Below are 210,767 nucleotides of genomic sequence, written 5' to 3'. Positions count from 1 at the left end.
AGTAAAAGTTAAGTCTTAATTAATCCAGATCACTGTTCACTACTTCTTATGACTCATGCGAGTGATCATTTATGAACATCATTTTTTCTGATTTGCTATAGTAATTTATGGTATGGCTGGTTTCTTGACATGTGGTTTCAATACTGACTCTTGGTTGGATGAGGCAAAAGAGGTTTTCTCAGAGAAAGTATATGTCCAAAAACAATTTACTCCTTCGTTTAAGACAGCGTTCAAAGAGTTAAACAAACTATACAAAGACCACATCTCGAGCTGGTGGGAAGTCCAGAGCTTGGAAAATTATATAAAGCATGGTATAGTTCCACGTGGTCTGAGAATTGCCTTAGTCCCGGTCCCTAAGCAGAGAAGTACGGGATTTAACTCCCGGTGGGAACAGCTTGCCACCTCTAGCTCGCTACAATTTATGAAATTACTGTTGGAGGAAGAAAAAACCTCCCTAGCGGGCTTAGGTGACAAGCTAAAAAACCAGATCGAAGTCACGAAGTCCTTCTCTTCAGACCCAGACTTTGTAAACAAAGAGAAATTACTTCAGACCACTGTGGAAAAATATCAATACTATTTACGTGAAAGAAAGCACCGGCTATTTAATCGAGATTTGGCTGAGTTCAAAGAGAACAAAGCATATTGTGTTCTTACAGAGAGGACAGCTAATAAGGACACCATTTCTGAGTTGTCAACTTCAGAGACTGACATCTCAGACAGTGACTGTGAACAGACCAACAGACCAAATTGCGGTAAATTTAAAAACACTCAGAGGAGAGGGAGAGGACGTGGGGGCAGAGGTAGAGGCTACCCCACAGGACACTTGTCTGATTTTTTAGAACAGACCAACCCATACCCATTGAGAAATCGACCCAACTCTCAGGGAGGAGTGGCCCAGAGGTAATCAATCTGTTACATCGTCGCCTCACAATAACGGAAATGACAGTCCTTAGCAAGGGACTTACCTTCGTCCCGACACATCGCTTTGATATTTTTGGATGGGTCAAAGACCTCCACCTCTTTATCCGCAAACTGAGGTGGCACAAATTCCACATCAATATAGATAAGCAAAGGTGTCGGGACCTGGGGATCCCCCTTGATCTGTTAGATGATGTGAAACTATTTCACGGTCTGTCTGATGTTCCGGACAAAAACGAAGGGGAAGGCCCCTTCACCTTCCTGAGAAACAGCAGCAAGAAAATGCCACCGGCAGCTGAAGTCTCCTGCCTGGACGTTTTCTTGCAGTTGGTCTGCAGGGACCTTGCAGATATTCGACCTTCCTCTCCTAGCCGTAACTATTCGGCTGAGGAGTGGAATGCAATACAGTCCCTGAAGAGAGATCCCAGTATTACTATTAAACCCTCCGACAAGGGTGGTAATACCGTGATATTAAATACCACGGACTATGTAAATATATGTCAACAACTACTCAATGATAGAAACAACTATACGGTGCTTTCACATAATCCCACTGTGGCTTTTTTGGGAGAACTAAAGGGGATCTTGAATGAGGCGAAAGGAGGAAAGATCATCTCGGAGGAAGAATTCAAATTCCTCTACCCAAAGAATCCGACCATGACGACATTTTATAGTCTCCCAAAGATCCACAAAGGGACTAGCCCTGTTAAAGGGCACCCAATAGTTTCTGGGATTAACAGCTTTTGTCAGAGTGCAGGCATATACATAGATCGCATCCTTATGCCCTTTGTGGTATGCCTGCCATCCTACATTCGCGATAGTATGGACCTTTTGTTACCATTGAGGATAGTAGTATCTTGGGCAGCATAGATGTTGAGGACCTATACTCCTCCATCCCCCATGAGGCAGGACTCAGGGCAGTCGAGTATTATCTCAACATGAGGGGAACCCAATATAGAGCACATAATCAATTTGTGCTGAAGCTATTAAGATTCCTCTTAACACACTATTTTTTCCTTTTCAATACTAGGAGCTACCACCAGCTCAGGGGCACGGCAATGGGATGTTCTTGTGCGCCGTCCTATGCCAACCTGCTCCTGGGCTGGTGGGAGGCAACAAAGGTCTTTGGTGACACGATGTCGTCATGTACCGGGCCCATACTCATGTGGGCACGGTACATAGACGACATCTTTGTCATATGGAATGGCACGATGGAGTCCTTCTTAGAGTTTGTATTCAAACATAACTCCAATGAAGTAGGATTACGCTTCACATCAGAAGCAAACAGGGACAATCTGGCGTTTCTGGACATTAAAATATCCAGAGGTGCCTTAAATGAGCTTGACACTACAATCTACAGGAAGCCCACGTCGACGAACTCTGTACTACACTGGGACAGTGGCCATCCCTTTTCTCAGAAAAGAGGCATACCAAAAAGTCAATATTTGCGCCTCAGACACAACTGTTCCAGCAAGTCAGAGTTCGTCGACCAAGCAAAGGTCTTACAAAACCGGTTCCTTGATAGAGGATACCCCAATGATGTCCTAAAACCAGCATATCGGACCGCATTATCAGCAAAGCGGTCTGATCTTCTGGTGCCCAAGGTCAAAGAGGAGTCGGAGAAGAAGATCCACCTCATCGCAACGTTCGACGAGGCATCAGGACAGATCAGGGATATCCTTCGCAAGCACTGGCCCGTCCTATTGATGGACCCCGAAATTAGGGAGACCGTCTTTAGTTATCCGCAGATCTCTTCTAGGACAAACAGTAGCCTCAAAGACTTGCTTGTCCATAGCCACTACACCCCAGCCACCCAAGGGACGACATGGTTGGACCGCAAGATCAATGGCTGTTACAGGTGCAGTGGCTGTGTGGCCTGCAAGATATTACAAAGCAGTAAAACTTTCTTTAGTTCAAACCTACAGAAGTCCTTTACCATCAAAGATTTTATTAATTGCCGCACACTGGGTATGATCTATAAGATCACATGCGTGTGCGGACTTGAATATATAGGAAAGACCAAAAGAGAGTTGCGCAGACGTCTCGGGGAGCACTTGGGTGACATCACGAATGAGCGTGATACACCAGTGGCCCGGCACGTGAATGACAACCACGGCGGGGACCCCAGCTGTATTAGAGCCATAGGCATCGACAAAATCCCACCACCTACATGGGGCAGGGATTGGGACCGTTTCCTACTACAGCGGGAAGCACGCTGGTCATTTCAACTCAATACAGTATCCCCTAGAGGTTTGAATGGACAGCTTCATTTCGGCTGCTTCCTGTAGTGTCTGTCCTAATGATGAATCCCTCTCCATATTTTGGTAGAATGGATTCTACCTTTCATGGTGCCCACCATCCCCCTTTTGGGTCTTTCTTCTAGCCACTGTTAGGAAATTAAAATATTAAACCACCACAAATACCATTCTCCATTTATTGTATACCCATATCAGGGTTGTTGGGGTGTACACTGTATGGACATATATCCCGATGCCCATCGATGTACACCTATACGGTGCTCACATATCAATGCCCGTATGCACGGACTACATATGCATCTATATTGTGTCCGTTTTATGCTTAATATGGATCCACAGTATGCATCTGGTGGAAAGTGCCCCCATGCTTATATTTTTATTACAATTATTGGTACCCTGTACATGTAGAGGCACTTGTTTGCATGTATTTACATTTAGTCAGAGACTATTGATTGCCTGCTCTTGACATGTACATTTTTGATTTGCTAACAGTTATTTTCTAATTATAAAATTTAGCTTTTATTAGTCATTAAATTAATATATAAAGTGAGCACTTATATCTAACCTACTGATTAAAACTCTCTACTGCAGACCCTTTGTGTGCAACATTGTGATGGGTTTGCTTCTAGTGCAGGCTAGTATAACTGTGTCAACGTGTTATAGACTTAATGTCTTCTCTGCTGAGTGCCTATATGCCTATAGGCACTCAGCAGAGAAGACATTAAGTCTATAACACGTTGACACAGTTATACTAGCCTGCACTAGAAGCAAACCCATCACAATGTTGCACACAAAGGGTCTGCAGTAGAGAGTTTTAATCAGTAGGTTAGATATAAGTGCTCACTTTATATATTAATTTAATGACTAATAAAAGCTAAATTTTATAATTAGAAAATAACTGTTAGCAAATCAAAAATGTACATGTCAAGAGCAGGCAATCAATAGTCTCTGACTAAATGTAAATACACCCATGCTTATATTTCTCACACTGTGGAACCCTCCCTCATGTTATCGATACTAACATGAGAACTGTTATGCCCGGCGATAATAGCAGTGTATCCTCAAGTTGTGGCATATATATCGGGAGCGACGCACCTGCGCGGTGTCCTACAATGGGCATGCTATGCAGTGGGTCAGTATATATGTGTATAAGTTTGTGATGCCAGTTGCAGCTTGCGCAGGTACTGTAGCAGGGCCCTTTAAGATGTTATGAGCTCACGTACTAGGTAAAGAATGCCAAAGGGGGATAATGTCTCTGTATAGCAGATTTGGTAGTGTCAACGGTGTCTCCTACCTTGGTTCGGCTGGACTTCTGTATCCTGGCTCACATGCAACAAAATTGAGTGCTGTTAATAGGAGTAACTGAGGAATGATGGAAATCCACACAGATAATAGGGTCCAACTTGTCTTTACTTGGTGATATGATATGCAGCTTTGATCTATACAAGTATACAGCAATAGTCTAGGGTCCCAGCAGGTTTTGGCAATATGTGGCAGGAATTTATATGTATTCTGCTACTGACCATACGCCTATTAGAATCTGGCAGGTATCTATCTTCTGCTCTGTCTGTGGTCTGCTTGGTTTGGGTCTGACTAGCTGAAGAGGTACTTATCTTCTCTTTATCTTAGGATCTTTACTTACAGGACTGCTCGCAGGGTATGATGGTGGCTTCCTGGAGATCTAATAGTTCTGTAGATGGCTGCCTTCTCTGTCCACCAGCTGAGGTAAGGGACTCAGGCTGGGAAGGTTGATCTGGGGCCTCAGCAGAGGCTTGAATCCTTGGTTGGGTTCCCTGTTTCTGGGAGCTCCTACTAACACAGCCTACCCCAGCAGGGGGGCGGCTCACACTGCCTAGAACTTTCTTTCCTCCCCCTGAAGTAGGATGTGGGAACATTCCACTCCTCCTCAGATAGGGGGAAGCTAGCCTGGAATGGACTATTACAGTCTAGATCTATTAACTAGCTATGGTCTACTTACATATTGCTGCCACCTGCTGGTGTACATTGAGAATTACAGCAAATTACATGAAACAGTCACAGTAAATCCATATAATACAAATGTAATGTCAGATTACACAGGATGTTAACACATTTACACTTTAACATCATATGGCAGGGTGACAGAGTTTTAGTGACATACTCTGGGATGTTACATACCTGCTTACTTTAAGTGAAGCCGTCCTCGGCGCATGATAGACGGTGAGGAATAAGCTCTGGGTACCCAATAAAATACAAAGTGCTGCGTGAATATACATATAATGACGTACAAAGACAAAACACATTACGGTTTCCTCGAGGTTCCTGCCCGCTAGCATAAGGTGTCCAACACACAGTTTCCTTAACTTGGTATAACCAGGTAACCTATAACTGCACAAAGCATGCATCGCTGACTGACTTAGTATGTTCTGGCCCTGAACATCAAAGAAAGCATGGGGGTGTCTTTACTCCGTAATCCCACCATTATGCAATGCAAAGCCCGCAAATGAAAGGGTGGCTTTATCCTGTATTCCCTTCCCTGCATCATAGCCTGAAGAAATTTGGCTTATAGCACGATCACTATGATGTCTATGAGGAAGCTAGAATATATGGCTCTAAGGCTTGAGGCGCCTTACCTTAGGCAAATGCTCAGAAGGGGAGGAATTTATCATCTCCATGTCTTCTGGCAAGTCACAGGAGGAGGGCAGTACGTTCCCATGGATCTCCTGGAAATGAGACACCTCCGGATGGGAACAATCCGGAACATTTAACAAGCGGGAAGGAGCAGCCTAGGGCTTCTAACAATTCCCGAAGCAGCAGGGGTACCTGTGAAGTAACTAGACCTGTCAGGACTTACCATTTGGTCCTACCCTGGGTACCTATGGGTATATATCACCGGGTGTAGTCCATTAGTATTCAATGTCCCTCTGATGACAGTCCGTATAAGGGGGGAAGAACAAGAGCTGTGAAAAGGCACACTTTAAGTAAGTTGCTAAATTTTTGTTAAGTGCAATGGTTAAGTGCAATCATTTCAAACAGTGCATAAATTCACATTGCGGCACCTGGAAGGATAATACACACAATGGGCAGGATATCTTGAACGCAGCATAACACTTGTAAACTGGTTACAATGACATAAATTATTAAATATCATGACAATTGAGTGCAAGCTTTTATGTTGCAAACATTTGATAAAAAAAATAGTGCAAATTTTATAAGTGCAAGAATAGGCTCAACAATAACTCAAGTCCTTATTCCTGCAAGTGCTTGAAGTTTGTAGAATCCTCTGGAAATTGATAAAAGTTCTTTGCAATCCACAGGGCAAAAAAGAGTTAATTGTAATCCAAAAGGTTTAAATATTTAATGGTAACAACAGGCTATCAAGTAACCTGAGAAAGGGGATAAAACTTTCAACTTGGACGTAAGGGGTTAAGTGCTGATGGGGGGAGTCCTAACTGACATGACCATCTGGATGAGGACAACAACGGCAACCTGGAACAAAAAGGTTAAAAGCACATAACATGCCAAACAGGTCCTCACCCGTCAGGTAGCAGTCCACGGAGTGGCTCCCAAAACAATGTCACTGTAGATTTTTTCTTGTAGTGGGGACACCTTACAAGTAGGTGTCCAGCTCCTCATCGCTGCTGGAGCTGCTAAACCTCATCAGAGGATGTTCTAGCCTCTGCTGGTAGCTCAAAGTAGTGTTGGTGGTGGTGCGCCACTGCCCTCTACCGGTTGCTGTAGGGGCTGGCTGTGCAGACAGCCTGGTGAATGCTGCAGTTGCTTGCCGCAGACCGGAATCCACAGCCGTTGCAGGTAGTGGCAGAATCTCTGGCTGCAAAGGTTCAGGAAGGCCTGGAGCAGTTTGTGAAGACTGCTTCCTGGGCAGCACGTAAGGTGGCATAAAACATGGCTGTACTTTAGGGTTAAACGTGAGCACACTGTTATTTATCTGTCCCACCCTCAGGGTTGGTGATGGTGACAGGTCCGGTATTAGTGGTACCGGTGCAGGTTGTGCCTTTTCTTTGAATAACAAGCGGCCATCAGGGGTTTCTTGGAGGCACCTGGTCCTGCCCGCAGAGCCTGGATCCTCCTGCCAGGTCTCTGGGGTGACGGCAGGGGACAGTGGTTTCTGTAACAGGGTAACTCCCGCAGCAAAGAGTCCCTGCATGGAACGCATGGGGGTGTACTCCACTTGGTCCCCAATATACAGATTGTGCCTTTCTTGGGGCAGATAATGTCTTTTCACCCAGCGGCGGCCTACAAACACCTCAGTCCCAGAATAATTGTCCTGGAGGAACCCTACACCTCTCTCCACAGAAAACCTTAAAACCATGCCAGTTCCCCTGGTCAACTTGGGGTCTCCTGACTAGGGGGTTACAAGGACTTGTTTAACCCATTCTTCACCCGCCGACTTGTATTCCCAAGCGGTCTGGGCAAAGGCCGTGATCTCATGAGGGACCTCCGGATTAAGGCTCCTCAACTTCTCATAGCTGGGCGGCGGAGTGGAATCACCAGCCGCCTCCGCTGCACCAGGAGGTGGTAGTGGCTTTGTGGGCCTAAGGTTGATGGCGGGTGCTGGAGTTTCTGGACGTGGCGGCGGGACGGACACGGACCGGGCCTGGGCCTCAGGGAGCGGGGTTGTTCCTACCTGATGACGCGGCCGGGCACGGTTCTGCAACTCCATCTTCGACTGCGTCACAGGCTGGATGCTGGCTTCAGCAGCGACGGCCCCTGCGGTGGATGGCTCGACGTCCACTTCCATCTGTATGGTTGCGTCGCCTTCCGCGGGGGTCCTTGCGTCAGCGGAGGGATCCACGGCCTCCGAGAACTTAATCAGGTCCTGGCTCTCCACATCAGGGATCGGGGCTTCAGCGGCGGCCTTCTCCGACTCCTCTGGGATGCTGGACAGGACAGGGGATGTCGAGTCTTTGGGCACTGAGGGATCCACGGCCTCCGGCCTGGAACCAAAGGTCGACGGTCCACGCTTCTGCATAAGCTGGGAGACCTGAATCTCCAGCGGCTGTTCTGGGTACACGTCCTCTCCGCCCATGGGCATTTCGTTCCACCTGGGACGCGGGCAGGCCATGCTTGCTGCTCTCCTGCACACACTGATCGCCAGAACTAAGGGAGGGGCGCAGAGGATGGAGTCTTTATTACCTCAGGCCAGGTCAATAACAAGTTCATGGAGGGCGTTCTCTATTTTTCCCGATCCTGAAGGGGCATATTCGACATCTTCGCGCCTTTCTTGAGGGGGTGTCGCTAGATTTTTCCGCTTCTGGGGGGCGTAGACAGTATTTTCGCGCTCCTGGGAGGGCGTTTCTTTGTTCTTTGGCATGAAGATGAAGCGCCATTTTAAAACGAATATGGTGAATCTCCACAATGTCGAATTAACTCCTTGTGCTGTAGCGCACGTGCAGCGTTTTCTTGGCACAGCAATACAAGTAAGAAAGTCAATTTTTTAGCGATCTCTGCACAATCTTCAGCCCTTATTATACTGTGAAACATGCGGTTTTAAGTCCGTTTTTTGCGTACAATTGAATGCAGTTCTGTTGTTAGGGATGGACACACAATTCAATCCGATCCTGTTCGTGACGCCACTTGATGCAATGAGCAGGACACTGGGTCAATGGGCATGCTATGCAGTGGGTCAGTATATATGTGTATAAGTTCGTGATGCCAGTTGCAGCTTGCGCAGGTACTGTAGCAGGGCCCTTTAAGATGTTATGAGCTCACGTACTAGGTAAAGAATGCCAGAGGGGGATAATGACCTCTGTATAGCAGATTTGGTAGTGTCAATGGTGTCTCCTACCTTGGTTCGGCTGGACTTCTGTATCCTGGCTCACATGCAACAAAATTGAGTGCTGTTAATAGGAGTAACTGAGGAATGATGGAAATCCACACAGATAATAGGGTCCAACTCGTCTTTACTTGGTGATATGATAAGCAGCTTTGATCCATACAAGTATACAGCAATAGTCTAGGGTCCCAGCAGGTTTTGGCAATATGTGGCAGGAATTTATATGTATTCTGCATCTGATCATACGCCTATTAGAATCTGGCAGGTATCTATCTTCTGCTCTGTCTGTGGTCTGCTTGGTTTGGGTCTGACTAGCTGAAGAGGTACTTATCTTCTCTTTATCTTGGGATCTTTACTTACAGGACTGCTCGCAGGGTATGATGGTGGCTTCCTGGAGATCTGATAGTTCTGTAGATGGCTGCCTTCTCTGTCCACCAGCTGAGGTAAGGGACTCAGGCTGGGAAGGTTGATCTAGGGCCTCAGCAGAGGCTTGAATCCTTGGTTGGGGTCCCTGTTTCTGGGAGCTCCTACTAACACATCCTACCCCAGCAGGGGGGCGGCTCACACTGCCTAGAACTTTCTTTCCTCCCCCTGAAGTAGGATGTGGGAACATTTCACTTCTCCTCAGATAGGAGGAAGCTAGCCTGGAATGGACTATTACAGTCTAGATCTATTAACTAGCTATGGTCTACTTACATATTGCTGCCACCTGCTGGTGTACATTGAGAATTACAGCAAATTACATGAAACAGTCACAGTAAATCCATATAATACAAATGTAATGTCAGATTACACAGGATGTTAACACATTTACACTTTAACATCATATGGCAGGGTGACAGAGTTTTAGTGACATACTCTGGGATGTTACATACCTGCTTACTTTAAGTGAAGCCGTCCTCGGCGCATGATAGACGGTGAGGAATAAGCTCTGGGTACCCAATAAAATACAAAGTGCTGCGTGAATATACATATAATGACGTACAAAGACAAAACACATTACGGTTTCCTCGAGGTTCCTGCCCGCTAGCATAAGGTGTCCAACACACAGTTTCCTTAACTTGGTATAACCAGGTAACCTATAACTGCACAAAGCATGCATCGCTGACTGACTTAGTATGTTCTGGCCCTGAACATCAAAGAAAGCATGGGGGTGTCTTTACTCCGTAATCCCACCATTATGCAATGCAAAGCCCGCAAATGAAAGGGTGGCTTTATCCTGTATTCCCTTCCCTGCATCATAGCCTGAAGAAATTTGGCTTATAGCACGATTACTATGATGTCTATGAGGAAGCTAGAATATATGGCTCTAAGGCTTGAGGCGCCTTACCTTAGGCAAATGCTCAGAAGGGGAGGTATTTATCGTCTCCATGTCTTCTGGCAAGTCACAGGAGGAGGGCAGTACGTTCCCATGGATCTCCTGGAAATGAGACACCTCCAGATGGGAACAATCCGGAACATTTAACAAGCGGGAAGGAGCAGCCTAGGGCTTCTAACGATTCCCGAAGCAGCAGGGGTACCTGTGAAGTAACTAGACCTGTCAGGACTTACCATTTGGTCCTACCCTGGGTACCTATGGGTATATATAACCGGGTGTAATCCATTAGTATTCAATGTCCCTCTGATGACAGTCCATATAAGGGGGGAAGAACAAGAGCTGTGAAAAGGCACACTTTAAGTAAGTTGCTACATTTTTGTTAAGTGCAATGGTTAAGTTTAATAATTTCAAACAGTGCATAAATTCACATTGCGGCACCTGGAAGGATAATACACACAATGGGCAGGATATCTTGAACGTTGCATAACACTTGTAAACTGGTTACAATGACATAAATTATTAAATATCATGACAATTGAGTGCAAGCTTTTATGTTGCAAACATTTGATAAAAAATAGTGCAAATTTTATAAGTGCAAGGATAGGCTCAACAATAACTCGAGTCCTTATTCCTGCAAGTGCTTGAAGTTTGTAGAATCCTCTGGAAATTGATAAAAGTTCTTTGCAATCCACAGGGCAAAAGAGTTAATTGTAATCCAAAGGTTTAAATATTTAATGGTAACAACAGGCTATCAAGTAACCTGAGAAAGGGGATAAAACTTTCAACTTGGACGTAAGGGGTTAAGTGCTGATGGGGGGAGTCCTAACTGACATGACCATCTGGATGAGGACAACAACGGCAACCTGGAACAAAAAGGTTAAAAGCACACAACATGCCAAACAGGTCCTCACCCGTCAGGTAGCAGTCCACGGAGTGGCTCCCAAAACAATGTCACTGTAGATTTTTTCTTGTAGTGGGGACACCTTACAAGTAGGTGTCCAGCTCCTCATCGCTGCTGGAGCTGCTAAACCTCATCAGAGGATGTTCTAGCCTCTGCTGGTAGCTCAAAGTAGTGTTGGTGGTGGTGCGCCACTGCCCTCTACCGGTTGCTGTAGGGGTTGGCTGTGCAGACAGCCTGGTGAATGCTGCAGTTGCTTGCCGCAGACCGGAATCCACAGCCGGTGCAGGTAGTGGCAGAATCTCTGGCTGCAAAGGTTCAGGAAGGCCTGGAGCAGTTTGTGAAGACTGCTTCCTGGGCAGCACGTAAGGTGGCATAAAACATGGCTGTACTTTAGGGTTAAACGTGAGCACACTGTTATTTATCTGTCCCACCCTCAGGGTTGGTGGTGGTGACAGGTCCGGTATTAGTGGTAACGGTGCAGGTTGTGCCTTTTCTTTGAATAAAAAGCGGCCATCAGGGGTTTCTTGGAGGCACCTGGTCCTGCCCGCAGAGCCTGGATCCTCCTGCCAGGTCTCTGGGGTGACGGCAGGGGAGAGTGGTTTCTGTAACAGGGTAACTCCCGCAGCAAAGAGTCCCTGCATGGAACGCATGGGGGTGTACTCCACTTGGTCCCCAATATACAGATTGTGCCTTTCTTGGGGCAGATAATGTTGTTTCACCGAGCGGCGGCCTACAAACACCTAAGTCCCAGAATAATTGTCCTGGAGGAACCCTACACCTCTCTCCACAGAAAACCATAAAACCGTGCCGGTTCTCCTGGTCAACTTGGGGTCTCCTGACTGGGGGGTATCAAGGACTTGTTTAACCCATTCTTCAACCGCCGACTTGTATTCCCAAGCGGTCTGGGCAAAGACCGTGATCTCATGAGGGACCTCCGGATTAAGGCTCCTCAATTTCTCATAGCTGGGCGGCGGAGTGGAATCACCAGCCGCCTCCGCCGCACCAGGAGGTGGTAGTGGCTTTGTGGGCCTAAGGTTGATGGCGGGTGCTGGAGTTTCTGGACGTGGCGGCGGGACGGACACGGACCGGGCCTGGGCCTCAGGGAGCGGGGTTGCTCCTACCTGATGACGCGGCCGGGCACGGTTCTGCAACTCCATCTTCGACTGCGTCACAGGCTGGATGCTGGCTTCAGCAGCGACGGCCCCTGCGGTGGATGGCTCGACGTCCACTTCCATCTGTATGGTTGCGTCGCCTTCCGCGGGGGTCCTTGCGTCAGCGGAGGGATCCACGGCCTCCGAGAACTTAATCAGGTCCTGGCTCTCCACATCAGGGATCGGGGCTTCAGCGGCGGCCTTCTCCGACTCCTCTGGGATGCTGGACAGGACAGGGGATGTCGAGTCTTTGGGCACTGAGGGATCCACGGCCTCCGGCCTGGAACCAAAGGTCGACGGTCCACGCTTCTGCATAAGCTGGGAGACCTGAATCTCCAGCGGCTGTTCTGGGTACACGTCCTCTCCGCCGATGGACATTTCGTTCCACCTGGGACGCGGGCAGGCCATGCTTGCTGCTCTCCTGCACACACTGATCGCCAGAACTAATGGAGGGGCGCAGAGGGTGGAGTCTTTATTACCTCGGGCCAGGTCAATAACAAGTTCATGGAGGGCGTTCTCTATTTTTCCCGCTCCTGAAGGGGCATATTCGACATCTTCGCGCCTTTCTTGAGGGGGTGTCGCTAGATTTTTCCGCTTCTGGGGGGCGTAGACAGTATTTTCGCGCTCCTGGGAGGGCGTTTCTTTGTTCTTTGGCATGAAGATGAAGCGCCATTTTAAAACGAATATGGTGAATCTCCACAATGTCGAATTAACTCCTTGTGCTGTAGCGCACGTGCAGCGTTTTCTTGGCACAGCAATACAAGTAAGAAAGTCAATTTTTTAGCGATCTCTGCACAATCTTCAGCCCTTATTATACTGTGAAACATGCGGTTTTAAGTCCGTTTTTTGCGTACAATTGAATGCAGTTCTGTTGTTAGGGATGGACACACAATTCAATCCGATCCTGTTCGTGACGCCACTTGATGCAATGAGCAGGGTCAATGGGCATGCTATGCAGTGGGTCAGTATATATGTGTATAAGTTCGTGATGCCAGTTGCAGCTTGCGCAGGTACTGTAGCAGGGCCCTTTAAGATGTTATGAGCTCACATACTAGGTAAAGAATGCCAGAGGGGGATAATGACCTCTGTATAGCAGATTTGGTAGTGTCAATGGTGTCTCCTACCTTGGTTCGGCTGGACTTCTGTATCCTGGCTCACATGCAACAAAATTGAGTGCTGTTAATAGGAGTAACTGAGGAATGATGGAAATCCACACAGATAATAGGGTCCAACTTGTCTTTACTTGGTGATATGATATGCAGCTTAGATCCTTAAAAGTATACAGCAATAGTCTAGGGTCCCAGCAGGTTTTGGCAATATGTGGCAGGAATTTATATGTATTCTGCATCTGATCATACGCCTATTAGAATCTGGCAGGTATCTATCTTCTGCTCTGTCTGTGGTCTGCTTGGTTTGGGTCTGACTAGCTGAAGAGGTACTTATCTTCTCTTTATCTTGGGATCTTTACTTACAGGACTGCTCGCAGGGTATGATGGTGGCTTCCTGGAGATCTGATAGCTCTGTAGATGGCTGCCTTCTCTGTCCACCAGCTGAGGTAAGGGACTCAGGCTGGGAAGGTTGATCTGGGGCCTCAGCAGAGGCTTGAATCCTTGGTTGGGGTCCCTGTTTCTGGGAGCTCCTACTAACACAGCCTACCCCAGCAGGGGGGCGGCTCACACTGCCTAGAACTTTCTTTCCTCCCCCTGAAGTAGGATGTGGGAACATTCCACTCCTCCTCATATAGGGGGAACCTAGCCTGGAATGGACTATTCCAGTCTAGATCTATTAACTAGCTATTGTCTACTTACATATTGCTGCCACCTGCTGGTGTACATTGAGAATTACAGCAAATTACATGAAACAGTCACAGTAAATCCATATAATACAAATGTAATGTCAGATTACACAGGATGTTAACACATTTACACTTTAACATCATATGGCAGGGTGACAGAAGTGGCCCAAATCATTAAAAATAAAAAGCTAGCATTTTGTAATTATAAAAAAAAACCAGAGCAATGAAGATAAGGAAATCTACAAGATTAGGCAGAGAGAGGCCAAGCAAGTTATAAGAACTTCTAAAGCGCAGGCAGAAGAAAAACTAGCTCAGTTTATGAAAAAAGGGGATAAGACATTCTTCAGATATATAAATGAAAAAAGGAAATTAAAACAAGGAATAACTAAATTAAAAACAAAGGACGGAAGGTATGTAGAAGAGAATAAAGGGCTAGCCGACTGCCTTAATGAATACTTCTGTTCAGTTTTTACAAAAGAAAAAGGAGAAGGACCTCCACTAGAAAGAATGACTAATAAATCGTTTGATGCATGTATCTTTACAGAGGAAGATGTTCTAAGTTTGCTGTCTAAGGTGAAGACAAATAAGTCACAGGGGCCTGATGAGATACACCCAAAATTATTAAAAGAGCTTAGTGGTGAGCTGGCAAAACCGTTAACAGATTTATTTAACCAATCATTAGTAACAGGAGTCGTCCCGGAAGATTGGAAATTGGCTAATGTCGTGCCCATTCACAAGAAAGGTAGTAGGGAGGAATCGAGCAACTATAGACCAGTGAGTCTGACATCAATAGTAGGCAAATTAATGGAAACCCTATTAAAGGATAGGATTGTGGAACATCTAAAATCCCATGGATTGCAAGATGAAAAACAACATGGGTTTACTTCAGGGAGATCATGTCAAACAAATCTTATAGATTTTTTTGACTGGGTGAATAAAATAATAGACGGTGGAGGTGCAGTAGACATCGCATATCTAGATTTTAGTAAGGCTTTTGACACTGTCCCACATAGAAGACTTATCAATAAACTGCAGTCATTGAGCATGGACTCCCATATTGTTGAGTGGATTAGGCAGTGGCTGAGTGACAGACAACAGAGGGTGGTAGTCAATGGAGAACATGTTACCAGTGGGGTTCCACAGGGATCTGTACTGGGACCGATTTTGTTTAATATCTTCATAAGTGATATTGCAAAAAGCCTCGCTGGTAAGGTTTGTCTTTTTGTTGATGATACAGAGATAGGTAACAGGGTTGATGTTCCTGGAGGGAAACGCCAAATGGAAAAGGATTTAGGAAAACTAGAAGAATGGTCAGAACTCTGGAAACTGAAATTTAATGTGGATAAGTGCAAGATAATGCACCTGGGGCGTAAAAACCCAAGGGCAGAATATAGAATATTTGACACAGTCCTGACCTCAGTATCTGAGGAAAGGGATTTAGGAGTATGTATTTCAGAAGACTTAAAGGTGGGAAGACAATGTAATAGAGCAGCACGAAATGCCAGCAGAATGCTTGGATGTATAGGGAGAGGTATAAGCAGTAGAAAGAGTGAAGTGCTTATGCCGCTGTACAGAACACTGGTGAGACCTCACTTGGAGTACTGTGCGCAGTACTGGAGGCCATATCTCGAGAAGGATATAGATACTCTAGAGAGAGTTCAGAGAAGAGCTACTAAACTAGTACATGGATTGCAGGATAAAACTTACCAGGAAAGGTTAAAGGACCTTAATATGTATAGCTTGGAAGAAAGAAGAGACAGAGGGGATATGATAGAAACTTTTAAATACATAAAGGGAATCAACTCGGTAAAGGAAGAGAGCATATTTAAAAGAAGAAAAACTACCACAAGAGGACACAGTTTTAAATTAGAGGGGCAAAGGTTTAAAAGTAATATAAGGAAGTATTACTTTACTGAGAGAGTAGTGGATGCATGGAATAGCCTTCCTGCAGAAGTGGTAGCTGCAAATACAGTGGAGGAGTTTAAGCATGCATGGGATAGGCATAAGGCCATCCTTCATATAAGATAGGGCCGGGGGCTATCCATAGTATTCAGTATATTGGGCAGACTAGATGGGCCAAATGGTTCTTATCTGCCGACACATTCTATGTGACAGAGTTTTAGTGACATACTCTGGGATGTTACACTTCCACCACTGGCCACTGGCGCAGACGCACTTAGCACCGTTCCATGTACGCTACACTTAGGGTCCTGGTAGACTGTTCTAAGCATGCGCCGCTTTCACATCTCGCGATGACTGACGTCACTGCATTGGGACGGTTGACGTCATCATAGTGCGTGTCGCGTGCATATGCCGATGCAATGCTTTAAAAGAAAGGCGGGCTCCTGCAGAAAAAACAGGTAACATCAATGCCTGCGGCCTCAACCTGTGTACCGCAACGAAGGGAGGGGGTGTTTCATCTGTCCCCCTTTTTTTCCCCTGTATGTTGTGCACCTATCTGTGCACTCTACTCCATTTAGGAGCCATTGCTCCTAGTGGCTTTTGTACTTGCTGGCGATTATTACTCCCAGCATTTGCTTGGCGGTGAACATCGTCTCCGGCTAGCGAATCATACTTTTTGGCCCATTTTATATATTTTCCTGATGAGAGGACTGTTTCTGCCTCAGAAACGTGCATGTTGGGATCTTTTCAGGGCTAAATAGGGAATGCAATTCCAGGGTTAGGTTCCGTACGGGGGCCCAATTAGTGGGACACCCCGTTGCTAGACCAACAGGACTATTGTAGGGTCCCGAGGGTCGTCTAGGGATAGAAAGGAACATCTTCCTGTGATCCCTCCACATCGTACTGACTCTCTGCTGTCAAAGTGGACCACCCTAACCAGAAACATCGGAACTGAGGTGTCTGGTGAACCCACCATCTGTAGGGTAGGACACTGGGTTTCAATGGTGCCGCCGTGCACCTTATGATCTGGGTGTAATTGTGCATGTTTGTTGCACGGTTTCTTCTAACACCTAATCATTGTATGTTTTCTGTTGTATGTCGTTGTGCATTATGTATACACTGCTAAATGCTCTTGTCTGCATTATTGCCTGAATTGTGCACATAAGGTGTCAGTATACATTGATTGCTGCTGCCTTGATCTTGTGCACCTTAGGTACTAGTGCATATCAGCTCTTGTTACCTTCGAGTGTACGATACTGAATGTGTAAGTGTGGACACAGCTGTTACTGTTTCCAAAAGAGTCCCTTTGATTGTGGGGCAGTGGAAAACTGTATTGTGTATTCAGCTTTTAGTTATTTTGAGGGATATATCTCATATATTTTATATTATATCTAAAGTAAAAGTTAAGTCTTAAATAATCCAGATCACTGTTCACTACTTCATATGACTCATGCGATCATTTAAACATCGAACCGGGCACATATCGCAACCGTCAATCTGAAAAAGCACCACCTTCCGACCCTTCCCCATCGTATCCGTTTTTGACCGCCGGATGACAAACTCCACTCTGTCCGCAAACAACTCCACATCCCCTCTTAACAAACCTCCCGCTCGACTCACCGAAGGACAGACTAACTCCCCCACCCGCATCGCCCCAAAGAACGCCAGCGAGAAAGCCAACCGAAACAACCGCGCTTCCCCCTCTGACCGACAAACACCCCTCAACTGACCCCCCAACTGAACCAACAACCCAAACGAAACCGGCCTTCTCCCGTCCACCCCCGCACCCATTCTCCGCCACCCTTTCAGCGCCTGCACCACGAGAAACGCTTTTGTGACATCCACCATCTTCCGTGCCTTAAAACCGAAAGCCAACCCCGCCATGTAACCATTAACCTTGCTGACCGACCAACCCTGCTCCCTACCATGCCCCAAAAACATTAACAACGCCAACTCCGGCTCCTCAGATCCCTCTCCCAACACCGAACACCAATCCTCCCAGGCCCTCCAAGCCCTCATATACAGATCCCACGTACCCGGAGCTAAGGACGCCCTAACAAGCCCCATTAACGTTCCTCCAACAGCTCCCACAGGCAATCCGGGCACTCCAGACCAACCGCGTCCGCCTCCGGAACCAACTGCCGAAACCGAGTCCACTGCGAACGAGAAAGGGCGTCAGCGATACAATTCTCCACCCCAGGCACATGCACCGCTACAACCCAGGCATTAAGCGACAAACACTCCAACACGAAACGCTGCAGCAGCCGTACCACCAAGGGCGACGATGCCGACAGGCCATTAATCGCCTGAACCACCCCCATGTTGTCACAGTGGAAACGCACCTTCCGGTCCCGAAAACGGTCCCCCCACAACAAAAACCGCCAACACAATGGGGAACAATTCTAACAGAGCCAAATTCCGCACCCAACCCCGTTCAACCCAAGCCGCCGGCCAAACTCCAGCACACCACTGACCGCCACAAAAAGCCCCAAAACCTGATCCCCCTGCCGCATCAGTAAATAACTCAAAATCAAAAGCCTCCACCACTCCACCCATAAACAGCGAGCGACCGTTGTACTGGTCCAGAAAAGAATTCCAAACCCGTAAGTCCGCCCGCTGCTCCCTTCCTAACCGGATAAAATGATGCGGAACTCCCACCCCCGCAGTTGCCTGCGCCAACCGCCTACAGAACACACGACCCATGGGCATTATCCGACAAGCGAAATTAAGCTTCCCTAAAAGCGATTGAATCTCCCTTAACTGCAACTTCTTCACCCGAATCGCCCTTGCCACCAAACTTTTCAGATCCTCCAGCTTATCCCCCGGCAACCGACACTCCATCCTCACCGAATCAATTACAATGCCCAGGAAACTCAATTCCGTCACCGGCCCCACCGTCTTACCTTCTGCCAACGGAACCCCAAACCTCTTAAAAACAGAGCCCAACGTTTCCAACAACAAAGCGCAAACCCGCGAACCAGGGGGGCCAATACACAAAAAATCGTCCAGGTAATGAATCAGCGAATCACAACCTGACGAGTCCATAACCGCCCACTCCAGAAACGAACTGAACGTTTCGAAGTAAGCGCATGACAGCGAACACCCCATGGGTAAACAACGATCCACAAAAAACCCCCCATCCCAAAAACACCCCAACAAATGCTGACACTCCGGATAAACCGGTAACAACCGAAACGCCGCCTCAATGTCCGTCTTCGCCATCAACGCCCCTGCCCCAAAACGCCTCACCCAACCCACTGCCGCATCAAATGACGTGTATACTACTGAACAAACTGCCGGGTCAATGCCATCGTTAACCGAGGAGCCCCTCGGAAACGACAGATGATGAATAAGGCGAAATTTATTCGCCTCCTTCTTGGGCACGACCCCCAACGGCGACACCCTCAAATTGTTAACAGGCGGTGCCACAAAGGGACCCGCCATCCGCCCGAGCAGCACCTCTTTCCCTAACTTTTCCCCCACTACCTCATGATGCTCCCTGGCCGACCGTAAATTTTTCTTAAGCAAAACCGCCTCCCCTGGCACAAACGGAATCCTAAAACCTTCCGCAAAACCCAAACCCAACAATCTCGCAGCCTCTCTATTGGGGTACCTATCTAAGTGCGGCTGCATCTTTACCAGCTGCACTGGCGTCACCCCCTTTACCAGCACTATCTCCCCCTCTCCCACCGGCTCCAGCCTGTCTGCCCCCCCTAAAACACCGCACAGCCCCATGAGCCCCCCCGCAACCGGAACATTCGTGCTTAAATTTACATTTAGCGCCGAACCTACAATTTCCCTCATTGAAGGCAAAACACAGTCCCCTCGCCGAGGCAACCGCTGTACCGCCTGTCCCCCCACTATTTCCGTCCCCCCGAAAGGGCTGCACCGCGCGCACCGGGGCCGTAACCTTCAACCACAAGGCGATGTCCTTATGGTCCCATCGCATCTCAGGGCGCACTGCTTTCCGCTGCCGGAATTGCTCGTCATAGCGCAACCATGCAACTCCCCCGTACACCCTATACGCCTCACCGATTGCGTCCAAATAGCAAAACAACCCTGAACACGCCTCCGGCGCCTTTTCCCCAATCACACTTGCTAATATCGCAAACGCCTGCAGCCAATTTGCAAACGTCCGCGGTATCAGCCTATAACGGCGCTTTTCCTCTTCCTCCCTCTTACCGTCCTCCTTCCGCACCCTATCCAAATTAAAGCGCTCCAACGGAAGCAGGGAGAAAATCTCCACGTACTCCCCCTTCCAAATCCTCTCCCTCACTTCAGATTTCAAATGCGCCCCCAACGGGCCCTCAAAACAAACATAAACCTCCCCTTTCGCTTTATCATCCACCCGAACCGCCTCCTCCTCCCCGTCCGTCCCCGCCTGAGTTTGCACCGACACCCCCACGCCCGGCAACCCCCGCTGCTCCCCCGACGACCCCGCGCCCGCAGACCCACCGTGCACCCCCCAGGCCTGTAACGGAGTCCCCCCACTCAAACCCCAACTCGCCACCAATCCCGCCAAACCCCCCAACAACTGACCCAAACCCCTACTCAAGTCTAACTGGGAGCCACCCCCCACCCCGGCCCCCACACCCTGCACTACCTGCGCAAGCGGTCCCCACGACATCTCACCTGGCTGCCTGGGTGCTGTGTTCCCATCAGCCGCAAGTCCGGACTCCAGACGATCACTCCTCCGCGACGAACCGTCCCCATCTCGCTGTCCCCTGATCCCGCTAGGACCAGGGACGTCTTCTTCCGGATAAACCAAGACGCCGTACCGTTCCTCTTCACCCTGCCTCCCGGCAGGGCAGGGATGCACCCCGCAGCAGGACCCCTCAGAACAGCTCCTGGGACTGGCTGTTACCTGTCCCCTGGCCCGGCACGGACCAGGGACGCCGGGGTTAACTTCATGGCTGGACGTGCTCCTGGGGGCGGAGCCTCTTTCACTGCCGGCATCCTGAGGCCTGCTGCCACCGCCGGACCTTCCTGCAGCAGCCCTGCGCTGACCACCGGACCTCCCACGCCGAGGGGCCGCCTCCGTGCCTGGAGTTATGGAGGCGCCCGCAGTGCCAGGTCCCGCTCCCACGCCGACCTCAAGCGATGGCGCAGCTGGCCGCGACCGGCCACCCGCAAGGCTCCGCCTACCGAGAGGATTCCTCCCACGTCGGGGCCTGGAAGAAGCTGGCGTCATAGGCGCCCGACGTGGAGGGTCCCGAGAGGGGCTCCTAATGCGGCGCTGAGCCCGAGGGGGGGAAGCCGATGGCGACAGGCGCGCCGGCGGCCTGGCCCGCCGCGGCCGTAACGCCGGATGTGGAGGCATAACAGGCGCCTCCACCGACCCCCTCAGCAGCGTCCGGATCTGCTCCTGAGCCCACGCTGGGCCCCTCACCTCCGCTGCCGCCCGCAGCTCTGTCAGCATGGCTTCCAGCTGCTCCATCCCTGCAGGTAATCTACTTCTAGCTTTTTCTCTCAACCTAAAATGGCACCCCGTCTTCCTCCTCCTACCCTATTTAACCCCTTAACTCCACCTCCCCAGCTCAAACTACCTATCCTAACCTCCATCCCTACCTATCGCCCTCCCACCACCCTATTCTGACCCCACCCTCACCTCCAGCTCACTAAAACCAAACCCTAGTCATGTAGGCCTCCCCTAAAGGCGGCTCCGCCCCCCCTCAGTCCGGCCATTGCTGCTTTTAGTTATTTTGAGGGATATATCTCATATATTTTATATTATATCTAAAGTAAAAGTTAAGTCTTAAATAATCCAGATCACTGTTCACTACTTCATATGACTCATGCGATCATTTATGAACATAATTTTTTCTGATGAACATGGAAGTTACAGCAATATACATTTAAAAAGGTTTACAATGCACAGTTGTGAGGATATAATGTAAAATTACATCAGATGACAACGTTAATGCTCTTAGGAGATTGTAGCAAGGTAAAAGAGTTTAGTAACACAACTCTGGGGTGTTACACATATGTCGCGCGACATTGATGTTGCACCAATGTCGCGCAACAATTTTTATAATGATAGTCTATGGTGTTGCACTGCGACATGTGACATGCTGCGGCTGCGACGCGACAGTCGCAGAAAAATCCATCTTGGATGGATTTTTTGCAACTGTCGTGTCGCAGTTCCAGTATGTCACATGTCGCAGTGCAACACCATAGACTATCATTATAAAAATTGTTAAGACAAAATGTTGCGCGGCACATGTCGTCGTGTAGCCCTAGCATTAAAGGGGCAGGGCGCTGTGGAGGTCACTGTTAAAGGGGCGGGCACTGTGGAAGTCACTGATAAAGGGGTGAGCGCTGTGGAGGTCACTGTTAAAGGGGAAGGGCGCTGTGGAGGTCACTGTTAAAAAAGGCGGGCACTGCGGAGGTCACTGTTAAAGGGGCGGGCACTGTAGAGGTCACTGTTAAAGAGGCGTTCACTGTGGATGTGGATGTCCGCCTCAATGCCTTACAATCAGCTGGTCTCAATAAAGCTAACTGTTGGCAATAATTTTACAATTAAGTTGATCATGATTGTAATGCAATTATGAATTGAATGATGCTGATATTTTAACCTTACGTGTCTTTTCTCTTTGTTTTATAGGGCCTTTGTCGTCCGATAGCGAGTGGTGACACTCGTGAAGCACGTTCCATGGGCCTCACTTCTACTGTACTTGAGATAATATAAGCACCCCCCGACTTTTTTGGTTCTTTATACTGATTGGGTTAATTATCAGGTTGCCAGTGGTTATCGGCTTTGCAGTTTGTGACATATACGTATATAAGATACCATGCATATCATTTGAATACTATGTAGTGACATCTACATCTTGGTGTCCCACTTTCTCCCTGTTGTACTGCCATATCAGTATGTGACATTTTCTGCCACTTCTGTTATGACATACTAATAGCCTTTTATACTGACAAGCGCTTTATGTCAGCATTAGTTTCTGTCTTACTCCTAAAATAGTTATTTTGTTCTCAGCACTCTTTGTGCCTGCACGATAGCGCTCTGCATGTTTATGTCAAAATTGGCTCCTGCCCTTATCCAAGATGGTGATTGCATCCCCAGCCCCTAATACGCATACGCGGTCACACTCCTAAGCCCCGCCATCATTCCAGAGCCAGATTCAATGTGTTTTTGCTTTGATGCCCGCCCCTGATCTGCTCCGCCCATCAGGACTATTTAAGATGGCGCTGGCCATCCTTTCATCCCAGCGTCGGCGTCCACATGATTGTGCCTACACACAAGGGTAAGCTTAACAAACTTATTTTTCCAGACTTATTTCACTTGTTACCATAGGTTGCCCCCTTTTCTTTACTGCTTGCTTCGTCTCTTATACCCCCCCCCCCCCCAAGGACTCACTTATTCACTGTATCACTACCACTTATATTCATCATCTATTGCTATTTATCTATTCAGCCTGCTTTTCAGTTTTTTTTGTTATATGTGTGGTTCTATTACATGGGGTACCTTAATCCTCATACACCTCACATTGCCTAATATGTTGCACAGTTGCATGAACTGTATTTGCCATATGTGAAATATTTTTGGATAATGTAAAAACATTTTCTGGATCATGTACTGTAAAATTATATACCTCCATCATGTAATTGAATTTTCTGCAAGAATATGGATCATATATAATCATGTATACGTGCATTTGACATAACTATGCATTTTATCAAAATCATGCATTTAGTTAATTGTAATTTCCTGTTATTTCTTTGTTTATTAGCCTGATGAAGGGAATTTACTATATACCATTATTTCCGGCTGAATAAAAAACACTGACTATTTCACCTTTAATTTTGGAATGCTGTCTAATTTTATACCTATATTGGAGTTTTAAGGGCACACTAAAGTTATACTGCTATACAAGCTGTATACTGATTACTTTACATTGTATCAAAGTGTCATATCTTCAGTGTTGTCCCATGGAAAGATATAATAAAATATTTTAAAAAAATGTGAGGGGTGTACTCACTTTTGTATGTGTGTATGTACAGTACAGACCAAAAGTTTGGACACAGCTTCTCATTCAAAGAGTTTTCTTTATTTTCATGACTATGAAGGCATCAAAACTATGAATTAACACATGTGGAATTATATACATAACAAACAAGTGTGAAACAACTGAAAATATGTCATATTCTAGGTTCTTCAAAGTAGCCACCTTTTGCTTTGATTACTGCTTTGCACACTCTTGGCATTCTCTTGATGAGCTTCAAGAGGTAGTCCCCTGAAATGGTCTTCCAACAGTCTTGAAGGAGTTCCCAGAGATGCTTAGCACTTGTTGGCCCTTTTGCCTTCACTCTGCGGTCCAGCTCACCCCAAACCATCTCGATTGGATTCAGGTCCGGTGACTGTGGAGGCCAGGTCATCTGGCGCAGCACCCCATCACTCTCCTTCATGGTCAAATAGCCCTTACTTTCAAAGTTTTCCCAATTTTTCGGCTGACTGACTGACCTTCATTTCTTAAAGTATCGATGGCCACTCGTTTTTCTTTACTTAGCTGCTTTTTTCTTGCCATAATACAAATTCTAACAGTCTATTCAGTAGGACTATCAGCTGTGTATTCACCTGACTTCTCCTCAACGCAACTGATGGTCCCAACCCCATTTATAAGGCAAGAAATCCTACTTATTAAACCTGACAGGGCACACCTGTGAAGTGAAAACCATTTCAGGGTACTACCTCTTGAAGCTCATCAAGAGAATGCCAAGAGTGTGCAAAGCAGTAATCAAAGCAAAAGGTGGCTACTTTGAAGAACCTAGAATATTACATCTTTTCAGTTGTTTCACACTTGTTTGTTATGTATATAATTCGACGTGTGTTAATTCATAGTTTTGATGCCTTCATAGTCATGAAAATAAAGAAAACTTTTTGAAAGACAAGGTGTGTCCAAACTTTTGGTCTGTACTGTATGTATGTTCCGCGATCACTCAAAAATGCAACCATCGATTTCAACTAAACTTGGTATACACATCCCTTGCTACCTGGAAAGAAATCTTGTGGGGGTCACAGCTCTCTAGGACCGGCTGAATAAAAAACACTGACTATTTCACCTTCAATTTTGGAATGCTGTCTAATTTTATACCTATATTGGAGTTTTAAGGGCACACTAAAGTTATACTGCTATACAAGCTGTATACTGATTACTTTACATTGTATCAAAGTGTCATATCTTCAGTGTTGTGAATATCCTGAGATATTCTCAAAAAATGACCTGCATTAGCCAATACAAGCCTGCAAGTCTTTCTCTTCATATCCCAACTGCCATACACACGGTCACATGTCCCTCAGGGGCGTAGCTATAGGGGAAGCAGGGGAAGTGGCTGCTTTGGGGCCCTGACCCAGAAGGGGCCCATCCAGGAGGAGGAGGACTAAAAGATTTTGTCAGGGCCCCCTCAACAGTATTACACAATGAAATTATATACAGTGACAGTATAGACAGTGTAGAAAACGGATGGAACAGCTGCCGAGAGAGCGATCTTTACTAGCCACAGGAATGAGGGTGGCATGAAAGTGTGAGATTGTTCATAAACTCTGCCTGTAAATGTTTATGTTTAAATTGTATTGGAGCGGTCATTCGGCATTCCGGGCACTAGAGGCCACTGTTTTGCAGCACAGTCAGCACACTCTGGGATCTGCATATGCAAAGCAGATGATGACTCATGCTAGCTGCTTCTGAAAACCAGGAAGTGCTGATCTGACATGGTGGAAGCGATGTTCTTTGAGAGACTGAATCCGATTCCATCCTGGCTTGCGGATGTCCGGGAATGAATGGACATGCAGAGGAAGGAGATTAGCTGTTGTCCCCTTACTGGATCCGGCTCTTTGAAAGAGAGATTGCTCCAGGAAAACAGTGTACAGCGTGTGGGCAGAAGTCTTATTATCAAGGAAGGCTGCACGGTTGCTGAGAGGTTGGTGGCCATCCCGGGTAAGCGGCATCCTCGGGCCCAGAACGGACGCAGGTCAGTACATCTGGTTACTGATTGTATTCTACTGTGTGGCGCCTGAAGTAACAGAGACTAGCCTAGGCCTTATAGTAGTTAGATAGATAGGGTTATATGTTTTGCTAGGCCTTACTGTACTGGACTGCGGCGCAGTATTTGACTTGCAGGCTCTGCTGCGTCCGCCACCGGCTAGGTGTGTCCTCTTTAGCGGCACGGCACGACTTGCAGGCTCTGCTGTGTGCGCCATCGGGCTAGGCCTGTCCCTCGGACAGGGACGGTGACTGTGGGCCTGGGGTATAACTTAGTCTGTGTATATTTATATTGTTGTGTTTTCACTATTGTTAAAGTAAAGTTTCTGTTCCTGCATATAAAGCTGGTGTCAGTGTCGCTTTTTTTGTCTGTGACTTCGCTGTATCCTGGGGAGCCCACCCCGGTACACAGCTTACAAAAGGAAGGGGTTGCGAAAAAATTACTGGGGGAGGGTGGCCCCATTCAAAAATTTGCTGTGGGGCCCAGTCTTTTATAGCTACGCCACTGATGTCCCTTATCAGCCAATAGAAGCTCGCAGGCCCTTAGTCTCCACATACAAACAGTTTTACTCCAGGTTTCCATAACAACCCAGCCATTTTTTTTCACTGCTGTAGGTCAGCTTTAGGCTAGGACTACACGACAATAAGTCGCACGACACATATGGCACAACTACACTGCTACATGTGTCGTGCGACATTGATGTCGCACCAATGTTGTGCAACAATTTTTATAATGATAGTCTATGGTGATGCACCGACATGTGACATGCTGTGACTGCGACGCGACAGTCGCATAAAAATCCATCTTCTGTGACACCATAGTCTATCATTATAAAAATTGTTAAGACAAAATGTTGCGTGACACATGTCGTCGTGTAGCCCTAGCATTAAAGGGGCAGGGTGCTGTGGAGGTCACTGTTAAAGAGGCGGGCACTGTGGAGCTCACTGCTAAAGAGGCATTCACTGTGGATGCTACTGTTAATGGGGCAGGCCTCTGTGGAGGTCATTGTTAAGGGGGCAGGGGCCATTATTAAAGGGGCAACTGCTGTGGAGGTCACTGTTAAGGCAGCAGGGTACTGTGAAGTTACTGTTAAGGCAGCGGGGTACTGTGGAGGTCACTGTTAGGGTCCATTCACGCGTCCGTAAGTGTTTTGCGGATCCGCAAAACACGGGACACCTGGAATGTGTGATCCGCAATTTGTGGACTGCACATCACAGACACTATAATAGAAAATGCCTTTTCTGGTCCGCAATTGCGGACAAGAATAGGACATGTTCTATTTTTTTCAGGAACGGAATTGCGGATCACGAAAAAACGGATGCAGATCCCGGAAATGTGGATGCGGATGCCGGAAATGCGTATTTGCATCCGTTCCAGCCCCATTTAAAGTGAATGAATGCAGACCCAAATTACGGACGTGTAAATGGACCCTTAAGGGGGCGGGCCCCTGAGGACGTCACTGTCAAGGGAGTGGGGTGCTGTGAAACTCACTGTTAGGCCTCCTGAACACGACCGTATTTTTTTGCGGTCCGCAAAAACGTGTCCCGTTTTTCCGTGATCCGTGGCCGTTTTTTCGTCCGTGGGTCTTCCTTGATTTTTGGAGGATCCACGGACATGAAAAAAAAGTCGTTTTGGTGTCCGCCTGGCCGTGCGGAGCCAAACGGATCCGTCCTGAATTACAATCAAGTCAATGGGGACGGATCCGTTTGACGTTGACACAATATGGTGCAATTTCAAACGGATCTGTCCCCCATTGACTTTCAATGTAAAGTCAGGAGTTAATATACCATAGGATCTGAGTTTTCTCCAATCCGATGGTATATTTTAACTTGAAGCGTCCCCATCACCATGGGAACGCCTCTATGTTAGAATATACCGTCGGATTTGAGTTACATCGTGAAACTCAAATCCGACAGTATATTCTAACACAGAGGCGTTCCCATGGTGATGCTTCAGGTTAGAATATACTAAAATAACTCTATACATGACTGCCCCCTGCTGCCTGGCTGGTGCTGCCAGGCAGCAGGGGGCAGCCCCCCCCCCCCTGTAGTTAACACATTGGTGGCCAATGCGGCCGCCCCCCCCCCTCCCCTGTAGTTAACTCATTGGTGGCCAGTGGGACCCCCCTCCCTCCCCTGTAGTTAACTCGTTGGTGGCCAGTGGGCCCCCCCCTCCCTCCCCTGTAATTAACTCGTTGGTGGCCAGTGGGCCCCCCTCCCTCCCCTGTAGTTAACTCGTTGGTGGCCAGTGGGCCCCCCCCCCTCCCTCCCCTGTAGTCAACTCGTTGGTGGCCAGTGGGCCCCCCCCTCCCTCCCCTGTAGTTAACTCGTTAGTGGCCAGTGGGCCCCTCTCCCTCCCCTGTAGTTAACTCGTTGGTGGCCAGTGGGCCCTCTCCCCTCCCTCCCCCTCCCTATTAAAATCTCCCCCCCTATCATTGGTGGCAGCGGAGAGTACCGATCGGAGTCCCAGTTTAATCGCTGGGGCTCCGATCGGTAACCATGGCAACCAGGACGCTACTGCTGTCCCGGTTGCCATGGTTACTTAGCAATTTGTAGAACCATTATACTTACCTGCGAGCTGCGATCTCTGCGTCCGGCCGGGAGCTCCTCCTACTGGTAAGTGACATGACCTGTCACTTACCAGTAGGAGGAGCTCCCGGCCGGACGCAGAGATCGCAGCTCACAGGTAAGTATAATGGTTCTACAAATTGCTAAGTAACCATGGCAACCGGGACAGCAGTAGCGTCCTGGTTGCCATGGTTACCGATCGGAGCCCCAGCGATTAAACTGGGACTCCGATCGGTACTCTCCGCTGCCACCAATGATAGGGGGGGAGATTTTAATTAGGAGGGGGAGGGAGGGGAGAGGGAGGGGAGAGGGCCCACTGGCCACCAACGAGTTAACTACAGGGGAGGGAGGGGGGCCGGCCGCACTGGCCACCAACGAGTTAACTACAGGGGAGGGAGGGGGGGGGGCGGCCGCACTGGCCACCAATGTGTTAACTACAGGGGGGGCCCACTGGCCACCAATGTGTTAACTACAGGGGGGGGGGCTGCCCCCTGCTGCCTGGCAGCACCTGCCAGGCAGCAGGGGGCAGTCATGTACACAGTTCTTTTAGTATATTCTAACCTGAAGCGTCCCCATCACCATGGGGACGCCTCTGTGTTAGAATATACTGTCGGTTCTGAGTTTTCACGAAGTGAAAACTCAGCTATGAAAAAGCTTTTATGCAGACGGATCTTCGGATCCGTCTGTATAAAAAGTAACCTACGGCCACGGATCACGGACACGGATGCCAATCTTGTGTGCATCCGTATTCTTTCACGGACCCATTGACTTGAATGGGTCCGTGAACCGTTGGCCGTGAAAAAAATAGGACAGGTCATATTTTTTTCACGGCCAGGAAACACGGATCACGGATGCGGCTGCAAAACGGTGCATTTTCCGATTTTTCCACAGACCCATTGAAAGTCAATGGGTCTGCGAAAAAAAACGGAAAACGGCTCAACGGCCACGGGTGCACACAACGGTCGTGTGCAGGAGGCCTTTGGGTCCATTCACACGTCCGTTTTTTCTTTCCTGATCTGTTCCATTTTTTGCGGAACAGATCTGGACCAGATCTGGACCCATTCATTTTCATGGGGTCCTGGAAAAAAACGGACAGCACAATGTGTGCTGTCCGTTTCGTTTGTTCCGTTCCGCATGCCCGTTTAAATATAAAACATGTCCTATTCTTTTCCGCAAAATTCGGATCCTGGTACAATACAAAGTCAATGGATCCGCAAAAAACGGAAGACATTCGGATGTCATTACGTATGTCATCCGTTTTATGCGGATTCCGTTCCTGGAAATTACATTTTAATTTTATTTTTTATTTTTTTTTCAAAGAAATCCAAACAACTTTATTTGCTTATTAAAAATTTATACATGTTTCCGTTTTTTGCGGATCCGCAAAAAACGGATGACATACGGAAACATTTTCAGGGACAACGGTTCCGCAAAAAACGGACCGAAAATCGGGATATAGAAAAATACTGACGTGTGAATGTAGCCTTAAAGGGGTGGGCTGCTATGAAGGTCAAAGTTAAGGGGATGAGGTGCTGTGGAGGTCACATTTTAAAGTAGCGGGGCACTGTGGGGATTAGGGTCCATTCACATGTCCGTAATTTGGGTCCGCATTCGTTCCGCAATTTGCGGACCCATTCACTTTCAATGGGGCTGGAACAGATGCGAAACCGCATTTCCTGGATCCGCATCCGCATTTTTGGGATCAGCATCCGTTTTTTCGGGATCAGTTTTTTCGGGATTCGGAATTCCATTCCTGAAAAAAATAGAACATGTCCTATTCTTGTCCGCAATTGCGGACCAGAAAAGGCATTTTCTATCATAGTGTCTGTGATGTGCGGTCCGCAAATTGCGGATTGCATATTGCAGGTGTCCGTGTTTTGCGGATCTGCAAAACACTTACGGATGTGTGAATGGACCCTTAAGGGGTGGGGGACTGTGGAGTTCACTGTTAGGGTCCATTCACACATCCGTATGTGTTTTGCGGATCCGCAAAACACGGACACCTGCAATGTGCGATCCGCAATTTGCGGACCGCACATCACAGACACTATAATAGAAAATGCCTTTTCTGGTCCGCAATTGCGGACAAGAATAGGACATGTTCTATTTTTTTCAGGAACGGAATTGCGGATCCCGAAAAAACGGATGTGGATCCCGAAAATGCAGATGCGAATCCCGTCAAAGCGGATTCGCATCCATTCCAGCCCCATTGAAAGTGAATGGGTCCGCAAATTGCGGAACGAATGCGGACCCAAATTACGGACGGATGTGAATGAACCCTTAAAGGGGCGGGGTGCTGTAGATGTCACTGTTATGGGGGATACTGTCGATATCTTTTAACGACACACACAAACATTAAATTAAATAGATGAAATATACCCGTGCAAAGCTCGGTCCTTCTGCTTGTCATATCATAATCAGTGATGCTAGTAACAGGGGGCTGGTCTCTGACAACCTCACAAAAAGTAAGGGCACAAAAAATGTTAATGAGGGACTCCTGGCCATGCTGAGAGGCAGGCAGCTGTCCACTGTTTCAGTGATATACTATACACCTCTGTTTGATCTTTAGTCACTTGACTTGTACACATGAAACACATTAAAACCGTGTGCTTTACCTGTTTGATGTGGTTTCGACTGCAGGGTCAAAAATGTCTCCATGCAGAGTTACTGCAAACATATGACCATGATCACAGTCCGAAGAATCCATTTCCTGCATAAGATCATGTTCAGGCGAAGGATTTTGGGCGTATGTAGGAGAGCGGATTCGGTGGTGAAAACTGGGTCGATTCTGCACCGAATCCCATTGTTTCAATGGGACGCCACACCGCAGTTCATGCGGCCGAGGGTTTTGCTGCTTGTTTTCAAGACTGCGACAAGAACGTACAGGTCCATTCTTGTGCGGTTACCATGCAAACCCCTCGCAAAGCGACAGCAGGCGCCTGCTCACCATTTACTGGAGCTAAACCTAGAACATGGGCCCTGTACCCCCTGCAGCTGTCCTGAAATGACCGGAGGGGCTGGTCGTACGTGTGCACGGCCATTCCATTCATTTCTATGGGAGTTCCGGAAATAGCTGAGAAGGCATACGCCAGTCATTTCAGGGGAGCTGCAGGGGGTAGGGGGCCCCTGTTCTTGCGATCGGTGGTGGTCCCAGTGGTAGGACCTCACCAATCTAATAGTTATCCCCTCTCCTGTGGATAGAGGATAACTTGAACTAATCGGAATACCCCTTTAATGTCCACCTGGGGGTTCTTAGGCGCATTCCTTCTTTCTTAAGGGCACAGTACACCTGTGCTCTATTCTCTCCATTTGTTTTAGGGCTCATGCACGAAAATAATTTCTTTCCGTCCGTTCCGTTTTTTTTGCGGACCGTATGCGGAACAATTCACTTCAATGGGTCCGCAAAAAAAACGGAAGTTACTCCGTGTGCATTCCGTTTCCGTATGCCCGTATTTCCTTCCCGCAAAAAAATAGAACATGTCCTATTATTATCCGCATTACGGACAAGTATAGGACTGTTCTATTAGGGGCCAGATGTTCCGTTCCGCAAAATACAGAATGCACACGGATGTCATCCGTATTTTTTGCGGATCCGTTTTTTGCGGACCGCAAAATACATACGGTCGTGTGCATGGGCCCTTACAGGTGAATAGGAGAAAATAATCTATTATCCCCTGTTATCAGCAGTTTCAGGGTATGACCACATGGCGCGGTCATGTCACGGTTGTATCAATAGCCTTCAATCCCGCACAGTTTTTCAGCCGTGCAGTACTCAACCGGAGTGTGGCCACAACTGCACCATGTGGTCGTACCCAGGGGAGGATTGGGAACTTAAAGTGGCCCCAATGTTGTAGGTGGGTCCAAACTGACAGACGGCGGGGCAATATAAGTAGATGGGGCCAATACCATAGTGCAGCACAGAATACCATCCCACAGAACAAAATGCCACCCCTCTGTGGTGGGCGTCAATAGCTGTTATGTTCTGTCCTCCCGTAATGGAGCAGGGGGCTTAGATACAGCCCTACATTCAGCATGCTGCCTGGACTTCTTCTAGTAATCACCCCTATAGTGCCCCCAGTAGTATGTACCCATCCAGCGGCAGTGAGGAGGGCTCTGGTGGCCCTATGGGCATTAGCCCAAGAGGAAAATTCTCTATAGAGTCTATGGCCAGTCCACCCCTGGTTTTACCCGTAGGGCTCATCCAAACGGCCGTAAGTGTTTTGTAGTCCACGAATCACGGATTCGCAAAACACAGATTCTGCCTAAGTGCATGCCGCCATTTTTTATTTATTTAAGTCCTGCAGAAATAACCTATCCTTGTCCGCAAAACAGACAATAATAGGACATGCTTTGTTTATTTTTCGGGGCTGTGGAAAGGACCTAATGCGGACAGCACACCGCCCCATTGAGATAAATAGGTCCACATCCAATCCGCAAAAAACGTGGATTGGATGCGAACCAAAACTATGGCCGTGTGCAGGAGCCCTTAGATTGGGGAGAAGTTGGCTGCTGGAAAATATATCTATATACACTGGCAGGATGATGGTTACTGATGATATTGTCCTCCACCCCACCCAGTGCTTGGGCAGCAGGAGCCGCTTAGCACAGGAACCGGTAAGCATGGACCTCCTTGTCCTTGCTAGCGCTGTCCAATAACCTTTGCAGTGGAGTAGTTTTTGTTTTTCACCCCAGGCACACGACTGCCGGAGATGTGTCTAATTAATGACGACTGTTCTTTGTAAATGACTCCCTATGGGTCTGTGAAAACCACGGACAAAACATGGACGCAATCTTTGTTTGGTCCACAGTTTTCCCGGACCTAGGATATGTTCTGGAAATTAATTATCAGCCTAGCAGTGTCCGTGAAATACGGAAGACGCGTATATAGGCAATAAATTGACACACTGACCATGCATGGATCCTTCACGAATGCACCACTGACCATCTTCTCACCGATGTCACCACAGACGTGTGAAAGAAATAGTGCTAAGGAAGGTGACAAGAGTTGTTGCTCTCATTTATCAGAGATCCTTTTGAATGTTAAATCCGAAACCTGATTGGCTAGGGTCACCATTTTTTTTTTTCCCCTTCAGTTACATGTAGTAAATTTCCCCAAAAATGTCAAGATATCTTTTGTATGAATTAAAGTAAAAAGAAAATAAAAAAAAAGTTGCTGATGTCTGAAGCTTCCTGGCCCTCTGATATAATGTTGCTGCAGTTCTGCCTAGTGTCCACAAAGGGGCAGTGTCTGAGCAGTTCTCCTGATGGGGGAGGGATACATCAGGAGCACATAAGTTGCTGAGTGGAGCAGACACCTGCTTTATATTATGCAGATGGTGGGAGTTTGATTCCCTTCACAGGGGAAACAACTGAACCTCCAGATCTAGTAAAGAGTTCCAGAAAAAAACATCACTGATTGCAGGTCTGTTCAATTACATGTGCATTCTTCTGGACTGTGTGTATAACATCATAGTGCTCAGATATAATGGAATAAGTGTCTTAGAACAACTCAAATCTCTATATTGGTTTATGATCTGTTTAGTATTTTTAAGGCCTCATTCACACAGTGTTCTGGTCAGTGATTTCCATCAGTCATTGTGAGCCAAAACCAGGAGTGGATCCTCCACGGAGATCAGGTATGCTGTGAAAACTGCAGTATTTTATGTTTTTTGTTTAAAAGGGTATTTCAATAGGTACAAGTGTGGACAGGGGATAACTATAAGATCTGTGGGGGTCCCACGAATCACAAGAACAGGGCCCTGTACCCCCCTGCACACCCCTTGCTGATCCTCTAAATGTGTGCAGCCGCTCCATTCATTTCTATGGGTGTTCTGGAGATCGCTGAGTACAGTGTTCCAGTCCTTTTTTGGTTATGGGGTTATGGGGCCCCTGTTCTTGTGATCATGGGGGTCATGTAGGTAGGACCCCCACCGATCTGATAGTTATTCCCTATCATGTGGGTCACACATAACATGGAAAATGAAAAATAACCTCATCAAAAATGTTTTAGGAATGTAAAAAATAAAAATGTGATTTAAACAATAGGTCATTTTCTGATGACTAGTGTTGAGTGAACTTGTGGTGGTATCTAAGAATTCCGTTATGGATTCTGCTAATACGGACCATAACTTCACTGGTTGAATCTCACAAGGTTGTATAGGATTTGAGCTTCAGCTATAACAAGATGTAATGTTGCTATGCTGTATCCTGTGTCGCCATCTTCCCTAGAATAGACGTAAAATTGTATGGTTTCATGTACATAAGCAAAATGGTGTAGAGTTCTCGTTTTGAAGCAGTGCAGATGTCCCTGAATGTCTACATCCCTCTTAGTGATCATACAATTTGGTCGTTATAAATCCTCAGTGTCAGTCCCCCGAGTACTGCCCAGAGCCCAAAAATGTAATTCTGCTTCATCGTTCTGTCTGGTGCTTGGAAGACTGGATGACGCATAATTAGGCGGACTTGCCATTTAGGACTGAAACCGTCAATTATTAAGTGGCATACATTGTCATCACAGTAGATTAAGGCTACTTTCACACCTGCGTTCTGTGCGGATCCGTCTTGTATCTGCACAGACTGATCCGCACCAATAATGCAAACGTTTGTATCCGTTCAGAACGGATCCGTTTGCATTACTCTAAAAAAAAAATTAATAAAAGTCCGTCCCCATTGACTTACATTGTAAGTCAGGACGGATCCGTTTGGCTCTGCATTGCCAGGCGGACACCAAAACGCTGCAAGCAGCATTTTGGTGTCCACCTCCAGAGCGAAGCGGAGGCTGAACAGAGCCAGACTGATGCATCCTGAACGGATCCTTATCTATTCAGAATGCATTGGGGCTGAACTGATCCGTTTTGGGCCGCTTGTGAGAGCCCTGAACAGATCTCACAAACGGAAAGCCAAAACGCCAGTGTGAAAGTAGCCTAAGATGGCTGTAGAACGTCCTATCAAGGCTGCGCCCAGTGGTGTAATGGCAACTATTAAATGGCTCTGTGAAAGTGTTATTCGGTGGCTTAAAGATATTAGACCTGGCCCGAGTTGGGCAGAATCTAGGGGAGAAGTTATTAGACGTGCCACCTGGTGTTGCATTTTAAGGCTCTGTCCTGGTTTTTTCTTTTAACTGTAGGAAATTCATAGTAAAGATGTCTGAGTCTGGCTCGGCCACCAAGCGCCATAACCCGGTGGACAGCATCCGCCGGAAAATCAAAACCATCGAAATGCGAGATCAGGAGTCCAATCCATCTTTACAGATCCCCAAGTTCCAGTCCCGGAACTTTGACAGCCCGCAGTCCAACACGAAGAAAAACTTGGAGGAGGTTTTGAAGAATCGGGCCATGAGGAACACCAGCAAGGATCTGGTCAGCTTCTCCAGTCCTGGGAATGGCACTTTGTTCTCCCCAGCTGTGCAGTCTCCAAGTCTGCAGCAAGTGACAGACTGTGCCAGCCTGGTATCCAAGGATCAGAACAAGAAGGTGCGGTCAACCTGCGGGTCACAGAGCTGCTCAACCCCCCTCGTGGGACCTCGTGACACTCACTTTAAGTTTCAGTCAGTCCTCCCCAGCTCGGAGTATAAAAGCATCATACTGGAAGATCGACTCCTCCCATCTGTCCCCAGCTTTTACTTTGACCGTAAATCTGATCACTTTACATTGAAATCTCCTGTCGTGAAGAGGCTGTCGATGAGTGAGAGCGCAGGTAATGGGAGAAAAAAATCTGGCCCACAAAAGTAGCTGAAGGTTAAAGAGGACTTGTTGGGTTATAAAAAAGCAAAATAAGTCCATGTGCTCAGTCACTTGTTCCCTGAATATAGCACCTTTTTGTTATTTTTTTCTCTTCATTGTCCATAACATCTCAGAGATCTGCCCCCCCCCCCCCATAGTATTTGGCATGCTGTATGCTAATAGTGTGGTCTGCCATGGGGCAGCAACCACATAACTAAGTGATGTCTACAGCATCAGTGGTCAGCCTTAGAAGAATGCAGAAGCCTAGTGAGATCCTTCTCAAGAGACCAAGCTGGGTGAAGATCTCCTTCTGGGACAGAGTGGCATTGCAAGCAGATGGAATCTTCAGCAGAGACCAGCAGCTTCAGGAGACCAGTCATAGTAACATAGTTTATAAGGCTGAAAAAGACATTTGTCCATCCACTTCGGCCTGTTATCCTGCAAGTTGATCACGTCACACCTACACCCGGCGCAGGCGCACTAAGGAAGGAGCGGCCGAGCGAGCGTCCTCCCCTTCAGTGCGCCTGCACCGACTGAAGACAGGTACGGCGCAGCCGCCAGATTTTGAATGCAGACAGGGCCAGCCAGAGAACGAGCGCGTTCGCTGGCCCTGTCAATCAACAAGGAGGATGCGGCTGCTACCAGCAAGTAGCCGTCCTACTTGCTGGTAGACAGGTAATTTGCATATGATAAAAGTCTGTTTTTTTTTATTAACTACTGAACCAAAATGATTAATAACATTATGTATTGATATATCGCAGTATAGGGATTATAAGTAGCCAAAAAAAAAAAAAAAAAGACTTTAGTGGTGTGACGGAAGCCCTTTAAGGGGAAAAAAATTCCTTCCCGACTCCAATCGGGCAATTAGAATAACTCCCTGGATCAACGACCCCTCTCTAGTAGCTATAGCCTGTAATATTATTACACTCCAGAAATACATCCAAGCCCCTCTTGAACTCTTTTAGTGAACTTACCATCACCACCTCCTCAGGCAGAGAGTTCCATAGTCTCGCTGCTCTTACCGTAAAGCATCCTCTTCTATGTTTGTGTACAAACCTTCTTTCCTCCAGACGCAGAGGATGTCCCCTCGTCAGTCGAGGGGGATAAATAGATAATGAGAGAGATCTCTGTACTGACCCCTGATATATTTATACATAGTTATTAGATCTCCCCTCAGTCGTCTTTTTTCTAAAGTGAATAACCCTAATTTTGATAATGTTTCTGGGTACTGTAGTTGCCCCATTCCAGTTATTACTTTAGTTGACCTCCTCTGAACCCTCTCCAGCTCTGCTGTCTGCCTTGTTCACAGGAGCCCAAAACTGTACACAGTACTCCATGTGTGGTCTGACTAGTGATTTGTAAAGTGGCAGAACTGTTCTCATCTATGCCCCTTTTGATACAACCCATTATCTTATTGGCCTTGGCAGCAGCTGCCTGACAATGTTTTCTACAGCTTAGGTCCTTTTCCATGTCAGGCTGGGTTCACACCTGAGCGTTTTACAGCGTGTTCCTACGCTCTGTAAATGCTCAACAGGCAAAAACCAATGATTCCCTATGGGCATGGTTCTCACCTGAGCGTTTTACTAATCGTATCTAACTGCAGGCAATGTTTAACTATACAATATCTTCAATCCAGCAGTCTGTACTTATGTCCTTAGGAGGCAGGAGACTGGGTGGGTGGCAGGCACTGGCAGCGTAACTCACTAGTCACGTGCCCGCGCCGCCTGCTTCATTCATAAAGTGGGCGGAGCAGGCGCGTGACGTAGTGAGTTGCGCTGCCAGTGCCCGCCCGCCCACCCAGCCTCCTGCCTGCTACGGACGTAAGTAAAGGCTGCCGGAATATAGATATTCTATTGTTAAACATTGCCTGCAGTTAGATACGATTAGTACAGTGAGCGGGGCCCGGTGCAATAGAATACCATGAATGCACCGGGCCCCGCTGCCATTACAAAACTAGATGCCGGCCCCCAGCCCCTCCTTGCTGATACACCTCCGACCGCTCTGTGCAGCATGCGGTCGGCGGTGTATCAGTGTAAACGCCAGCATTCGCCCCATAAGACGCATTGCCATTCCCCCCCCCCCCACACACACACACACACACACACACTTGTGGGGGGGGGGGGTGCATCTTAAAGGGGGAAAAATACGGCATATTGAGGAGAATAGGGCCCAATACTGACCCCTGAGGTACCCCACTAGTGACAGTGACCCAATCTAAGTGTGTACCATTAATAACCACCCTCTGTTTTCTATCACTGAGCCAGTTGAGCAGACTAGATGGGCCAAATGGTTCTTATCTGCTGACACATTCTATGTTTCTATGTTTCCGTTACTTACCCACATACAGACTTTTTCTCCCAGTCCAAGCATTCTCATTTTATATACTAAACTTTCATGCGGTACAGTATCAAATGCTTTGGAGAAGTCCAGATATACGACATCCATTGATTTCGCCGCTGTCAAGTCTAGAACTTACCTCCTCATAGAAACTGATTGATTAGTTTGACATGACCAATCCCTCATGAAGCCATGCTGGCTCATGGCGTTATTTGCTTATTTTCATTGAGGCACTCCAAGATAGCATGTCTTAGAAAACCTTCAAACAGTTTACCCACGACAGATGTTAAACTTACCAGCCTATAGTTTCCGGGCGCTGTTTTTGGACCCTTTTTGAATATTGGCACCACATTTGCTATGCGCCAATCCAGTGGAACACTCCCTGTCGTTAGAGTCCTTAAATATAAGAAATAAGGGTCTGGCTATGACATTACTTAATTCTCTTAGAATACAGGGGTGTATGCCACCTGGTCCTGGCAATTTTGTCTATTTTTAATCTTTTTAAGACACCGCTGTACTTCTTCCTGGCTTAGACCTCCCATCCCACTGATTGCTCTTCTGAAGCTGCTGTTGAGCTTGTTTGTCACTTTGAGGCTATCTGCTGGGAATGGACAGCATCAGAGTGGTGCTGTATGTAGACATCACCCAAGGAATGAAGATGTGGTTGCCGCCCTGATGGAGGACCACACTCTATAAAACATGCCGATTACTATGGGGGTCAGATATCAGGAACAGGTTCTGACCAGAAAATAATAAAAGCGCTTCACTCAGGGAGCATAGAACAGTAAGTACATGTATTTACTTTGCACTTTTTACTCCCATGACAGATCCTCTTTCACATCCGGTTTTACGGTTTTAATTCCGTCAGGTTGTTTCAGCAGAGAAGGATCCGTTACTAAATAGATTGAAAGTCAATGGGTGACCCAATTTTTTTAATTTATTTTTTTAAACTGATCAGTCACCATTGACTTCTATTGATTTCAGTGCCGGATTGTTTTTTTTTCCGTTTTTATGTCTTGCAGTGGTTTTGTGTCCGGTCAGAAAACGGAATGCTGATGGAACTAAAGACATCCTGATGCATCCTGAACGGATCTCTTTCCATTCAGAATGCATGAGGACTAAACGGAAACGTTTTTGTTTTTTTTCAGTTATTGAGCTCCTCTGCCGGATCTCAATACCAGAAGACAACATAAGTGTGAAAGTAGCCCAAGTGGGTTTTTTTTTAACTGCTTTGATCACCCAGCTTTGTCTGTAATGTTGCTGGTAGGATCGTTTTATAGCAACGATCTCATGGACAACTGATTATCTGCATTGTGGCCGATCAAAATCCTTTTGTTTATGGGTAGCTTTACTAGAGACACGTAGTAGGGCTCTGACAACTTTTCAGACATAATTATAAAAAAGAAACTGGCTACACACCATTATACATTCAAACAATAGAGCTAAGAAATGGGGATTCTAAATAAAAGTGGTACAATACCTACTATAAATGAGTCAATGGAAGTTCTTAGCGCACATATTTGATCAAACGTGTGTTGGGCCCATCTACCAGGCATCAAGGTAGCTTCCGCAGATGGGTCCCTAACACTAAATATACTGCCTCTCTTGGACTTGCCTAAGCCTACAATATTCAGAGCAGTGTAGGAACCAGCTACAAACGTACTCTGCTCAGAAGCCCCAGGTAGATGATGGTAGCACTGAACTCGCCCAATTAATACTACAAGAAAATTTAGACTAGAACCTTCAGAATCACAGGTGCATATCCATGAAGCAAACATGATTATAAAAAAGAAAATGGCTGCACAACATTATACCTTTCAGACATGCTATAGAGGCTGGTTGTCAGCAGTAATACAGTTGCAAGAAAAAGTATGTGAACCCTTTGGAATGATATGGATTTCTGCACAAATTGGTCATAAAATGTGATTTGATCTTCATCTAAGTCACAACAATAGACGATCACAGTCTGCTTAAACTAATTACACACAAAGAATTAAATGTTACCATGTTTTTATTGAACTTACCATGTCTTTATTGAACACACCATGTAAACATTCACAGTGCAGGTGGAAAAAGTATGTGAACCCTTAGATTTAATAACTGGTTGAACCTACTTTGGCAGCAATAACTTCAACCAAACGTTTCCTGTAGTTGCAGATCAGACGTGCACAACGGTCAGGAGTAATTCTTGACCATTCCTCTTTACAGAACTGTTTCAGTTCAGCAATATTCTTAGGATTTCTGGTGTGAATCGCTTTCTTGAGGTCATGCCACAGTATCTCAATCGGGTTGAGGTCAGGACTCTGACTGGGCCACTCCAGAAGGCGTATTTTCTTCTGTTTAAGCCATTCTGTTGTTGATTTGCTTCTATGCTTTGGGTCGTTGTCCTGTTGCAACACCCATCTTCTGGGGGACAGATGGCTTTAAAGGGGTATTCTCATCTTTAAGATCATATCTCATATGATCTAACTGATGCCCTCCGTCATTTTTCTAATTTAATGTTATAAAAAAAAAACTCACCCATGTTCTAATTATTCTGTTTATGTAGTGCCACAGTTGCATCCTGTATCCAAAGTATACGGCCCGCTCCTCTGCCACATCTCTGAGCCGCGACTGCGCAGAGAGGACCTTTGTTTCACCCAGGCAGCCGGTCTGTTGCTCAGGAGCGCGCACGCCGGCACCCACGCATGTGCATTAGAACATTCATGCCGCATCAGATAGGGAGAGGATCGGAGCTGCTGCTCGGTGGGGGGTGGGGAGGCTTGTTGCGGGGGCGGGCGGGGGTATTGAAGGTGTATTGAAGGCACTGGGGGTGGCTGATGAAGGCATATTGGGGGCTGCACTTGTCTAGGGCACTTCCTTCATGGTGCATTAGCATTGCTCTGAGAGTGAGGATTGAACAGCAGAAGCTGCTTCACATAGACGGCAGGCTGCCAGAGTGATGAGTCATACATTCCTCATGAACAGCACGCAAGGACTGAGCTCTGAGTGATGTCATAAGGAGGCGTGGCTGGCCTTCACTTAGGCTGGGCGGGCTTAGGCAGTTTGAGAAGCTTGGAAAGCAGGAAGTGAAATGCAGAGCTGCTGCAGGGGAAGCTCAAATAGCGAGATGAGAATACCCCTTTAAGTTCTCCTGCAAAATGTCTTGATAAACTTGTGAATTCATTTTTCCTTCGATGATGGCAATCCGTCCAGGCCCTGACACTGCAAAGCAGCCCCAATCCATGATGCCCCCACCACCATACTTCACAGTTGGGATGAGGTTTTGATGTTGGTGTGCTGTGCCTCTTTTTCTCCACACATAGTGTTGTGTGTTTCTTCCAAACAACTCCACTTTAGTTTCATCTTTCCACAGAATATTTTGCCAGTACTGCTGTGGAACATCCAGGTGCTCTTGTGCAAACTAAACGTGCAGCAATGTTGTTTTTGGACAGCAGTGGCTTCCTCTGTGGTATCCTCCGATGAAATCCATTCTTGTTTAGTGTTTTTATTTATCGTAGATTCGCTAACAGGGATGTTAGCAAATGTCAGAGACTTTTGTAAGTCTTTAGCTGACACTCTAGGATTCTTCACCTCATTGAGCAGTCTGCGCTGTGCTCTTGCAGTCCTCTTTACAGGATGGCCCCTCCTAGGGAGAGTAGCAGCAGTGCTGAACTTTCTCCATTTATAGACAATTTGTCATACCATGGACTGATGAACAGCAAGGCTTTTGGAGATACTTTTATAACCCTTTCCAGCTTTATGCAAGTCAACAATTCTTAATCCTAGGTCTTCTGAAAGCTCTTTTGTGTGAGGCATCATTCACATCAGGCAATGCTTCTTGTGAAAAGCAAACCCAGAACTGGTGTATGTGTTTTTTTTTTTTTTTTTTTTTTATAGGGCAGCTGTAATAAACCCCTCCAATCTCATCTCATTGATTGGACATCAATTGGCTGACACCTCACTCCAATTAGCTCTTGGAGATGTCATTAGTCTAGGGGTTCACATACTTTTTCCACCTGCACTGTGAATGTTTACATGGTGTGTTCAATAAAAACATGGTAACATTTAATTCTTTGTGTGTTATTAGTTTAAGCAGACTGTGATTGTCTATTGTTGTGACTTAGATGAAGATCAGATCACATTTTATAACCAATTTGTGAAGAAATCCATATCATTCCAAAGGGTTCACATACTTTTTCTTGCAACTGTAGATGGAATAGCTGTTACTGTTGTATAAGGTATGTGGATCTCATGTCTGATCACCTCGGATCGCAATGTAATTATATTACGATTATATTCAGTGATGTCAGTAACAGGAGGCGGGGCTGTGACAACCTCTCAGACATGATATAGAGGCTGGTTGTCAGCAGTAATAGATGGAATAGCTGTTACTGTAGTATAAGGTGTGTGGATCTCATGTCTGATTACAATGTAATTATATTATATATTATATTCAGTGATGTGAGTAATGGGAGCTGTGACAAACTCATGGAATAAATTCATACTTCCATATAATCCGATTGTAGGTCTCAGGCTTATGATGGAGAACAAGCCGGAGCCCGCTGCTGAGGTCAGCCTGATCTGTGAGGAAGACTTATTGGACAGTATCTTCTACGCATGTGATACAGAGCACAGAGGTGGGGAGTTGAGGGTTATTGAAATTATGGACTGACGAATTTGTTGCTTGTGCCAATTTTGCTCATTTTCTACGACAGGTAAAGTGGCAGTGTCCAAGATTGTGGATTACTTGCGGCACACAACTAGTCGTGGCTCTGAAGATAGCGGCCTAAGTGAGCTGTGTAACATGTTGGACCCTGAAAAGAGGGACATCTCCATGGACCTTGACACCTATCACGCCATCATGAGGGAATGGGTGGATGACTGCAGAAACAATGGGTGAGCAACTTGAAGGGGGTATGCTTGATTGCTCTTTCTTCTTACCTCATGGGGTTACTCTGTTATACTAGAAACAGACTAGAAGTCAGAGGTTATTGGGCGAGCTAAGCACCAATTCCCCTATATATATATATATATATATATATATATATATATATATATATATATATAATATAATTATTTTTTTTAGTTCATATAGGACAGAAAACAAAACCAAAGAGTCCATCCTGGCTGCAGAAGATTCTTTGATAAAACTACGAGAGGGTCTTATTGCAGGTAAGAAACTATTGTTCCAAGAGAATCATCATTTTTACATACATAGTGGCCATTGTGTATTGAGGAACAAATAAAACCACTTACATACCCTGCTTATTACATGGTGGATCCCATCTTTATGATGGATTCAAAACTCAATGGAGGAGGCCCCAGGAAAATTGCCCCTTCTGTCCTGTAAACATCTAGTTCTGATTGCACCTGTATGGTCTCATCCTTCTCTAGAATAAGCTCCACTGCTCTCAATCACCACACCTGGTCGTACCTGGTACTGCACTACCCTACATCACACACCTGGTCATACACTGTAGTGCACTGTACTACCCTACATCGCCACACCTGGTCATACCTGGTACTGCACTACCCTACATCACCAGCCACTGATCTCTAGAACAGGGGGATATCGCGCTCTCTCTCCTCACTGCCTCATAGGAAGTAAGACCAACTCAATAGAAACTCTAGGGGCCCATCTTGCTCCCATTTCATGTAGCGAGAGGAGCGGGCGTGATATGCGTGTGCTTCTCTCCCCTCGTTGTAGAGATCAGTGGGGGTCTAAGTTGATAAGTCCCTACAACTTATAAAGTGATTGATAGCATTCTCTTTGTAAGGGTCCATTCACACGTCCGTAGAATGGGTCCGCATCCGTCCCGCAATTCTGCGGAACGGGTGCGGACCCATTTATTCTCAATGGGGATGGAAAAGATGCGGACAGCACACATTGTGCTGTCCGCATCTGCATTTCCGGTCTGCGGCTCCCGAAAAAAAAAAATGTAACCGGTCCTATTCTTGTCCACAATGGATCCGCAATACGCTACGGACGTGTGAATAGACCCTAAGAGTGTATACACAGGTAGCTGTCGGTCACTGATAACATGACCCCCGTGTACAACTGAGCTCAGAGAGAGCAGAGATATTAATGTATAAAATGCAGGTTTTACTGAATCTTTTCCTGCAAAATTATATATCAATCTTCCCAGCTCCTCCTGCTCTATAACCTGGTGACTGCCAATTGCACTACATTTCATGGTGACCGGTTATAAATATTAAACCCTATCAGCAAATCTGTCCCGTTGTGCTTTCCTTGTGTTTAGTGCGAAGAATTTCTGGCACCACTATGAATGTAACCTGTGGAAGTCTGGAGGCTTTCGGAGGCGATGTATCCAGAGGAGATCTGTGAGTGGCAGTAATATCTCTTATATCGGTGCAGTATATATCATAGAACAGGATTTACTGCCCTTGCAGGCACCACATAAGGGATCACACTATCAAATATGTGGAAGGAACACCCTGCACCCCTGCCGATCAGGTGTAGCCCTGGCACCGTAAATCAGCGTAAAGACTACACAGCTCTGCCAACCTTGTAGTGGAAGGTGCTTGTTACTAATGCGCTGCTCCTATTGGAGTCAATGAGAGCAATGCTGTAGTAATGAGCTCCCTCCACTATAAGGTTGACAGGATGATGAACAGCTGATCGGCAGGGATGCAGGTTGTCAGACCCCCAACATCAACTAGTGATGGCCAATCCTGGGGACAGGCCATCTCTTGGTAACGGCTGGAAAACCCCTGTAAATTCTGTTGCCAACATTTCACAGTTGCGTTTTAGCAGGGATCAGCAAAAAACGCATCCATTTCTGATATTACAAATATCGGCGTCAGTTATGAACGGATCTGATTGTATTATCTTTGAAAATAGCCATGATGGATCCGGCAGTAAAACCGTTGTAAGTCAATGGGGAACAGATCCGTTTGATATTGTGTCCAAGAAAATGGATCCGACACCATTGTGTGTCCGTTTTGCTCAGCATCCCATGCCGGACAGAAAACCACATCCGTTCTGTTCAGTTTTGTTCCGATTGATAGTGAATTCGGACAAAACTGAAGCGTTTTTCTCTGGTATTTAGATCCTCTACTGGAAAATTTACACAAGTGTGAAAGTAGCCTAACACTATAAGAATATAGAGTGATTGTAACTTGTCCTGCTCGTACAGAGGAGTTTGTTACAATTTATCATGTATGTAACCGCTATAAGGCCTCTTGCATACGGCGGTTCTGCAATACACAGGGCACCAGCCATGTGCATTTCGCATCACGGATGCGGACCCATTTACTTGAATGGGTCCGCAAATCCGGAGATGCGGTACGGAACGGAAGCACTACGGAGTGCTTCCGTGGTGTTCCGTTCCGTGTTTCCGTTGCGCAAAAATATAGAACATGTTCTATTTTTTTGTGGAACGGACGGACTGCATTCAAGTGAATGGGTCCGCGATCCGCATGCGGCTGGCCCACGGTCGGTGCCCGTGCACAGCACGGGCCCGGCCAGCACACGCCGTGCGCAAGAGACCTAAGCCTGGAGTCAATGGCTGGAGTGATCTTGCAGTACACAGTCTGTCCAGCAGGGGGCTCGGCACACTTCAGAATAGTAATGTGCATAGCCCTGACAGCGGGTATAACCTTTTATATAAGGCTTCTAATAGTATTGGTGAAGACAGTGCAGCTTGCAAAGTTCCCCTTCCTGACTACACCCTTCGTATATATGTTATCAATGGAACGTACTGATCCACAGTAGATCATCTCTCTAATCAGATATTCTACACATTATCTATTCCTTCCCTATTTGAGGTTTTCAGCTGAACTATGTAAAATGCTCCTGCAGCTCTTTCTCCTGTGTAGCAGTCTATTGGTATCTATCTGTTAGTACATTTATAGATTGTTTCCACTTACCTGCTCAGTGTCTGCACAGATCTTGCTTTGATGACTTGCATTCTGAAAGTGTCATTTTTACATGTATTTTACACAGTTGTCTGATCTAGGAAACAGGGTACAGCAACATAGTCAGTCAGGTTTCTGCATGCAGCTCTGAAAGCTAAAATTAGGAGTGGATTCTAAAAGGAGAAAAAGTATAAAGGAGAGATTTTTATTTTTTATTTTAACTCCTGGCTTTGGCTTCCAAAATTGCATCCAGAAACTTGGTCGTACCCTAATTGCCCCTGCATTATTGAACCAATATCCACCAGCAGAATAGTGAGAAGCTCTGGAGTATAATGCAGGCCATGTCTAATACGGAGTTACTGAGCTGTGTATAAAGAGGGGTGATCTCCTGCTTTGGGACATGACTCATGACCCTATTTTCCCACAGCGACACCTCTGACCTAATCACCTGCATTGCTGATCTTCAATATAACAACCAGAAGCTAAAGGAGCAGCATGGCAAACTGAAGGCGGCCATCGAAGCGCAGGAAGAGTCCAACCATAGGCTCCTGGAGGAAAATGAAACGTTACGCAACCATTGGAAGAGGTAACATCCCATATGCCAGTTTTGACTTTTTCCCCCTAATCCTCACTATGCCATCATTGGTTTAACTTCTTGCAGCCTCCTTGTCCCTAGTGTAATTCTCAGGCCATGGCAATGCAGGTTACTGAACCACTTGCCTTCCTTTCGGTAATGGCTGGAATTTGGGGCAGAGCCTTTAGGGGAGGCCCACATGACGGGGGTTTGGTTCAGAGAGACCCCGGGGGCTAGGGATAGGTCAGTGTGGTTAGAGGAGTTGGGTTAGGGAGAGCCCGAGGGGTAGGGATTGGCCAGTTTGAGTTTAGGGATGGGGAGGTGTGGGAGCGGGACCAGGCACGGCGGGCACCTTCTCATATCCAGGGGAGGAAGGTGCCCCCCAGCATGACCAAGATATCAGGAGGCACAGGGCTGCTGCGAGGTCTACGGAAGCGTGCAAGCAGCCTGCTTTCACCAAGGCAGCAGCAGAGGGGAAGCTCTGCCCCTTTTCAGCTTTTCATGGAGAACAGCTCGATCGTTCCTGGCTTGAGCCCAGCCGGGGGACAGTTTGGAATCCATTTCTACAGGATCCGGAAGGTCATCGCAGAGGAGTGGACAACTGGAATCAGGATCTGCGGCTGATGGGGTCACAGCAGCCAGGTGAGATACCGTGGGGACCTTTAGCACAGTTAGTGGCTGGTATGGGTAATGGGGGTGGCAGGGGGCCCCAGATGGATTTAGGTAGGGGCTTGGGGCAGTTAATGGGGGGGGGGGGGGGGGGGTTGGCAGGCTTATTAGCAGGGTGAGGTATGGGGGGGCATCCCCATTGCTGTCATGGGGTCTGGCGGGGGCCCCTGAAGTGTCCGAAGTTGTGGGGGGAGGTTGGTTAGGGATAACGGGTAATGTGGCGTTGGTACAAAGGTGGGCGGCACGGCAGAGGAAAAAACGGTGAGGTTGGATGATAAAGCAAGAGGGGAGGTATATGTTTGTTTTGAGGGCCCGTTGGGGGCTCATTTAAAGCAGGAGGTAAGGGAGCGAATTTGGAAAGTGGAATATGTGGAGATTTTTTCTTTGCTCCCGTTGGAGAAGTTTAACCTGGAAAGGGCAAGGAGAGAAGATGGCAAGAAAGAGGATGAGGAAAAGTAGAGATATTGGTTACAGGCGTTTGCCATATTAGCTAGTCTGATGAGGGAAAAGGCGCCTGAGTGTTCGGCGCTGTTTTGCTATTTGGACACGATTGGTGAAGCGTATCAGGTATTCAGGGGGATAGATAGCATGGCTGTATCTTTGTGGTTGAAGGTAACTGCGCCAGTTAGATCGGGTCAGCCATTTCGATGGGAATCCGGAGGTGGGGGTCAATCCAACATTGCGGCAGCGTACGCAAGGGGATTGTGTTTCTCGTATAACGAAAGGGGCTGTAAATTCAGAACAAAATGCAAATTTAAGCATGAATGCTCCATATGTGGGGGATCCCACGGTGCGGCGCGATGCTTTAAGGCAAAGGGGTGGCGACATCAATAGCAAAAGGGGAGACGCCGGTCCGTCTAGAAAGGATGGAGCCGTTCCTTGATACCCGTAGATACCCGAATAAAGGGGCTGCGGCGTTGCTACGGTAGGGGTTCTCATGGGGTTAAAATACAGTTTGTTCCAGGGGATGCAGTGCTGTTAAAAAGGAATTTGAGGTCAGCTATGGAACATCCGGAGGTAGTGGCAAAAAAACGAAACAGAGTTCATGCTAGGTAGGATGGCGGGCCCGTTTTCTGAACCGCCGCTAGCAAATTTGCAGGTATCGCCACTGGGGGTGGTCCCAAAAAAGGAGGTGAATAGGTTTCAACTTCATCACCTGTCTTTTCCAAAGGGCTTGTCGGTCAATGACTGTATTGACCCTGCCTTGTGTTCAGTGGTTTATACCTCATTTGAGCAAAGGCTGATATTGAGGCGGCATTTCGGTTATTGCCAGTGCATCTGGATTGTTTGCATTTGTTGGGGTGTTTGGAACAGGGGATTTTTTGTAGATCGTTGTTTGTCGATGGGTTGTTCCTTGTCGTTCGCCTATTTCGAGACGTTTAGCTCGTTTTAAGAATGGGCGGTGGCGAATATGTCAGGTTGTGAATCCATCATTCACTACTTGGACAATTTTCTTTGTATTGGGCCCCCAGATTCGAGCATTTCTGCATTGTTATTGCACACTTTGAGTACGTTGTTTGGGGTTCCATTGGCAACGGAAAAGACAATGGGGCCAGTCACAGAATTGAGTTTTTTGGGGATAGTGATTGATACGATTAGGATAGAATATAGACTGCCTATAGATAAGTTGGAAGACTTGAAGTGGGAAGTAGCGAGGATTATGCCCATGGGTAGGGTTTTTAGAAGAAGGTTAGCGAGGGCGACGGCAGGGGTAGTTGCACCACACCATTACATTCGTTTGGGTAAGGAATTACGGGCGGACTTGCTAGTTTGGAGCTCCTTTCTGGAGAGTTATAACGGTTGCTCGCTATTCATGGGGGAGGTGGTGGACTCGTTTTTGATTTCCAGCTGTTTTCGGATGGGGCGGTTGCGGTTTTGGTGTTTATTGTGGGGGTCAGTGGTGTGCTGGTGGATGGCCAGTTAGTTGGGTTGAAAAGGGCTGGGTGAAGAAATTAGCGTTGTTGGAACTTTTTCCTATAGTGGTGGCGGTTATGTTGTGGGGGGAGGTTTTTCGGGATAGGAAGGTTCGTTTCCACGGTGATAATTTGGGAGTGGTTCAGGCAATAAACGGATTGTCGGCCTCATCACCTTTAGTAGTACGGCTGCTACAGCGGCTGGTATTAGTGTCTGTCACTCAATACCTGGGTGGTGGTGATGCATGTGCCGGGGGTCGATAACTGTGTTGCTGATGCTCTCACTCGTTCACAGTGGGAGCGTTACCGGCAGCTGGCCCCGGAGGCGGAGGAATTTGAGCTGCAGTGCCCGACTTGTCTGGGATCTACTGGAGAGACTGTAGCAGGGCTCATTTAGGCATCACTGGTGCCTGGTACGTGGGCAACCTATTTAAAAGCGTGGCAGTATTGGGAGGATTGGTGCATTAGGTTGGATGTTGGGAGCGAGGATTTGGAAGTTCCTTTGTTGTTCGTAGGTCATTGTAGGTAGGAGGGTTGGTCGGTGAAAAAGTAATTTCTGGTCATTCGGGCATTAAAAGGGTGGGGGAGGATAGTAGGAGGCCGGTGTCTTTTGCAATGCTTTTGGAGTTAGCGGAACAATTGAAAGGGGTTTGTAGTTCAGCCTGGGAGGTTTGTTTTATTTAGGCTAGCTTTTTCTTTGGCATTTTTTGGGCCTTACACTTGGGGAGTTGGTTGTCCGTCAGGTGGGAGGGTTGCTTAGGGATGATATGGATTTGTTCCACGATTGGGTGGAATTCATAATACGCTGTTCCAAGACGGATGTAGAAGGAAGAGGGCGTAGAGTAGTGTTGTTCGGTGTTCCGGACTGCAATGTGCCCTGTGCAATTTATGGGGCAGAGGTAAAGGTTGGGGTTTTGCTGCTGTTAGTGCATGCTGATGGATCCTTTTTGTCCTGATTTCAGTTTACAGCGTTTTTTTTATGAAGAGTTTAGATCGGTTAGGGTTGGGGCAAGCGGGGTATTCAAGCCATTCGTTCAGGATTGAGGCAGCGACTGAGGCGGCTCGGTGGGGGTTGGGAGATGAGATTATAAAACGTGTTGGAAATCCTTTCGTTTTGGATCTTATATCCACTTGAATTGAATGTAGTTTGAGGGAGTTGGGGAGGGGGGGGGACATTAGAGGGGTTGCGGGTGTTGGCAGCACTGAGTGTTGTTCTTTGCTTCGGTTTTTTCATTACAGGTGCAGTACCCATCCTAGAGTGGCTCTTGGGACATTCATATGTCTCTTAGGGGGCTGTCCGGGCAGCCGTTCGGCCGGACGGTCAGTAACTAGGTTTAGATCGGCGGCGTTGGTAAGGTGGTTGGGTCATAGGGGCATGGTATGGAGTGACGTACTTTGTTTTGTTAGGCAGGATAGGGCGCCTGATGTGTTAGTGGTGCATGTGGGGGGGGGGGGTAATGATTAGGCGGCGCGGCCATTTCAGGAACTCGTAAGGGACATTAAGTTCGACATGTTAAGTTTGTGGGCTTTGTTCCCAAAATTGATGGTATGGTCGGACATAGTTCCGAGGAAGGTTTGGAGGGGTGCCAGATCGGTGGAGGCTGTGAATAGGGCCAGAGTTAAAGTTAACTGGGCGATGGGTGGCTTTATGGCCAAGAATGTGGCGGTAAGGCATATGGAGCTTGAGAAGGGTGTTAGGGTTTTTTGGAGATCCGATGGAGTGCATTTAAATGCAGTAGGCCTGGATATGTGGAGTTTGGCCATACAAGAGGGGATAGAGAATCTTTGGGAATGTGGAGGGACACACAGAATTAAGGGGTCAAGTCTGTGCGTTTGTGGCGGTGGAAGGTCCTTGAAGTTGGTTATATTCGCAGGTGAGGATGATGGGAGGGCTCCACGGTTAGGGCTGGACTCCCATGGTGGGTGATCAATTGTGGTGCAATTAAAGGGGGCCATTCAGTGGTGTTTCTGAGCTGGTGGGCAAGTTATTTAGGGCTTCAAGGACCTCCCCCGGAAGTATTTGTCATTGCTATGATTATGTTGATGTTTTGCTAACAGGTTTATGGATATACAATTTATGCTAATAAACGGCTGCTGTGGCCAATTTAATCCAGCCAGGTGTCCGAGTTTTATTAAGGTTTGATGGGGTATACAACATTGGGTTGGAGATTTATTGGTGGGAGGGGGTTAGATAAAGGGCAGGTAAGTATGAAGGGGTGACCGAAAAGTAACCAATACCACCGTCATGTGTGGCCATTATTCTAATACATGTAGCTACATATACACAGTAAGTACTGTCTGCTGTACAGTAGACCACCTCGCCATGCTGCACAGTCTAGTTATAGGACCCCCGACTATAGGATTCGGTGAGTCACTGGTTTTAGTATTTTTTTTTTTATGGTCCTCCTCAACCTGAAGTGTAGTTATAAGGGATCTTATCCCAGACACATAGGAGAAGATGGTAGATGTGGGGAGGGGGCTGTTACGGATTTTTCACTGAGGACCAACTGCTTTAGCTCACCCCTCTGTCCTTACCCAAGTTTCTCTTCAGTAATTTTTTTCCATCTTCCTGTGTCTTATAGTGCTCAGCAGTCCATCACCAGAGTGCGGACCCTTAAAGGTGAAATAGAGGAGTTAAAATTAAATATGACAGCACTGGAGGAGTCCAAGTCCCAGCTGGTCGCACAGAACAAACAGATGGTAATCAGGTTTGATTTTGCCCGTTAAAATGTAATAAATTTTTATTTATTTTTTTAAATTTTTTGCTTTGTTTTTAGGAAAAAGAGAATTTGTCACTAATCCACAAGATCAGCTCTCTACAGGACGAGGTGGGTGCAAGACTTGCTTGGCAGTTAGGCCTCTTTCACACAAGCGTGACGGATTGGCTCCGGATGCGTTTAGGGTGCATTCAGTGAAACTGGCACCATTTTGCAAGAAAGTTCAGTCAGTTTTGTCTGCAATTGCGTTCAGTTCATTTTTTTTCCCGTGTGGATGCAATGCGTTTTTCACTGAAGCCCCATTCACTTCTATGGGGCCAGGACTGCATGAAAAACGCTCATGTACACAGACCCATTGAAATGAATGGGTCAGGATTCAGTGCGGGTGCTATGCGTTCACGTCACGCATTACACCCGTGTGAAAAACTCGCTCGTGTGAAAGGGGCCTTACTGAGAACTGGATTCTGTTGGGCGGACCCCTGCATTAAGTTTTAAGGGGAGCACTGCCAGTCATAGACTAGACATAGGAAACAGTGACACATGCTGGTTATATTAGATGTTTTCAATCCAAACTAAACACAGTGAAGGGTTTGAGTGTTTTAATACTGATGAGCTATCCTGAGGATAGGTCATCAGTATCTGATCAGTGGGGGTCCAACTCCCAGCACCTCACCGATTTTTATCTGTTTAGAAGCAGTGAGCGCCACAACCGATTTTGTATTTTTATTCAAATGTAACAGTACAAATTTGTTACACAGTGTACAAGGTGAAATGAGCAAGGCAATACGTACAAAGCATTTGGCAGGTGAAACTAAAATGAAGTATCTAATGAGGAGGAGTGAGGAGGCTGTGGCGCTCAACGTAGCTCCGCGGCCTCTTCAAACGGATGATTTATGGGGCTGCTGGGAATTGGACCCCTACCAACAAGATACTGACTACCTATCCTGAGGATAAATCGTCCGTATTAAACACTCGGAAAAAGTTGTTAAAGCCGCGGTTAATATGATGGGTGGGCAATTTAAAGGGATTGTCTTTGTTTTATATTGATGACCTATCCTCAGGATAGGTAATCAATATCAGATCCGCAAGGGTGCCTGGTTTCAGATCCCTGCCGATCAGCTGCTTGAAGAGAAAGCAGCGCTTGTACAAGCGCTGCCTTCTCTTCATTGTTTATCCAGCTTGCTGCTGCAACTGCAGTGGTGAGCAGTGTAATTACAATTATGGCGTCGCCATTCACTTGAATGGGATGGCTCCGTTCTCTTTCAAGTGAATAGGATGCGGCTGTTCCATAGAGTGAATGGGGGACCCCTTAAAATATTAACATGACTACATATAGAGGATGGAGACCAGTGCATTGACTACATATGCATCACCACACACATACAAGTGACAGTTCTTCCTGGATCTTGATGTCTTGTTTCATTCACAGAATTTGCGCGGCGCCCTGGAAGTTGAGGAGATCAGAAATACTTTGTCTCAAGTCACTGATAAAGTTGCTGAGCTCCAGGTAATATCCGGACTCTGTGTCCACTGGGAGTCTCCATCTCCAATAAAACCCTATACAATGGGGGGGAAGGAGGGTGATAATAGTTTGGAATCCTCCCCTGTTCATTATTTTCTTTGATCTTTTCCCTCCAGTTACAATTGACTGATTTGGAGAGCGCGCTGCAGAAGAAGGATGCAGGATTGTTGGTGGTCAGTGGAGTATTATAGCCCCTTTATCACGGCAGTCTCTGAAGTTCTACAAATTCCTAATATTGTGTTTTTTAATTACCATTTATAAAATCTTTGCTTGCTGCCAATGAATGTTGACATTTATTATTTACATTCAGTGGCCGAAAACACATTATGACCTAATACACTGCAACAACTTCAAAGTATCAGCCAAGGCAATCCTCTGTTTAACCAGTTGCTCCCTTTAGGGGCAGATAAAGTACACCATAGACCTTGGGATGTTCCCCAAACCTTGGGGAACGTCATATGTACAGTCAACCCCCATAAATAAATTCAAAGCCCTAATATGGACCCTAGACAAGAAAAACGATATATTTAGTTCGAGGCCAGACAACTTGCCCTCTTCTCTCTGACATGTTTCAAGTCTAGGCCTATATAATATCATGATCTGAGGAATCATGCTAAAAAAAAAGAGCTGCGGAGGGGTACATGCCCACAGTGGCTGTGCTGCAGTTATTGCTGCGCAGCAGAAAATGCACATGGTTTACTGCCACTTGGCTTTTAAGTGCTTCACTTGGATTTAAGTGCTTCACCCAGCACTTGAGGTTTTTGCCACCTGGTTCTGAGTCACTTGGAAAATAACTGTACTACAAATGCATTGTGTGAACATACCCTTAACAAACTTTAGCTTTGCTATACATTAAGATAATTATACTAACCTGAGGGTCATTTCTGAGACTCTCAACTTGCCATTACAGAGGTAGCTGCCATCTGGGTTTTTGCTCTTCCAGCTTCTGCCCCCATGCTGCCTTGTATGTAGTGCATTTATCATATATGAAAAAATTAGTCCTTATAGTTCCAAATTAAAAGCATTGTTTTATTAAATGTATTTAAAAACAACTGATAAGGCAGTAAAAATATTAATGTATCACCTCCATGTATGACAACGTATTAACACTCTACGTTATCTCTGTAAAATGAAGGCCAGTTTGACTGACCATGGACCTCCTAGGTGCCCCGGGCAGCCACCTGAACCACCACTATTATAATCCGCCGCTCCTCTTCTTCTTTATTGCAGAAAGATCTTTATGTCGAAGAGATGAAGTCCTCACTAATGGAGTATAGCTCGGTCATCGAGGTAACAACGTCCTCTTTATCTACCCACACAATGGAAGGAAATATTTTTTGTGATAGTGCTTCTTTAAAGGAGTCCTGAACCCCAGGCCTGGTTCACCTTGTATGACACTTTTTTCCAAGATAATGTAGGTGTTCTCTGATTTCTTTAGATGCTACACTCTTCCTGCTTCTTAGAAGTTAGGCCATGTCTTCTTTGCCATCACTTCTGATTAGCTAATGGCTCACAGAGGGAAAGGATTTTGTGTAACAAGCCATTTTCTAGGGGAGAGTCATTCAGTAGGCACAATTGCAAACGGCAAGCTTTAAGCTTATTAGAGCATCCGTAATGGGGTATAATATTGAAGGAGGCCTCATCTGGTGCCTTTTAAACCTAACTTTCTTCATTAAAGGGGGAAAATAGCCCTTGGACAACTTGTAGTGATAGTCAGGTCAGACGTTCATGTGAGTATGGGTTGACCTTGTCAGCCTTTATTAGGCCTAAGATTGCTCCCACATAATAGATGCGCCTGAAGACTCAGTTGGTGGAACGCCCTCTTTAATTCTCCTTTCTTCTAATGTCCTTCCCAGAACTTGAGAAACGAGAAGAGCAAAATGGAGAGTAATCTGCAACGAATGGAGCAGGAGCTTCTCTCGTGAGTCCCACAAGCAGATACCTTAGATTTGTGACCTTAAATCATGATCCTTTATCTTATGACTGGATTAATTCTGCATCCATTCCAGGAATGGAATAAACTCTCCAATTACCTGCCAACTTAATCGTGTCATTAACGGAGGCCCGAACTCGCTGCACACAGAGCTGGAATATGCGCAGCATTCATTAGAGGTGACCGCCATGTGAATTTACTATGTAACTCCAGATGCATTTTATTTTTTTACTTTGCTCAAGTCACCTGCATAGACATGGTTACATAATGATATTGTCTGTCTGCAGCCACCACTAGAGGGAGCTCACTGCATATACAGTGCCTATTGAACTCCATAATATATGCGTCTTTACTAATATCCCTCTAGTGGTGGCTGCAGGCATTCAGAATATTATGCAATTCTTCTGTGCAGGAAATTTGGAGCTATGTATCTGAAACCGAAGTTCTGACTCCTGTCAAGATTAATTAAGATTAAACTGCTTTTAATATTTTTTTATATTTTTTTTTACCTAACTGAAAAAAAAAATTGTGGTGAATGGAAGACATTTATGCTTCCTAAAGGTCTCTATCTTTGCCCACTGAGCCTCATCTTCTGTGCCCAGGTGTCTACAACTGACTGGATGTTCTCTGCCGGACGAACATCTTCTCTTGACGTCACGTTGGATCGGGAGGTTTTGTTGTTGCTTCAAGGACCTGGCCACGAACAAGTAGCTGCAGATTTCAAAGCTGTTTTGCAGACACTGGTGAGGATGGTGGTTGGTTGTTTTAGTCCTTGTGTAAAAACCTGGACCGCAGGGGAGAGACCTCGAAGAGGATGGGAGTGGTGGTAGTTACTCATGGTGACCTGTCCTTCAGTTCTCCCTGGGCCAAGTGTTCAGTATATGGCGGGGTGCAACCCTTCTTTCCTTGATGCTGGATATGTGGATAGCTGGGTGCAAGGCAGGAGGACAGGTGCAACTGCACAGCGGGTGGATGGTGGTGGAGGAAAGTACCAGGACAGTTTTGGTTATAATAAACAGTCTCTCTTTACTGAACAGATGAATTGCAGCACATACAGCTTAAATCGGCACAGGTCTGAGGTATAGTGGAGAGTAAGCTTTTCCCAATAGTTGTTTATAAGCAGCAGCAATGCTTGTAGTAATCCTCCCTGAGTCTCGCCCCAAGTACACTTTGCAATCTTCCCAAATAACCACAGGCATGCAATTCCATTCTCATTGAACCTTTCTGCAGTTCCCAGTATGCGGGGTGCAGAAACTAGATCTAGGTGACCAGTCCATCTCAAACCGTGGTGTGCGCAAAAAGAATATATCTTTTCCACAAACAGTAAAGTCTTTTGCCATAAACTAACTAGCTTGATGGTTCTGTACCTTCCAGAAGTCTGTTCTGTTTCTGTCAGGGGTAGTCTTTTGGTTTAGTTGATGAAGGTTCCCTGGACCAGGCTTCCATCTGGTTTCTACAGCTATCTCAGGGTGTTGTCAAAGGGGAGGATAGAGCTCCCTCAGCCACTAGAGACAAAGGGCAACTGCTACATCTGCACCCTGTATAGGTACACCTTTTATCCTATGAACCCACAGAAGACTATGAGGTCTGGTTGGCTGATGAGGCTGTTTTTGTTTTTGTTTTGTTTTTCTCTCCAGCAAGAAGACACCAGCACAATATTCGACCAACTGTTGGTCCCCCTCCAACATCTGATTGGGTCAGATATTGATGTGAAGGTTCTCTCTGGGAAGATGCTGGAGGTAAACATGTCCCTAGAGTGTGTGTTATGGTTAAACAGAAAATGCTGCAAAAAATACATAGGAGGAGTTTTTCTTTACCCTATAATCTTCATGTCCTTTGTGTGGTGTTTCTTCATTCCACTTCATTTGCCATTCTGTAATCTCAGAAAGCGGTAAGAGTCCCTATTTGCATCCATATTGGTTGTCATCCAACTTTACCAGTAGCAGAAGAAGAAAAACATTGCTATTATCCTGTCTGAACAGACACCAGATTTTACTGGGGCTTTTATTCTATAGGGTCGTATTTTGGGTCATTTCCGCTTGAACCTTATGCTTCTCCATAGATATTACAAAAGGATTTGCGGGAAAGGAGGAAAATCTGGGAGCAAAGCCTGAAGCAGCTTGGGAAGCATAAGGATTCTCTGGACAAGGAGTTTGCACAGTTATCTGGAAATCTGCGGAGGATGAAAACTGAGCAGCTCCACCTGAAAAAGGAACTGACTGCCAGGTGTGTAATGGGGAGGGGAAAGGTCATCTGCTCCATGTGGTGACAGAATTATATGACCAAATTATCTATACTTAATATGTGGATCCTGCAAAAAATGGAAAATTGCACATGCGAGTTGGCTTATTGACTATAATGGGTAAGTGTTGTCCATTTTATGCTTAAACAGCATACAGACATTAACGTCAGTAGTCTGAATGGGCACAATCCTGACATCTCATAGGAAGTAATGTTTAAATAATCTACCCAGTCAAATCTATGCACTCCATAGGGAGCAGTATTATAGTAGCTATACCCCTGTACATAGGGGCAAGAGTTATAGTATATCCTTGCACATATAGAGCAATATTATAGTAGCATTTCTCTTGAACATAGAGACAGCATATTTGTAGTCTTCAGACCCTTTCACTTATTTTTTTTTTATTTAATTTAATTTTTTTTTTTTTACATTTTAAGTTGTGACCTTGTGCTACAATTAAAAAAAATCCAAAAAAATCCAAGCTTTCCCCAGTCAATCTGCACATGACAAAGCATATCGGAACAAAAACCAAGCCATGAGGACAAAAGAACTGCCTGTAGAGCCTAGACACAGCATTGTGAGGAGGTACACATCTGGAGTAGGGTACAAGAAATGTGCTGAAAATTCCCAAGAGCACAATGGCCTCCTTAATTCTTACACCACACCAAACTAAGTAATGAGGGGAAAAGTAAGAGATGACCAAGAACCCAATGGTAATTTGATTGACCTCCAAATATCCTGTGGTGATGCTGCCTTATTAGTTTTGTGTGTGTCACAGTGTTCCTACCTGGATACAGTCACTCCCCAGGGTTAGGTTCTGAAGCAATAAAGGGGAGAGTGATGGTTGGTGGAGTAAGGGTCTAGTCTTAGTAACAGTTTAACATCTTTAGGCCTCATGCACATGAACGTATTTTAATTCAGTGTCCGTTCCGTGTTTTTTGCGGACCCATTCATTTCAACGGGTCTGCAAAAAAAAAACGGAAGGTACTCCTTGGGCATTCCGTTTACGTATGTCCGTGTTTCTGTTTCGCCAAAAAAAATAGAACATGTCCTATTATTGTCCGCATTACGGACAAGGATAGTACTGTTCTATTTAGGGCCAGCTGTTCCATTCCAAAATTCTGTGTTCCAAAATACGGAATGCACACGAATGTAATCCGTATTTTTTGCGGATCCGTTTTTTGCGGACCGCAAAATACATAGTCGTGTGCAAGAGGCCTTACTTGAATGAACTTCCATCCAGACAATATTGGATCTTTCTCTTGGCTCCAGCAGGTTTTGGGGTAAACTGGCAGGCAAACTTGGATACCTTGCTTTCTCGTACTCTGGCTTTGGTCTGGTAGCTGGACTTTTTGACAGTTCTGGTATCTTTTGAACATTGTGCCTTTGACTGTTGACCCCATCATAATACTCGGTCTGTAAACTGTAAGGAGTTATGGTGCTCTATGAGCTGCTTCCCTTCAGAGACTCCTGCTGTAGGAGGCGGGCCATTTCCCTCCCGCACCATGGATCTTCTCTCTCCTTCCAACTCTAAACTATCCCTAGCTTCCTGTGACCCTTCTCTTGGTAGGAAGCAGGACTAGCCCACTCTAGCCGAACAGGGGGGAGAATGAAATGGTGAGTTCCATTCTATCTAGAGATCTTTCTCTGTCAGATACATTGCCATCTGCAAGTGAACCAGGCATAGTACATGAACATAACTGTTTCACAGCAATACTATTAAGGCACAGTGTAAAAGGACCTGGAATAAATACACAGATTACATTATTGGTTAGCCATTAGAGATGGTAGCAGGGTATAGGAATGGTAGTGCACACTCTGGGGTACTACCCTTTGTACACATGGCAGAAATTACAAAAAGGGTCAACCATCACTGCAGCACACCACCAATCCAGGCTTTATGGCAGAGTTGACAGAATGAGTCTCTTCCCCCAATAAAAAGACACATGAAAGTTTTCAAAAATAAAAAAAAGCACCTAAAGGAATCCTACTGTGAGAAAACAAGAATTTTTGGTCTAATGAAACCAAAATTGAACTTTTTGGCTTAAATTCTAAGCATCATGTCTGGAGGAAACCAGAAACTGCTTATCTTCCCAATACCATCCCTACAGTGAAGCATGGTGGTGGTAGCATCATGCTGTGGGGGTGTTTTTCAGCGACTGGAACAGGAATACTGGTTGTTTGAGGGAAAATTGAATGGAGCAAAGAGAAATTAAGGAAAAACTGATCCGGAGTTATCTGGGTCTTAGACTGGGCTGAAGGTTCACCTACCAACAAGACAATGGACCTAAGCACATAGCCGAGACAACACAGGAGTGGCTTTGGGACAACAACATTGTGAATGTCTGAGTGGCCCAGCCAGAGCCCTGACTTAAACCCAATCAAACATCTCTGGAGAGACCGGAAAATTGCTGATTGGAGCATCCACATCCAAGCTGACAGTTTGAGGATCTGCAGAGAAGAATGGCAGAAAATCCCCAAATCTAGGTGTAAAAACCTTGTGGCATCATACCCAAGAAGACTGGAGGTGTAATCACTGCCAAAGGTTCTTCAACCAAGTCCTTAGTAAAGGGCCTGAATACTTACTGTATGTCTGCAAGATTCTAAGCGTTACTTTTAAAGTAAATTGGCAAAGATTTCTAACATTGTTTTCACTCTCTCATTATGGGATATCCCAGTCAGATTGAAGGGGCGTAGGGGGGGGGGGGGGGGGGGGGGGGGATTGAACTTTTTTTTATTTTAGCATAAGGCCACAATATAACAATGTATAAAAACTGAAAGGTTCTGAGAGTTTTTTTTTTTCTAAATGCACTGTAGGACAGTATTATACTTATAGGGGCAGTATTATAGTTACATTCTTGTACCGTACATAGTGGAACAGCCTGATATGGCTGATAACAGGGAGAATTACTGTATATGGTATTCAGCTGCACAGGAAACAGAGGAGCCAGACTACAAAAGTAGTACCCTTTTAAAATTCCTTGACCCACATGAGGGGGTTAATGAGCTGTACTTGACATTTTGGGGTTGTAGAGATTTGGCAGTGTGGAGCAGGAGATTTTGTCCTTGATGGCGCCTGTGTACTGTATTCATGATGTGTATGTAAACATTACTTAATCGTTCGGCGAAGCGTCATGTAGGGAGACAGATCTCTCTCCCGCCACTGTACTGAAATCACGTCATGCAAGCATTTACTGCTCAGCACCTCCCCTGACCTTTGCTAGGTTTACTGCTGGCGCTTAAGAGTCTGTTAGGGTTTTAAGCTAGACATGTCAGGATGATGTGACTGTTTTTTTTTTTTGTTTTTTTTTTTGTTTTTTTTTAACAATTAAGTTGTTTTGCTTTACACTTAAGGCCTCATGCACACAGCCGTTGTGTGTTTTGCGGTCCACAAAACACGGATTTATTTCTTTTCGGACCACTGAACGGAGCAACAGATGCGGACAGCACATGAAGTGCTGTCTGCACCTTTTGCGGCCCCATTGAAGTGAATGGGTCCGCAACCAAGCCGCAAAAACTGCGGCTCGGATGCGGACCAAAACAACGGTCGTGTGCATGAGGCCTAATACTGAGAGAGCAGCTAGAACCAGCCCTGTACCTCACATGGAACCAGAGATCTCCCCATTCATTGCTCTGCTAGAGTTAGTCAGGTCCATAAATATTGGGACATCGACACAATTCTAACATTTTTGGCTCTATACACCACCACAATGGATATAAAATGAAACTAACAAAATGTGCTTTAACTGCAGACTGTTAGCTTTAATTTGAGGGTATTTACATCCAAATCAGGTGAACAGTGTAGGAATTACAACAGTTTGCATATGTGCCTCCCACTTGTTAAGGAACCAAAAGTAATGGGACATAATAATCATAAATCAAACTTTCACTTTTTAATATTTGGTTGCAAATCCTTTGCAGTCAATTACAGCCTGAAGTCTGGAACTCAGACATCACCAGACGCTGGGTTTCATCCCTGGTGATGCTCTGCCAGGCCTCTACTGCAACTGTCTTCAGTTCCTGCTTGTTCTTGGGGCATTTTCCCTTCAGTTTTGTCTTCAGCAAGTGAAATGCATGCTCAATCGGATTCAGGTCCGGTGATTGACTTGGCCATTGCATAACATTCCACTTCTTTCTCTTAAACTCTTTGGTTGCTTTTGCAGTATGCTTTGGGTCATTGTCCATCTGCACTGTGAAGCGCTGTCCAATGAGTTCTGAAGCATTTGGCTGAATAGGAGCAGATAATATTGCCAGAAACACTTCAGAATTCACCCTGCTGTTTTTGTCAGCAGTCACATCATCAATAAATACAAGAGAACCAGTTCCATTGGCAGCCATACATGCCCATGCCATGACACTACCACCACCATGCTTCACTGATGAGGTGGTATGCTTAGGATCATGAACCGTTCCTTTCCTTCTCCATACTCTTCTCTTCCCATCCCTCTGGTACAAGTTGATCTTGGACTCATCTGTCCATAGGATGTTGTTCCAGAACTGAGGAGGCTTTTTTAGATGTCGTTTGACAAACTTGAATCTGGCCTTCCTGTTTTTGAGGCTCACCAATGGTTTATATCTTGTGGTGAACCCTCTGTATTCGCTCTGGTGAAATCTTCTCTTGATTGTTGACTTTGACACACATACACCTACCTCCTGGAGAGTGTTTTTGACCTAGCACACTTTTGTGAAGGGTGTTTTCTTCACCAGGGAAAGAATTCTTTGGTCATCCACCACAATTGTTTTCTCTGGTCTTCCGGGTCTTTTGGTGTTGCTGAGCTCACCGGTGCGTTCCTTCTTTTTAAGAATGTTCCAAACAGTTGTTTTGGCCACGCCTAATGTTTTTGCTATCTCTCTGATGGGTTTGTTTGTGTTTTTTCAGCCTAATGATGGCTTGCTTCACTGATGGTGACAGCTCTTTTGGATCTCATCTTGAGAGTTGACAGCAACAGATTCCAAATGCAAATGGAACACTGGAAATTAACTCTGGACCTTTTATCTGCTCATTGTAATTGGGATAATGAGTGAATAACACACACCTGGCCATGGAACAGCTGAGAAGCCAATTGTCCCATTACTTTTGGTTCCTTAACAAGTGGGAGGCACATATGCAAACTGTTGTAATTCCTACACCGTTCACCTGATTTGGATGTAAATGCCCTCAAATTAAAGCTGACAGTCTGTAGTTAAAGCACATCTTGTTTGTTTCATTTCAAATCCATTGTGGTGGTGTATAGAGCCAAAAATGTTAAAATTGTGTTTGATGTCCCAATATTTATGGACCTGACTGTATATCAAGCTGACCGCTCAAGGGGAGTGGCTTATCTCCTGGAGCTCTCTCCCTATTACAGCTCAGGGGGTGTGTCCATGCTCTCCCTATCACGACTCAGGAGCCAGTTGAAGGATGAAACTGAGCATGTGCGGCAAAAAGACAAACAGTAGGTGGCGGTATACAGATACATTTTATTAACTAACCCAGTGTCTATGCAAAATTTTTAATTACATGCAATTATAAAATAATTCAGAGCCTGGTGCAGGTTTAAAAACTGTAGATTATTTTTTGCTGAACAACCCCTTTAATGTCTCCAAACTGTAAAGATGCCCCTTAGTGCCTGCCCACACAATATTGTGCCTCCAAAATTCAAATGCACCTAGCCCATGTTCCCATGATGAATTGAGCAGATCTCTCACTGCATTTCTGGTCCAGTCAATCCTGTCTGGGGCTCGGCACAGCAGGTGCGATGACGTAAGTGAATCATGCCCGCCTGCACCAATGGCATGTTACAGGGTGAATTAGGAAGAAGGGAGCAGACTGCTCCTTGCTTCACCATTTTATTCAACTGTATCTGCGTCCAGAAGAATCTGATACAGTGGCAATTGGGACACATGGCCGAATTCCATAACTGGATCCAAGATGAGTGGGAGGCATGCCTTCTCATAGTTCATTTTCTTTTCCCACCTTTGTGGTTTTACACTTCCTCCCTCTCCAATCCCCATTATCATGTAGTTTCTGCCCTTCAGTCTCCTTTTCCATTAATTGCAGTTTTCTTTACTCTTTATCTCCTGTGCCTTTCATTGTCAATTCTTCTTTTACGGATCTCAGGGGCAATATGTGAGTGTAATGGTGATGATGTGCCGAGTGAGGGTAGTAGTACTCACAGTTCAGTTGTCCCCTGGGCTGGCCTGCAGTGCAGGGGAAGACGGCACTAAATCCTCGGGGGCACTCTCTATTGCAGGGAACACCAGCCAGATAGAAGTTGAGGTGCCCTTGATGGTAATGGGTATGCTTGGAGTGCTTTGGTGGCTGGGCCCCTGTGTTGTTTGTGACGCCAGCACCATAAGGTGCAATTAGGAGATAGAGTTGAATGATGAGGGGCAGTAGTTGAACTAAACAGGAACTTTACTTGTCTTGCAAGAAGTATAGCAGCACTTTGTCATAAATACAGATGGTAAAACTGTAAATCTCAATAACAGGCTCAGTGAGGTGGTGGATATAGGTTCCAGCTCAACTGTATAGGAATGATGATCTTACTTGTACTTGGTTCCTGATCTTGCTCTGGTTACTCAGCCTTTCAATAGCAGTTTGGATCCTATGTAAGTTCTATTCTGCACTTAGCAATTCAGCAATATTCAGTGCTTCAGCAATTCAGCAACCCAAGGGCGGTCTCCCTCATGGCAGGCAAACTCTCTGCTCCATTCTTTGCTGTATTTTGTGCAACTTTTCACAATTATTGATCCTTTACTGTAATACCCCTTCCACGGATTAAGAGCATAAGTCCTAGTCTTGGACTACAAAGGTTGAAGTAGCTTCACTCCCTGGGCTAGGCCCAGGACGACAGAGATTAGTCTGTCTCCTCTCCTCCTGACTTCTCACTCCTAATCTCCTCTCTAACTTCCTGTGTCTGACCTATATAAATGGTGTTAAAGTGACACCTAGAGGTGGACATGTGTAATGCATTGAACCAGCCTGAAATGGGAATTTAACAGCATTGACAAAGGAAAATACAAGAAATGACATAGGATGGCACAAACAATTTTGGAGTGTTCCCATCCACCTGGAGTGGGACACTACAGATATCCAATATGGCCCCCGTCAATTCCCAGACACCACAATATGCTTACCTGTGTAGATGGCATAGCAGGATTAGAAGTACTCACTCCCAGCAGCCAGACACAGGATTTGCCTACTATATACGTCTGTGAAATCAACTTTGAGGTTCACCTAAGGCTGAGGACTTCAGTAAGCTAGGATCGAAGGTCAATGTGAAAGGGTTACGAATGATTAACGCCCATAGTTGCATAGATTGAAAAAAGGTTTAGGTTCAGTCTTTCTCTGATCAATTATACGACTTTATTTGTGAGATTCATTATAACAATCAGTGCCTTTTGCTATTAGATAAGCATCTAGCTCTTTTTTAAATGATTACATAGTATCTGCAGTTTCTACTGTACCTCTTGGGGGTGTGACATTCCATAGTTTGACTACTCTAACCAGTGTCGGACTGGGGTGCCTAGGGCCCACCAGTAAAATTTATTTTGGGTGCCCACTGTACAGATGGATTCAAATATTACCTGCTCACACAGCATGATGCTACCAGATGATTGAATATGAGGGTCCCTGCAGCAACTTTGAGAAGGTAGGTCCTGGGGAGAAGAGGACACCGGCAGCTTTCCTCTCTACCTAGAATTCATCTCAGCCCTGATTGTGTCTATAATAATAAACTGGGGAGTTTCTTTAACCACTTAAGGACCACAGGTTTATACCCCCCTAAAGACCAGGCCCTATTTTACAAATCGGCACTCCACAACTTTAGCGGTTTATTGCTCGGTCATGCAACTTACCACCCAAATGAATTTTACCTCCTTTTCTTCTCACTAATAGAGCTTTCATTTGGTGGTATTTCATTGCGGCTGACATTTTTACTTTTTTTGTTATTAATCGAAATTTAATGATTTTTTTTTGCAAAAAAATGACATTTTTCACTTTCAGTTGTAAAATTTTGCAAAAAAAACGACATCCATATATGGTTTGGGTAAAAGTTATAGCGTTTACAAACTATGGTACAAAAATGTGAATTTCCGCTTTTTGAAGCAGCTCTGACTTTCTGAGCACCTGTCATGTTTCCTGAGGTTCTACAATGCCCAGACAGTACAAACACCCCACAAATGACTCCATTTCGGAAAGTAGACACCCTAAGGTATTCGCTGATGGGCATAGTGAGTTCATAGAACTTTTTACTTTTTGTCACAAGTTAGCGGAAAATAATGATTTTTTTTTTTTCCTTACAAAGTCTCATATTCCACTAACTTGTGACAAAAAATAAAAGCTTCCATGAACTCACTATGCCCATCAGCGAATACCTTGGGATGTCTTCTTTCCAAAATGGGGTCACTTGTGGGGTAGTTATACTGCCCTAGCATTCTAGGGGCCCAAATGTGTGGTAAGGAGTTTGAAATCAAATTCTGTAAAAAATGGCCAGTGAAATCCGAAAGGTGCTCTTTGGAATATGGGCCCCTTTGCCCACCTAGGCTGCAAAAAAGTGTCACACATGTGGTATCGCCGTATTCAGGAGAAGTTGGGGAATGTGTTTTGGGGTGTCATTTTACATATACCCATGCTGGGTGAGAGAAATATCTTAGTCAAATGCCAACTTTGTATAAAAAAATGGGAAAAGTTGTCTTTTGCCAAGATATTTCTCTCACCCAGCATGGGTATATGTAAAATGACACCCCAAAACACATTCCCCAACTTCTCCTGAATACGGAGATACCAGATGTGTGACACTTTTTTGCAGCCTAGGTGGGCAAAGGGGCCCATATTCCAAAGAGCACCTTTCGGATTTCACTGGCCATTTTTTACAGAATTTGATTTCAAACTCCTTACCACACATTTGGGCCCCTAGAATGCCAGGGCAGTATAACTACCCCACAAGTGACCCCATTTTGGAAAGAAGACATCCCAAGGTATTCGCTGATGGGCATAGTGAGTTCATGGAAGCTTTTATTTTTTGTCACAAATTAGTGGAATATGAGACTTTGTAAGAAAAAAAAAAAAAAAATTTCCACTAACTTGTGACAAAAAATATAAAATTCTAGGAACTCGCCATGCCCCTCATGGAATACCTTGGGGTGTCTCCTTTCCAAAATGGGGTCACTTGTGGGGTAGTTATACTGCCCTGGCATTTTCCAGGGGCCCTAATGTGTGGTAAGTAGGTAAATGACCTGTGAAATCCGAAAGGTGCTCTTTGGAATATGGGCCCCTTTGCCCACCTAGGCTGCAAAAAAGTGTCACACATCTGGTATCTCCGTACTCAGGAGAAGTTAGGGAATGTGTTTCGGGGTGTCATTTTACATATACCCATGCTGGGTGAGAGAAATATCTTGGCAAAAGACAACTTTTCCCATTTTTTTTTTTATACAAAGTTTGCATTTGACCAAGATATTTATCTCACCCAGCATGGGTATATGTAAAATGACACCCCAAAACACATTCCCCAACTTCTCCTGAGTACGGCGATACCAGATGTGTGACACTTTTTTTGCAGCCTAGATGCGCAAACATGCCCAAATTCCTTTTTTAGGAGGGCATTTTTAGACTTTTGGATACCAGACTTCTTCTCACGCTTTGGGGCCCCTAGAATGCCAGGGCAGTATAAATACCCCACATGTGACCCCATTTTGGAAAGAAGACACCCCAAGGTATTCAATGAGGGGCATGGCGAGTTCATAGAATTATTTTTTTTTTGGCACAAGTTAGCGGAAATTGATATTTTTTATTTTTTTCTCACAAAGTCTCCCTTTCCGCTAACTTGGGACAAAAATTTCAATCTTTCATGGACTCAATATGCCCCTCACGGAATACCTGGGGGTGTCTTCTTTCCGAAATGGGGTCACATGTGGGGTATTTATACTGCCCTGGCATTCTAGGGGACCTAAAGCGTGAGAAGAAGTCTGGAATATAGATGTCTAAAAAATTTTACGCATTTGGATTCCGTGAGGGGTATGGTGAGTTCATGTGAGATTTAATTTTTTGACACAAGTTAGTGGAATATGAGACTTTGTAAGAAAAAAATAATAATTTCCGCTAACTTGGGCCAAAACAATGTCTGAATGGAGCCTTACAGGGGGGGTGATCAATGACGGGGGGGGGTGATCAATGACGGGGGGGGGGGGGGGGGGTGATCAATGACGGGGGGGGGGGTCAATGACGGGGGGGGGGGGGGGGGGGGGGGGGGGGGGGGGGGGGGGGGGGGTGATCAATGACGGGGGGGGGTGATCAATGACGGGGGGGGTGATCAATGACAGGGGGGTGATCAGGGAGTCTATATGGGGTGATCACCCCCCTGTCATTGATCACCCCCCTATAAGGCTCCATTCAGATGTCCGTATGTGTTTTGCGGATCCGATCCATGTATCCGTGGATCCGTAAAAATCATACGGACATCTGAATGCAGCCTGACGGGGGGGGGGTGATCAATGACAGGGGGGTGATCAGGGAGTCTATATGGGGTGATCACCCCCCCTGGAAGGCTCCAGGGAGACGCCTGTATGTGTTTTGCGGATCCGATCCATCTATCAGTGGATCCGTAAAAATCATGCGGACGTCTGAATGGAGCTTTACAGGGGGGTGATCAATGACAGGGGGGTAATCAATGACAGGGGGGTGATCAGGGAGTCTATATGGGGTGATCAGGGGCTAATAAGGGGTTAATAAGTGACGGGGGGGGTGTAGTGTAATGTAGTGGTGCTTGGTGCTACTTTACTGAGCTACCTGTGTCCTCTGGTGGTCGATCCAAACAAAGGGGACCACCAGAGGACCAGGTAGCAGGTATATTAGACGCTGTAATCATAACAGCGTCTAATATACCTGTTAGGGGTTAAAAAAATCACATCTCCAGCCTGCCAGCGAACGATCGCCGCTGGCAGGCTGGAGATCAACTCTCTACCTTCCGTTCCTGTGAGCGCGCGCGCCTGTGTGCGCGCGTTCACAGGAAATCTCGGCTCACGCGAGATGACGCCAATCGGCGTTAGTGTGACCTGGGAGCGCCGCAGAGATGACGCCTTTCGGCGTTAGATTATTAACCACTTACCGTCACACTATCAGGTTTTAATAAGAACATAGGCTGTTGGCGGTGCTGTACATTGAATATATGTATGTAGTGCAGTAAGTCTGTGTTATGTGCCACTTGTGCAGGGGGTGGGAGACTAGGGGCCCACCTTGCTCAGGGGCCCACTGGGGGATTCACCTGTACCCCTGTGGGCCAGTCCAAGCCTGTCTCTAACTGTAAAGAATCCTTTCCTGTACTGATGTCTAAATCGCCTTTTCTCCACACAGAAGGAATGTCCCCTGGTCCTTTGTAAAGTTCTTGGAATATGTAAATCACGTGGCCATTCTTTTTATTGACCACACGTTATTTGAGACCTTCTATCCCGTTTAATAGTCTGGTGGCCAAGATTTTCTACATTCGGCTATCTCTGGAATTCCCATAGAAGTGAATAGAGCAGCCGAACACATTCCCCACTGGCCGCTCCTTTCATTTCAGGGGGGGCTGCAGGGGGTACAGGGCCCCTTTCTCGTGATCGGTGGGGAGCCCCCCCCCCCCCCCGATCGAATAGTTATCCCCCTATCCTATCTAACTGGAATACCCCTTTACTCCAGCCTAGGTAGAGCTTAAGCCTTTGATTCCATATGTATTTGATGTCTAAGGCTATTAAAAAACGCAATCGCCATAGAGCAGATAACCACTGTTGTAGAAATATTAATAGTTGTAATCCGCTCTAATCAAAGTTTGTGTAAGGAAAGGCAAATCCCTCAACCGCAGTCAGACAAAGGTGTTACCATCTTGAGTTCTTGCTGAGCACTCCTCCTCCTCCTCCTCCTCCTCCTCCTCCTCCACAGTCTGCTCACCTTTTATTTAGTCACAGTAACAATAGAAAGGGGCTGGCCAGTCACCCGACCACTTACTTCATGTAACAAGGATACAGGAAGTGATGACACAGGAAGATGAGACTTGTCAAAGGACAGGGGAGGGCATCAACATGGCCGAACAGTGCAATGCACACACCCCATCCCTGTATAAGGAAGGATGAGTCATGTCCATTGTCTGATCAGCCAGGTGGCCGCCCATCCCCCATCACTGTCAGCATGGATCCCATTCAATACTACTCAAAGTGACCAGTATCTAGTGAAGATCATTCTACTGGTTCTTATAGGTTTGAGACTATCTGCGAGACATTGCTACGGCTATTGTCCGTATACGGTACGAGTATACCGACAAGGCAGATATGCATGTCTTAAAAGCAGATATGTATCCAGAAAGGGATAGCGAAGCCGCAGCAGAGGTATAATATGTATCTCTCGTTATGCAGACTTCACTTCTCTAATGTGTATAGACATTTGAAGGGAAGAAGCCCAGTGCATTGCACTTAGTGCTCACAAACCGGCAAACGCCCCCCTACACACTGAGAACACGTCTCCAAGCCCATGAGTAGGTTTTCATACTGACGGTTTTACCACTGGTCCCAATTCAACCCATGTACCCTCTGATAGAGCGTTCTTCGGACAGATGACAATCTATAAAAAAAACACACACACATCCTAAGATAAAATGTCCGCATAATGAAATTTCCACAACACCACCCAATATATTCTATTGACTGACCGGGTCGATCAGGTTTCCTGTACGAACTCCGGCATTGTGCCAGACAAACCACTGCATGCATTAATATTGTGATAGAGATATAGATATTATATATACTGTATATCTCTATCTCTATCTATCACAATATCTATGCATGCAGTGGTGGTTTGTCTGGCACAATGCCGGAGTTCGTACAGGAAACCTGATCGACCCTGTTAGTCAATAGAATATATTGGGTGGTTATCTGCTCTATGGCGATTTGCGTTTTTTCTTTGTTTTTTTTTAATAGCCTTAGACATCAAATACATATGGAATCAAAGGCTTAAGCTCTACCTAGGCTGGATTAAAGGGGTATTCCAGTTAGATAGGATAGGGGATAACTATTCGATCGGTGGGATTTATATATTCATGGAATAAACTATGGAAGCTCCTGCCAGAACCTCCACTACAGATGTAAACCTAGTCTTAGCTGTCATCTGAGGAAGATCCTTTTGGAGCCATATTGAATAGTTACCCAACTTTTTACAGGAGCTGAAACAACCCAAAGACGCAAACTTCTTATGTTTATTCCTTTGATGTGGTGAGCTGCACTTCGTTACAGTCTCGCCTTATTAAAAATCCTGCTCTGCTTTATATCTGATCTTACCAAGCAGTCAGCTCATGGCCCTTTATAACCTCAGATCTACGTTCTCTATAGATACAGCTTTAGTTGCTGCTTCATTATCTCTTTTATAAATGTATTAAAGGGGATGTCTCACTTCAGTAAGTGGCATTCATCATGTAGAGAAAATTAATACAAGCCAGTTACTAATGTATTGTGATTCTGCATATTGCTTCCTTTGCTGGCTGGATTAATTTTTCCATCCCATTATATACTGCTCATTTCCATGGTTACAGACCACCCTGCATTCTATTAGTGGTGGTCGTGCTTGCACACTATGGGGAAAAAGCGTCAGCCTTTCTGGTGGCCGGGACAGTGGCACTGCACATAAGCTGGAGCTTTTTCCTATATTGTGCAAGCACGACCACCACTAATGGAATGCAGGGTGGTCTGTAATCCTGGAAACGAGCTGTGTATAAGGTGATGGAAAAATGAATCTAGCCAAAAAAGGAAGAAATATGGATAATAACAATACATTAGTAAGTGGCTCAAGTTGCTGAACGTCTCTGCTATCTAGGCATTTCAGAGAAGTTCATCAGGGTGACCTGACAAGCCTAAGTGTCATGGGTATAGAAAGGGTATTTAACTCCTTAAGGACACAGCCTTATTTCACCTTAAGGACCAGGCCATTTTTTTAAAATTTGACCAGTGTCACTTTAAGTGGTGATAACTTTAAAACTCTTTGACTTATCCAGGCCATTCTGAGATTGTTTTTTCGTCACATATTGTACTTCATGACACTGGTAAAATAAAGTCAAAAAATTTTATTTTTATTTATAAAAAAAAATACCAAATTTACCCAAAATTTGTAAAAAAAATTGCTAATTTCCAAGTTTCAATTTCACTACTTCTATAATACATAGTAATACCTACAAAAATAGTTATTACTTTACATTTCCCATATGTCTACTTCATGTTTGGATCATTTTGGGAATATTTTATATTTTGGGGATGTTACAAGGCGTATGTTTGGAAGCAAATCTTGAAATTTTTCAGACCTTTTTAAAAAACCCAATTTTTAGGGACCAGTTCAAGTCTGAAGTCACTTTGTGAGGCTTATATAATAGAAACCACCCAAAAATGACCCCATTATAGAAACTACACCCCTCAAGGTATTCAAAACTGATTTTACAAACTTTGTTAACCCTTCAGGTGTTGCACAAGAGTTATTGGCAAATGGGGATGAAATGAGAATTCCATTTTTTATTTTTTTTGCCAAATTTTTAATTTTAACCTATTTTTTCCACTAACAAAGCAAGGGTTAACAGCCAAACAAGACTGTATCTTTATTGCCCTGACTCTGCTGTTTACAGAAACACCCCGTATGTGGCCGTAAACTACTGTACGGGCACACAGTAGGGCGTAGAGGGAAAGGTGTGCCATATGGTTTATTTACACCATGTCCCATTTGAAGCCCCCCTGATGCACCCCTAGAGTAGAAACTCCCTAAAAGTGACCCCATTTTGGAAACTACGGGATAAGGTGGCGGTTTTGTTGGGACTATTTTTAGGGTACATATGACTTTTGGTTGCTCTATATTACATTTTTGTGAGGTAAGGTTATTAAAAATTTAAACTCTGAAATTTCATCTCCATTTGCCATTAACTGTTGAACACCTAAAGGGTTAATAAAGTTAGTAAAATCAGTTTTGAATACATTGAGGGGTGTAGTTTCTTAGATGGGGTCACTTTTAGGGAGTTTCTACTCTAGGGGTGCATCAGGAGGGCTTCAAAAGGGACATGGTGTCAATAAAAAAGGCCATTAAAATCGGTCTTCCAGAAACCATGTCGGTCCTTTCCTTTTGCGCCCTGCCTTTTACTGATACAGCAGTTTACGACCACAAATGTGGCGTTTCTGTAAACTGCAGTATCAGGGTAATAAATATTAAGTTTTGGTTGTTAACCCTTGCTTTTGTTACCGGAAAAAACGGATTGAAATGGAAAAGTGCCAAAAATAGCTGTTTTTGCACCGTTTTTTATATATATATTTTTTTTTGGACAGTGTTAATCTGGGGGGGTTAGGTCATGGGGTATTTTTATAGAGGAGATTCTTAGACGCAGCGATACCTAAGAATGTTTTGTTTGTTTTTTTAGCCGATTATCTTATGTAGGGGCTCATTTTTTGAGGGATGAGAGGACGGTTTTATTGGCACTATTTTGGGGGCTATATGACTTTGATCGCTTGCTATTAAAACTTTTGTTAAGTAAGAAAAAAACTTTTGTTAAGTAAGGTGACAAAAGTTCTTTTTTTTTTTTGGACCATGTTAATCTGGGGGGTTAGGTCATGGGGTATTTTTATAGAGGAGATTATTCACTCTTGTAAGAGTCCTTTGCAGCCCTATGTCGCATCACCCCTGCAATTTAGAGCGAAGATTTCTGATGTATACTTAAACTTATTAGACCAAGATAGTGGGAAACAATCTTTTATGTTAAGATGGGAACAAGAGCTGGGTGCAGAGTTTTCCATGAGCCAGTGGAGGGAAGCAATGTCATGGTCCTTCAGTTGCACTAAATGTCTAAATCATATAGAGCGGGCCAGGAAAATACAACTCAGGTGGTACTTGACCCCAAATAGACTAGCCCACTGTTCACCTGGCTACTCCCCATTATGTTGGAGGAAGTGTGGGTCAGTTGGTACTCCCTTACATATGTGGTGGGAATGCCCTTACACCCGAAAATTCTGGCACGCGATGGAAGCTTTAGTCCGGCAGGTCACGGATTCAACAATCAATTTGACCCCTGCTCTTTCCATTCTGGGAATAGGCTTAGAAGTCATTCCTTTCAAGATGAGATGGGTAACGGCCCATTTGATAAGCGCAGCACGGAATGTAATAGCGCGGAGGTGGAAATTACCTTGTACTCCGACAACATCGGAAGTGGTTGAGTCCGTTAATCATCACATGCATTGCGAACTAATGTTTGCTTCCTCTTCCGTACGCATACGATGTCTTAATAACTGGATGCTGTGGTTATCTAGTCCCTATTATGCCGTGATGGGCATGCATGTACTGTATTATGCAAAGTACTCAATAAAAAATTATTGAAGTCTGTAGAGGAGATTATTACCGACGCGGTGATACCTAATTTGTATACTTTTTTTTTTTTTTTTTTAAATATTTTTTTTATTTTTATTTTAGTTGAAAAATTTTTTTTTTTGGTGTCCAGTCTGAGAACCAGTTTTTTTTTATCCGATAGTCAGTGGCTAAATTGGGATATAAATTTAGTACTCCATGGAAGTGTGGTACTCCCTGAAGCAACAGTCAATGCAGAGGCCTGGATGATCGGGGCACATGTCGCACTGAGTAGTGGTGTCCTTCCGTATCCCCCTCCTGCGACACACTCTGCACTTTTTTTGGGGTTCGTCCCTTCTTTCCAGTATGGGGGACCACACATGGAAAGTGTTGGCCAGGGACGATCCGGGCGCCTCCAGTTCCCGAGGTACTCCGGCCTGCTCTTTCCCGATCCAAAAAGATCAGGGCCTTGAGGACTGCCTCATAGAACTGAAGGAATGTCCCTGTGTTGCCAGCGCTCCGGGACAGCACAAAAGAGTTGTACTAGGCAACCTGCACCAAGTAGACCGCAACTTTTTTGTACCATGCCCGGGTTTTGCACATGGCGTTATATGGCTTGAGGACTCGATCAGAGAGATCAACTCCTTCCATATACCGATTGTAGTCAACGATACAATCGGGCTTGAGGACCGTTACCGCAGTACCTCGCACAGGGACAGGGGTGATGCCGATTCCATGAATTGTGGACAGTAAAAGGACATCCCTCTTGTCCTTATATCTGACCAGCAACAGGTTTTCACTGGTAAGGGCACGGGTCTCACCCCTGGGGATAGGTACCTGGAGGGGGTGGGCAGGGAGGCTGCGTTTATTTTTCCGCACGGTCCCACAAGCGGACGTGGATCTGGCGGCGAGGGACTAGAACAAGGGGATACTAGTATAAAAGTAATCCACGTACAGGTGATAACCTTTTATCTAGCAGTGGGTGCATAAGGTCCCGCACAAGTTTCCCGCTAACACCCAGAGTGGGGGGACATTCTGGGGGTTGAATACGGGAATCTCGCCCCTCGTACACACAAAACTTGTAAGTGTACCCTGAGGTACTCTCACAAAGTTTGTACAGCTTCACGCCATACCTCGCCCGCTTTGAGGGAACATACTGGCGGAAAATTAGTCTCCCCTTGAACGCAATGAGAGACTCATCAACCGTGACCTACCTTCCAGGTACATAGGCCTGTACGAATTTGGCCCCAAAGTGATCGATGACCGGCTGTATCTTATACAGATGTTCATAGGCAGGAACACCTTGGGGGGGGACCTGCTGCATTATCTGAATAATGCAAGCATTTCCGGATGGCCTCAAACTGGGTACGTGTCATGGCCGTACTGTAAAGTGGGGTCTGGTAGAGGACGTCCCCACTCCAGTAATGCCTGACACTAGGTTTCTTGACTAGGCCCATGTGCAGCACGAGGCCCCAAAATGTCCTCATCTCGGCTGCACTGACCGGGGTCCAGCCACCGGGCCTAGCCAAAAAGGAGCCCGGGTGTTGAGCAACGAACTGTTGGGCGTACAGGTTCGTCTGCTCCACCATTAGATTTACCAGTTGGTGTCTGAAAAAAAGACTAAAGTCATTCAGTGAAGCCCTGAAATCTGGATTCCTGATTGGCCTACAAACTCAGGAATCATGGGCTCAAATCGCTCTGGGGTACACCAGACAAGTTCACTGGCAGGGGGCTCCGGTGGATTTAACTGGTGGGCCGGAAAACTAGTACGAGCCCCAAAGCTGCTCGTACTAGGGTGGGCCACAGGGTCCCTAGCATGGCGGTCCCCTTGCTCTGCCGCCTTGGGGGCTCATCATCGCTAGATGATGAGGAGGACGCGGATGACGACAGGAAAGTGGGGTCATCCTCGTCCTCACTAGGAGGCAAGCTGGGCGTATGCCTCCTCTGCCGAGAACATCCGGCGGGCCATAGGGGAGTGTGTGTCTGCGTGTGCATGTAAATCTTTATTCAGTGTGTGTGGGGGCACGTGTGTTCGCGTACTTATCCCTAAAACTAACAGGAAAAAAAAAGGGGTAAAATGTGAAAAAATAATTAATAAAAAAATTCAAAACCGCTGATCAACAGTCCGAAGTTGATCAGCGGTGGGGTGTGCGATGCACTAACAGTGGCCGGACGCTAAGAGTGCCGGCCACAGTCAGCGTACACACAAAAAAGAAAAATGCCTGTGCCCCAAAAAAGTTGTGGAGGGGGGCAAGCGGCAGCACCCCTGGGGGGGGTCTAGGGTCACACAGCTGTGCTGTGGACCCTAGACACCCTACTTAGGGTGATGCAAGAAAACTTTTTTTTACCACTAACTTTCCCTTTTATGTTCCCTGCCTAGCCCAACCTTTCCCTAATTACCTGCAGATAAGATGGGGGGGGGGGGGGGTGCTGGGGCACAGATGGGGTGATGCTCCACTCCTCGGGCTCCGGACACAAAAGGAGGAGGAGAGGAGCGCTGCTATCATTTGAATCTCCCGCTGGCCCGCCCTCCTACCAATCAGAAGCGATTCAGTGCGGTGATGTCACCATCACCACTCAGGATCTAAGGATAGTGATTGGTGGGGTAAAACACACCACCGATCACCATCCTGTTCCGGGTTATCGGGTCCTCAGAGACCCGAATAACCGGAAGCGCAGCAAACCGCAGGTCTGAATTGACCTGCGGTTTGCTGCAATCGCCTACACGGGGGTTCACAGGACCCTCCGGCGCATTTTCCCCAGGTGCCTGCTCAATGATTTGAGCAGGCACCGGGTTCCGATCACCGCCCGCTGATGTCCTTATATACCAGGACATAAGGGCGTACCTGTACGCCCTGTGTCCGGAAGAGGTTAAAGAGGACCTTTCACTACAATAAAAAATGAAAACTAAGTATGCTGACATGGAGAGCGGCGCCCAGGGATCTCCCTGCACTATTATCCCTGGGCGCCGCTCCATTCTCCCGGTATAGACTCCGGTATCTTCATATGTTCGGCTCAACTGGGTGGAGCCTGCCGGCGTCTCCTTCTCCCAGGCTGTATCGCTGGCCAATCGCAGTGCTCAGCTCATAGCCTGAGTTTTTTTTTTCTTCTCTCAGGCTATGAGCTGAGCGCTGCGATTGGCCAGCACTCCAGCCTGGGGGAAGGAGACGCCGGAAGGCTCCACCCAGTTGAGCCGAACATATGAAGATACCGGAGCCTATACCGGGAGAACGGAGCGGCGCCCAGGGATAATAGTAAGTGCAGGGAGATCCCTGGGCGCCGCTCTCCATGTCTGTACTTAGTTTAGATTTTTTTATTGTAGTGAAAGGTCCTCTTTAAATCCACACAAGGAGGAGACCTGAATAGATGATTGCTGAATAGTACTCAAAATCCAGAAGGATTCTCTGAGTCACTCCCTTTTTGTTTTTTTGGTGTGTTATAATTGAGTAGCATTTTGCATGCATTTTGAGAAAGCCATTGGAAGCAGCACTAGAGCTGATTACTATTCGGCACCTGGCTGGGGGCGTGCCTTATGGAAAGAGAGGATTTTTAAACCAGAGTATGTGACAACACAATGTGGTCATGATTTAAGACGTACAGTCAAAACGTGTAGACCTTGCCTGTCTGGTCAGCCTATGGATTTTATAATGAAAAAATAAAGAAATTGGATTTTATCCTGCTGCTGGATTTTTTTCTTTTTTTTTTTTTTTTTTTTTTTTTTTTTCTTTCTACTGTTCTGATGGATTTCTGGTCCAGGATCCATGCACGGCGAAGGAAGACTGTGGGTGAGCTGAAATCTTTTTTTTTTTTTTTTTTTTTTCATATATTAGTAAGTGCCTTGTATTAATTTTCTCTACATAATAAATGCCACTTACTGAAGTGAGACAACCCCTTTAAGGCTACATTCACACGTCAGTATTTTTCTATATCCCGGTCCGTTTTTTGCGGATCCGTTGTTCCTGAAAATGTTTCCGTATGTCATCCGTTTTTTGCGGATCCGCAAAAAACGGAAACATGTATACATTTCAATAAGCAAATAAAGTTGTTTGGATTTCTTTTAAAAAAAAAAATAATAATTATTTAAATGTAATTTCCAGGAACGGAATCCGCATAAAACGGATGACATACGTAATGACATCCGAATGTCTTCCGTTTTTTGCGGATCCATTGACTTTGTATTGCACCAGGATCCGAATTTTGCGGAAAAGAATAGGACGTGTTTTATATTTAAACGGACATGCGGAACGGAACAACGGAAACGGACAGCACACATTGTGCTGTCCGTTTTTTTCCAGGACCCATTGAAAATGAATGGGTCCAGATCTGTTCCGCAAAAAACGGAACAGATCAGGAAAGAAAAAACGGACGTGTGAATGGACCCTAAGTCTGAGGTGCGCAATATCTGTTCAGATGCAAATCTCTGCTGAATTCTTATTCTGCGACCTTGGAAGGAAAAGCTACAGTAGTATGACTTTATCCGTAAGTGGCGTTATTACAATAGTAATATTCTTGTACATGGGTATTATAATAACTATATTCTTGTATTTAAAAGACAGTATTATAGTAAATATATTTTTCTACCTAGAAGACCGTATTATACTAGTTATATTCTTGTACATAGGCAGTATTATAGTAATGTTTTTGTACATAGGAGGAAGTATTATAGTAGTTTATAATCTTATATATAGGTATAGTATTATAGTAGTTACAGATTTGTACATAGGAGTCAGAATTTTCAAGATTTCTTTATATATTTGACCTAAAACTCCAGTAGTCCTAAAAGTAGATAAAGGCAAACAAATCAAACGAGTCAAAATATTATACTTGGGTGATTTTATTTATTTATTTATTTATTTAGGAAAATTATCCCATATCACTTGTCTGTGAGTGGCAAAAGTATGTGAACCCTTTCTTTCAGCATCTGGTGTGACCCCCTTGTGCAGCATTAACTGCAACAAAATGTTTCTGGTAATTGTCCTGCACATTAGCTTGGAGAAATTTTAATCCATTCCTCAAACGGCATCAAGTCTGTTATGTTGGTGGTTTCCTCCCATGAATTGCTCTCTTCAGGTCCTTCAACATAATTTCTATTAGATTAACCACCTCCCGTCCACACGTTGACTATAAACGTCCGGGAGTTGGTTCTCGATCCATCTCTAAATGGACGTTTCTGAACGTCCATTCAGAGATCACAGCTGCACGCTAATCGTGCAGCTGCAAATCGGGTTGTCCGCTGTCAGTGACAGCAGGGCAACCCTTAGAGAAGGCAGGGACAGTTCCCAGGTGTCCCTGCCTGCTAGATCGCTGTATACAGAGCAGGAAGTGCTATACGCTGGGAGAGTGCAGGAGCTGTCGGGTCTTCTACAGACCTCGATCAGCCCTGCACTGAGGCTGTACAGTGCAGTATACCGCTGTACAGCCTCTTTGGGGGGGTGTATTTCCACTGTAACTGGGGCTACTATGTCAGCCCCAGTTACAGGAGAAATCAATAGTGAAAAAAAAATGAAGTTAAATGTCCCCCAGAGGTCTTGTATGACCTTATGGGGGACAAAGTGTGTTAAAATAAAAAAATGAAAAGGTTTCACATGTAAAAAAAAATACAAAAATAAGGAAAAGTAAGGAATACATTTTTTTTTAAAAGTATAATAAAATAAAATAGACCTATTTGGTATTGCCGCGTCCGTGACGGTCGGTTCTATAAATATCACATGATCCACCCAGTCCTATAAAAAAAAAATTTAACTGTCAAAAAAAGCTATTTTTGTCACCTTACATCACAAAAAGTGCAACACCAAGTGACATCACATGACCTAACCTTTTAGATGAACGCTGTAAAAATAAATAAAAACTGTGCTAAAACCACCAATTTTTGGTCACCTTGCCACAGTGTTATGAATGATCAAAAAATCATATGTACCCAAAAATAGTACCAATAAAACTGGCACCTTATCCCCTAAAATGGGGTCACTTTTTGGAAGTTTCTACTGTAAGGGTGCATCAGGGGGCTTCAAATGGGACATGGCATCTAAAAACCAGTTCAGCAAAATCTGCCTTCCAAAAACCATGTGGCGCTCCTTTTCTTCTGTGCCCTGCCGTGTGCCCATACAGTAGTTTATGACCACATGTGGGGTGTTTCTGTAAACTGCAGTATCTGGGTAATAAATATAAAATTTTGTTAACCCTCAATGTGTTAAAGAGAAAAATTGGATTAAAATGAAAAATCTGCCAAAAAGTCAAATTTAAAAATTTGATCTCCATATTCCTTTAATTCTTGTGAAACGTCTAAAGGGTTAACAAAGTTTGTAAAATCAGTTTTAAGTAACTTGAGGGGTGTAGTTTCTACAATGGGGTCATTTTATGGGGTGTCCACTATGTAAGCCCCACAAAGTGACTTCAGACCTGAACTGGTCCTTTTAAAAAAAGTGGGTTTTGGCAATTTTCTAAGAAGTTTAGAAACAATTATTAAAATTTTTAAGCCTTCTAACGTCCTAAAAACATAAAATGACATTTCATAAATGATGCCAACATAAAGTATACATATGGGGAATGTTAAGTAATATTTTATGAAATATCCCTTTCTGTTTTAAATGCCGAGAAATTGAAATATTGAAAATTGCGCATTTTTTAAATTTTTTGGTAAATTTGGGATTTTTTCATAAAGGTGAAATATATAGACTCATATTTATGACTATCATGAAGTACAATGTGTCACGAGAAAACAATCTCTGAATGGCTTGGATAAGTAAAAGCGTTTCAAAGTTATTACCACATAAAGTGAAATATGTCAGATTTGCAAAATTAGGCCTGGTCAGGAAGGGGGCAAATGGCCCGGATGTGAAGTGGTTAAGGTCAGGACTTTGACAGTACAAAACATAAACTTTTAATCTTCTTTAGCCATTATCTGGTAGAATGACTTGAGTGCTTATGGTCAGTCTTGCTGGATGGATGGTTCTAACACTCCCTGGGCTTGTGCAGTGATGGGAAGGCACACTGGTTCTCCCCTTTAGGGCACACTCTGGTTTTGGGGTTCTCCTGCCTGATGATGATTGAAGTGCCCTTGGTGTTGGTTTTTGAGGTGCAAAGCAGGGTCCCAGTTCATGACTCCAACATTTGCAGTGCATGAAGCAATGATGAAGCAGTTGTGCAGCAGAATAGTTCTTTACTGAAGATTCAAATGCAAACAGATCTGTTCTTTAACATGCAAGGGACTGGTAGATGTTCACAAATGCATTTTCCACAGACTACAGGTTTCATGGCCGCACAGGTAGTTAATAAGCCAAAGTGACTCTCTTTAAAGTAGTCCACTTGCTCTGCGACACATTAAAGCCTCATGCAGACGTCCGTGGAACATGGTCCGTGAGATACCGGACTGGCATTGCAGGAGCGCATGGAGTCATTGGCTGCTATGACGCAGTGTGCTTCGTGCCGCCGCTGCGGTACAGTAATACACTCGTATAGATCATAGGAGTGTATTACTGTACTGCGGCGGCACAAAGCGCACAGCGTCATAGCAGCCAATGACGCCGTGCGCACCTGCAATGCCAGTTCGGTATCTCACGGACAGTGTTCCACGGATGTCTACATGAGGCTTAACACATCATACATGCATGCATGGGAGGTACACTTTACTTTAGGAAATGCAATTCAACCAACTGGGTTTCCCCTAACAGCAAAACTCTCTGCTCCTTTTTTGAACAAGTTGCTGTACTCCCAGTACACTTCACAGAATCCACCTTGAAATGTGGGGGTATCGCTCACTGTTATTTGATATGCTCAGGCACTGGAAGCAACTCCTGAACATGGATGCCGTATTGTCAATAAGTCCGCGTAGACAAGTTATTGGATTGGATTAGACTCCTTCGAATGTTTTTTCCCTCTGTGTATATAGTGGGTGACACTAGCTCCATCTAGTGGTGGCTAAAGATATGGTCTATTAATGCTGTGTGCATGCAAACTCATTTTAAAATTTCTTTTTGCACTTTTTAGTTTACCACTACTCTGGAGTTGGACCCTGCACATTGCCAACATTCTCTTTAGACCTAAAATGGTACAGTGCCTTAAGGCTCATGCCCACGACCATATGTATTTTGCAGTTTGCCAAAAAAACTGATCCACAAAAAACACGGATGACGTCCGTGTGCATTCTGTATTTTGCGGAACGGAACAGCTGTCCCCTAATGGAACAGTCCTATCCTTGTATGTAATGCGGACAATAATAGGCCATGTTCTATTTTTTTGCGAAACGTACATACTGAGACGGAATGCACACGGAGTAACTTCAGTTTTTTTATGGACCCATTGAAATGAATGGTTCCGCATATGGTTCGCAAAAAAATGGAATGGACACGGAAAGAAAATGTTTGTGTGCATGAGCCCTAAATGGAACTTTTATGCTGCCGTAAGTCCTTAGGGTACTTTCATACTTTCATCGTCGCCGGAACTGTCTGCCAGATCCGGCAATACCGACACAAACCGATGGCATTTGTCAGACTGATTGGGATCCTGATCCGTATGACAAATGCGTTGAAATGCTGGATTCGTCTCTCCGGTATCATCCGGAAAAATGGATCTGGCACTTATATTTTTCAAATTTTTCTGGTCTGAGCATGCGCAGACCGCAATGCCGGATCCGTTTTGTCGGCACGTGTTCTGGGAATTTTGGACTAAGATAAAACCGCAGCATGCTGCGGTATTATCTCAGTCCTGAAAAGTCAAAGACTGAACTGAAGACATCCTGATGCATCCTGAACGGATTACTCTCCATTCAGGATGCATTAGGATAAAACTGGACTCATCGGCATACTCTGGAGCTGTAAGGCCTTAGGGAAGTGTAAAATTGGTGACAGATTCTCTTTAAGCACTCTACTATTGTATATGAAATTTTAATTAAGATTGTCCTTGCCACTCTGATGTACCCACAATCTGGTAGAGAAAAAGTATTAGAGAGCTCTATTAAGCTTTTGAATGCTAGTGTGCTAGAGGTTAACCTGTTTGATGCTAGAGAGCAAAGTGTGTCATTATGTGCTTATGCATTAAAGTGTTGGCATCTCATTGGCAGTAAGGGCCCTTCCACATTTTTTGCACAATCAGCCTCCTATTCATTTAAATGGGAACAGGACTTGCTTTTTTTCCCCCGTGGAAAAAAAAGCAAAAAAGTAGAATCCAAGCTGAATCTTCTATTTGAAATTAATAAGAATCGAGAAACTGCACCGTATGGTTTAGCCTCAAAATAAGTGTTTGAGAGAGGGAATGTGGAAAGATTAACACCTTTTAGTTGCATTCAAGTCATGTGCAGTGAATCATGCGTCTGTTATATACTTGTACATGGGGCAGTATTATAGTAGTTATATTCTTGTACATTGGAGGCGGCATTATAGTAGTTATATTCTTGTATATAAGGGGCAGTAGCATAGTAGTTATATTCTTGTACATAGGAGGCAGTATTATAGTAGTTATATTCTTATACATAGGAGGCAGTATTATAGTAGTTCTATTCTTGTACATAGGAGTAGTATTCTGGTAGTTATATTCTTGTATATAAGGGGCAGTATCATAGTAGTTCTATTCTTGTACATAGGAGGTAGTATTATAGTAGTTATATTCTTGTACATAGGAGGCAGTATTATAGTAGTTATATTCTTGTATATAAGGGGCAGTATCATAGTAGTGATATTCTTTTATATAAGGGGCAGTATCATAGTAGTTATATTCTTGTATATAAGGGGCAGTATCATAGTAGTTATATTCTTGTATATAAGGGGCAGTATCATAGTAGTTATATTCTTGTATATAAGGGGCAGTATCATAGTACTTATATTCTTGTACATAGGAGCAGTGTTATACTATTATTCTTGTACCTAGAAGGCAGTATTATAGTAGTTATAATCTTATACTTATATTCTTGTACATGGGAGGCAGTATTATAATAGGTGTGTTCTTATACATAGGGGGCAGTATTGGGTAGCTTGTGGCTTGGGATTTGGCACAGGAGATGATCAGCTCAGTATTGTGAGTTGTCGTGAGATTTTTTTCCTATGAAGTATCTCCCTGTCTCGTCCTCTGGAGCTTGGCGTGAGGCAGAATGCTCTGCAATCATTGTGAATTATTATTTTTTCCATGTGACATCATTCAGTGGTTTATAAGGAACAAAGAACCTTCCAAACAGGTGCCCTTTCTCTGTGTTGTGTGTTTTTGTTTTTTGTTTTTTTTAAATATAATGCAGTTTGTCATTCTCTTGTGGTTTCCACTCATTGAACAGACTTCACGATCTGGAGGCTACCCGACATCAGCAGGAGAAAGCTGAGGGGAAGGAGGCTACCATTCTCTCCCAACTACAAGCCTCTGCATTAAAACAAGAGGACTTGACCAAGCAGGTAATGTTCTTTCCCAGTATACCCTGTGGCACTGCCCTGATCTGTGGGTGAATTTGACACTCGCCGTCCTTCGTGGTTGCTTAACTTTGGCCAACGTTGGGGGATGGTTATGGGGAAGTTGTCATTACCCAATCTGCTGCTCTTCCTGTGGAATTGTTATGAAGCTTGTTCATGCTCTATACTCTGGTGTCTGCTAAAGCTCTGATAACCATGACTGGCACAGTCACAGCCGTCAGTTTTGCGTATGGTGGCACTGATATTCTGTATCTGAGGGTGTGGGTGTAATATGAACATCCAACAGCCTGAGGATTTGCTAATAATGATGCCCTTCAGCCTCTTAGACTAGGTCGAGCCCAGCTTGGGTAGCCTAGTGGAGCCTCTTCCTGTGAGTGCAGCACCTGCTGCTTCTCATGGGTAAAATATTTGCATCTTTTTTTTTTTTTTTTCTGACATTTCTGCACAACCCTTAAGCCTGATTGGCTGGAGGTTCAGAAGTGGACTTAACACTTACCTTACTACAAAAATGTGAACTGTTTTCAGCACTGGCTTCTCGCTATGTAGTTTCCTGATTGTTAATGATATCTCACGCCTGCAGATCGAGGAGTTGGAAATCTGTCTCCACACTGTGCGGTCAGAGGCAGACGAGCTGCAGAGAGACTTAAAGGAAGCCCAGAGGCAGCAGCAGGAGCTCCAGTCAGCAGTAGAGGTGTTAACTAGTGACTGTCGAAGCAGAGAGCAGAAGACCACTGAGCAGGAGGGTGAGTGACCAGAATCTATTTGACAATGTGTCGTCTATACCAGCTGGAAAATCGCGAGTTAACTTTACAGTTACGGAATTGAATTGTACGAATATACTCAACTCAGGTCTGCACTCAACATCTGCAAAATTAAGACTTGATAGATCTAGGTTAATACTTTTTTCTTAAATTTTTTGAATCTTTTTCCCTTATAGTTTCTGAGCACAAAACGTTAACTGTTTCGGTGTATTTGCATCTAGTTTTTCAGCATTTTGGGTTTTGTTATATTTGTACATCTCTAAAATATACTATAGAAGCATTTAAAATATTATTCATTTATAAATTGAGATTTTTATTTTCAGTATTACATTGTTTCCGTTATGTTCACATCAGTTTCTGCTTCGTTTGATGTAAATTTATGTGACTGGAAAAGGATCTAAATTTGAAGATTGAAATGCCTTAAATTTTACATTTTATTCTTCCAGAGATTATTAAATTGCTGCAGGACCAATTACTGGATTACCAGGTAAAGACCATCATTATATAATTTGTAAAACTTTTAGGGACTTTTGTTTTTAAATTCTGCAATCCCTTGGGTCTTTCTTCTCCCAAACTTAGTGGCACTGTGCTTTCAATCAACTTATGATGTGTCTCTATAACATAGCGCTAGGACCCCCACCAATCTAAACTTTTGATGAGACCTCCACTGATCCCTCCCCTTGTTCTAGAGAAGCATACAAGGGGGCAAGACAGACTCAACAAAGTCTGTGGACCCGTCTCTCTCCAGTTTAGTGCAGTGAAAGGGAGAGCACCTAATAAGCGCACACTTTTTTCCCTCTCATAGAGATCAATGGGGGTGTCAATGCTCAGACCCCCACCAATCTAAACTTTTGATACGTCCCTATAAGCTATCAAAAATTGTTAATGCCACTTTCATTACCAAGAGTTTTTGCGTAACAACCAACATGAATATCTTTACACAGTGGCGTAGAAATGACTGGGCCCCACAGCAAATTTTTGAATGGGGCTCCCCTCCCCCAGTAATTTTTTTGCAACCCCTTCCTTTCATGCCGCCCCATTCCTGTGGCTAGTACAGATCGCTCTCTGACCAGGCCCGGCAGCTGTTCCATCCGTTTTTTACACTGTTTATACTGCCACTGTGTATAATTTCATTGTGTAATACTGTTGAGGGCGCCCTGACAAAGTCTTTTAGTTCTCCTCCTCCTGGATGGGCCCCTTCTGGGTCAGGGCCCCAAAGCAGTCGCTTACCCTGTCTTTACAGCTTCCTTGGGGTTGACCCAGCTTTCCAAGAGTCCTAAATGGCTTATCTGCCTGTTTTTAATACACTGATGTGACCATAGGTAAAATTACTGTTCGGGATTCCAGAAAAGCGGGGTGTCAGCCCCTGTGTGAGCTATCGTGTTGTCTATATGGGTTGTCACCCAGCTTTCCCTGAAACCGATATAACTAGAGAACCTCTGAACAACTTGAGAATGACACAAGGACCATGGAAGTTCTGATTGTAATGTCTGAATCTGCTCTTTCTCTGATTAGAGTCGGGCAGAGGGGTCGGGCGGTGAAGCTGAAGTGAAGCCCCCAGTACATGGAGTAGAGGTGGGTGTGAAGGTGTGGGGTCCTCTCCTCAGTCTGTGCCATCTCACCATAAACATACTGTGCTCCCAGTAAACCAGTCTGTGTAGGATTTATCTGAGGAAGTTTTCTTCGGCAGACGCTCCCCATGGACTGGTAACTTGTACAGCCTGGAACAGCTGTGATAAAATCCTCGAAGAAGGAGCCGAGGGTGTGGGTTGCCTCCCTCCTAGACTTTATAATATGGGGGAGTCATCAGCATAAATATTTGCTCTTAATATACAAACTTGCTCTCTACTCTTCCAGACAAGTTGCATTTGTGAAGAGTTTGGTGTCCAAGAATCCAGCTGCTTCTCTGGACGTCTCCAACCCACACCACGGGAGGAGGCTCGGATCAGATACACACCGTTATTAGGTAACCTCTTTTGCTGAGATGCATCTGGGTTCCATTTTACTTTATTCTGTGCCCCCCTTCTACCACCTCTGCTAGGTGTCGGCTCCAAATGTCCATTACTACTTGAGTACAATTGTCCAGGATAGTTTGGTGTAAGAGATAGATTTAGGAAGTTTTAGTATGCAATTTTGCATAATGTTTGCACAGATTCACAAAAAATATGGATGTGTGTATGGCCCCATTGTCTGTGAAAAAGGCAGACTGCACATGAATGAAAAATACGGTTGCATGCACGAGGTCTGAAACACCCCCAGATCTGCCCCTTCCCCAGCCGCAGAGATGATGTGTAAATAAATTAATCTAAATTTCAGACGCGCTGTCTCTGGAGGGGGGGAAGCAAGCACCAAGTTATCACCCAGCAACGGCAAATCGCTGGAAACCTGACCCTGGACCTCAGGACAAAAAACCGAGAGGATCTGCCTCATCACAAGAAGCTTCACTGATCCCACAGCGGTGAGTGGCCTTGTACCACAGGATTAGGGGGCGGTTAAAGGGGCAGAGAAGAAAAGCTGCTGCTGTTACACCCGTGTACTGAACAGCTGCAAAAACGTACACCCTCTCATACACCCCCCAACCCCTCAGTTACTGACTTCTGGGACAAGTGACTGGTGATGCCATCAGAGCAAACACTGAAAGAGGGTCTTCAATAGCAATGCACCATCTAGTTTAGGACTTTACGAAAGCCTGGTGGCAACCCCCTGCCAAAGCTGAGATGGTGACCATATTATCACCCAGCTTTTCCAGAAATGGAAATATTGCTATATAATAATATATATATTTTTTTACTCTAGTCTTATTGACATCAGCAAATGGCCTTAAAATTCCTGTCTCAGTTGTCTCTGTGCTAAACACAGCCGTGGAGCAGATCCAAGTAGTAAGAGAGAGTGGGGTTCAACGGGTACCATATATTGGTATCTATGATGGGAGCTTCTGCGCAAATATAACTTCAGTACTAACATAGATCATGATCACAAAATTATGTAAATAAGAGGGAGGAACCAGACTCTCCAGAAGGTCGAACACTGTAAGGCTATGCTCATATTTCGCTATTAGGAGCCTCCATTGGAAATTCTATAATGTTTGACTGAAAAACTAGCGCAGCGTGCGGCACTTGTCGTACTGAAAGACACTATGATGGTGTCTCTGTCAGGCACCATTGGTGCATCATGGGTCGGATCCAGGGCCCCATTATTTTAATTAATCTGCTCCTGTGAGGGAGCTGAAAAACACTGTTTAGTGAAAAGAACCCAAGAAAGATGAGGGCTCATGATGATTTATGTAAGAGAGTTGGAGGTGAGTGGAGATTATCTACCGTGTAGGCCCATTCTGTACAGATAAAGTGGCTTCTTATGACCAGGTATTTTTGATTCAGTCTCGTCATCAATAACATTTTGGTTCCTGTAGTGATGGGGATGGTGACAGGGTTTGGGAGGGGGGGAGGAGATTTGAATACCTTCTTGTGGGTTCATTACACTGAACACATGCAAAGCTCGGCAGACAATACATATGTGTGGAAAGAATGAGGAGATAAACAAATCAGGGTGTAAACTTTCCCTTCTGGGCAAAGCGTTCTAATAGAAGCTGCCAAGTGTGCTGGTGTGACCATCTATAGAGCAGAGCGGCCCGATCATTTTAGAGGTAAGAAGGTACATGCCTGAGGGGGAGGGATTGGTCATTAAAATCATCTTTCTTGCCATGAGTTGTCCCCCCCCCCCCCCTTCCAATCCCTTTAGGGTGGGGGGAGGACACAGGTGGACAAAGGTGTAACGTTCTATGATTCGCATTGGGCAACAAGATTGGTGATTACAGTAGTCCTTTGACAGGTAACATGTTAGTGGTTATAGTCTTTCATTGAGGGCACAGGCTGGGTTGTAGGCAGTCGGTTAATTAGGTAAACAGGCAAATAAAACACACTTCCTTTAAAAGGCAACAACTATCTCCCCCTGCCTTAGGTTGCACCTTCCTACCTGGGCATAAACATTCTAGCCTTCGTCTCCTCAGTGAGCATCAATGAAGATGGTTCTACCACCATGGCTTTCTCTCCACATGACGCAGTAACACACAATGTGCACAGTCCCAATCAGTCATGCTGTGCCTTTCCTCGAGACAGTCTTTCATACAGGATTGCTTACAGGCAGCAGGCTAGATGGTCTTGGTTACAAGCCAGACTATTATACAGGCATTGACTGCTTCTAGGTTGCACAGATGAGGTGGCTTGTTTCTTCCTCTCTGCTCTGGCCTCAACTCCTTTACAATGCTCAGCTGCTCTGTGGCCCTATCTATAATCTGAGGTCTGTGTGCTTCTTGTCTAGTACCAATCACCTCAACTTGTTAGCTAGCTTCAAGCAGTTATATTGCTGGCATTATTTCCTTTGAGATTCCCAGCTCACTTCAATCTGCCTGCCTGTTACTGTCTGCTGTTTATCATCTTTCAGATGTGCCATCATTATTGCTTAAGGACCTGAATACAATGTCATATGGCCAAGATGTCCTTGTGCATTAACAGCATATTATTCAAAGACAATAATAATACATGGCTAGCATATGACGGCATTCCACCATCAGTGCAGTTCTCAACACACATTTACAGTACAGTGACATATACTTATGTCACAGTGCACTATATCCACAGGACATTTGCCACTATCCCCAGTGCAGCTCACCTGCAATGTCCATGAGCATCCTATATAAGGCGATACGACTGCCACAGGCTGCAGGACAACATCAGTATGCAGCTATGTCCTGGTCTTGTGCACATGGCACTCTTTACCCACCCTAGTGCTATACCTTCTTTTGTGGTACTCCTTCTAGCATGTCCACAGCAGTGTAAGACCCGCATAGCACATGTGTGACATTTCACATTTACATATCCGTCATGTCATATCCTATATTTTGGTAAGACTGTGGGCACTTTCCAGTGTGGACAGATGTATGAAGCATAATGTAACACATTGGCATTATATTATACCAACACTTCAAGTTGGAGTAACCACTGTTAACAGGGTCAAACTGTAACCCAATGTGCAGTATTGCGATGTGAGGTCACGGTTACTTAGGCAAACGAGGGTTACTCAAAGCTTGTAGGGGGACCCTGGGCAGGCGTACAGCAGTGATGGAGAGGCTGGCACAGGGGTCCTCTGGGGCACTCTCTGTATATAGGGACCAGGCCTGATGGTGGATGAGGTGCCCTGGATGTTGCAGATGTTTAATGTGCCGGGGGAAAGGTCCCTTTTAAGGTTTGTGACGCCAGTGCCTGTAACGGTGGCACACCGATTTATAGTGGTAATAAGTGAGGAACACGTTGTTGTGGTGAACCAAACTTTCTTTACTGGAAAACCGGTTAACTTTATACAGTCTTTTGTAAGTTCCAAGTAATGCAGCAGTAATAAGCAGGCTTTCACATCAATGGCAGGTACAATGTTCTTTGCAAGATACTCAGAGGGTAAAAACAACCCTTACAGACCAGGCTGCACTCTTCCTCAGAAATCCTGTGCACTATTCCTCAGAACTCCTGGCTGTCTTTATCCCAAGGCCCGTATGCCCTAATGCTGGCTTTATCCTTGGTAGAAAACTTCCTCAGGTATATATCCTTGCTTTAGGTAAAATCCTTCTGCCCTTCAGCTTACTTGTCTAGCTGGAATCCTGGCTCTGCTCTGCTTATGGGAACTTGGTTTCTCAGGAGGCGACTCTTCCCCTGGTGACAAATCTTCTGAGCCAACTCTGGCTCAATATCCTCAGGCAGGCTGATCTTCACACTCACTAGCCTCCTGGTGTCAACTAGAAACCTGGGCTGTCTAGTTGCATGTCAGAGCCTGCACCTCAGCCCCACTCTGGCTAAAGTGTCTTCTGGCCTCTGACTCTACACTCACTCACACTACAGACTGACAGACTCCTTCCTCCCTGTCTGGGTCTAAATATATATACTCTAGTGCCTAGGATGATTAACTACACCCTCAAAGGCCTGCTACACATATCACAGGAAAATGCACATAAACGCATATTAAAAATGCATTAAAATGTACTGTGAAATACACTGCCACTGTCCCCACAGGAGGTGGAGAACAACGTGGCCCAATTGACCCTTGTGTAGTGCCCACATTTACCTAGTGGGACACTACATATGCAACAGTTAGGCCTCATGCACACAACAGTGTGCCTGCTGGGCACATGCTGCGGACCGCAATTTGCAGTCCACAATGCACGGGCACCAACCGTAGGGACTCCGCAATCGGACGCGGACCCATTCACTTAAATGGGGTCCGCAATCCGCATCCGACTGTCCGCTCAGCAAAAAAGTAGTGCAGAGGCATGGAGAGAAACCCCACGGAAGCACTCCGTAGTGCTTCTGTAGGGTTCCGTGCCTCCATTCTGCACTGACCTTCCGGATTGCGGACCCATTTAAGTGAATGGGCACGTATCCGTAATGCGGGGTGCACACGGCCGGTGCCCGTGTATTACGGACCTGTTGTTTGTTAGCCGCAATACGGCAACGGCCATGTGCATGAGCCCTTAATGGAGTAAATTAATCAAAAATCTGTTGCAATGCAACTTTTATGATACATGTGTGGCAAAGGAGACTGGCCCTGTCCACCCTTTTGAAAAATGATGTGAGTGGTGGGAATCTCCTAAAATTGTATGTTGCACAAAAAATTCAACTTTTGTGCACTCGTGTACAACTTAGATAATCCCCCCCCCCCCCCCTTTCCTTATGTGTTTAATGTGCTTGCCATTTTCAAGATCTCTACTTGCTGTTAGTGAATGGGAACATTGACAGTTAACATTCTGACCTAATATTTCTCAAATCTGAATGTCTTTTTTTTACAATTCTACCCAATGTAGACAGTCCTCTGTGAGTGAAGTAGCATGGATTCCAGACAGATTTACCTGTGCTAATACATTGTTACAAATTGTCAGGACAAGAAAGATTGGTGCTACTAAAGGGTTTAGTTCAGAGGATTTTGTAGACTGGAAATATTGTGACAAACCCTCATTTGCGAGTAGTTTTTGGTCAGGGGTGGTTTACGTGTAAATGAGAATTGTCCCATTCACTGCCAGGAAGCAGGTCTCTTGAGAATGGTGAGTAATTAAAACACAAAGTTAGAGACTCTACACCGGAGTCTGTTTTCGGGTTTGCCTCCTATCTTTAGACGTCCACATCCTGATATTTGCTGTATTTTTTTGTAATTTGCAGTTTCCAGTTCTCCATTTTTGCACCTGTTTTAGTTGCACTTTTTTGTCATAAGAACCAAAAGCCAATATAAAGTCTACACTGAAACCCCCCAGGTGTGGCAGAAAGCAGGCATTTTGTTAAATCTGCATTTAAAGGACTGGTAACCACAATATCCAGCTTTTAACTGTGCAGGAGTGTTATAAGAGGAGCGGCTGATGTATCACACACATGAATGTAAATGTCCCTGAGGTTCTCAGCACTGGACATATGTGGCAAAGAAGTAGTCATGGGGGACAGGGGGACCGCTACACTTCCTGTCACCCATCCCTCTGAAAAATACTGCTTTCTCTCACCAACCTGAAATTGCTGGTAACTGCGCAATAGATTATATTCATCAGCGTTGGTAGTCTTCTCTTCTGCTTGAATTGGCTGATAACAGAGAGCAAAAGATATTTGCCTTCTGTCAAGAACAGCAACTGCTGCTGTGAAGATGGGAAAACTGGATCTTTTTATGCTCTCTCTTGTCATGTGCACTTTTGAGGAATGAGGTTAAGACTCTACTCTGTCTAGAAAATATTATTTTGAAAATGTCACTATCTGAAAATTTCCTGACTTAACCGTAAGTTGAACAAAAAGTGAAACTGGAGGAAATAACCAGCAAAGAAAAGGAGAAGTCAGACACAACAGGAAAATATATTGGTGTATAGTATAATTATATTTCTTTATCTCTATTAGGCCAGAATTTGCAGCTGTTGGGGTCCAGACGGATGAGGAGATTTTTAGTTGCTCTGAGATGGAAAAATCTTTCTCCAAGGTAAGAACCTGACAATTACTAATACTGCCTCCTATGTACAAGTATATAACTACTATAATACTGCCTCCTATGTACAAGGATATAACTACTATAATACTGCCTCCTATGTACAAGGATATAACTACTATAATACTGCCTCCTATGTACAAGGATATAACTACTATAATACTGCCTCCTATGTACAAGGATATAACTACTATAATACTGCCTCCTATGTACAAGAATATACCTACTATAATATTGCCTCCTATGTACCAGGATATAACTACTATAATACTGCCCCCTATGTACAAGGATATAACTACTATAATACTGCCCCCCATGTACAATATAAACATTATAATACTGCCTATGGAGGGGTACAGGTAGCTGACCACTTACTCAGTGATTAGTTGTTCTCTGAGGGATGATGTTTGTGGGATCTATTTCCATCTTGTTTTAGGATTGCCACTGTGGCTGCTGTTGACTGCAGACTCTTCTGGGTTCATACATCTACTAGATTATATTCAACTGCCTCCATTTCTATCCAAGATTTTTATTTTATTTTTTTTGCTTTGTGGCAATTGATCCCTAGAAGCTGCTGACCTGTTGTTTGCTGATTTATGGGACACTCTGGATGGGATTCGAGCCAGAGGCTCAGAATGAGTAATCTCCAGTTGTCAGGGTCCGTATGGGTTTTTTGTGGTTGCACAGTATTTGTCTGTAATTCGAGAGGATTGAGTTTTTCTTGAAATTCGTGGTCCGATTCTAACAAATCTGTCAAACAATTTGATTAGTCAGAATTGATTCTACCCAAATGAAATGTATATGATATGAGAGAGCTATGAATTTAATTTGTATATTAATGCAGCAGTATAATGCGTTGAACTAGTATATTGGCACAGTAGTACAATGCATGGAACTGCGCAATTTTAAATGGTAGCAAATTTGGAGATGGATTTTAGAAAGAAAAGGCACGATTGTGTAGCATAGCAATATAAATGCATACTGGGGTGCTGGGATTAACTGGGAATATGCAAATAAAACACATTTTAGAAGCTTTTAAAACATGGCTGGCTGATGATGAAATGATGTTTCTGCAGAATTTTGGTTATTGTAATAATTTTGCACTTGCCAGCAGCTGAACCACAAAACTCTGACTGGCCCTATGCTCCCAGGTAAAACTTTTCTACCTATTGATTCAATGTACCGAACTAAAAAGTCCTGCCCCCTGATTGGCTCACAGGTTGTCGAAGACTAAGCACCATAGTCTTAGACCTCATGGACATGGCTCCAGACGTGGCTATAGAGCCCTTAACATACTAGTCCTAGTCTTCCATATGGGGCCCCAGAAGCGACCATATCCTCTGGGGCTTTTTTTTTTTTTTTTTTTAAGGTCTGTAAAAATGTAAGACGTTCTTCCCTGTTGTCATCCCTTTCAGACTGAGAAGATGTTGGTTGCAGAATACTGCTGAGGTTGGCTCTTATCAGCGCGGATGGGTGTTTTGTGGGTCAAATGACCTCAGATGCCAGTCCCTTCAGGGGTGAAGCTAGGATTAATAGTTTGTGAAGATGTGCCTTGGGCTAACAATCCACTTTTTACCCGGGGTATCAAGGGGTTGGGGCCAAAAACTGAGTTTTTACACCAGATAAAGGTCAGGTAAAGCCTCTGCCGCTCTTGATCCCACCTCATACATTTACTTGTAATAGGTCCATGTGTTGCCGCCGGGTAAGCTTTGTTAGGCGCCACTGGCGGTGAAGGGGTTAATTTGCGTCTTGGGTGATGATCGCTGTTTAGTATAATAATCTGAAGTGTTTCTGTAAGACTCTGCTCAGGGCAAACATGGCTCTAAGTAGCTGAAGAAGAAGCAGCGGCTCTTATGTCAGGAGCGTAAATCTTCCTGTCAACTCCGGCTGTAAGGCAGTCATAAAAAGATGGAAAAATTCCTGCAGTGCATGGGGGGGAAGAGGGGGACACAATGGTGAGATGCGATTAACGCTTTGTGGGAAAGCTGACCATACTGTAGATATAGAGCCCTGTCCCCCAAGATGGCAACTTCTGTAAGGTAATTCAGGTTTATATGTTGTATCTGTTAGGGAAAGCTGGGTGACAACAACCAAGAAGGTCAGCTGTGCAGCTGAACTCCCATGGGGATTGCCACCCAGCTTTCCCAGACTCCTCAATGGCAACTATTCCTCCTGGCACACACTCCTGAACGGCATGCTTGTCTAGTTTTAAAGCAACACAGAAGTCTTAGAAAAGTTGAGTGACCTCCATTGTGGACCCTATGTCTCTTATATTGGTTGTCATTCAGCTTCCAGAAACAGATCTATGAAAAAACACTGCTTGGAAAGTATTGGAAATTGTCCGCAGTAAGAAACTCCACAGACAAATTCTTCTTGGGAAAATTCTTACATGTTTGTTAGACTCAGAGCAGCAAGATGGGCAACAATCTAGGCGGAAGGCATTGAATCAGTAGAGTAAGGTTGATGGTAGTGACGTCAATGCTCTACACCAGGGATGGCCAACCTGAGGCTCTCCAGCTGTTGCAAAACTACAACTCCCACCATGCCCTGCTGTAGGTTGATAGCTGTAGGCAGACTGGGCATGCTGGGAGTTGTAGTTTTGCAACAGCTGGAGAGCCTCAGGTTGGCCATCCCTGCTCTACACGATCGTCTCGTTCCGCGCCAACTTTTATACCCCAGAGAACAAAGGAAGATCATTAGTATAATTCAAGATTGCCACCGTCCATAAGCATCAATCTTTCTTCTTACATCATTAATATCTTAATATTCATTTGTATGAAATATTGCACCAATTCTTGACTGGTTAAAAGTTCTTGCTATGTGACAACCTCCTAACTTCAATATGCACAAGGAAGACTTACTCCTCCTTATACTTTATCATGAGAGTTAATTGGCCAAAGGTTTTCTAGCACGTGTGAAAATGAATATCTAATGCACCTTTGATCCATCGTCCCCTGATCTCATGGTCCATAAAGGGGTTGTCAGTGTTCACAGCTGAACCCGGACATACCTCCATTTTCACCCCGGCAGCCCCCCCTAACATGAGCATCGGAGCAGTTCATGCTCCGATGCTCTCCTTTGCCCTGCGCTAAATCGCGCCGGGCAAAGGCATTTTTTGGACATACCGGGGCTCTCTATGGGGCTGCCGGGAACCCTGGTGACGTCCCAGGCACTGATGGGCGGGATTTAGTGCTGCCCTAGCCAGTAAAACTGCTAGGGCAGCGCTAAAGCCCGCCCATCAGAGCTGGAGACGTCACCGAACACACTGCCGGGCGGAAGTTTCCGCCCAGCAGTGTGTTATTGAAAACAAAATAGACCTTGCACTGCGCGATCTAGCGCAGGGCAAGGGTGCGCATCGGAGCATGAGATGCTCCGATGCTAGCCTTAGGGGGGCTGCCTGGGTGAAAATAAGGGTATGTCCGGGTTTAGCTCTGAACCCGGGCAACCCCTTTAAGTGTTTGCCATAAACTAAAGAAGCTGACAAGTGTCCAATATTCAGGTATCTAGAAGAACCACTACATGGCATAAATGTCACGAAGACTCCATAATCTCATGGCTAGCTAGTGCTAATCAGAGAACATCTCCTGGGGACCTCTATTTTCTTAAAAAAATAAAATAAAAAATAATACATCAGACTTATTCAGTAACCAAGATATTTCTTCACGTTAACTCTTTGCTAAACTTTGAGGTTCAAATAGAAGAAAGAAATGCAAGATGTCTAACCAAGACAACACTGGGGACCCACAGGTAGTATCCTACAGAAAGCTGGGTCCATAGTCCTCATTTTGTGGCCAAGAATAGGACATGTTCTACGATTTTGCAAAACTGATACACGGATGTGGACAGCGCACAGATGACATCCATGTGCAGTCCCATAGAAATGAATGGGTCCGTGTGCAATCCACAGAAAATGCAGATTGGACACTGCTATGAGGCCTTATGAAAACCATTTTTAGGACATTGGACAATTCAAGGATTCTTAACCATTTTCTAGGTTGCTGTCAGTGAATACAAACATTTATTTACACTCAATCTTTTGTTACAATTGTATCCAGTCTAGAAAGATCCTGATGGGTACACTGCCTGGCCTCCGGACTGATACATTGTAACAAACTACCAGGATAGCAGAGAGACTTGTGTTTTAGCCTAGAAGAGCACAGTGAGCTGTTGCCATCTGCATGCAGTGCGGTTAAAGGGGCAGACAGTAAGATCTCCAGAATCGCCGGTCATGGTTTGTTAATGACCTCCTCTGCTGCGACAGATCCTGCTGAATATTCTCACTTTCTGCAAAGATTCAAATCAGATGGCAAAAAATAGCCAGGATTTGCATGACGTGAATGATGAGAGCTGCCCTCGGTCGACAGCATATCCCCGCTTCCTCTTTCAGAAGCCTTGGCTCCTAAGCGGATGTCTCTTCTAACCAGTTTTAAAGCTCCACAGTCTGCAGTCTATAATTGTGCAGGAGCATTATAAGACTGGCTGCTGATACCAGTCACAAATATGGATGTAAATGCCTGGAGGTTAATCATTCTGTCCTTGCTGTCACAGAAATAATTTTACATACTCACTTCCTGCTGAGAATGTGCTTATATACAGTAGTCTGGACAAGCGTAGCTTCAGTGTAAAGTAGGGAGATGGACTTTAGACTAACATGGCTTTCTGTTGGAGTCGCTGATCATAGCTGTGTCCAGTGTAATGCATAAAAACAGGAGTCCTGAGTGTCAAACTACTACAGACACCCATAGACATCTCATCTAGAGTCACTAAACTTGACACATGGTAAACTACATCCCCGCCACCATTGATAGCACAAGCTATGACTCCCTCCTGGCTCCTGTGTCACTTTATATCTAGGCTGACTCTAGGAAAGCGAGTGACCAGCATCAATAGTGGCAATATTGGTGTCGCCCAACTTTTCCAGGACCCAATCTATTTCTATTGGTGATCTTCAAGGTCTTGGTGAGACCCCTCTTATGAGGAGGTGTTCAATTTTTTTTTTTTCTTCTCGTGGTTGGTTTTGGCTTCTCGTCTGGTGCTTCCTGACTGATTTTGAGAAGAGTTCTCTTTATAAATATGTGCTTCATTTCCACAGTTTACATGATGTGGTTTCTGTAAATACTGAGGAGGTGGTGGGTTCCATAGAGCACAAGCCTCTCCAGCTGTAGCTCACCTCTCCCCCCCCCCCCCCCTCCCCAAGAGCGTTCCACCCTTGACCATGACCAGAAAACAAAAATTTGGTCAGCCACTCTCCGCTACGATGTAATCCTGTCTGTATATCTTCAGTATAGATCTGGCATTCTATTCACGAACCAGGAGGCTCAGAATGAAAAGACCTTTTTTATGTGTGTTTTCACAAATGTGATCCTTCTACGTTGGTCTATATACAGCAGAATCATGGTTTGATATTTCTAGTGTGACCTAAATCTGAAATACACCCACATAACTTCAGTATTTACTGCCATTAACTGTTTCTGGGAAAGCTAGATGAGACCTTCTGGCCACCATTATAGTCTCCCAGCGGTGACATGAGCTCCTTAAAACAAGGGCTATTGAAAGGTCCCATATTCTCAGAAAAAAAATGTAAGTCGCCAAGGGGCATGGCCTTGGTGGAGTAAAGGCCCCTAGATAGGTGGCCACTAAGTTAGGCTGGTGGACACCAATATAGTTAGAATAGCTGGTACCAGCTAGTCCGTGGCGGACTCTTACTGGGAACAGGCAGTGTGCTGGGTGGGTGCCTGTTCCCCATGCTCCAGTCCGGGATTTAGGGCATGCTCACGTCCAAGGATTCCATTTAATCTGGTTGCTGGAATTGGGTGTGTCTCACTCTGGAGAGTGTGCAGACGGAACTGGGCAAAAGAAGAACGAGGCAGATTTATTTTGGCCTTAAAGGGCTTCTGTCACCCCCCCCCCCCCCCCCATTTAGCAATTTTCAGTATCGGACATTAGCTATTTGCTAATGACAGTTGAGTCCATATATATCACTCTTGCCTCTCTCTGTGCTGTGATTTCTTAAAAAATCATACTTTTATAATATGCTAATTACTTCACTACCAGCAAGTTGGGCGGTTACTAGCTGGTAGCCGCCACATCCTTGGACTATAAACACGCCCCCTCCTCCACTTGATAGACGGGACCAGCGAGCGCTCTCCTCCTCCCGCTGGCCCTGTCTGCCCATGAAATCCTGCCCTGTACCGGTCCTCATTCGGCGCAGGTGCTCTGAGAGAAGGACACTCGCTTGCCCGCTCCTTCCTCAGTGGGCCTGCGCCGATGACGTCAGCCTACACCCGGAAAAGAAGACTGTCGGCATCGCTTCTTTTCCGGGTGTAGGCCTGATGTCATCGGCGCAGGCGCACTGAGGAAGGAGCGGGCAAGCGAGCGTCCTTCTCGGCAGAGCACCTGCGCCGAATGAGGACCGGTACGGCGCAGGTGCGGGATTTCATGGGCAGAAGGGCCGACGAGAGGAGGAGAGCGCTCGCTGGCCCTGTCTCTATCAAGTGGAGGAGGGGCGTGTGTTTATAGTCCGAGGATGCGGCGGCTACTAGCAAGTAACCGCCCAACTTGCTGGTAGTGAAGTAATTAGCATATTATAAAAGTATGATTTTTTTAAAGAAATTACAGCACAGAGAGAGGTAAGGCGTGATATAGATGGACTCAACTGACCATTAGCAAAAGGCTAATGTCCAATACGGAAAATTGCTAAATGGGGGGTGACAGAAGCCCTTTAAAGGGGAATTCCAGATACGTGACGTTATACCCATCCATAGGATAAGATAACTATTAGAGATTGCTGGCACCCCCACTGAACATACCCTTGAAATAAATGAAGCAGCGGTTCGAGCATGCGCACCGATCCATTGGCCTGACGAAGTATAAACGCTCCATCTCAGGCTGTCCCACAGTGATGAATGAGCGACAGTGCGCGTGCTCAACCTGCTGCTCCATTCATTTCAGGGGTCCCCATGGGTATGAGGCCCCCCCATTCTCAGTGGGAGTCAGTGGTTGGCCCCCTACTGGTCTCTAATAGTTATTTCCTGATCTTGCGGTTGGGGTGAATACCTGATGTAACTGGAATACCCCTTTAAATGTAGACCACTTAAAACGAGAGCAGATGAGCCAAATTTATCACATTGGCGCACACCCTGAAAGATATGAATCTTGCCAGATATGTTAGATACTTCTCATTTCCTTGTGCCTCTTCTATTGGTGTACTTTTTAAATATTTTTAACCAAAATGTTGGCACAGACTTTGACTCCACTTGGCCATACGTCTTTTTATACTCCCCTTATTTACCTAGGTCAAAAGTCTGCAACATATATTTTTTTCTAGACACTTTAGAAAACTTTTTAGGTGCAGAAAGTGTCTGATACATAATCTGGTGCAAGCCATGGATGCCAGATTTTTGTCACAGGTTAAACCTAAATTCTGGCACATTAAGGCCTCGTTCACATCACTGTTTCTCCTTTCCGTTCTCCGGCTCCGTTGAGGAGCAGGAGAACGGAAAGGATGGATTCTGCAGATAACTGAGACTTAACTGAGCGTGATGGAGCCTAAAGACCCCATAGACTATAATGGGTCTGTTCGGTGTCTGCTCAGAATATGATTTTTGAGCGGAGACGAAAGTCCTGCATGCAGGAGAATAGAAAGGAGAAACTGTGATGTGACAAGGCCTTATCTTGGTATATCCCCAATGTATCAATCTGTTTTGTCAGAGGACCTGGCGAGCACTGTTAAAAATATTCTGGCAGTGTAAATTAATCCATTGTTGTGTTTTTATGTTGCAGGAGATTTGCAGCAACAGCCCTCCAGAAACTGTGGACGCGACCAGGTAGAATTCTGAAATTAGTATTTTTTATTTTTATTTTTTGCAGTTTGTTTTATTCTAATTATTTTCTAATGTATTTATTTTTTTAACTTTTTAGCATATGTGTGAATTCTCGGACCTCGGCTGACTGTGTGTCCTCTCCCCTTGATAACACTCTCGCATCATCTGGTCAGTGGCTGTTTCCTGTCACTTTGACAATTTTAAATGATGATGTAGTGAGCTGCCATTAGTAGAAGCCTGTATAAATATGGGTGTTGTATGCTCCCTCTAGTGGTGCTGTATAAACATGGATGTAGTGAGCTCCCTCTAGTGGTGGTTGTTATGTTGGAGCGAAGCATGCTCGGCCGAACTGCTGTTCGGCTCGAGCATCGCTATGCTCGGCACATGGCGGAAACTCGGTCGAGTACCGCATGTGCTTGAGCGCCATGCTATAGTCTCCTTCCCGCACGTTTTTGCAGCTGCTATACAGCCCTAAACGTGCAGGTAATGTTGGCTACTGGCATTACAGTGATTGGCTGGCCGGAACACGTCATATAGCACCCCGATGAACGCATGTTCGGCTCATTTGTAGTCAGGGAGATCTGCGCTTTCGGAAGGGACAGATGGTGTAGGGAGTGTAATCGCAATCGATATAGTACAAAAACGTTTAAAAGACCCAAAAGTCATTTTAAGGATTATTGTGGCGAGTATTTTATAGCTACAGTACCAATTTTCTTTTTCTGTGTCAGGGCCAGAGATTGGAGAATATAAGTGAAAATTACTATATTTTTTCCATCATTTTCAAGACTTTTTTTATATAGAGGGTGTCTGCAGTGACTTGTGACATCTGTCCAATACCCTTCTGTGTGTCAGGGCCAGAGATGGAGAAATAGAAGTGAATCTATTTTCCTTTTTCCATACTTTTACGTACTTTTTCAATATGCTGGGCTTGCTGTAAACTGTGACATCCATGCCACATCTTGTGTGTCAAGTGTGCATATAACATTTAATATGAAGAAGGCGAGCACTAAGGGATGGGGAAGTGGCCGTGATGCTGATGGTTCACACAGAGGCCGTGACCCTGGGCGTGTTGAAACTGTGCCTGCTGCCAGAGCACAAGAAAAACAATCATCCACGATACCCTAGCTTCAAGTCCAGTTTGCAGGGGCGTCGCAGGACAAAACTCTTGAAGTCAGACCAGTGCGACCAGGTGGTCGGTTTGGATTGCAGCAGATAATGCTTCCAGTCGGTTAAGCACCACCCTGTCTTCCACCAAGTCCAGTCTCCGTAGCCAAGAATCTGATCAACAGAATCCTCTCCCTGATCGTCCTTCCTCCCACCATGGAGAGTCTGGCCAAACAAGTGATCCCACACTCGGAAATTCCGAGGAGATCTTTTCATCGCCTATACTTGATTTGGCCCTCTCGACAAGCACGCTTGAAGAGGGACATGAGATCTTGTGCCCTGATTCCAGTCCTCTTGAGCATCCACAGTCACAAGAACATGACGGTGGGGAACCTCAATTGGTGTTTAATGAGGTGGATGATGATGAGACACAGTTGCCAATGAGTCAACCGCAATTACTGTCTCAAGAGGTTGATGAAGAGGATGAGACACAGTTGTCAATCACGGAGGTTGTGGTTAGGTCAACAAATCAAGAGGATGATCAGAGTGAGGAAGTGGAAGAGGAGGTGGTGGACGATGAGGTCACTTACCCAACCTGGGAAGGTGGAAAGCTGAGCGAGGACAGCAGTACAGAGGGGGAAAGATCTGCAGCACCGCACCGGGGTGGCAAAAGGGAGAAGGCGGGCCACACCAAACAGGCCTGCAACTATTCCACGGAGCACCCCCTTGCGTAAACCTCCCTTGCCAAGGGGTGGTAGTTCCGCAGTATGGCGCTTTTTTGAGGAAAGTGCAGATGACAAAAGAATAGTAATTTGCAACCTCTGCCACACCAAAATGAGCCGGGGCGTGAACACTAGCAACCTCACCACCAGCATGATCTCCACCACATGGCATCAAAGCACTGTAATAGGTGGGCCGAACGCTTGGGTCCACAATCTGTCTGCGGGTCACACCACTGCCTTCTCTTCCCCTATGGTACATGCTGGCCAATCGCCTGTCGCAGGCGAGGATGCCTCCTGCCCTGCACCTGGACCTTCGCAAGCACCATCAGCGACCACGTCAACTTCCCTGTCCAGCGTCGAAATGTCATTACCCCAGGCATTTGAACGCAAGTGCAAATACCCAGCCACCCACCAACAGGCCATAGCACTACGGTACTCTGTCCCCAGCTGCCACTATTTTTCAAGGTGTGCCGTGCCCGCCTTACACCAACATGTGTCCCGAAACGTCACACGTGCCCTGACCAATGCAGTTACTGGGAAGGTCCACTTCACCATGGACACATGGACAAGTGCATTTGGCCAGGGAGGCTACATTTCCCTGATGGCACACTGGTTGAACATTGTGGAGGCCGGGAGAGAGTCGTACCCTGGGATGGCACAGGTGCTACCGACACAGAGGATTGCGGGCCCCAATTCCATCAGAGTTTCCGCCAGCACCTACGTTAGTGGCTCCAACCCCCACTTCTGCTCCTCCGCCTCCACTTCCACCTCTGAATTATCCGTGTGCAGCACCAGTCAGCCATCAGTCGGTAGCTGGAAGCACTGTAGCACTGCAGTGGGGAAGCGTCAACAGGCCGTGCTGAAGCTGATATGCTTAGGGGACAAACGGCACACTGCCGCAGAGCTGTTGCAGGGGATAAGAGACCAGACTGAGCTGTGGCTCTTGCCACTCAACCTACAACCAGGCATGGTTGTGTGTGATAATGGCTGTAACTTGGTGGCAGCTTTGGAGCTCTGCAAGCTCACACACATCCCATGCCTAGCCCACGCCTTAAACTTAGTGGTTCAGCGGTTTCTCAAAACCTACCCCAATTTGCCTGAGCTACTGGTGAAGGTGCGCTGCGTGTGTGCACATTTCCGCAAGTCATCGACATCTTCAGACGGTCTGTCAACTCTGCAGCAGCAATTTTAACTTGCCAGCTCACGGCTGTTGTGCGACGTGAGCACGCGCTGGAACTCCACGTTCCACATGTTGGCCAGGCTTTGTGAGCAGCAGAGGCCAGTAGTGGAATACCAGCTGCAACATGGTCGTCTCCTTTCCAGTCCGCTTCTGTTAATCAGTAGCAATGAGTGGGCACGGATGTCTGACCTCTGACGTTTTAAGATACTTTGAGAAATCAACACAGATGGTGAGCGGCGATAACGCTATTATCAGCGTAACCATCTCACTTCTGTGTCTACTCAAGTGTTCGCTGCTCAATTAAGAACTACGCTTTGCATGTGGAAGAGGTGGAAATGGGGGAAGGAGACATTACACAGGGTGATGGCCAGACTACCCTTCGTTCGTCTTCTCGGCACGAATTGGACGATAAAGAGGATGAGGAGGAGGAGCAGGAGACGGTTGCCTCTGCTACAGAGGGTAGTACCCATTGAAGTTTAATTCCATCTGTTTAGCGTGGGTGGGCAGAGGAAGAGGATATTGAGTGATCCTCCTGATGACAGTGAAGTCTTGCCTGTTGGTACTCTGGCAAACATGGCTGACTACATGTTAGGCTGCCTTTCCCGCGACCCGCGCGTTATACGCATTTTAGACAACACTGTTTACTGGTTGTTCACCTTTCTCGACCCCCGCTACAAAGAACTTCTAATCTCTCATTCCTCAGGTGGAGAGGACGAGCAAAACCGTGCAATACCAGAAGGTCCTTGTTGAAAAATTGCTCCAAAAATTTTCATCTGACAACGCTGGTGGCAGAGTCCGTACTTCTTGGGCAACCGAGGAGGGGAGACAAGGGGCACACACAGCAGTTCCAACAGAGGCAGGGCAACACTCTCCAAGGCCTGGGACCCTTTCATGACACCCGCCAGCACCCTCACCCTTATGTGCGGCATAGTGTCACAAGGAGGGAAAGTTTTGGAAGATGGTGAAGGATTAAATAGCATTAGCGTCCTCAGTGATCCTTCAGTGCCTTACAACTACTGGGTGTCCAAGCTGGACACGTGGCACAAACTGGCGCTCTATGCCTTGGAGGTGCTTGCCTGCCCTGCCGCTAGCATTCTGTCTGAGCGGGTATTTAGTGCTGCTGGTGGCATTATAACAGATAAGCGAATCTGCCTGTCAACTGAAAATGCTGACAGGTTGACTCTTCTAAAAATAAACAAGGCCTGGATTGCCCCAGACTTCTCAACTCCACCAGAGGAAAGCAGATGAACAAAGGCACTTTAAATGTGTTTTGATGTACTCAGTACACTATTCCCATGCACCCCTTCCACCACAAAAAAGGGTATATGGTTAAATCTTCCTTTTCTCATCCTCATCCTCCTCCTCCTCCTCCTCTTCCATCATATCAACATGCTTATTCGTCGCATATAATGCCCTCGAATATGTTTTACAGGGTCAGCTCAACTGTAGGCCTTCGCATATGTTTTACAGGGTCAACTCACCTGCAGGCCCTCACCTACAATCTTTTACAGGGTCAGTTTACCTTCTGATGACAGCAAAGTCTTGCCTGTTGGTACTCTGGCACACATGGCTGACTTCATGTTAGGCTGCCTTTCCAACGACCCGCGCGTTATACGCATTTGAGGACAATACTGTTTACTGGTTGTTCACCCTTCTCGACCCCCGCTACAAATAACTTCTCATCTCTAATTCCTCTGGTGGAGAGGATGAGCAAAACGGTGCTATACCAGAAGGTCTTTGTTGAAAAATTGCTCCAAAGTTGATAGGGCAGACATCCAAATGGATCATCACCGTCACGGGGACGTGCGATCGCCTAGAAGTTATCTAGAGTCGTCAAAGCGGCAGCAAGCCCTCACCTACAAGTCCAGTCTCAGTAGCCAAGAGTCTGGTCAACACAATCCTCACCATGATGGCACACTGGGTGAACGTTGTGGAGGCTGGGAGCAAGTTGGCTGCTGGCACCAGACTAGCCCTCAAATAGATCCTCGTTAACGGAAAGTGTACTCATTCCAATAACGGGGCTGCTTAGGAGTGCTGTATTTTTATTTATTGTCACTACCTCCCTGAGTCAGGAGTGGGTAATTGCCGCACACCTGCTGCCTTCCTTGGATGCTTGTGCTTTAATAACTTGACCCACCCTCTCTGGGTGGTTCACAATTGGGATAAAAAAAGGGGCAAGGAAACGGCCAATCAGATTTCAGACATAGACTTCCCTTGGATGTGGTAGACAATTCTCAGGCTCCCTCTCCGGCATTGAACCCTGATTCCCCGTTACCTGTGATCACCATGGTAGGTGCAGAAAAGTGCATCGAAAGTTTATAGGGCAGACATCTGAGTGTATCATTGCCGTGACGGGGACGTGCAATCACTTTCACTTAGTGCATAGGCTTTGAGTGTAGGAGTCCCACTACCTGAACTATTGTACCACAATGTGAATGAGGCCCTCCATTAAGTAATATACAGGTTGTATCGGAGTACCTCTTCCTTGTAATTTTTGGCAGCACTTGCACATTATATACAAGTAAATATACAGGAAAGAATGTTTCTTAACAATTTTTCCTCTAAGCAGGGGGTATCTGGTTTAATGCTCGGCTTATCCCATTGACTTCCATTATACTCGGGTGCTCAGGCCGAGCACTACGGTGCTGGATCAACACTAGTGGCTGTATAAATATGTACTGTATGTAGTGAGCTCCCTCTAGTGGTGGGTGTATAAATATGTACTGTATGTAGTGAGCTCCCTTTAGTGATGGCTGTATAAATATGGATATAGTGAGCTCTCCCTAGTGGTGGCTATATAAATAAATATGTACTGTATGTAATGAGCTCCTTGTAGTGGTGGCTGTATAAATAAGGATGTAGTGCCCTCCCTGTAGTGGTGGCTGTGTAAAGAAGTGCTGTATGTAGTGAGCTGCCTCTAGTGGTGGCTATATAAATATGTACTTTATTGTAGTAAGCTCCATCTGGTGGTGGCTGTATAAATATATATTGTATCTGGTTAGCTCTCTAGTGGTGGCTGTATAAATATGTATGTAGTGCCCTCCCTCTAATGGTGGCAGTATAAATATGTACTGTATGTAGTGAGCTCCCTCTAGTGGTGGTAGGGTGGATCCAGGATTAAAGCCTTGCTGAAAAACATTTATTGTATTTGTATAAACCTGCTGTAAAGGGTGCAGCAGATCACGGTGGACTGACCATAGCATTTACAGCAGTTGCTGTGTAACTGTATGTATACCCAATAATGGATATGCTGCTTGTACAGTGTACAGTCGTGGCCAAAAGTTTTGAGAATGACACAAATATTTGTTTTCACAAAGTTTGCTGCTAAACTGCTTTTAGATCTTTGTTTCAGTTGTTTGTGTGATGTAGTGAAATATAATTACACGCACTTCATACGTTTCAAAGGCTTTTATCGACAATTACATGACATTTATGCAAAGAGTCAGTATTTGCAGTGTTGGCCCTTCTTTTTCAGGACCTCTGCAATTCGACTGGGCATGCTCTCAATCAACTTCTGGGCCAATTCCTGACTGATAGCAACCCATTCTTTCATAATCACTTCTTGGAGTTTGTCAGAATTAGTGGGGTTTTGTTTGTCCACCCGCCTCCTTGAGGATTGACCACAAGTTCTCAATGGGATTAAGATCTGGGGAGTTTCCAGGCCATGGACCCAAAATGTCAACGTTTTGGTCCCCGAGACACTTAGTTAACACTTTTGCCTTATGGCACGGTGCTCCATCCTGCTGGAAAATCCATTGTTCTTCACCAAACTGTTGTTGGATTGTTGGAAGAAGTTGCTGTTGGAGGGTGTTTTGGTACCATTCTTTATTCATGGCTGTGTTTCTGGGCAAAATTGTGAGTGAGCCCACTCCCTTGGATGAGAAGCAACCCCACACATGAATGGTCTCAGGATGCTTTACTGTTGGCATGACACAGGACTGATGGTAGCGCTCACCTTTTCTTCTTCGGACAAGCCTTTTTCCAGATGCCCCAAACAATCGGAAAGAGGCTTCATCGGAGAATATGACTTAGCACCAGTCCTCAGCAGTCCATTCACCATACTTTCTGCAGAAGATCAATCTGTCCCTGATGGTTTTTTTTGGAGAGAAGTCGCTTCTTTGCTGCCCTTCTTGACACCAGGCCATCTTCCAAAAGTCTTCGCCTCACTGTGCGTGCAGATGCGCTCACACCTGCCTGCTGCCATTCCTGAGCAAGCTCTGCACTGGTGGCACTCCGATCCCGCAGCTAAATCCTCTTTAGGAGACTATCCTGGCTCTTGCTGGACTTTCTTGGACGCCCTGAAGCCTTCTTAACAAGAATTGAACCTCTTTCCTTGAAGTTCTTGATGATCCTATAAATTGTTGATTGAGGTGCAATCTTAGTAGCCACAATATCCTTGCCTGTGAAGCCATTTTTATGCAACGCAATGATGGCTGCACGTGTTTCTTTGCAGGTCACCATGGTTAACAATGGAAGAACAATGATTTCAAGCATCACCCTCCTTTTAACATGTCAAGTCTGCCATTTTAACCCAATCAGCCTGATATAATGATCTCCAGCCTTGTGCTCGTCAACATTCTCACCTGAGTTAACAAGACGATTACTGAAATGATCTGAGCAGGTCCTTTAATGACGGCAATGAAATGCAGTGGAAAGTTTTTTTTTGGGGATTAAGTTAATTTTCATGGCAAAGAAGGACTGCAATTCATCTGATCACTCTTCATAACATTCTGGAGTATATGCAAATTGCTATTATAAAAACTTAAGCAGCAACTTTTCCAATTTCCAATATGTATGTAATTCTCAAAACTTTTGGCCACGACTGTAGATTACCCTTTGGCAGTCTTTAAATATACATCTGGTTACCAAATGGCAATTCCTATAGTACAAATACAGTAAAGAATTTTTGTACAAGTAATTTCCATAAAACTGTTACAGCTGTGGGGAAACTAATCTTTACAGCACCAGCACTTCTTCCCAATCCTCCATACAAATAATAAAGTAAAAAAATAAAATCTACACCCATTTCCTTGTCTTGTTGCTGTGTACTAAATACAGCCCCTATTCAGGCCAAAGGGAGTCGCACACAGCTGAGTACAGATTGGATTACTCGGTGGCAGTGGGCTGCGGAGAATCCTAAAAGTATTTGTATGAAGCACATTAACCTCTAAGAGGGTAAGCTTTGTGTACTCCATAAACGCCATGGTACTGATGTGAATGGTTGTGGTAAGTTGAATTGACCTACTATAAAATCTTTATTGGCTGCTGATCAGAATCATCACATATTGGACAAGATGCATTTCATGAATTTATTCTACTCTACTGGATTTTCAGTGCATGATGAAGTATATCCTCACAGGGCCATACACAGATATCATAGGGCCCCATGGCAGAACTAAGGCTGTGACCCCATATCCAGGGACATAGAGCCCTGTTATGGGATTAGGGTACCCCTCCAAGTGGCATTATGGAAAAAACATGGATGTAATGATTTCTCCCTAGTGGTGGCTGTATAAACGTTGCTGTAGTGAGTTCTCCCTAGTGGTGGCTGTATAAACATTGCTGTAGTGAGTTCTCCCTAGTGGTGACTGTATAAACATGGATGCAGGCAGTGCCCCCTAGTGGTGGCTGTATAAACATTGCTGTAGTGAGTTCTCCCTAGTGGCTGTATAAACATGGATGTAGTGAGTGCTCCCTAGTGGTGGCTGTATAAAATGGATGTGGGGAGTGCGCCCCCCCCCCCCCTCCATGGTGGCTGTATAAACATTGCTGTAGTGAGCTCCATGGATTTAGGGCATGCCCCCTAGTGGTGGCTATATAAACATGGATGTAGAGTGCCCCCCTAGTGGTGGCTGTATAAACATGAATTTAGGGCGTGTCCTCCTAGTTGTGGCTGTATAACCATAGATGTAGTGATCTCCCCCATAGATGTTTGCTGTATAAATATGTATGCATTGAGCTATACATTGTGGTGGCTGTATAAAAATATACATAGTGAGTCCCCACTATTGGTGGATATATGAACATGGCTGAGGTTAGCTCCCCCTAGTGGTGGCTGTATAAATAAGGGTGGAGGGGTCACTACACTGGTGGCTGTATAAATATGGAGGTAGTTAGTGCCCTCCCCGAAGTGGTAACTGGAGGCAGCAAGAATTTTACATTCCATTTTATTGCACTAAAAGGGAAATAAGACAAATCCCTTTCTGGAATGTTGGAATCCTGTTTAGCTTCCATTTGCAGGACAGATTTTGGGATATACAACAGCTGCTCATGATCCTAAAAGCCACAACCTGTAACCACAATGCTGCAGAGTTTTGCTTTTACAGTACCTTTTTCTATTTGTCTCCATATTTTGAGTGCGGCTCCTCTGGTTCATGTCTCTCCTACCGTCAATATTATTAATGACAACACGAAGCGCTGACTATTAAGTGATTGGCGATTATGTGGCGGTTTGTCCTGTAAACAGGAGCAGTGCCTGGTATTGAAGCTCATGGAACACTGGGGCTGCTCAGGACGTTTACATGACATACTCCTCACAGCTGGGAGCCGCCATTCCATTCATATTACATACGGATTTTTCCTCTACCTGCTCAGGCTTAGAGAGGCAAGAGATGTATTGTTACCTGTCTGACGGACTTATTAGAGCTCACCCAGCTTTCCCAGGAACACTCAGAGCAAAGAAACAGCTGAGCAGCCTGGGGTTCTCATTTACCTGGGATTTTTGGGGGAAGCACCAGCCATTTGTCAGTGATCATTCATCCCATTCTCTGTGTAGCAGAGGCCAGCACTGAAGTGATCATGATGCACGCGGAGAAGGAAAACGCGGTGGAACGTTCAGAGGATTCAAGCTTCTCTGCAAACGGTGGTGAGTCAGGAACCACCATAGTATCTGTAGGATACATTGATCCCATCGTTTGGTTAAGCGCTTGGTGGCTGTTATGATGAATATTTTTTGAAGGAGTTGCCCAGAAATAGAAAAATATGGCTGTTTTCTTCTAGCAACAGCACCTCATCTGTCCGTGGGTTGTCTGGTATTGCAGCTCAGTTCCATTTGAAATGAATGGAGCTGAACTGTAAATATCGCACACAACCTGTGGACAGGTGTGAACACTGGGTTTGGTAGAAACCAGCCATGCTTTTCTAAGGGTCCATTCACACATCCCGTGTGTGTTTTTGCAGATCCGCAAAACACGTACACTGGCAATGTGCGTTCCGCACATCGCCGGCACTAATAGAATATGCCTGTTCTTGTTCGCTATTGCGGACAAGAATAGGACCTGTTCTATTTTTTTCGGGATCGGAAATGCAGACCCGGAAGTGTGGCTCCGCATTTCCGGAGACGGGCTGCACATGGTGCGGCCCCATAGAAATGAATGGGTCCGCCAAATTCGGAACGAAATTGCGGATGTGTGAATGGAGCCTTATCCTGGACAAACCCTTTAATAAAGGGAACCTGTCACCATAAAAATAAAGTGCAATCTGTAGACAGTGTGTTACAGAGCAGGAGGAGCCGAGCAGATTATATATAGATTTGTGTGAAAAGATTCAGTATAACCTGTATTTCATTCATTTAAATTCCTGCAGATTCTTGGCTTTGAAGTCAAGGAGGCGGTCCTATCAGTGATTGACAGCTCTCCCTCTATAACTGGCAATCACTGATCGGACCGCCTCCTTGACCTCACAGCCCAGAAAGAGCAGTAATTTAAATGAATGAAATGCAAGTTTTACTAAATCTTTCCCCACATAACTATATATCAATCTGCTCAGCTCCTCCTGCTCTATAACCTGCTGCCTGCAGATTACACTGCATTTCCATGGTGATTGGTTCCCTTTAAGGTGGCTGCCATCTTGACAGATTAGTGAGCGACATATGTCTCACAGGTTTATGGCAATTCCTATAAGTTACAATTTGTATATTTGTCTTGCAGCCTCATCCGTGCAACACAAATCTGGAGACTGTTCCAAAGAGGACGGCTCTGTGAGTAGACACCGTGCTGATTTAGGACTACAATCCTCAGCAATCAAGACAACTAAGGGGAACATTACCCCAATGCCTCCCGTATTTTATACAGGATTTCCACTTTACGTTTTTCTAAATAAAAAATATTCTCTTTCTCTAGGAATCCTCACATGTGAAGCCTAAGAGCGAGGAGAAGCAGCCACCTCCAGAGGAAGGTGAGTTGGTAATGGGTACGGGAGCAGCATGGGCACCAATCCTTTGTCCCAATAATCAGATTTTTAATGCAGTAAGCCTGACATCAATAGTGGGGGAATTAATGGAAACCATACTTGAGGAGAGGATTGTGGAACATCTAAAATCCCATGGATTGAAAGATGAAAAACAGGGAGATCATGTCAAACTAATCTTATTGATATATATATTTTTTTTTTTGGGTGACTAAAATAGATGGCGGGACAGACAACAGAGGGTTGTAGTCAATGGAGTATATTCAGACCAAGGTCTTGTTACCAGTGGGATACCTCAGGGATCTGTTCTGGGACCCATATTGTTTAATATCTTTATCAGCGAAATTGCAGAAGGCCTCGATGGTAAGGTGTGTCTTTTTGCTGATGACACAAAGATTTGTAACAGGGTTGATGTTCCTGGAGGGATACACCAAATGGAAAAGGATTTAGGAAAACTAGAGAAATGGTGAAAAATCTGGCAACTAAAATTTAATGTGGATAAGTGCAAGATAATGCACCTGGGACGTAAAAACCCAAGAGCAGAATATAAAATCAGTGATACAGTCCTAACCTCAGTATCTGAGGAAAGGGATTTAGGGATCATTATTTCAGAAGACTTAAAGGTAGGCAGACAATGTCATAGAGCAGCAGGAAATGCTAGCAGAGCACTAGTGAGACCTCATTTGGAGTATTGTGCTCAGTACTGGAGACCATATCTCCAGAAGGATATTGATACTTTGGAGAGAGTTCAGAGAAGAGCTACTAAACTGGTACATGGATTGCAGGATAAAACTTACCAGGAAAGATTAAAGGACCTTAACATGTATAGCTTGGAAGAAAGACGAGACAGAGTGGATATGATAGAAACTTAAATACATAAAGGGAATCAACAAGGTAAAAGAGGAGAGAATATTTAAAAGAAGAAAAACTGCTACAAGAGGACATAGTTTTAAATTAGAGGGGCAAAGGTTTAAAAGTGATATCAGGAAGTATTACTTTACTGAGAGAGTAGTGGATGCATGGAATAGCCTTCCTGCAGAAGTGGTAGCTGCAAATACAGTGAAGGAGTTTAAGCATGCATGGGATAGGCATAAGGCCATCCTTCTTATAAGATAGGGCCAGGGGCTATCCATAGTACTCAGTATATTGGGCAGACTAGATGGGCCAAATGGGTCTCTGCCGACACATTCTATGTTTCTAGGCTGTAAACTGCTTTTTATCCTGATTTGGACTTTAGTGCTGACCTCTAGTGGCTAATAGTCAAACTGCAGTATAACTGTAGCGTCACTGTTGTATCAAATGCGTCTGATATAGTAATCTACCAGAAGTTTGTGTTACCCCCACCATCACCCTATTAATCCTTGGAGTAGTAATGAGCAAATCGATTTGTTCTTCTGCACAAACTTGCGTCTCAAAAAAACTGATCCGCAAAAAATACGGATGACATCCGTGTGCATTCTGTATTTTGCGAAACAGAACAGCTGGCCCCTAATATAACAGTACTATCCTTATCCGTAATGCGGACAATAATAGGACATGTTTTATTTGTTTGCGTAACAGAAATACGGACATATGTAAATGGAATGCACACGGAATGACTTCGTTTCTTTTGTTTTTTTGCGAACCCATTGAAGTGAATGGTTTCACATACGGTCCGCAAAAAAAATGGAACTGACACAGGAGCAAAATACGTTCATGTGCAAGAGGCCTTACCCTGAGGCGTTCCCACAGCTTCAGACATTCCCTCTGCCGCACATTATCACACGCGCTGTTACTGCGATTCTTGAAGGGACATGCACTGCACGGATGATATGCCTAGGAGTCCACATCAATGCATTTACAAGCGCCTCTTTATGGATTTTAGCGGAGTAGGTACAAGCGCTGATCTGTTTTTGTAGGTATATCATTTGCGCATGCGCAGATACTTGCAGTAATGGCACATGCGCAAGGTGTGCGGCCATGTTACTCCTCCAGCATATTGTAGAGGGGCAGTCCCTCACAAATGGAGAATTCCTTCGGATGAACGAATCGCGAAGGGTCAGAAGCTGTGCCCCATGTCTTATTTCCAGCCTCTGAATTTGCTCTGTCTTCTGCACATTAGGATCCTTGGCTGCATCTCTAGTGATGACTTCCCAGCCTGTGAAGGCGAACCAGTAAGTGCTGCTGCTGGAGTCGTCCTGTACTCCTGAATTTTTCTTCTTCTTTTCTCAATGTAATATCGGTTTCTTCTGTTGCAGTTCCTCAAATAATGAGAAGGAGATGGAGGTGAGTTCTGCACAGGCTCTGAAGACGGGTGTTTTTTTATCTTACCATCATGATTTATAGTTGAGTTACATCATTTTCTAATCTCTAGTCCTATCCAAAGCTGCCTTCAAAATATTGTTGACTCTGCGCGTACACCTTCTACCATCTCCTGCTTACTCAGGCAGCGCTCCCCAATCTGTGGCTCTCCAGCTGTTGCAGAAGTACAACTCCCATCATGCCATGACAGGCCTCAGCAGGAGAGTTATTTAGTGCAATGAATGCAGCTCTAGATATGGCTTGAGAACGAACTAATGTAACTCAAGACTAAGGCTCCATTCAGACGTCCGTATCCGATCCGCAATTATCCAGAACGGGTGCGGACCCATTCATTCTCAATGGGGCCGGAAGAGATGCGGACAGCACACTTTGTGCTCTCCGCATCCGCAATTCCGGAGCGCGGCCCCGATCTTCCGGTCCACAGCTCCCCAAGAAAATGGAGCATGTCCATTTGCAGACAAGCAATAAAAATAGAGCATGGCAATTGCGGACAAGAATAGGCATTTCTATGGGGGTGCTGGCCAAATGTATTCCGGATCCGCAATGCACTACGGACGTCTGAATGGAGCCTAAGGCTTTTATTTTTATTTAATTTTATTAATTTTATTTTATTTTTAGGGTGAGTTCTTGCGTCTTTCCCTTGGATTCAAGTGCGACATCTTCACATTGGATAAGAGGCTGCGTCTTGAAGAAAGGTCGAGAGAGTTGGCTGAAGAAAATTTAAAGAAGGAACTGGCGGGCTGCAAGAAACTATTAGAGGTTTGTGTGGAAATGGGAAGTGCAATCCATTCTGTCCAGTTACTATTAAGGCCCCTTGCAGATGAGCGTGTCCAGATTAGGTTCGGATGCGTTGCATCTGCAATCAGGGAAAATCGTGTGAGAAGGTAAGCAATTGCAGTCAGTTTTGACTGCGATTGCGTTCCGATGTTGAGTCTTTATCGCGCGGGTGCAATGAGTTTTGCACGCGCGTGATAAAAAACTGACTCTGGTACCCAGACCCGAACCCGGACTTCACTGAAGTTTGGGTTAGGTGTTCTGTATATTTTATTATTTTCCAGTTTAACATGGTTATAAGGGAAAATAATAGCATTCTTCATACAGAATGCTAAGTATAATGTCAATTGAGGTGTTAAAAAATAAAAAAATTAACTCACCTCATCATATTGATCGCGCTGCCGGCATAGTCTTCTTGCTTCCTCTTTCAGGACCTGCAAAAGGACCTTTGAAGTCATCGCGCTCACCACGTGGTGAGCGCGGTGACGTCAGTGCAGGTCCTGCTGAATGAAGATAGAAGAGATTTCTATCTTCATTCAGCAGGACCTGCACTGACGTCGCCACGCTCACTACGTGGGGAGAGCGCGATGACATCACCGAAGGTCCTTTTTCCAGCCAGGTCCTGTAAGAAGAAGAAAGAAGACCAGCCCGACTGAGCGATCAAGTGGATGAGGTGAGTTACTTTTTATTTTTTTTTAACCCCACAATGGACCTTTTACTTAGCATTCTGAATTAGAGAGTGCTATTATTTTCCATTTATAACCATGTTATAATGGAAAATAATAAAGTAAATGGGGTCCCAGGTAACTCATCCCTTGTTTCCTTTTCAACCATGGATGAAAATCGCATTGCATCCGCACTTGCTTGCGGATGCTTGCGATTTTGCACGCATCCCTATTCTTTTCTATGGGTCCTGCGTTGTGTAAAAAACGCAGAATATAGAACATGTTGCGATTTTCATGCAACGCACAAGTGATGCGTGAAAATCACCGCTCATCTGTACAGCCCTATAGAAGTGAATGGGTCCGGATTCAGTGTGGGTGCAATGCGTTCCCCACACGCATTGCACCCGTGCGGAATTCTCGCCCTTTGAAAGGGGCCTAAGAGATTTCATTCTGTTTAGCCCATCTTTTCATCAGGAGGTAGTTGATGCTGAGACGTGAGGCCTCCTGTGCCTCAGGATGGCAGGGAGCTGATAGGCTGTACATTACAATGGTGCGTGCCTCACAGATATCCATCTAATAATATAATTTTTTATAATTTTTTCCCTGTATTTTGGCTTCTGGTTGCAGGCGCTGACGCCGCTCTGTGAGGAAGATAATCAGACACATGAGATTGTGAAGAAGTTGGAGAAAAGTTTACAGTTCCTAAGCCAGCACACAGCACGGGTGGCCAGCCGATCAGAGATGTTGGGCGCCATTCATCAGGTGAGCACTGGCGAGGAAAACTGTTTCCTAGAAGTCTCGTGAAAAAGCAATTCAGACAATGAATGGAAAATGGTGCAAAATTGTCTCTGCCACATGTTAAATGCACAAAATAAATCGCCATATCCAGTTTTTTAATGCACATACAGTTCAATTATCATATTAAAGGGGTTGTCCAGAAAAGCCTTTTGAGATTGCCAGGCAGGGTGCAAAAAAAGCAAAAAAAAAAATACTGGTGCACCAAGCTCCCTTCTCCCATTTACTTTTGACCATTGGACTGCCATATTCATGGCCAATCTGTAATCCATGCCCAGGGGTGGGCTCCCCAGGATACAGTGAAGTCACGAACGAGAAAAGCAACTGACACCAACAGACTTTTTACTGCAATATGACATAGAACGCAAACCTCAGCCTCTGGGCTGAGACCCTTGTGTAATGTTGCTCGGCGCCCTGCAGTGGCTACCAGACAGAATCGCACTAGTTTGCCTACTGGCGGGCACAACTAAACGGCCCTGTTATTACCCTTGAAATGACACGAATGATTAGGTGGGTGTATGATACGGGCTGGCCTGCGGTGCAGCACAAAAGTTCACAATCTTATAATAAACTACAATATTTCCCCTCCCGTAACTGGTCCTATGGCACGTGCCCATGTATTACTCCTGCGCAACACGCTGAGCTGGATTGAGCCGGTGAGACGTCTATCAGTTCTCAACTGTGCAATGTCGCTTTTTAATTCGGAGTCCTTTTGTGAACCGTAGAAACACCTTTTTTTGGCCTGACACACGAAACAGAAGCCCTAACTAGCTAATTACAGGCCCGGTCTAGTCTCCAGGTGCCAATATTTCAATGAGGTGCGTGCACGATCTTACCAACCCGGGTCTGCTCTGTCTCCGCTGATACCGAACAAGCAGTCTATTCAACAAACATGCGGTACCGCAGAACAAGTAGTTTTGTTCCTCAGCTCCCATCAGCACTCCTGGCAGAATTCCTCCGTCCCCTGGGCAGAATACGGGTCCTGAACAGCGATCAGCTTAACTGTAGCTGTGGTCGCAGAATGTTGATCCCACACTTAAATGTGACTAGATTCACTCCTCTCTGTGTCCTTCCAATATGTCTCTGTGTCCTTTCTCCATCAGTCTGACAACTCCACCTCTCATGAATATGGATTTTTATATTCAGTCAGTCAGCTGTGCCTGGGAAATGACGACCTCTTGTGGCCAAACAGCAGAATGTCAGTCTAGAACCATTAATTTAATTTACAGTATTTTTCGCCCATAAGACGCGCTTAGGTTTTTGAGGAGGAAAATACTAAAAATATTTTGAACCAAAAGGTGTGCTTTTGGTGGGTTTTGAACTAATGGTGATCTGTGGATGACACTGTTATGGGGGGGGGGGGGAGGGATCTGTGGATGACACTGTTATGGGGGGGAGGGATCTGTGGATGACACTGTTATGGAGGGGATCTGTGGGTGACACATATAGCATCTTATGCTATAGATGTGTCATCCACAGATTCCCCTTCCCCCCCCATAACACTGTCCTTGTGTAAATAGTGGGGGGTGAATACAGGGGGTGAAGGCCGGCAACTCGTGTTGGAATCGCGGCGGGGCCTGGTGGTGTGGTCACTGTTCTCTATTACACCGGGCCCCACTCACAGCAGTATTAAGTGAAGTCATGGGTAAAGCTTTAAGGTATAGCAATCCTCTGCAGCAGTAGCGCACGTATACTCACTATGAAACTCCCGTCGCGCGCATGTTTCATTCACTCACTCCGCCGCGCGCCTGTTTCATTCATAAAGTGGGAGGAGCATGCGCGTGAGGAAGTGAGTGACCGGCCAGCCTGCCTGCTACGCGAGTTTCATAGTGAGTACTACGTGTGCAACTGCTGCAGAGGATTGTTATACCTTAACAAGGCTTTACCCATGACTTCACTTAATAAATACTGCTGTGAGCGTGGCCCGGTGTAATAAAGAACAGTGACTGCATCGGGCCCCGCTGCGATTCCAACACATGTTGCCGGCCTCCAGCATCGCGGCCGGCAATGTATGAGTGCAAAGTAAAAATGGCAGCATTCGCCCCAAAAGACGCACTGCCATTTCCCCCCCACTTTTGGGGGGGAAAAGTGCATCTTATAGGGTGAAAAATACGGTACACAGTGTTCAAACAATGAGAGCTGTCTCCCCATCTCACAAATCCACGGCCGCAGTGGCAGCGGTCACACGCTGTGCTTGCACACCTCACTGCTGAGGCCACCGGCAGGCAGCGTTAATGTGCACCCTGCTTGGCAATAACTAAAAGAGTTCACAATCTTGGAGAACCCTTTTAATAGTCAACAATTTTATGATGTCCTCTTCCCTTTTTGGCATCCGTGACTAGGAACATTCATTGTTTATATGCAAAGCCTGAAAACCTGTGCTGTCCAAATACTTCTTACAGCTGAGGGTTTGTTACAGAGTATACAATCCTCTGCCAGGCTACAACAGCGCAAATCTCCCTTCTGTCCACATAGTTTGTTACAATGTTTCAGGGCAGGTATCTTATCAGGCTGCGGCCCAGGCTGCTAAGCTCACAGATCTGGGCCTACGCTGGATACAGTTGTAACAAACCCACAGCTGTGAAGAAAGAGTTCAGTCAGGACAGGTATCCAGCCTCTGGGTATAAATTATGAACTCTTCCATTCACTGGTAGCAAATACCCATGGAACTTCTTTGTATTTTAGGAAAACAGAGTCAGTAAAGCAGTCGAGGTCATGATCCAGCATGTCGAGAACTTGAAGCGAATGTACACCAAGGAGCACACGGAGCTGGAGGAGCTGCGGCAGACCATGCACCAAAACGAACGGGCCAGCTGCGCCACGGACAGAGGTGAGAACTGTTATTCGGTGGCGTCAGAGAACGAACTGATCACGATTGTATTTGGTCACAGCTACCCCTACTGGCAGCAGGAATGGTAACTTCTAATGTCTGCTCTCTTCCAGAGGATTCCCAGAAACTGGCGTCATCTCTAGTGAGTAAGGCAAGTCCAGCGATGAGAAGAATGCTGCTGGGTCTTGGTTTTTATGGTCTTCCCTGTTTTCCAGGTGTCACCAGCTAGGAGAGTCAGCATGCCAGCGTACCCCAGAGGCCTCTGCACCGGATCACCCATGGTATATCTCCTCCTGTAAAATTTATAATTTTGTGCAAACTTTGCAAGCTTTTTCTATAAATAAAACTTAAAGGGTTTCTCACAGTTGACCTTTATCACCTTCCATAGGATGCATTCTGAACTAAAGCAATCCGTTCAGTATGCATTAGGATGTCCCTTGTACAGTATTTGACCGGACAAAATACAGCAGCATGCTGCGGTATTTTTTCCGGCCAAAATCCCGGAACAATACTGCACTTGCCAGATCCGGCATTAATTTCCATTGAAATGTATTAATGCCGGATCTGGTAACAAGTGTTCCCGGATTCGGTTTTCTGGTCTGCGCATGCGCAGTTCATTCTAGCTTTGAAAAAATGTATTACCGGCTCCGTTATTCCGGAAAGACTAATCCGGTATTTCAGTGGAAAAGTCTAACGGATCCATATCCGGAAAAAAAAAGATATCAGTTTGCATACGGATTTCCGGATCCGGCCGGCAGTTCCGGCAAAGGAAATGCCTGCCGGATTCTTCTAACCCAAGTGTGAAAGTAGCCTTCGGTTTATTTACTAGAAACAGTGCAGCGTGTGGGATCTTATAGAAAAAGTTGTATCTGGTGACTCTGCCTAGAGCATCATCTAGTGACATCATGAAGTGCTATATATTTGGCATGATCTGGTTTTTGATGCCTCCTACCAGGTTTTCACTTTTTGGTAAGGATTTAATTTTGTGCCACAGTCCAAGATTCTAAAATATTTCTTACCTCCCCCCCACTTAGGACTTATTTGGAGAGAAACCTGACGGAAAATTACAGCACAGAAGATCAAACAGCTGGTGAGGGAGTCATCTACGTGTTAATCAACTGGACTAATATGGATTTTCCTTTGGCCTCCACTACAGGAATTCTTATTGTAGTGGAAAACTGTCAGTAGGGAGATTTACTTGCTTAGGGCCCTTTTAAATAAATCATGACGCTTGTGTCCTCCAGGAAGCTGGTGGGATCCAGACAGAACGAGAACCGCCCAACACTGCAGCGCTTTGTGGACAATTGCACCCGGCCAGAGCCAAGCGAGGACATCATAAAGGAGTAAGTAGGGACTCCTGCCCATCGCATCCCATAGCCGTCTGATGGCCCAGCCCTGTACAGCCTTACTCCTGCAGTTAAAGGGGTATTCCGGTTACATTGTTATCCCCTTTCCACAGGATAGGGGATAACTATTAGAACGGTGGGAGTACTACCGCTGGGACCCACACTGATCACAAGAATGGGGGCCCCGTATCCTCTGCAGCCGCCGGTTCAGCATGCATGTAGCCACGTCATTCATTTCGTAGATGGTGGAATACAGCGCTCGGTTATCTCCGGAATTCCCATAGAAATGGAGGGCCGCACACATCTGACTGGACACTCCATTCATTTCAGGGGGTACAGTGCCCCCGTTCTTGTGATCGATGGGAGTCCCACCGCTGTGGATAGTGGAATACCCCTTTAAATACTGATTTATACTGAAACCAGATTGGGGGAAGTTAGCTACTTTCTTTCTCTTGTGCCAATACTCTTTCCACCATTTCATCATCCTAATAGACACAAACATTTGGTCACTGGTTCACAGACCAATTCAGTCATGTCCCACGGACAGTGAGAGGGACAGATCTGTTATTGCCAGAGACAGCTGACCGAAAACACAACTCCATGAGAGCGAATATATCTGCCAATGGTAGGTGATGTGATCATGTGACAGGCCGGCTGTCTCTGCCCATGAGGAATATGTTGGATCAGATTTGGAAGCCAGTCCATGCGACTTTCGGTATGACTGCCCTGCCAATATTTTCACTGTGGTAGTATAATAATGATTTGATCGGAGGGTTTCACTTCACCCAGTCTCCTGACCTCAGCTGTAACCACAATCTGTTGTACATGACCTAGGGATGAGCCGAGCACGGCACTGGTGGAAGATGCAAAAGAAGAGCTAGTCCGAAAATATAGCTACATCCAGAAAACCCTCCCGCCAACAAAGGCCAACTCTACGTAAGTTTGTGATTTTAAAGTTTAAGTTATGAAGTGAAATTGACAAAGGTGCATGTATACTTATAGATGCAGCTTTGGATGTGACCAGAGTATAATTCTGATTCCGGCAGCACTAAAGACTTAGCAGTGATCCCATAAGGCACAGCTCTAAGCTGCAATACACTGTAGGAACTTTTCTCTCTGTATAGCACCAGGCGTAGACGCTGCAGCTGCTACATTGTAGATCGTCAGAGGATCAACCAGTGTGCTGCTTAGAGATGTGATCAAACAGGAAATTTAAATACTGTGCAGCATAAAAACCTAGGTTATACAGTTGTGTTCAAAATAATAGCAGTCAGACATCACTAACCTGATCAATCACTGTTTTTGGTAGAAATGATATTTCTACATGGCAAATAATTTACTAGCAGGTGTAGTAAAGTAATAGAAATCCAACAGACCCAACAATCATGACATGCATGCTGATGATTCTGTGTAATTGAATCACTAATTGAAAGGGGCATGTTCAAAATAATAGCAGTGTGGAGTTCAATGAGTGAGATCATTCATTCTTTGAAAAACAGGTGGCAATGATTGCCCTTATTTAAGGAAGGAAGGCAGCAAATGTTGTACATGCTGGTTATAGAGCATTTCTCTCTGAAATTCTGAGGAAAATGGGTCGTTCCGGACATTGTACAGAAGAACAGCGTACCTTGATTAAAAAATTTATTGGAGAGGGGAAAACATATAAAGAAGTGCAGAAAACAATAAGCTGCTCAGCTAAAATGATCGCAAATGCTTTAAAATGGCAACCAAAACCTGAAAGATGTGGAAGAAAGCGAAAAACTACCATTCGAATGGATAGAAGAGTAGCCAAAATGGCAAGGACTCGGCCAACAATCAGCTCCAGGAAGTTCAAAGAAGGTCTAAAGTTACCTGTGAGTATTGTTACAAAGACGCCTACGTGAAGCCAAGCTATCTGCAAGAAGCCCCCGCAAAGTCCCACTGTTGAAAAAAAGACATGTGCTGAAGAAGTTACAATTTGCCAAACAGCACATTGACTGACCTAAAGAGACATTTTGTGGACTGATGAAAGTAAGATTGTTCTTTTTGCGTCTAGTGGCCGGAGACAGATAATGATATCTGATTTTAGAAGCCGGTATAACATTTTTCTCTATTTAATTTCTTTATATTTTTACACTTTTTGTATATTGAGTGCAGTCATTGCAGCTTCTTGTATTTGCAGTTACAGTAAAGTTCTGTCCTGGACGTCAGACCTGAAACGATCCATCAAAAGCATCAACAAGCCTGTGGTAATCTCAGTCCTGGCCATCTTCCTGCTCGTCACGCTGCTTAGCTTCCTCGTGGGCCTTTCCTTCTACAAACCTGCCGATGGTGCTCCTGTGGGAACTGGCACTTCATGGACTTCAGTCCAGCAGCTACTGTGGCCCTACACTGGTCTCCACCACAATGCGCCCCCTCCAGTATGAAGCACAAACAAGACAGAACTTTTATTTTATTTTTTGCTTTCCTAGTTTCCAGCGCTGAGGTTTTGTACAGTAGTGTGAGGATATCGGGTAACGTGGCTATAATATAATTTAAACCTATGTATATATTTATATATATATATATATATATATATATATATATATTTTATTACAGGCAATTGCAGGTTCTCAAGGGGGTACAACCTGTTCTGTAGAGCAGATCTCCAGGACCTGAAATATTTCAAGAGATTATATTTTCTTAGATTTTGTCCCCTCCTGTCCGGAGCGGTTTTTATGTGCCTGAATGTGGTTGGTTGTGGTATTTATTCAATAAAGTCTTTAGGAGTATGTCAGCACTCTAGTCCCATTCAGCAGCTCGTAGACGCAGTCTATGAAGAGGTGGTCGGAGCGCTGCAGCCTCTCGGTGGCCTCGGGGCTGCAGTAATCTCTGATCATGTGATAGAGAGTGGTGTGGAACTCGCTGCCGTCGTAAAGCTCCTCAGAAAAGGTGTCGCTGGATTCTGAGATCTTGAGGCGTTGGGTCCTCTGTGTGTTCAGTAGGTACAGGGACCAGTCATCCTCGTTGTGAAATCCAGAGCTTTCTTTCACCTGAAAGGTAACAGACTTTACATTAAGCAGTAGAAAATAGATTTAGACAAATCAATGTTTTTTTTTTGTTTGCTGTCCCGGCCTGCGGAAGAAGCAAGCTCCCCCAACATCCCCCCCTTCCCCCATCTAACCCGGCCCTGATAATCTCGCGGGTGTACTGATGCTTCGAGTAGCAGCCGAAGGACGAAGGCTCTGCCTCCGGCGCTACCTCTATTGTTGGAACCTTGCATTGTGCACACCTCTCTTACTCCTCTTGGAAATGTGTAAATAGGTGTTAAAATTTGCTTTGTCAAAGGGGTGTGTCCCTACAGTCTGACACTCGCCATTGCCTGGTCAGAGTGCAGGGCACGCCCCATTGATAATGTCCTGTTATTAATTTATTCACAAATTGCTCAGGCCATGCTCGCTCTGCACCTTCACAATGATCTCCTCGTAGCTGCAGTTATGGTTCCATTTGCTCCACCCGAAGGTAAATGAAGGTGACAGAAGAGCCATTTCCTGGTATGCCATTTTTTCCGCTTGCTCATTCTGCCAAAAAAACAAAAACAAAAATGAAGATTACAGAATAAAGTTATAAAATACAGAGATGCACGATTCAGCCGTATCTGACAATGCTGCGTCTGCCTCATTACCAGCCAGCTCCATATTGGTGAAAAATATCAGAATGTTAGTTTGAGGGAAGATGTTTCCATCTGTAACATCAGATTAAGAAACTACATAGAAGGTTAATATGAAAATATATAGAGGCAGTTCTACCTCCCAATCAACAACTCTGGGAGTATGTGAGGTCATTATGTGTCAGTAGAAGTGCTTGACTTTTGTTGCTACCTTTTTATTGACGCTGACGTATTTCCCAGAATCCTCTTCAGGGAAGACGTTCAGTCCAACTCTTTTCATTGCAGCTTTGAGACACAGAGGAGTCATCCACCTCCCGATGATGTGGGATAGGTCACCATCAATGCTAGACACGGCCGCCAGTCGGCATTGCTCCTCCTGCACCATACAGATAGTTAATACAGAGCTAGCCTGAAACTTCAGAGAACTGGTCGAAGATGCCCGCACTCTGTCATGAATTGCCACAGTTATGTTATGCGGTCTTAGAACTAGAGGCAAATACAGGTGAAGCATTTGTTTTTTGTTTTTTTTATGTTGGTGAGGCCTAAAACCGTATTGTTAAACTGTGTGCAGCTTTTAACTTGCAGTTCTCAGGCTAGTTATGTGTATGGACACCCTTAAAAAAAATTGCCACCAAAGGTGTACATAGCCTTTATTATAGCATTGAACTCATTTTGAGCTAAAACATTTTTTTTCAACCGGTCTTTATTAAAAATGATGAGCCGTTTTCCCTGCACAGCTTTGAGTTTATCTACTAGCAGAATCTGTATTTTATCTCTGCTCTTTCAGGCAGGGAGCTGATGGGCTCCTTATTTCTGACCTTTTATAAACACTCATTAAAGAGGACCTTTCATCCGTTTTGACATAGGCTAATTATGGTATCACCTTGTAGGACGGCCCCCGCTGATGCCATGGGTGTGTATGTGTGTGTGTGTATATATATATATATATTTTAGTTTGAAAAATAAAAAAATATATATTTATTATTAATAATAATAATAATAATAATAATAATAATAATAATAATAATAATAATAATTATATATTTTTTTATTTTTCAAACTAAAATATATATATATATATATATATATATATATATATATATATATATATACATACCCCCACATACCCCCATGGCATCAGCGGGGGCCGTCCTACAAGGTAATACCATAATTAGCCTATGTCAAAACGGATGAAAGGTCTGATAAGAATGTGGCTTAAATAAGTCTTAATGACCTTTTAGTAATTTACAGATAAGGGTTATTAGATAACTGGCAGAAAGTGTAAGTACCATTCGCACAGCTATAAAAAAAAAAAAAAAAAAAGTTAAAGGGTTTCTGTCACCAGATTTAACCCTATTAAGCTAGCTGACATTAGCGATGTGCTAATGTCGGCTAAACCGAACTAGCCTATTCCTAATTTTATCCATGCCTCCGTTACGGCAGAAATCTAACTTTTTATAATATGCTAATTAGCCTCTAGGATCGGGGGGGGGGGGGGCGTTTTTCCTGCTCCTAGAGCAGGCATCCTCAAACTGCGGCCCTCCAGCTGTTGCAAAACTACAACTCCCAACATGCCCGAACAGCCTACAGGTATCAGCCTACAGCAGGGCATTGTGGGAGTTGTAGTTTTACAACAGCTGGAGGGCCGCAGTTTGAGGATGCCTGTCCTAGAGGCTTTGTTCTCCCACCTTTTGTCGCCTCCCTCCAAGTCCTGATTGACAGGGCCAGGCAGCGCTCACATCTGTCTGCCAGCCCTGTGCTCTGGTGAAATCTTGTGCCATTCATCATTCGGCGCAGGCGTGGTGTGGGAAAGACGCTCGCAGGCTGCCAGCTTCCTCACCGCGCCTGTGCCGAATACTGAATGGTGTGAGATTTTACCAGAGCACAGGGCTGGCAATCAGGACTTGGAGGGAGGCGACAAAGGTGGGAGAACGGAGCCTCTACGAGCAGGAGCAACGCCTCCCCCTGCTCCTAGAGGCTAATTAGCATATTATAAAAGTTGGATTTCTGCCGTAACGGGGGCATAGATAAAAGTAGGAATAGGCTAGTTGGGTTTAGCTGACATTAGTGATGTGCTAATGTCAGCTAGCTTAAGAGGGTTAAATCTGGTGACAGAATCCCTTAACTTTTTGTGACAGAGCAGCTCAATATTTTTAATAAAGACCAATTAAAAAAATGAGTAAAATGCACTCTAACAAAAATTGTCCCCGAAGGCCTACATAGCCTTTAAAGGGGTTATTCTGGAAAAGATAAGGCCTCTTGCACACGAACGTTGTGCATTAGGAACCGCAATTCCCCAATGCACAGGCAATGTCTGTGCGGCGGCCGGGACAGATCGAGACCCATTCAACTTGAATAGATCCATCTGCACTGCAAAAAAATTAGATTAAGTTCTATTTTTTTGGGGGGTGTGGAGGCCCGGACAAACACCACAGAAGCACTCTGTAGTGCTCCCGTGGGCTTCCGATTCTGCATCTCCGTGATTGCGGGCCCATTCAAGTGAATGGATCTGCATCAGTAATGCGGCGTGCACATGGGCTGGTGCAATGTTGATGTGCAAGAGCCCTAATGATGTATCCTAAGGTCATCATTTATCACAATGGTGGGGGTCCGAGTCCCGGCATCCCCGACGATCGGCTGTTTCAGGGAGCCATGCTTGGTATTGCAGCTCTGCCCCATTGATATTGAGGATAGGTTAACAATATTCTTTTGTGGATAACCCCTTAAAGGTCTTCTAAATTTTTCTTGCACCTCGCTAATTTAAAAATCTATGACTGCTACATTTCAAAGGTCTGTGTCCAATTTTACATAAATAGTTTAACTGTACACTGGAAAGTTCTACATAGACTTTTACTAATGAGTGCACCTTGATCAAATTGTGCCAAAATTTGGTGCATCCAGGTTTAGATAAAATATTAGAGCCTAACCAGAAAAGGGGTGTGGGCTTTTGTGCTAAAATTGTGCCACCATTCTGGTGTAAAATTCTGTTCTAAGGTAAGCCAACCAATGCCATGCCAGATTTGTCATCCAGCCTGAGCTGTAATGAATCTGGTGCAGGTCTATAGACACCATCTCTCTATTCTATAGCATTAATACATCTGCCATGTTGTGTTTCAGTTCTTCCCCAGTTTTCAAGATTCTTGCTTGAATATCCTTGTTTACATCCAGAGGTTAAAAATCCATCCCACCCGAGTCCTGCTCACTCATCTGGGGGTTACAATGGATGGAGTACAAATAGAATTTCCTAGACTGGATAGAGTTGTAGCAAATCCTCAGCTCTGAAAAGTCAGGATGAGGAGTGGAGTGTAAATGAGGATTGTGGTGTGACACTAACAAAAAGGGGGACACTTATCATTCCACTACACCGGTTTACTGGCAAATTTTCAAAATGTGGTGCGGACTACACTTGCGCAAAGATTTGTGGCCTTTACATTCTGCTTGCTACTTTTCCAAAAAACGGGGTGAGGGCCAGGCATAACTGTCCCAGCACATTTATTCTAAGCTATGACCGGAAACTGGCATTGGTTATACCTTAAATTTAAACTAGTGCTCTTAGTCTATGACCCCTGCTTAAAGAGGACCTGTCACCACAAAATTCAATGCAATCTGAAAGCGCCATGTTATAGAGCAGGAGGAGCTGAGCAGATTGATATACAGTATATTTTTTGTGGGAAAAGATTCAATATGACCTGTGATTTATACATTTATATCTCTGCTCTTTTCCACCACCTGCGAACAGCTATCGGTACAGGGCGGAGGGGTTATCAGTGATGGCAGTGAGCGTATAACAGCTCCCTCCTGTACCGATAGCTGTTCACAGGTGGTGATAAAATGTAAAGCTATAAATGTATGTTACAGGTTTTACTGAATCTTTTTTCCATAAAAATATATATTTCCTTCTGCTCTATAACATGCTTCCTGCAGTTTGCATTTTTTCGGTGACTTGGTCCTGTCTAACGCTTTACCTTGATTTCTATCTGGATGTCTGTGAGGGCGGAGGCGATCGTTAATGACACCTCATTTACGCCTTTGGGGGTCAGTTCCCATGACTCATATGGCATGTGCAGGTGGGATTCCTGGATCAGGGTGAAGGTGTAGAAGGCGTCCATTTTGAACGTCAGCTCCCGCAATTCTGGATTGTAGTTTTTGTCTGTGATTGCATCGGTTTTCCAGTTCCTGCCTAAAACACATAAAAATTGAGTTTAACTGATAAGCAGGACATGAAAATAATGCCAGAGGTGGTGCAATTCAAGTAAGGAGGGAAAAGAGGAAGTGCCACTATAGCAAGATGGCTGCCAATAGCTGAAGAATTACTCTAACAGACCTACTAATGTCAGTGAGAAATGTTAACGCATTATAACTATTATATATATTTTTTTACATTTAGTACTTTTTTTTTCCTTTCTCTACATAAGTCTACTTTCACACTCGCGTTTTGGCTTTCTGTTTGTGAGATCCGTTCAGGGCTCTCAAGTGGTCCAAAACGGATCAGTTTGCATTCTGAATGGAAAAGGATCTGCTCAGAATGCATCAGTTCCGTCTCCATTCCGCTCTGGAGGCTGCTTGCAGCGTTTTGGTGTCCGTCTGATGAAACTGAGCTAAATGGATCCGTCCAAACACACAATGTAAGTCAATGGGGACGGATCAGTTTTCACTGGCACAATAGAAAACCGATCCGTCTTGGCTATGTTAAAGATGATGCAAACGGATCTGTTCTGAACGGATGCAGAGGGTTGCATTATCTGAACGGATCTGTCCATGATGGATCTGCACGAAACGCGAGTGTGAAAGTAGCCTAAAAACTGTCTGGAGTAGTTTATGGTACGTTACTTTCTGTGTCCCATCGAGCCACCTGAGGTTCTTCAAAGAAGATCACGTTACTAGGAACTTTAAAGGAAACTCCAACTGGGGGAGAGTTCAGAGCCTCCATGTCCTTCTCCTGCAGTGACGCCCCCAGACTGGTAGAGAGGTACGAATCCTGAGGGTAGGGGAATTTCTGCAGACCACCTGCCAGTAGCTGCAGAGAACAGAGGAAAAGAAATCAGCACAGAGCATAGGCATGGAGCAGGGAACTACTGCAAAGCCCAGTATAAGGGTCCCTTTCACACACAGTTTGGTCCATATAGTGTTTTACCACCTGGTATTTTTAATGGCAATTATTTGCATGTCTAGATGTTTTAAACTTTTTTTTTTTTGGAGGAAAGTATATAACGCCATAATGTCACTTCCTCTGTAGAGCTGTATGGGCTTAAAAAGCATTATTAAAAACACATTACACATATGTTTCTTTAAAAAAATAAAAATAAATCCACAATACACTAAATAATGAGTGCAGCTCTGGAGTATGAGGCTGCCTTAACGCAGCAGATTTCGTTGCAAATTGTTCTGCAACTGAAAATCAGTTCCATCCATTTGAATGGGGCAGCACTCCTATGGATTTCTGCAGGCCCCATACAGGTTAATGGAACAGATTTTCAGTCGTGGAAACTTCTGCAACATGTGAAGGTACCCTAAGGCCTCCTGCACCCCGTTGCTGTATTAGGGACCGCAATACACTGGTGCCGTTCTGCGGGCATTCCGCATCACCAATGCGGACCCATTCACTTCAATGGGTCCGCAAATCCGGAGATGTGGAATGGTGCGGGACGGAAGAACGGAACCCTACGTGAGCACTATGGAGTGCTTCCGTGGGGTTTCGTCCCCTACTTCCGTTCCGCAAAAAGATAGGACATGTCCTATCTTTTTGCGGAATGGCTGGGTCGCGGACCCATTAAAGTGAATGGGTCCGCAATCCGCTGCCCCACGGACTGTGTACGTGCACTGCGGCCCGTAGAACGACCATGGGGCGCACACGTTCGTGTGCAGGAGGCCTAAGGCTATCTTCACACGTTGCATATTTTTGTGCCGAAGAAACACTGTGTAAGGGCTCACTCACACGACCGTGGTTTAGTTTTGTATCTGAACCGCAAAACACGGCACGGTCGTGTAAACCAGCCCTAATACTGTATTAGCAAAGTGAATGAGATTTGCCAAATCTCATGTACACTGTCTATGGTTTGTAATCCGCAGTATGTCAAGTGTTTCTGCAGATTTTTAGTGCACATTTCAACCTTTGCAATTTAAATGGTGAGACCAGGAAAAATCACAACAAAATCCGCAAGTAGCAGATGTGGATTTTAGTGCAGGTTTGGTAACAGAGAAATACACACCTGTGTGCAGGCAGCCTAAGGCCCCTTTCACACGGGCGAGTATTCTGCGCGGATGCAATGCGTGAGTTGAACGCATTGCACCCGCGCTGAATACCGACCCATTCATTTCTATGGGTCTGTGCACACGAGCGGTGATTTTCACGCATCACTTGTGCGTTGCGTGAAAATCGCGGCATGTTCTATATTCAGCGTTTTTCACCGAACGCAGGCCCCATAGAAGTGAATGGGGTTGCGTGAAAATTGCAAGCATCCGCAAGCAAGTGCGGATGTGGTGCGATTTTTCACACACGGTTGCTAGGTGATGATCGGGATGGGGACCCGATCATTATTATTTTCCCTTATAACATGGTTATAAGGGAAAATAATAGCATTCTGAATACAAGTAAAATAGCGCTGGAGGGGTTAAAAAAAAAATATATAAATTTAACTCGCCTTAATCCACGTGGATTAAGGTGAGTTAAAAAATTTTTTTTAACCCCTCCAGCCCTATTTTACTAAGCATTCTGTATTCAGAATGCTATTATTTTCCCTTATAGCCATGTTATAAGGGGAAATAATACAATCTACAGAACACCGATCCCAAGCCCGAACTTCTGTGAAGACGTTTGGGTTTGGGTACCAAACATGCGTGATTTTTCTCACACGAGTGCAAAATGCATTACAATGTTTTGCACTCGCGCGGAAAAATCGCGCATGTTCCCGTAACGCACGTGTGAAACCGGCCTAAGGCCTTCTTTCACACGAGCGTGATGGATTGGCTCCGGTTGCCTTCAGTGAAACTCGCACTATTTTGCAAGCAAGTTCAGTCAGTTTTGTCTGCCATTTCGTTCAGTTCAGTTTTTTCCGTGCAGGTGCAATGCGTTTTTTACGCACGTGATAAAAAACGGAAGGTTTACAAACAACATCTCTTAGCAACCATCAGTGAAAAACGCATCGCACCCGCACTTGCTTGCGGATGCAATGGGTTTTTCACGCAGCCCTATTCACTTCTATGGGGCCAGGGCTGCGTGAAAAACGCAGAATATAGAACATGCTGCGATTTTCAACTGATGCGTGAAAAACAACGCTCATGTACACAGACCCATTGAAATGAGTGGTTCAGGATTCAGTGAGGGTGCTATGCGTTCACGTCACGCATCGCACCCGAGCGGAAAACTCGCTCGTGTGAAAGGGGCCTAAGGCCTCGTCCTCACTTCAGTGTCATGTCCGTGTATCATCCGTGAAGGATCCATGAGTCAGTTTTTTCCTTGTGTGTGTCATCCATAATTCACGGAAGTTGCTCAGCTGAAAATTAATTTCAAGAGCATTTTCTATCTGTCTAATGTGAAAAACGGATGCCATCCATGTGTTTTTACAGACCCATAGACTTCAATGAGTGCGCTTGGTCTGCATCACTGATCAAAATAGTGCATGTATCAGTGATTTTTTATTTTTTTTGTACTGACCCATGGTCTGTACAAAAAATACTGAAATGTGAACAGACACATTTAAAGCAATTGGTACTTGTGCTGACCGAACACGTCTGTGAAAAACAGAAGTGTGGACAAGGCCTAAGAGTAGGTTCAGACGGAGGCATTAATTCCGCGCTGAAACCTGCTTCCAAAATCTTAAATGTGAACCTAACCTAAGGATGCCTTCAGATGTCGTGAGAAAAATCTGCCAGAAAATATGCAGGTGCGGATTTTGTTGCAGATTCCATCCCCTATTGAAATAAATGGAGACATTCTGCTTAAGAAAAAGCAGCGACACATTATTTATACTGCACAATATAGGGCCGGGATTGACAATTGTACACCATAAAATAAAAGGAGGAGGTATTTATGCTGTGTATTTTTTGGCGGATGAACATCAGCATTTTGGTCAGTGATTATCACCAGTGATTTTAAGCCAAACCCAGGTGCGGCTCTAAACACAGAACAGGTGCAGCTCTTTCCCTTATATCTTAAGTCTGTGGAGGCCCTAATCCTGGTTTTGGTTCAAAATCATTGACCAAACACTGACGTGTGAATAAGTGCTAATTCAGGATTAGTACAAGATAAGTAATGTAATCTATGTGCACTGTGGCCCAGATTTACTAATGTATCTGTGCCACAAATACGTCTAAAAGGTGGCTCAATTTGGCACATCTAGGGTTTCTACCCTTTTTCCCCCCGAAATGCTTGACAAGAGGGTGGGGCCTAGGATGTTTCAAGGTAAACCAACCAATAGTTGGTATAGTCAGAGAAAAATGTCCGTCTCTGCACCACATTTATCATGCAGCCTGAGCCCCCGTGATAGATCTGCTGCAGGTCTAGACCGCCGGTCTAAGCTCACGCCATCTTTAGGATTAGTAAATCTGGGACAGTGTGTACTTGCAGAATAGTGAGTGCAGCTGTGAAGTATAATATGTGTGCTCTCTACCTGTGTAATACATATTTAGGCCTCCTGCACACGACCGTAGGTGTCCCGCTGCCGTATTGCGGACCTGCAATACACGGGCACCGTTCCGTGTGTATTCCGCATCACAGCTGCGGACTCATTCACTTCAATGGGTCTGCAAATCCGGAGATGCAGCACGGAACGAAACCCCACAGAAGCACTACAGAGTGCTGCCGTGGGGTTTCGTCCCGTACTTCCGTTCCGCAAAAAGATAGATAGGACATGTTCTTTTTGCGGAATGTGAATGGGTCCGTGATCCGCTGCAGCTGCCCCATGGTCGATATTCGTGCATTGCTGCCTGCATTTTGCGGATCACAGCACGGTCATGGGGCCTTAATAGCAGTAATCCACGCTGCTCCAGGTTAATGTGGTCATCACTTGTCCTCCTCACCTGCACCATGCTCCAGCTGTTCACCTGCTTACACTGTGGTGGCAGAACAAGGACATCGAAATAATAAACTCCTCCCAGACTTGTGAACTGACACAAATCTACGACATCTTCGTCCTCCAGCAGTTCCTCATCTTGGGCCTCGCTCAGTAATGAAGTTTGAGAATGACCTGAATAACACATAGTGAAATTCCTTTATTCCCGATTGTTCATTTTTTCACAAGAAATCTAACACTTAGGCCTCTTGCCCATGACCGTATGCCCTCCGAGATATACGGTCAGTGAGCTCCCGTGCGCACAATCCATGCCGCTCCGGGACATATGGCCCGTTGACAGACCGTATATCTCGGAGGGCATATGGTCGTGTGCAAGAGGCCTTCTAATCAGCTAGCTGCTTCTGTGATTTTTTTTGCAGCAACTCACAAGGGTTCTTTTAAGGGCTCATGCACACAACTGTGGTTTTTGTCCGCATCCGATCCGCATTTTTGGTGGATTGGATGCTGACCTATTCACTTCAATGGGGCCGCAAAAGATGCGGACAGCAGCATGTGCTGTCCATCTCCGTATGTCCATTCCGGGGCTCCGCAAACAAAATTCAGAACATGTCCTATTGTCGTCCGTTTTGCAGACAAGGATAGGACATTTCTACAAAGGGCAGGACGTTCCGTTTCACAAAATGCGGAACACACAAGGCCATGTGCATGAGCCCTAACACTGCTAATTATTGCTCATCCCAATAAGCACCATCATAGGATTCTGAGTTTATCTCGGACATGGAGGCTCATATTGCTTTAACTCTTTCTTTACTCAACATTAGCAGCAATGAAACAGGAAGAGGAAAAAACAAGAAGTGACCTAGGTAACAGGCCACTCCCCCTGCAGCATGTATAATAGTCCTTGTCACCATCCGACCCTCCTCTTTCTTTGCTGCTCAGGAAGAGGATAAGTACTTCTGTTTTCTCTTACACTGTGGGTTGTATTTTTTATTTTTTTGTTACTTGATGTGGTCCCCCCTTTTCCCCTACCCCATCGCCTGGCTCTGACCGTTTCTTATTGCCGGTGGTGATCTTTGCGGCGCTCTGCCTGCCTTCCTCCCCGCGGTCCGCGCGTCCTGCGGCCTTTTTCTCTGCGTATCACTGCTCCGGCCATTGCGCCGGAGCTCTCGCGAGACTTTAGGGGCGGGAGCTCCTTGCTCCCTCCCGCGCTCGCCTCTGATCTCGTGTGACTTGGCGGACATTTTACCCAAGTACGCGCCATTCGTGCCTGCTGCCGTGCTCGGACTCCCTGGTACCGTTGCCTACAGTCTCTTTCCCCCGTGCATTATCAACAATGCCTACCCCCTGTCACCCCACGGGTGAATCTGACCCCCTCATAGTACAGGGACCACCCCATCTTTCTCCTGTACCCTCTGCCATTAGGCCCGATGACCCATTGGCGCTTCAAAAATCTGTAGCTGAAGCCATCGCTTCAAGCCATGGGCTCGGTCTCTGCGACTTTGTCCCAATCCCTGTTGCAAGCTCTGTTAGCGCATTCCACTGGCGCCCAGAGCAATACTCTCCTAATAGACTCAACACGACCCGAGCCCCCTGCCAAGGACAAGCCCCATCATGACGCTCAGGCCTCCAGAACTTTTGTGACTGGTGATATTTCTCACCCTATGAATAGCGTGTTACATTCACGCAAAAGAGTCTTACCTTGCCGGGCAGAACGGGCGAGGCTGTGGAAATGTGCTAGAGCACACCCTGAGAGTGACTCCGACTCAGAAATCGGGTCAGGAGAGGATGCTGAGGATGAGTCCGATCATGATTGCCTGGACGATATGGAGATGGGGGACCCGGGTACCTCTACCTCTGCGGCTTCCAGGGCTCCCCCTTCGGGCACCACTTCCGATCCCCCCGCTACTGCGGAAGGTGCGATCACAGACCCCTTTGGGGATCCGTTATTTGACCCCGATGCCTTGCACCATCCCAGGTCGGCCGAATGGCTGCCGGTAGACCATGTGTCTAAATATCTGGAAAACTGGGTCCTCCGTCCGCTTAGCAAAGCGGCCCGGAACAAGTTAAAGGCAGAATGTCCCAGACCGTTAGTACCCAATAAAGTTTGTGATACCCGTACAGTGGATCCAAAAATGACTCAATATCTTACTAAATTAGGATGGAACCCCCGGAAAGGGCTGGATTCCGCATTAAAAGCTTGCCAAGACAAGCTCTTAGACGTCTTCGGTCCACTGGCCAAGAGATTTGATTTGGCTGAGTGTGCCAGAGCAGAGGACAAACAAGTAGACCCTGAGGAACTCAGAGGTTGGATACAGAGAGCGATTTGCATCGTGGGAAGTGTCAACACTTCCCTATCTATCGAACGGCGTAAAGCCATCTTATTTAAAATTGAGCCAAAATTGGCTAACCTCGCCCTTACCGAACCCGGCAAAGACGCCCAGGGGCTCCTTTATTAAGGAGTTGGGTCGCTTCATGGGGGCCTTTACGGCCCTAGACAAGGCCCAATCCTCCATGCGGAGGGTTTTCCAGGGCCGGGTCTCTAACAGGCCGGGTCCTGTCCGTCCGGTCCTCCAATCAGTCCCGTAACACGGGACGAGGCTCCTTCACCCAGTCTGCAGGCTTCCAAGGGTCGTCCTTTCAGGAGACGCGTCATCAATCCCCCTTCTTCCCAGCCCGCGGAAGACCATGGCGTTCCCGAGGATTCAGAAGCACTCCAGGCGCAAGACGCCCATACGGTAAGCCTGTTGCTTCCTCGTGTTTCTTCCAATCCCTCTGTAGGGGGCAGACTCCATCGTTTTTTCCATGTTTGGCAGACCATCACCTCGGACAGGTGCGTCCTTTCCACGGTCGGAGGCTTCCAGATAGAACTAGTAGACACCCCGGACTGTATCCCTCCCCCCCACCCAATCATCCTATCGGCGCCCGACCGAGTTTTGGTCGAAGAGTAGCTCTCAACTCTGCTCCTCAAAGGAGCCATAGAACGTGCCCCTACCCCCTCAGAAGTGGTTTTGAGCAATATTTTCTTGGCGGAGAAGAAGGGCGGTCAAATGCGACCAGTGATCAACCTTCGCGCTTTAAATATCCTGGTACGTTATCGTCATTTCAAAATGAAGGGCATTCACCTCCTGCGGGATCTGCTCCTGCCCGGCGAATGGATGGCCAAATTGGACCTCCAGGATGCTTACTTGACGGTTACTTTTGGCGGGGTCGTTTGCAATCCGGAGTTTCTCGAACAACACGGTGAACGCTTGCATTCGGCTCCACAAGGACAATGTGTCTGCCGTGCGCTACATCAATCACCTGGGTGGCACGCATTCCGCTTTACTGGCTCGGCTGGCGAAGGATTTCTGGGATTTCTGTTTCTCCAGGAATCTGCTCGTCCAGGCGCACTACATCCCGGGCCTTTACAATATCCAGGCGGACTGGAGTTCTCGCCACTGGTCAGACAGCAGCGACTGGAAATTGAAAGTGGAGGTTTTCTCCGCGATCTCGTCGTTTTCGGGTCCTTTTGCCGTAGACCTCTTTGCTTCCCGGCTCAACGCCCAGCTGACACTGTTTTACAGCGCCCGGATCCCGCGGCGGAGGCGGTAGACGCTATACTCCAGGACTGGTCCACCGTGCTCCTCTACACGTTTTGCCCCCTTCGCCCTCATTTCCAGAGTCCTCCTCCAGGTCAGACGCCAGGAGGCAGAGTTAGTCCTTCTGACCCCGTTCTGGGGGTCCCAAGCGTGGTTTCCACAGCTCCTAGAGTTGTCGATCGACATCCCCATTCTGCTACCGGCTCTTCCGGACCTCTTGTTGGGGCCCCTTGGCCAGTCTCACCCTCTTCTTCTGGAGGGCTCTCTCCCTCTGTTGGCATGGAGGACCTTGGGGAACCCCGGGAACTCCAGGGCCTTCCACTCTCGACTCGACGCCTATTGGCGAGCGCATGGGCCCCCGGCACTAGACGTGCATATAGGTCCGCATGTAAGGTTTGAGCTAGTTGGTGCATGGGACGGGACCTGGATCCCGTTTCGGCCCCTGTAACGGCCATCCTTCAGTTTTTAACTTCCTTATTCGAGGCCGGTCGGGCCTATCGCACCATTAATGTCTATAGATCGGCCATCTCTTCGGCTCACCACGGGTTCGGGGGTTGTCCAGCGGGCCAACACCGTTTGGTACGCCGTCTTCCTAAAGGTTCTCACCTGGCACGTCCTCCTAGGCCTCGTTATTCGGCTACCTGGGATGTTTCTTGCGTGCTGTCTCTCTTTTCTTCCTGGCCAGCTAACACGGACCTATCCTTGCGCCAGCTGTCGGCGAAGCTGGTTTCCCTTTTCTGTCTGGTGTCCTGTAAACGGGTCTCCGACGTACAAGCCTTGGAATTTTTCGGCCAGATCCTTTATGCCGGAAGGGGTGACCTTTACGATTTCTAGACGCACCAAGACTGCGTATCGTTTTTTTTTTTTACCCCAGCTTTCCTGCTAGGCCTGCCTTCGTGAATACGAGGCTCGGACAGCGGTCTATCGATCTTCCGTTCCGTCCGCCACCTTGGCACGCTAGGTCAAATGGGTCTTGTCGTTTGACGAGGGTGGACACGTCCATCTTCACTGCGCATTCCACCCGCAGAGCGTCTGCCACCTCGATGTTGGTTTCTGGGGCTCGCTTGCAAGACATCTTGAGGGCGGCCGATTGGTCGCGCGAATCTACCTTTCCGGATTTCTACTTTCACCCTCCGCCTCACGTTTTCTCTTCGGTGGTCATGCAGCTTTAAAATTGCAATATGAGCCTCCGTGTCAGAGATAAAATTGTGGATTTTACTAGTTTCACAACTTAAAGTCGGGATTTTATTAAGGACACGGAGGCGAGTATTGACCCTCCCTTTCCCCCCCTCTCTCGTTTTCTAGGGGCATGTATGGATGGCTTTTCTGGGGTTCTGCTCTACTTTGATTTCATGACTTCTCTTGATACTTTCAATAACTTTGAACGTGTATCTTAAGATGGCGTTGATGTTGGTATGTCTTTTCTGTTTCCCTTTCAGGCTGATTCTTCAGTGTTCGGACGTCCAAGGTTACCGTTTGTATGTTTCGGACGCTGCAGTTGTGGTCTGTTCAAAGATGCAGGTTCCAGGGTCCATGGTTCCCGGTAGTTCCAGTGGAAAGTTGAGGTTCAGCGGTTCCAGTTTGGTGTTATCCGGATAGCGGTCCGTGTTTGCAAAGAAAGAAAAGGGTCGGATGGTGACAAGGACTATTATACATGCTGCCGGGGGAGTGGCCTGTTACCTAGGTCACTTCTTGTTTTTTCCTCTTCCTGTTTCATTGCTGCTAATGTTGAGTAAAGAAAGAGTTAAAGCAATACTCGCCTCCGTGTCCTTAATAAAATCCTGATTTTACGTCGTGAAACTAGTAAAATCCAGTTGTCACATAGTCCAGTCCCATCTAAAGCTGCATCCACGGACCTGCTGCTTTCCTGTGCAGAACCTTACCTTATACTGGTGTTTGGTGCTGCCAGATTCCAAACGACATCCAGCAGAATATGATGTGATACCAAAAAAATGTGAATGCAGCTCTACATGGGACTGGAGTATGAGACATGATGTAATAGGAGAATTATGAATGTAACAGCAGAATTGTGAATGTGGCTCTAGATGGGACTGAAGTATGAGACATGATGTAATAGCGCACTGTGAATGCAGCTCAGTGAGGGAATGAACTATAAAATATGATGTATCAGCAGAATTATGAATGCAGCTCTAGATGGCACTGGAGTAGAAGACATGAAGTAACAGCAGAATTGTGAATGCAGCTCTAGAAAAGATTGGAGTATGATATAATGAGATGCCTATGAAGCAATGGCATACACACCATAGAGGCATTTCGTGCAGCATCTAATAGGGGCTTGAAAAGGCATTCAGCACTGTATAGAGGATTAATAGAGGAGGAAACATCCTTTCTCTGATACATGGAGCTGGGGAAACAATCCGCAGGCTGCTCTAACAGGATGGCGGGGTGTAACGGTATTGACCGGTCCCATATTGTCTTCCTCATTGGGGCTCACACTCATGTCCCTCTTTTCTGTTCTTACCGACCTTCACTGGTGTCTCCAGCCTGACTCTCAGTCTTCCTCTCCACTTCATTAGCGGTCTTCTCCTCTAGGTCAGTCACATCTTCCCTGGGTGACGCGGCGCTGAGGACACTCTATGATGGAGAAAACATTGTGCAGGTTTTGAATTATTTCTATGCTGCTGCTGTTCCTGATATGAATTATTCACCATGACAAAAAGACATTGGTGAACCTGCAAGCTCAGGATGAGCAATGCCATAGGTCAGTATGACTTGCAACAATATGGAACCTGAGCTAATATAGATCTTTATGAAGATGCACTTATTTATTTTCCTGTGTAGTGATAGCTTTACCTTCCTCTCCTCGGACTTCACCTCCTCCTCTTCCACTGCTGCAACGATTTCGGGTGCAGGATTTTCATCTTCGTCAGCCGGTGGCTTCCAATCTTCGGCTTCGCTATCTGGGATGATGGTCTCGGCAGCTGGATTTTCTTCTGACTCCTTCACTTGTAGCTGAGAAACCTGACATTGACAGGACAAGTGGTCATAGTCTTCGTGAAGGATGCGGACCGCAATGTTACTCAGGGCCAAAGGTTTCGGCAAATCAAAAGAGATCGCCTCCTCCTGGAACTCATAACCCCGGAACCTGTGTGAACGAAAGCAGAGTAGTAAATCCCTAATACTAAAATACTTGGAATATCTCAGCCTTTACGAGTCTATGGGTCTTACCTGGGGTTCTTGTTAAGATTCGCCCAGATACAGAGAGTGACGTTTTTATTTTTAATGACATTCTGCATGTTGCCTGTATCAATGTCTGACAGCGCAGCCGCGTTCTGCAAGACAGACATTATACACACAGTAGAGTAATTGGATCAGTGCAGTTACTTACATCTACATAAATTGTTGAGGTGCAAATACTTATGCTGTACTCCAGTCACATCCAGAGCTGCACTTACAACTGTTAGCTGTCAGAGTGCAAGACATTACATCTCTGCCCAGCATCTACAGATGACACATTCTGCTGTGCTGTAGTATGTTGGCTCGGCACTTAATTTGCAATGCTAAGGTCCTTATCAACATCTGAGTGAATCCTGTATGTTTTTTTGGGGCTTACTTGAGTCACGGATGAATTGATGGGATCAATGCATAAAACGCTGCTAAGTATGTGAGCGCTATAAAAGTATTAGGAAAAATAATAAAATACACCATTTCCGCTGCACAGTAGTGCAAAGAGATTGCAGCAGAACTGCAGTACAAGCCAAACATGGACTGTAAGGCCTCATGCACACGACCATATTCTTCATCCGCAATAAGGCCTCATGCACACGACCGTAGTTCTGGTCCGCATCCGAGCTGCAGTTTTTGTGGCTCGGATGCGGACCCATTCACTTCAATAGGGCCGCAAAAGATGCGGACAGCACTCCGTGTGCTGTCCGCATCCGTTGCTCCGTTCCGTGGCCCCACAAAAAAAATATAACATGTCCTATTCTTGTCCGTTTTGTGGACAAGAATAGGCATTTCTACAATGGGCTGCCCGTTCCGTTCCGCAAATTGCGGAAGGCACACGGGCGGCTTCTGTTTTTTGCGTATCCGCGGTTTGTGGACCGCAAAAAACGACACGGTCGTGTGCATATAGCCTAAATGTGGCTAGCACACTGACCCATTCATTTCTATGGGATCATGTACATATCCGTATTTTTTGCAGATCTGTGTGGCTGTTCTGCAAAGTTTGGAATATGTGCTATTGTTTTGCATATAGCAGATGAGAATATTCCTTTCTATTGATGGGAGTGAGAAAAACGCAGAGTGCACATGGAAGGTATCCATATTTTGCAAATCTGAAATACGGACACAGCCATGTGCTTGAGGCCTAATCCTGAGATGAACAGCAAGAGACTAGTGCTCCCCATAATGTCACCACGTTATCATTTTTTACTTTGGGTTCAGCCCTGGACGATGGTTACCTTCAGGAGATGCTCTGTGGCCTCATCAAATTTGCGCTGCAGTAGCGCCTGCAGCAGTCGGATAGTCTGTGTGTACTGGGCGGCTTCAGCTTCGCCCAGTTCATCCGGTGGAGTGTCAAGTAGAAGGAATTCCAGCTCCTCAATCAGCTACAAAGTCACAAGAAATCAGTTTACTGACATTTATATATTAACCCTTTGCACACCTTATCATTCATGTAAAGAGGTTGTCTCACTTCAGCAGATAGCATTTATTATGTAAAGGAAGTTAAGACAAGGCACTTACTAATATATTGTGATTGTCCATATTGCCTTCTTTGCTTTCTGGATTCATTTTTTCATCACATTATACACTGCTCGTTTCCAGGGGTTATGACCACCCTGCAATCCATCGGTGGTGGCCTTGCTTGCAAATTATAGGAAAAAGCACCAGTGTCTCTGGTGGCCGGGACTGTGGCACCACACATAAACTAGTGCTTTTTTTTTTTACAGTGTGCAGGTACAGGCACTGCTGCTGGATTGTAGGGTGGTCGTAACCATGGAACGAGCAGTGGATAATGTGATGGAAAAATAAATCCAGCCAGCAAAGGAGGCAACATGGACAATCACAGTACATTAGTAAGTGGCTTGTACTAACTTCCTCTACATGATAAATGCTATTTGCTAAAGAGAGACAACCCCCTTTAAACTTAACCCTTTCCCTACCATGTACAACGCTGGAGCGATAGGCAAACATGGCGCCCGCTCGCACGAGCAGCGGGCATCAATAATTCTGATCGCGGTAATTAAAGGCTTTAGATGGCGTGATCAAGTGTGATCACGGCATCTAAATGCGCAAAAACCAGGAAGCGAGAGCGCTTCTGGGCATCCTACCAGCATCCCCTGCGGCCAATGGGGATGCCGGTACGGTAATTGGTTTGAATGGGCTCAGCCTCGCTGAAGAGGCTGAGAACATTCAAACTGCAATTCTTATTTTGGCCACCAGATGGCAGGCCAACATTAGAAATGAGCAATTCTCAATAATAAGTCCAGTTTAAAAAAAAAGTTAAAAATATATATAAAAATATAAATATATAAAAAAGTTTAAATCACCCCACTTTCTGTATGAAAAAAAACCTTAATAACAAAAAATATAAACATCACCACATCCAAAAATGCCCGTACTATTAAAATATAAAAATATTTTTCCAATACGGCGAATGGCGTAACAGAAAAAAAGAGTCAAAATGGCCAATTTGCCATTTTTTCATTGCTTCTCTTACCCCCAAAAAAGTAATAAAATGTGATCAAAAAGTCACACACACTCCAAAATGGTATCAATAAAAACTACAGATTGTCCCACAAAAAATGAGCCCCCACACAGCTCAGTAGATATAACTATAAAAAAGTTATGCGGATCAGAATATGGTGATGTAAAAAAACTATTTTTTTTCAAAGTCTAAATTAATTTTTACACTATTTAGACATAAAAAACCTATACATACGGGGTATCATTGTAATCGTGCTGACCCAAAGAATGAAGGGCACAGGTCAGTATTGCCGCAAACGGAACGCTGTGTGAACAAAACCCATAAAACTGTGGAGGAATTGCGTATTTTTTTTTCCAATTCCACCGAATTTGGAATTTTTTTACCGCTTCCCACTACAATGTATGCCATAGTTAATGGTGGCATTAGAAAGTACAATTTGTCCCGCATAAAATAAGCCCTCATACAGCTATGTGAACGGAAATATTAAAAGGTTATGGCTCAAGGAAGATAGGGAAGAAAAATAAAAACGCAAAAACAAAAACACCTCCGGTATCCTAAGGGTTAAGGGACCGTGCCATACATGTATATCGTGGTGATCAGACGGACTCAGAAACTGTACACGTGATTACTACAGCAGACTTTTCATAGGCATCTGCTCTAAATTGTCCCACATTAAAACAAGAACTCATATGACTACATTCATGGAAAAATAAAGTTATGATGATTAATTATGGTACACAAGGCACAAAATATGTCCAGTCCTTAAAGGGTTACCCGACGTTCGTTACTCGCCTGTCAACTTATGCACACATCACCAGTCAATGACTGGGCCCCACAGCAAATTTTTGAATGGGGCTCCATCCCACAGTAATTTTTTAGCGACCCATTCCTTTCATGGCGCCCTCATTCCTGTGGCTAGTAAAGATCGCTCTCTCAGACCAGGGCTGGCAGCTGTTCCATCCGTTTTCTACACTGTCTATAGTGTCACTGTATATAATTTCATAGTGTAATACTGTTGAGGGGGCCCGGACCAAATCCTTTAGTCCTCCTCCTCCTCCTGGATGGACCCCTTCTGGGTCAGGGCCCCAAAGCTGCTGCTTCCCCTGCTTCCCCTATAGCTACGCCCCTGCACATCACTGCCAGTCATCTGCTGCAGAGGCGCATGTGAGCCCATTCGTGTGGAAGTTGGCAGAGGGATACTGGGGGGCAAACTAAAAAAATAAATAATCTGGACAACCCCCTTTAAGCGGCTAAGGAACAGCATAACCATACACTGTCTAGCATGCGCTCATCAATAGGGTCACAGGACTGCAGGGAACTCCCAAAGCATCCATACAGGGTGCAAGTGCCATTTACAGAAGCCTCTTATACAGAATGCTGGTATAAAACATTATACAAAATGCAACCGAGCTGTAAACTCACACTCAGAACCAGGCTGCTTTTATTGAGCACGGACTGAACATCCTCATCAGCTTCCTCACTCCACAGACTCATGAACGTGTTGATCTCCTGGGGTATTGTAGGATCAGGGCTTCCATCGCAGAGCATGTAACGATCCCACTGCGAATGTCACAGCAGACAATTAGTGGAAAGAACAGAGATCATTGAGAGTTAGGAAGGCAGGGGGGTTACGATCTCTGCTCGGCACTCAAGCTACCATACCACCCCATATACAGTATTTGTCACTGCTGCACTTAGACTTTTTTGCTGCTATGTCTCCCCCTGGTGGTGACCACACAACACTACAAGATGCAGAACGGGACACTAGCACCACTTCTACAACACATAGGAAAGTGCCTCCTGGATGGGACGTGCTCTCTACAGCCCAAAAGCTTCCCTCCCTAAGCCTCGAGGAGGCAGAAATAAGGCCGGGTGTCTGCGCCCCATTTTGATGGCAGCAGTGTTTTAGGAAAGCAACAAGACCATTTCATCTTATTTTTCTATTTACATCTGATAACCCAGATTGTCAGGGTTGTAGATTTTGAGCACAATGGACCGGTTGTGTTGAGGATGTCATGATATTAATGTGAAGCCATTACAATATGGCGCTGGCACCTAGATATTTACATAGTTTACATACCAAGGTTTGTAAAATAATGCACAATGCGCAGATGCCAAGTGTTATCTCTTTTCTTGTTTTTGTATTTTAGCCAATGAAACAATGGCGTGAGCCTCAGTAGAGGAATGCCCTCTCTGATGATATAAAAGCTGCTTAACTTCCTGTAAGGCCTCATGCACACAACCGTTTTTCAGGTCTGCATCCGAGCCGCAGTTTTTGCGGCTCGGATGTGGAACCATTCACTTCAATGGGGCTGCAAAAGATGCGCACAGCACTCCGTGTGCTGTCCGCATCCGTTGCTCCATTCCGAGGCCCCGCAAAAAAAATATAACATGTCCTATTCTTGTCCGTTTTGCGGACAAGAATAGGCATGTCTACAATGGGCCGCGCGTTCCGTTCCGCAAATTGCGGAAGGCACACGGGCGGCTTCCGTTTTTTGCGTGGTTTGCGGATCGCAAAAAACGGCACGGTCGTGTGCATGAGGCCTAATAAATGAGTTCTGCTTTGATACTTGGTATCAGTGTGGTCCTTCCATGCACGATAAACTAACTAGAGTTGTTGCGATACCAAATTTTTGATTCTGTTTCGATACCATGAAAAAGTATTGCGATACTCGATACCATTCGATACCACACGAAAAAAAGAAACTAATAAAGCCATGTGCATTCCGCATTTTAAAAAATGGCGAATCGCGCAGTTTTTATTTATTTTTTCTGTTCCGGCATTCACCGCATAGATTTTTTTTATATTTTAATAGTTTGGACTTTTCTGACGTGGCGATATGTAATATGTTTATTATTTATACATTTTATATGTGAAATTGGGAAAGGGGGTGATTCATACTTAATATTCTGGTGGGGGTTTTTTTTTTTACACTTTTTATTTAATAACTATTTCCCCCCCTTAGGGGCTAGAACCTGGGATTTTTTTCATCCCTTGTCCTATTCACCCTGATAGAGCTCTATCAGGGTGAATAGGACTTCACACTGTCCCTGCTGCTCTGTGCACACAGCATCAGGGATGTTACCATGGCAGCCAGGGCTTCAGTAGCGTCCTGGCTGCCATGGTAACCGATCGGAGCCCTAGGATTACACAGCTGGGGCTCCGATCAGAAGCTGCCACTGCACCACCAATGAGGGGGAGGGGAGGGGACCCTGTGGCCACTGCCACCAATGATTTTAATACTGGGGGGGTTGAGAGGGGCCGGCGCACTGTGCCACCAATGATTTTAATGGGGTGGCGGGTTGAGGGGGGGGGGGGGGGCGCACTGCGCCACCAGTGATAATTACCCCTTAATACAGGAGGCGGGTACTGGCAGATCAGCGGCAGTTAACCCCTCAGGTGCCGCACCTGAGGGGTTAACTGCCGCTGATCGCAGCTCCCTGTCAGGGGCAGGGTGCCGGCAATGCGATTCTGCTGCCGGCACCCGCCTCCTGTATTATGTGTTAAAGTCTACTTTTCCTGGGTCCAGACTTTAAGTATTAGGCTACACAGAGCGGCGGCCAGCGATGTCCCAGCACTCTCCGCTCCGTTCGCCCGCAGTGCCCCATTACTGTCTCCTGCTCCATATGCTAATTACTATCGGAGCAATGGGGAGGAGACATCAGCTTCTCTAGTGGGCGTTCCTTCTCCCTGGCTGTAGCGCTGTCCAATCGCAGAGCAGGGAGAAGGAACGCCCACTAGAGAAGCTGATGTCTCCTCCCCATTGCTCCGATAATAATTAGCATATGGAGCAGGAGAGGAGACAGTAATGGGGCACTGCGGGCGAACGGAGCAGCACCCAGGAATAATGGTAAGTGCTGGGACATCGCTGGGGCGCCGCTCTGTGTAGAAAAAGTTCTATCATTGGTGGCGCAGTGCGCCCGCCCCTCCTCCGCCCCTCTCTTCTCATTGGTGGCAGTGGCAGCACAGGGGGGAGGGAGGATTGCTTCCTTCCCCCCCGTGCTGCTGAGGGAACATGGCGTGCGCTGACAGCAGCGCTCTCATGTTCAGAGACACTAGACTGCGCAGCCCAGTATCGAAAAAATGGAAATGGACAAAAGTATCGATTGGGTATCGAAATTTCGATACCCGCAACAACCCTAAAACGAACACTTTGTAATTTGGAGCAGACAGTCAATAAGATAGCACAGCTCGTGTGCACCCAAAACAGCTGTAAGATGTATCCTTTGGATCATACTCAGACCTTCGCTCGTATCCGAAGGTCTTTCTTCCACCGAGCTGCAGCTTCCAGTTTTTCATCGACCAGCACTCGATATTCTCCCAGCTCCTCCTCACGGTGTTCTAGTCTCTGTTACAATGAGGGAACAAGGATGGGAACGCTTTACATTTTAAAGGGACACAACACCTAAAGTGGAAGCGCACAGAGTCTATTGCTCTTTGTTATCATTTCAGGGAGATGGAGACTGTAGGAGAGGCGGATTGTAGGACAAGTGAATATAATCTATTGTTTCCTGTTATCAGCCATTTCAGACTGTACTGACTGTAGTGTTCTACAATGGGATGACTGAAGAATCTTCCCAGACCCCCATGATTACTACTTTATGTCACATATGTCCAGTTCTAAAAAAAAATATCTCTAGAACATATATATCTACTTGTGACTGATATCAGCCGCTCCTCCTATAACACTCCTGCACTATTATAAGCTTAAAGGTTCTCGGGTCCTGAAAAAAACTGGCATTAAAAACAGCAAAACAGTCCATTTTTAACAGCTGCTTTTTTCACGGATGCCTTTTTGAAAAAAAAAAAAAAACGCCATTAAAAACAGTCCCCTTCAATTGTATGGGGCTGTCCGACGGAGATAACAGACAAAATAGGACATGTCCTTTTTAATAAAATAGAACCACAGACTGCAGTGGTTCTTAAAACAGATGCCTGACGGCCGTAAAGAAAAAAAGGCCATCCCATGGCCGTTTTTCACTGTTTTGTGAATGTACCCTTACAGACTTTTTAGCTCAGGATAAGGATCTGGGCCTCACCTTTGCTTCCAGACGCTCAAGCTCTTCTCTTTCTAGTCGCTCTTTCTCCAAACGAGCTGCTTCAATCTGCTCATTAAGAAACCGAGCTTCTTCTAGAGAACACAAAGACATGGGAAGGAAATGGTTAAATCCAAATTTTGCTAAGGGGTCTTCTACTCTTCTATAAATGAAGCTTAAAGGGAGTCACTGGACTTTCACACAATTTCATATCATTTAATAGAGAACGGTGTAAATAGCAGTCATGGCCACTGGGTCTCAAGTCCACCTAACTTGTAGTCCACTGCCTTTTGTCAGGCAAGATCCAGCCCTGGTAACAGAGACACAGAAGACGGCTGAGAGGAAGTGTGGGGAAGGGGGGGTGTCAGAGCTAGCTGAGATCATGAGCCTGATAAAAGAACTGCTTCTACACTGCTCCCGGCGTCTGTAAGTATGATCTCTCCCTCCTTATCTGTTCTGGGAGCTCAAACAGTAGGAAGTAAGGGAACAGACGGCACAGCAGCACAGTTCTGGCAGATTCAAAAGAAGGGAGATACTCCCTGCTTGTGAGAGAAATGCATCTAGCTGTGCAGCTGAAACAGGGAATAATATGGCTGGAAAAAACATTAGGGAAACCTAAAAAATGACCTGTTCCTTCACAGTTGTAATTTTACAACTAAGCACAGCCATTATGCAAACGTTTTATTAAGGGGGATTTATTATCTGCCTAATGCCAGTTTTCTGGTGGAGAAAAGTTGCAGACTTTTTAAATGGCACTGTGATAAAATGTAGTTGCAAGAGGAGTTTTTGCATGGGCATGGTGAGGGCAAGAATAGGGCGGGACCATTGGGCCTGGCACATTGATCTTCTTTTACATCATTTTTCTGGTGAAAATGAAGACTGCAATCTACAGTATGGACTGCCTGAGAATGCAACTCATTTCTGCTGCTCCTCATCATAAATTAGGCGCATGCCCTGACAGGGAATATCAAGACCTATGTAGCACACACTTGATAAAGCTCTCCCTTGGTGTTTTCAATTCCTTGCCAGCTCTGCTTTCAGTCAGTGAATTGGAACATTCTCATTTACATCCAGAGCCTGAAGACATAATTTTTTCACAGCTGATAGTTTGTTACAATGTATAAATCGTATAGCATTAAGGAGTGATTAGTGTAGAGTTCAGTAGGTATGCAAGCAAAGCATCATCCAGAAATACTGCTAAAATCATACAGTCACGCTATGACTGACTTGTGAGCTTTCCGTGTGATTATCCTGACCGCTGGATGCATCCTTTACCTGCAGCTTTAGGCCTCATGCACACGACCGTTGTTTGGGTCTGCATCCGAGCCGCCGTTTTGGCGGCTCGGATGCGGACCCTTTCACTTCAATGGGGCCGCAAAAGATGCAGACAGCGCTCCGTGTGCTGTCCGCATCCGTGGATCCGTTCCGCGGCCCCGCTAAAAAAATATAACATGTCCTATTCTTGTCCGCGCTTTGCGGACAAGAATAGGCATTTATATTGCCGGCGCCGGTTCCGTAAATTGTGGAAGGCAACGCGGGCGGCTTCCGTTTTTTGCAGATACGCGGTTTGCGGACCGCAAAAAACGGCACGGTCGTGTGCATGAGGCCTAATGTAAACACCAGGACACCATGAAGCAGTGTATAAACAAAGTGGAAAATTCCTTTAAGAGTTAAATCAGGTCATTTAGTAGGAATGCACACAGAGGTAGACCACCCAAGAGCCCCCTGGATGCATGATGACCACTGACCTTCTTCTCTCTGCCTTCGCTCCTCCTCCTCTTTCTGCAGTCGCAGTTTTTCCGCTTTGCTGACTTTTCCTTTCTTTCGAGAAGCGGCCGACGTCCCTTTTGATGACTGAAATGATGAAAGAAATGTGGGTTGTGATAATAATCTCTTATAATGGTGCTAAAGCCAATACTGTAGAACTTCTTCACTCCAGAATCCGATAATCTGGATATTCTGACCTAAAATTGCAAAATAGTCATAAAAGCAGAAGACTGAGAAGAGAGAAACAATGGTTATAAAATACAGGGACATTTTATCTTGGGCTTCATAGAGTTGAATAGCCTTTTCTATGACGGTGTGATAATCCATCACCTGTGGCCCATTGGTGTTGGATTAAAGGAATTTCATTCTACTGTAATATGTCTGGTACACATTTCTAATACATTTTTGCAATCGTTAATATCCCATACAAGGGAGATGTGTGTGTTTCTATGGTAACAGACTACAAACAGACCTTGTGCAGTCTGATTTCACATTCTCTCCCATGTATGTACTTCTTGTTATCCTGCTGAGTGCAGGGTAGTAATTAGTGGACAGGCAGAAGGTAATAACGTACGACTGAGATCAGGAATGTAACACGGTGAACTATGGTCTATATCAGGGGTCGGCAACCTCCGGCACTCCAGCTGTTTAGAAACTACAACTCCCAGAATGCTTCATTCACTTCTGTGGGATTTAGAAGAACAGCCGAGCATGATTGCTTGCTGGGAGTTGTAGTTTCACAGCGGATGGAGTGTCAAATGTTGCTGATCACTGGTCTATACGATGACATATTCTTCACCATTACAAATACATAAATGATAGAGGTAAAGGAAGCATTTTAGCCACTTAGAAAATGCAATGGAAGGGGGGATCTAACATCATGGAGCAATTTCATAATGAAGCACCCCTGCACTGGACCCCTGGTCTGTTCCTCCCATTCTATTATCTAATACTTTAGCATCAGTAGGGAAGCGAGATTCAGAGGAGTCTCTGGGACCGCGGGACAGGTCAGGCAGGAGAAATCAGTAATTGATCAGCCTCTAAAGGGGACATGGATAGGGCCCATATTCATCCTCCTTTTGGGGGGGGAGACGATGCGGTCCTCTGAAATGGATACCCATCCTTTATGGGGATCAAAGCAGCCAGAAGGGCTATGATATTTATACCCTGGCCTGGTGCACATTACTGGGTCTGATACCAGACTGCTGCTCTGTTGTATTCATTCACACTAATCAGGCTGTAAATATGATCTATCTATTTCTACTATTACTGACTCTTAAAGGGCTCCTCCACCTCAGAGCTATGATATAGTAGTATAGTAAATACTGGACATCGCAGGTCACCTCACACCCCAGCTCTCTAGTTACTTGCCTTTCTGTTCTTTTTCTACAGATCGTTGGAGAAAGTACAAAGATATAATCAATGAGAAGTAGGACCCTAAGTCTGCAGCAGAAACAAAGTATCAACCTTACTAGACTTTAATAGCACATCCATAGGACATAAGAGTGATAAGAGAGAGTGGCGAGAGTCCGGACCCTCGGACCCCCACAGTCATAATCACACATCAGATAACTCTCTTGAACGGTGATTGTTGGTACACACACTTTATGGGGGCCCTTATCAGCATTTTCCAGGTATTTTTTATTTATATAAAATCTGAGGACGGGACTTATTTAGACTCCTATATAAAACGCTCTTTGTACAGAAACATGGAAGGTGCTATTTAATATGGCAACTAATGATAGAGAGGCACTATGTGGCCATAACCAGGGCCATGTGACGCCTCTCAGTCACTCAGGCTAGCAGTCCCTGTAATCAGAGACCTTACTCCTCCCCTATAATAAGATTCCCCTCCCAGATTTATCCTGACGTCATCATTAAAGGAGTTAGTACAAGGCACTTATTAATGTATTGCTATTGTCCATGTTGCCTCCTTTGCTCATATCCAGGGGTTACAGCTGCAGGGCAGATCCGAGGTGGCTGGGATGCAAGCTAATGGACATTCATACTTATGCATGCTCCCATGGTATCAGCCACCGGAGAGGCCTGCACTTTCTCCTATAGTGGGCAAGCATGACCACCACTGATGGATTGCAGGGTGGTCGTAACCATGGAAACGAGCCATGTATAATGTGACGGAATAATGAATCCAGCCAGCAAAGGAGGCAATATGGACAATCACAATACATCAGTAAGTGCCTTGTATTAACTTTCTCTACATGATAAATGCCATTTACTAAAGTGAGACAACCCCTTTAAGAATTACTCCTAGATGAGAGACCCAGACCATGGCACTATCATCTGAGAGACCCTCCACACTGTGACAATCCCCACATACTAACAGTCCATTAATAAAACGTGTAATTAGTCCTCAAAACTGCCCCCCCCCCCCCCCCCCGAGATACCCCATTGAAAAATACTCTTTAATACCACTGCCCCCCATTAATATCCCCCACCAAGTGCTTCCCCAAACCATAACTTGCACTCTCCTGATTAATAATAACTCCTCCTATGTCATCGATCCCTCTAATATAACTCTCAGTACGTGAGTGTTCCCAGGACTGTGACTGACACTCCTCAAACCTACCCCTCTCGCCCACCAGATTAATGCCCCCCAATACCCGAGGGACCGCGGACTATGACCGACCCTTCTCATTAATAAATCCCCCTCACATCCCATTCAAATCCCCTCTCTCGTCTCACCATGTTGTCTCGCTTCAATCCAGGCGCAGCGTCTCCGTTGCCATAGAAACCGCGGAGACTTCTGGGAGCGCGGCACGTCTGGTGACGTCATGAGAAGGCGCCTCCTTGTTGCCGGAAGTGGTTTGGAGGTCAGTACAGGGGATTGCTAGCGAAAGACTCCAACCCCAAATCCTGACCCCTCCACAAGGCCCCAAAGCTTCACTCCATATCGGCGACCCTCACTTTGCTAGCAACAAACTGTCTGGGCATGCTGGGAGTTATAGTTTCACCACTGCTCTATCGATGCTACCATCGGTGTCGCCATAGTAACCAAGAAGTGGAAGGGGCAGGATTTTATATGCATTTCTCATCATTCCTGGTCACTCAGCCTGCAAGGAGTTCATAGAAATCACAGGAAAATTCTCTAGAGGAAAACATATTACTTTTGTACCATTCCTTTTCCACCGCCATATGCGTTGTGGCCATGATTGGAGTATTATTCATGTGATAGCAGGCGCCATGTATATCAGTGAGGGCGATTTAGGGTTACAGTAACAGCAACTTCCACAATGGATTTCACCTGTTACAGTGCATAGGGTAAATCCTGCGGCCAAAACCACTTGGCACTGGTTCAGATTTTGCAGTTTATGTCCCCTGTGGATTTGCCCTTAAAGGGGTCCTAAACCTTTGTTGAAACCATGGTTGCGCAGCAGCGCTTCTCAGAGTATGGATCCTGCTACACCGTCATGGTATCACTAAAGGCTTAGGTCCCATTTAAGGGACGGTTTGCAGTGCTTTCAATAAACCCGAATCTTTGCGTAAGGAAACTTGATCCAGCGCTCTGATTTAGTATTTGGTCAGTGTTTTTCATCAGTATTTGTAAGGCAAAACCAATAGTTGTTCCAAAACATGGAAGTTACAAATATGTCCATTATTGGGGTCATTTATCACACTGGTGTAAAGTAGAGCTGGCTTAGTCGCCCCTAGCAACCAACCGCATTCCACCTTTCATCTTTGTCAGCTCCTTTGGAAAATGAAAGGAGGAATCTGATTGGTTGCTATGGGCGACTAAGCCAGTTCTACTTTACACCAGTTTGATAAATGACCCCATGTTTTCTCTGTAGGTTCCATTCTTGGTTTTGTCTTACTATCAGTATTTGTATCAAGGCAAAATCAGCCGAACTTGGCAATTTTCCCAGGACCATTCTACTGTCTCATGTGTACGGAGCCTCCTTTATTTTTCCCCAGACCAATGATGCTGAGGGAAAGAAGGATCAAGCGTGTTATAAGCTGCTGCCAGAGCTATGTGGCAATGGCCGACTCCTCTGTCCTCATGGACAATACATACACTGAATTAAAGTGTCCCAAACCCGAAGCAAATCGGCCGGCACCACTCCTGTCAGTTCAATAATGGCTCAAATCCTACTTATCACAATCAACTACCTTATGTGTCACCCCCAGTTCCTCATAGATTGTAAGCTCTTGCGAGCAGGGCCCTGACTCCTAGTGTTTCAGTTGCATATTAGCCAGTTAAGTTTTGTTTCGTACATGAACTCTATGAATTTGTAAAGCGCTGCGGAATATGGTGGCGCTATATAAATAAATGTTATTATTAATTAAAGGGGTTGTTTAAGATAGCCTAAAATAAAAAAAACGACCTTATAGTCACCCCTTTCTTCAGCGCTGTTGTCTGTGGCACTGATCTGTCCCTTCTGCTGCTGCAGGGATGTGCCAGGATACAGCACATGACCGCTGCAGCTAAGTACTGGTCTAATGCTAAGGAAATTGATTAGCTGCAGCGGTCACATGCTGTATACTGCCACCCCTCTTACCCTGTACTGATCCTGAGTTACATCCTGTATTGTGGTGTAACCGGCCGACCATGTAATGCATAGGGGGGATTCCCGACTGTGCCCAGATGTCGGGGGAGATGTCAGAGGAGTCTTCCAGTGGCTTTCTCTTCTTACTGAAAACACGTTTGCTCTGCCTAGGTGAGCAGATATGTTTACGTGGGTATCAGAAATGATAGCTGTCAAGGGTTCAGCTGGCAGCTATCTTGTATGCATGGCTGGCCTAAATCAGGGACAGTACAGGATAAGTAATGTAGTGTATGTACACTTTGAGCACACTACTTATATCTATCTGTTTCCTTGCAGCTATGCTCCCCGTGATGTGCTGATCAGAGCGATTTATCCTGTAGGATGGCCAGTCCATTGCGAGGAGAGGTCGTGAAGCTGTACAAGAATGTAAGCCCCCCCCAGAATCACAACTTTTCTTAGTTTGCTCTTCAGATATATACAGTGCAACACTTCCTATCTGGGAGGGATCTATAGCTCTTTTCATCCTGAGCCTTCTGGTTCACAAACTAGTCTATATTCACTCTCAGAGCCTTCTCCCAGTCCGTGGTTCATTTACAGTGTTTTGTAACTACAGAACAATTCAGGGTTTTTGGGTGACATTCAGTGTGGTCACCCATCAGGAAGAGAAACAGCTGAAGACTTAGGTGCCGACACCTCATTTTTCAGCAAATCATTCATCCTTCTCTTCTTTTCAGCTTCTCTTCTTGGGACGGGAATACCCAAAAGGCGAAGTTTTCTTCAAGGAACGGTTGAAGAAAGCCTTCATGAAGAATAAAGACGTCAGCGACCCTGAGAAGATCCGGGAGCTCATCGCTCGGGGGGAATTTGTCATTAAAGAGGTGGAAGCGTTATATTATCTGCGCAAGTACCGGGCAATGAAGCAGCGATATTACGAGGACAGCCCAGGGTCCTAGCACCTCAAAGAAAAGAGCAGCATCACCTCACTGAAGGTTAGGTTACTCAGTGATACTTACACTGGGGAGGAACAGAATGGGAAAGAAAATATTTTTGTGCCTTACATTACGCAGCTCACACACCAGGGCAGATTTACTGGATTGTGCTTAATGAGAAATGTCTAATAAAGCATAATCATTGCATCGTGAGAAGGTCTCATCTATACACATTGGCCAAGATTTACAATGTCTACATTTTTTCCAACATGCTCGACAAGAGGTGACACGGCACTTAGCAAAAAGGGGATGGGGGCTACAACACACCATTTTGCTCCAAAATTTCTCTGCAATTCTGGCATAAAAATGGGTATAAAAAGAGAAGAAGTCATCGGCGCAGGCGCACTGAGGGAGTGCTGAGGAGGCAAGCCTCCTTATCTCAGAGCGCCTGCGCCGAATGAACACAGGCGCGCGATTTTTGAAATGCTGACAGGGCCGACCAGAGGAGGAGATCGCAGCTGGCCCTGTCAATCAACAAGAGGAGGGGGGCGTTTTTTTGCGGCTGCTACCAGCAAGTAGACGCCCTACTTGCTGGTAGTCAGGTAATTAGCATATTATAAAAGTACATTTTTTGGCATATCTACAGAACGAAAATGATTAATAAAATAATGTATAGCTATATTGCAGGATAGGGATTATAAGTACCCCAAAAAAAATAATGAGTTTAGTGGGGTGACAGGTGACAGAAGCCCTTTAACTATAATAAGTCGTGCTTGGAACAAGAGTTTACAAAGTACCTTCTCATCTATTTTTGAGATCGACAGCTGTATTGTACCTCCTAGAATACAGGCCACGGGATATTTTTCTATTTGTACTCCCATAATTTTTTTTAATAACATCCGCTATCCCAGTCCAATAATGGAAAAGTTTGGGGCATCTCCACACTAAATGAAAAAGACCAGCTTGTTCCATACCACATCTAGGACATTCATCAGTGGATTTCAGACCCATCCTTGTAACAGTGGGGAATAGTACAGCCTATGAATAAAAAAAAAATTGGGAGGCCCTCATAGAGACCAGAGACCTATTTCTTAATATATCCCCTGCCCCCCCCCCCCCCCCCCCGATAAACCATCAATATCTTTCTTCCATCTCTCTTTAGCCAATAACTCAATCTTACTCTGATTAATTTTTAACAATAATCTGTATCTTCTTGAAATACTCCCTTTTTCTTTCCTATTATCCAAAAGCTGATTGATATTTTCTATAGGTGCTTTTTTTTATACCTCTGAAAGTCTACTTAATTGTAATTGCCTCTCTTAATTGTAGATATTTAAAACTCTCTATTCGAAAACACAAATTATTTTCTCAATGTCTGAAAATCTTTAAACACCTCTCCATCAAACAATTGTGACAAAAAAATAAACCCCCCTATTCTCCCAATTTACATGCTGCTTTATTCTCTGAATTTCTTTTAAATTAAACCAAATAGGAGTGAAATCTATATATCTTTTAATTTCCATAATTATTTTAATTTCTCTCCAAACGTGATCCATTAAACTGAAAATATAATAGTTAGTGTTTGTGCTCTCCAATATTCCAGATTCTAATACTACCATCACCTTAAAGTAATAATCTTTCAACCCCAAATTCTCCAAGTGCCATCTCAAAATAGGTGCTATATTATCCCCAGCCACAAACCAAAATTGTGCCACCAGAAAGTATAAATACCAATTTGGAACTGCCATTCCCCCCTCTTTAATTGGTAACTGCAAAATGTCCTTCCTTATCCTAGAATTCCTACCATTCCAAATAAACTCCCTCATCACTATCAATAATAGTGAAAACCCTAAGTGGCAACCACACCCTGCTTTCGAGTGCCACACAGCTGTACGAGCCGCAGCAGGCTCTAATTAAACTAATTATGACCCCACTGTTTAGTCGGTCTGTATTGTTAAAGGGGTTAGCTGAGATGTGCCACCACTTTAAAGGCCTCATTCACACATACGTGGACCACGGTCCATGAAAAAAACCCGGCCTGCTGCCCTGCTGAGTGCACGGCATCATTGGTTGCTATGACGCCATGCGCTGTGCCGCCGCCGCTGTACAGTAATACACTAGTATAGATCATACCAGTGTATTACTGTACAGTGGCACAAAGCACACGGCGTAATAGCAACCAATGACGCCGTGCACTCGTGCACTCACGGACCGTAGTCCGCGTATGTGTGAATGAGGCCTAAGGGGTGAGCGGCGCATGCAATACCATGCAGCCATTAACAATACAAACTGACCGAACAGTTCGGTCAGAATTAATTGAGCCCACTGCAGCTCAAAGGGCTGTGTCACAACTGCACTGTGTTGGTACTATGCTAGACCTTTTTATTTCAGACTTGTATTAGTGCACTCCTGTATGCTAGTTCATGTGTCTCTAGGACAGAGAACAGACAGCCCCTGCGGTCCTTCATATGTCCTCAGGGCTGACTGTGGATGCTTTCTTCCCCCCCTTTTTTTTTGTTGTTGTCCTGCTTAAAAAAAAGCAAGTGTCCTTACATGTGTTTTTATGTGGCTTTTTAATTGAGTTTTTTTGTAGTAATTTATTTTTACCATACTGCTCTATAGAGGAAGTGACATCCAAGTGGGGTAGATTCTTCTATATATGAAAATTTAAACCATGCAAAAAAAAAAAAATTATAATTATTAAATAAATAGCAGCAAGTAGTCAAACACTATTTGAGCAGAAAAAAAAAAAACTTCTAAGCTCTGCTTTCCTAAATTATCTTTGAAGAACTAGAGAGTGAGCAGTCTGGCATATTTGAGGGTATGGCTACACTGGTCACAGTCAGGATCGCAGAGTAGCAGTGATCCAATGGAAATGAATGGGATCGGAGCACAAGTCACCCAAAAATCCAGCAGCACTGGCTCACCGCTCCTGTGTTATCTTTGCCGAAACCAGTGTCACTGCGTAGTTGTACCCTTAGTCTGAATGGCACCAAACTGCCTGCATTGTACGTGAAGGTGTACATAGCATTTAAAAGGGTATTCCCATCTCAAGTGGATATACTATGAATTACTGATATGTAGTAGTCCCATCAACCTTGTGTACGGTCTGCCTTTATATCCGCTTCAATATATGGCAACACTTGCGCATGGCTATCCACTGAAATACATGCTGCTTGCTCAACTCTTTCCTTACCTATTAGAACGCATGCATACAAATGTGTGCCTGCCGAATCACTTGAAGGGGTCTGCAATCTGGAAGATACAGAGCAGAAGGCCACGGAAGCACTACAGAGCACTTTTGTGGCATTTCGGTCTGTGCCTCCGCATCGCAAAAAAATTAAGATTACACTTACCAGTAATCACTTTTCCATGAGCCCATGACAGCACCCTTGAGAGACCGCCTCCATCCAGGACTGGAAACAGGAACTTTCGTGGAGAGCTCTTAAGGAGGGGCCCTGCCCCTATACCACCAGTTAATTGCGAAAACTTGTCCTAGAATACATCTAACACAAACTGTTATATATATATATACACTCACCTAAAGAATTATTAGGAACACCTGTTCTATTTCTCATTAATGCAATTATCTAGTCAACCAATCACATGGCAGTTGCTTCAATGCATTTAGGGGGGTGGTCCTGGTCAAGACAATCTCCTGAACTCCAAACTGAATGTCAGAATGGGAAAGAAAGGCGATTTAAGCAATTTTGAGCGTGGCATGGTTGTTGGTACCAGACAGGCCGGTCTGAGTATTTCACAATCTGCTCAGTTACTGGGATTTTCACGCACAACCATTTCTAGGGTTTACAAAGAATGGTGTGAAAAGGGAAAAACATCCAGTATGCGGCAGTCCTGTGGGCGAAAATGCCTTGTGGATGCTAGAGGTCAGAGGAGAATGGGCCAACTGATTCAAGCTGATAGAAGAGCAACGTTGACTGAAATAGCCACTCGTTACAACCGAAGTATGCAGCAAAGCATTTGTGAAGCCACAACACGCACAACCTTGAGGCGGATGGGCTACAACAGCAGAAGACCCCACCGGGTACCACTCATCTCCACTACAAATAGGAAAAAGAGGCTACAATTTGCACGAGCTCACCAAAATTGGACTGTTGAAGACTGGAAAAATGTTGCCTGGTCTGATGAGTCTCGATTTCTGTTGAGACATTCAAATGGTAGAGTCTGAATTTGGCATAAACAGAATGAGAACATGTATCCATCCTCTGATGGCTACTTCCAGCAGGATAATGCACCATGTCACAAAGCTCGAATCATTTCAAATTGGTTTCTTGAACATGACAATGAGTTCACTGTACTAAAATGGCCCCCACAGTCACCAGATCTCAACCCAATAGAGCATCTTTGGGATGTGGTGGAACGGGAGCTTCGTGCCCTGGATGTGCATCCCTTAAATCTCCATCAACTGCAAGATGCTATCCTATCAATATGGGCCAACATTTCTAAAGAATGCTATCAGCACCTTGTTGAATCAATACCACGTAGAATTAAGGCAGTTCTGAAGGCAAAAGGGGGTCCAACACCGTATTAGTATGGTGTTCCTAATAATTCTTTAGGTGAGTGTGTGTATATATATATATATATATATATATATATATAATTATTTTTTTTGACAGTCTGAAAGGTAGGGTGGGAATAAATCCCGGGTGCTGTCATGGGCTCATAGAAAAGTGATTACTGGTAAGTGTAATCTTAAATTTCCCTTACGCCCATGACAGCACCCTTGAGAGATGACTAGAATAGTAATAGCTTAGGGGGGCTACAGCAAGCTTGAAACAGCGTCTGCATCCAGCCAAGAATATTCATTACATGAGGCCACAGACCCCTTGACAAAGGTCGGTTGTCGACCGAAATGTTGGGACTAATCATATGGCCCTCTATAATATTACAAAGACTGGATAAAGAATGAATACAGAATTATGTAATTGTACATTATATATTAAAAGCATCACTTAAAAAAGAAACGCTGGTGTGCCATAGATTCCTCTATTGATAAATCTAATCTGTAGTCACAGACTTCTAGGTAGCAGCCCTACAAATTTGTTCTAGAGATGCATCAGCCCTCTCTGCCCAAGAGGTAGAAATGGATCTGGTTGAGTGAGCACCAAATCCCAAGGAGGAGTTTCCCCTGCTGAGGAATAGGCTATGGTAATAGCACCCACTATCCATCTAGATAGTGTTCTAGAAGAAGCTTTGAGACCTCTGTTTCTACCCACAAATTGTACAAAAAGTCTAGAGGATTTTCTCCATTGACTAGTGACTTTCAAGTATTTAGACAGGCATCTTTTCACGTCTAGATAATGGAGCCTCTTCTCTTTCTTATTCTTTGGGGACTGACACAAGGATAGAAGAACAATGTCTTGGGTTCTATGAAACAGGGAGACCACTTTAGGTAGAAAGGAAGGATCTGGTTTAATGCGCACTCTATCGTCCAAGATGTTAGTATAAGGAAGACAGGCTGAAAAGGCAGAAATCTCCCCCACGCGCCTGGCAGAGGTAATTGCCACTAGAAACACGGTTTCAAACGACACATTTTTAATAGACAAATCCTGTAGTGGTTCAAAAGGAGGCTCCATCATTCTAGACAAAACTAGATTAAGATCCCACGGGGGAACTGAGGGTCTGATCATAGGTTTAATCCTACTAATTGCTTTAAAGAATCTCCTAATCCAAGGATGATTGGCAATAGGGAAATAAAAAAAAAAGCACTAGGGGCAGAAACTTGCACCTTAACCTCCCTGACGGTATTCCCGAGCGTGACTCGGGGTTAATTTTCGCTGCCAGAAGCGGTAACCCCGAGTCACGCTCGGGGTACATTGCAGAGGGAGCGGCGGGTGTCTTTACCTAATCCCGGCGATCCAGAGAGCTCCGGCGGATGTCTCATCTCTCTTCCTGGTTTCGTCTCTGTGAGCCGCAGCGCCTCACAGAGGCGGAACTGGGCGGGAGATTCAAAAAAAAAAAAAAAACACATTGTATAAAAGTCAAACACACACATAAAGTTAGGTGATACAGTGGAATCCTGTCAGATTACACTATCACCTCAGATTTGACAGATTTGACATCTGATCATTCTACACTGCCCTGGCTGCCCTTTTAACTGTTTTTTCTAAGCAAAAAAAATATATATTTTTTACCATGGCATCAAAGCGTCACTTTAGCATCACCAAAGCGGGTTTGGATCAGATAATTGACAGCGACAGCGACACAGAGCCCCTCGCAGAATTGAGCGACAGCGATAGCGATTCGTGGAAAGATTCGTCATCCGACTCTGACCAGAGAAGTGGCGACAGCGACGAATCTTCACTTGAGCTCAGTGAGGTGCGCTCTTGGTGCCCTATTGATTGCGGTATGGATGCAGTACCACCGCCAAGATTCCCGTTTACAGGATCGCCTGGGATGAAGGTAGACGTTGATCACAATGATCCTTTGGCGTACCTAAAATTATTTCTGACGGATGACGTCATTGAAAAGATTGTCAGCAGATTTTCCAGAACCAGAAAATGGGAACCGGTGAGTAAGGAGGACATATGGAAATTTCTGGGGCTAATACTTCTTCAGGGGGTGGTGGGGAAACCCCTGCAGAAATGGTACTGGACTACCAATAAATTGCTGGCAACCCCATTTTTTGGCACCATCATGTCCGAGTACCGATTTTCCCTCATAATGAAGAATTTGCACTTCACCAACAATGAGGAATTTGACGAAGCCACACATCCAGCGCCAAAACTGAAGAAGATCTGGGAAGTATTCCAAATGATCATAACCAATTTCCAGCAGGCCTATGTGCCAGACAGAGACATTAGCATTGATGAAAGTCTGATGGCTTACAAAGGACGCCTCAGCTGGATTCAATACATAGCATCCAAGAGAGCGCGGTTTGGAATAAAATCCTATATGCTCTGCGAGTCTACAACTGGCTATATATGGAATTCCATCATATACACCGGCAAAGGAACACAATTCAACCCCAGGTATGTGGCTATGGGATGGCAACGTCATCAGTCCTTTCACTGCTTGAACCATTGCTCAATCAGGGGTATTGTGTGACAACAGACAACTTTTACACGTCGCCTGAGCTGTACGAGTTTCTACTAAAAAACAAGACTGACGCATATGGAACCGTTAGGGCCAACCGACGTGGCCTGCCATGTATGTTTTCCAAGAAAAAACTGAAAACAGGAGAAATGGTGGCCTGGCAGAAAGGAAAGATGATGGCAATGCGTTGGCGTGACAAAAAAGACGTGTGCCTAATGAGTACAGTACATAACACCTCCACTACCACGGTCCACACAAGAGGTGGGAAAGATGTCATAAAGCCACAACTTGTGATCGACTATAATAACACCATGGGAGGAGTCGATAGAGCCGATCAGGCGATGACATTCTATCCAGCTATGCGGAAGCAACAAAAAAAATACTACAAAAAAATATTCAGGCATCTCCTGGAACAATGTCTGTGGAATGCCTATATACTGCACAGAGGAAAGAGTGACAAGCCTCTTGTTCACTCTGACTTCATCTGGAAGGTGGCGGAGCAGATTTTTGTGAACTACCAAACGCCATCAGTGGCCGTGAACAGATCTGGACGTCGCGCTGTTGACGTTGTAAACCCAGAGAGGCTGACTGGTCGTCACTTTATGGATTACATCCCGCCAAGCGCAAAAAAGGCAGCACCTACAAGGATGTGTGTAGTTTGCTGCTCAAAGCGAGATGGAAATGGAAAAAAAATCCGAAAGGAAACCAGGTTCCATTGCCCTGATTGTGACGTTGGTCTATGTGCAGTCCCATGTTTCAAAATTTACCACACCCAGGATGTTTACTGAATTTTCTTTTGTTTGACAAATTTCATTATTTATTACATTACTGAATAAAATTATATTATTTATTAGATTATAACTCATGATTTTATTTTTTCGAACTTTATCACATCTGAGAGGTCTACTAGAGTCTTTATTGGTCAGGTTTAAGTAAGTAATTACTAAGAATTGCAGGCCTACAATACATAACACCAAATTTCCATGCAAAAAAATGGTACCGCTTTTGGAACAAAATTCCTGACATAATCATACCGCCAGGGAGGTTAAGTGCGCTAGGTCTTAGGTTCTTATCGAGATCCCTTGGTAAAAAATCTAATATTTTACACATAGAAGAATAACTCAAGGGATCTACTGGGTTTTTAGAGAAGTTTAAGAAAGTCTTCCATATTCTGAGGTAAATGGTAGAGGTTACTTTTTTTTCTACATGATAATAGGGTAGATACAACTTCCTTAGATAGACCTCTGCATTCTAGGATTTCCTTTTCAAATACCAGGCTGTTAGATGAAGGTTTCTCACTTCTGGATGGAAGAGAAGACCCTGAAACAACAGATCCTGCCTGTCCGGAAGAATCCAAGGATCTGTTAGAGAAAGCTTTCTCAACCAGGTGAACCTTGTTCTCCTTGGCCAGAAGGGGCGATCAAAATGATCCTCGTCTGTTCCTGCCTCAGCTTTTGTAAGACTCTCGGAAGAAGCCTCAGCGGAGAGAAGGCATACAGAAGCTGATTCGGCCACGGAAGGAGTCTATTCCTGTCTGAGAATCTTCAGATTTTAGAGAAAAGAATAGGTTGCATTTTTGGTTTTCTCTGCTTGCGAATAGGTCTACTAGTGGATGGCTCCAGAGCTGAATTATCTGGTTGAAGACTTCTTGATCTGGTCCCTCCTTGACAGCTTAGGTAGGATACCACCATGGCATTGTCTGAGAAGATTTTTATTCCCTTTCCTTGTATTATGGGTATGAATTCTCCAAGGCAAATAAAACTGCTCTGAGCTCTCATGTTCTGGGAGTCCTGACTCTCCGTTGAGCTCCATACCCCCTGTGGAACGCCCCACTGACAATAGGCTCCCTACCTGGTCGGACTGGTGTCTGTGGTGATGGTTATCTGCTCCTGTAGATCGCAAGGGAGCTCCTGAGACAGATTTGAAGGATCCAGCCACCAGATTAAGGATTGTATCACCTAATGGGTGAGAGGAAGCAGGGCATCCAATGAGTATAGTGATCCCTGCCACACCTTTAGAATCTGCCATTAAAGTGTTCTGGAGTAAAACTAGGCCCAACTGATTGCGAGTAACGTGGAGGTCATTCTGCCTAATACTGCCATTCCCTGTCTGATGGTTCGATCTTTTGAGGAAACCAGGGACTGCACATCTTCTCTTAATCGGGATATCTTGTGCTGAGGAAGGATACAAGTTTACTGAGGAAGGAAGGAAGGAAGGTTTACTGAGTCCAGAATCAGTCCTAAAAATACACAACTTTGGGAAGGGGTCAGTTTTGACTTTCCCCAGTTTATCTGCCGTCCTAGTTTTGTCAAAATTTGCAATACTTCTTGGATATGAGAGGTTAAAAGGTTTTCTGATTCTGCCATCACTAGATCGTCCAAATAAGGAATAACCAAAATGTCTCTTTCCATTATGTGGGCCATTACCTTTGTAAAGAGTCTGGGGGCCTGAGATCTTCCAAACAGAAGTAGATGATGGATAGATATTTTGGGAAATCTGCATGAATTGGGATGTGGTAATAGGCATCTTTTATATCTATGGTGGTCTTTGAATAGATGTTTTATTGCAGACTGTATAGATTCCATTCAGAATTTTTTGTATCTTAGGAACTGATTTACAGTGCTGCCCATAATTATTCATACCCCTGGCAAATTGACTTAACCCCTTAAGGACTTTTTTGCAAATCTGACCAGTGTCACTGATAACTTTAAAACGCTTTGACTTATCCAGGCCGTTCTGAGATTGTTTTTTCGTCACATATTGTACTTCATGACACTGCTAAAATTGGGTCAAAAAAGTTAATTTTTTTTGCATAAAAAAAATACCATATTTACCAAAAATTTTGAAAAATTAGCAACTTTCAAAGTTTCAGTTTCTCTACTTCTGTAATACATAGTAATACCCCCAAAAATTAGGATGACTTTACATTCCCCATATGTCTACTTCATGTTTGTAGCATTTTGGGAATGATATTTTATTTTTTGGGGATGTTACAAGGCTTAGAAGTTTAGAAGCAAATCTTGAAATTTTTCAGAAATTTACAAAAACCAAATTTTTAGGGACCACTACAGGTCTGAAGTCACTTTGCGAGGCTTACATAATAGAAACTGCCCAAAAAACCCCATTCTATAAACTACACCCCTCAAGGTATTCAAAACTGATTTTACAAACTTCGTTAACCCTTTAGGTGTTGCACAAGAGTTATCGGCAAATGGTGATGAAATTTGAGAATTTCATTTTTTTTTGCCTAATTTTCCATTTTAACTCATTTTTTCCACTAACAAAGCAAGGGTTAACAGCCAAACAAGACTGTATCTTTATTGCCCTGACTCTGCTGTTTACAGAAACACCCCATATGTTGCCGTAAACTACTGTACGGGCACACAGTAGGGCGTAGAGGGAAAGGTGCGCCGTATGGTTTTTGGAAGCCAGATTTTGCTGGACTGGTTTTTTGACACCATGTCCCATTTGAAGCCCCCCTGATGCACCCCTAGAGTAGAAACTCCATAAAAGTGACCCCATCTAAGAAACTACACCCCTCAAGGTATTCAAAACTGATTTTTACAAACTTTGTTAACCCTTTAGGTGTTGCACAAGATTTAATGGTAAATAGAGATATAATTTCAAAATTTCACTTTTTTTGGCAGATTTTCCATTTTAATAATTTTTTTCCAGTTACAAAGCAAGGGTTAACAGCCAAACAAAACTCATTATTTATGGCCCTGATTCTCTAGTTTACAGAAACACCCCATATGTGGTCATAAACCGCTGTACGGGCACACGGCAGGGTGCAGAAGGAAAGGAATGCCATACGGTTTTTGGAAGGCAAAAAAGTGACCCCATTTTGGAAACTACGGGATAGGGTGGCAGTTTTGTTGGTACTAGTTTAGGGTACATATGATTTTTGGTTGCTCTATATTACACTTTTTTGTGCGGCAAGGTAACAAGAAATAGATTTTTTAGCACGTTTTTTTTTTTTGTTATTTACAACATTCATCTGACAGGTTAGATCATGTGGTAATTTTATAGAGCAGGTTGTCACGGACGTGGCGATACCTAATATGTATACAATTTTTTTTATTTATGTAAGTTTTACACAATGATTTCATTTTTAAAACAAAAAAAATGTTTTAGTGTCTCCATAGTCTAAGAGCCATAGTTTTTTCAGTTTTTGGGCGATTATCTTAAGTAGGGTCTCATTTTTTGCGGGATGTGATGACTTTTTGATCGCTTGCTATTACACTTTTTGTGACGTAAGATGACAAAAAATGGCTTTTTTTACACCGTTTTTATTTTTTTACGGTGGTCACCTGAGGGGTTAGGTCATGTGATATTTTTATAGAGCCGGTCGATACGGACGTGTCGATACCTAATATGTATACTTTTTTTTATTTATTTAAGTTTTACACAATGATTTCATTTTTGAAACAAAAAAAAATCATGTTTTAGTGTTTCCATAGTCTAAGAGCCATAGTTTTTTCAGTTTTTGGGCGATTATCTTGGGTAGGGTATGATTTTTGCGGGATGAGATGATTGGTACTATTTTGGCATACATGCGACTTTTTTGATCACTTTTATTACCTTGCGGGGTAATAAACATGACCGTTTTATAGATCAGGTCGTTACGGACGCGGCGATACCTAATATGTGTAGTGTGCGGGGAAATGTAACATGTGTAGTGTGTAGTGTGCGGCGATACCTAATATGTGTAGTGTGAGGGGAAAGTAACATGACCGTTTTATAGATCAGGTCATTACGGACGCGGCGATACCTAATATGTGTAGTGTATTTTTTTATTTATTCAGTGATAAGTGTTTTTTTTAATCTTAACTTTTTTCACTTTTTTTTTACATTTTTTTGACCCAGACCCACTTGGTTCTTGAAGATCCAGTGGGTCTGATGTCTGTATAATACAGTACAGTACAATATATATTGTACTGTACTGTATTTTACTTATAGAGACCGCGGGGGATCAGAATCGGCTAAAAGCGCAGCAAACCGCAGGTCTGAATTGACCTGCGGTTTTCTGCGATTGTCGATACGGGAGGGTCAAATGACCCCCCCTGCGTTGTTACGGCATCCCGTTCCGATTAACCCCCGCGGCGCCGGAATCGCGAATTAAAGCCATGACGTACCGGTACGTCATGGGTCCTTAAGGGGTTAAAGTTACTTTTATTCAACCAGCAAGTAATTGTTTTGATGGGCAATGACATAGGTGTCTCCCAAAAGATAAGACGATGTACAAGAGGCATTATTGTGGGGAAAAAATTTTTTATTCTCAGCTTTTATTTACATTTGAGCAAAAAGTGTCCAGTCCAAAATCATTCATACCCCTTTCAATAATCAATAGAAAAGCCTTTATTGGCTATTACAGCAATCAAACGCTTCCTATAATTGCAGACCAGCTTTTTGCACGTCTCCACAGGTATTTTTGCCCATTCATCTTTAGCAATGAGCTCCAAATCTTTCAGGTTGGAGGGTCTTCTTGCCATCAACATGATCTTTAGCTCCCTCCACAGATTCTCAATTGGATTCAAGTCTGGACTCTGGCTGGGCCACTCCAAAACGTTAATGTTGTTGTCTGCTAACTATTTCTTCACCACTTTTCCTGTGTGTTTTGGGTCATTGTCATGCTGAAATGTCCACTGGTGCCCAAGGCCAAGTTTCTCTGCAGACTGCCTGATGTTGTTGAGAATCCTCATGTATTGCTCTTTTTTTCATTGTGCCGTTTACTGTGATTCGGTTCCCTGGTCCATTGGCTTAAAAACACCCCCAAAGCATTAGGTTCCCACCACCATGTTTGACAGTGGGGATGGTGTTCTTTGGGTTGAAGGCTTCTCCTTTTTTACACCAAATGAAGGAAACATCATTGTGACCAAACAATTCAATTTTTGTGTTTCATCTGACAATAACACAGAAGACCAGAAGTTTTCTTCTTTGTCTTCTGTCCAGATGAGCTTTTTCAAAAGGTCAAAATATTACTTGCTGGTTGAATAAAAGTAACTTTAAGTCAAAATTTGCCTGGGGTATGAATAATTATGGGCAGCACTGTAAATCCCTCAGAATTATAATAATTCTGAATGCTCCTTCTGGTTTGGGTACAAGAAAAAAGGACAAATAAAACCCCCTCCCTTTCTCTGAGTCCGGAACAGGTACTAGAACCTTTTTCTAGGGAAAAAACTTCTTCTTTTAGTGCTAGGTTTCTTGTTGAATTTTGCATAAGATTTGTAATCTTTAATCTTTCCAGTGGGGGAGAAACAAACTGTAGACGAAACCAGTCTTTTATAATACCAAGAATCCACGGGCTTGATGAGATTTTTTTCCCAAGCCTGAGAAGAGAGAGAGTCCCCCCCCCCCCCCCCCACTGGACAGAAACGTCATTGTTGACCACCCTTGGACCCTGAAGTGGACTGAGAATTAAAGAGGAATCCTTTATCCTGTCTTTTGTCTCTATTGATTTTTTTATTTTATTATTTCTATGAAAAAGCTGTTGTCTTTTGGGAGGTCTGGAGACAGGAAACCCCTTTTTGTTATCAGAGGCCTTCTCTAGAAGGTCATTCAAGACTGGTCCAAAGAGATAATCTCCCCGACACGGAATAGAGCAGAGTTTATTCTTTGTACCCGTGTCACCAGACCATCCCTTAAGCCAAATAGCTCTCCTGGCAGAATTAAATAGAGCAGCTGACCTTGCATTTAATTTTAATGCATCCAAGATTAAGTCTACTGCTTTAAGGATGGTGGGGAACACTGCTAGTAATTGGTCTCTGGAGGTTTTATTCTGGATATGGGACTCCGGTTCTTGTAGCCATAAACTTTAAAGGGGTTCTACAGTTTGTCTTAACTGATGATCTATCCTCTGGATAGATTCAGGGCTGTGGAGTCGGTAGATAAATGGTCCGACTCCCACTCCTCAGTTTTTGGAACTTCCGACTCCTCTGTATTTAATATGCAAATGTATTTTATACATTCCTTGAAGGAAAGAAAGGCAACATACATGTCATTACCACAGAACTACTGGCTAGGAAGCCGCTGCCTTTTCCTTTGTGTACTGATCTTCTGCTGAAGATAGGGCAGTGGGGGGATCCAGGAAGGGGCATTTATTGTAGAACCTGATTTCCCTAGTAGAATCCCATAGTAATGTTTAAAGTTTAAGCTAACAATCTGAGTTTACAAGTTTTTATAGCCTTAGCTGAATGACAGCAGTTTTTCAAATGGTTTACAGCTTCAGTCTTGAACTATTGACTATCCATTCCCTTCAGTTATACAAGTGTCTCTAGTCCTGCAAAAAAACATATTTACTTAATCAGTTATCAGTGAGAGGCTAGGTTAACCATGGGCGTTGCGTTCCCTGTAACAGCAGAACACAACACAATGGAAAGTATAAGTATTGCCGCTCCTTAACTGTGCGTTGCGTGCCATATAGTGAAGCATATGAAAAGCATGCTTCATGGTCACTTAACGTGTTCGTTTTGCGGTAACGTGACGCACTGCACGCATTGGCCTTTATTCTTACAGTAGAGAAGTACCGTATTTTTTGCAAAAGTGGGGGAAAAATAGAAGTGCATCTTATGGGGGCAAATGCTGCGACCGTCCGGTGAATAGGCTGAGGGGGAGGAGGGGCTGGGGGCCGGCGTCTGTTTCTGTAATGGCAGCGAGGCCCGGTGCAGTCACTGTATTCTACTACACCGGGCCCCACTCACTGTAGTATACGGTAATCATATCTAACTTGTGGGTATTGTTAAAGTATTCCAATCATCTTAAATCTAGCGCTGTACTACTTACTACTAACTTCTTGGCAGTCAGGAGGCCGGGTGGGCGCTCGTAGCGTAGCTCACTACGTCACGCGCCTGCTCCGCCCACTTTATGAATGAAGCAGGCACCGGGCCCCGCTGCCATTACAGAAACAGATGCCGGCCCCCATTCAATACACAGGGACACTTATGGGGGGGGGGGGGGATCTGTGGAGGACACAAGATAATATGCTATATACACTGCTCAAAAAAATAAAGGGAACACAAAAATTTCACATGCTAGATCTGAATTAATTAAATATTCTTCTGAAATACTTTGTTCTTTACATAGTTGAATGTGCTGACAACAAAATCACACAAAAATTATAAAATGGAAATCAAATTTTTCAACCCATGGAGGTCTGGATTTGGAGTCAAAATGAGGCTCAGTAGTGTGTGTGGCCTCCACGTGCCTGTATGACCTCCCTACAATGCCTGTGCATGCTCCTGATGAGGTGGCAGACGGTCTCCTGAGGGATCTCCTCCCAGACCTGGACTAAAGCATCTGCCAACTCCTGGACAGTCTGTGGTGCAACGTGACGTTGGTGGATAGAGCGAGACATGATGTCCCAGATGTGCTCAATTGGATTCAGGTCTGGGGAATGGGCGGGCCAGTCCATATCATCAATGCCTTCATCTTGCAGGAACTGCTGACACACTCCAGCCACATGAGGTCTAGCATTGTCTTGCATTAGGAGGAACCCAGGGCCAACTGCACCAGCATATGGTCTCACAAGGGGTCTGAGGATCTCATCTCGGTACCTAATGGCAGTCAGGCTACCTCTGGCGAGCACATGGAGGGCTGTGCGGCCCTCCAAAGAAATGCCACCCCACACCATTACTGACCCAATGCCAAACCGGTCATGCTGGAGGATGTTGCAGGCAGCAGAACGTTCTCCACGGCGTCTCAAGACTGTCGCATGTGCTCAGTGTGAACCTGCTTTCATCTGTGAAGAGCACAGGGCGCCAGTGGCGAATTTGCCAATCTTGGTGTAATCTGGCAAATGCCAAACATCCTGCACAGTGTTGGGCTGTAAGCACAACCCCCACCTGTGGACGTCGGGCCCTCATGGAGTCTGTTTCTGACCGTTTGAGCAGACATGCACATTTGTGGCCTGCTGGAGGTCATTTTGCAGGGCTCTGGCAGTGCTCCTCCTGTTCCTCCTTGCACAAAGGCGGAGGTAGCGGTCCTGCTGCTGGGTTGTTGCCCTCCTACGGCCTCCTCCACATCTCCTGATGTACTGGCCTGTCTCCTGGTAGCGCCTCCATGCTCTGGACACTACGCTGACAGACACAGCAAACCTTCTTGCCACAGCTTGCATTGATGTGCCATCCTGGATAAGCTGCACTACCTGAGCAACTTGTGTGGGTTGTAGACTGTCTCATGCTACCACTAGCGTGAAAGCACCGCCAGCATTCAAAAGTGACCAAAACATCAGCCAGGAAGTATAGGAACTGAGAAGTGGTCTGTGGTCACCACCTGCAGAACCACTCCTTTATTGGGGGTGTCTTGCTAATTGCCTATAATTTCCACCTGTTGTCTATCCCATTTGCACAACAGCTTGTGAAATTGATTGTCACTCAGTGTTGCTTCCTAAGTGGACAGTTTGATTTCACAGAAGTGTGATTGACTTGGAGTTACATTGTGTTTAAGTGTTCCCTTTATTTTTTTGAGCAGTGTATATTATATATATATCTATCATCCACAGATGCCCCCACAATGATCCCCCATAACAGTGCCACCCACAGACCACCATTAGTTCAAAACCCACCAAAAGCACACCTTTTGGTTCAAAATATTTTTTTTCTTATTTTCCTCCTCAAAAACCTAGGTGCGTCTTATAGGGCAAAAAAAAGACTAATTAATTATAACTTTGTGAATTGGGACATTTAAACTTGCTTTTTTTTTTTATTCCAATTTAAATCTAGGATTCGGAGTCTGTTCATTTTTTGCCAACTCCAGGTACCCAAAATTGCCTCCGACTCAGACTCCTCGACTCCACACAGCCCTGGATTATCAGCATCTGACCGGCGGGGGTCCAACACCCAGGACCACCGCCGATCAGCTGTTTGAGAAGGCAGTGCCGCAGCCTTCTCACTGTTTACCGCTGGCCCAGTGACATCACAACTAGTATCAACTGGCCTGGGTGTGGCTAAGCTCCGTTCACTTGAATGGAGCAAAACTTTAATGATCTGGCAGTAGAAGTAGTGGCAATATTCGGTTTAAATGCCTGGGTAGAGGCCGCCCATACTTTAAGGTAAACTTCTGCTCATCTATCCATAGGATCTTTTAAAAGGTGCCAAGATTTTCAAATGGCAGAGAAGATTTTTTTTGGAGATCTTACTGATGGGATAGGGCTCCTAAATTGGATGCCCCCAGCAGGAGGACTCAGCCCCAAAGGGGTATTTTCTTTTCACATTTTTGGGAATTACAGACCGGTAGCCCAGGCCCAACCACAGGTTTACTGACTGGAGCTCACAGCATCACCAATCACACTGAGACAGAGTTTGGGTCCACAAAAACCCACAGTCGGGTCAGAACACGTCTGTTGTATACTTATGGTCTTCTAGTTTCCACCTCTCCACAAACTGGACATAGCAGCCACATTAGATCAGTGAACTGAGTCACTGTACTTCCATTCTCCCAATAGGTAAGGCATGAGATGAGAATGACCCTTTACTACAGTAAAAAGTGGAGTCATCCCTGGAACTAAAGTAAATGTGGAGCACAGCAGAACGAGAAACAAACTTGACGGCCGCCTCCCAGGGATTAATGCACATTATAATAGTCACCAGAAGTCGTTTATTACGTTACAATAAATAGGAGCGTTACAGTTAATGACAAAATAAAATGACGACATCCCACAGAACAAACTCCTATAAAATCCTACAAACGCAGTTTAGAAACAGTGGTCATTGTAAGGTTGTAGTTCATTGTGTCGACACGTGGCCACTACAACATATGAAGACAGACAAAAAAAAAAAAAATTAAAAATTTATAATAAAAAGCACAAATGTACAAAATGTGCACGTTCTATACAAAAATAGTTCAAATACATTCCAAGTAAACAGAGTTCGGTTATCTCCTTTCACGCTGGAGGGAGGAGTGCGAGACACAGCAAAGCGCAGAGCAGGGGAGGGGCGCAGAATACAAGATATGTCAATTACAGTCACCCTACAATGTATCACCCACACCAGTCATTTCATTAATCTCAACAGATCGCGAGAGTCTTCACATTAGTTGTAGCTGGATGATGCCAAGAACAACGGCAGAGTGGCTTCCCCCAGAGCTGGGCGGAGAGCATTAATGGGACGCTTGGTTAATAACACAAATTATTCCTACACTACCGATCAGCAATTAACCCCCCTTCCCGCCACAAATCTAGAAGGGCACCCCCTTCCCCCATGACTCCTGCAGCTGTCAATATGAACAGGTGAGTTTTTTTGTTTTTACACGAATCAGGCTGATAAGGAGCACTTAAAAGTCTGAGGGTAAAAGCTCATGCACACGAACGTTTTTTTTTCTGCTTCCGTTCCGTTTTTTTTTTTTCGGACCTTATGCGGAGCCATTCACTTCAATGGATCCGTATAAACAACGGAAGGTACTCAGTGTGCCTTCCGTTTCCATTCCGTAAAAAAGTAGTAGTGCATGTCCTATTATTGACCAGAAATCTCGGTCCGAGGCCCCATTCAAGTCAATGGGTCCGCAAAAATATACAGAACGCACACAGAACACATCCATATGTCATCCATATTTCGCAGATCCATACTGTAGAAATGCTATGCCCAGCCCATATTGCTCATGTGTTTGGTGATTAATAAGTTACTGTTTCCGATCCGCAAAAAACAGATTGCATACGGAAACCATACGGATATGTTTTGTGGAATAACGGAATGGAAGAGGACTTAATCAGAGAGAAAAAAAAAACACAACAACTCAGATACGGAACAGAGCTGTGAAAAACAGACCGCAAAGCAACAACGGTCGTGTGCATGAAATATACGGAAATCTTGGCCCCGACAGGTCATGCGACGGTGCAGCAATAGAAATGAATGGGGTCGTAGAGTGACTAACGAGCTTCTACCACCTCATTCATTTCTATGGCTGCACAGCGATCCTTGCTCACAGAAACAAGCATCAGCCAAAATTGCTGTGTAGCCCCAACCTTCCGTTAAATTTATCTTTATACTAGATCCCACCCACCTTGCTTGAAGCTCCTCCTACTAGACAGGAAGACATTTTATTTCACTGCTGATTTAGTTCCTTTCAGTTTAAAAATGTCCTTGCTCTAATGTAAATCAGCTGGCCCTCCATGTAGTGACTGCCTGCAAAGCATGGAGACAGAAGAGTGCAGCGGCTGGAGTCTACCTCACGCTCCAAGAGAATACAGAAAGAAAAAACCAAAAGTGGCCCACATGCCAAGACTTCACCAGTGGTACACCAATAAGTATTGTGGCTAAATTGGGGGGCCAGCTACAAAAAAAAATAAAAAATAATAATCTTAGTACAAGCTCCTAGGCAGAGAACAAAACAAATAATGGAGCGCACAAAGTACAGGTAAAAAGGTATAGTATTTTATTAATCACAAAATATAAAAAGACAAATGTCACATTAAAAGGAAAGGTAGCAGAGAGAATTAAAGTAGTACCAGGGAGCGAAATCACATACATTCCCTTACATGGAGAACCTAGGAACTGCTGCATGGAACTCGCCCAAAATACTGTGCACAAACCAGGAAGGCGCTACCCCGACGCGCGTTTCGGTGTGCCTTTGTCCGGGTCTGCACAGTATTTTGGGCGAGTTCCATGCAGCAGTTCCTAGGTTCTCCAGGTAAGGGAATGTATGCGATTTCGCTCCCTGGTACTACTTTAATTCTGTTTCCCCATTTAACCAATCCCAATTTGTTACTATGGGTACCTGACATTTCCCATTGCTGCATTATATATGGGACATACCCGCATACATTTTCTTTTTAAGACTTTAAATCTAGGACTATATTAGTCTGTACTGCCAGGATGGTGAGTTTCTCTGCTACCTTTCCTTTTAATGTGACATTTGTCTTTTATATTTTGTGATTAATAAAAAATACTATACCTTTTACCTGTACTTTGTGAGCTCCATTATTTGTTTAAGTCTTGTTCTCATGCTCTAAGACAGGCATCCTCAAACTGCGGCCCTCCAGCTGTTGCAAAACTACAACTCCCAGCATGCCCGAACAGCCTACAGATCAGCCTGAAGCAGGGCATTGTGGGAGATGTAGTTCTACAACCGCTGGAGGGCTGGAGTCACTGATCATAGCGGTGTCCTAATGTAGCAAAGCAAATAGAGAGCCAACAGGCAAGTAAATATCAACCGACTCCAAGGCCTAATGTACTGAAGGCAGCTGCAAATGTATTTTAAGGCCTCATGCACACAACCGTATTTGTATTTTTTCGTCTGTGTCTGATCAGCATTTTTTTCAAATTGCACAAGCACCCATTCATTTAGGAGTCTGCAAAAAAAAAAAAAAAAAAAAGTTATGTCATCGGTCTGCATCCGTGCCGCAAGATATAGAACCTGTCCTATTCTTATCCATTTGCAGGCAAGAAAAATGAAAATTTTATTTTTTTATATAACAGTGTCCGCTTCCGTATTATGACACAGACCGCATCCGTATTATGCAGATCCACAAAATGGACATGGGGCCCAAGAAGAAGCTCTCAGGCAGTTGTACCCATTGCAGTGAGGTAGGCGCAGACTCCCAGCTGCAGTTCAGGAGTCCTACTATCTCAGACCTAACAAGCCAATACCTGTATAGACCCCTACAAGGCAGACGGACAATCTGGCAGGGTTGTGGTGCCTTCTTGAAATGTTGTGCCCCAACTTGATGCACTTAAAGACTAGCCCTCCCATGAGCCGAGGAAGGGCTGGTACATATTACATGTACTGTCTGCTCGGTATGTAATCTTTCCGTCCCCTTCCACAAAAATCAGGGAACCCAAATCTAACTATGTATATTAGAAGGTTTGAACGCTACTCAGCTCCTACATGCATGAAAGGACAAAAGGTACAAGGCCCCTGCAGCGCACAGGTCAGACAACGCATCTAGGCCATACACTAAGGGCCTGTGTATTAACCGCACCAACCTCCATAATAGCTTATAATGGCACATAAAAAGGGGGGGGGGGGGGAGACACAAACATCCCAGGGTGACAGAAGGACTAATATATCTGCAATGCACTAGTCATTTACCTTTTAATATCTACTCCCAGCCTCCGAGACATTGGATGCTGGGAAGTGTAGTTCTACCACAACTGAAGATACATAGATCACTTAACTAGATAGGTTACCCATGCCAGTTATAATGTGGCATGGAGCACATGCACTCGCTGAGTGTAGTAGTTCTTTTGGGAAACATTCCTACAATTGGGGAGGGAGCTACATAAACGGCTAAGAACGTTTTCACAAAACTCAGAAAATGGAAGACTTGATTGACAGGCTGAGCCCCACCTTCACAAGAAGCACCGGGGTCAATCCATATATACTACCATGACCGCCCCCCCCCCCCCCCTCGCCACTCCCTATTCCATTAACTTCACTAAAATAAGTCTATACTTCAAAATATACCATGAACTGTCACCAAACTAGTCAGGAATGTACATAAGCTTGATTTCTCTCCCCACATCTTGCAGCCCTATATTAACTTTGAATAAAATGTCAATATAAAATAAATCTACATTTAAAAAAAAAAAAAAAAAGTCACTACAGTCTTATCCTGTACTGATGCTAAATTACATCCTGTATTACACTCCAGAGCTGCACTCACTATTCTGCTGGTGGACTCACTGTGTATATACATCACTTATCCTGTACTGATCCTGAGTTACATCCTGTATTATACTCCAGAGCTGCACTCACTATTCTGCTGGGAGTCACTGTGTACATACATTACTTATCCTGAGTTACATCCTGTATTATACTCCAGAGCTGTACTCACTATTCTGCTGGTGGAGTCAGTGTATAGAGCAGTTCTAAACATGACTGACATCTGGTCACAGTGTGATCTCACATCACTAAAGCCATTGTAAAAGTCAGTTAAGGGGTTCTAGGCATTTTTTTAAAGAGGCTGCATTCACATCTCCGTCAGATGATTCAGCATAAATGCCAACCAGATGGGAGGGGGAGAAAAAAAAAATAAAACCTTCATGCAGTGGTATACGTCCTGCCAAAACCTGCCGACAGACTCCACTACTGTAAATCGGGATCCAGTGGTGAACTAGTGAATTCCACAATGCTGGATCCAGTAAACTCCAGCAGGTTTTTCTCTGCCAAAGATATGAACACAGCCTTAAACGGGTTCTCCGAGACTGGGTAAGCCTTCTCATATGGCCAGACAGGGTATTTATATATTTAAAAAAATTAGAACCCCCTTTCCCTTGTTTAGTTTGAAGATGAGTGCTACATCAGCCAGTACATTTAAGTACTTATCCTGTACGGAGCCTATATCATATCCCAGAGACGTACTCCCAATGCTCCAGCTTCAGAGCTTGAAGGCCTCCACATTCCTTGCTTGTTCAGTGTCTACACAGAACCTATGCTGGTGATTTGCGCTCTGGGACGTATCATCTTGTGCCTCCCGACTCTTTTCTAAAACAAACCATAGGGAGTTCAGCTCTGGAGTACAATATAGGGATGTATTGATTCTATAAAATGATTTTCAGAGTTTGTAGAATTAAAAACCGGAAGAGATCTTTCTCCAGCCTGGTAGGGGAGTCCCGACCAGGAAAAAACCCTTGGTGGAAGGGGAGCAGCATTCATTTGAAGATTAAAACCCCCATGAAGGGGAGTAAAGCATCAACACATCATGCATAAAAATCACACAGCTCCAATCATCGCCATTAGCACCAGTGTGTCACATTGTAGGTATGGGGTTGCTTTTAGCAGAGTCATAAAAAGTCACCAATGCAGCTCGAGTGGTGGCATACATAAAAAACAAGAAACCCTGCAGGAACCTCGCTCAGCGGTGGATGCAGGCAGCCACCGAATATACAAGAGGCTCCACCAGGCAGCGATGGCCTCTGCACCACTTCATACAATGTCTTTATTCTGTCCATTCCTGGGTTTTTGGGGGTAAAGCTGGAGGACGAGCAGAACACCAGATGCTGCATGCACACAAGCCAAGGCTCCGGCTTTCACCTGGTGCTTCCGTATGGACACAATACTGGCACAACCGGCAGAGGGGTGGAGGGCTGGAAGCAGGAGCCAGGGTTCCCATAGAAGAGACCAAAATGCTAATAATTTAGTGTATAATGTACAAGATGGGGCAGGGATGAGAGGGGTTACGTTCCAGGATGAATCCCAATCACAGGATGAGACACTTGGACTTCGATTTTTTCTTCTTCTTTTTGCCTTCCTTGCTCATCTTCTCTTTGTGCTTTCGGATTTCTCGTACTAATGTGTAGAAAGCATCATCGACCCCCTGGATAAAGACAAAAGTCTCATTATCAAAAAACAAACAAAACAATCATACAAGGCAGCAGATAACTGCACCCTCCCCAACCAACCAGTGACTCAGGGCTCCCCCAAATGCAGGTGCCATAGATCGTGAAAGGATAGACGATTGAGAATCTTGCACCAGTCACCGCTCCCACAAGATCATAAAGCAAGATTCCTTTAATCCAGTAAATAGCAGCTTAATCCATTCTTGATTAGCAAGAAAGTAACTGGAGAGACTGGGACCTGCACCTCCATGCCTGATGTGTCAAAAGGTTTGGGGCACCCGAGAGTAGATGGTTCTTTGCATCCTGTCACCCAGCGGGGATCACTTAGTTCACAGACCACCCCAATGACCCTGCACACAGATGCATTATTATTATTTTTTTGGACTCTCAGCCCCCCGATATGAACTTACCCAGTCACATTACAAGGCATTTTTTTATTTTCACACAGCCAGGCGTCTTTTCTTCTTTGCTCATCTTTTTCAATCTGTATTGTCGGATTTCTCGCACCAATGTATAAAAAGCATCCTCCACTCTCTGCATTGTAAAACACAACTCCTTTTAAAACACTATTATAGGGATAAAATGTCCGCTGGGGGAAGGGAACTCTAAATCAGGGGTCTCCCCTTCATAAAAGCTGCATGTAGGAAGTGTATATTAAAGATAATAACTAACTATCTGGGAAAGTTGGGCCAGTGTGTGGTTTCCAGGCTCCTAATATTGATGGCTTAGGGCTTGTTCAAACGCCCGTATGGCTTTTTCAGTGTTTTGCAGGCCTTTTTAACAGATCAGTTTTTCTGTTTTTTGTTTAGTAGTGTTTCTGGTTCCATTCCGTTTCATATGGCATATACATAGAAAAGAAAAAAAAAATATTGGGCTGGGCATAAAATTTTCAATAGATGGCTCTGCAAAAATGGAACAGAAGACATACGGAGCACATTCCGTATTTGTTCAGTTTTTTGCGGACCCATTGACTTGAATGGAGCCACGGAACGTGATGTGCGGGCAATAATAGGACATGTTCTATCTTTGAATGGAACGGAAATGGAATGCATACAGAGTACATTCCGTTTTATTTGCAGAACCATTGAAATGAATGGTTTCGTATACGGAAAGCAAAAACTGCCGTGTGAATGAGCCCTTAGGGCCCATTCAGATGTCCGTAGTGCATTGCGCATCTGCAATACACCCGGCCTGCACCCCCATAGAAATGCCTATTCTTGTCTGCAATTGTGGCCAAGAATAGGACATGCTCTATTCTTTTGCAGAGCTGCAGACCAGGAGATCAGGCCATGCTCCAAAAATGCAGATGCGGAGAACACATTGTGTGCTCTCCGCATCCATTCCATCCCCATAGAGAATGAATGGGTCCGCACAATTGCGGGACAGATGCGGACCACACTTGTAGACCTGTGAATGGAGCCTTATCCTCAGGCTAGATCTCCAATGTCCGATTGGAGAGGATTGGACACCCCGCATCCCCACAATCAGCTGTTCACTGCAGCATCTGGCACTGAATGGAACAGGAAGCACAGTTCCGCTCAAAGTGTAGTGACCATGCCAGGCTACTGCAGCTCAGTTTCCATTAACTTCAGCAGGAAGTCAAGGTGCAGTAACCCAGCACGACCACTAGATTTTGAAAGGAGCTGGGCTGCCTGTTCCATTTACAGCGCTAATTCCAGCAACAAGCGCTACAGGGAACAGCTGATCATGGGGTGCAGGGTATCAGACCCTCACCGACTGGATATTAATGGTCTGTCCTGAGGATAGGTTATCAATATCAGGAGCCTGGAAAACAACAGGCTACAGAACTTTTGGATATACAATGAAGGTCAGGAGCTTCACCATGATACTGCAGCTCAGGCACAAACATGGCCACCTTCAATATCAGGACATAAGTTTGGAGCCATCGGGGATTTGTTTGATTATTTTGTTTGATTATTCCATATTCATTAAGGAAGCAGAGTGTTTTATCAATGCAGAGAGAAAGAGCAGAAGAGGAGACCAACACCAAGAGCAGTGATCAGATCGCCCCATGCAATTTACAACATGCACTTATCAGGGGGGCATCACTACTGGGGTCTTTCAACCAAACCACTTGCATAGTCAGATCAGTGATGCTTATGTGCAGACCCCACTATCATACTGCCCCAAGGCTGAAAGCTCCAGTAGTGAAAAGCCAGCCCCCAACGCTTTGGGAACCTTCATACATTGGTCAGTGCCCACGCAGTTGTGGTAGAGGAGAGGATAGGAATGGGGCAAGCCTACATGTGGCCACAATACCATGATTATTGCAAAACCATATATTGATTAGAATATAGTCAAGAGGTCTCAAAGTAATCAGCTCAACAGCCAGAATTCATTGAGTCTTCAAATATTTCCACTGACAAGTCACAATTCGGGAGACAGAACACAGCTTAGCTGTGGCATCCTTAAAGGGGGAAGTCCACCTAAAAACCCACTGTGATATATGGTGTAAGAAACAAGGGAGCGCACCACAGAGTTCCTGAATCCCCTCAGAGTAGAGTCCAAGACTTCAGTTTCTGTGCAGGCTGGTAAGGAACCTTCTTTGAGGGCCACAGCAGCCAACCTACAATGGTGTGGATTCCCCCTTTAACGCTAGCACATTATGAATTGTGTCGAGTTCATGTCAGCCAGATCACAAATTATGGAGCATAGAATTTCAGCACCATTACTGATTGGATATTTAGTTGTAGATTGAGCTTTATATAATGAAGGGAACAAAAATCAGACTGAAAGCAAGTATCACACAGCCATTCGATGCACCAAACAAGTCATTCCACTGCAAATAAAATGTAAAAAGGGATTTTTGCTTTGGCCAATCCCCAATTTTTTTTGACTGTTGAAACTATAAACTGATGGGAACCCTGCCAGCAAGTGTTGAATTCCCATGCAGCATCACATGTGGTGGCACATGTCTGACCAGGGGTTACCTTCTCCGGAAAGCATGTGTACTCTTTATTTCAGTGCTGTCCCTTTCAGTCCAGAGGAAAGCACATCCCTCTATATAACCTAAGGACTGAATGAATGAGTGCAAGCTTCGGCACATTTGTTACCTGCCATAGAGTGAGAAGCTACAAGCACCGATGCGCTAACCCTCCATCTGGCTGCAGAGCTCAGGAGCGCTTACACAGGAGATACTGGACACCTGGTTTAGGCATAGAAAATGGTCTAAATATAAGACAGTTAAGAAGCTGTCTTATATTTACAAGAGGTGGTGGATTCACTGAAGTTAGAGGCCTGCGCCTCAACATAACCTGTGCGGATCCACCGCCAGCTCTACGGGGAAGACCAGTGTCTAAAAGGCCGGTCTTAATTAATGACCCCCTACAAGTGCAAAGGTACACAGCTGCCTTCACATCTGTCCTAGAGGGGATTCTCAGGTTCAAGGATCTTCTGATCAGTGGCATTCTGATCCTGAATGCAGAGTCCTCAAACTCTACATCTGCAGACAGATCAGTGAGCTATATAGGAGCTTACATGAGTATGGTCTAGGTCACTGCACAACATCACATGAAGGGCCTTCTATCAGCCCGAGGAGGGAACCACTACAAAAGAACAGCTCCATCTATGGAGGACACGGCATGTCTTCACAGGATCATTCTGCAGTTGTAGGTCTACATTAGTGGAGGAGCAGCTCCACAGATCTATTCATTCTACAACTTTCTTCTAGACTGCTTCGATTCCTCACCATTTTCAAGATCTTTGCTTAACATTTGTGGATTATCCAGTGGGATAAAGATCAGTAGAACATCTTTGTGGGACATAATTTTATCTGTACATTATGGATATGTTCACACAGCAAAGTCTGCAGCAGATGTCTAGCTGAAAACAGGTCGTTTTTGGCGGCTGTTTTGAAGGATTTTTTTTAAAAGCGTTTCAGAAGAGTTTTTGGTTGAGGATTTGGAAGAGTTAAGAACATGTTTTAGAAGAGGTTGTCAAAGTTTCTAATCCAGCCCATGCGTGAGAAAATTCAGAACCGCTTTTAAAAACAGCTAGGGGTTTCTTCTGCTTTCCAACTGACTTCAATGCAAAAAACTAAAATTCTGAATACTCTTCTAAGCAGTAACATGCCACTTCTGAAGTAGATTTATAAATTTGTGGTAGGAAAACAAAAAACACTAGGTGTACATGGGGCGTTTTTCAATTGAAGTCAATTGGAGGCAGAAATGGCAGTTTTCCACAATGGATTTTAATTGGGTGAACACACACCCTGTAACAGATTCTGGAATGAATAAGAATGTTCCCATTCACTGACAATAAGCAGAGATCTTGAAAATGGTGAAGTAAAACTATATTATAATGTAGCTCCAATGCATAAAAGAAATTATGCCATATTGCTGAATTTGCTCTTTTTGTATACAGCTCCTCCGTAAAGCTAGGTCATTATTTACGCGAGACTGAAGCGCTTCATCTACCATTACTTTCACACAGGCCGTGCTGCAGGCTGATGCTCCCTAAAATGTCAGTCTTTATGTGGAGACCCACACCTAGTACATAAAAGCCACCTGTCAGCGCCACTTGTTACCTGTCTGGTTTTTGCAGAGGTCTCAATAAAAGGTATGCCGTAACTTCTCGCTAGGTCCTGAGCTTGTTTGGTGTCTACTGTTCTAGAAGGTAAGTCACATTTATTGCCGACTAGGACCATCGGTACGTCCTCAGAGTCCTTCACTCTCTTTATCTGCTCTCTGTAGGGATAGAGAATACAGGTCAAGTAAAGGAATAAAAATAAGACACACAGATCATTCACCCGTCTTTGGTTCTGGAGCCGCTGCCTTCCTGCATCTCCTGCTGGCTCAGGATCTTTACAGCATTTGCTTCACCAAAATGAGATCATGGGATGCCAATGGACTGCCACGACAATCTGGCTTAGGGCTCTTTCACACCTGCGTTATTGTCTTCCGGCATAGAGTTCCGTCGTCGGGGCTCTATGCCGGAAGAATCCTGATCAGGATTATCCTAATGCATTCTGAATGGAGAGTAATCCGTTCAGGATGCATCAGGATGTCTTCAGTTCCGGTACGGAACGTTTGTTGGCCGGAGAAAATACCGCAGCATGCTGCGCTTTTTGCTCCGGCCAAAAATCCGGAACACTTGCCGCAAGGCCGGATCCGGAATTAATGCCCATTGGAAGACATTGATCCGGATCCGGCCTTAAGCTAAACGTCGTTTCGGCGCATTGCCGGAGCCGACATTTAGCTTTTTCAGAGTGGTTACCATGGCTGCCGGGACGCTAAAGTCCTGACAGCCATGGTAAGTGTAGCGGGGAGCGGGGGAGCAGTGTACTTACCGTCCGTGCGGCTCCCCGGGCGCTCCAGAGTGACGTCAGGGCGCCCCAAGCGCATGGATCATGTGATCACATGGATCACGTCATCCATGCGCATGGGGCGCTCTGACGTCATTCTGGAGCGCCCGGGGAGCCGCACGGACTGTAAGTATACTGCTCCCCCGCTCCCCGCTCCTACTATGGCAACCAGGACTTTAATAGCGTCCTGGGTGCCATAGTAACACTGAAAGCATTTGGAAGACGGTTCCGTCTTCAAATGCTTTCAGTACACTTGCGTTTTTCCGGATCCGGAGTGTAATTCCGGCAAGTGGAGTACACGCCGGATCCGGACAACGCAAGTGTGAAAGAGGCCTTAAACAAAGGGCTGCCCATTCCTGCAGTGCTTTCCTGTTAGGCCCTGCCTAAGGCAGGACCTAATAGGCAAAAATACAGTAGATTACGCAGTTAGGTCACATAGTAGGACTAAAGAAAAAAAAAAAGTCCACAACTTTATATTTACCCCAAATCGGTACTATTTCCATAACGATTCCTACTCCTTACCTATAATGATGAATGTCCTCAAACGATTTAGTATTATTAATGGCAAACACACACAGAAAGCCCTCCCCCGTCCTCATGTACTGGTCTCTCATGGCACTATACTCCTCTTGACCTGCAGTGTCCAGAATATCCAAGAGGCACGTCTCTCCATCGATTACTACTTGCTTCCTGTAGGAGTCCTGTGGGGAGAACATATGATGATTTCGTGGCATAGCCTCTGAACAACCCTAGCAAACTATCCGCTGATTACAGGGGTTGTCCACTTTCTGGTAATTGTTGATCAATGTGTTCGTGAGATGATTATATGGCACTTGCCAATATAGTCCTTGTTGAACTTCTGCTCCATTTTCTATATTTTATCAGGTATGCTCCCTTGTTTACAAAGTCTTTTGAGCTGTCTACAGAGGTCCTGTCCATGAGATGGCCGCTGATGGAGGGTCACGTAACCAGAGAAATCAGGTCCATTTGATGGCTCCTCCTTTCAAACACACTGTACCTACACTAGGCACCCACCGCCGCCTTTCCAGACTTCTGCACCGCCTCCTAATCCTCTGTGCTGCCTCTCCCTCCACCCTCCTCTTCCTGATGTAAGATCTCTCGCATGCGCACAGGGCTCTGCCTGATGCGCCTGTGCGGACTTCTCGATTTTGGCTTCTTAAAGCGAAGGGCGCAGACGGCAGGTGCAGTGGTTTTGAATGGAGGAGACATCAAATGGAGATTATTATCCTGGTCACATGACCCTCCATCAGCAGCCATCTTAAAGGACAGCTTAATGTGTGGACAGCTCAAAAGAGTTTGTAAGCCAGGGAGCATGCCTTATGAAATCTAGAAAAATGGTGCAGAATTTCAACAAGGACTATATTAGTAAGTGCCATATAATCGCCTCACAAACACATTGGTCAACATTAGCCAGAAAGTGGACAACCCCTTTAAACTGAACATGACTAAAATGATTGTGACGAGGAGCACCACGAGTCAGTATTTAAGAGGAGCTGTTCCTTTGCAGTCTCTTTTCTTAGAACTCTGCCGTTCCCGTTATTCCTCCTGGAAATCAATGGGTGTTCCCATTCCCCTGGTCAAACAGTGCAGCTCAGAATTTCTTCATTAGGGTGTGTTAAAGAGAAGAATGGCCAATTGAGAGACCTTTTACAGTTTATATATAGATTCTGACCGTTTGTGGAAATAAGCTGGCAAGCCTGTGAGCAGACAATCCCCAAACAGCTTAGAGCTCCTACAATGCAGGGGGGGGTTACTTAGTTTTTTCCTACCCTAAATGCATTAGCAGAGCCACACTGCTCCAAGTATAAAATCGCCATAAGAAGTTCTGCGCAGAAAATGCTGGGAGATTTCAGCTCTGAAGCCTGCAGAATAGTACATGCAGCTCTAAAGTATAATACAGAATAAGGAGGTCACATCACATACATAGTGACCGCTCTTTATAGGGAGTACTTCTATATGGCATTTATAGCTAACAGGTACACACAGAGAAAAGGGTTCATCACAGTATAGAAGGAGAGCGTCTCTCACCTCTATAGTGGGATCATACTCATCAACAAAATGGTTCTGTATCAGTTGTATCGTCAGGGCGCTCTTCCCTACACCTCCAGCGCCGACCACTACCAGTTTATATTCTGTCATTTTCGATAAATCTGAAACAGACAAAAAAAAAGTATATTAATATGCAGTTCCAATTTCGAGACTAGAAAACAGGAAACCTGTTCTATTAATAAGCCACCAGCCCACATTGTGGTCCCACAGGATGGTTTACAAGGTAGTCACCTGCATTCACTACCAACAGTTTCCCACCCAAAGTAGACAGGGGTGGAACTGTAGATCTGAAGCCAACTGTAATTATATTCTATAAATGAAGTAGAAAATAGACAAAAAATAAAATTGGAAGCCGGCATCAAGGACAAACATGTACACAAGTGGGGGAAGGGTTATGAGGCCAGTCTGCATTTTTTTTTTATTAAAAAATTTTTTTTTTTTTTTTTTAAATGGTCTTTGCACTGGTGATGTTATAAAGACATGTACATCTTTTTGCTTAGGTTACACTTTTATTCACCCATATGAACTTTTGTGCAATTTTTTTTTCATGAAAAATGAGTTTTAAGCCCTTTATGACAATGTGTTTATGTTCAGAAACTATTAGTGGGGGCGTTTTTTTTTTATCTTACCATTTAAGTTTTATTTCTACATGTCAAAACTAAAAATGGTCCTGGCTAACAGAGGTGCCTAAGAACTCCTAGCAGAACTCAGTTTGGCACACACTGTACTGCAACTTTTTTTGTGTTTAACGCACCACTTGCCACTTTTCAAAAGCAGCAGGCAGTGTGGGGCGTGTAATACGCCAGTCTTAATAAATGTCCCCCTAAGGCTAGGTCTACATGATGACTTTTGTCGCGCCAATGTCACGCGACAATTTTTTATAATGATAGTCTATGGTGTCGCACTGCGACATGACCGTTGCAAAAAATCCATTCAAGATGATCATAGACTACCATTATAAAAATTTTGCGCAAATGTTGCAGTGTAGTTGTGCCCTGTCGTGCGACACACATCATGTAGACCTAGCCTAAGAGATTAGCATTTTTGTTTGAAGATTTCCTTTATGAGTAGATCACAGCTGTGATCAATAAGGGGAACAGCAACAAGTGTTCAATCCCAAGTTCCTGGGATATTCCAAACAAACAAAAACGCATTAGCCAATAGAAGCCTGGTCACATGACCCTTATCAGCCAATAGAAGCTCGCAGGCCGTTAGCCTCCACATACAGTTTTACTCCAGGTTTCCATAACAACCCAGCCATTTATTTTCACTGCTGTAGAGGAGGAGTTTTAAATGAAATGTGTCACCAGGATAAGTCGCTATTGAACTAAAGCCATGGCCTAATAGCACTTAGTACATCATTTCTAGATGTGCCTTTGTTCCAGCAATAGGATGTTTTTATCCTCTGAAAATCCTGTTTATTTGGTATGCAAATGAACCAGTAAGGTGCCCAGAGGGGTGTCACTCCTGCAGGAAGGAGCCCAGACACGCCCCCTGCCACAATGTGTCCACCCTCAAAACAAACTTAACCTGCCCCCAAGTCCCTAAGCCACGCCTCCAATCCACTCCTCAGCCGACAGATTGAAAAAAAAAGAAGTAAAAATCAACTTCTAGGTCTCGCTAAGCCATGCCCTGATCTTGTTAGACCACGCCCCCCTTAAAATCAACTTCTGTCAGCTGCAGGAGGGAGGTTGACTTTCTTCCTGCAGCTCACACTCAGGCAGCACAGTGCTGCTGTCTGAGAGTGAGCTGTTCAAAAGAACATCCCTGTGTCGTTCAGGCCCTGCGCCAGACGGAGGACAGGGAGTCTGAAAGCCTGACTGTCCGGCCCAAAATCTGGCCACCCTAGGGGCAGGCTGCTGTGGAGATCACAGTTAAGGGGATGGTCCGCTATGGAGGTCAGTGTTCAGGGGCAGATTCCTGTAAAGGCCACTGTTAAGGGGGCAGGCCCCTGTGGAGGTCACTGTAAAGGGGGTGGTGTGCTCTGAATTTCACTGTTAAAGGGATTCTGTCACCAGGTTTCACCCGTCAGCTAAACATATGCTGATGTTCAGGGCCTCATCATGATTCCTAATGTGGGCTTCTAAATGTCATCCATAGCCTTATTTTGCTAAAACACAGGTTTTACTAACCTGTCACTCAAAGAAATAAGGTGCCCAAGGGGATGTCAAGGGATGCAAGGTGCCGGCCGCACCCACCGCCGTTCGTGCCCAGCGCCGCCTTTCCAGACTTCTGCACCGCCTCCTAATCCTCTGTGCCGCCTCTCACTCTCCCTCCCCCCCCCCTCCTCCTCCTGCTGCTGTAAGATATTGCGCGTGCACAGGGCTCTGAGAGGCTGGCGCCAGAGTGCAGGTCATACCTGGGTTGAGCAAAGTGCCGGCGCATGCACCCTTCGCTTTAAGAAGCCAAAATCGAGAAGTCCGCACAGGCGCATCAGGCAGAGCCCTGTGCGCACGCGCGAGATCTTACAGCAGGAAGAGGAGGGTGGGTGGAGGGAGAGGCGGCACAGAGGATTAGGAGGCGGTGCAGAAGTCTGGAAAGGCGGTGGTGGGTGCAGCCAGCACCTGGCATCCCCTTGGGCACCTTATTTCTTTGAGTGACAGGTTAGTAAAATCTGTTTTTTAGCAAAATAAGGCTACAGATCACATTTAGAAGCCCACATTAGGAATGCTGATGAGGCCCTGAACATCAGCATATGTTTAGCTGACAGGGGTGAAACCTGGTGACAGAATCCCTTTAAAAGGGGAAGGCTGCTGTAAAAAGGTCAAAGTTAAGGGGGTGGGCTGCTGTGGAGGTCCAATTTTAATGGACGGGGCACTGTGCAGGTCACTGTTTTGGGGGTGGGGTGCTGTAGACATCACTGTTCTAGTAAATAGTGTTGATCTCTTAACGACAAACATTAAATAAAATAAATGATATACCCGAGCAAAGGACCGGGTCCTTCTGCTAGTTATACATAAATCACACACAGATGTGAATTCCCCTGCAATTGGAGGGGGGTGTCATGTCAGGAACCCAATTACTATATATCCCATAACCATCCAAAATACATGATGATATCAGCTAGACCCACCCCACAGTCCTGGTTGAACACAGTCAGTAAATGACAAACCTTTTAAAGATTGCAGCAAGTAAAAACCTGAAAAACTTTAAAATATACCTGTAGATTTGATATATACCTCTACACACCTCAATGTGTCCGACACAGCATTCAAGTGCTGTCTAGAGGTGTGCACCCAGGCCCAAGGTCAGGATTAAAGTCCTTTGCTCAAGATGGTGGAGACCAGCGATCACCCTTGTTGTAAATTAACCCGAGCACCTGAGGCTTCTTAATCCACCAGGAGCCGGTCTCTGTGTAGGGGATTCCAAAGTCTAACAGGCACACATGATCCCACGTGACTTGTGAAGGTGCCCATTGCAGGGCAAAGGAGTCCAAAAAGGAAAGCCTATCTAGATAGGCCATTTCCATTACACTCAAAGAACTGTGCACATGCATGGTAACCTATTCATTCTCTGTCTGGATGGGGTGGCCACCTCATTTGGTGGGGCATGGGTCTTGATAGAGGTGCTTGTACCAGAAGCAGGATATGCCACAAATGTCTGAAGTGAACTACAATGAAACCACCCCCGATTGTTCTGTAAAAGGATCATCATCCCTTCTATCCTGTGTAAATTGGCCTCTGAGAGGAACCTCCCTCTGAAAGATCACTGCCACTTCACCCCCATTTTCAAATTTGCACTAACTGAGATGCCAAAATGGATGGCCTTCATGTCTCCAGTCTGGTCGTTGAGATCATGTGATCAACATGGTAGACAAATCTTCCGCAGATCAGTGTACTGGACCATTTCTGGTCAGGAGGAGGTTATTCCACCTGCTGACATTTCCTGAAGACAACCCCAGGAGGTAAATAAATGTAACATGACGTAGACTGACCGCTACAGGAGGAGACACTTGCAGCTTCAGGATAGACGAGGAAAAGTGCCAGACAGGTGCAGCGCGGGCGTGGTAACCTGTTGAGCAGGCTCCAGTGCACGTTTGACAATTGAATGTATGCATTCCATGTACACTGGCACCGCACTCCACATCCAAGGCCAAAAACCACCATCCATACTCACACTCTGAAGACACACATAGTAATGAGGGCCTGACGGAAAAACACACAGCGGTGCCTGCAACCATAGTCCAAGGCCACAGCTCAGCTCCACACTGGGGGAGGGGGGCAAAGTTGTTGGCTTTTGGAAAGTTAGCCACTTACCTAAAGTGGGTAGCACAGGGCTACCTCTTCCAGTAGGGGGGCTATGCTGGTCTTAATACCATAATGTGTGCGCCCCCCCCCCCCCCCACTTAGGCTACTTTCACAATAGAGTTTTGAATTCTGTTTGCGAGATCCATTTCAGGGATCTCACAAACTGTTAAAAACGGATCAGTTCAGCCACAATGCATTCTGAATGGATAAAGATCCGTTCAGAATGCATCAGTTTGGCTCCGTTCTGCCTCCATTCCACTCTGGATGCGGACACCGAAACGCAGCTTGCAGCGTTTGTGTCCGCCTGCCGATGCGGAGCCAAACGGATCCGTCCTGACTTACAATGTAAGTCAATGGGAGCGGATCAGTTTTTCACTGACAATATGGTGCAATTGAAAACTGATCCGTCCCCCATTGACTTGCAATGTAATTCAGGATGGATCCGTTTTGACTTTGCTCTTCATAATGCAAACGGATACAAATAGTTTGCATTATAGGTGCGGATCCGTCCGTGTAGATACCAGACGGATCCGCACCCAACGCAGGTGTGAAAGTAGCCTTACATGTATCACAATGATCCTCACCCCAGCTGGAAACAGCTGATAACAGGGTGCAACAGATTGTATTCACTTGCACAGAAAACAGAGCAAAGACAAACTATAGGTTTAGCGTCCCTTTAAAAAACCTAGACGAGTACTGGCCCGACTCCAAAAGTCTTATCAAATATGAAACCGTGGGGTGAGCCCGGGGAGAAATTCACTTTGCATACAATACAGCACGCATGGTGTGAAGTCATGACATAAGAGGAGCTATCCTGAGAATTTAGAAATGTTTTTTTTTTACTTCTCTGCAGGACTTCCGTCTTCCCTTTCTGTAGGTGACCAGCAACTCAAGCACTTGCACCTCCCTCTTATTAACCCCTCTCTCCCCTGAATACAAGATAGTCCCAGAGATGCACGTTGCATTAGGTAATGCCTCCACAATTTCCTCATCCACCGTCTAGAGATATAGCTATACAATATACACTACTCAGAATTTAGTAGTAGGGATGAATGAAGCTTCTCTATGAGATCACAACGCCATCACTGAGGCAAGGAAGCTACTGTGCATGTTAGATTGTCTTCTGTCCAATACAATTGCTTCCTCTGTACCTATTAAACACCGCTCCATTTCAGCACAGAGAATCCCCCCACTGGACCAGAAGAGCGACATCTCCTTGGCTACTTTCACACTGGCGTTCGGTGCGGATCCGTCTTTATCTGCACAGACGGATAATGCAAACGCTTGTATCCGTTCATAAAGGATGAGTTTTCAAATTGCACCATATCGTGTCAGTGAAAAACAGATCCGTCCCCATTGACTTACATTGTAAGTCAGGACGGATCCGTTTGGCTCCGCATCCTCAGGCGGACACCAAAACGCTGCAAGCTGCGTTTTAATGACCGCCTAAAAAAACACAACGGAGACCAAACTGATGCATTCTGAACGGATCCTTATCCATTCAGAATGCATTGGGGCTGAACTGATCCGTTTTGGGCCGCTTGTGAGAGCCCTGAAACAGATTTCACAAGCGGACCCAGAAACGCCAGTGTGAAAGTAGTCTTACGTGGTCACATGCATTGCTGCAGCCAGTCCTCAGCGATAATGCTTCCCCCAAACATCAGGTGACAGCAGAGCATCTGCAGTCATGGGCAACACCACTGTTTAAAGGGTTTTCCAAGATTTATTTGTTATTTTTTTTACTGATAAGTGTCATCAGTATCTGTTCGGTGGGGGTCCGACACCCCAGACAAGCATGTATACAGCAGTGTATACCAGTTAGCCATAATTAAAACCATCTGCCTTATACTGTGTAGATTCCCCTTGTGCTGATAAAACAGCTCTGACCGATCAAGGGATGTACGCCACAAGAAATCTGAACGTGTCTTCCGTTACTTGGCATCAAGACAGGAGCAGCAGCTCCTTCAACTTCTGGATGTTACAAGGTAGGGCCTCCATGTATCAGACTTTCTTCAGCAGATACTACAGATGCTCAGAGCCCTCTCCGTCTGTCTAACTGCAGCGGACGCTACTAACCGCAGCATCTAGGCAATTAAGCAGACAGGATCAAGGTAATCTCCAATCCCAGCTGCCTGGTTCCAGTCACTGCCAGGCTCCCGTGGCGATTTGGCGTGCTGTATCAATGCAGCCTGTGTGGGGTCTCTTCAGTCCCTAGCTCCTGGACCATTATTAAAGGGGTTGTCCGAGATGCCACACGATGCAGTGTGGCCAGCACTTCAGGGATCACATGCCGTACACTTGGCATGTGATCCTGGGAAAGTGGCATCTCAGACAATACCTTTAATACTGCAGCTGACAGGGACCCAGACTCTACACTGGCTGTGCCGATACACTGATCTCCAACGGAAGAAAAAAAAATATATAAAAGTTTCAGAGTTTCTGCAAAGCGTTACTTACCCATGGGAAGAATCAGGTTGCAGAAAAGCACAGGATGGAAGAGAACAATTCAGACCAGGCCACCTTCTGTTACACCATGATCCAGATGCTCACATGCCCAACGTAGGTGCCTTCAATGGTGTAAGTGGCTGAATAGGTACAGAACACAGTGCGCTGTGATGCCCTGTGTCACCTTTCCATCATAGCCAGCAGTAACTTTTACAGTACCCCTTCTGTAGGATCAGTTGAGTTAGTACACATCCATGAGCCTTGGGTGTTCACGACTCCATTGCTGGTTCACCATTTGACCTTCCTTGGACCACTTTTGTTAGGTACCAACCTCTACATACCAGGAGCACCCCACAAGCCCTGCGTTTTGGAGTCGCTCTGACCCAGTCGTCTAACCATCACAAAATTTGGCCCTTGTCACAGTCACTCAGACCCTTGCGGGTTTTTCCAGCTTCCCACACATCAGATTCCATAACGATGGAATAATCACATCCCGTGAAAGATGCCATTGTAATATTAACCAATGTTATTTCCATCGTCTATAGGTGGGTTTAACATCGTGGCTAATGAAACCCGTCTGACTGAGTGGCACTCTGGATTCAGGAGTATGCTGGATTACTGGAGATTAGTGTTGAGCGGACTTGGTTTTTTAAGTTTGGCGTCCAAAGTTCGGGTTATCGAAGAAGAATCCAATTATGGATTCCAAATTCAGTTATGGTCCGTGGAAGCAGAATCCATAATGGGATTCTTCAATAACGCAAACCTTGGACGCCGAACTTAAAAAACCAAGTCCGCTCAACACTACTGGAGATGTCACGTGGTACTACTACTCCCACCAAATCAAAATATTGTGATCTTCTAAACTTAGAAGTGAGTGTATCAGGATGCTTACTGGAGTACTGGTTCTAGGATGCATCCAACCGGGCTACAGAGACATTTTATACATCGCTATAGGGGGAGTCTCGTATGTGGGGCTCCATGAAACCAGGGCTGCCAATAGTCCATAGAAAAATTTCACATGCCCACTATTTGTTTATGAAGCTGGAAACATTTTGCCAGGTTAAGATTTAATAGTCAGTCATTGCTCTGGTGTGGTCATATTCTGGGCTGTACACATACATCACAACAGGTAGGTAACCCTGCATGCAGCCCTACCAAAGGAGGCTGCCCCATCTTCTCTATGGGGGTGCAACTTGTGTAGTTTTGTTGGAATTTTTGGGACAGAAGTCCTAGGCTAAAATTTGGAGGTGCAGCCAAAGGCTGAATATATATGTGTTGCCAGTGAAGAGAAAGCAGTTGTCAGATGCTTCTGGAGGCTTCTCATCTCCCGGGAGAAGAAAGGGATCAGGGGAAAGTATTCAGTTAGACTGATCCTTCTCTCCCCCAAAATCCTATGTCAGGGGGCTCTCCATACACATTAGACTGTCGGCCAAACCCACTGTTCTCAGTGAGTGTGGCCGCCTTCAAGGTGTTCTCTGGGTGGGTATAGATCTCTATATGCACCTCTCCTGCTCTGTTGTGAGAAGAGTTTGGTCAGTACCTTCCCCTTCCTCAGGCCACCGATTCCGCTGCACTCAATGGCTGCAGGTTCTTCTGTTCAGGTCCTGACCAGACATGTTCCAGAGTCTTCTTGTTCAGCTGCCCATCAGTGTAAGCACAGCAGAGAAGGCAGAAAGGACAGGGTAAGGGGTGAGGGGTAAGTACTGCCCAAACTCTTCCCACAACAGGAAGAGTTGGGACAGATTGTTTTGAAAGCCTGGAGAACCCCTTTTAAGGCTTAAGAACCTGCACCTTCTTAAAGGACTTCACTAGATTCATAGCACTTTAGGTCTTATGTACCTTCTTATCACAAAGCATGCCTCTCAGAGATCCGGTATTCATGTGTGCCTAGTAAACAGTCACAGAGCAGGAAAAAGTAGGCCCCAGCAAGTCCATACCCAGGTCACAACAATCAACCCTGATCCACAAGATCACAGCCCAGGTCACAGACTATGGGGGAGGGGGGTGGGGGGGGGAATCATGCAATGGTCACCTGACTACTATAAAAGGATGGGACCCACACTTGCCTCCATTATTGCTTACCTGACTCTTGCATGTAATTAGCCAAACAGAAACTACATTACGGGGCCCAGGGATCTTTGCAGTTTAAGGGCCACACCACAAAATAACAAATTGCTGGAGATTTCATTCCATTTATGAATGGATACAAATTGTATCATACAATATATACTATACAGACCATGTCTAGTAAGGCTACTTTCACACTGCATGTGACAAAGCATTTTTGAGACACATCCTGATCCGTCTCACAAATGCATTGCAAGAACAGATCCGTCTCTCCGCGCAGACCGGATCCAGCATAATACATTCCTATGGGGAAAAGGGCCAGATCCAGCATGTCTTCAGTTTTTTTTTGCCAGAGATAAAACCATAGCATGCTACAGTTTTCTCTTTTGCCTGATCAGTCAAAATGACTGAACTGAAGACATCCTGAACGGATTACTCTCCATTCAGAATGCATGGGGATATGCCTGATCTGTTCTTTTCCGGTATAGAGCCCCTGTGATGGAACTCTATGCCGTAAAAGAAATACACTAGTGTGAAAGTACCCTAACTCAGTGGTAGAGACCCCTGATCCATTACAATCAATAGATCAATTCCATCAGTCCAATGAGGGGGATAACAATGGTGTGGTCACCATAATCCAAGAGCATTGATGACTGATCAGAGGACACCCCCAATTACTGCAATGAATGCCCCCCATCGCCTACAGACAGTGATCAGGAAGGAGACTGCTGCAGTAATGGGGACCTCACGGCGCCCACACACTGCAGTACAGCCCGGTGATCTCCAGCCCTGGCCGTCCACACAGTACACCCCACCCCCCAATCCCCGGGGCACTCACCAGGCGGCTCACGGTTGTACGTCCATTATCCTACGGCCGGTGCAAACAGTGTAATCCCAGGCAGCGCGCGTCCAGGCCAAGGTGCAGCGAGGCCGAGTCTGAAGTCCTATTCAGCAGGCCGCGCAGCCGGAGACTCCCAGGGGCTCTTTAAATACGATCTATAAATACTACAGCCGCTCTGCGTGACGTCATCAGCCTATAGCGCCAGCGATTGGTCGGGAGGAGGGGACTCGCTGGAATAAACCGCGCCCTCGGTTGGGAAAGCCACGCCCTGCAGTCCTCCCTGTCCTAGCAGGATTCTTCCAGGAGCGAGGGCGCGCGACGTAAGAGAAGGGAGAATGCGGGAACAATGGGCGTTATAAGTCACCATGAAAGATAATGGGGAGGGGAAGAGACTAGAACTGCATGTAACTAGAATACAGAGAGGGGTGAGTCAGGAGGGACAATGTAGAGGAGGATCCCAATGAATTAGCTAATTAAAGGGGGTTTTCCAGGAATTATATCGATCAGGCCCCCACAAAGACCGCAAAGGGCCCCTGTGCAAGGAATGTGCCTGTCCCTATATAATGCTACCATATGTCTTCTCTCCCTCACTTCTCCATAGTGCCCCCCATAGTGTGTGCTAGTATATATTGCCCCCATAGTGCTTCTCTCCCCACTTCTCCATAGTGCCCCCCCATAGTGTGTGCCAGTATATAATGCCCCCATAGTGCTTATCTCCCCACTTCTCCATAGTGCCCCCCCATAGTGTGTGCCAGTATATAATGCCCCCATAGTGCTCATCTCCCCACTTCTCCATAGTGCCCCCCCATAGTGTGTGCCAGTATATAATGCCCCCATAGTGCTCATCTCCCCACTTCTCCATAGTGCCCCCCCTAATGTGTGCCAGTATATAATGCCCCCATAGTGCTTATCTCCACACTTCTCCATAGTGCCCCCCCCTAATGTGTGCCAGTATATAATGCCCCCATAGTGCTCCTCTCCCCACTTCTCCATAGTGCCCCCCCTAATGTGTGCCAGTATATAATACCCCCATAGTGCACTTCTCCCCCTTCTCCGTAGTGCCCCCCCCATAGTGTGTGCCAGTATATAATGCCCCCATAGTGCTTATCTCCCCACTTCTCCATAGTGCCCCCCCTAATGTGTGCCAGTATATAATACCCCCATAGTGCTTATCTCCACACTTCTCCATAGTGCCCCCCCTAATGTGTGCCAGTATATAATACCCCCATAGTGCTTATCTCCACACTTCTCCATAGTGCCCCCCCTAATGTGTGCCAGTATATAATGCCCCCATAGTGCTCCTCTCCCCACTTCTCCATAGTGCCCCCCATAGTGTGTGCCAGTATATAATGCCCCCATAGTGCTCATCTCCCCACTTCTCCATAGTGCCCCCCCATAGTGTGTGCCAGTATATAATGCCCCCATAGTGCTTATCTCCCCACTTCTCCATAGTGCCCCCATAATGTGTGCCAGTATATAATGCCCCCATAGTGCTTATCTCCCCACTTCTCCATAGTGCCCCCATAATGTGTGCCAGTATATAATGCCCCCATAATGCTCCTCTCCCCACTTCTCCATAGTGCCCCCATAATGTGTGCCAGTATATAAGATAGGGCCCCAGTTGATGCTCCCATAGTGCTCATCTCCTCCATTCCCCATACTGGGCAACAGCAGGGGCGTAAAGATCGCGGTCGCAGGGGGTGCGACTGCGTCCGGGCCCGGTGGGGGGAGGGGGCCCGCTGTACTAACATGTAATGAAGCGCTGTGACGGGGCCCGGCATGAAGTACAGTGACAATGCCGGGCCCCCATCAGGGCGCTTCATTACATGTTTAATATGAGGCAAGGTGGGGGAGGTTTGCGTAGAGGGGGGAGGAGGAAAAGGGGGGACGCGCGCACTCACTTACATACACTGGGCTCGGCAGTTCTTGTCACTGCCGGGCTGTATCCAGATCATCAGTGAAGCAGGAGCTCTAGCGCTCCCTCTGCTGGCCGCACATCGCGCTGCTGGCTGTGGGAGGAGCTCTGAAGGCCCAGGAAACTGCATTCAGTACAGCCAGCAGCGCGATGTGAGTGTGGCAGCGCAACATCAGGGAAGAGGGTAAGGCCTCATGCACACGACAGTTGTTTTTCTCGGTCTCCGTTACGTTTTTTTTGCGGATAGGATGGGGACCCATTCATTTCAATGGGTCAGCAAAAAAATGCTGATAGTTCATCCGTTTGTGTTCCGCGTCCGTTGTTCGCGTTTCCCTTCAGCAAAAAAAATAGTGCATGTCCTAGTTTTTTCACATTTGCGGACAAGGATAGGCATTTATTACAAGGGATCTGTGGAAAAAACGGATCCTCCAAAAAAAACAGATGCCGCATCTGTTTTTTTTTTGCGGACGCAAAAAACAACTGTCGTGTGCATGAGGCCTAAGTATGTTTTTTTTTTTCCTAACACTGCAGACTGGGGGAAAAGGGGAAGGGGGGGTGGGGGTTGATGGGCACAACTAGAGTGAGGGGGCACAAAAGTGGGCATTTCTACTGAGGGGGTACCTAATCTGCCATAACTACTGTGAGGGGGGCACGTATAAAGGCATAACTATGAGGGGGCACATATATATACTACTGTGAGGGGGGGCACATAATCTGGCATAACCGCATGACCACTGTGAGGGGCACATGTGTGGGCATATCTAATGTGAGGGGCACATAATCTGGCATAACCACTGTAGGGGGGCACATATCTGGCATAACTACTGTGAGGGGGGCACATATAAAGGCATAACTATGAGAGGGAACATATCTGACCTTAACTACTGTGAGGGGGCACATATCTGGCCATATCCACTGTGAGAGGCACATATCTGGGCATAACTACTGTGAGCGGGCACATATCTGGGCATAACCACTGAGCGGGCACATATCTGGGCATATCCACTGTGAGGGGCACATATCTGGGCATAACTACTGTTAGGGGGCAAATATTTGGCATTACTGTGAGGGGCACATATCTGGACATAACTACTGTGACAGGAACAAAGGTGGGCATAACTGCTGTGAGGGGCCACAAGAAGGACATAACTTTTGTGAAGGGACCACTAGGTGGGCTTAATTACTGTGAAAGGCCATAAGGTGGGCATTAATACTGTGAGGGACCACAATGTGGACATTAGTACTGTGTGGTAGCACTTAGGGGAAATGTTCTAAATTACCCTGCTATACATTGGCATAGCTCAGTCTACCAGGCCAGCACAGCGCCCCCTGCTGGTAGTGGCAGTCACCATCCCTTCCTTATGTGATTATTCTTTTTTTCTCTACCACCACAGGGACCTTGTTCTGGATCCAGCGGACATCACGCCGACGCCAGCGACACCCTGGATGAGGTAGGACCAGATTTTATTAGGACTGGGTGAGTGTAGCCATGCATTGGGCTTAGGGCTCTTCAACACGAGCGGATCCCGTGTGGCTAATCCGCTGTGTGAAAGAGAGCCAAGCCCCGCTCCGGACAGCAGAGACACGGAGCAGTAACAGAATTGATAATGCTCTTTGCCTCTCTATGATCGTTTTGCTACAAAATCATGGTGACAACTTTATTTCACTGTGATTTTGTAGTAAAAAGGTCACAGAGAGGCACGGAGGATTAGCAATCATGTTACTGCTCCGTGTCTCTGCTGTCCGGAATGGGGCTTGGCCCTCATTCACGCAGCGGACTAGCCGCACGGGAAAGAGCCCTTAGTAAGAAAATCTGCCGCTTCTTTGTAAAAATTGGGGGGGGGGGGGCCCGATCCAAAGTTTGCACTGGAGCCCTTAACACTCTAGTTACGCCACTGGGCAACAGCATAGGGTAAATGAAAAAACACGTATACTTACCTCCATGCCGCTTTCCGCAATGCGATGCGGGCCTCTTCTGGACTGTGTCCTGCGCGGTTGAGACAACGTCGTGAAGGCTGGTGGAGGTGCCTAGGCATAATTTGATTCTTTTGAAGCCGTAGCAGCAGGAACTCCAGTAGTGAGTGCAGGACTTCCACACATCGCTACAAATATATATTGTATTATGCGCATTATATAAATGTATAGAGATGGATCACCTAGTGTAAGAAAATGAAAACAGCAGCATAAGTAGCCATAATTAAAGGTTTGTATAATATGGCTTCTCACCACTGCCTGCGGGCATGTGCGTCCCCTCACCAAGCCTTGGGGTCTAATTGCCGGCCAATGTCATAGCCTGCCGTGTGAAACAGCTTCACAGGTTGATGACTACGTGGCTGGCAGGACCGTGCCCCAGGCAGCGGTTGGAGCAGGTTACATATAAAAAAAAAAATATGCACGTTCCCCCCGCATCTCACGGTCAGTTCCCATTTCTTTCCTTCAGATCCTTTTCTCCACCATCGCCCGTTGGCTTCGGTTATTTTCTTCCAGGTCCATCCAGTTGCAAGGTTCAGGTAAAAAATAATAATAATTTTTCTTTCATCGCCACCGTGCTACCACTGCCCTCCTCTCCCTTTTCCCATTTTGCACTGCTTACCGTTACCACGTAAAATCCGCATTCGCCACCAGCTACGCAGACAGCTATCTTTCGTTTACTCACGTTCACCTTTTTCTTCCAATTCCACCACTTCCTCGGTGCACAGTTTCTAGAATTCGTTCTACTCTAATATACCCTTATTTTTCAGTCAACCATGTCCCACGCTTCAGACATTGAAGACGCGCTGTCGGTCGCAGAATCCGCGGGTGCTGAACAGACCAGCAACTTGTCCTTCAGGAGCTGGACAATCCCAAAATTGATCGCTGAGCTAAGTAGACGAGGCATTCGTTACTCCGCTTCTGCCCGGAAGGCGGAACTTTACAGGCTGTTGGTATCAGATGCATCAGCCTCATCTTCCGAACAAGCTTCTATATCTACCATCCAGCTTTCCATCGCGCAGTTACACTCAGCCATCAACGGCATTTCCAGCTCGGTTTCGGACATTCAGAACAGACTACTGGCCGTTGAAGCCAGAGCTCCAGCACTCAGCTGCTCGGACCGGCCCACTCTGGGTCCTTCCACCCCTCGCCTCGTCTCCCCAGGTAGGGGCTCCGGCGCGCCCGACATTGCCCCATCGCACTTCGTGCCCGACAATATTAAAAGGGATATTCTGGCAGGCAAGGACGTCAATCTGGCGTCCATCTTTATAGCCTGCGGCGATGTCTCTATCGTGCTTAAATCCAAAGACGTACGCCTCAAAAAAAAGCTCTCCATCCCCGAATTCGTACTAGCATTTAGCCTGTTCAGGGACATTATTTGTTCAGCGCAGCCCAGCAGACGGGAGGAGCTCGATACCTATTTATACAGGGTGACGGACCTGGGCCATAAATACGGCGGACATGCGTTCTACGATTATCATCGCTCCTTTTCAGCTAAAGCTGCCACCGCCCTAGCTCAGTTCCAGCACGTAACCAACTGGGCAGTTATGGATTTGGAGTTATTTTGCAGGCACTTTGCAGGGCTCAAGGCTCCTGCTTGCTCCACTTGCCAGTCCATTCTACATTCTTCTGAATGGTGTCCTAATATGGTCCCCACCTTCCAGAATAGATTTGTTCCCCCTCTTCCTGCCCCGCCCAAGCCCATCCAGACGGTAGATAAACTAGGTAGGCCCATAGTGTATCTAGGCAAATCCCAGGTCTGTAATAATTACAACCTCTCCGTTTGTAACTATAACAAGTGCAGGGCCCTCCATGTCTGCTCTATCTGCTTCTGGGCTCATCCTCAGTCCACTTGTCTGCAGAGGTCATCTCGGAGCACCTGACTAGACGGGGTCAACGTGGAGTTGCTGGCATCCCTCCTTTCACAACACCACAATCCCAAATTCGTTCAGTTCCTAGTTTCCGGGTTCAGGGATGGCTTTCACGCCGGATTAGTGGCTCTTCCCCAATCGTCCTGGGTGAGTCCCAACCTCCTCTCCGCCCTCAACGATCCCATCGGGCTTGTAACCAAAAAAATTTCAAATAAAAAACTATTAATTTACGATCTTTCAGCGCCTCATGCTTCCGACATCCCAAGTATTAATTCTCTCATTCCTTCAAAGGAGTTCTCTATGCAAAACTCCTCCATTGACGAGGCCATTCAGCTCATTATCAGCGCAGGCAAGGGTGCTTCGTTGGCCAAAGCTGATATCGCCGACGCATTTAAATTACTCCCGATCCACCCTCAGTTGTGGAAATTCTACGGGATCAAGTGGTCAGGGCTGTATTATTTCACAAATCGTCTCACATTCGGGTCCAAAAGCAGCCCGTGGCTGTTTGACCAGTTTGCCAAGGCCCTCCACTGGATCCTGGTCAACCATGCCGACTGTCCCCTGGTCATACACTATTTGGACGATTTCTTATTAATAGAGCCACCCGGCCACAAGCCCATCAGGCTACACAGTCTCTTATGGATCTTTTCCGCATTAAACGTTCCGATAGCACTGGCAAAGGTAGAAGGCCCTTCCAAGGTGGTAACTTTCCTGTGCATCGTTTTGGATACCCACAAAATGCAAGCCAGGCTCCCCGAAGATAAGCTGTTAAAAATCAAGCAGACAATAGCCGATTCAGTTAAATCCAGGACACTAACTAAGGTAGAACTCCAATCGTTGTTAGGTATGCTAAACTTTGCTACCAAGGTCATGCCCCAAGGCAGGGCCTTCCTAACCAGACTGCTGCAACTCCTCCCTTCAGCCCCGGATCAGGATTCCCTGATTCACCTAGACAACGAGGCTTCCGCCGACCTAATCATGTGGGATGTATTCTTGTCTGGTTGGAACAGGGTTTCTTTGTTCGTGCCTCAGTGGAGTCAGGCGTCCCCCAGGATTTTATCAGACTCCTCCGCGTCCGGCGGATCCGCGGCAATTTTCGGTAATCAATGGTTCGCCGGTCATTGGCCTCCTGAGCTCGCCTCTTCAGGAGAATCATTAAAGGGCTTCTGTCACCCCACTAAACCTTTTTTTTTTGCTTACTTATAATCCCCACACTGCGATTTATGCCTACATAATCTAATTAATCATTTTGGTCCTGTAGATTTTGTTTAAAACATGCTTTTAAAATATGCAATTTACCTTGCTACCAGCAAGTAGGGCGGCTACTTGCTGGTAGCAGCCGCATCCTAAAGACGCCCCCTCCGCATTGTGATTGACAGGGCCAGGGAACGGAATCGTTCTCTGCTGGCCCTGCCTGTTTGCATTCAAAATCTGGCGCCTGCTCCGCGGCCGTACCTGTCTTCAATCGGCGCAGGCGCACTGAGAGGCGCGATGACGTCACATCTACACCCGGCGCAGGCGCATTGAGGATGGAGCGGCCGAGCGAGCGTCCGCCTCTCAGTGCGCCTGCGCCGATTGAAGACAGGTACGGCCGCGGCGCAGGCGCCAGATTTTGAATGCAAACAGGCAGGGCCAGCAGAGAACGATTCCGTTCCCTGGCCCTGTCAATCACAATGCGGAGGGGGCGTCTTTAGGATCGGAGGATGCGGCTGCTACCAGCAAGTAGCCGCCCTACTTGCTGGTAGCAAGGTAATTTGCATATTTTAAAAGCATGTTTTAAATAAAATCTACAGGACCAAAATGATTCATTAGATTATGTAGGCATAAATCGCAGTGTGGGGATTATAAGTAAGCAAAAAAATAAATAAAGGTTTAGTGGGGTGACAGAAGCCCTTTAAAATCCTCCCCGCTCCTCTAAATTTATCCCATAGTTGCCGCCGCATCAGTATGGGGCAAGCAGTGGACTAACTCGTCAGTCGCCTTTATTACCGATAACCAGGCAGTCGTAGACATTCTCTCTAAAGGCAGGTCCAAATCCCCTCAGATCATGCCGTTTGTACGCAAACTAGTGTGGTTAGCCCTAAAACTCAACTTTCATTTCTCTTGTCAGCACATCTAGGGAATTCAAAACATCGCAGCGGATGCCTTGTCACGTTTCAACTTCCCCATTTTCTTTCAGGCAATGCCAGGAGCAGATCGGGTAGGAATTCCCCCACCAGCATTCAGGGAATTGATTATGGACTAAGCAGGCACCTCTCGGCAGCCAAGGCTCTCATACACAAGTCACTGTCAGCTAACACGGAACGCAATTACAGATAAGGCTGGAACATTTTCTCGCGATTCTCGCGACTTCATCCCCCGAGTCAACGTCAACCTCACCACGTACATTATGGCTTTTCTAGCCTACTGTCACGAGGAGCTCCATCTCTCATACAACACCATTAGACTCTACCTGGCAGGGGTCCAACACTTCCACATTTTAAAACACCCAGACAGTGCCTCGTTTTTTGCTTCGCAAGCTGTAAAAGCCACCCTAAGAGGCATTCAAAAAAGGTCCACGGGTTCCGGCCCGTTTAGACAACCGGTTACTGGGGACCTATTCAGGAAACTTTCCAAATCCCTAGATGGTAATCCTTTTGGGCCCCACACCAGTACAGTCGTCAAAGCCGCAATGTAACTCGGGTTTTATGGTTTCCTAAGGCCCGGGGAATTCACTAGTCCCTCTTCCAGGGTTAAAGGGTTATTCATAAACCAGCTAGTCTGGCATAACGACCGATTCACGCTATATCTCCCTTCCACTAAAACCTCTCAGGTAGGGCCATCTACCAAAGTCCAGTATTTCGAAACTCATAATGAATGGTGCCCCGTAAAGGTCCTACGACAGTTAATGTCAGTTCTCGATTGCTCATCTCCTGAAAATCCTGTACTCCCGGTCAACAACTATTCTCTCACTACCTCGCAATTCGTCACCCATATCCGCTCTCTGGCCTCAGGTCTTGGCTACAACCCCAAACGCATATCTGGTCACTCATTCCTCATCAGAGCAGCATCCTCGGCTTCGAGACATGGAGTGCCAGCCTACATCATCAGGAAAATGGGGCGCTGGCGTTCCTCCTGTTTCTTCCGCTATATTCCAAACCCTCAAGTTGAGATTTCTAAGGCATTCACTTGCCTAGCTTTGTAATATAGTCCATGGCTCAATAAAGAATTTTTCTTTACCTACGCTGTTTGCTTTTTGCCCCCTTATAGGCCTACCCACGTCCTTGGCTAAGGGCACACTTCCAGCCATTTGTAGTTAGAGGTAGGTTTAGTCGAGTCAGAACTTCCTAGACGGGTCCGGCTTCCCCGCAGCCACGACCACAAATAAGAAAGGCTGTTGTATCAGCCTGTATTTGTGGGAGGTGCATAGGGCTACATAAGCTCCCCATAGCTCCTGCACACAGGCGTACCTGCATTTACGGTGCCCCTCCCTCCCGCCCCTTCTTCTCTCCTTCTTCTCTTCTTCTTCTCGGGGGTATGCCCCCTTATAGGCCTACCCACGTCCATGGCTAAGGGCACACTTCCAGTCATTTGTAGTTAGAGGTAGGTTTAGTCGAGTCAGAACTTCCTAGACGGGTCCGGCTTCCCCGCAACCACAACCACAAATATATATATATATGCAGTACAGACCAAAAGTTTGGACACACCGTCTCATTCAAAGAGTTTTCTTTATTTTCATGACTATGAAGGCATCAAAACTATGAATTAACACATGTGGAATTATATACATAACAAACAAGTGTGAAACAACTGAAAATATGTCATATTCTAGGTTCTTCAAAGTAGCCACCTTTTGCTTTGATTACTGCTTTGCACACTCTTGGCATTCTCTTGATGAGCTTCAAGAGGTAGTCCCCTGAAATGGTTTTCACTTCACAGGTGTGCCCTGTCAGGTTTAATAAGTGGGATTTCTTGCCTTATAAATGGGGTTGGGACCATCAGTTGCGTTGAGGAGAAGTCAGGTGGATATACAGCTGATAGTCCTACTGAATAGACTGTTAGAATTTTTATTATGGCAAGAAAAAAGCAGCTAAGTAAAGGAAAACTAGTGGCCATCATTACTTTAAGAAATGAAGGTCAGTCAGTCAGCCGAAAAATTGGGAAAACTTTGAAAGTAAGGGCTATTTGACCATGAAGGAGAGTGATGGGGTGCTGCGCCAGATGACCTGGCCTCCACAGTCACCGGACCTGAACCCAATTGAGATGGTTTGGGGTGACCTGGACCGCAGAGTGAAGGCAAAAGGGCCAACAAGTGCTAAGCATCTCTGGGAACTCCTTCAAGACTGTTGGAAGACCATTTCAGGGGACTACCTCTTGAAGCTCATCAAGAGAATGCCAAGAGTGTGCAAAGCAGTAATCAAAGCAAAAGGTGGCTACTTTGAAGAACCTAGAATATGACATATTTTCAGTTGTTTCACACTTGTTTGTTATGTATATAATTCCACATGTGTTAATTCATAGTTTTGATGCCTTCATAGTCATGAAAATAAAGAAAACTCTTTGAATGAGAAGGTGTGTCCAAACTTTTGGTCTGTACTGTATATATACACATAAACAGACATGCACACATAAATTCACACAGATAAACACATATACCCACAGTAGGTTCTCTGTTCTCTGATGTTTATTGGAGGCTAAAGGACCTTCGACCATATGACATGATGACATCATCAAAGGTCCTTTAGTCTACCATTACTGCATTCCAAAGGTCCTTCATACTGGTGTGTACACCTTTTCTAGTACATTTCAGGCCGGGCCCCCTTCAGATACAGTCACACTGGGGGCCCGGCCTGACCTGAATTGTACTAGAAAAGACACTGCTCCCAGGTCCCTTCTCCACTCGGGCCCCGAAGTAGCTGCTTCACCTGTAGTTACGCCACTGCCCAGTAATAATACTCCTATAGTCACCCCATTAATAATAATGCCACTATAGTGCCCCTAGCCATCATAAGGCTACCTGCACACACTGTGGAAAAACCATAGCATAATATAGTTCCAGAAAAGTGAATGAGAACAGAGAAATGAAATTAACCTGTCGTGCATATTTAGAAATCTACAGCATGTCAGTTGTTAGTGTGATTTTCTGGGCAGATTTCACCCTCTGCAATGCAAGGGTAAGATCTGGGGAAAATCCACACTAAACACCGCAAGTAATACATGCATTCTTTGATGCAATTTTGTGCAGAAATGCACAGAAATCTGCATGAAATTCTCTTTCACAACCTGCACCCATGTGCAAGTACCCTAATGCCTCACTAGTGTTACCAGTGTTAATGCCACCTATAGTGCCTCCAGTAATTTTAATACCCCTATAGTGCCCCCTATAATTCCTCCATGAATAATAATGCCCCTGTAGTGTCCTCTATAATTTTCCCACAAATAATAATGGCCCTATAGTGTCCGCTATAATTCACCCAGTAATAATGACCATTTAGTGTCCTCTATAATACCCCTAGTAATAATAATGACCCTATAGTGTCTTCTATAATTTTCCCAGCAATAATAATGGCCCCTATTGTGCCCCCCATTAATAATAATGCTGCCTATTGTGCCTCAGTAATTATAATGCTCCTTATAGTGCCTCCAGCAATAACAATGCACCCATAGTGCCCCCAGTATTTATAATGCTCACGATAGTGCCTCCAACAATAATGAACAACGATAATAACTCCTCCTACTTTTTCCCCCAGTAATATTAATGCGCCCAGTATTAATAATGCCCCAGTAATATTTACATAGTTAATACGGTTGAAAAAAAGGCAAAAATCCATCAAGTTCAACCAAGGGATAGGTGGGGATAGGAATCAGTTCAGTCGCTCTCTTTTGTACTTTTTCCAGCTCCAGGGCATCCTTTCTATGGACTGGTGCCCAGAACTGAACTGTATATTCCAGATGAGGCCGCACCAGCGCTTTGTAAAGTGGTAATATTACATCCCTGCCCCGCGATTCCATGCCTCGTTTAATGCATGAGAATATCCTGGTGGCCTTAGAAGCAGCTGATTGACATTGTATGCTGTTATTTAATCTAGCTGTCTGAGCAGATCTCAGTGGGGTGAAGCTATAGTGTATGTGCTGGGCCGGCGCTAGCATGAGGCAGACCAAGCGGCTGATGGCTGACATGAGGGGCATGATGGCTGACATGGGGGCATGATGGCTGACATGGGGGCAGGATGGCTGACATGGGGGGCTGATGTCTGACATTGGGGTCTTATCTGAGGCATTTGGGGTCTGATCTGAGGTCTGATTAACATTGGGGGTCTGATTGGGGCTGTGAGCTGAGGTCTGATTAACATTGGGGGTCTGATTGCTGGTCTGACCTGAGGTGTAATGGAAAATATTTTTTTCTTATTATCCTCCTCTAAAACGTCTTAGAGGGCGAAAAATAAGGTCCTCAAACCAGCGATTGTCTGAAGCAGAGAGAAGATACCAGGACCACACAGAGGAGAAGCCACCTGCTACAGAGGGAACCAGGGCCAGATGAGCTGCAAGGTGGGGGTGGGGGTGGGGCGCAAAAATGTAGCTTCGCTTGTGTTGGCAAAAATCCTTGCACCGGCCCTGTGTATGTGATATTTTCATGCTAACCCACAGCTCTAGGACAGGGCTCTGCCCTCAGCCTGCTGTCTAGTCCTGTCAATCAAGGGGAGGGGGGAGTGTGCAGAGCTCAGGGGTGTTACATAGCAGTGCTCAGGTGATTCAGCCCCGCCTCTGAGTGCTTGAAATTGTCATTTGCATATGAATACAAACGCTGATTTCTCTGTAGCTGTTTATCATACAGACAAAAGAAAGGTATAGTTTTAATCAGCACGGTGAGCCCTACCAGGCAGTATGTCTGGTTTAATAGGGTTGATCCTGGTGACAAAGCCTCTTTAAAGGGGATGTCTCACTTCAGCAAGTGGCATTTATCATGTAGAGAATGTTAATACAGTTTCTAATGTATTTTGATTGTCCATATAGCTTTTTTCGCTGGCTTGATTCATTTTTCCATCACATGACAAACTGCTCGTTTCCATGGTTAAGACCACCCTGCAATCCAGCAGCAGTGGTCGTGCTTACACACTATAGGGAAATGCACTAGCCTATGTGCACTCTCACGGCTCCGCCTACCAGAGAGGCTAGCGCTTTTTCCTATAGTGTACAGCACGGCCACCTCTGAAGGATTGCAGGGTGGATGTAACCATGGAAATGAGCAGTATATATTGTGATAGAAAAATTAATCCAGCCAGCAAAGGAAGCAATATGGATAACAATACATTAGTGCATTGTATTAACTTTCTCTACACGATAGAGGCTGAAGTGAGACAAGACCTTTAAGAGTCCTTCAAACATTTTTCCCACAACAGAAGTTAAGCTTACTGGTCTATAATTACCTATGGAAGACCTAGAGCCCTTTTTAAATATGGGCAACAAATTTGCCTTGCGTCAGACACTTCGCACTGTACCAGTCCTTAGAGAATCTTTAAAAATTGTGAACAGAGGTACAGCAATAACTGAATTGTTAAAGAACCCTTGGGTGTAGCCCATCTGGACCCGGAGTTTTGTCCACATTTACCGTATTTAACTTGTCTTGGACCGTATCTACAGTTAGCCAATTGAGTATATTACTGGATGTACTAACAGCCCTAGCACCACCAATATCAGCTCCTTTCTCTTCTTTTGTATATACAGAGCTAAAAAACCCATTTAGTAACTCTTCCTTTTCCTTATCTTCAGTGACCTCCCCCCCCCCCCCCCCCCCTTTTTCCGTTATTGTCTCTAACCTATTTTAGGGATTTGTTTTGCTATTTCGCTACTTGCTGTTCATTATTTATTTTTGCGGGTGTTATCTCTTTCTTACAGATTTTATTAAGCTACAGCTGACCCCTCAGAATTGTATTTTTTAAATGCCCTTTTTGTCATTTATTGCCCTTCTTACAGTAGCTATAAGCCATGTGGGGTTTAATTTTAGCTGTTTATTCTTTAAAGCTCTCCCATTTATCCTCAGTATTATTATGTGACAGTAGCTGCTCCCAGTCTATGCCCTGAATTGCTGCCATCAACCCGGGGAAACTGGCCTTTTTTAAATTCAGTGTATTTGCTCTCCCAGACAGAGTTTGCTTTTTATAGTTCAGGCAGGGGGAATATAATTATATTGTGGTCACTATTATCTAGTACATTGCCCGTCCAAAAAAAAAAAAAAATTTCGTTGGACCGCCTTTAGTTTTGATTACGGCACGCATTCGCTGTGGCATTGTTTCGATAAGCTTCTGCAATGTCACAAGATTTATTTCCATTCAGTGTTGCATTCATTTTTCACCAAGATCTTGCATTGATGATGGTAGAGTCTGACTGCTGCGCAAAGCCTTCTCCAGCACATCCCAAAGATTCTCAATGTTAAGGTCTGGACACTGTGGTGGCCAAGCCATGTGTGAAAATGATGTCTCATGCTTCCTGAACCACTCTTTCACAATTTGAGCCCGAAGAATCCTGGCATTGTCATCTTGGAATATGCCCGTGCCATCGGGGAAGAAAAAAATCCATTAATGGAATAACCTGGTCATTCAGTATGTTCAGGTAGTCAGCTGACCTCATTCTTGGAGCACATACTGTTGCTAAACCTAGACCTGACCAACCCCAGATCATAGCACTGCCCCCACAGGCTTGTACAGTAGGCACTAGGCATGATGGGTGCATCACTTAATCTGCCTCTCTTCTTACCCTGATGCGCCCATCACTCTGGAACAGGGTAAATCTTGATTCATCAGACCTCATGACCTTCTTCCATTGCTCCATAGTCCAATCTTTATGCTCCCTAGCAAATTGAAGCCCTTTTTTTCTGGTTTGCCTCACTGATTAGTGGTTTTCTTACGGCTACACAGCTGTTCAGTCCCAATCCCTTGAGTTCCCTTCGCATTGTGCGTGTGGAAATGCTCTTACTTTCACTATTAAACATAGCCCTGAGTTCCTCTGTTGTTTTTCTTCGATTTGATTTCACCAAATGTTTAAGTGATCGCCGATCACGATCATTCAGGATTTTTTTCCCACCACATTTCTTCCTCAAATACGATGGGTCCCCACTATCCTTCCAGTTTTTAATAATGCGTTGGACAGTTCTTAATCCAATTTTAGTAGTTTCTGCAATCTCCTTAGATGTTTACTTTGCTTGATGCATGCCAATGATTTGACCCGCCTCAAACACACTAATGTGTCGAGATGTGTCTTTCGATTTGGTTGTTTAAGAAATGAGAAGCAACTCATTGCACCAGTTGGGGTTAAATAACTTATTGCCACCTGAAAGATAATCGCCC

The 210,767-nt window shown here is 45.4% G+C and overlaps 4 protein-coding genes across 6 annotated transcripts; 2 read left to right on the top strand and 2 right to left on the bottom strand.

Moving 5' to 3' along the window:
* Positions 1-35,718: 35,718 nt before the first annotated feature.
* Positions 35,719-123,961, top strand: LOC121005009 (inositol 1,4,5-triphosphate receptor associated 2-like). The gene is made up of 39 exons (XM_040437502.1): positions 35,719-36,271; positions 43,143-43,253; positions 43,332-43,512; positions 43,712-43,788; positions 44,877-44,958; positions 46,922-47,080; positions 52,233-52,350; positions 52,428-52,478; positions 53,797-53,874; positions 54,006-54,062; positions 55,120-55,179; positions 55,746-55,810; positions 55,899-56,001; positions 56,425-56,565; positions 57,460-57,561; positions 57,885-58,048; positions 84,632-84,746; positions 85,342-85,504; positions 85,969-86,009; positions 87,038-87,097; positions 87,380-87,488; positions 87,839-87,980; positions 93,433-93,511; positions 101,300-101,343; positions 101,438-101,508; positions 111,122-111,211; positions 112,275-112,324; positions 112,467-112,521; positions 114,635-114,686; positions 114,771-114,798; positions 115,453-115,593; positions 116,901-117,035; positions 119,754-119,898; positions 120,012-120,040; positions 120,114-120,179; positions 120,933-120,988; positions 121,143-121,241; positions 122,079-122,180; positions 123,406-123,961. Exons 1-39 carry the CDS (start codon positions 35,719-35,721, stop codon positions 123,647-123,649), a joined length of 4,218 nt encoding a protein of 1,405 aa, XP_040293436.1. The 3' UTR covers positions 123,650-123,961.
* On the bottom strand, positions 123,686-152,674 carry DNAI7 (dynein axonemal intermediate chain 7). Its single transcript, XM_040437489.1, has 15 exons — positions 152,640-152,674; positions 149,918-150,023; positions 148,173-148,264; positions 147,377-147,481; positions 144,555-144,692; positions 141,886-142,032; positions 140,651-140,754; positions 140,276-140,567; positions 139,948-140,056; positions 133,891-134,057; positions 129,703-129,889; positions 128,838-129,052; positions 125,084-125,248; positions 124,670-124,783; positions 123,686-124,255 (listed from the first exon to the last, which is right to left on the bottom strand). Exons 1-15 carry the CDS (start codon positions 152,640-152,642, stop codon positions 123,986-123,988), a joined length of 2,214 nt encoding a protein of 737 aa, XP_040293423.1. The 5' UTR covers positions 152,643-152,674; the 3' UTR covers positions 123,686-123,985.
* Positions 152,675-152,692: 18 nt separating this feature from the next.
* On the top strand, positions 152,693-155,549 carry ETFRF1 (electron transfer flavoprotein regulatory factor 1). The gene is made up of 3 exons (XM_040437480.1): positions 152,693-152,767; positions 154,775-154,864; positions 155,173-155,549. Exons 2-3 carry the CDS (start codon positions 154,820-154,822, stop codon positions 155,389-155,391), a joined length of 264 nt encoding a protein of 87 aa, XP_040293414.1. The 5' UTR covers positions 152,693-152,767; positions 154,775-154,819; the 3' UTR covers positions 155,392-155,549.
* Positions 155,550-178,261: 22,712 nt separating this feature from the next.
* On the bottom strand, positions 178,262-195,804 carry KRAS (KRAS proto-oncogene, GTPase). 3 transcript variants are annotated; one of them, XM_040437469.1, is made up of 7 exons: positions 195,685-195,804; positions 186,067-186,188; positions 184,540-184,718; positions 183,241-183,400; positions 179,113-179,228; position 179,044; positions 178,262-178,672 (listed from the first exon to the last, which is right to left on the bottom strand). In XM_040437469.1, the coding sequence occupies exons 2-7, from the start codon at positions 186,175-186,177 to the stop codon at positions 178,556-178,558; spliced, it is 684 nt and encodes a 227-aa protein (XP_040293403.1). In that variant the 5' UTR covers positions 186,178-186,188; positions 195,685-195,804; the 3' UTR covers positions 178,262-178,555. The 3 variants fall into 3 exon arrangements, with proteins under 3 accessions (XP_040293403.1, XP_040293395.1, XP_040293387.1); XM_040437453.1 differs by lacking the exon at position 179,044 and having other exon boundaries at positions 178,540-178,672; positions 179,105-179,228; XM_040437461.1 differs by lacking the exons at position 179,044; positions 179,113-179,228.
* Positions 195,805-210,767: the final 14,963 nt, after the last annotated feature.

Source organism: Bufo bufo, chromosome 1 (genome assembly GCF_905171765.1).
Source record: "Bufo bufo chromosome 1, aBufBuf1.1, whole genome shotgun sequence".
In the NCBI taxonomy this organism is placed as follows: Eukaryota; Metazoa; Chordata; class Amphibia; order Anura; family Bufonidae; genus Bufo; species Bufo bufo.
Note: the sequence above shows the minus strand (reverse complement) of the source record. Positions and strands in the feature narration are given on the sequence as shown.

Coding starts and splice junctions, on each gene's coding strand:
- KRAS (XM_040437469.1), bottom strand. CDS start 186,177: ATGACAGAATATAAACTGGTAGTGGTCGGCGCTGGAGGTGTAGGGAAG. Junction 184,719..186,066: donor AGTATGATCCCACTATAGAG/GTGAGAGACGCT, acceptor TTCTCCCCACAG/GACTCCTACAGGAAGCAAGT. Junction 179,229..183,240: donor CCTCTGCAAAAACCAGACAG/GTAACAAGTGGC, acceptor TTTACAATGCAG/AGAGTGGAGGATGCTTTTTA.
- DNAI7 (XM_040437489.1), bottom strand. Junction 129,890..133,890: donor ACAGCTGGAGCATGGTGCAG/GTGAGGAGGACA, acceptor TGTTCTCTGCAG/CTACTGGCAGGTGGTCTGCA. Junction 124,256..124,669: donor ACGAGGAGATCATTGTGAAG/GTGCAGAGCGAG, acceptor GTTACCTTTCAG/GTGAAAGAAAGCTCTGGATT.
- LOC121005009 (XM_040437502.1), top strand. CDS start 35,719: ATGTCTGAGTCTGGCTCGGCCACCAAGCGCCATAACCCGGTGGACAGC. Junction 86,010..87,037: donor ACCAATTACTGGATTACCAG/GTAAAGACCATC, acceptor TTCTCTGATTAG/AGTCGGGCAGAGGGGTCGGG. Junction 114,799..115,452: donor ATAATGAGAAGGAGATGGAG/GTGAGTTCTGCA, acceptor TTTTATTTTTAG/GGTGAGTTCTTGCGTCTTTC.
- ETFRF1 (XM_040437480.1), top strand. CDS start 154,820: ATGGCCAGTCCATTGCGAGGAGAGGTCGTGAAGCTGTACAAGAAT. Junction 154,865..155,172: donor TCGTGAAGCTGTACAAGAAT/GTAAGCCCCCCC, acceptor TCTTCTTTTCAG/CTTCTCTTCTTGGGACGGGA.